The 288358-nt window shown below is 36.0% G+C and overlaps 1 protein-coding gene across 3 annotated transcripts; it reads left to right on the forward strand.

Annotated features, from left to right (window-relative positions):
* The first annotated feature begins 55733 nt into the window (after positions 1-55733).
* Gmppb (GDP-mannose pyrophosphorylase B) lies at positions 55734-225160 on the forward strand. Of its 3 annotated transcripts, XM_090392277.1 has the most exons (10): positions 55734-55966; positions 56854-57055; positions 91356-91396; positions 93959-94100; positions 102894-102974; positions 130474-130662; positions 154912-155067; positions 170987-171193; positions 202751-202933; positions 224444-225160. In XM_090392277.1, exons 4-10 carry the CDS (start codon positions 93972-93974, stop codon positions 224573-224575), a joined length of 1077 nt encoding a protein of 358 aa, XP_090248403.1. In that variant the 5' UTR covers positions 55734-55966; positions 56854-57055; positions 91356-91396; positions 93959-93971; the 3' UTR covers positions 224576-225160. The 3 variants fall into 3 exon arrangements, with proteins under 3 accessions (XP_090248403.1, XP_090248401.1, XP_090248402.1); XM_090392275.1 differs by lacking the exon at positions 91356-91396 and having other exon boundaries at positions 55736-55966; XM_090392276.1 differs by lacking the exons at positions 55734-55966; positions 91356-91396 and adding an exon at positions 56184-56200.
* Positions 225161-288358: the final 63198 nt, after the last annotated feature.

A 288358-nucleotide genomic window follows, 5' to 3' on the forward strand; every position in this document is an offset into this window, starting at 1 on the left:
CTAAGGAGGACAAAAAATCCTCTATTCAATAGCATAACAATCTCATGTTGGAAAGTTATATTATTAATAAATGAACTCTTTATTAATAAATTGCATTAATAAATTGTTGAAATAAAGAGCCCAAAATGCTTCAGTCTGCATAGTAAATTATTGATTATAAGGATATTAATCTATTGATGTTGTAGCCAAATAACAGAAACTTAAGAAAAATTTCAAAATTTACCAGAGTTTATGAAAATATAACTTTCAGCACAGAAATTCCTTGGGTAGGCACTTCTTAAAAGACATGAAACCCATATTTTGCTATAAAAAGAGCAGAATAATGTTTCTTCCTTTCAAGGTGTGAACAGTGAGGGTGTTTTTTTTATTAGTTATTAGGTACTTAGTTATTACATACCTTAAGTACTGCAATTACACTAACATCATTCACAAAATTTCAAAATTGACCATTTGTATGAACATACTTAAACTCTGAGATCTAATTGAAATTAAATATTCACTTATAAGAATGACTCGACTCAACGTTCAAAGCAAAAATCATCATAAAACATCTTATGTAAATGTACACTTCCTTCTTTGAAAGAAGTCAATGGGCATCATAGTGTGTGGAAAAAAAACACCCATAGTATCCACCTAAGATGTAGGATCTCCTTTCGCTGTGATGACTGCAGTAATCACATTTCCATAATCGTACAATAGCAATCACTGGAAATTTTGGACTATTCTTCTTCTTGTAGACACATAATGAGATCCTGGACTGTTGTGTGGCGGGCATCCCTTGACCTCATTTGACACTCAAGTTCATTCCACAGATGTTCAATAGAGTTCAGATCAGGGCTCTGTGGAGGCAGTCAAGTGTGGTGACATTCATTTCCACAAATCATGCAGTTAAAACAGCAGCAGCCTTATGATGTGGTGCATTGTCTTGCTGAAAGAGACAATGGTGTGCTCCATAGAAACACGACAAAGTAGGTAGCATTGTCCAGAATGTTCAGCTACTTCTTAGAATTCAGTGCTCATAGCGCCACAAACAGAAGTCTAAGGCCAAACCAGGAAAAACAGGACCATATCATCACACCACCACTTCTGAATTACCTAGTTGGGGGTTATGCACTCTGGTAAGAGACTTGCCATCCATCTGGTTGGTAGAGGGTGTAATGTGATTCACTCTATAACAGAGCTTTCCAGTTTCCACGTCCCACTGCACTACTGAAGATGAAGCTGCATATTGGTTTGGATAATGTTTAGCTTGCATATTGTAGTCCTACCATGGAAACCCATTTTGTGAGCCCAGATTCATGTTCCAATCGATGCCCAAAACTCTGCATTTAACATGTTGGCCAACAAATGGCAGTTTTTACATATTATCCTTTGTAGCATCCTACAGTCACATTTAGTGAGTGTGGTGGGTCATCCACTGCAGGTAGCACTTGTGGTTGACTTCCTGTGCTTCCATCTCAGTATAGTATCACTAATTGTTAAACTGGCATTCCCAATTTGCCAAACATTGGCCTGCAATATGGCATTCTATCACAGTGCCTCTTTCAAACTCCATAAGTTTCCTTCTCACAGCCATTTCACTCAGATTGAATTGCACTGACTTGGGAACATCATGTTTTCCAATTTATACCAGCTAACATACATTCGACTCGTTACATGGCACCTTGCCTCCTGGGGTATCTGTTTACTTCTTTCCAAGCAGTATATTTGTATATATATCCATTCATGAAAAGTTGTGAACCTATTGTACATTAGTAACTTGTGTTAGCAAATTGATTTTCTATTTTTGTATTTTATATGCAATATAATTTTTTCTGTTATTTATTATTTTTTTTTATAGTCCACAAATCCTTTTCTGGAGACACTTCCGCAAGCTGCTTCACTCTCTGATAAGCAGGGCAATAGTCTTACACAATGAGTTTCATCTCGCATCTAAAACTTTTGAACCCACAGCTTATTGGTTGGAGAGTGAGTATGCTAATTTTTGGCCAACCAGTCCGCTGTTTGCGTGCTGTGAGTGGTCTTGCAGATTTTTTTCCTCCCAGAAACAAGATTTTGGTCCTGTAAATGCCAGAAAATAAACTGCGGAACCCACATTATTTAAACCAATCACAAGATGGCAGCACTTGTCTGCCTTTCTTCACTGGATGCCGTTTAAAATGAGTGATTAAGTTGGGTCCCTGATTGCCTACAGTGGAGTTTGACTGCCCCCTTATGTTCCAAAAGTTAGAGCTAACACGTCTACTCCTTGTGGGTAATACAAGATGTTATACAGATATGATATATGTATATATATAAATTTGATTTAATTCACTATTATTTGTAGGACATCTGATTATATACAGATATCCTACAGTAAGTTAAAGGCATTAGGAAAGGTTCGTTGCACGTTGTCCATGTGTGACATTGCAACCAAAGATGATGAATGATATACTCTGTGAGGAGAAGGGTATCCAATTTGTGAATATTTTGGTTGAAGCTGTCATTGGGAAGGGCTGTTGTAAATGTCAACAAGAGATATGAAGAGGTAAGAGGAGGTGTGATGATGCAAGAAAGGTTAGATCAAAAGTGTGGGATAGTAAATGAGCAGGAGGAAAAAACAGAAGGGGAAAAAAAACAATGAGTTACCATTGGAAGAGAGATGAGAATGAAAGTCAGTTATGCAAGATAGAGAAAAAAAGGTGGTGATTGTCAGTGACAAGCAGATACAGCACACAGTGAAGGGGAGATCACCTGGCCTTAGATTCAAGGTCTTGTATAGTAGAGTCAAAACCTAAGCAATGGCTGAAGTTGTATTGGTGACAGAACCAGAAATTAACTGCTGTATTTGTTTGTGAATGGCAAGAATATCAGTTTTAATTAGAAGAATGAAATGCAGTGATTGATTTTCCCAAAAAATTGTTGGTGAAACATGTGAAACATTACATTATTGGATGAGGATGATATACTGCTGATGAGTATTTTTTATTTTATTTTATTTACAGTGGAACCTCAGTTGTCAAATGCCTCTCATCTCGAATAAATCAGTTCCTGAACATATTCCAAACCAAAAATGCACCGCTTTCCGAACAGAATCTCAGTTCCCAAACAGGCAAACCGGCAACCACGTGATCCCCGAGCTGAGATGTACGGCAGGAGAGTGTCGCTTATGCTGCAGCCTCCTCTCAATCCAGATACCTGCTCGATGCAGTGCCTTTTCTTGATTCTCTTTGTGTTTTTCTTTTTTTTTTTTTTATAAATTATTATTATATAAGCCACCATGGGGATGAAGAAGGATAGTGATAGCAACAAAGCGAAAAGAAAAGTTGTTAGAACCACGATAGAAGTGAAAAGAGAAATCTTATCCAAACATTAAAATGACGTTTGTATCTTGGATCTTGTTATGCAATTCGGTATGTTGATATCAATGATCTGTGCAATATTCAAAAATAAAGAGGCGATCAAGGGAGCTGATGTTGCAAAAGGAGTTAATGTTCTTACTAAACAAAGATCTCAGACGATTGAAGAAGTGGAAAAATTGTTGCTGATATTGATAAACGAGAAACAGTTAGCTTGGGTAACCAGGCAATTTTTTTTATTCAGTGGATTCGTGAAATCTTTGCCCCAAATGTGAGAAAATACCTTCAAGATAAAAATTTGCCATTAAAATGTCTTCTTGTGATGGACAATGCTCCTGCTCACCCTCCTGGCTTGGAGGACGAGTTGGTGGAGGAGTTTGATTTTTATCATAGTGAAGTCCCCTAACACAACTCCTCTAATCCAGCCTATGTACCAGCAGATCATTTTGAACTTTAAGAAACTCTACACCAAAGCATTGTTTTAAAGGTGTTTTGAATTTAGGTCTGACACAAAATTAACACTCAAAGAATTCTGGAAAAATCACTTCAGTATCCTCCATTGCTTAATATTCTTGACAAAGCCTGGGTGCAAGTGACTTACAGGACCATAAACTCGGCCTGGAGGAATTTGTGGCCAGACTGTGTAGCAGACAGAGACTTTGAGGCTGAGTATGTTGCTGTTGTCGATGATGTGTCTCTGGGCAAAAGCATGGGCTTGGAAGTTTGGCAGTGCTGATGTGGAGGACCACAGGAATGAGCTCACCACGGAAGAACTGGAATACCTTCAGAAGGAGCAGCAAAAGACAGTGATTGAAGAAATGTCTTCAGAGACAGAGGAAGGAAGGGAGGATTCCTTGTTCTTTGATCAAAGAAATGTGTGTAAAATGGGATGAGGTGCAAAGTTTTGTGGAAAGATCACCCTTTTTCGTCAATATTTTATCTATTTATTGTGCTTTTCTTTTTATGTAAGATTTTATGCATCTTCATTATTTTTGTATACGATTTTTATTTTTTGTATACAAAGTACTGTTGTAAAGGTTTAAATAAGCAATCATCTGGGATTCCATTTTACATTCATTCTTATGGGAAAATGGTTTCAGTTTTCAAACAAATCGGTTTCCGAACAGCCTTTAGGAACGAATTATGTTCGACAGCCGAGGTTCCACTGTATTTTTTTTTTTTTTTTTTCATGAGAATAGATTGGATAACTGGAAAAAGGATGAAGACCACAACAAGATTGTCCTGGGATCTCACAGAATGGGCACCTAAAATGAAATAGGTGAAAGACGGATAGACTTTGGTATGGAAAGAGAACTTATGGTTACTAACACCTTTGAGCAACACAAACAGAAACTGTACACCTGGAGACAGAACAAGGAAATAAGTTGATTTCATCCTTATTAACAAAAGATGGAGGTCTGTGATGAAAAATGTTAAAGCATTTCCCAGAGCTGATTGTGGCTCTGATCACCAACTCATTGCTGATATAAAAATATGTTTGAAAACAAATAACATAACATATCCATCCAGATTAGATTTCACAGGAATTACTGAGACATATAGCATTAAAGTGGAAAATAAATTTCTAGAACCAGAGATTTACACTGATGAAACAACCCCAGAAGAAATTTAGGATAAAACCAAAATAATATATTGGAAACTGCAAAGTCGGCATTGCCCAAAAGATCCAGAATCAGCACATTTATTTATTATTTTTTTGATAATTAAATAAATGTGCATTATGTATATATAAATAAATATGCATAGTGCATAGCATTATACATGTCTGCAAGGAGATGTGCTTTGCATTATGGGATACTAAGGCAAGTGATATGAAGTTATTATCTTTCTTCATACAAGTTGTCCCAGTCCTGAAAACAGTTCAGGTGCAAACTTGTTTGCTTACACTTGGATAAAGGATTGAACCAAGTATATAATTTCTTGTTATCTTTAATTTATAGTATAACCAAGTGGAAAAACTTCCAACAGATCTATAGTGAGTTATCCAAGCTCATTAAAAAAACTTTACATTAAAGATAAAAACAACTTTATCAACAACATATGAAGAGAAATTGGAGATCACTCAAATCAAAATCAAACAAAAGACCTATTTAGCAAAATAAGGCTCTTTGAATATTTAAACCAAAGTATTATTATTACTATTACTATTATTACGGGCAACTCCAGGGAGTCATTAGACTCATCGAGGGAGGCCCCAAATCATATTCATCACAACTATTTGACATTCATACAGTATCTATCATACCTCGCCTTAAACTCATTCACTGTCACAGCATCCACCACAGACTCAGGGAGCGCATTCCACTCATTCACTACTCTAAAAGTAAAGAACCCAGCTCTAACACCTTTACTAACCACACTTTTGCAAAGTTTCCATGGATGTCCCCTAGTCCTCCCACAACCAGCCCTGTTCTCAAAAATATCTTCTGAATTAATTTTATAGAAACCCTTCAGTTATTTGAATGTCTCAATCATATCTCCCCTCCTCCGCCTATCAACCAATTTTTGCAACCCACAAATCTTCAACCTGTTCTCATACGGTTCATTCCACAGACCTGCTATCATCTTGGTCACTCGCCTCTGGATCCTCTCCACCTCCTCCCCATCAAGAAGAAACCTAGGTGACCAAATCTGAGCACAGTAGTCTAGATGGGGTCTTATCAAGGCTCGATACAGAGGAACAATAACCTGCTTGTCAACGTATTCTTCAGCAACCAAGTGATTTGATGAGCTGATTTGGCCACTTTTGCAATGTGTCCCCTAAATTTCAATTCCTTATCTACCAACACTCCTAAATCTCGTGCCTCATCAATTTCCTGGAGCACGGTTCCACCAATGCAGTAAACTGCCGCCAATCTTTTCACCCCAAAATGCATAACCTTACATTTTGCCACATTAAACTGACATCCATTCTCCTTAGCCCAGACCTCCAATCTATCCAAATCATCCTGCAAAATTTTGACGTCATCTGCATTCACTATTGCCCTACCCAACTTCGCATCATCCGCAAACAAATGAACTGTTCCTCTCAGATCCTTTCCTATATCATTTATGAACAAATTAAACAGCAGTGGTCCAAGAACAGATCCTTGTGGCACACCACTAGTCACAGGCCGTCTTGTGGACTCTACTCCCGAGTAAACCACTCTCTGATATCTCTCCGTCAACCACCCTCCTATCCATCTCACCAACCCTATGTCCATTCCCATATGCTGCAATTTACTGATTAGAATTCCATGTGGAATCCTGTCAAAGGCCTTGGCAAGGTCCAGTAGAATCACCGTAAACCCATTACCCTTATCCAGTTCAGCCGTCACTGTGTTATAATACGTGAGCAAGTTACTGAGGCATGACCTACCTTTCACAAAACCATGCTGTCCCCAATACAGTATCCCATTTTCTTCTATCCAATCTTGTATTTTCCTCTTGACTATTTTCTCTAAGACCTTGACAATGATTCCTGATATGCTAATCGGTCTGTAATTTACAACAGCAGTCTTGGAAACACCTTTATGCAGTGGAACTATTTTCCCCTCTTTCCACCCGCTCGGGACTAACCCAGACCCGAGACTCAAATTAAACAAAATGGTTAAGGGTACTGACAATTCTTTAGCTGCTTCTCGTACAACACGAGCTGGTATACCATCCAATCCCACAGGTGTATTGACATTGAGGTTATGCAATAGACTACTCACCTCCACTTCATTAACCACAATTCCCGTATAATCTACTGGTTTATTCGTTTCTGCAATGTCACCACCTGGATGATATACTTTTGCAAAGTGCTCACTCAGTAACTCAACTATCTCAACTGATTCAGTTACCTCCCTACCATCGGCATTCTTTAAAATCAATCTGCCATGTACATTTTTCCTTTTACTTGCTACATATCTAAAAAACTGTTTAGGATTCTCTCTAGCCTGCATGGCCAATGTTCTTTCGTAATCATTTTTTGCTTTTCTTACCACACTCGTCACCCTTCTGCCCTGCGCTTTATACCGTTCATGTGCCTGCCGGTCACCCTTCTCCTTAAATTCCCTCCATAGTTGTTTCTTTTTTTGCAACTCAAGCTTAATGGTGTTATTCATCCATTTAACCCCTACTTGATTTATTATTCGGACTCTAGGTATACAGTCAGCCATTGCTTCATGCAAGCACTTCTTAACTACCTCCCATGCACTATCAACTTCTAGTCCTTGCAGTTGTACATGCCATGGCACTGAACCAATCAAACTCCTAAGCTTGTCATACTTTCCAGCCCGATAATTCCACATGTACCCTGTCTTAATTGAAAATTCTACACCTTTAGACACCTCCCAAGTTAAGATCCTATGATCACTCTCACCGATTGGTGGCAATGTGGTCATATTTGTTACAGCCAAATCCTCAGATGTAATTACTAGGTCAAGCACTCTCTGACCCCTAGTATTTTCCATTACATGCTGTCGCAGATAGTTATCCCTTAATAACCGCATAAAATCCAGTTCCTTCCTCCCGTGTGTCCTCTCCTCACTCCAATCAATGCGACCATAGTTGAAATCTCCCATAATAATCACCCTCCTTCCACCCATTTCTTCTATTTGCTTGTGCATACTGTCACCACCATCTTTTCCATCACCTGGTCTATAGCAGCACCCAATTGTATATTTAGTTCTGCTAGCCACAATCTCACACCAAATGGCCTCAAATGTGCTCTTTTCTCTATCCTGCAATTCAACTTCTATTCTCCTTGGCTGGAGCTCATCAGCTATCATCAACAATACTCCTCCCCCCATTTTTTTCTCTCTGTCATTCCTGAACACACTATACCCATCACATTCCCACCAATCAATATAAGGCATCAAGGTAGGGTTGGGGCATCTACAGTCAGCCATATTTCACTAATACCTATAACCTGTGGTCTGGAAGTGCCAACCATGGCCAAAAACTCTTCCTTCTTGTTCCTAATACTCCTAGTATTAGTGTACATGAATTTAAGACTCCCATTTGCCCCAACCCTACCTTGATGCCTTATATTAACTATCCCACTCAGATTTGTTGTCCTTATTTGCTCTGGCATATTATATTCATTCTTACATTCAACTGCCTCCATAAGGACTGTATCTCTACTCCCCCCCCCCCCCCGCTAACAAATCTAGTTTCCCTGAATTTGGGAAACTAGATTTGTTAGGGGGGGGGGGGAGTAGAGATCCACTACATTCAGCAACACTTTCTCAAGTCTTCTTACACTGTAACCATTCAAATGCAAGCCATCCATCTTATATAGATCCTTTCGCCCATCAAACTCACTCCACACATCCACAAATTCCACACCACGCGTCATACATAACCCACGCATAAAGTCATTTGCAATTATAGCCGTCCTTTTAAACATTTCACTGTCATACCGTGGCAAAAGACTAATCATTCTAACTCTCTCACTCTTTTCTTTTGCTACCTCAAACAATTCATTCAGGTCTTCTATCATTTCCATTTTATCTCCTTTCAAATCATTCGTACCTGCCACAACAATCATTTCTTTCACCCTTTCCTTTTGCTCTCTAATAGATGCAGTTACGTCCTTTATGGTCGCACCGGGTTGGTACGATTTTGTCAAATCCTCTACTAACACACCTCGTACTAACGAGTCTCCATACAGCACTCTATCCTTCATTTTGTTCATGTTCACATTCATACGTCTATTTTTCCTGTCATACGTTTTATTATTGGTTGGTTCATTCAGTCTACTTTTGTTCATGCACTCTAGCTGCTGTTTTGCTCTTTCTATCGCACTATTCAACAACGCGATCTCACTCAATGCATCTATCTCATCTTTTTTGTTCTCTGAGAAACCATTTATACTATCATTCACACTTTCTACATTCACACTCTCACAATTTTCATGTACAACCTTGCCGTTTCTTGTCATATCCCTATTTCCTTCATTCTGAAGGTTGACAAAAATATCACACTCACGATCCGAAATACACTTCAATTCCGCATTCTCCCTACATTTTCTACACACACTCAATCCTTTATTATCATCTAACCACACTCCGACCGCACTCCGCAAAGCGTACATTTCACAGCTAGTACACTGACTCATTTCTTTTATGCTACCGTATTCAAGTATAACTGATATTAACAGTCATATTCGTACTGATCCAATGGATATCCTTAATAGACAGAAAGACTATTGCTCAAATCTATACAAAGATAATTGAGTCTCATTCTACACAAACACCAGAGACTTCCATAAGGAACCTTGCATGTTAAAAGAAGAGGTTGAAAAAGATAAAATAAAAAAAAAAATAAAAAAAACTCAGAAAAGGAAAAACCCTAGGCTATGACGAAATACCAAGTGAACTTCTTGCATGTCTAGGACCCATAGGAATCGAAATCATCAGAAAAATTTGTAATAAAATCTGGGAGACAGAAAATTGGCCTAATGATCCATTTTTATCCCAATACACACAAAAGGAAATGTCAACAAGTGCAATAATTATAGAACTATAGCCTTGTAATAAATTTAGTTTAATCCTTGATCCAAGTGTAAGCAAACAAAGTTTGTGCCTGAAAATATCTTCAGGACTGAGGTAAGGTACTGCAACACCAGGCAACTCCAAGCAAAGGTGAACCAAGCTCTCATCACTCCTTGTCTCAGTATCTCCCATAATGCAGAGCACATCTCCCTGCAGACATGTATACTGCTATGCATTAAAGGATGGGCCACTACCCAAAAAATGGGTAGTGACCTTTCATTTCTCATCTATTCTTGGTACTCTAATAAGCACCAAGAGTAGATGAAAAATTAAAAGAATTACCATGGTGAGGTCAGCAATGGTGCAGTTCAATTCCCCCACTAAATCAAGACTGATCAATAGGTGTTTTCAGTTTTCAATTTATGGCACTGAATCTTGGACTCTCAGGAAGAAAGATATGGACAAAATAAACAGCTTCAAGATGTGATACAGAAGATGGATCTTGAGAGTCTCCTGGATGGACAAAAGGTCTAATGAAAGTATAATAAGTCACTAAAAATCAAGAGGTGACTATGTAACATTGTAAATGAAGGCATTCTCAAATATTTCAAGAGATGAAAATTCAAGACAACCTGGAAAAACTTGTTATCCAGAGCAATGTGGAGGGACTAAGAAAAAGACCAAGATGCTTGGACCAGATTAAAAAGATCACAGGACTTACTTTCGAGTCGGCCACTGCTGCAACAAAAGCCAGAAAAAAAAAATGGAGAGACATTGTGGCTGAGATCAGAAAAGGCAGTGGTAAGCCCGATGGGATATTTAATTGTATGTTGTGTGCCTAGAAATGCAGAAAGTGAGAAGGATATGTTTATCATCAAGTTGGGTTGTTTTTTAATTATGGCTGTAGCAACTAAGGCTATGTGAATAGTGTGGATTTTTTCTCCACAGTATATCTGTTTTACCAGATGAAAAACCCAAGAGGAACCCTGTTGCTTTTACATGAGGCCAGCTAACTCATCTTCAGTTGAAAATTCTCATAAAGGTTCTTCACAACCTAGAGAGCATTCAAATTCAGGTCTGACTGACCTACTGATTTCCCTTTCAGTCGTTTCCGACTGTAGGTGACTTTGTAGCAGTGGCGGCCCGTACATAAGCACTGCGACACTGCAGCACCCCCAAGGAAAAAATGAAAAAATTAAATTTTTTTTGTGTTTATAAATAATAACAATGCTTAAAACATTATATAAATGCAGTACAACATGTTAAAGGTTACAGCTTTTGTTTTGACATTGATTGAATAGTTAATAATTGGAATTGTTCGATTAATGCTTTAGATTATGAAACAAATGCACTGCGATCTAATGCCGATAATCATTTGCTCTTGTCATTGCATGTTACGTCATTCCCAACTGTAACTATTATTTCTCCTAAAGTCCTGATGGTGCCCCCTAGTGGGCCATGTTGGTATTCTTGGGCGATTGGGCTGAAGGTCTTCTGATGTAGGTTTCCCAAATTTGAGGCAGTCTCATGCAGCCAAATTTGTTGAGGTTTGGATTGTTTCTTAGGGCCGAAGCTGATTCCATGAAAAGCCTTTCATATTTTTATTTACTACGGTGTATTATCGTGGCTTTCTTCCACCGTATTCTATGGCAGGTATCCAGCGCATGGTCATCAAGATGAGAGTGGCTGTATTTGTGAAACCGGATGTAGTCCTTGTGTTCTGAAATTCTGATATATTTGCTGTCCTGCCTGTTTGGCCAAAGTAGGACAGCTTACAGCTGCAAGGGACCTGGTATACACCAGGTAGGTGTGTGTGGGGGGGGGGGGGGGGGTTGGTCTTTAGTAGAGCGGATAAGGGATGCCAATCTTTTATATGGTCTGTAACAAGAAGTTAAGTCATGTTTTTTTAGGATTTTTGTAATTTTTTCTGAGGTGCCTCGGATGCAGGGTATGGTGATGGATTTAGAGTTATCCTTGGTGTGTGTGTGTGGGGGGGGGGGGGGTAGCTATTGGCTGAGTAAGTGTTGATTGAGAATGTGGTTTAGTTCTTGGCCTGTGGAACTCACTAACTCACCCACCAACTCACAAATTAGAAAACTCCACAGGCTCCTTAAGAAGGTCACTTCTTGGCCTATGGAAATCACTAACAAATTAAAACCATTTAACTCATACCTGCCCCCTGTATTTATGGAATCCCAAAAATACATAAGGAAAATGTGCCGTTATGTCCCATAGTGGATGGCATTGATTCCCCACATACAAACTAGCTAAACATTTGGCCAAAGCTCTCTCACACTATACTGGCAACACACCTTCACATATAAAAAACTCAGCCCACTTCAAAGCCAGCATAGAAAACCTTACACTGAAACACACTGACATAATGGTCAGTTTTGATGTCTCCTCCTTATTCACAAATGCCCCACTCAAAGAATCCTTAGAGCTAATCCAAACTAAATTTCCTCCCGATATCACAGCCCTATTTCAGTTCACAATGAACTCAGGCTATTTTGTTTGGCAAGGAAAATTCTACAAACAAATAGAGGGGACAGCAATGGGTTCTCCACTCTCCCCACCCTTGGCCAACTTTTATATGCAGACTTTTGAAGAGAAAGCCTTAAACTCTGCCCCACAAAAACCAACCATTTGGCTTCGCTATGTTGATGATGTGTTCGCTATTTGGCCACATGGCTCCAATGCACTCCTCTCCTTCCTAACACACTTAAACAACCAACATCCCGCAATCAAATTCACCCTGGAAGAAGAATAAAACAACTACCTTCCTTTCTTAGACACACTAGTCACCCATCAGCTTGATGGAACCTTGGTTTTCTCAGTCTATAGAAAACCAAGGTTCCATCAATTCCAGCAATCCCATCATCCCTCTTCGCAACTATATGGTGTTATTAAGACACTACACAACAGGACTAAACTTATCTGTTCAAATGACAATGCCCTAACCACAGAACTAAACCACATTCTCAATTCTAAACCACATATACTTTCTCAGCCAATGGCTGCCCCCCCCCAAAAAATCCAAAAAATATTGAAACCAGTAAACCCCCCCCTCACAACAAGGATTACTCTAAATCTATCACCATACCCTATATCCAAGGCCCTTTGGGAAAAATTGCAAAAATCCTAAAAAATCATGACTTCTTGTTACAGACCATATAAAAATGTGGCATCCCTTATCCACTCTACTAAATACCAACCTCCCCCCCCCCCTAGATCTACCTGGTGTATACCAGGTCCCTTGCAGCCGTAAGCTGCCCTACTTTGGCCAAACAGGCAGGACAGCAAATATATCAGAATTTCAGAACACAAGGGTTACATCCGGTTTCACAAATACAGCCACTCTCGTCTTGATGACCATGCGCTGGATACCTGCCATAGAATACGGTGGAAGAAAGCCACGATAATAAATACACCGTAGTAAATAAAAATATGAAAGGCTTTTCATGGAATCAGCTTCGGCCCTAAGAAACAATCCAAACCTCAACAAATATGGCTGCATGAGACTGCCTCAAATTTGGGAAACCTACATCAGAAGACCTTCAGCCCAATCGCCCAAGAATACCAACATTGCCCGCCAGGGGGCACCATCAGGACATTAGGAGAAATAATAGCTTCCTGCTTCTTCCTCACTTACTGTTTGTTCTGCCTAAGTTTCTTGAAAATACTGAAGTATATTAAAATTTATTTCACCGTATATCCTAGTTGACACTGTAATTTCCTTAAATTTTTTTTTTTTTTTGTTAAAATGACATATAATTATTTATTTATTATAGATACATGGTTTTGTGAAAGGTAGGTCTTGCCTAAGTAATTTGCTTACGTTCTATAATAAAGTAACAGTGGAGTTGGATAAAGGAAATCCTTACTCAGTGATACTGCTTGACTTTGCAAAGGCTTTTGACAGGATTCCACATGGAACTCTGTTACATAAATTAGAGCAAATGGGTTTGGATCCGAAGATGGTGATTTGGATTAAAGGATGGCTGGCGGACAGATATCAAAGAGTGGTTTACGGAGGAGCTGAGTCCAGGAAAAGGCAAGTGACTAGTGGTGTACCTCAGGGCTCAGTTCTTGGTCCTCTATTGTTTAATTTGTACATCAATGATATTGGAAATACCTTGAATGGAAATATCCACTTGTTTGCTGATGATGCAAAATTGGGAAGAGCGATAATCAATTCAAATGATGTGGATATTTTACAGGATGACTTAAATAGGCTGACGCTATGGACTGAGGTAAATGGCTGTCAGTTCAACGTGGCTAAGTGTAAGGTGATGCACTTCGGGAGGATGACATCGCATGCTGTTTACTATATTAACGGAACTGAACTGCAGGAAGTTGATGAGACAAGAGACTTGGGAGTTATTGTGGACAGAGAACTTAAGTTTAAAGGGCATATTGCTAAGATTGCCAAAACATCACATCAAATTACATGGTTGTTGAGGAACACACTAACTAGCAGGGATAGGGAAGTTATTATTCCACTCTATAAGGCATTAATAAGGCCGCATTTGGACTATTGTGCACAGATCTGGTCGCCAGGATTTCTTGGTGATGCGGAAGTGGTAGAGAGGATTCAGAGGCGGGTTACAAAGATTGTTGCAGGTCTGTGGGATGTTCCCTATGAGGATAGATTGATGATCTGTGGGCTCCAAAAACTAGCTGATAGACGTAGGAGAGGAGATATGATAGAGGTATTTAAATTGTTAAAGGGATTTTACAGGATTGATACTGATGATATTCTTAAGACCAATGCAGGATGTGAGAGAACGAGGGGCTATCCCTGGAGATTGTGTAAGAGTGTGGTTAACAAGGGTGTTAGGACTAGATTTTTTACTTGGAGGGTTGTGAATGGGTGGAATGCTTTGCCAGAACTGGTTGTGAATGCTTTAACCGTGAATGAATTTAAGGAGAGGTATGACAGGTATTGTGTAAATAATGGTTAGTGTGTCAATGTCGGGTCTCCCGCGATGAGTCTTTTGACTCCATGGAGACACCGTTAAATAATAATAATAATAATAATAATACATGGCTGAATTATGATGAGTGTCACTATTGAAAATATGAAAAGAATTATATTTTTTCAATTATCGTTACACGAAATCTAATGCCGATATTCCTTTGCACTTGTCATTGCTATTGATACGAAACTTTTATTACTGGTGTTTGTTAGTGGTGAGGATGAAATATTTTTAATAAAGGAATTTTTAATATGTAAATTTATTTATTAATAAATTCGTTACTGATTAGGGAATTTTTTTTTTTGTATATGCAGCACCCCCACATAAAATTTTCACCGGCCGCCACTGCTTTGTAGGCATTGCCCACAAAGTATTCCTAGTAAGATTTTTACAGGGTAGGTCACCATTGCTTTCCCGAACCTCCCTATTTTATCCGGGCTCGGGACCAGCATATGCCTGGGATGTATTCATGACTGTAATCCATGTGTGTTCTGGGGGACGAAAAAACTGAGTTTCAAGGTGAAAAAACCCTGCATCTGTGTGAGATTGGCTAACTCACCTTTAGTCGAAAGAGAAGACCAGATAAAGGTCCCTCAGGTCACTGACAGGAATGAAACCCAGATCTTTCTGACCAAAGGGCTTTAACTATACTGATGTGATCCACGGAGACTCAATCCAGGTGTTTCGACATCAGTGGCAGCCTGTACATAAGCACTGCGACACTGTAGAACCCCCAAGGAAAAAATGAAAATTTTAAATTTAGTTTGTGCTTATAAATGTTTATAAATAATAACAATGCTCACAACATTATATAAAAGCAGTACAACATATTAAAGGTTACAGCTTATGTTTTGACATTGATTGAATAGTTAATAATTGGAATTGTTCAATTAACGCTTTAGATTACGAAACAAATGCACTGCGATCTAACGCAGATATTCGTTTGCTCTTGTCATTGCATGTTACGTCATTCCCAACTGTAACTGCTCATACGGCAGTGTATTTTTAGTATGCTTACGCGACTTATTTCTGTAAGATAAGAAACTTTTATTATTGGTGCCTATTTTTTGGTGATTCCCAACTGTAACTGCTCATACGGCAGTGTATTTTTAGTATGCTTACGCGACTTATTTCTGTAAGATAAGAAACTTTTATTATTGGTGCCTGTTTTTTGGTAATTCTGTTATTGGTGAACTATTTTTTGTAAATCTTATTTCATTTTGTGAAAATAGCATATAATTATTTATTTATTATAGATGCAAGGCTGAATTATAACGAGTATCACTGTTGAAAATATGAAAAGAATAATATTTTTTCAATTATCGTTACACGAAAAAAATGTACTGCGATCTAACGCCGATATTCGTTTGAACTTGTCATTGCTATTGATATGAAACTTGTATTATTGGTGTTTGTTAGTGGTGAGGATAAAATATTTCTAAGAAAGCAATTTTTAATATGTAAATGTATTTATTAATAAATTCTTTAGTGATTTAGTCATCATCATCATGATACGTATCAAGGATTTAGGCCTAGTATGGCCTGTTCCAGCCTTTCGTGATTTAGTGATCTTTATTATAGGTTACTGGGGGCTAACATATATGCACAGCACAAAAACACACAAAACATAGGAGTTGAAAGATATTTCTGTAAATAACCAGAAAAGCTAGTTGACTACTTGATTTAGATTACTATCCAATTGGTTCTCTGTATTAATTCCTTCCCACAGCTCATGCTATGTTTTCACAAGCTTGGTGGGAAAGTCTGTGCGCCATTTTGTTGAGGGTATGTGTTATTTCCTGTTTGGAATTCAGAGTGGTGTTAAAGCATGGAATTCTGACAATTTGAAATGATTTTTTTTTCTTTTCAAATTGATTGGTTATTTTCTCCATTTTACTTTTAAAATTCAGTTTAACTACACATTCTAACAGAATAACTGAGCAAAATTAATAAATAAATAAAATGTATGTGAATTTATTTTCCAACACTAGATTTCTCATTAAGTCTTATCTTAAAGATATCTCTCTTATCCAGTCGCCAATTTGTTTGTGTTTAGGTTGGAACTCTTAAGTTCCCGTGGGAAATTATTGCTGTAGTAAATTAATGCTTACATTTATTTTTTAAACCAATATGACTATTAATTTTACCTTCCATTCCTTGTGCTCTTAACCTATTTCTGTAACTGAAATGTATTTATTTTATTTTATTTTTCTTTAGCATTAGTAATTTTAAGTAACAGATATGAGACAAGGTTTTGAACTCTCCTTAGCGTTTTCTTTTAGAAACTTCTTTTGCCAGCACAACAAATAATCATTTATTTCTTATTATTTCAAATGAATATTAGCTCTGTAATACATACTTTTTTAATTTCTATGTTACCTTTTATTTGACTGTAATATTATTAACAAAGTGTATTTACTGAATCTAACATACAGAAATTAATAAAGTGAAAAAGACAATATTTTTTTTCTCTTATTCTTCTGATTTAACATTTGCACTGATGTTCATAGTGTATGATTTGCCACTGGTGGTTACGTGTAATTCATGTGAGTTTTCTCCATGTGACATTTCAAAACAAGTTGAACTATGGTTTTTACATAGTTCAACTATGTAAAACTCATTTCTGTTAGTCCCAATTGACTGTTGTCCTCTCAGCCTGACATTTATTTCACAGTAGGGATATTTATATATATATATTCTTTCCAATACAAATAAATAATTATTTATTCTTATTTCAAATGAAAATTATCTCAGAAAGAAAAAAAAGTTTTTAAATCAGTTCCATGGTAAGCACAGCTCCATACATTTGATATTGTGTCGGTCTGGAAATGACACCATGCCTCCCTAAACATTCTGTGTATTCTTTTGTCACCACATATACACAAACAGTTTTCGTAAAAAGTTCGTAAATGTCCCAAAATAAAGAATTGTATAGATTCTTTATTTTGGATAAAATCTTGAAAGTAAAAGGTAAAATCTCTAATTTTACCATTGATGAATTTAAATGATTAGCGATAATTTTCCCATGATAATAGCTGGTAATTCAGTTTCCAAAAATAGTAAATGATTATCCATGTCATACATTTTTGGTGAAAATCTCTCAGCTTCTTCACAATAGAAAAAACTTTACTTCCATCAGCTCCTGTATCAAGTATTAGTTTCCCATCTTGGCATTTCAGAGTATAACACTCACCGAGGTCCATTTCATAGTCAATCCTTCTTTGCAAGTAGCCCAGGATATCAGACCACTTCCTACATGACTTTTCCCAAGTGGTCCTGGATAAATACATCACAATGTATGTGTCTCCTAAAATAATCAGTTTCCATCCTTTTAGAGCTATGTGAAGAGTTTTGTCTCGTGTGCTATTTTCCTGAAGAAAGAAAATTTCAATGACTTTTGTGGCTCACCCATTATTTTACTTTACTTTACTGGACACGGACACAAAACACCACACCACAACACAATACGATAGCTGCACTGGATGAACGAATTGCCATATCTGCAAAGACACTTGACTCGTTTGTTTTTACTTATAGTACTGTTTGCCTGACCTTTAACCCTGATCGTTCCTTTCAAAATGAAACTTTCGCACAGATGATTCACGGACATGTTTCTACATGCTGTTGGATGTGATGTTGATGTGAGATTATCTTACTTTGAGACATTATAGGGCAAATCTTGTCTATGTGGCCCGAAGGGTATTCTGTATTATTTGTCCTTATTGTGTTAAGTATTTTATCCTCAAAAAGTGTTTTTGATGTTAGACCATGTGACTAGTTCTCTCACTCATATGTCCGAAATTGTTGGGATGGGAAAAAAATAGCATTAAGTGGTGGAAATTGAAAAGGTCGTCAAGAGGGAGACAGAGGTCTTCCCTGCAATGCTCCAGCACTCTACCAATCCCCCTATTCTCCCCCTCTCCTCCAGAAGATGTCTGCTCAGGCTAGTGGAGATGACCGAGCTCATCATTTGCAGATATCTTTTAGTGATGTCAGCTCCAACTAATACTGATAACTTTGGAGGGAAAAAAACGCTTTTTTTTTTTTTTTTTTTTTTTTTTTTTTTTGTAAGTAATGAAATCTGACAGTATTTTTGGATAATAAAATCTGATAGTAGGAAGGTGATTAACCTCCCTACTATCACCAAACTACTTTGTAAAATGGACATATTGTAAAATGTCCACTTTGCAAAAGTTTATCACCCAGGTTATAACATCACATTAACAGATGTAACTAAGGCTGAATGTGGAAGAAATATGTGAAGTAGATGTGCGTAGGATGTCAGAAAGCCTTGATCCAAATACATCTATGGGATTTGATGGGATATTAACTCGTATACAAAAATGTGTTGCCTGTCAAAGCCTTTGACCAGATTGCTTAATTTCAGTCTTTGTTCTATAAGAATAGTTCCATTGCATAAAAGAATGCTCCAAGTCGGTTATCGGTTGCTGAACATCTCAGGTATGTGATCAAGGTATTAAAGAAGTTAATTAAGGACAAACTTTATTAATGGTGGATACGAGTAGGTTGATATATCGGTGTCAACATGGTTTTGTGAAACCTATATCATGCTTTAGTCATTTGCTCATTTTTATAATAAATTTATGGGTATGCCGGATCAGGAATGGCTACATTATAGTTTTGCTGTACTTTGCAAAAGCATTCGAAAGGATACTGCATGGAACTTTGTTGTAAAAACTGGAGCAAGTGGTTGTTTCAATATGAAGCTAGTGATGGATAGGAGTATGAGTAATGGATATTTCTATCCTTTAGTAATCCTCCTTAGTCATCAAAGAGTAGTTTCGGGAGGAGCAGAGTCCAGAGCAAGTCCTGTGATGAGTGATGCTCCACACGGCTCTGTAATTGGGCTACTGTGATTTAACTTATATATTAATGATATACGAAATGGTCTGAGGGAAGATATTCAGTTGGCAATAATTAATAAAGATAATATAGAAATCTTACAGGTTGATTTAAATAGGTGATACATTTGGTAAGGGAGAATGGCACTCAGTTTATTGTGGCATAATCTAAGGTTATTATTCCCTTTGATATGAAGAAATTACCACCTGTGTATGACATTAATGAAACAGGAAATTGATGGGGGATAAGGATTTAGGGGGGATAGGTTCTGGCATAGTTTGAATTGAAGTTCAGAGATGATATTGCTAAGCCCACCAAACTTTACACAGTTACTTGATTATGGAAGAACATGCTGACAAGCATAAACAATGAGGTTATGATCCCTTTTATAAGACTTTGATTCAGCTTTATCTGGACGATTTCTCACCTCTGTTATCAATCAGATTCCTTGGGGGATAACGAGAAGATCTAGATACGACCAATGTTCAATGTGTACTAAAGATTTGTGGATTACTGAAGTTGGTTGACAGGCAGTAATGGGCGATTGTAATAAAGATGTTTAAGTTGCTGAAAGGGACTCACACAGAGGATAATTTTCAGTATTTGTCTGGTGTGCAGAGAACGAGGGGACATACCTGGAAACTGAGTAACAATGTGGTAGTAAGGACTTGAGGACTAGATGTTTTGCTTGGAGATCGTGTGAATGATTGGAATCGATTGATGGCATGGTTGGGAGTGCTTTGTCAGTGAATGAGATCAAGACCAAATATGATGGTTATTATTTGAATGGTAGTGAAATGAAAGTGGTTCTCCTTCGATGAATCTATACATTCCATGAAGGTACCTGTAGTTTGTTTTATTTTCTTGATTAGAATTATTTATAAATAATTTATTACAATTATTATTCTATAAATTTTGTGTTATTAGCTATCTTAACGTTTTAACTTCACACTTTTTTATTTTATTTTATTTTTTGTGAACCAGTTGTGTTTCTAATGTTTCTATTCTTGGATATCAGTCGGACTATTGATTTATAGATTCGTAATTTTTTGTTATATCTTTATTTTTCCATATTTTTCAAGTTGAAAATACTGATATTTATTTCCTTTTTGCTTTATGGATTGTTATAAACTGTTATAAGTAAAACAGTAGCATCTGTATTATATTTTACTTAGCAGTTTTCTTCAAACAGTTTTCAGCTCCAATATAATATTTATCCATTTAGGTTCAATTTACAAATTCAGATAAAATGAAATAAAAATGAAAGTGTGGGTTCTATGGCCAATATTATTTTAGTTTACGATACAAAAAGCCAGAGTTTTCTAGATCCGTTTACCTATGCCTGAGATTGACTAACTCTGTAATCCGTTGAAGAAAGGATTTTTAAAAAAAATGTTCCTCTAGTTCCCCCTCCTAAACACCTACATATGTCCTTGAACTTCTTTGGAAGTAACATGGATTTTTTTTCAATCAAACTATTATTTATACATAATGAAATAAAAAATAAATAAATAAACAACTAACGGCATTTATTCCCAAAGAGAAAGGGTAAGCTGGTTTAGCCCAATGTAAATTTAGGAGCCAGAAGAGTAGCGAAGCTCCACCGTTAGCCAATGAGAGATGCCTGGCCCATGACTATTACTAATTTTAAACGACGTCTGGTGAAGATAGTATCACAGACAAGAGTGGCATCCGCTCTTGGTCCCTAGCTCTAACAAAAGATGTTATTGTCTGAAGAGTGTGGGTTCTATGCCCGATATTGAGTTTATGATAAAAAAAAGCCAGAGTTTCCTAGAGAAAAAATCCACTTACCTATGCCTGAGATTGAGTAACTCTATAATCAGTTGAAGAAAGGATTTCAAAAAAATGTTCCTCTAGTTCCCTCTCCTAAACACATACATATGTCCTTGAGCTCTTTGAAAGTAACATGGAATTTTTGTTTTCAGTCAAACTATTATTTATACATAATATTTATAATACATTACATGAACACAATTGTGCATAACAGATACACACATGTACATAATATATTTAAATAATAATAATTGTATATGACATAAAAAAAAATCATCTAATGCCTTTTTATTCCCGTATATGGGGAGTAGGCCATTTGGCCATTTAGCCCTATCTAACTTTTGGAGACTGAGTGGGCAGTTCAATCTCCACTGGTACCAATCAGAGATAGATGGCCCAAGGCTATCACTAATTAAGCGGTACGCAGTGAAGAGAGACAGCTCAAATGTGCCGCCATCTTGTGGTCCCTAACACAATATATTTATGTCTGGAATAATGTGGGTTCTACGGTCGATTTTCTTGAGTTTATGGGAGGAAAAACCTGCTAGCCCGTGCCAGAGATCGACCAACTCGGGAACCGGTCGAAAAAAGGCTTAGAAAAATTTCCTCTAGTCACCGACTAGACTCGAAACCAAGTCTTCCTTTGTGCGGCCAAGCGCCGTGGTGTGTAAACGCCACATCCACTGAGCTACACAGGTATATGACATATATTATTATAATATTAACAGTGATGATTATCACAGATTTTTTTTTTTACATTTTTACAGTATATATATATACACACACACATAGATATAATTTCTCTATATGATATTTTTTGAATAATATTTTTTTCTATTATTATCATACAGAGTATTTACATATATACAATTAAGACATATTACTTAAGTATAAAGAGCTGATAAGTTTCATTTCGGCAATGAAAACATTACTTAAATTAAGGGGATATTAAATCCCACATAGTTTTAAAACCGAATAAGAAACTCAAAGATTGGAATCAGAGAGTTTCTTGCCGAATATAGTAAACTATAAAGTATCGGCAACACTAGCGTTAGCAAATGCAAGTGATCCTGGTACGTAGTATAATTCCGGACGACTCGTTGCAAAGGTGGGGGAAGGTCAGATCGCTATTCTTAGGTATTTTCCATAATGTAAAAACATTTCCTAGGAAATGTATGCTGTTATTACATTATGGAGGGAGGTCACTACCCAGACCGGTTTCAGCCTTTTTTGAGGCTTCATCAGTGAGTAGCTAGACCTAATACCAAAGTGTATAGCGAAAAGAACTTATGTACTCTGCGAACGAGTTTTCCAAACAGGTGCAACCATTAAGTTACTTAAGTATAAAGAGCTGATAAGCTTCATTTCGGCAATGAAAACATTACTTAAATTAAGGGGATTAAACGAAGGAAGACTTGGTTTCGAGTCTAGTCGGTGACTAGAGGAAATTTTTCTAAGCCTTTTTTCGACCGGTTCCCGAGTTAGTCGATCTCTGGCACGGGCAAGCGGGTTTTTCCGGTCTGGGTAGTGACCCCCTCCATAATGTAATAACAGCATACATTTCCTAGGAAATGTGTTTTTACATTATGGAAAATACCTAAGAATAGCGATCTGACCTTCCCCCACCTTTGCAACGAGTCGTCCGGTATTGTACTACGTACCAGGATCACTTGCATTTGCTAACGCTAGTGTCGCCGATACTTTATAGTTTACTATATCGGCAAGAAACTCTGATTCCAATCTTTGAGTTTCTTATTCGGTTTTAAAACTATGTGGGATTTAATATCCCCTTAATTTACGTTTTCTGCTCTCTACAAAAATCTGTACACAGTTTAGAGTACCTTAATTTCTTTTTAATATTGTTTCTTTGAATATAAATACACATTTTTTTTCATATCAGTACTATCATTTATTATTATACACCGTATTGATATATACACATTACAATAATTGACAGTGTGTGATTATGAGGATTAGTTGATTGAGACAGCTAATCCCTACTTCGAAGCTAGGGTTTGCTTCTATTAAGAGAGTGGTATTAGCCTTCACTATTTATGTTTTTTGTTACTGTTTATGAATGGAATGTAGGCGTTGGATGTTGGTGATTCGTGATGTGTGTATATAAGTGTTAATGCTACATTAACTATGTGGGTAATAGCTTCCAGAGTTCGTGTTTTAATGTTCTGTAGTTGTCTATGTGTCTTAAATTTCTTGGTAGGTTGTTGAATGGTGTGGGTATCAAATGTGATCTCACAAAAGAACCGTATGAGTTATTGAAGGGTCTATGGATATAAAGAGTTGTTGTAGGTCGTGTTTTGCGATATGTGTCTCTGTTATTACGACAGGTGATGTTGAATTAATTCCTTAGTAATATTATGTAGTGTTTCAGATTTTTAATGCTCAGGATTCTGTATATCTAAGCGGTTCGGCTATTGGTTGTTGTATATAAGGTCTCCAATCACTGTTGACAGTGTTTTGTCAAATGGCAACTCCAAGTGAATCCTCAGAAGAGCATAGCCATCCTATTCTCTAGAAGAAGAATGCTTCCTAAAGAAGATATCCTCCTCTTCAACATAAAAATCGCATGGCTTACTGAGATCAAATATCTTGGCGTACTATTAGACAGAAAACTGACTTTCAGCTCCCATATCAAGACTCTGTGCAAAAACATCAAAAACCATAGCCGAGCTATACCCATTAATTAACAGGAACAGTAAGTTGAGCACCAGAATCAAGCTACTCATATATAAACTGATGGTTCGTCCAATGCTCGCCTACGCTTCTCTGGCCTGGAGTCATACCACCAATACTAATATTCTTATGTTACAACGTGTACAAAACAAATGTCTCAGAATGATACTAAACGCTCCATGGTTCATACGAACTATGCAACTTCATCGCCACACAAGTGTCCCTATATTTACACTTTTATGCAGACTATAGCAACCAAATTCTTTTCAAAAGCATCTGTGCACACTAACAAACTGGATGCAGATTATAACGCAGTGGATTATTTCAAACATAAAAGACTAAAAGCCATCCTAAATACAATACTGAGGACTAATCTCCAATTCCACTCAGGGAAAGCATTTAGCTCAAAATTTTCTACACTCGCAGTTTCTCTCAAGATAACAGGAAATATGAAAAGCATTTGCTTGACCCCTTAGGTCAGTAATGTTGTAAGACACAATTTTCCTATGTAATTTTTCTAATATTTATAGTACAGTACGTTACTCTGAGAGACTGCTCAGAGTGGCTGAGAATCGCTCAAAATTTGCCAAGATGGTCGCTGACCTCCGGTGAGAGATGGCACTCAAAGAAGAAGAATGTTTTTAATTTGGTTAGGTGTCTGTTTGATATGTTTGCGTAGATCATCAGTTCCCAAGCGGGGGTACGTGCTGGGCCGTTTAGCGGTATGCAAAAAAAACAATCAGTAATGGCAGAAAAACAAGTAAAGTAAACATTTTTACGTTAAGATAGGCATTGAACAAAGGTGTCAGTATTTAAAAACAGCTATTTGTTTTTTTTTTAAAAAAAAGGGGTGTAACTTATAGAAATGAGTTTAAAAGGGATACACACGTGGAAAATGGTTGTGTACCACTGCCATAGACCGTTAAACCGTAGCCGAGTAGAGATTCGCAAATGCCGTGATATAGGAGTTTTTTTATGTTAGATGGAATCGTGTCTTTTACTTGGAAGAGTTTTCCTGCGATGATAAGGAGTTTAATATGTAGTTATTCAATGTGTTTTGTCCATTCCATTTAAGGTGGTAATCTATGTAAAGACCAAGGTATTTTGCATGTGTCACGGGTTTGATTTCGGAACATTGGCAGGTATTTTTGTTGTTAATGCAGCGCTAGCTGTGACAGTGCAGCGATAGTGATTCAGAGCGCATTATTCTCGGATTATGTATAATTAACATTGCGTCTTCGTGCCATTGATTAGAATTGAGTTTTTGTAGAAGTAAGTTGTGATTTCATTTAGGTCTTGTTGTGCTTTAGAGAGAGCCGTGTTAATGTCTGTGTAGACTGCTAGTTGCACGGTGTCATCTGCGTACTGGTATGTTTGACTTTGTGTGGCAAGGTTATGAACGTCGTTAATTTATATGTTGAATAGAGCAGATGATAATATGGCGCCTTGTGGGACACCGTGTTTTATTTGTATAACCTGGCTTTAATACATGCCTTTTTTTTTGTTTTTTGTTTTTGTTACTAGTGTTCTGTTTGAGAGATAGTTCCTGAACCAGGTATGCAGTGTTCCTCGTATTACAACTGAGTATAGTTTGGTCAGTAGTATGTCATGTTCAAGTGTAACAACAAACTTTTTTTTTTTTTGAGGGCTTTGTTTATGGCGTCCGCGATGTCTTCTAATAAAGTGATGATGCTTTGTGTTTTCTGAAAGCCGTATTGGTTTTGTGAGATAATGTTGTACTTCTGTAAATAGTTCTGTAGTCTATTGTGTGTTTTCAAGAATTTTTGAGATGACAGGTCTGTGTATCATTTCTTTTACCATGTTTGTAAATTGGCGTAATTATTGCAGTTTTTAGTTGTGGAATATTATGTGGAATATTATGTTCACAATTGGAGTTATTTGTGCAAAGTGGGTAAAAGATCTATGAGTCTTATTTTGTCTATTCCCAAAGTGGTCTTTGGTTTTAGATGTAAGAGCGCTTCCTGTTGTGTTTCAGAAGGAAAATACATAGTTTGGTATTGACTTTGTGTTGGTAATTGTTTTTGTTGATCGTTGGTAGATTATCTTTTTTGAGTTGTATGATATTGTTTGTGAAGGTGTGGTTGAATGAGTCTGCTAGTTCCTTTTAGTTTATATCCTGACTGAAGATTTTTGCCATAAAATCTTATGCTGAAGTTTTCTTTATTCGAGTTAGTAATTCATTAAGTGTAGCCCTTGTTTTCTTCATATTGTCATTATATTCCGTAAATTTTTGAAAATATGAGTGTCTTTTTGCACTACGAATTTTTATTGTTACTTGATTTCTTGTGTTTTGTATAATGTTTGTAAAAGGGTGTTACTGATTGACTTTTTTTACTAGGTGATTTAGTTTGTTCCACAGATTTTCTTTTACAATAATGCAGTAAGTTTATAGTAATACAGTATGTATTGTATGTTTGTCGCCTCGTTTGTGTAGGATTTTTTGCTTTTTTTATGTATTTCTGAGAACATTAGTTGGAAGTTCTCGTATAAAGTTGCAAGATCATTTATTTTAAGTAGGCAATTCCAGTCAGTATTTTTGTATAAGGTGGACAATTCTCTTTAATGTGATGGAGTTTTGTAGAGTGTTGCAGTGTTGTGTGGAGGAGGAAGTAGCATAATGAAACGAAGCTGAGACAAAGTAGTGATCGGCAATTTTGGCGTTATTTTCTGATGAGGTATATGTATTGGTGGGAGCCTGTATGATGATGCGGTCAATGCATGATTGTGTTAGTGAGTTATGAGTATTTCTTCTCTTGTTGGGGAGTTAATGGCAGGGTTTATGTTGTACTGACTTAGTACATCAAGGTATGTGTTAGTGGTTGATGAAGCATGGTCTAGAGCAGGGATTGGGATCCCTTGGCACGCGTGCCAAACGTGGCACGCCAACGACTTTTTTCCAGCATGCAACCCAGAGCTCACCTTTAAAATAATTAAATAAATAAATACATATCCAACATCTTCTGATAGGTTTTCATTGCATCATACATGAGGAGACTTTATGTGCAAAAGATAGCCTAAATAAATTTCAAGAAGTTTTACAAACTGCAACCAAGTTTGTTAATTACATTTCTGTACTGCTTTGAATAAAAGACAATTTCGGAATCTATTGAATGAAACGGAGTCGATGTACAAAGGACCAATAATTTACAACAGTGTTCGTTGGCTTAGCCGATGTCTTGTCTGAAACGATTTGTTGAATGCCTGGATGAGATAAATAATCTCTTTTTGAGTAATCAACAAATGCTTATAAAGAAATGTATGATATCATGTACGTTTGTAAAGTGAAGATTTTTGCAAATATTTAAATGATTTGAACCTTAAACTACGTGGCTTAGGTAAGACTTGATGTTGCGCTTGATGACATGAGAGGGATATAGACCTTGAGAGATTTAGACCTAAAGAAATACATCAATGATCTCGAAAAGAATGACAAAACAGACTGCCATGTAATGTCTTCAAAAGCTCTTTTCAAACGTCATTGTATCAACTGTTGAGCAGTTCTCTGTAAGATTTATTCAGTTCAGAGAATGAGAAGAGACTGCAAAATTCATTAAATTTCAAGACACTAAACCTGGATGAATTAAACTTGCAGATGCTTTTGTGGATAAGTATGGATGCTTTTGGAATGTGGTTGATTGATTTTCAAAGTAGCTCAATTTAGAGACAGAAATTTGTTGACCTCAGAGTTGACTTGGTAAATATTGAAAAGGAGTTATTAGAGATGGTAGTAACAGAGGACTTGGAATATTACTCCAGAAACTTGTATGTTTGAAACCCTTGCAACAGCATTACTATATATTTCTGCATATCTACATATTCATTATCTCAGTGATGAACTTTGTTACATTTAGTAATAAGAGTAGCCATACAGATGAAACTAGCAGTGCATGCATATCTCTAAAGGTTACAAAATATAAACCTGATATAAATTCAGGTTTATATATCTCATATAAATATAAAATATGAGATATATAAATATATCACAGATATATTTATATCTGTCATTCATGAGGAGACTCGTGTATGACATAATTTATATCAGCAGCAGCAGACGTCTCAAGGATGCTAAATAAATAAAACGTCCACTATTTTTCTTTCTCTAGGTTTGATTTGATGTTTTCTGTTAAAAACGGTAAAGATTAACTTCTGTTTAATATATTATGTGGATAAAATAACATTTTATTTTGTCTGTGATTTTATTTTGTCTGTGATTTTTTACCAGATCAAGATAAGATAAGGAATCGTAACGTGATTGGTTGTTCATTTGATGACGTCATTGTGTGTGACGTCATGAGTTAGTAATGTTTGGGATTTCCCTGGGGGCATATGTGTCAGTGACGTCAATTCTTGTGTTTTGGTTCGCGTATGGAATTATGGGTGATGGTAGAGATAAGGATTCATGTTGTAATTGGTGGGGCACTTCTGACCGGTGAAGATCAAGATAACCTAAGGGATTGTGTCGTGGGTACGTTGTTATCAGATGAAGATAAGTGATGTCGTTTGTTAGTTGTAAATAAGCGATGTTATTATTTTGAATGGAAAAGGGAGATAAGGAATCGTGTCGTGATTGGTGGAACACATTTAATCAGATCACGATCAAGATAAGATAAGGAATCGTGACGTGAATGTTTGTTGTTATCAGATGAAGATAAGTGACGTCATTTGTTAGTTGTAAATAAGTGACGTTATTGTTTTGAATGGAAAGGAAGATATATTAGTGGATAAGGAATTGTGTCGTGATTGGTGGTACACTTTTAACCAGATCAAGATAAGATAAGGAATCGTGACGTTGATGTGCGTTATTATAGAGTTTGGAATTTCGCTGGGCCCTCGTCTGTCATGGACATCACGTGGACACCAGCATCATGTGTTTGGTTCGCTTTGACATTTGTGGGTAATATTTAGAGATAAGAATCGTGACGTTATGTGTTTGGAAATTTCTGGGGAACATATGTCTCTCTGTGATATCACATGGTGTTTTGGTTTGCCTATGGAATTGTGGGAGATGTTTTTGAGATAAGATATCTTGGAATGACAGATGTGAGTGACACACATCTGTCATTGTCATCATGTTTTGTATTCGGTTGTCTATAGATGGCTGTACTAATTTTCCAATATATTTTGGGGTGTTTCTTTCCTGTTAAAGGGTGGGAATTCTGAGAGTAGAGTAGAGTCTAGTGGCGGCAGTGTTTCGAGATTTTCTGAATAATTTAATTATATGCTAATGTCACTCAAACATTAGCATTAGTACTCAACTATTTCAGGTTACAGTATTTACAGAAATTTCGTTCTTTGTGGTTTGGTGTGGATATAAAATTCAACTATTTTGGAATAGTCACATTTAGAAGAGCCATTCTGGAAAGATTGTAATTTAAATTATCATTAGAATTTCTAGAATACATACAAAAGGTTTTGTAATCCATTTAACTGTCAGTTTATTTTAATTTAATTTTTAAATGCCATAGGGACACGAGCATATAATTATATTATTCAGATAAGCTGGAAACACTGCTGCCATTAGACTTTACTCTACTCTAAGAATTCTCACCCTTTAACAGGAAAGAAATACCCCAAAATGTATTGGAAAATTAGTACAGCCATCTATAGACAACCAAATATAACATGATGGAAAATGATGGATGTGTGTCATCCTGGGAAAATTCCAAGATATCCTATCTCAAAGACATCGCCCACAATTCCATATGCAAACCAAAACACCATGTGATATCACAGAGAGACACGTGTTCCCCAGAAAGTTCCAAACACATAACGTCACGATTCTTATCTTAAAATATTACCCACAATGCTAAAAGCGAAGCAAACACACCACATGATGTCCATCACAGACGAGGGCCGCAGCGAAATTAAAAACTCTATAATTACACACATCACGACACGATTCCTTATCCACTAATATATCTTCCTTTTCCATACAAAACAATGTCACTTGTTTACAACTAACAAATCAGATGAAGATAACATCACTTATCTTCATCTGATAACACCAAACATTGACGTCACGATTCCTTATCTTATCTTGATCTGGCTAAAAGCGTCCCACCAATCACGACACGATTCCTTATCCACTAATATATCTCCCTTTTCCATACAAAACAATAACGTCACTTATTTACAACTTACAAATGACTTCACTTATCTTCATCTGATAACAACACACACCCACGATAAAATCCTTTATCTTATCTCGATCTTCATCCGGTCAGAAGTGACCCACCAATCACAACACGAATCCTTATCTCTACTATCACCCATAATTCCATACGCGAACCAAAACACTAGAACTGACGTCACTGACACATATACCCCCCCAAGGGAAATCCCAAACATTACTAACTCATGACGTCATCAAATAAACAACCAATCACTTCACAATTCCTTATCTTATCTTGATCAGAAGGGACCCTACTACTACCTGTTGGAAGTACTCGAATAAACTTAAGTCTGATTGATCATTATTAAAAAAAATATTCAGAATTATTGTTTACTCTTTTGCTTATGTTAAAATTTGAATCTTTAAAATTGCGTGGCTGTATATTTCAGCTAGAATTTCACTTAAACGCAAATAAAAAAAATATTCACACTATCAACAAGGTAGAAGGACTTTTAAGTAAAAATTCTGTCACCAATTTTTACATTCATTCAATCTTACACGACTTACAATAATCACTGTTACGATATTCTTTGATGTTACCGCTCTAGCATGAATTTTGATTATTTGAAAAGGTTCCCCCAATAATTAAAAGACGCCAAATAATAAGATATTCCCCAAAATTTCGGTTGGCACGTGAGAAAAGTTTGCATCAAAAATTTAGCGATTTTAGCACGCACATTTAAAAAGGTTGTCCACCCCTAGTTCAGAGTATTTATGTTAATGTGGTCGAGTCGATTTGTTGTACGGGGTTCAATGCCACTTACCCATGTTTCTAATTCGCTGGATTTTTGACTAAACAAACACATGTAATAACCACAGTAATAACTTTTAATAAGTAAATATTTCATCCTAAGTATCCAAGGACATCGTCAGTACAGTTAATTCAAACAATACTAGGAATCACATACAGTTAGGGGTCATGATTACAATGGATTCTCAATATGCGTGCAGTAGCGTGTTACAGAATTAAATTAAACTATATATGAAGGGGGAAAATATATTACATTAAAATAAGATAATATATATAAAAAATTATTATTTTGCACAATTTTGTATGATAATTTCCCATACTTGAGGAATAGCAGGAACGTCATTACAGTTTAGATTTGGTCTGTGAAGTAGGGCTTCAGCACTTTCTTTATATAAACGGTCATGTTTATATAAAGATCTATGTAGAAGTTTGGTCATTTTTCCAATGGTTCCGTGGTTTCGCTTTTCAAATCTGCATTATGTGAGGCCAGAGTTCTGTGGTTTGATAAGACGGATATGGTCTTGATGTTCCGAAATGAATGAACAGATCTACCTATCTGTCCATAGTAAGACAATTTACAGGAGCATGGAACCTCGTACATGCCAGGTAGCATCAGAGGTGAGAGTTTGTCTTTAGGAGAAGGTAACAAGTTATAGATCTGGGTGATTGGTTTGTAGGAATAGCAATTTTTGTTCTTCATAATTTTCCGAAAGACGTTCGGAGATGCCTTTGACATTAGGTATGGGAATTCTATGGACTTGTTCTTGTCTAGGTTGATGTGTGGGGAAATGACTGATGATTTTTTGAGTTGTTTTAAGATTGTATCCATTTAATATGGCAGTATTTTTGATTATTTCCAATTCTTTGTTTAGAGATTCTTCAGAGGAGCAGAATCTGTGCGCTCTGGTCACTAAAGAATTAATGATGCCAAATTTTTGAGATGGATGATGAGCAGAAGATTTGTGAATGTAGCGACCTGTAAATGTCGGCTTACGATAGAAGTAGAGATGGAACCATCTTCTTTTCTTTGGATGTGTAAATCCAGAAAGGAGATACCCTGTAGAGATTCTTTTTCTAGCGTAAATTTGATGCCAGGATGAAGAAGGTTTATTTTATCTAGAAACAGGTGTGGTTCTTGTTCGGAATGACCCCAGCCAGCAAAGACGTCATCAACATATCGTAGCCAAATTTTTTGTTTGGGTTTAAACGTGAAAATGTTTTCTTCAATGTATTCTAGAAACACCAAGGTGTTTCTAGAATAAGTTCTGCTAAGTTTGATGATAAGGGAGACCCCATTGCTGTTCCTTCCTCTTGCTTGTAAATTTTCTCTTTCCAAGTGAAGTAACCGGACTTAATGACAAATTAAATAATTCAACAATATCAGATGGAAATTTTTGAGTTAACAATTCTACCGTTTCCTTGTGGGGAATATTAGTGAAGAGGAAGAGGATGTCGAAGCTAATTAGCATGTCAGTTGCCAACAATTGAATGTCTTTTATCCTTTCTTTTAGGCTTGCACGGTAATCCGACTACATTTTTGAAAATTATGGAGACAACTATTGTGTTTGAGTAAAAGTTTAGTTTAATATAACTATACTCTACGTTCGACGTTTCGACCTTTATATCAGAAATATCACGTTTGCACAAGAATAATGTTGAATTTGCCAAATGTTTTGGTCTGTAATATTCAGACCATCTTCACACATAGAACAAGCTGCGTGATGTCATATCGCTAAGTATTAGAAGAGTAAACATTTTTAAAGTCATAATTAAAGATATTAATTCAGAAATTCATATAATAATCTTAAATAACATTAGACTAATATAGGAAATTTACAAAAAAAAAAAAAAAAAAAAAAAAAGTGTTATCCTGATTAAACTTTCCCAAATTTTTGATATAGATATACAGTTATTACGATTCAAGTTAGGACGTTGACGTAAGGGCTCCACACTTTCTTTAAATAAACGTTCCAATTTGTAGTGACATCTGTGTAGGAGCAGAGTCTTGGGCCAAAGGATGTTGTGGCTTCTTTCTAATCCATGCTGAGCTAATCTATATTTCTCAGGTTTGTTGTGTTGAATTGATGATTGATGCTCTTGAATTCTTTTTTCTATAGAACGTCCAGTTTGTCCAAATTAGGAAAGATTACAATTACAAGGAACTTGATACACACCAGGTAGAGACAAGTTTGAGCGTTTATCTTTAGATGAAGGAAAACAAGTGCATAATTTGTTAATAGGTGTAGAAGTGGCTGTTAAATCATATTTCTTCAGAATTCTTGAAATTTGTTCTGAAATCCCGGAAATGTAAGGAATTGGAACTCGACGTATTAAATCCTTGCTATTCTGTGTTGGATTATAAGAATCGAAAATGTGTTGTGTACTTTTTTCAGAGAAGCCATTTAGTTTCATGTGATGTTTGATAGTCGAAAGTTCTTTCTGTAATAAATGAGAAGTTGAACAGTTATTTGATTTCGTAATGTACTCTGGATATTTCTCATGTGAAAACAAATTTTACAACCAAGTGGAAAGAACAGCCAGGAAGTCCACTCTCTCTTGCTCTTGCCAACTTTTATTTATAACATCTAGAAGAAGTCCTGTTTTCTTCTATATTCCCTCATCCATCCTGTTGGGTTAGGTATATAGACGACATCTTTGCTATATGGCCTCACAACAGAGACTCCCTACCTTCCTTTTTGAGCAGTATCAATTCCTTATATCCTCGCATAAAGTTTACCATGGAGATTGAAAAAGACCACAAGTTATCTTTTTTAGACGTCCTTCTCATCTGTTCACCTTCTGGCATTCTTACAACAGTTTACAGAACACCAACTTTCACAGGTCGTTATATTCTCAAAGAATCTGCTCATCATCCTTGTCAAAAAACAGGAATCATAAAATGTATAATCTGAAGAGCCAGAACTAACTGGTGAACTTCTCATTTATTATAGAAAGAACTTTCGACTATCAAACATCACATGAAACTATATGGTTTCTTCGAAAAGAGTACACAACATCTTATCGATTCTTACAATCCAACACAAAACAGCAAAGATTCAATACGTAGAGTTCCAATTCCTTACATTTCCGGGATTTCAGAACAAATTTCAAGAATTCAAGAAATATGATTTAACAGCCACTTATACACCTATTAACAAATTATCCACTTCTTTTTCTTCATCTAAAGATAAACGTTCAACCTTGTCTCTACCTGGTGTGTATCAAGTTCCTTGTAATTGTAATCTTTCCTACTTTGGACAAAGTGGACGTTCTATAGAAAAAAGAATTCAAGAGCATCAGTCATCAATTCAACACAACAAACCTGAGAAATCTGGATTAGCTCAGCATGGATTAGAAACAAGCCACAATATCCTTTGGTCCAAGACTCTCCTCCTACACAGATGTTGCTACTAATTTGAACGTTTATTTAAAGAAGGTGTGGAGGCCTTACTTCAACGTCCTAATTTGAATCGTAATAACTGTATATCTATATCAAAAATTTGGGAAAGTTTAATCAGGATAACACATTATTTATTTATTTATTTATTTTGTAAATTTCCTATATTAGTCTAATGTTATTTAAGATTATTATATGAATATCTGAATTAATATCTTTAATTATGACTTTAAAAATGTTTACTCTTCTAATACTTAGCGATATGACATTAGGTGACTTGTTCTATGTGCGAATGATCAATTGTTCGTATTCCACTTTGTTTTTTAAAACTATTCCTATGTAGCCACTGAAGATGGTCAGTAATATTCAGACCAAAATAGTTGGCAAATTAAACATTATTCTTGTGCAAACGTGTATATATTTCTAATTATTATATCAAGAGTATCGTTAAAAAATCAAACCTTTATATCAAGGTCATCTTTTGGAGCATATGCACTATATACAGAGAACAAGCTACACTGCAATCAGTGTGACCACCAGCAAAAAATATTTCGCACTAACTTATGCAGGAAGGAAGTACTAGATCTGAAAAAAAAAAAGTACTAAATTTTCATTTTCTTTCGTTTCACTCTATTTACGACATTTTACGATATTACTACCTTATTATCGTAGATGAAGTCAATGTAAAACCGCTAAACTAACACATGTACAACAAATATGAATAGAAAAAAAGTCAAAACTCCCCTCACTATAGTCATCTATGAGACCAAGAGCTGCAGTTGTCAATCACCATAATAGAACTCCCAGTTGTAACTCTAGCACTTAACATGTGTATTAATTTACCAGATAATTTTTAGTTTCATTTTGGTGTTTAAAATAATGTAACATTACATTTTCAGTTATTTTAGTTATTTATGTATATACAGGAGTTTCCACCCACAAGAAAAACACTGGATGTATTTATTCATTATTTTAATCAGATTTTGCTAAATCAATTAACTCTTCAGAAATAGTAAAATTTGTAGCTGAGGATCTTCAATTTTTCTTTTGTCAAAAGGAGTCCATTCAGCAAAGGAGTTTTTTTTTTTTTTTTTTTTTTTTTTGAGAGAGAGAGATTTCATTACATGAATCTACAGCCAACGCATTTTTTATAAGATAGTTACATTTAGTGCGTCCACACTGTATTTTCTTAGCAATTTCACTCAGTTCCAATTGTTTTCAATAGAATTGGAATAGCATCCATAAGCCACAAAAGCAGATTGTGTTCGGCATCCAGGGTCGTTCCTTTGGTTTTCGCCTCCTGAGTGCAAAATTTTTGTGCTCCCATTCCATTAAAAATTAAAGGATCCCAAAGTACAATAACAGGTTACGAATCATTTTATTATACTGCATCATTAAGAGGAATGTATATTAAAATAAAGAAAAAAAAACACAAATTGTAAAAAAACCTTAGTTTTATATAATAAAACAACATACTCCTATAATGTAACATGGAACACGACAAGAAAAGAAGAAGAGACTCTTAGAATAACTCAGCGTGCAATGGAACGTAGGATTTTAACATCAACAAAATGGAACATGTTAGGATCACGGAACTAAGAAAGAGATCAGGCATAAAATATGTGGTAACTGCAGTATATGAAAGCAGGATGAGATAGGCAGGTCACATAGCCAAATTCAGGAATAACAGATGGACACAGAATATTCAACTGGCAACAAGAATAAATAGAAAATCGGGAAGACCACCTACAAGATGAGAAGATCCCTTAGTGAAATCTATGGGTATAACATGGAAGAGAGAGGTTCGAGATCGTTGGAGGCATCTTTGTGACCTGCACTCATGGAGAAATCCTGAGTGAAACACAGGTCCATCAATAAGAAAACTCAAGAAATTCCTAGAATGTTTGTTCAGCGAGCTTATAGCAGCGATTAAAGTAAGTTGTGTTGAAGGTCGTACCATTTATTTAACTACCCAGTGACTCAGCCCCTCACTGAAATCTCTCACATTCGAAGGGAACAAATCTGCACAAACATTTCAGTGTATTATTTATTCCCTATTGTTTATGAACGTGTTCGATTATATCGCCCCTAAATTGTTCCGCCCGGGTTCATTGCACCCTTTGTACCTATATACGGAAGGGACCTGTCTGCATCATATGACCATAATCTTAATTCTGCCTCTTTAATTTATATTTCCGACTAATATTTGGAACTGGATTTAAACAATGACATTATACCTGGTGAGCTTCTTTTAGATTCTGCATTCTGCTAGTGTTTTGGAGTGTTTGCATAACGAATCAATAGATATTTGCTGCCATTAATGCTTTTATCACAAAATTTACAATAAGAAGTGTGTCCTTTACTTTTACCTGAATAAATCCAGGATTTAAGAATGGGATCCTCCAACCATCCTTCTTTGAATTTTTGCTTATATGATTTTTTCATCTTTTTAGATGAACCTTGCAAACTTGAATTTAATTCATAACTAGCATCACTTTCTCTTTTATCTGAATTACTTGTATGAGAAGTGGTTTCTTGTGAGTGGGAAGGGCTGGCATTGAGATCTAAGCATTAAGCGCCTCCGTAGCGCAATTGGAATAACGACGGTACATTGCGCCCTTCGATTGGAATAGGCCTAAGTTCGATTCTCGTCGCGACGGGAGGAATCTTTATCTGGTCGATTTCAATCGATGGTGAGTTAGCCGATCTCATACGGAGGTAGCAGGGTTTTTTCTCCCGGAAACTCGGGTTTTTCATCCCGCATACATACAAATCGGCCCTTCAGAACACACGCAATTTACAGACAAAAATTACTAGTTGTGGTGGTGTTGGAGGTGGGCGGTAGATGGCGTTGATTCGTAGTAGAGGTAAGGTGTAGAGACAGTTGAAGATGTCCTCCCGCGATGAGTCTTCGGACTCCTTGGAGGTATCAGGAATAATAATAATAATAATAATAATAATCTTCACTTTCAATAGCTCGTTTATGTATTACTGACTCATGCACTACACATTTTCCCCTAAGATTTAGAATCAAAATTAAATTTAGAAAGTTTTTCTTGTCACTTGTCCATGTTTTAAAGGAAAATCTAAATAATATTTTCGATGAAGAATTAAACAAGTTTTTGTTAATAAAATTAATAAAAACACTGGACTTCTTATAATGCTCGAGAAGTGTTTGAACAGCAAAGAATATATTTTCATTGGCTAATGCCAGTCGGATTACCTGAGTACGGGATCGTGGCGGGAGAGAGAAGACTAGAGAACAGTGAGAAGGGTTGGTAAAAAAAAAAGAAAGGAAAAACCATATTCTTGTGTCACTGAATGTGACATACAGGGAGGTAGAAGAGAAAAATATTCAACTCATATGTCTAACTCTCATGTTGTTGTTATTATTATTATTCTGAAGAGAAAAAAATACTAGATCTGTTGTGAACGTACTAGAACACTAAAAATTTATAAATCGTACTAGATCTAGTACGAAAGTACCACATGTAGTCACCCTGACTGCAATCTATCTGGCTTGTTAAAGTTACTGACCAACCGTTACAACAATTGTTGGCCTGACCTCTAATGAAAAAATAATAATAATAATAAAATAAATGAAAAAATAAAATAATACATCACCGCTAGAGTCCTATTATTAATATTAGGTCAATATTAATATTATTATTAATATTGACCTGTTGTAGAATTACAACAACAGGTCTGTGTGTGTGTGTGTGTGTGTGTGTGTGTGTGTGTGTGTGTGTGTGTGTGTGTGTGTGTGTGTGTGTGTGTGTGTGTGTGTGTGTGTGTGTAAGAATGATCATTAATTCGATTAACATACATATTTTTATAAAGAATTGAATGACTAGAACCGAGATTTAAGTAAAAAGGTTTTAATATACAAACACGACTAGTTTCGGCTTGTACAGCCTTCATCAGGTGACATAAAAGAAAGCAAAAAGAAAAAAAACAATAAAACAATGAAGAAAATATGAGAAAATAAAGAGTAGCCTCATATGAGAAAATATCAAGAATAGTGAGGGAGCTTGCTCCACCTTTCCAACGAGTTGCCGTGGTGTGGCACTACCAAGTGGTCACTTACGCTTGGATCCGCCGACAGTTCGTCGGCATGAAACGTTCAGATCGTAGTTTTCGATCTTAGTTTCGCTTACTGGCTGAAAAACAATAAGGGATTTTTATCCCCTTAACTTAACGAAAGAACAGTTTTAAATACAACCACAACGATTCAGTGTTAATTATGTATAGAGACTCTCTGTGATGTTTCTTGTTTATTTAAGCTTCATTGTTTTAGTGTTTTTTCTTTCTTTTATAATGTCACTTGATGAAGGCTGTTACAAGCCGAAACTAGTCGTGTTTTTATATTAAAACCTTAAATCTCAATTTAAGTAAAAAGGTTTTAATATAAAATATTAAAACCTTTTTTAATATAAAATATTAAGTATATATACAGTATGATTATACGTGTGCATTCCAGCCAGTTCGTATGAAATGGTTTCTAATACTAACTAGAAGTTAGCTAGAGTCCTGACTTATGCTGGATATTATGTATTGGGTAGGCTGAATGTTTGCGATCCAGATTCTTGGAATGTTCATGCCGCCATTGTTGTTGATATTTGGGTGGTTTATCAGAATTTCGCAGGTTCCTTAAATTTCCTTTCGTACCAGGTTTTTGTAAGTGTAAAGAGCAGGTGTTTTTTCAGTCGATTTAGTGCAAGGTGTTGGCGAGTGATCTGAGAGGGCTGTTGCACCAAAATAGCTATATTTAATGTATCTTATGTGTTCTTTCTAACGTATAGGGATTGTACGCCCTGTTTCATCAATGTACGGTAAGTTACAGGTGCAGTGGATGCAATTGTAAGAGAGACACGGTTCTCTTACTACAGAACAAATTTCCGCTCGACATTATGGCCCTTTTTTTCCCACGTACTGCAGTCCGGTAACTTCGTGTGGCAAAACAAATTTTGCCTACAAAAAGAAGGTACAGCCATGGGCTCCCCACTATCCCTCCCCAAGCGCTAACTTTTGCATGGAAACGTTTCAGCAAAGTACTCTGGATTCCGCCACTCTAAAATCTACAATATGGCTTAGATACGTTGACGATGTGTTCGCTATCTGTCCTCATGGGCGACAAACGCCAAACACATTCCTTAGCTACCTGAACAAACAACATGAACGCATACAATTTACCATTGAAATTGAAAATCAGAACTCGGTCCTGTTTCTAGAAACACTAGTCACACCTCTCCCCTCAGGCAGACTATCCTTCACGGTCTACCGAAAACCAACACACACACGGGTCAACACATACATGCTAATTCATACCACCACCCATCAGAAAAATATGGAGTTATTAACACCCTTAAAAGCAGGGCCATAACAATTTGCTCTGTCGCAAGCCCTGAAGCAAGAACTAAAAATCATCAGCGACACATGCATAAATAATGGCTGGAACAAAAATATTATCAATAAAATTCTCCATAAAACATAAAAAAAAAATCAACCGAATCCCACACCATTATAATCTCAATGCCTCCTTTAACCCTCCTACCGGCTGAAGTGGATGAAATAGCCAGACTACCTCAGAATTTTTCATGGATCAAAACTTCGTCGGCATTCTATCTTTTATCAAGTATTTACCTTCCTCCGCTGTTAATCTCTTAATGGCGATTTTAGAGCCATCAGCGGATCAACTGTGGTGGAGGACTTTTGAGTCACTTGTCTTTACACCTACTAAATTTAAAACCATATTGACCTCCTCTAAGGATCCTATCCTCCCCTTAGCACATCCTGGAGTCTATTACATCCACTGCACCTGTAACGTACCGTACATTGGCGAAACAGGATGTACAATTCCTGTATGTAAGAAAGAACACATAAGACACATTAAATATAACCATTTTTCTGAAGCAGGCCTCTCAGATCACATGCTCAACACCTTACACCAAATCGACTGGAAAAGCACCCGTTCTTTAGACCATACAAAAACCTGGTACGAAAGGAAATTTAAGGAAGCTTGCGAAATTCTGATAAACCACCCAAATATCAACAACGATTGCAGCATGAACATTCCAAGAATCTGAATGGCACACATTCAGCCTTCCTAATACATAAGATCCAGCATAAGTCAGGACTCTAGCCAACTTCTAGTTAGTATTAGAAATCATTCCATACCAACTGGCTGGAATGTACATGTATAATCATATTGTAAAAATATGCGTGTGTGTGTGTGTATTTTTTTTTTTTAAGAATAAATATTTAACGACTTTAAACCGAGATAAAATATTAAGTTTTAACGAGAATGATTCAACTAGTTTCAGCCTTTTACAGCTTTCTTCAGGTATCCACTAAATGTAGAACTATACAGTCCTATTCTGACTTATGGTTCGCCAGCGTGGAGCCACACCTCTCCAAGCAACATCAAACGACTGCAATTAATCCAAACCAAGTGCTTCCGAATGATCTTTGATGCCCCGTGGTTTGTAAGGAACACTATTCTCCATCAAGACGGAAACCTGCAAGACATACCTACATTTCTCCTCCAGATAGCAACCAAGTACTCGAGTTAGTCGATCTCTGGCACGGGCAAGCAGGTTTTTCCTCCAGGAAACTCGGGTTTTTCGTCCTGTAAACTCAAGAAAATCGACCGTAGAACCCACATTATTTCAGACATTAAATATATTGTGTTAGGGTTAGGGACCACGAGATGGCGGCACATTTGAGCCGTCTCTCTTCACTGCGTACCGCTTAATTAGTGATAGCCTTGGGCCATCTGTCTCTGATTGGGTACCAGTGGAGATTGAACTGCCCACTCAGTCTCCAAAAGTTAGATAGGGCTAAATGGCCTCGCCTACTCCCGTATACGGGAATAAAAAGGCGTTAGCTGATTTTTTTTTTTTTAATAAAAATTGAAGTTACAAAATACAGAGAATTACAGGCAAAAAATGCAACACATAATTGACACAAAAACGTATTTTTCAAGTTGTTCTATCTAACGCGCTGTAGGGGTGCTTGCGAGTTCTATTGAACGCCAGTATTGAACAACTGCAGTATGGCTATCAGGGATATTGTAACTCCAATTGCTGTTCAAATGTTCAGGATTAAGGAGGATTTCTCTGGATTCCACGATTTTCTTCTGAAACTCATCATTGCAACGAAAAATGTTTTCGGATTTGTCTCAGCGAACTGAAAAATACACCTCTCTGACACTTCAAGTTTCTTCGTATTGAATGAGAGTTTTTTTTTTTCCTCTCTTAAGGTTTCAGGCCTGGTCTCTGAGGAGAACCAACCAGTTCAAAACAGCTGTCAAGTCAGTGAATCCTATTCAAAATCGACCAGTAAAAGGCGAATTTATGGACGCTTGGGAAAGCGCTCATGTCTTCTATATGGTCTGCGGTAGGGCAACTCATAAGTGCTGGCGAGTATATTCCCGTTAGCTCTCTGGTCAATGTTTTTTATGAAACTTTCATAGTTTATACATTCAGCTTTGTAATAATGCTAGATTTAATATCAACTTCATTTTTATAAATTTGCATCGTCGAAATGAAGCCTTTTGGATCTTTATTTTAGTGAAAGAATAACTCTTCTAAATTCAGATGTGTTACAGATGCCAAAGAGTTTGTTTAACTAATGAGTGTCCATTTTATTAAAAGTTATCAACGTGGTTTACGTGAAATTGAGCTCTGTCATGAAGACGAGGTATTACAGCTGTTGCACAAACTGAATAAGAATTCAGCAATAGTGACAGATGGGATATGAGCACGTGTGCTTAAAGGGTGTTCAGCTGAACTGGCTATTCCTTTGACCAGACTGTTTGGTATGAGTCTCAGAACAGGGAATATTTGCACAAGGGTAGTGCAAAGACCGAAACATCAAACTATTGACCAATTAGTAACTCAGGGGTGGTGATGAAGATATTGGAAAAATTTGTCAGGGCTTGCGTTCAAAAAAGGTTAAAGTGAATCTCTACTCTGCAACTGAGCAACATGGGTGTACTAAGGGAAGGTCATGTTTTAGCAAATTATTCATATTGTATAATAATGTTGCCATTGAATTAGACAAGGGGGAACGGATACAACATGATATTTTTGGATTTTGCTGAGGCTTTTGACAGAATACAGCATAGTTAACTGTTGCATAAACTGGAGAATGTGGATTTGGGTTATAAAATATTATAGTGGATAATATTTTATAACCCAGATTGCTGACTGACAGATATCAAAAAGTGGTTGAATATGAAGATGTGAATCTAAATGATTTAAGGTAACCAGTGGTGTACCACAAGGATCAGTGCTTGGTCCACTATTATTCAATCTGCACATTAACGATATTGGGGCGGATTTAAAAAGTAACATACAGCTATTTGTTGATGATGGGAAGTTAGGTAGGGTAATCAGGAATGCTGCTGATATGCAGTATTTGCACAATGATTTGAACAGGCTGGAATAGTGAGCATGGGAAAATTATCAGTTTAATGTCAGTAAATCTAACTCATTCACTTCGACATGATTAGATGTCCAATGTATTGGCGGGATTATTCCAGAAGAAACTGATGAGGCTAGGGATCTTGGAATATTAGCAGGTAGTAAGTTGTCATTTTGCCTCTTTAGGCCTTGAGGCCTTGATAAGACCTCACTTGGATTATTCTGCACGGGTCTGTCTTGTCTCCCAGTTTCCGTTGTGATTCTAATATAGTGGAAAGAGTGTAAAGGAGAATGTTTTAAAATTATATCAGGATTGTGGAATACTGACTGTGAAGACAGATTGAGAATTTGTATAGTGCTGAGATTAGCAACAGGAGAAAGAGGGGTGATATGATTGAGACTTACAAACTTCTGAATGGGTCATACAGGATTTCCGTTGAAGGAATTTTTCAGTTTATGGAGGGTAGGGTAAAGACAAGGGGCATTCTTGGAAGCTGAGAATGATTGCCGCTAAGAAGGGTGTGAGGGCTAGATTTTTTTCTCGTAGGGTGGTGCGTGATTGGAATGGATTGCCATTGAATGTTGTGAGTGCAAGCAGTGTGAATGAATTCAAGAATAAATATGATAGCTGGCACGTGTTGGATGTCGCCTTCATCGATTTGTCAATTTTGGAGACTGAGTGGGCAATTAAATTTCCACCGGAGTTTGAACTGCCCATATTGAATAGCCAATCAGAGATAGCTGGCCCATGTCTATCACTAATTATAGGCAGCCACCGATGAAGATGCTGGCAATCAAGTGCTGCCATCTCTTATTACCTAACCCTAACAGGATATATCACTGTCTGAAATAATGTGGGTACTACGGTCGATTTTCTTGTGTTTACGGGACGAAAAATCCGAGTTTCAGGTAGAAAAAACCCCCTTGCCCGTGCCAGAGATCGACTAACTTGGGAACTGGTTGAAAATGGGCTTAGAAAAAGTTCCTCCAATCAGTGACTAGATTTGAACCTAAGTCTAATTTCGAGCTACCAAGCGAGAACGCAAGTGCCACTTCCACTGAGCTACAAGAATACATAAACATATATTTCCCTCTAATGCATTTAACCCTGACTTATTTGTGTCATATTCCATTGATGACACACTGGGAAGCTCATAGAGAATCAGTATTGTCTGGTTGGGCAGTGAGTAAAAACAAAAATAATCAACTGATTTTTTTTTTTTTGATAAACTGGAAGATGTAATCATTTGACAGAAATTCTTCAACTTGGCCAAGGTGGATGGAATGAAAGATGAATAGGAACAGCAATTTCATGAGTTAGCAATTCAACTTTAATAGTTTACACGCAGTTATTCAGTATGCAATCGTTGGTTTTGCAGAAGTCAGGACCATGATGAATTATCAGTAGAATTGTATACACTCTTTATGTCGTTTTTTTTTTTTATTGTAACTCGCGTTTATTATTTAGCCTGTGATGCCACAATGGTGTGCGGCCCATAGGCAGGTACGACATCATTACCGAAACCAATATATAAAGCTGTTGGTTATCGAAATGTAATTTTGTCTGTAACCGCGACAATAATAATTTGTCTATTTTGTAAATGTCTATAAAACTACTCGAGAATTTACTGCTAATGAAATGTTTTTTCTTTTTAGTGCATGATTTATTATGGACTGTTTCACTTTTATTGGTTTTTATTATGGAATGATTGAATGGAGAGTGGGAATGTGCAGTTAAAGAGTTAAAACTCTTGAATTGCCGATTCGGAGAGCGACCCGTCTTTCCATAACGAAGATTCAACAGTGTCTTCCATTTCACTACCCCTCTCCCCATCAACCTGATAGAACATGTGGGTGTGTAAAAAGAATGAGATAACTGATCTGGAATTCTCGTAATACATTACCATCGTTTTTGGATCGTGTACCCAAAAGAAGAATGAACATATATCTCATACGAGGAATGCAGCAGAGAGGAGCAGAATAGGACATAGTGGAGACATATAGTAGTCCTGGATCTCCTGGAGGGAGAGGACACTTGACAGCAGTGGTGTAGGTAGAGATTTTGCTGCCCAGGACAGTCCCTGAATTTGCTACCTCTCAATACACACCAAAAATACTACAAAAAATCAAACGGCATATAGGGAAATAAATTAAAATGCTATATTTATTTTTGAAGTAAAACTCTATTTCATAAGCCTGTGTAGCTCAGTGGATGTGGCGTGGAGTCAGACCAGAGTAGACGTGTTTTTGTGTGCTCCTTAGTGTTCGAGCATAAGAGGATTAGTGCTGCTTAAGCCTTTACCAGTGCTGGCACGTTGCCCTTAACGTACCGTCTGCTTTCATACAGCATGTCGTCAATCGCGGAAAAATCTTCACTTGCTAATACAAGCTCACCTATTAAGGCTACTAGCTTTCAACAACTACCGGAAGGAAATGTTTCATCTGGCAATACCTCTTCAAGTACCAAGGCTACTGGATCTTTGAAGGATACATCCCCAGTCTCTACAGTAACAAATCTACATAACACAATGGAACAGGCATCAGCGACCGTCTTTCAGTCACCTGCTACCAGTACAACGAAGGATTTCAATTCAGATGTTCTCTCATCGTTGAATCTCCCAGATGAACTAGATTGGAGCAAGGCCTGCATCCTAAAGTGCGATCCTTCTGGCGCCCCATATACAGAATTGGATATCATCGAAAGTTTGAAAGGCAAGGTAAGAGGTTCCGATGTATGGCACCTTGGCTCCTTAAAGTTCAGTTATATTTGCATAATTTCATTTAAACATGTTTCTTTGAAAGAAAAATTTGATAAATTAAAATCACTTAATGTTAATAACCATACATGTGAAATTATCCCCATTGTGAGATCTAGAAAATTAGATATTTTAATTCACTGGTTGCCCCCCCCCCCAAATATCTAATAGATTAGTTGGCATGCACTTTGAATCATTTGGTAAAATAGAATGTATTGAAAATGTATCCAATATAAAAGATAAAGAATGGGCGCATGTATTATCTAACAAAAAGAGATTAACTATTACATTGAATGACGATGCCAGAATAGAAAATATCCCATACATTATAAAAGTTTCTAAAATGCCAGGCTTAGTGATCATTCCAGGAAGACCTCCTGTATGCTTCAGATGCAGGTAGGTAGGTCATCTAAGAAGAGAATGCACAGCATCGAAATGTGAGCGATGCAAGAGAATCGGACACAATATTAAACAATGTCCAAGGCAGACATATGCCTCCATTTTGGCCGCGCGCCCTTCGGGCAGTCAACCGAACACATGCGATGAGCTTGAAAAAGCAGAAGACTTCCAGGAAATAACTTCAACTATCGAATATGAGGCAGAGAATCGGGTCAATGAGAGCAGCACCCCAGGGCTTAACACGCACGAGGAATGTAATGAGAATAACTCTCAGCTAAAGGCAAAGGAAGGGATTATCCAGACGGGCGAGGAGACTAACAGCCAAAGGTCAGTTTCAGATTCAGAAAAAGTAGCAAAACCTGAAACTACAGAGAAAAAAAATCACTCCAAATAACACAAATGAAGAATTAAATAATAATTGCCCGGTTGAAGATGAAGAACTTCTAAACGTTGAAATAATTCAAACCATCTCGGTAACACAAATTACAGAAAAAAGGTTGGGGATCATATACTGATTACAAAATAATATCTAAAATACTTACAAACAGAATAATACAAAAGCACCTCCATAAACTTTTCTCACCAGCACAATCATGTGCAGTGAAAGGAAGAAATATTCTTGACACAATAATGCACCTCCAATGCATTTGCGATTATTACAACCTCACAGAAAATCCATGTATTGTAATGGGTCTAGATATTCAAAAGGCATTTGACACAGTTAGCCACCAATACCTGTTTGAAACACTAGACCGAATAGGAGTTGGAGTAAACTGGAAAGAAACGATTAAGCTTTTGTACAGAAACGCGGAAAGTAGGCTGATCATTAATAAAAATCTCTCAGCCTCTTTCCCAATAAAATGTTCCATCCAAGGAGACCCACTATCCATGGCTCTATTTGTTCTAGCCCTAGAACCACTCATTATAGCCATTAACACAAACAACAATATCAAAGGAACACATATACACGGAGAAAGTGACGCCAAAATTTTGGCATATGCTGATGACGTCACTTTAACACTAGGAACACAAAAATCCTTGGACACAACATTCAAAATAATAAAAGACTTCAGCAAAGCCTCAGCACTGAATGTGAATCTGGCAAAATCCCACTGCAAAATAATTGGAAAGTGGGAAAACCAACCAAGGATGGATTCCTTCAGGAATACAGGTGAATAATTACATACCGGTTCTGGGCATCAACATCGGAAGCTCAGAATCACACGAAGAACAGTGGAAAGAACTCCATGACGGCATAAAGAAGAAAATTAATGCAATGCGCCCTAGACAGCTGTCCGTCAGAGGAAGGGCCTGGGTTTGCAACATCTACCTAACATCTCGCCTGTGGTACAAGATACACAACACCCCGTATCACGGAAGGTGGGCCGAAAAAATACACAGGCTCTGCGCTACATACATCTGGGGCTCTCAGTATGAACCCATGCGCAGATCAACACTCTTCCTTGAAGTTGAAGTTGGAGGTTTAGTATTGCTAAACATCCATCTGAAAACTCTTATTGGCAGGGCAATAACAGCAGCCCGAGCACACACAAAAACCTATCATGCCTATGCGACAACATTCTTACAAAAGTGTTTGCCGCATAGGTTTATAAGCTCACTTCCAGATATAAAAAAACCAAGCCCGAGAATGTTCAAAGAAATAGCCGAAGGGTACACATATATAATTAAACACTCAGATACCGAAACCTTACTGACAATCAAACCAAGAAAACTATATAAAACATTAAGTCAAGTAACATTCCCACCTCCCCAACACAGGGAAATAAGAAAAGGAGAAATTAGGCTAAGTCCGGTGCTTAGCAAAGTTTTCCGACTTCCAATATCACCAAAATACAAAACATTCTTCTATAAAGTACATCATGCCTGTCTCCCCACAAAAATGTGGTGTGTAGCAAAAAAAAATCCATTTCTGTCCCGACCCAGAAACAATACATCATATTATGATGTTCTATAGCAAAACGTTCACAGTATGGAACACCATATAGAAATTCCTACATAAGACACAACCATTCTATGAAAATTCTTTATTTTGGTTGGAAGATCAAAAAATGAAAAAAAAAAAAAAACAGAACTAATAATCATAATAATAACAATGTATGCAATATGGTCCCACAGATGTGACAAAATACACGGAAGAGACACCAGACCAGACATACTAGCAAAAATTAACAATTATTTAAAGGAAATTATCATAAACACTACACAAACCAAAAGCATAACAACACAGCAATGGAAGAAACTCGGCCTAATTGAAGAAGGAGAAGAAGAAGGAAAAATAAAACTTATACCGATAATGGAACCCCGTAGTTAGTGGTAAACAATAATGATAACCCACTATCTGAACAAAAAGCATAATCCCAGACAAAGGTGCTGTTAACGTAGGCCCATTCGCCACAATGAGAGGAATAATGACAAGATATCAAATCTAATAAAAAAAAACAAAATTAAAAAAAAAAATTAAAAAAAGTATACATGTATATAAAATAATAATTAAAATAAATAAATAAATAAGTAAAAGTTTAAAAAAATAATAAAAATATTAATAATAATATATAGGTACGCCTATGTATAAGGGATAAGAATGTTATATATATGTATATCTAATTGTGTAAGGAAAAAAAATGAAAAGTAAATAGCAAATTACTCCTTAAGATAAGTCAATACTACTCTAGTAATAAATATGTAGATTAAGATATATTACCACAAATATGTATATGTTCTTGTATATACAGACATAAGGACGGTAGAAATGTCAATTGTAAGAAATGCAGATAACATAAGTTCATAACATGATAATAACCCAAAATGTTAATAGGATATATTATCCATTTATAGACCTGTAACTAATTCTGCAATTCAGAAAACTTTGTATATAACAAATTACAGATTTACCTCTTAAGTTAAGCAAACAATATAATGTTAAAGCAAGATGGAATTCATTTTTGTAAAAATAAGAGTGCCTACAAAAAAATAAAATCTGCATGAGATATAGAGATACTGACCATTGACCATTGACGTTACTGACAGGATGGGTGAAGCACAAGTGCTTTTCATATTCCCCTTTATCTGTAATGAGAGTTATTTGGGAATGGGAGATTTGTGAGCAATTAAGCTCGCCCTCTGAGGGCAGTAGTGTTAGCTATGATCAGTTGAGAGAAGAATAGCCTTCGGTCTTTTGTGTTTGTAGTAATCAGTCTCATTGTAATTGACAGCTTGCACGATTAGTGGGTTTGAGTGTGAACTTGACTTCATGAAGAATTTTTCTGCAAGATCACGAAGAAGAGAGGAGATGTATGGAGTGCCGGTTTCTCGGTGAATTTGTGAATTTCTGATGAACCACGGTGCATCCAGGATCATCCTAAGGCATTTGTTTTGGATTCTCTGTAATTTTGAAATGTTTGATCTTGAAGTGTGACTCCATGCTGGTGAGGCGTAGGTAATGACTGGACGTATTACCATCTGGTAAAGAAGCAATTTATTATGTAGGTTCAATTTGCTCTTGCGGTTGATCAATGGGTAGAGCTGAGCTATGACTTTGGAAGATTTGGAACAAACGAGATTGATGTGTTTGTTGAAAAGGAGTTTTTTATCCATCAATACCCCAAGATATTTGGTCTCTGACTGCCATGGGATCTTTTGACCAGAGAGCAGGATGTCTTCTTTGTTGCAGATCTTTCTTCTTGAAAACATCATGGCTGAGCTTTTGAGGGGGTTTACTTGAATTCTCCAGTTGGTGAACCAGTTTGCTAGCTCATTGATACTTCCTTGGAGTCTAGTGATTGCTAGGTGAGGGCTGAGCGATCTGGCTAGAATAGCGGTGTCGTCGGCATAAAGAGCCGTAGTAGTTTTTGGGTTGAGAGGAACATCTGCCATGTAAGTTGTGAAAAGTATTGGGGCCAGAAGAGAACCTTGAGGTACTCCCGCCAGGATTTTGCGCCTTGAAGAAACAATTCCGTTGAGTTTTACTTGCATGTATCTTTCATTGATATATGAATATATGAGTTTCACTAGTTTAATTGGGATATTGTTTTCAATTAGTTTGAAGATAAGGCCTTGATGCCAGACCTTATCAAAGGCCTTGGCAACATCCAAAAATACAGCAGCAGTATGAAGGTGCCAGTTAAAGCCATGAGTGATATGTTCTGTTAGTCGGTGAATTTGTTGCACCGTGTTGTAAGCTTTGCAAAACCCAAATTGTTCATTTGGGATTATTTTCTGTTGGTCCACTGCTGATTGTAGTCTTGATAGGATGACCTTTTCTGTTACTTTGCCAAGACAGGAAAGAAGACTGATGGGCCTGTAGCTTTGGGGAAGTTGTGGGTTATTACCAGGTTTTTTCAGAGGTATAATGTCCGCGACTTTCCAATCAGAGGGAAAGTATTGGAATCTTAAGATGGAATTGGTAATATTAACTAGATGAATTATGACTTTCCGTGGGAGTAGCTTTATTATTCTATTGGTAATGCCGTCAGGGCCGGGGGCCTTTTTATTCTTCAGATGAGAAATGATATTTATTATTTCTGTTGGAGATGTGGGGGTGATGGTTTCTGAATCATCCTTAAGCTGACTTAGTGCATTTCTAACTTTACGATGAACTTTGTAAATAAGATTGATATTTAAGTTTGCATAAGATGGGCTGCATTGATTTTCCAGATTGTCAATTAGGGCTTCTGCTTTTTCTTCATCTGTGTGTGCAACTCCAAGATTGGTCTTTAAAGGGGGAAGTGGTTGTCTTTTGGTACGAAGAGATTTTACAAACTTCCACATGGAGTTATCTTCTGGGTTGATTTCTTTCAGTTTGGTTTCCCATTTGGAGTTTCTGTGGACCTGGAGGGCTTCTCGAACCTGTCTGTTTAAAGTGTTTAAGGTTGCTTTGTCCTGCGGGGCTCTGGTGTTGTGATATCGCTTTCTGGCCTTGTTTTTGGCTCTAATCAGGTCCATTATCTCTTCTGGGATCTTAGAAGCATGGAAGACAGTGGTTTGAGTGACTGATGCTATTGCTGTGTGATGCTAGTTAAATTGTTTACAGCTTGATCTATTTCTTCTTTTTTACGAATGACAGGGGGAGGACCGATGTGGATTGGAAGAACCTTAGAGAGCTTGTCCCGTGGTATGAAAGAATGATGGGGAGAGAGTTGGTCTTGAAGTCCTAACCTGAGTAGGATGGGATTATGATCTGAGTTAAGCTCTTCTACTGTCTCCAGCTGGTATTGATATTTGATGTTTCTGAGGATAACTATGTCTAATACATCAGAACTTCCTGATGGGCTGTAGTGGGTGGGCTCAGTGGGTCCAGCTACTATTGATGAGTTGAGTAATGTGTAGTTGTATAAGGTACGGCCTTTGGTGTTGATTGACGAACTGAACCAGGCCGTATGTTTAGAGTTAAGGTCTCCAGCTATAATTATGGAATCCGTGGAGCCGAGGATGGAATCTAAGTCTGCTGTCAATAGTGGAATACTGGGAGGATTGTACGCTGCGTAGATTTTGAGTTTGCCAGCGTTATTTGTGTGCACCTCCACACCCGTCACCTCAAGGTTTAGTTTGGGGGTTGGTCAGCGAGTTGTGGCTTAAATAATTTTTGATAAAGATAGCTGTTCCACCTCCACTAGAGTTAAGTCTGTCTGTCCTGTATAAAATATAACCTCTTAGTTTTGGATTGTTTGATGGTCTGAGGTGGGATTCACTGATTAAGATTATGTCTGGATTGTATCTTTTTGCAAATTCTTGCAGCTCGAGAATTTTGTTTGTTAAGCCATTGGCATTCCATGCTGTTATCATGAGAGAATTTGGTTTAAATTTTTTAAACATTATAGAGAGCTGTTAATATGGATTGGGTTTATAGGTAGAATCTTTTTCTGGAGGATGGTGAGGTGCTTGCTTTGCTGAATTCATGCAGCATTGTTGCAAGTGACGAGGTTAAAGCTGAGGTGAGATTAGAGCTTGTTCGCTCTTGTGATGAAGAAGTCTGGGTTCTTACCGCTTCTGCATTTGATTTGGACATGGTTAAGGGTCTAGTGCCTTCCTGTGTTGTTGAATGTGAGGTAATATGTTCTGGAGGGCGAACTTCTTGGATGTGCATTGTGTCATTTCTTGGAGGAGCGTGGTTACTTCTTAATGATCCACGGTTTTTTGGATGGAAAAGGCAACCCTTGTAATTAGAGGGGTGTGGTCCTCTACAGTTGGCACAACAGGCAGGTGTCGACCTGGGTTTGGTGCAGGAGTTGGTTTGATGACCCTCACCGCATTTTAGGCATCTATATGCAGCTCTCCACAGTTTTTGGGCATGCCCGAACCTCTGGCATCTGTGGCACTGCCCTGCCGATGCCTTCTTCCTTAGCGGTTCGGTTGTGATTTTAAGCTTACAGATGTCCGTCACTTCATAGATGCTTTTTTGTGTATTAGAGATTTCGACCAACACCAGTGGCATTGGTGTTTTATCTGACCTCAACATTCTAGTGACTTTGGTTGGAGTCAGTCCTTGATTGATGAGGTCAGCTGTAATCTCATCAGTTGAGATGCCTTCAGCCACTCCTCTTAGAACTACCTTTAAGTTCTTCTCGCTTGCTAGCGCAAAGGTGTGGAAGGGCAGTTTGGAGTTGTCAAACATTTTGGTCATCAAGCGATAATCGGTGACAGTGGTAGGGTGGATCTTTACACCCTCTTCCGTATTTCTTGCCCAGGAAAAATTGATATTATGTTCTCCTAGGGATCTTGAGACTGAGGTCCATTTGTCTTTATCTCGAAGGATAACTGGAGGGACCTTTTCTTTTCTGTCTTGGGAGATCTGATTTTGTTGAGTTGTTACATTATCTTCCAGTTCACCTCCCGATGTTCTTCGTCTTTTATTAGATTGTTCCTCATGAGAACAATCGAGCTGTCGGGGAATCTTTGTAGGTAGAACAGGTGTAATGTCCTCTTCTATGTCTAAATCATCATCTTCAGTGTCATTTACTTGAGTGAAGAGATTCAAGCAGCCAGGATAGTCTGTATTAAATTTCTTAAGGATGAATTTGAGAATGTCAAGTGACATATCTTTGTTTAGCCGTTGAATGGCGTCCTTGATATCGTTTACATTCTCCATTCTTGTGTACGAAATATTAAGATATATTTCGGATAGGTATGATGGAATAGAACGGGCTAGGGCCAGAAAATTGTATCAAAAGTTAAATTCTTACCTTCTATTCTGTAAACAAAGCAGATTCACAATATCTAAAACTCACTAATCACCACTGATATCAAAAAACATTCTTCACAACAACAACAACCGTCATGAGAGACGCCATCGAACCTATAGAGATACTACCAAAATATATGCATATATAAATGTAAATAAAAACATAAGCAATGTATGTATTTTAAGAATAAGATGTGCATTTAAATTAAGTTAATAAAATAATCATCCAAAATATGTGAACAAAGATATAAAATGAAGATATATGTAAAACGAATTGTACATTTGGAAAATGTCAATGCTAACATATATATGTATGTATATATATATGTATGTGTATGTATATGTATGTATATGTATATATATATATATATATATATATATATATATATATATATATATATATATATATATAAACGAGAATAGACTGATCTGATAATGGAACTTATAAATAGACTGAAATCACTATGTAACATATACGAATAAAAATAACAGCTCAAACAATTCAATAGGACAATAAGGAAAATAGAAATTGAGCATGTGATTTTGTATCTTATTTAAACAGTGATTGTAAAACAGGTGTCATAAGTATATTTTAACGAGTAAATGAAAATGCCTAATAGAATTAGCAGCCTATGTACAAATTGTAAATAGCTGTATATATATTTATTTTTAAATGTACACAGCTGCTGTTGTTGATACAAATAAACTCAATGGATGTGGCGTTTGCATACCATGGCGCTTGACCGCACGAAGGAAGACCTCTTGGTTTCGAGTCTAGTTGGCGACTAGAAGAAATTTTTTTAAGCCTTTTTTCGACCGGTTCCCGGGTTAGTCGATCTCTGGCACGGGCAAGCGGGTTTTTTCTCCCGGAAACTGGGTGTTTTATCCCGTAAACTCAAAAAAATCGACGGTAGAACCCACATTATTTCAGACATTAAAATACGAGTGTTAGGATTAGGGACCACGAGATGGCGGCACTTGTTGAGCCGTCTATTCACTGCGTGCCTCTTAATTAGTGATAGCCTTGGGCAAGCTATCTCTGATTGGCTGCCAGTGGAGAATGAACTGCCCACTTAGTCTCCACAAAGTTAGACAGGGCTAAACGGCCTCGCCTACTCCCTATATACGGGAATAAAAAGGCGTTAGCTGATTTTTTTTTTAACTTTATTTCAACATTCTAAAATGTTATATTTCTTGCTTTTCTGTTAACAAATTCGTCGATGACATTGGCGAAGTCTATTTCATAGTAATGTAGGTAATTCTTAATGAATTTTTTTTTAGAAAAACTCCTCTCCCAACTAGCAACACTTACAACAATCGTGAAGAACTCATGGTTGCTGTAATTTGGAAGTCAGTTCCAAATATTACAATATTTGGAACTGAGTTCTCGAGACTATATTTTATAATTAACTGTAAAAGTTCAAAAAGGTTCAAAGTGCCTCCCGGGGCGGACTACCCCCCTCTGCTCCCCACTAGCAACGCCACTGCCTGAGAGGACAGGATAGGACCCAAAAGAAACTCAATGGAAGTTTAGAAATGCAAAACCTCCCGATTTCTTTGGAAAGCTAGGAGTATGGGATCTCTTAATATGCCTGGCATGTATGTGAAGGACAGCACTCAGGTAGGTTCGAAAAGCGAAGAAATAGAGATCTCCCCCCCCCCTCAACATCCAGAAGTCAAACGTGGCATTGGCTACAATAGGCCTGTAATAAGAAAGGCGCTGACGACGATGTTTAACTGGACATTGAAGTTCATCTCCCACCTAATATGTGTAGATGACATTTCCTCAAATTGGAAGATATTATTTTACAATGGGGGATGCTAGATGAATTCGCTAAGTCTTATTTGTAGAAGAGAGCCTGTGTAGCTCAGTAGAAGTGGCGTTTGCACTCACAGCGCTTGACCGCATGAAGAAAGGATTTAGTGGTTCAAATCTAGTCGCTGACTAGAGGAACTTTTTCTAAGCCTCTTTTCGGCCGGTTCCCGAGTTAGTCGAGCTCTGGCACGGGCTAGTGGGTTTTTTCTCCCGGAAACTCGGGTGTTTCGTCCCGTAAACTCAAGAAAATCGACCGTAGAACCCACACTATTTTCAGACATTAAAAATATTGTGTTAGGATTAGAGACCACGAGATGGCGGCACTAGCTTGCCGCCTTCTTCATTGCGTACCGATGCGTACTTGGGCCAGCTATCTCTCTGATTGGCTACCAGTGGAGATTGAACTGCCCACTTAGTCTCCATAAGTTAGATAGGGTAAACGGCCCCGCCTACTCCCTATACGGGAACAACATAGGCGTTAGCTGATTTTGATTTTTTTTTTATTTGTAGAGTACCATGACTACCATGTCCTCTCTCCACTGAGAGAGGACATGGTAGTCATGGAGATTGTATATTGTTCATCACTTGCCGATTAGTGGCCCAGATAATATTAATACTGAAAACATCTTATTTGCCTTAAAAAGCTACAAAAAAAAAAAAAAAAAGGAGAAACAAAAATAAAACCAAGTGGCTTATCTCCAGAAATGTAATTACCTGTTTAAAATGAAATTGTGCGTGATCACAGTAGGCACTGGTGTCGTGGGTGACGTTGTCAGTTTCCGATTTGAGAATTTCCGATTCGGATTGTGCGTTGACATGTGGTATGCAACGTGTTCAGTTTGAGTGTTGGATGGCTTTTGTATCGCGGAAACAAGTTGCTTAGGTGGGAGTTTTCCGTGTTGATTTTTGTTCACAATTTATTGTAAAAAGATTTCCAGTTTTATATGCATTTTATTTAAACTGTTTCTTAAATAAATATCGTTAATTATGTCATAAATAATAATAATTGTTTGGTATCCTGCTAGATTAACGATTATTATTTTGGTATTTATTTTAAAAACTGTAAAATGTTTTTTTTTTTTTTTCCCCTTCGAAATCATTGAATAGACGGATAATGGTAATCTTGCTGTCATGTTATTTCATCGACACTAATTGATTTTAAATAATTTTCTTACAGTCTTCTCAAATTGACTTTCTTGTTATTGAAAAAAAAGTTTATTTATTTATATATTATTATGATTTATAATCCGCATTCTCAGTGCTGATGGAATGTGTGAAGTAGCTTAGTGTCCAGCTTTTGGCTTAGACTTAAATTTATCTTGAAAATTTAAATTCAGTGTAATTACCAGAACCGTACTTACGCACAGGCGCTTGAGGTTCTAGCTGTGGGACAATTTAAGCGCCCCAAACAATGAAGAGTACTCAAGCAAATCGGACATACGCCAGCCTCAAGAAAAGCGTAATACGGCCCTGGGGATTACATTTCATTCACGTGACAAGTTGAGTTCAGTGGTTGTTATTTATTATTGATCTCCATGGAGTCACAATACTCATCGTGATTACATGTACTACGAAAATAATTTTTGTTTTCACATCATTCCCAGAGATGCTGTAGAATTATTAATACATCAGTGTCAGAAATAGAGGTTGTGAGCAAGAATCTTATTGATGCCTAAGCTATTCAGTGGGAAATGGTAGTCCTTGCAAGATACTCCATGAAATACTCTGTAAATGGATATTGATCAATTACTGCTGCTTGTCTTTTTATAGGTTTAGTGGAAAGTGAAGGCATGGTGAGTGACCGTTCTGTTGAACAGGACCAATCGAGTCACTTAAGGAATCATAAGAGAAAAACAGATTACAGATAGTGACTAGGAGACCACGAGAATCAGTTATCCCTCTTCTGGACAGCATCTAGAATTTCTACAGAAATTTTTTGTGCATCAGGCCAAATTGTGTACAGTTTTATCAGGTAAGGACAGTTTAGAATTTAAGCCTTAGCCTCTGTATAAGTAAGAAGTAATATCTGTGATGAAGGGCTATTACACTTAGTAACATTATGAATAACTTGATGAATGTGCTAAACTTTTTTATTAATATTTGGCATATACCACATATGTAGATTATTATTATTTGACACCTCCAGGGAGTCCAAAGGTGCATTGAGGGAGGACACCTGCTCTACAAATCTGTCTCCACCACTCGATCCACCAACTAACTGCAACTGCACCAACGGCATCTACTGCTGACCACCACCACTGGTATTTCCACAGACAATCACAAACATCCATGCCCATGGCGAGATTCGAACCCACAGCCTTTTGACTGGAGAGTGGATATGCTAACCACTTGGCCAGCCAGGCTGGCGATTGTCAAATAACTTGTTTTAGTTTATTTTATGTGTATTCCATCCATGAAAGGCTGTAAGACAGTGAATTCAGACAACTTTATACATCTCCAATGAAAAGATAATCTTTTAAAAATATCTACCTTTATGTGGTTCCTGTGAGCTAGATTTAGTATTAGTGGCATGAGATAAGGCTGAACAGCCATTTTGGTTAATAGGACAGAAGGCAGGCATAATGTACTTGCAGCCAGAAAGCAGGAGAGTATTTGAATGGCATGTTATTTTTCTTTATACCAGTCCTATCATATGAAATGTTTGCAAAAACTTTCATAAGACTGATATAAAGAAAAATAAGAAGCATTCTTTTCTTTGGGTTAGTTAGTAGTAATGTAATAATAATGTTCTAAAATAAATACCTATTCATAGTACTAATATAGTATATGAGCTATGGTTAGTCTAGATAATCTGTAAACCAAACACTGAAATTTTCAGTGTTTTGGGCTACTTGAGACATTTAATGAGCAAGGTAGTAGTGGTCTCATACAAGGCAACAAGATATTTTGTTGCAGAGATCTAAAAAAAAAATATTTTTTTAGATCTGTGTTGCTTATGATCCTCTAAAAAAAATGTTTTTTTAGATCTCTGCTGATCTTTTTAGTAGTCACTTCATGATTCATTCTGTCGCAGGGTGGCACCTGTGGCTTTATACAATCCCTTGCTTTTCATTTTCTCTGGCTCAAGGTTTCCTTATCACATTAATGACATTTATGTGCTATGCTTACCGTTTCCCAAGCTTCACCTTCCACAGTCCAGCTGTCCAAACAGTGAAGTCATCATAAGTAATTACCTAATGCAAGTCATTCATTAACCTTCCCAAATTCTTGTTTGATATTTTTTTCTTTTCTTAACCAGTTCTCCTTCCAGATACAAAAGAGAAGTCACCTTTATCTGCAGCTCACATTGCAATCTTGTGGAAGTTTCTACTCATTCAGAACAACCTTCTTCAACCACTCCCAACCTTGTGCTCTTTGTTATTACTATAAAGGTACCAAGTAAGACAACCTCTGGAACTACTACTCATCCTTTCCAGTTTGTTGCTTGTGATCCTCTGAACTAGACACCTGCACTGAGCAAGTCACAGAAATCATTCTCACTGGTATGTGAAGGCCTTCATTCCCCATTATACCAAAAATTCTTGTCTGCTAAATGCTGTGATTCAACAGAAGATATGTGAAAGTAGTTAAGAAGAAAAAAATCAGTTTACTGTGTATGACTTGCAATTAGAACCTTTATACTTCAGTCTATGCTGAACCATGCAGTAAATGCAAAATAAAATAGTAGCAATTCGCTTCTTGTCTACATGGAAGCTGTGCTAAGCTTCTGGTCCCTTGCAAAGGCAAATCAGTGCAACTTCTGCTGGCATGTGCTTCCACCTTTATTTCTCATCCAGATGATGCTACACTATCACAGTAGCAGACTTCCTAGTATCACTTTTTCTCCAATTCTTACGTAGATGGAGGCAAATCATTTCCTTCCATGCTAGTAACTGAGCACTGTTCTAAAATGGTCAACACGTCATGTGGTTTTCCAGCAAAATGACATAATCATCATCTAATTCCTGCCATGTACCCTTAAGGGGGTGTACAGGATATGATAGTACTACATGAAAAATTTACATCATTACTAACTTCCTATCTACAATTTTCCTCAAAATCATTCTGTTACTTGTTAAGACTCCAATATTATCATTATCAGATCTTATATTTCTATTGTCTAAGGCACATTGTACCGTATCAATCCACCTATATCTTGATTTTCCTCTGGGTCGTTTTCCTGCCAGCCTGGCAGAGAACACTTGTTTTGCTAATCTTTCCTCGCCCATTCTGTTTAGGTGACCATACCACCTGAGATCAGCTCTGCTAACACATTCCTGGATGCTGACAATGTTAAGTTCTTTCCTCATATCCTCATTTTTAATATGATATTGCCATTGATACCATCTGTTTGTGCCCCCTAATCTTTCTCAGAATTCATATCTGCAGTCTCTAGTCTTTGGTCAAGTGTTTTACTTGTGACCCAGCTCTCAGATAAACTGGTGTGAACACTGTCTTGTATACAGCTAATTTGGTGTTCTGACTAATTTCGCTTTTATTCCATATGAATTTATTCAATTGATTTCCTACCATACCAGCTTTATTGTCTATTTCCATATTTAATTTACCATCTTCACCAAAAACAGTGCCTAAGTAGCTGAAATGTTTTACTTGTTCCACAGGTTCTCCATTCACAACGCAGCTGACATTTTCAGTGATTGTGCTTATTTTCATTGTCTTTGTCTTGTTATTGCTGATATTCACACCATATCAGAACGTCCTCTTAAACGATTCAATGATGACTTCTAAGGCCAGAACAGGCCATGCTAGGCCTACATCCTTGATACACATGATGATGATGAACTTACCATATCTATTACAACAGTTATTCAATTTAGTCAGGAAATCTTGTAGCGAATTTATTTAGAAGTATAACATCGTCCGCATAAAGCAAAGAGCTGACATTAACATCTCCAATTTTGATATCAGGTTTAATACCACTTTCCTTCATAATGTGATCCATATAGATAATGAATAACAGGGGATAATGAACATCCTTGTCTCACACCAGACTTAACATTAAACCATCTTTCTGTACTTCCTTCAATTCTAACTGCTGACTTACAACTCAAATAAAGACTAAGTATATTTTGATGTGATGCCACATTGACACCATATAACTGTAGCATATTGAATAGCTTCTCTCTTGGCACCTTGTCATATGCCTTTTCCAGATCTCATCATCATCATCATCATCAAATTCCTGCCATGTACCCTCAAGGGGTGTACAGGATATGACAGTACTACATGAAAAAATTACATCATTACTAACTTCCTATGTACAATTTTCCTCCAAATCAGTCTGTTACTTGTCAAGACTCCAACATTATCAGATCTTATATTTCTATCGTCTAAGGCACTTTGTACAGTATCAATCCACCTATATCTTGGTCTTCCTCTGGGTCGTTTTCCTGCCAACCTGGCAGAGAACACTTGTTTTGCTAATCTTTCCTCTCCCATTCTATTTAAGTGACCATACCATCTGAGATTAGCTCTGCTAACGCATTCCTGGATGCTGACAATGTCAAGTTCTTTCCTAATATCCTCATTTTTAATATGATATTGCCATTGATGCCATCTGTTCACGCCTCTAATCTTTCTCAGGAGTCTCATATCTGCGGTCTCTAGTCTTTGGTCAAGTGTTTTACTTCTGACCCAGCTCTCAGATCCATAAGTTAAAATTGGTTTGAACACAGTCTTGTATACAGCTAATTTAGTGTTCCGACTAATTTCTTTCTTATTCCATATGAATTTATTCAATTGACTTCCCACCATACCAGCTTTGCTGATTCTGTTGTCTATTTCTATATTTAGTTTACCATCTTCAGTAAAAATTGTGCCTAAGTAGCTGAAATGTGTTACTTGTTCCACAGGTTCTCCATTCACAACACAGTTGACATTTTCAATGATTCTGCCTATTTTCATTGTCTTTGTCTTTTTATTGCTGACCTTCATACCATATCTATTACAACAGCTATTCAATTTAGTCAGAGAATCTTGCAGACTTGTAGCGGATTTATTTAGAAGAATAACATCATCCGCATAAAGCAAAGAGCTGACATTAACATCTCCAATTTTGATATCAGGTTTAATACCACATTCCTTCATAATGTGATCCATATAGATAATGAATAACAGAGGGGATAATGTACATCCTTGTCTCACACCAGATTTAACATTAAACCATCTTCCTGTACTTCCTTCAATTCTAACTGCTGACTCACAACTCAAATAAAGACTAAGTATTGCTTGATATAATGCCCCATTGACACCATATAACTGCAGCGTATTGAATAGCTTCTCTCTTGGCACCTTGTCATATGCCTTTTCCAAATCGACAAAACTTAAATACAGATCTTTGTTATATTCCCATGCTTTCTCGACTATTTGTCGTAAAGTGAAGATCTGATCCTGACAGCCTCTATTTGGCCTGAATCCAGCTTGTTCTTCACCAAGCTTTTCTTCCACAATTCTTCTCAACCGTTTCTCAAGTATACTTGCATAGATCTTGCCAGGAACACTCAGTAGGGAAATACCTCTGTAATTCTCACATTCAGTTTTATTTCCCTTTTTATATATAGGTACTATGAGAGCTCTACTCCAATCATCGGGAATTCGTCCCTCTGTCCAGGCTTTCTGAACTATGCAGTGCAGCCACTGTAAGACTCTTATAAAATAAAAAATGATGGTACAACATGACAAATTTTCCAGATCTAGAAAACTTAAATATAGATCTTTGTTATATTCCCAGGCTTTCTCGAGTATTTGTCGTAAAGTGAAGATCTGATCCTGACAGCCTCTATTTGGCCTGAATTCCGCTTGTTCTTCACCATGCTTTTCTTCCACAATTCTTCTCAAACGTTTTTCAAGTATACTTACATAAATCTTATCAGGAACACTCAGTAGGGAAATACCTCTGTAATTTTCACATTCAATATTGTTTCCCTTTTTATATATGGGTACTATGAGATCTCTACTTCAATCATCAGGAATTCATCCCTCTGTCCGGGCCTTCTGAACTATGCAGTGCAGCCACTGTAAGACTTTTATACCCATACTTCAGCATTTCTGGTCGAATATTATCTATTACTGCTGACTTTCCACATTTCAAGCTTTTGATGGCTTTTTCTACTTCAAGTATGGATATGTGTTCCTGACTGTGTGCCTGTTGAGTGTTTTTTACCACTGTGCTATCTGTTTGTTTCATTTAGCAATTTTTCGAAGTAATTGCTCCATACTTCAAGGATATCTTTTTCTCCAGTTTTCATGTCACCTTTATCATCTCTAATTCCTTTTACAACAGTCTTTCCTCCATTTCTGAGCTTCTTCAACAATCTCCAGAATATCTTGCCACCTTTTTGATATTTATTTTCTATGTTCTTACCAAAGTCGTCCCATGACTTGTTTGCTAATTTTACACAGTGTTTAGCTTTATTACATTTGTCTCTTTAACTTCCTGTGTCCACCATGGAGTTCTGATTTTTCTATCCTTGCAGACAACCTCACCACATGTCTCTCAGGCTGAATCAATCAAGGTTTTCTTCAAGACTTGCCACTGAATCTCCAGGGTTTGATTCCTGTTCTCAAACTCTTTCATTTTTTCTTCAATAATCTTTGTGTATTTTAGTCTACAGTTCACATCTGAGAGCTGCTCAACTTTTATTCGCTTTAAAACTTTCTTACATGTTATTCTTTTCAATATGAAATTCAATTTTATTCTGCTCAAGACTAAATAGTGATCACTTCCAATTTCAAATCCTCTGTACACTCTGGTGTCCTGCACCAGTGGGAAAATATCATTATCAACAATTATCTAATCATTGAGACTTTTCTTATATCTTGCCTCTTCTCTCCATGTGAATTTGTGCATATTTTTATGTTGGAACATTGTGTTAGTAATAACTAGTCCATGTCCTGAGCAGAAATCCAACGGGTATTTGCCATTATTATTAACTTTGCTCTTGTCTCCAAATTTTTCCAAAATATTTTTGTATGTCTGACAATCATTTCCTACTCTGCAATTTAGATCCCCAACAAGGACCAACTTTTCCTTTTTCATTGTGTCAGTTGCTTTCTGTAAAGCATCAAAAAATTCCTCCACTTCTACCTTAATAGAACCTTCTGTGGGACCATAGTCACAAATAAGTCTCATTGTCCAGTTCCCCCATTCTAATGTTTGCCCACATCACTCTTCTTGAGACTTCCTGCCATTCAAGAAGATTAGCCTTGTATTTAGTGTTGAATACTATGGCTACTCCTTCTTTTTCTTGATTGTCATTGCCTGAATATAACATTTTATATTTATTGCTACCAATATTTATAGTACCAATCTTTATCTCTGGGGATGTTGAGTTGGGGTTTGTTTTTAGATTTGTTCCAGTAGCTGACTTTTCACTGTTCACCCTGGTTCCCTGGCGAAAACAACGGGGGGGGGGCCTTGTTTAACCGGGCAACGCCCCAGCCGGCATGAAATTTTGTCATGTTGTACCATCATTTTTTTATTTTGGTTTAACCAATAAGAATACAATTTGGTCGGCTAAATCCCAAATTGCTAGCCCATGCTCATCCGTTCAGTATCAAAGTAGATACCCAACAGGGTGCACCACGTGAAGGTGAAGATTGGATATTAGTTCAGAAACCCTGGTCGGTTCTCTGTATTCCTTTAAAGGCTATGTGGAGGTCTTCTCTCAGTTATACAGCTTTGACCCTTAAGCACCCAGCAAAATGACATAAGAATACTAAATAACTTGAAAACTATGAACTGTTCTGGTCCTGAAGCAATCTCTTCAGTTGTACTCAAACATTGTGTTCCAGTGCTAACATTCATCATCTGACACTTCTTCTTAATTCTTCTGTGCTCAGCTGGCACTTATCCCAACTCAGGAAAGCATGCATGTATCCAACCTAGGCCTGCTGTCCAACTACTGTACAATGACCATCACCTCATTTCTTTCCCAAATAATGGAGAGCATTACCAACTGTCAACTTCTCCACTAACTAGAGGTCCAACAGTTAATCAGCCATCTTGAGTATTATTATTATGATTGCATGGACACTATGGAGTACTAAGACTCATCATTGGAGACCCTGACAGACAAAGCACTTACAATTGACTCAAGCAACCCATTCTACTTTTTCACCACTCTCCAACTCTTACCCAACTACCAGAGATGACCTCTTGTTCTGTCCCCTCTAGTCAAGTGCAGAAATTTTAGAGAGCTCCACTTTTCCCATGAACTTCGAAGATGTACTTTCGAAATGGCTCACCCCATCGGTCCCACCCCAATTTTGTTCCGTGATACTCTATCCTTCTCCTTTCCCCAAAAAATTTTTCTATATTTTTCACCTTCTTCCCGATGAATTCCCAGCCCACCTTTAAAACATATGTTTTAAAATTGGCATACTTCTTGCCTCACATTTCTCCCACATCTCTCTCTCTCCACAATGAAATGTCTTCCAACCAGCAACATCCTACAAAGATATGTCCAAAATTATTCTTCCCAAATATTCTTCAGTATCTGTCTTTAAAACATCAGTAATGTCCTAAAAATTGAGTAAAAAGCCAATGACATTATAAAAAAAGGTACTCCTAAACAAAAGTAGGCAAAAATAGCCATAAAAATGAATATTTATTTAGAGAAGTAACATGGAATTTTTCAATTTCTATAAAGCCTTTAAGTAACTTAAATGTTTTTATCGTATTGTCCCTTTTTCACCTATCAACCAACTTTTGCAATCCTGTAACAAGATCCACCTAATACCCCAAGACCTCTCCATCACATTCTGCTTCAAGTAATTATTATTTTGTGACACCTCCAAGGGGTCCAAAGACTCATTGAGGGAGGGCACCTACTTATACAAATCTCCATCTCCACCACTTAATTCACCATCTACACCAAAGCTATCTACTTCCCACCACCACTAAGATTTTTTATCTTTAAATTAAGTTTGTTCTGAAGGCCGATTTGTCTGTATTATTTCTCTGTATTATCTCTCTCTGTAAGTGTATAAATTCCAATTCCTGTGTGCCACATTATCTCTCCTACTTCAATCTGTCTCTGATTTTAAGTTCCCCCATAATAATTATTTGACTTTGCATTCATTGTACTAATCTGCTGATGCATGTCTTCCAAATCATCCTTGGACCCCTTTGGCCTATAATAACCAATTTTATCCCATTGACTCAATCTCATACCAGACAGACTCAAAAGAACTGGCATCTGCATGACTGATCAGGTACACGACAACTGGGCGACGGAATAAAAGATCAAATATGCAATTCTATTCTGTTGATCTATTGCCAGGTAAATTTAAATAATATTTTTTTTGAGAAATGAGTTAAAAGAATGGTATAAACATAAAATTTGAAAAATCTCACTTATAATTAAGTTTATTTTTATTGTGTAGAATTAAGAATTGTATAGAAATTATATTGAAATTTCGCATACAAAAAAATGAGTCAGCTAGTTAATAAATATTTATATTATATATTTTTGTTTATATCATATATCAAAATTTGTAGGATCGTTTAAGAAAGAGATGGTTAAAAAGAGTGGTCCGAAAATTATTTAAAAATGAAAAGGTATAATTGCACAGTATTAAAATAAAGAAAAAAAAAATTTTTTTAAAATTCATTTATTAATATTATTTTGTAATTAATAAACATATTTACAAATGTTACATATATATATACACTAAAACAAAAAAGTATATGCAATTCAAAACAAATTTTTTGAATTTATTAATTCATATTATAGTTATATGCAATACCATGTAAATATTCTATTATATTTTCCCTATCGTAATTAATAATTTTTTTCAAAATTCTTTGGTCAGCTTCATCGTAACGTCTGCATTTGTGCTCATGTTGAAAACCTGCTACTGCTCTTTTGTAATCAACATCATATGTTTTTTGAATTTTTTGTAGTCCATTTATAAAAATCCATAACTTTGGATGACTTGCGCTGCTGCCAAAGCTCAATTGCAGTTTACAATGACAGGCTTCTGCATAATTATTTGTCCTATCGCTTCCATTTATTGTTCTTTGGTACACAGACCAAACGTTGGAGGGAAAAATCGGTGGAGCCCTGGTTCTGTTATTCCTTAGACAACCTATGTATGTGTTCATAAACCATTCTAAAATTGGTTAAAATTCATTGGAGAAATGATTCTCAAGTTCAGAAATAGCGTAAATAATATCTTGTTCTGGAACGAAAGCAAGCGAAGTGATCATTTTTGAATTTAAAGTGAATTGTGCATCAGAATTATATCAGAAAAGACTGCATGAAGCTAAATGCTTACGAAGATTTTGTACGAGACGAAAATAGCAACCATTTATGTTAGCTTGTGTAAATACTATACGTAAGGCCTTGATGAATGGCAATTTCAAAATCAACATTTATATTTTCGGGATCTAGTAATGGCCACATTTCATGTATCATATAAAATAATTTTGTGTATGTTTCAAGAGTCTTATTAGGTAATAAACAATATAAAACAGGGAAAACAGGACCTCCATCCTTTCTAGCCAAAATAACAAAAATTTGAGCAAAAAGAGGGGGAGAAAGTAAAAATGTGCCATCCATAAATAAATCATTCGTGCTTTGGCTCTGCACTGCATGGCTTTCATGACCAAAAATTAATATTCTCATGGGGTGACCTGTTTTGATCCAGAATCAGCCAATAAAAAACGTTCAAATTGTGATGGACTGAATTCATAATTTAAGTATTCTTCAGGAATAGTTATTATTTCCCAAGAATCAGGATTGGGGCTTTTAAATTTTTTAATCTTCTTCTTTGAATATTTCTGCACAGACTGCAATGATTTGGAAGCATTCCTTCTACCGCAGAAGAAACATTTTGTAGAACTTGAGTTCTGATTTGTGATGGGTTGCTCATTGTCGTATCCTCTAATTTTTTGGCTGTTCTACTAACTTCTTGTGTTATTACTTTGGCCGCATTTCCAGAACTGCTACATGTGTGTTCCTGTTTTTCAGAAATTAGTGATCCATCACTGACACTTGTCCAGATTCTACCTTTGCATTCTTTGTTTTTATTTTCACATCGCCAAAATTAAATTGAACCTTTCCTATCAATCTTGTCTTTAACATAAAAATACCCATTCCAAGCATATTTTTACTTATCTCTTTGACTTAATATTCTTGAATTATCCATTTCTGAAGAACAGAAAAAAGAAATATAAAAATAAAATTAAAAAAAAGTTTTCACTATTGATATAATTAAGAATTTTTTCAGTACTATTCGAAAAATAGTACTGAAAAAATTCTTATATCAATAGTGAAATATATCTATAATTCTATATAATTGTACTTAGCAATTTGTTTCATTTGAGAGATAATCAAGAGTTTGAAATTTATTTAAATTAATTTAGATGTCATGCATACAATTTAGTATACGATTAAGATTATAAATTTTTAATACATACCTTTTATTTACTGAAACTTGTTCTTTGCACATGGTAACTGTAACGTTGACACAAATATCGGAAACGATGTAATAAACAAACAACTAGTCTTACCGTTTAATAGTAGTCAAATATCTTGCGAATGCGTATTAAACTAAATAAACGCACATAAAACGCCCAAATGATAAATTGCCAAACAAGACACCTTACGCAGTGAAGCTCAGAAATAAAAATTATAAGCAAGATTTAAAAATTTTTTTTGTTTATACTGTTCTTTTAACTCATTTTTACCTGGTAATAGATCAACAGAATAGAACTGCATATTTCATCTTTTATTCCGTCCCCCAGTCGTCCGTCACCCATTTGGTCATCGCCCAGTTGACTGTGTCCCAACTGATCCTACTCTCTTTGGCTGTAATTCATTTGTTATCATCAGCACTACCTCAACTCCTGTCCTGTCTACTCCAGCATTTCCCAAACTATGTTCTGCAGAACACCAGTGTTCCACAGAAAGTGAATAAGTGTTCTATGAAAAGTTATCAAAATTAATATGAGCCTGAAATGGTTTTAAATGCTGCAACGTGTTTGAAAATCAGGCACTCCTCACTTTGTGTGTGTGGATTGTGCTGTTAAAACTAGCACTTGCCGGTCTTGACTCAGCTTCCCATGGTTGTCAACACCTTCGAGCATGAGTGAAGTATGGAGGTGTCTATTCTGTGTAACGTGCGGTCACAGGCAATGTGAATGCGATGCATTTCGGCCTGCCACACCTGTAGTGTGCACTGTCACATTTTTGTGATGTGATACAGCGATATTGTGCGGTGATATTGCACTTAGCTTTACATTGAATACGAGACCAATGATACTTGATTCAATGTGTTCATTAAAATTTCAGGATTTGTGAAGTATTCTGTCATAGGAAATGTTTAAGAAACCCTGGTCTACTCCATCCTCCCTGAAAATACTAAATCCATCACATTCCATCCCTGTAACTATATCATCTGCTTAGCCAAGTCTCACTAATGCCTATAATGTTTGGCAAGTTTCTACTAACTAATGCCCAAATCTTCTCACTCTTGTTCCTGATACTTCTGACATTAGTATATAGAAACTGCAGCATTCCTGTAGGCTCCCCCCCCCCCCAACTGCCTTTACTTCCTGAATCGACTGCATTATTTAGTATTTTTTTTCTTAAGAGACTAGATTCTGCACTTGTTGGTCATTTTCACACTCATATATTTCATGGGTACCTTCACACACACATACTTGCCTGTATCTGCCCTAATTTCTTTAGTTTTCCTGACTTTGTGCTTCCTCACTCTTAGTAAACAAAGCTCTCTCTAGACACCTAAATCCAAATCCATTTAAGTGCAGTCCTTTAGCATTGTACAGATTTTTATGTCCATCAAACTCAGGCCATAGGTCCACAAACTACATCATTCTTTCTATCCACAAACTATATCATTCCTTCTGTCCATAAACTCTACATCATTCCTTCTGCCCACCCACAAACTCTACATCATTCAACCTGTGTATTGATTCATTGGATATCATCACTCTCCTCGGTTCTCCTCTATCATGGCATGGTAGCCAACTTATATACTTCACCTTCTTGTTCTTCATTTTCACTTCTTCCAATAACTTTCATATCCTTAGGATTCCACCAGTCCAGTTCCAAAGAAAGGTTCTGAGAAACGTTCTGTCACCCTTCACTTTTCTAGAGCTTTTGATCGTGTTGGCATCCAAACCTTCTTTCGGTGGGGGCAAGTATAACCTTTTCACCTTCATTGCCACCAAAATGCAATTCTGCCTCTTTTTTTGCAAAAGGGATATCTCGGCTCACCTTTCCTCATCCTCAATAATACACAAAATCACCATACAGGATCTTATATCTATCCTTAGACTGGCATTTACCTCCATCCTATCTTGGCATAAAAGTATTATGTCAGTAGTTTCCTCAACCTTTAAAAAAAAATTAAGCATTCTTTTCTGCCCAAAAGCTACTGATTGCCACTAACCTTATATAAATCTGAAATTTGCCCATCCTCAGAATGCTGTTTTCACATCATCCAGAGCCTAGCAGTTTGACTCATACATCATGACTCTTTTTTCACAGACTTACTTCAACCTGTATCTCACTGTTTCAGCTCTTCTTCTTCTACAAGTACTTCCATGATCACTGCTCCAGTGAATTGATTTCTTTCTCAATCCTTACCTACATCCCACACTCTGCATCGATGTTCTGTAGGTTCTTGTAGCTCTTGTTTAGGATAAATAAATTAAAAAAAAAAAAAGGCTCTATCTGAGTACAGTGTTAAGTTTTCAATTCTACCCTGTAATGTTTTCTCTTGCACGATATTGTGTTTGCACCTTGAGGAAACCATCCAGTTTTCATTCTAGACTGGGTATTTAGGCCCAATCTAGACTACTATTCTGGCTTCTACAACATATTGGCATTCATATGAACTAAATCATAAAGTACCATGATTTTAAGATTTAGTTCATATGAATTCTACCATGATTTCTAATTGATATGGTGTTGATATTCAGTTAGTTATCCTCTTCATTCCTTCCAGAGCATCCAGATGATGGATGCTTTGGAAGGAATCATTGCTTTCCATCAGATTCTGTTCATTGCTTCTCTCTTAATCTGATTTCAGGATTTTTCCCATCTGTTTCATCTCTGCTTGGATTTCTCTCTTCCATTTCATCTTGGGGAATTCCCTTTTTCTACTTCCCTGTGAGCTCCATTCCATGGTTGTCTTTATTGTACAAGGTGCTATCCAAATGTTTTTAGAATTTTACCATAAAAAAAAAATACTTACCCTAACTCCTAGTTTCCACTGTCTCCTTTGAAGTAGTCCCTATGAGCATGCATACAGCAATTCCAGCAGTTTTCCCATGATGCCATGCATTTCTAGAAGTCCTCAAGTGTGGTTGTGTTGAACACCTCCTCCGATTCTGCCTGGATCTCCACAATTATGTCAACATGAAGCCTTTTTTGCTGGAATGACTGTTGTGTTTTTGTAAGCCAAGAACTGTCAAACAATTGATGTATGGTCTGACATGTTGTCATAGCAAAGAACCCAGTCATTGTTCTTCCACTTGTCTGGCCATTTGTGCTAAATGCTCTCTCTTAATTGCTTGAAAACCTCACATTAAAACTTGCCATTGACAGTTTAACCAGTGGTAGGAATTCCTTGTGGACAATGCCTTTGAAGTCAGAAAAAAAAAAAATTAACATTGCTATGAACTTGACGTTTTTTTGGCCACATTTGGTGGTTTCTGCAGCAGTTATTTTTTAGGTTGAAGCTAAATTTGATGCAAATTCTTTGCTCTTTAAAATCTGCGATTCCAGTTGGAGAAGAAAATTGCTAAACCACTAAAATACAATGTTACAGCCTCTCAGCTTGCTGGCTGTTAGCATACTGATTCACAAAGGGTACATCCCTCATAGTGGTGCAGGCAGTACAGCAACCAGTTCACAAATACTATTCAGATTCCCCGAACTTTGAGTACACCTCATATCCTTATCTGGATTTCTGATTATGTGGCTTATCCGAGGTCATATTCTTTTTGTTATTTGTGTTTTATGTTGGATCGATTTGTTCATCATCAAATTGCTGACATGTACCCTCAGGGGGTGTATAGGATATTATGGTAATACTACATGGAAAACTTACATCATTACTAACTTCCTGTCAACAATTTTTCTCCAAATCAATCTGTTATCTGTCAAGACTCCAACATTATCAGATCTTAAACTAGAAAAAATACACAATAAACAAAGTAAATAGAAAAAAAAAAAATCTGGAAATGTGCGTTTAGCCTTATATAACTTTTGAAGACTGAGTGGACGGGGGCAGTTCAATCTCCACCAGTAGACAATCAAAAAGCTGGCCCAAAGCTGTCACTAATTATAAATGGCATCCAGTCAAGAGACACATGACATTTATAACTAATTAGGAACCACGAGATGGCAACATCTGTTGCCATCTCATGGTTCCTAATTGTAACATTTTATATTTATTGTCTGAGATAGTGTGGGTTCTACTGTCAATTTTCTTGAGTTTGTGGGATGAAAAACCTGATTTCCTTGAAGAAAACCCACTTACTGTGCTGGCGATCGATTAACTCAAGAACCAGTTGTAGAAAGGTTTAGAGAATATTCCTCTAGTTGGCAATCTAGCATTTAACCTGGGTCTTTTTTTGGGTGGCCAAGTGCTCTGGAGTGCAAACATCACTTCCACTGAGCTACATAGGTACTAAATAAACTTTCATGAAATCACGAATGTTTAGTGGAATTGAGTACATCATCTTTGTGTGGAACAACCCCCCCCCCCAAAAAGTTTGAGAGATTCTCCTTTTATGTAAATATGAATCTCTCAAACCTTTTGGGGGAGGATGGGGGTGGAGATAGTTAGTCAGATTCAGTTATTGTAAAAGTGCTTCACAACTTTTTTTGAAGAGATGTTCATATTTGAAACTGCTTCTGTGGAGAAGATGAGCTTTATTCCACAGGATATTGTGGAATCAATATCCCGTGGAATATAGTTATCGATGCTATGCTGTGCAAGACCAGACTTTTGATGATTCAGGTATTCAGTATAGTAGTGGTATTTGCTAATTCTTTTTTTTATTTTTTTTTATTATTTTTATTATTTTTTTTTTTTACAGAACTGCCTATCTGTCCAGAGTATTGTTAAATTACATTAGCAAGGGATCTCTTTATCTTCCTTAAACATTTTATGTCAATCTGTGGTTTATTTAAATTCCTTTTGGTTAGTCTCCAGATTTCAGATCCATATGCACTGGTTTACATAAATTAAGGAACAAAGAGAAATATTCTGATAACTCAGGGGAGGAGGGCATGAAAGTCGGGTACATTATGTAAAAAGCGACGCTTAGTCTTATTATATACAAATGAGTGGTGCTGTCAGTGTCATGTGCAAATGAGCTATTCCATAAAATCGGGCAGTTTAGAGAGGATAGAAACACGTCATTTTGTGATAGCAGAATTCTTGGATATAGCTGCAAGGCACCAGTTAACTGAATTCAGATGGCTAGTCATCAGACTAGAAGCTGACGACCAAAGTCAAGTGGAGGTAGCCATATGGTTGCATGCTAGTCAACCTGTGGTTTACATAGAACCAATTTCATCAGTAACCAATAGCATCCTCACGATATAGCGAAGGAAGGCCACTGGCTACAACTACAGTGGGTGAGTAATATCTCATATCTGCTTGCTGAAACAATGTTCCAGCCACAGGAACATTGGTATCTGCTTCCACTATGTGCAGAAGACTTCACAAAGGTGGTCTGTATGTTAGGTGACTAGTAGTCTGCCTGTCTCTATCCCCATGCCATTGCGGAGAACATTTGAAATTTACCACGCCCTACGTTAACTGGATCCAAGACATTGAGGATCGGTATTGATTACAGACACATCCTAATTTGCTCTGCAAAGCGATACCAGGTGTACTCTGATCTGGAGAGAACTAGAGACATGTTTTCACCCCTCTAATATCCGTGAAAGGGACACTTATGGTGAAGGTGGTGTGATGGTCTGGGGAGGTATCTGGTTGGTTAGACACACTGACCTGCATGTGACTCCTGGATGAATCATGAATGCTGCAGCTTATAAATACAAGGTCCTGAGTTCATTGGTATATGGGTGTGATATGGGAGACATTTATCCTTCAAAATGATAATGGTTGACCTCATCAATTGAAGCTTGTGGACCAACATCTTCAAGAGACTACCATACGTGTGGACTGGCTACCCAGGTCTCCTGATCTTAATTCTATCAAGCGTGTCTGGGATGCTCTCAACCTCTTCCCTCCCATTCCCCAAAACCTTAAGGTACTTAGGAAAGCTTTGCAGGAGCAATGGTTGTTATTACCATGTGAGCTCCTAGACATTGTTATAAACAGTATGAAACATTATTGTGAGTGCTGGATTGCTGTGAGAGGATGATGATATTCCTTATTGAGGCACTTTGACCATCTCATTTTGATCTGTTTTTCACTATTGTCTTTGTGTACCCATTTGTTACTGAATTGAGCTATTTTTGTACAAATTTTGTGGGTGTCCTTTCTCATCTATCATACTGCTTCTCATTAAATTACATAAAAATTCATCACAGTGATGTTTCTCATTGTGTTCAAGGCAGTTTGGAAATTTTTGTATTCTATTTTTATGTCCTCTGCTGTTCCTTCTTTACTGCTCAGCTCACTACTGATCCCAGATAAACAAAAGGTGCTACTTGTTCCAGTGGTTCTTCCATAATTTTAAATGTTAGGTTTTGTTTGGGGGGTTAGTCTTCATTATTTTGTTTTCCTTAAGTTTATTTTTAAGCCACACATGGAAGCTTCCAGGTTTAAATTATCAATTTTCTTTTACATATGCTGGTGCTTTTGAGGCTAACAAACATGTCATCAGTAAAATCTAGATCATTTAATTTAATTGTCAATTCTCACCATATATTCAATGCTAATTTTGTTGTTCCAAGAGAAATACCCAGAGTTAATGGCAAAGGAAAAGAGATCTAAGATGTCAGAGGGAAAAACGTTTTCTAAGAGAGATAAGGTGTCATTTAAGGGAATATTGAATAAGACAGACATATTGGTAAGCTTTGATATCTCCTCTTTGTTTACCAATATTCCCTTAATTGACACCTTATCTCTCTTAGAAAACCATCTGACATCTTAGATCTCTTTTCCTTTGCCATTAACTCTGGGTATTTCTCTTGGAACAAAATCTACAAGCAGATAGAGGGAACTGCCATGGGTTCCCCCCTCTCACCCCCCCCTGCCAATTTCTATATGGAAGATTTCAAAAAACGAGCCATAGACTCAGCCCCACTCAAACCTTCTATCTGGCTAAGATATGTAGATGATGTGTTCTCTATTTGGCCTCATGGCCCAGACACGTTAGACTCCTTCCTCAGTCATCTCAATAGTCTACATCCAAGAATCCAGTTCACTATGGAAAAGGAAAAGAACAATTGTTTACCCTTCCTAGACACCTTAGTCACACGCCTGCCTAATGATACACTTACCTTCACCGTATACAGAAAACCCACACACAAACAGGCAGATACATTCACAAACTCTCCCACCACCACCTCTCTCGACAATATGGCATTATTAAAACTCTTACCAAGAGAGCCCACAATCTTTGTTCCAGTAGAACCGCCCTCACTACTGAGCTTAACCACATACACAGCACTTTCCTCTCCAATGGCTACAGCGATCACAGTATCAAAAAAATAATCAACTCCTTCCCCATTCCCCGTCCTTCTCGTCAACAAGATTTTAAAAATGCCATCACCATACCCTACATCCGTGGCACATCCGAAAAAATAGCCAAGATACTAAAACAGTACAACCTACACACAGCATATAAGCCCCACCGCAAACTTGCTACCATTATCCGTTCTACGAAAGATCAGCTCCCTCCTCTCTCTCTGCCTGGAGTTTACAAAGTACCCTGTTCCTGTAAGCCGGCATACTTTGGACAGACAGGCAGATCAGCATCCATCTGTATAGAGGAACACAAGTCTTACATTTTCAAACACAACTATGGCCATTCAGGCTTGGCTGACCATGTTTTGGACACCACCCACAGGGTATCATGGAAGAAAACCACCATGCTCCACCACAGCAAATTCAAGAGAGACTTTTCTTAGAAGCAGCAGCAGCACTCAAAAACCAACCAAATCTCAATAAATACGGTTGCATTAAGCTTCCGAAGATTTGGGAAACACTCATCACCAGAGTTCCCACCTTACATTCCAGGCCACCTACTACTGCCCTTAGAGGGTGCTCCACCTAGATAGGACTTTAGTGTCACCCACGTGGTTGGGCTTAGTATTGTTTGTTATTTGTTTATATGTTACATTAATTGTTTTTGTAATCCCCGTAGATGTCCTAGTGACTAGGACGAAATATAGGAAGTATTAAATTCTTTTTTAATTCTTTTTAAAAAATCCATTAAGCCTCCAACATGATGTGATTGTCTGTGGAAATACTAGTGCTAGTGGTGGGCGGCAGATGGCATTAGTGTAGTTGTGGTTCATTGTAGTTGGTGGATTGTGGGTGGTGAAGATAGAGAGTTGTAGAGTAGATGCCCTCCGTCGATGAGTCTTTGGACTGCCTGGAGATGTCAAGTAGTAATAATAATAATAATAATAGTATTTCTCAACACCCATTGAAGAATTATAGGGGAGAGTATGCACCCTTCCTTGTAATTCTTTTTATTTCGAGTTAACTTCCCATTATATATTATCTTCATTTTATAATTGTCATATGTTGCACTTACTATATTAGTTATTTTCTCTGGTATGCCATTGAATGCTTTTTCAATATCACTGAATTCCAAATACAGGCTGCTCATTCTATTTATTGTTCAATAATTATTTTCATAGTTGTTATTTTGTGTCTGTGCATAATATATGCCTGAAAGTTACATGTTCTTTCCTAAGTTTATCATCAACTTCATGTTTCATTCTTTCTAATATTATTCAAGTGAAGATTACTGACTGTCCTCAGAAGAGATATTCTTCTCTAGTTTTTGTGTTCTGTTGTATCTCCTTTATTTGGTATTTTCACCCAGTAGTGGTGTCATGAAAATCTGTCCCCTTTAATTATATCGTGTAGATTTGTATAATAGTTCTTTTGTGATAGCTAGACTAGATATAATCATTGTACTGTGGTATCGTGATTCTAAAAGTGTTTGGTTCGGTTGTTAATTTGATTAATGTGGAAGTGCTAACTAATAAATTTCTAAGAATTGAAGAACAAAGATTTCTTCAATTCTTAGAAATTATTAACCCTGGCACTATATCTCATGCCACTGACACTAGATGTAGAGTTTGCTAGATCTGTATACAAAAATCCTTCATAAATTTCATTTTATATTTGATATTTCTTGGAGGCTTGTAAGGCTGTCCAAATTCACTGCTCAAGTTTGAATTGCTAAGACTAGATGCTACTACTAAAATTTGGAGAAATGCTTACTGTGAAATGTTGTGATTGTGGCCCACAATTTTATTATTGATGCACATTATGGTAATGTACATCATTTACAATAAGTTAACACATAAAACAATTGATGTATATTACCATGATGTGCATCAGTAGCAAAATTGAGGACCATGATCTCCACATAATTATAATGTCTAATTATTTTTTACAAAATCCTCATCCATTTTATCTATGTACCTATGTACACACACACACACACACACACACACACACACACACACACACACACACACACAGGTCTTCTGATCTTAATTCTATCGAGCGTGTCTGGAATGCTCTACACATCGCTGCTCTCAACCTCTTTCCCCCCCCCCCCCATTCCCCAAAACCTTAAGGTACTTAGGAAAGCTTTGCAGGAACAATGGTTGTTATTATCATATGGGCTCCTGGATGCGTGCGCGCGCACGCACACACACACACAAACAAACAAACACAGGAAATATGATGATGCAAGCAGGAGAAAATTATGCTCATGTGAACTGGATTGTATTTAATTGTGAAATTATTATTGTACGGGGTGTTTAAAGGTCAAAGCTGTATAACTGAGAGGAGACCTCCACATAGCCTTTAAAGGAATACGGAGAACCGACCAGAGCTTCTGACCTAATGTCCAATCCTCACCTTCTCGTGGTGCACCCTGTTGGGTATCTACTTGGATACTGAACGAACAAGGATGGGCTGGCAATATGGGATTTAGCCGACCAAATTGTATTCTTATTGGCTTAAACCACAATATTAAATGATGGTACAACATGATAGAATTTCATGCTGGCTGGGGCGTCGCCCGGTTAAACAAGGCCCCCGTTGTTTTCGCCAGGGAACCAGGGCGAACAGCAAAAAGTCAGCTACTGGAACAAATCTGAAAACAAACCCCAACTCAACATCACCAGGATCAGTACTATCAACGTAAGAAGCCTGAATGGCAAAGAAATGAAACTGCCTGAGGAATTAGATAAGTACCAGATCGACATAATAGGGGTGACTGAAACAAAAAAGACCAAAACTGGCGAGATCTTTCTGAGCATTAAATAAAAAATGTTATATTCAGGCAATGACAATCAAGGAAAAGCAGTAGCCATAGTATTTAACAAAATACGAGGCTAATCTTCTTGAATGGCAATCAGTCTCAAGTAGAGTAATGTGGGCAAATATGAGAATGGGGAACTGGACAATGAGACTTATTTGTGCCCATGGTCCCACAGAAGGTTCTACTAAGGTAGAAGTGGAGGAATTTTTTGAGGCTTTAGAAAAAGCAACTGACACAATGAAAAAGGAAAAGTTGGTCCTTGTTGGGGATCTAAATAGCAGAGTAAGAAATGATTGTAAGACATACAAAAATATTTTGGGAAAATTTGGAGAAAAGAGCAAAGCTAATAATAATGGCAAATAACTGTTGGATTTCTGCTGAGGACATGGACTGGTTATACTAACACAATGTTCCAACATAAAAATGTGCACAAATTCACATGAAGAGAAGAGGCTAGGAATAAGAATAGTCTCATTGACTATATTATTGTTGATAGTGATGTTTTATCCCTGGTGCAGGAAACCAGAGTGTTCAGAGGATTTGAAATTGGAAATGATCACTATTTAGTCTTGAGCAGGATAAAATTGAATTTCATATTGAAAATAATAACATGTAAGAAAGTTTTAAAGCGAATAAAAGTTGAACATCTCTCAGATGTGAACTGTAGACTAAAATACAGAAATATTATTGAAAAGAAAATGAAAGAGTTTGAGAACAGGAATCAAACCTTGGAGATTCAGTGGCAAACTCTGAAGGAAACATTGATTGATTCTGCCAGAGAGGCATGTGATGAGGTTGTGTGTAAGGATAAAAAAATCAGAACTCCCTGATGGACACAGGAAGTTAAAGAGGTAGTGAAGGAAAAGAAGAAAACATATCAAAACTTCCTGCCAAATAAGTCAGCTTGTGCTCAGAGACAAATGCAAGAATGCTAAACACTGTGTAAAACTAGCTAAACAAAAGTCATGGGAGGACTTTGGCAAGAATATAGAAAATAAATATCAAGAAGGTGGCAAAATATTCTGGAGGTTGTTGAAGAAGCTTAGGAATGGAGGAAAGAGCTGTAAAAGGAGTTAGAGATGATGAAGGTGACATGAAAACAGGAGAAAAAGATATCCTTGAAGTATGGAGTAATTACTTTGAAAAACTGCTAAATGAAACAAGCAGTGATGACAGCACAGTGGTAAAAAACACTGACCAGGCATGCAGTCAGGAATACATATCCATACTTGAAGTAGAAAAAGCCATCAAAGGCTTGAAATGTGGAAAGGCAGCAGGAGTAGATGATATTCGACCAGAAATGCTGAAGTATGGTGGTATAAGAGTCTTACAGTGGCTCCACTGCATAGTTCAGAAGGCCTGGACAGAGGGACGAATTCCCGATAATTGGAGTAGAGCTCTCATAGTACCCATATATAAAAAGGGAAATAAAACTGCATGTGAGAATTACAGAGGTATTTCCCTACTGAGTGTTCCTGGCAAGATCTATGCAAGTATACTTGAGAAACGGTTGAGAAGAATTGTGGAAGAAAAGCTTGGTGAAGAACAACCTGGATTCAGGCCAAATAGAGGCTGTCACGATCAGATCTTCACTTTACGACAAATAGTCGAGAAAGCATGGGAATATAACAAAGATCTGTATTTAAGTTTTGTCGATTTGGAAAAGGCATATGACAAGGTGCCAAGAGAGAAGCTATTCGATACGCTGCAGTTATATGGTGTCAATGGGGCATTATATCAAGCAATACTTAGTCTTTATTTGAGTTGTAAGTCAGCAGTTAGAATTGAAGGAAGTACGGGAAGATCATTTAATGTTAAATCTGGTGTGAGACAAGAATGTACATTATCCCCTGTGTTATTCATTATCTATATGGATCACATTATGAAGGAAAGTGGTATTAAACCTGATATCAAAATTGGAGATGTTAATGTCAGTTCTTTGCTTTATGCGGATGACGTTATACTTCTAAATAAATCCGCTACAAGTCTGCAAGATTCTCTGACTAAATTGAATAGCTGTTGTAATAGATATGGTATGAAGGTCAGCAATAAAAAGACAAAGACAATGAGTTGACATTTACAACAACGTTGTAAATGTCAACTCATTGTAAATGAGAACCCGTGGAACAAGTAAAACATTTCAGCTACTTAGGCACGATTTTTACTGAAGGTGGTAAATTAAATATAGAAATAGACAACAGAATCAGCAAAGCTGGTATGGTAGGAAGTCAATTGAATAAATTCATATGGAATAAGAGGAAATTAGTCGGAACACTAAATTAGGTGTATTCAAAGCAGTGTTCTAACCAGTTTTAACTTATGGATCTGAGAGCTGGGTCAGAAGTAAAACACTTGACCAAAGACTAGCGACTGCAGATATGAGAGTCCTGAGAAAGATTATAGCCATGAACAGATGGCATCAATGGCAATATCATATTAAAAATGAGGATATTAGGAAAGAACTTGATATTGTCAGCATCCAGGAATGCATTAGCAGAGCTAATCTCAGGTGGTATGGTCACTTAAATAGAATGGGAGAGAAAAGATTAGCAAAACAAGTGTTCTCTGCCAGGTTGGCAGTAAAACGACCCTGAGGAAGACCAAGATATATGTGGATTGATACGGTACTAAGTGCCTTAGACGATAGAAATATAAGATCTGATAATGTTGGAGTCCTGACAAGTAACAGACTGATTTGGAGGAAAATTGTAGATAGGAAGTTAGTAATGATGTAATTTTTTCATGTAGCACTATCATATCCTGTACATCCCATTGGCAGGAATTTGATGATGATGATTATTATTGTACGGGCACCATGGAGTCGAAGAAGACTCATTGTGGGAGATCCAAACTATCCACATATTCTATCATATCTCTCCTTGAACTTGCACACAAAAGGTCATAAAACCTACAGCATATCACTACCATGGATAGGCAAGAATACCTAATAACTCTCTCTCTCGGTACTGTGACCCAAGTGGGATGATTTCGAAATTGAGCTTTTCCTTTCCATGGAAGAGCTCAATTTCGAAATGTCATATTACAGCTTTTACTCTTCTGATGCATACGTTGCTCTGAGAGAGAGAGTCACAAATTTCTCACTACCAAAGGCTTTCATTCTTATTCCATCTAATATTCCTGGCCATGTTTCAAGCCATGGTGTAACAAGTATACCAAGTTAGTCAAAGAAAAACAATTGGCATACCACAGATGACTTATAACAGGCTTCACTGAAGTATGCAAAAAAGACAAAAACAAAGAATATCATTCATTTTACACAAATTATGGACTCTACAACCATGTTATAAATAATTATTTTAATTTTCCGACGTTTCGTCCTTCTATTAAGGTCATCATCTGGAGTATACACACAAATATATGTTGACAAGCTAAATTACATTTCATACAGTATGCTGAAGAGACAATGGATTGATTAACTGTTATTTTACTCTCCTAACTTACTGAAAATAAAAGAAAATTACAATAAACAAATGAAATAAAATAACTACATCAAAGCTATATTCTATTTAAGACAGTATCAGAGAAACATTCTTTCATGTAGATAGTTTGTTACAGTAAAAACGATGTCCTAATTTAACATTACAATTATTATATTTGATTTAAGATCCTGATTTACCTAAGGTCCTATTTATAATTAACTCTTAGTGGGTAGAATATGTGCCTTCAATATTCCTGAGATTTTTAGACCATCATAATTGTTAAGATTAAGGTGGTTGATAAGAATCTCACAGGCCTTAAATTAACGATCATACCATGTTTTGGTGTGATGTAAACAACAGCTGCTTTTCCAGTTAATTCTATGTAACATGTTCAAGGCATGATCAGAAAGACCAGCTTGACCATAGTTATTATATATATAATGTGTTGTTTATGTTCCCTTTTTTCTGATAGGAATTGTGCATCCTATTTCCCTTATATAGGGCAAATTACAAGTGCAATAAATACGGTATACTCCAGGGTGGGCCAGCAGAGGGAGTGGATCCTTGGATGAGTTGAGTAAGTTCTTTAATTTTGCAGGAGGTTTAAAGGTGGCTTTAAAGTTATATTTCTGTAGTATAGTTTGTTTTTAAGTGAGGTCTTGTACAGAATTTTGTTGATAGTATTTTGGCTGTAACCATTTTTTAGAAAGGTTTTGCTGATAACTTTTAATTCATCTTTAAGTGCTTGTTCATTTAGTGTATTAATGACCCCTAGTTTTTGTGTTGGGTGTGTATATATTTGGCCACTATGTGTTGGTTTCTGGTACACAGTGAAGGAAAGACTGCCAGAAAGAAGATATGTGACAAGTATATTTAAAAACTGAAGTGTGTTCTGCTTTACAATCTCAATTGTGAATTGTATGCATTTGTGTTTGTTTAGTACAAGTATGTCCAGGTCTGTACAAGACCTCACTAAAAAAAAAAGTAAACTAGACTACAATAACACCGTAACCATTCTATACATTAAAGGGATATCATGCAAAATAAACAGAATACTACAGAAATATAACTTTAAAGCCACCTTTAAACCTCTAGCAAAGTGAAAGAACTTACTCAACTCATCCAAGGATTCACTCCCTCTGCTGGCCCACCCTGGAGTATACTGTATTCATTGCACCTGTAATTTGCCCTATATAGGGGGGAACAGGACGCACAATTCCTATCAGAAAAAAAAGGAACATAAACAAGACATTAAATATAATAACTAGGGTCAAACTGGTCTTTCTAATCATGCCCTGAACACTTTACATAGAATTGACTGGAAAAGCAGCTGTTGTTTATATCACACCAAGACATGGTATGAATGTAAATTTAAGGCAGCCTGTGAGATTCTTATCAACCACCCTAATCTTAACAATAATGATGGTCTAAAAACCCCAAGAATATGGATGGCAAATATACTACCCACTTAACCTTTCTCCATAAGAATTAATTATAAATAGGACAATAGGTTATCCAGGATCTTAAATCTAATATAACAATTGTCATGTTAAATTAGGACATAATTTTTACGGTAACAAAACTATCTATATGAAATTCTAGTAGCAAAGCTTATATGTTGGCAAAACATAACTGGTAATTAGCTTACGGAATTAACAACGCATATAAAGGATATTAATTAAAGGCAACTTTAATAAATAACTTCAATATTTCGGCAATGTCACATTGCCATCTTCAGTAACATAAACATATGGTATGTGCATGCAGACACTAACAAAAGCAAATGAGGATGAAGGCAAGAAACTAATATTGTTCCTAAAGTCCTAATGGTGCCCTCTGGTGCTAATTTGGTTGTCTTGGCCATTGGGCTGAAGTTCTCATAATGTAAGTCCCAAAATTGGGGTAGTTTCATGCACCCAAATTTGTCGAGGTTTGGAATGTTTTTTTAGAGCTGCTGATGATTCCTTGAATAATCTTTCGTACTTAAACTTGCTGCGGTGTATTATTTTAGTTTTCTTCCAACGAATTCTATGGTGGGGTGTCTAAGGCATGGTCTACCAGCCCAGAGTGGCTGTACTGGTGAAACCGGATGTAGTCTTTGTGTTCTGAAATCCTGATATTTGCTGTCCTGCTTGTTTGGCCACAGTAGGACAATTTCAATACCAGGTCACTTGCAGCTGCAAATTGTCCTACTTTGGCCAAACAGGCAGGAGAAATATCAGGATTTCAGAACAAAAAGATTACATCCTGTTTCACCAGTACAGCCACTCTGGGCTGGCAGACCATGCCTTAGATACCCACCATAGAATTCGTTGGAAGAAAACTAAAATAATACACCGCAGCAAATTTAAGTATGAAAGATTATTCAAGGAATCATCAGCAGCTCTAAAAAACATTCCAAACCTCAACAAATTTGGGTGCATGAAACTACCCCAAGTCTGGGAGACTTACATTATGAGAACTCGAGTCCAACAGCCAAGACAACCAAATTAGCCCGTCAGAGGGCTTCAGGAACAATATTAGTTTCTTGCCTTCTTCATCATTTGCTTTTGTTAGTGCCTGTGTGCACATACCATATTTTTATATTCCTGAAGATGGCAATGTGACGTTGCCGAAATATTGAAATTATTCGTTAAAGTTGCCTTTAATTAGTATATCCTTTATATGTGTTGTTAATTCTGTAAGCTAATTACCAGTTATGTTTGACCAACGTATAAGCCTTGCTACTAGAATTACGATCATCCATGGAGATTCCATCGCACGAAAGGCCTGTCAATGTGGCAAAATGAGGTTGAAGATATCGAGACAACTAAATCATCTGATGTTCCTAAAACGCTGCCGGGATAACAAGGTAATCCCTAATTGTGTTACATTTAAGCACCATTTTACTTCACAGAAAGCTCTCTGTATTTATAATCGCACTAGCTTCGCCGTATTAAGAGAACAAATTACCGTGATGCGTGTTCTCCTTGCTGACGAAAACAAAACCTTATGGGCACTAGAGGAAGAGCTTTCAGATACACTTGGCCATGATCTTTGGACGATTCTTTATGACATCTCATGCGCTTCGGCAAGAAAAGAATTCAAAAAAATATGTAGTCGGCACCTGAAAAAGTACGAAAACCTGATAAAGAATTCTACTTCCTTTCCACAGCCACCACTCAACATTGTAGTCAACCTCTCGTCTGTAGTTTTAAAGCCTGAAGCACTGACCGCACTTTCACGTGGCCACAATTTCACTGTTGCTCCTAAAAGAATACCTGCCGAGGAAATCATGATCCAAATAGAATGTGGGATTCACAACCTTCCTAACCATATCGCCAACAATGTCAGACTGGATGTAGCTGGTGTTCTCACCAAAGCAAAACCTCCAAAATCCAACTTATCTCAAGACGAATATGCAGCCCTACTAGAAATGAAGAAAAACAAAAAAATAGTAATCACCAAAGCGGATAAGGGAAACGCCACTGTGGTGCTCAATCAAAAGGACTACAAAGGTAAGCTTAATGCTTTAGTACTAGACTGTACTACTTATCTCCCTATTGAATATAATCCTACCGGCTCTCAGATTAGAACTCTCCACAGACTCCTTAAGAAAGTCACTTCTTGGCCTGTGAAGTCACTAACAAACTAAAACCTTATACCTCTAGACCCCCCCGATTATATGGACTCCGAAAAATACATAAACAAAATGTGCCATTACGTCCCATAGTGGATGGCATTGATTCCCCCACATATAAATTAGCCAAACATTTAGCCAAAACGCTCGCACACTATACTGGTAACACACCATCACACACAAAAAACTCAGCCCACTTTAAAGCCAGTATAGAAAACTTCTCACTCCAACACACTGACATAATGGTCAGTTTTGACCTCTCCTCCCTATTCACTAATGTCCCACTCAAAGAAACTCTAGAGCTCATCCAAGCCAAGTTTCCTCCCGATATCTCAGCCCTATTTCTGTTCACAATGAACTCAGGCTATTTCGTTTGGCAAGGAAAATTCTACAAACAGATAGAGGGGACATCCATGGGTTCACCACTTTCCTCACCCTTGGCCAATTTCTTTATGGAGACCTTTGAAGCATTAAACTCCACCCCACAAAAACCCACTATTTGGTTTCGATACGTGGATGGTGTGTTCGCTATTTGGCCACATGGCTCAGATACACTCCACTCCTTCCTAACACACTTAAACAACCAACACCCCAGAGTCCAGTTCACCTTAGAAAAAGAGGAAAACAACACCCTCCCCTTCCTAGACACTTTAATCACCCGCCAGCTTGATGGATCTTTGGTTTTCTCTGTTTACAGAAAACCCACCCATACTGGTAGATACATTCACCAGCAATCCCCCCCCCCCCTCACAACAATACGGGGTTATAAAGACACTATATAACAGGGCAAAATTAATCTGCTCAGATGATGATGCCTAAACACTGAACTAAACCACATTGTCAACACGTTCTTAGCCAATGACTATAACCCCCAAAAAATACTAAAACCAGCAAACTCCCCCCCCCACAATAAAGATTACACCAAATCTATCACCATCCCTTACATCCAGGACACCTCTGAGAAAATAACCAATATCCTCAAAAAATATGACCTGTCTTCTTGTTATAGACCATATAAAAAGTTGGCATCCCTGATCTGCCCTACCAAAGACCAACCACTTCCCCTAGACCTACCTGGTGTATACCAGGTCCCTTGCAGCTGCAAGTTGTCCTACTTTGGCCAAACAGACAGGACAGCAAATATTAGGATTTCAGAACACAAAGACTACATCTGGTTTCACCAGTACAGCCACTCTGGGCTGGCAGACCATGCCTTAGATACTCACTATAGAATTCGTTGGAAGAAAACTAAAATAATACACTGCAGCAAGTTTAAGTACGAAAGATTATTCAAGGAATCATCAGGCTCTAAAAAAACGTTCCAAACCTCAAAAAATTTGGGTGCATGAAACTACCCCAAATTTGGGAGACTTGCATTATGAGAACTTCAGCCCAACGGCCAAGACAACCAAATTAGCCCACCAGAGGGCACCATTAGGACTTTAGGAACAATATTAGTTTCTTGCCTTCTTCATCATTTGCTTTTGTTAGTGTCTGCATGCACATACCATATTTTTATGTTCCTGAAGATGGCAACGTAACGTTGCCGAAATATTGAAGTTATTCATTAAAGTTGCCTTTAATTAATATCCTTTATATGCATTGTTAATTCCTTAAGATAATTACCAGTTATATCTATATGAAGGAATGTTTCTCTGATAGTGTCTTAAATAGAATATAGTTTTGTAGTTATTTTATTTCATTTATTTATTGTAATTTTATTTTATTTTCACTAGAGGTCAGAGTAGTAAAATAACCATTGATCAGTTCATTGTCTCTTCAGCATGCTGTGTGAAATGTAATTTAGCTTGTCTCTGTATATATATATATATATATATATATGTGTGTGTGTGTGTGTGTGTGTGTACATCATCTGGTGTACACACACACATATGAAGGTCGAAATGTCAGGAAATTAAAATAATTTTTAACACTGTTGTAGAGTCCATAATTTGTGTAAAAAAAAAAAAAAAAAAAAAAAAAGAAGAAGAAAGAGAGCATTACCTTTAATAATTATTCAAGTTTGAATGAAATGCTATTATCACTTCTCCCAAATTGCCTCTACCTAAGAGTGGGTATCACTGTTACTAAAATATTAAAATGGTTACTTAATATTAAAATATTCAGTATATAGGTACTGAAAGTTTGGGAAAAATTGCTTTAACATGTGCTGATATTCCATCTGTCCTTCCAAATTGTTATCCATGTTATACAACAGCTTTAGAACAGATGCATGCTTTTGTCAGAAGCAGATATGATTGTTAAAGTAACTAGCGCTCATTTCCACTATTATTTCTAAGTTTTGCTGGTCCATGTACACAAGTTTTTAATTTTAGATTCAATGTTTCACTCACTGCAGTGAAAGTTGCAAGTCACAAACTCTTAATTTGATATGCCTAAAATTGCTGACAACATCTTTGTTAAAAAATTTTTGTAATAGATTTCACGGTTTGATATGAACACAGGTGGATAAGAAAATAACTATTTATTAACTTAAAAGATAATATTTCGCTGGTATTATATCCAGCATCTTCAGAGCACACAACACAAAGTTTGTTACAAATGCAAAACAACCACAATCTGGTGTAACAGTGGGGGCTAGTAAAAGTAATTGCAGCGTGCAACACAACACTAAAGTCCTAATATGGTGCCATCTAGGTTTTAAAAAAAAAAAAAAATCAAAGTTTTAAAATAGTAGTCCAAATGATAGTCTTAGAAAGTTTGAAAAAATGAAATAAAATAAAAGTAATAAATATTAATTTGGTCTTAAGATGACTGTCTCCCAAATCTTTGGTAGATTTATACAGCCATACTTGTTAACGTTTGGAGTATGTTTTAAGGCTTTCGTTGATTCTAGGAACAACCTCTCTGACTTGTAGAAGCTTCTGTACATTACTTTTGTTTCTTTCCAATTGATCCTGTGTGCAGGGTATCCAAAGCATGGTCTGCCAGATCCGACTTGCTATAGCGAAAGTGTCGAATATATTTTTTGTGTTCACTGAGGTGGATGTCCACAGTTCTTCCTGTCTGTCCGTAGTAGGCTTGATGGCAAGAACAGGGCACTTCATAGACTCCTGGATGTGATAAAGGAATGTATTTGTCCTTAGGCCAACAGATGAGAGTTGCTAATTTTACATAAGGTTTAAATACGGTGCGCAGTTGGTGTTTGTTAAGCACCCAGATATCTTTACAGATGTACCTTTAATGTATGGGATGGTGATAGTTTTGTTGTAGTCTTCTGTGGTAGATAGAGGGGATTTCTGGGTAGCATTTAGTATGTTATCTATTTTATGGGGATTATAATTGTTGGTTAAAAAGGTGTGTCGTAGGTGAGAAAGTTCAGCAGTGAGAGCAATGTCGTTGGAACAGATTTCTCTAGCTCTATGGGTTAGTGTTTTTAAGATACCATATTGTTCAGAAGGGTGATGGTGTGATTGTTTGTGTATCTCCCTGTATGTGTGGGTTTTCTATAAACCGAAAATGATAAGGAACCTTCTGGAAGACGTGTGATCAGTGTGTCCAGGAAGGGTAGGCAGTCATTGGTTCTAGTTCCATTGTAAAGTGGAATTTAGGGTGCTGGCTATTTAGATGCACTAAAAATGTATTCAGTGTGTCTGGGTCATGTGGCCAAATAGCAAACACATCAACATAGCATAGCCAGAGACTAGGTTTGAGAGTGGCTGTGTTGATAGCTAATTTTTCCAGATGTTCTATGTAGAAATTGGCTAAGGGGGGGGGGAAGGGGCAAACCCATAGCTGTCCCATCTAATTGTTTGTATATTTTTCCTTTCCATGTAAAATAACCTGCCTGTACTGTGAATTTAAATAGCTGAAATATATCTGGGGGAAATTGTTAAATTTGTTAAATTTAACAAACCACAATTGTTAAATTGTTAAATTTGTTAAAAATGTTGTGTACTAAATATTTCTATAAGAACAACTTAAATGCTCACTCCATCAACTACTTGAATACTGCATATACATACAGTTTATAAACAAATGGTCTTTGTCTAGCTACTCAAATTTAAATTAATTTTGCCATGGTGGAATCCTTGAAATAATTTTTGTGTTCTCATGGAATCCCTGCATGAAAATTGTATGTTTTTAATTTATTTATATATATTGTACAATCATATAAATAATATAATATATATATAATGTTTAATTTCTTTTGTCACGATTTCTCAAGGAATCCCCTAGCGAAATCTTGCAGAACACTGTTGTTCTGCAGAACTCCAGTTGAGAAACCCTTGTCTACACAGTCACTTTCTTTATATACTTCATAACTTCTGTCATTCTTGTATTCCTACAATATTTATTCTCTGCATATCTTTTTCTTATGGATCTCTTGTTAAAAATGTTGTACATTCCTTTTGCTCCCAAGCTATTTGTTCTTCAAAGTCTAGGAACACATTCAAATACTGCATTATTTAAGCATCTTTATATCGTTTCACTAATATCTTTTCTTAATTGATATCAGGAGACTGAACATAGTATTCTATTGAGTTTATTAAAATTTCCAGCTTTGTAGTTCTGTATGTGACATGTTTGATTCAAAATAAAAAGTTACTTTGGTGAAATGTTCCTAACTGGAATTCTATTGAGCACTGAGACTTCCACAATTATTTAAAAACACAAATGACAGTGAATAACCTAATTTATTAATAACGTGTTAACTGATATTTCATTTTCATACTGGCAAACATTCTGATTGCAAAGAACAGTAATAATTTTTTGAAAGTGCAATAACATAGTGGAAACCTTTTTGACATGTGCATTCACAGTTTACTAGTATAACTATGGGAACCATTTGGAGGGGGGGGTTCAATAATTTGCAAATCACAAATTTCCACATTTTTGTAAATGAAAGGAAAAAAATTACAATTCAAGTTTTACTTATGTAGTAGCACTTCGTCCTTTTAAATACTAATATAATAATTTGTTATTGTTCCAAAGAATCCTGTGGCTAGTGTTTATTTCATGCTGAGCCAAACTGGATTTATGTTCTTTGGCATCATAATGATATATAAAAGTATATGGCATGGAAAATCTTTTATCAGAATGAATACTGAGCACTATGTAACATTAAAAGAAAAACTTGATTTTCTGGGTAGCTGTTGAGTTTACAACTGCTTTAAGGCTTGTTTTTATAATTTCTATTTCATATGAGAGTTTCTTCTGAAGAGCAAGTTCTGTAGGCTTTTTGATGTCATTTGATTATACTGTATTTTTGGCTAGGATGATGCTCTGTAGATGAGGGAGGCATTGGTAGCTTTTACCTGCCTCTGAATGTTGGTTTTCAGAGGAGTAAAGTAGACAGGGAGCCATCTGTTTTGTGTTTAATGTGTGCACCCAGAAAAAAAGACATTGTCCTACCGATTCTTTTGCCAAAGTAAATTTTATTCCAGGGTATAAATTATTAATTTTATTTACATTCCGGATTTAGAATACAGTAAGATAACACTGATCAAGAATTATAACTTGTTTTTTTTTTCCTTCTGATCATTCTAAAAAAAAAAAGTTTGCTGAATTTGGGGAAGGTTAGCCCATTGCATTTCCTTCACTTTCTTTTTTAAGGTGTATCCTTAATTGATACTGATAATCATTTTGAATAATGCAGTAATATCCTGTGGAAATTCTCATCTAGAAGGTTGAATGTGTCTGAATGAAGCCCATTGGTAAAAAGAGATGCAATACCAAACCTGTGTATGCAGTTAGGGCAGATTGAACAACAATTTAATGTTATATCCTTGTATTATTCATACCAAGTGATTTGATGTTTAAGCTGTCAGTAAATAATTATATAGCTTTTATTGTGCATGTAGGTTTTCTTTATGCTAGAACAGAAAAAAAAATTCTGTTTAGGATATTCCTGCAGAGAGCAGTTAAAAATAAATGAATGATGATAGAACCTACTATGGTTTACAACATTCACTATCATAACTAACAACATAAGCTTAACAACATTCACTATCATAACTACATAATCCTTTTATTTTAACAAAAAACATACATCTCTCTAAATATATTACAAAAGATATACCACATTTACTTGAATGTAACTTGCCCTTGCGTAGATCTCGCATCCCTGATTTTACTTTACGAAAAAAGAAATTAAAAAATGTCGCATATATCTTGCACGAAAAAAGCTTTAAGAAATAGGTAATGAATGTTGTTATAGCAGTTTCAGATATTTTGGAATTCGGTTGAAGAGAATCAACATTTCAACTCAACAATCATTGGCTTGCCTTTGTCCAACCATATGCATGTCTTCATAGCTATGCTATTTCTACTGGCCTACCTTTGCTGTCCCTTTCACACTCTGCTTTCACTTCTTGTTAGTCATGTGAAGGAGATTGTTCATAACGTATCTCAAGTCTTGTAAATTACTGGTAATTTTTGCTTGAAATACAGAGAAATGTTCAAGTTACAGTGCTGGTTTTAAACTCAAAGTTATGATAAACACAAAGATCATATGCCTACCTTTGCTGTCCTTTTCACACTCTGCTTTCACTTCTTGTTAGTCGTGAAGGATTGTTCATAACGTATCTCAAGTCTTATAAATTACTGGTAATTTTTGCTTGAAATACAGAGAGATGTTCAAGTTACAGTGCTGGTTTTAAACTCAAAGTTACGATAAACACAAAGATCATATGATTCTGAAATGATAAAAGGACAATCAATAATGAAACTGTTTGTTTTAATTTACTTACAGAAGCATTGTCGCTAAAGATAGAAATATATCACGTGATGAAGGTGAGCAGTCGATCATAAATAACATTGAAAATAAAAATTTAAATGCATTAATTTTATAAATAATGTGAGCAATTATAAATTATAATGAATATTTGGGATTTAATTATAAACATCAATTTAGTTTTTGCCTGAAAAACTTTAGTTTGCAAAAATCTCCACATATATCTCACACCACAATTTTTTAACTTTAATTTTTTTGGGGAAAAAAGTGCAAGTTATATTCGAGTAAATACAGTACATGTCAATAGTATATTATTAAAAAGCATAATTTTATAGTGTCAATAGTAATATAATATTGACACTATAAATGACATTTTTTCCCTTTTTCTCTTATAATGAAACCAACCAGGAAAAAAAAAAAAACCAAAATTTTTACTGCCTTCCTTTAAATAATTCAGTAGCCAGATTTTAGCTAACTAAAAAAATACACACATACGCAACCACGCATACTGTCATATTATGGAATACTATATTAATTCCAAACAAACTTCTATTTACTTCAAGCATTTTTCAAGTACCACTACTACATGTAAGATTATCCTAAGAAGATCATGTGAGATCATGTTTTCAGGGAAGGAGGATGAATTTGTTTGAATTAGCATTCTCATTGCCAGTGTATTATCAACCATAACAAAAACATAGTACATTGAAATTTGCAGAAATCACAGTGATAGTGCCATTTTAAATTATTCATCTTTCAATAGGAGGTATAAGGAGATGTGAGAGAAGTTTCCACATCTGATGGATACTTCCCAATGCTTCTAACAACTGCTTGCTGCGAAAACTTGCAAACATTATTATTTATATGGATACTCCATGGAGTGACAAGGCTCATTTACACCCACACTAATTAATGCAACACTTAACATCCCCTTAAACTTATTCGCAGTTGTGGGTTCTCACAGCCACCTCTAGCAATCCATTCAAAGAACCTAGTCTGCACACCCTTATTAACCACACTCTTAGTGTGGTTAGTAAGGGTGTGCTCCAATAGTATTCCAAGGGTATTCCAGTACTTTAGCCACCACTCCAGAGATACTAATTGGTCTAATTTGCTACTTCTGTCTTTCAGCCACATTTTGTATAATGGAACAATGTTACCTTCTTTCCACTCCCCTGGAACCTTGTTAATTTAGAGCTGAGATTTATATTAAACAACTTTGTCTGAGGCACTGTCAGTTCACTTGCACATTCGCATAGCACATGAGTTGACATACTATTCAGACATATTGCTGTATTCACATTGATATTTTTCAATCAATATACTGAGTACCTCCAGTTTGTCTTCCTCAATTCTCACATCAGTACTTCCCTGGATGATATACTTATGCAAAGTGATCACTTAATTGAGCTATTTCTTCTGCTTCTCTCACTTCCTACCATCAGTTCCGAATAAAGTTATGTTTTATTAATCATTCTTTTTCTTACTTGCAACATAGCAAAAAAAAAAAAAAAAATTAGATTTACTTTGTCCTCCTTAGCTAATTTTCTCTCAAAATCTGATTTAGCCTTTCTTGTTACCTTGCTTGTGCTTATTCCTCCTAAGCATGCCGATCACCTTTTTGTTTATATTCCTTTATTCCTTCCACCATGCTTTTTTTTTTTTCCTTTTCTCCCCATCTCTGCTTTGTATTGCTACTCATCCACTTATTCTCTACTTGGTTTCTATTCCAGACACTGGGGGTGCAGTCTGATACTGCCTTGCTCAAACAATCTCTGATTGCTTCCCATGCACTAATGACATTCATTTCATGTAGCTTAAGCATTATCTCTGGTTTTAAAATGAGTGCCAAGTAGAAGTGTCTTGAATTGCTGCTTCAGCTTCTTTTAGTAGAGATTGAAGTAATGCACAGCTGTGGTTATACAGAGATAGCGATATTTCTTTTATTTATTATTGGATATAATCTAATATCCAATTTATTTTTATATTTTATTTATTTATATTTATTTATTTAGTTTATTTATTTATTTACAGGCTCCCAATATATTTTATATATTGGGAGCCTGTGTAGCTCAGTGGATGTGGCATTTACACACCACGGCGCTTGGCCGCACGAAGGAAGACTTGGTTTCGAGTCTAGTCGGCGACTAGAGGAAATTTTTCTAAGCCTTTTTTTCGACCGGTTCCCAAGTTAGTCTATCTCTGGCATGTGCAAGCAGGTTTTTCCTCCTGGAAACTCAGGTTTTTCGTCCCGTAAACTCAAGAAAATCGACTGTAGAACCCACATTATTTCAGACATTAAATATATTGTGTTAGGGTTAGGGACCACGAGATGGCGGCACATTTGAGCCATCTCTCTTCACTGTGTACCGCTTAATTAGTGATAGCCTTGGGCCATCTATCCCTGATTGGTACCAGTGGAGATTGAACTGCCCACTCAGTCTCCAAAAGTTAGATAGGGCTAAATGGCCTCGCCTACTCCCATATACAGGAATAAAAAGGCGTTAGCTGATTTTTTTTTTTTTTTTGATTTTTTTTATTTATTATATTTTAATATCCAATTAAATTTATTATTATTATTATTTTTTTAGATGAAATCACAAAAATTCAATATCTTATAGGATCTAAATAGATATGAAAGCACTAATACTAGTTGGAGGTTATGGAACAAGATTAAGACCACTTACCCTGAGTCGACCAAAGCCTTTAGTTGAATTTTGTAATAAGCCAATGATGATGCACCAAGTGGAAGCTTTAGTTGAAGTTTGTATACTCTATTATCTTCAATGTTTGTAAATACTGTATAACATTGTTTTTACTTGACATTTATATTCAGTTTTACTTGTAAGCTATTTTGTAATTGTTGACAAACCTGATATTTTTTCCTTAAATTTCCTCTTTATTTTTAAAGTTATTTTTTAAAAAAATTATTACAGAATAGTGCAATAATATTTCAGCACTTAAACTATTATTGGAAATTAATGTTATTGAATGTACAAATTGGATTCCTGATGTTTCACTACTAATTAGATCTAGCAGCTTTTTTTTTCAGTGTACAAAAAAAATTAAGTCAAGAGATACATGTTAAAATTAACATAGAAATGTATAACACTTGAGCTATTGATATTGGAAATATCACTTCAGTGTGGTAGAGAGATAAAATTCTTGTATTATCTAATATTGTGCATTTGAAAGTTGTAGCTTTTCTATATTTGTAACAACTTATAAACATTTTTGTTCATGATAGATAGCTATTGCTGATAAATTCATTATTATGAGAAACCATTCTTCACTTTTTTGCCATCTTCTGATGCACTTATTTAACATCCACTTCCCCATGGGATTTTTAATCCTCTATAACTGAACTTGGAAATCTTCTGGAATTGCAAATATTCTCCCAAGCACAACTTGTTTTCTCCCAGAATTATTTGACAGGTTAAAAAATTAAGTAAACTATTAATTATGAGTCATAATTTTAATTTTTTATATTTCAAAATCTTTTGGTAATAAAATTGGCATTCAAATTGAGTGAGCTTTGTTCAGACTGTGATAGACTGACGTTGCATCTACAGCTTCAACATTGTGTATATGTATGCACGCATGTTAAAAATTTTAAATTAGACATTATTAATAGCTATGAAGTTAACAATGTCATATTAACATCATATCAATGATATATTATCAAATTTTAGATATGTACACTCCCTGAGTGTACAGGATATATACGACAATACTATGTGGAAAGTTTGCATCAGTACTGATTTCCAATAGTTTTCCTGCAAATTAATCTGTTATTTGTCAGGACTTCGATATGTCAGATCTTATATTTTGGTCTTCTAAGACTTCTTACTGTATCAATCCACCTACATCTTGGTCTTCAACTGGGTCTCTACCTGCCATTCTTGCCAAAAATGCTTATTTTGCTACCTTTTCCTCTCCCATTCTGTTTATGTGACCATACCACTGAGATCAGGTCAGCTCACACACTCCTGAATGCTAACAATATCAGATTTCTTCATAATATCCTCATTTTTCATATGGTGCTGCCATATGTGTTCACTTTCTCAAGACTCATGTCTGTGGTCTCTAGCCTTTGATCAAGTATTCTATTTCTAACTCACCTCTCAAATCCATAAGTTAAAACTGGTTTGAACATTGTTTTGTATACAGAAAGTTTACTGTTTTGACTAATTTCTCTCTTATTCTATATAAATTTATTCCGAATTCCTATTGTACCAGCTTTGTTAATTATGTCTATTTTCATATTTAATTTCCTATCTACACTCAAAATTGTGCTTTAATGCCTTAATAGCTGAAATGTTATAGTTTTTCAGAATGTAGTTTGACTCAATGTTCCTACCTGTTTTCATAGTCTATCTTTATATTTCTAATTTTCATACCAAATTTACTACAGAAGTTATTCAGTTTAGTTACAGAAGCCAGCTGACTTGTAGTGTATTTATTTAGAAGTGTATAACCTCACCTGCATAAAATAAACAGTTGAGATTAACATTTCTAATTTTTATATCAGTTTAATGCCACTTTCCTTTATGATATGATCCATATAGATGATGAACAATAGTAGAGTTAATATGCACCCTTGTCTCTCACCAGATTTGACATCATAAATGGGACATTATATTGAGCAATACACTGCTGATTACAACACAAACATAGACTGTGTATTGCTCAATATAATATCCCATTTACACCATATAATTGTAGTTTCAAACAGTTTTTCTCATGGCAACTTGTCATATGTCTTTTCCAGATCACATTTATCTTGAAAAGCTGTGGATTGTTGTATTCCTTTGGAGACTCATAAGATGGCAGACTGTTCCAGTGGGCAGTAGTGGAAGGGATGAACAACAAGGAGGAGAAATTTGTTCTTTGAGTTTGGAAATGTACTGTTTTTAGGAAGTGTTTGTTAGTTCTCAAATGTTCAAACTGATTTGACAAAGAGTGTCGGTATTATTGATGCTATTTCTGATGAATGGCAGCCATAGAAGTATTTGTAGATGCAAGTAGCAGAAACTAAGTGACTGTGTGAAAGTGAGTGAAGTGTATCAGTGAGTGAGGATCACTGATCAGTCTGACTTCTCTTTTCTGAACAGAGTCCAATATCTTTATGGAGCTCTTGACAGCATCCCCAGATATGGGAGCAATATTCAATGGTCAGACAGATTTGTGATTGTATAAAGTTAGTTTTTTGGAGTTAAAGTAACATTTTGAGTGAACAAGAAAACCGAACTTTTTGGAGGTAGAGGAGGCAATATTTGTAATATGTTTGTGCCAAGAGAGATTTGAGGTTGTTGTTATTCCATGAAGATAAATCTCATCATGCATGAGGATTTAGGTGTTGTCGAAAGTAAGGCTGGAAAAGAAAGGTTCTTTTTAGTGTGATATAAGTAGGAATTGTGCCGAACATTCAGTTTTGCTTTGGGATTTGGGATGTTTTCAGATATTCGACTTCAGTTGAATTCATAAAAAGATTTGGTATTTGGCCAGCTGATCCAATTGGAAAAAACCCTCCCCTTGTCTTTTCCATCCATTTAAATAGAAGAGTTTTTAAGGCTAATTGAGTAAACTTTTTTCCACATATATGCAGTTTCTCAAAAAGTTTCTTTCAGCCCTAACTGTCAGCTTATTCCTTGGAAGAACTTTTTCAGAAGACTTGAAATATTTATGAAGAAACCAGATGTATTCAACTCCAAAAAATGCTGAAAAATTAAATTTCCTCCATAATTTATTGCAAATTCATTTTGATTATTAAATCCATAATTATTATCTATATGCATCGTAATTTAGTGCAAATTCATTTTGATCATTAATCATCATCATCAAATTCCTGCCATGTACCCTCAAGGGGTGTACATGATATGATAGTACTACATGAAAAAAATTACATTATTACTAACTTCCTATCTACAATTTTCCTCCAAATCAGTCTGTTACTTGTCAAGACTCCGACATTATCAGATCTTATATTTCTATCGTCTAAGGCACTTTGTACTGTATCAATTCACCTATATCTTGGTCGTCACTGGGTCGTTTTGCTGCCAACCTAGCAGAGAACTTGTTTTGCTAATCTTCACCCATTCTATTTAAGTGACCATACCACTTGAGATTAGTTCTGCTAACGCATTCCTGGATACCGACAATGTCAAGTTCTTTCCTAATATCCTCATTTTTAATATGATATTGCCATTGATGCCATCTGTTCATGCCTCTAATCTTTCTCAGGACTCTCATATCTGCAGACTCTAGTCTTTGGTCAAGTGTTTTACTTCTGACCCAGCTCTCAGATCCATAAGTTAAAACTGGTTTGAACACTGTCTTGTATACAGCTAATTTAGTGTTCTGACTAATTTCTCTCTTATTCCATATGAATTTATTCAGTTGACTTCCCGTCATACCAGCTTTGCTGATTCTGTTGTCTATTTCTATATCTAATTTACCATCTTCAGTAAAAATCGTGCCTAAGTAGCTGAAATGTTTTACTTGTTCTACAGGTTCTCCATTCACAACACGTTGACATTTTCAATGATTCTGCCTATTTACATTGTCTTTGTCTTTTTAATGCTGACCTTTATACCATATCTATTAGAACAGTTATTCAATTTAGTGAGAGAATCTTGCAGACCTGTAGCGGATTTATTTAGAAGTATAACATCATCCGCATAAAGCAAAGAACTGACATTAACATCTCCAGTTTTGATATCATGTTTAATACCACTTTCCTTCATAATGTGATCCATATAGATAACGAATAACAGAGGGGATAATGTACATTCTTGTCTCACACCAGATTTAACATTAAACCATCTTCCTGTACTTCCTTCAATTCTAACTGCTGACTTACAACTCAAATAAAGACTAAGTATTGCTTGATATAATGCCTCATTGACACCATATAACTGTAGTGTATTGAATAGCTTCTCTCTCTTGGCACCTTGTCATATGCCTTTTCCAAATCGACAAAACTTAAATACAGATTTTTGTTATAGTCCCATGCTTTCTCGACTATTTGTCGTAAAGTGAAGATCTGATCCTGACAGCCTCTATTTGGCCTAAATCCAGCTTGTTCTTCACCCATCTTTTCTTCCGCAATTCTTCTCAACCGTTTCTCAAGTATACTTGCATAGATTTTGCCAGGAACACTCAGTAGGGAAATACCTCTGTAATTCTCACATTTAGTTTTATTTCCCTTTCTATAAATGGGTACTATGAGAGCTGTATTCCAATCATCGGGAATTCATCCCTCTGTCCAGGCTTTCTGAACTATGCAGTGCAGCCACTGTAAGACTCTTATACCACCATACTTCAGCATTTCTGGTCGAATATCATCTGCTCCTGCTGCCTTTCCACATTTCAAGCCTTTGAATGCTATTTTACTTCAAGTATGGATATGTATTCCTGACTGCATGCCTGGTCAGTGTTTTTTTACCACTGTGCTGTCATCACTGCTTGTTTCATTTAGCAGTTGTTCAAAGTAATTACTCCAAAATTCGAGGCTATCTTTTTTTCCAGTTTTCATGTCACCTTTATCATCTCTAATTCCTTTTATAGCACTCTTTCCTCCATTCTTAAGTTTCTTCAACAACATCCAGCATATTTTGCCTCCTTCTTGATATTTATTTTCTATATTCTTTCCGAAGTCCTCCCATGACTTTTGTTTAGCTAGTTTTACACAGTGTTTAGCTTTCTTACATTTGTCTCTGTATTCTCTAAGAGCACAAGCGGACTTATTTGGCAGGAACTTTTAATATGCTTTCTTCTTTCCCTTCACTGCCTCTTTAACTTCCTGTGTCCACCATGGAGTTCTAATTTTTCTATCCTTGCAGACAACTTCACCACATGTCTCTCTAGCTGAATCAATCAGGTCTTCAAGGCTTGCCACTGAATCTCCAAGGTTTGGTTCCTGTTCTCAAACTGTTTCACTTTTTGTTCAATAGTCTTTGTATATTTTAGTCTACAGTTCACATCTCAGAGCTGCTCAACTTTTATTCGCTTTAAAACTTTACATGGTGTTCTTTTCAATATGAAATTCAATTTTATCCTGCTTAAGGCTAAATAGTGATCATTTCCAATTTCACATCCTTTGCACACTCTGGTGTCCTGCACCAGGAGGAAACATCACTATCAACAATAACATAATCAATGAGGCTTTTCTTAATCCTTGCCTCTTCTCTCCATGTGAATTTGTGCACATTTTTATGTTGGAACATGGTGTTAGTAATAACCAGTCCATGTCCTGAGCAGAAATCCAACAGATATTTGCCATTATTATTAGCTTTGCTCTTTTCTCCAAATTTTCCCAAAATATTTCTGTATGTCTCACAATCATTTCGTACTCTGCTATTTAGATCCCCAACAAGGACCAACTTTTCCTTTTTCATTGTGTCAGTTGCTTTTTCTAAATTTGATCATTAAATCCATTATTATTCTTTGTACTTCAAGTTTAAAATAAGTTTTGTTAATATTTTTGTTATTTGAAGAAATAAATGCAATGTTTTGTTCTGATTTTTATGCTGTTTTTTTTTAAATACAATGTTCTCTATGAAATTAAGTGATGGTTTTATTGTATCGCAATGGAGAATATAGATCTATCTATATTTTATATCCAAATGTAGAAAGAAAGTGAAGTTTTGAAAATTTACCAGAAAGCTGCTTATGAGAACAAGACTGAAACTGCAGTTGCCTTGGCTGCATTATTTAAACAACACAAACTTTGACACTGACAATCTGTAAATTTGGCTTTTATTAATGCATTGTGTAAATTTCACCTGCTGAAACACCAGACTTTGAATTGACCAAATTCAAAAAAAAAAAAAAAAAGTAAAAAAAATAATTAAAATAATTGCAAGTGGAAGAGAGAAAAAAAAGCTTATTCAACACTAGAAAGTTATGTCAGAAAAATTCATCACAAGTGATCTCTAGGTGGGTGCATAATAAAATATTAAACTATAGAGCTAAGAAGGTTATATTTGTCTGACATGGATATTGTAATAGACAATATTACAGATTCATCTATATTTATTAGCAAAATAATGGTTCAACATCCTTAGGGAAATATTTAGGACTGAACGAAGCTACAGTGAGAACGATTAAGAAAAATGAAGAGGCCATTAGAAAATCTGTTCTTTATGGAACAAAATTAAGTGATAAGTTGTCATTATATACAAGAGACATTATAAAAGTGAAGATGGAAAAGGCCCTAGTGATGTGGATAGAAGATTGCTTACAAGATGGAAATGTCATCAAAGAGAAAGTCCGGTTTTACAAACAGATTCAGGAAAAGGAGACAACAACATCAAACAACAATTGTGATTTTTCTGCAAGCACAGGTTGGCTTACAAAATTTCTCAAAAGATACGTGCTCATAATGTAAAAATAAAAGATGCATCTGCAGATGAGCTGGCAGCTAGGAAATTTCTTTCAAAACTGTCTAAAATTATTGAAAACGGTGGCTCCTGATCAAGTTTGAAATACAGATGAGACCAGCCTTTTTTGGAAAAAAATGCCAAGTGGAACTTATGTAGTGAAATCACAAAAACGTGTTGGTGGCTTTAAAGCAGCTAAGGATCGTGTGATTCTATTATTTTGCAGCAATGCTTCAGGAGATCGTATATTAAAACCATTGCTCATTAATCGATCATCAATAAGACCACGGCCAATTAAAGGTGTGGATTTTAACACGTTACCAGTTCACTGGAAGGCAAACAAAAAAGGTTGGGTTACAAAAGAAATTTTTAATGAATGGTTCCATCACTGTTTTGTTCCAGAAGTTAAACGCTATTTGATGGAAAAAAATCTGGACTTTAATACAGTTTTATTGTTTATAGACAATGCTCATCCATATACAAGTCTCATCCATAGTAGTAAATCGATTCACAAAATCAGTTTTATTCTTGTTAAAACGCTCCAAGCACTGTTCAGAGATTTTCATGAGAGTGCATTTCTGATCTGTTGTGAACAAGTGCAGCACACATCTGGCGCAAAGCTTTTTTATTTGAAGTCCTTCATGCAAAATATATCCTACATGTTCTTTTGACATGCGTATAGTCTCAGCAATTTCACGCACTTTGACTCGCCGGTCATTCAATACCATATCGTGCACTTGATCATTGATTTCTGGTGTTGTTACACTTTTTGGATGTCCTTCATGTGGATCATCTTCAAGGCTGGTATGGCCACCTTTAAACTCGGCAGCCCATTTATTAATTGTCGAAAACGAAGGAGAAAAATGTCCTGCCCATAAACTTTTATGAACTTCGAATGAATTTCGTTTGGCATTAAACCTTCTTTTACAAAGAATTTTATAACTGCACATTACTCAATTTTATCCATTTCAAGGGATACAGACAACACTTTTGCTTCAGACAGCTGTATAAAACAAACTACCTTGATAGAATGACTTGCAGTTTCACATGGATGCTTATGGCAGATGTATCAGCTTAGAAAAAAAAACTTTATGATAGTGTTGCCATCTATGGTCAAGGCCGAGAACTTTTCATACCACCCGCGTAAGTATTGTGTTTCAGCAGCATTCCTGATTACTCTACCTATCTTTGCATCATTAACAAATAGCTGTATGTCGCCTGTCAAATCGTTTCCAATATCATTAATGTACAAATTGAATAACAGTGGACTAATGAAAGATCCTTGTGGTACACCACTAGTTACCTTAAATCTTGCAGACTCACATCCCCAGTATTCTACTATTTGATATCTGTCAGTCAGCCATCCTCTTATCCATATTAATATTTTATAATCCAAACCCATATTCTCCAGTTTATGGCTTTGCAACACTTGCAAATTTAGTTTTGTTTGTTGGTATTACTAGCATGAAGAAAACAATTATTTAGGCTATTCTCCTAAATGATAACTATAAGATGTTAGTGGAGAAATTTTACATGTCATATTAGAAAGTTGGCTGAAAAAAGGAAACACCTGTCCTTGTTGGCAATTAAAAGAGCAGAATAGTATCAAATACCAGATTTGTGGAAATATTTTGGGAAAGTTTGGATAAAAGAGCAGAGCTAACAGTAATGGTAAGTATTTCATGGATTTCAATTCAGCACTTGGAGTATGCACAATTAGCCATTACTAGAAGACACTAGAAATAATGTAATGAAGACACTAGAAATTTTGCATTGACTTATTGTTTGACAACGGTTTTGGATAAGACTATAGAGGGAATTTGGGATAGGATGTAACCACCATTTAGTTTTCATCAGAATTAAAATGAAGATCATACTGAAAAAAATTGAGGGTTTTTAAAAAGAAATAATATTGAAAGTCCCTAGCTGGTCATCAGGTGCCTTCGGAGAATACAGAGAAAAAAATGCTGTGTAAAAGTTGTATTAACTGTAAATGTTTTTAATTGTAATGGTAGCAAATACAGCCTTCTGTAATATTTTGTTTTTGGTGTTGCATTGTGTTTGTTACTTGATGACCTAAAGCATTTAGAAAGATGTATTTATTATTATTATTTTTAATATTTAAGCTATTTTAATAAGCTGACTTTAAATGGAGGTTTTTGTTTTTTTTTAGGCTGGTGTCACACATGTTGTGTTAGCTGTGAGTTATAGGGCTGAATTATTAGAGAAGGAAATTGTAAAAGAGGAAGAAAAGGTAAGAGATTACTTTTGCATTACTTATGCCTATCTTATATGCATTTACCAGACTAAATTTCTCTTAATATATTTGATTTAATTGTATGTAATCTGCATATTCTTTAGTATTAACATTATTAACATGTTGACTGCCACTGGCATAATGTGTAATCTTTTGCTGCTGGCGTAGGTTAGTCTTTTCTCTTCAAAAATAGATAATTGTTGTACATTTTTCACTTTATTTCTGTAATTACAAACTTTTCTTTAGCAAAATGTTTTCTGAGCGTGTGTGATTATATCACTGGTTAAGTTTTTAGTACTGTGTGGGTAGCTGCCAGCTCGTTGAAAGTGAGTGACACACCAGTATTGCACTAACATCCCTATGCAGTTATCATAAGCCAGTTATCAACTTTCCACTGCTGCCAAAATATTAGTATTTTCTCTTCAATAAATATATAATTCCTGTTAGGTGTTTTCATTTTGTCACTGTAACTACAAACTTTTTAATAACGAAACCAGAATCAAATTATCTTGTTGGTGTATGGATAAATACTTTTGTATACACTATCTAAGAGTCACCAGGAGTTGTATTTTGGCTCATAAAAAAAAAAATTACATCCAAAAAGAAGTGATTTTTGTTAACTTCCTGTTGATGTTAGTATGATCTTTGTACCACTTGTTTCTAATAATCTGGATGCTCCCTTTCCATGGGTTAGAAACTTTGAATTTTAACAACTATGAGAAAAGTCATAGTTGGCCAACTGAACTAGGACACCAATTATCTTGTATGGTATTTTTCGTAGTGAACATTGTTGTAAACTACACAACAATTTGTTGCCACTGCAGTTATTTCAGATGGGAGGGGAAAGGGAAGATTGGCATACAGAGTAATTATAGTGAAATCGAACTAAAAACTTTTTACAAGTGAACGAATGAGAGAAGAAACACAGTAGTTTGTAAAATAAATATAAAATTGGAATCGAGGTTGTACTAATGGTTTCAGAGCTTGCATGTTTATATTACTGGTTCAAAGTTTCTTATCTTATATGAGAAAGAAACTTAGTGATGTGATATATAGAGCAATTAACAGTTCACATTCAGCCTTAATAGAAAACCTCTATGGATATTAAGTAAGTCACTGAAGCAAAGGGTTTCTATCAAGTTATGTACTTAATTTCTTCTTACCCAGATGACAACTTTCTTCTTCTTCTTGAGTATTCTGCAATTGAGCAGGTTCTTCTTTTAGTAGCAGAAACTTTCCTTCCACTGTCTTCTGTTCTGAACCTTCTCTTTCAAGGTTGTGTACCAGCATGTCATCTAGCATTGTTTTCCTTACTGGGTCTTTTTCAATCTATTTTTCCTTTGATGGCATGCATCTCTGATGATTCCATTCCCTCTCAGAATATGTTCAATCCAGTTTCCCTTGCTTCTTTTTATCCTTCTTAATAGACTTCTTTCTTTCTTCTTCTACTCTTTTTAAGACCTCTTCATTAGTTATTTTATCTATCCATTTGATTTTTTCCATCCTTCTCCAAATCCACATCTCGAAGCTTTCCAAAATCTTCATTTCTTCTTTCTTCAATGTTCAAGTTTCAGCTGCATAGAGGGCAACACTCCACACGCATCTCTTCCCATCGCTATTCTTGCTTTTATGTCACTTTTACATCTTCCATCACTGCTAATAACACTTCCGAGATATTTAAATGTCTTTACTTGATTCAATTTTTTCCCCATTTATTCTGATATCCATATTTGCCTCTTTCCTTGCTATTTTCATTACCTTTGTTTTTCTGACGTTAATTTTCATTCCATAATTAATACAGGATTCCCGTAATCTGTTCAACAGGTGTTGTAGTCCTGTTTCAGTATTTGATAATAATGCCTTGTCATCTGCATATTTTATTGCAAATATCTGTCTACTCCAATCTTTATTCCTTCTTCCAAATTCTCCAGTGCTTTTTTAAACATTGCTTCAGAATAATGATAAACAAAATTGGTGACAGAGAACAGCCTTGTCTTACTCCTCGTCCAATGATACCTGGTTCTGTTGTACTATATATTTCTCTTACCAGGGCAGTTTGTCCCATATACAGTGAAATAATTAGCCTTCTGTCTTTCCAATCTATACCAATCTTTTCCATTACTTCCACCATCTTATCCCATTTTACAAAGTCAAAAGCTTTTTCAAAGTCTATATAACAGATATTCACTTCCAGACTTCTTTCATTTACTATTCTTAACAGTCCTGTCACAGCTCTTGTTCCCCTATTCCTGAAACCAAACTGATCTTCTCCAAGAAATTCTTCCACGTTAGATGCAATTCTTTGTGTTAAGATTCTCGTAAGTATTTTTGATGTATGGGAAATGAGGCTTATTGTTCTAAAATACTTGCAGTTCACTGCATTACTTTTCTTTGGTATAGGTATAAATATTAAGGTCATAAAATCTTTTGGTAGTTCTCCTTTGTTATAAATTGAATTTATTATTTTGATTATTTCAGTTCCTTTCTTCTGAAGTTGTTTCAAGAATTCTGCAATTATCATCAAATTCCTGCTATGTACCCTCAAGGGGTGTACAGGATATGATAGTACTACATGAAAAAATTACATCATTACTAACTTCCTATCTACAATTTTCCTCCAAATCAGTCTGTTACTTGTCAAGACTCCAACATTATAAGATCTTATATTTCTATCGTCTAAGGCACTTTGTACCGTATCAATCCACCTATATCTTGGTCTTCCTCTAGGTCGTTTTGCTGCCAACCTGGCAGAGAACACTTGTTTTGCTAATCTTTCCTCTCCCATTCTATTTAAGTGACCATACCACCTGAGATTAGCTCTGCTAACACATTCCTGGATGCGGACAATGTCAAGTTCTTTCCTAATATCCTCGTTTTTAATATGATATTGCCATTGATGCCATCTGTTCACGCCTATAATCTTTCTCAGGACTCTCATATCTGTGGTCTCTAGTCTTTGGTCAAGTGTTTTACTTCTGACCCAGCTCTCAGATCCATAAGTTAAACTGGTTTGAACACTGTCTTGTATACAGCTAATTTAGTGTTCCGACTAATTTCTCTCTTATTCCATATGAATTTATTCAGTTGACCACCATACCAGCTTTGTTGATTCTGTTGTCTAATTCTATATTTAATTTACCATCTTCAGTAAAAATCGTGCCTAAATAGCTGAAATGTTTTACTTGTTCAACAGGTTCTCCATTCACAACACAGTTGACATTTTCAATGATTCTGCCTATTTTCATTGTCTTTGTCATTTTATTGCTGACTTTCATACCATATCTATTACAACAACTATTCAATTTATTCAAAGAATCTTGCAGACTTGTAGAGGATTTATTTAGAAGTATAACATCATCCGCATAAAGCAAAGAGCTGACATTAACATCTCCAATTTTGATATCAGGTTTAATACCACTTTCCTTCATAATGTGATCCATATAGATAATGAATAACAGAGGGGATAATGTACATCCTTGTCTCACACCAGATTTAACATTAAATGATCTTCCCGTACTTCCTTCAATTCTAACTGCTGACTTACAACTCAAATAAAGACTAAGTATTGCTTGATATAATGCCCCATTGACACCATATAACTGCAGCGTATCGAATAGCTTCTCTCTTGGCACCTTGTCATATGCCTTTTCCAAATCGACAAAACTTAAATACAGATCTTTGTTATATTCCCATGCTTTCTCGACTATTTGTCGTAAAGTGAAGATCTGATCGTGACAGCCTCTATTTGGCCTGAATCCAGCTTGTTCTTCACCAAGCTTTTCTTCCACAATTCTTCTCAACCGTTTCTCAAGTATACTTGCATAGATCTTGCCAGGAACACTCAGTAGGGAAATACCTCTGTAATTCTCACATGCAGTTTTATTTCCCTTTTTATATATGGGTACTATGAGAGCTCTACTCCAATTATCGGGAATTCGTCCCTCTGTCCAGGCCTTCTGAACTATGCAGTGGAGCCACTGTAAGACTCTTATACCACCATACTTCAGCATTTCTGGTCGAATATCATCTACTCCTGCTGCCTTTCCACATTTCAAGCCTTTGATGGCTTTTTCTACTTCAAGTATGGATATGTATTCCTGACTGCATGCCTGGTCAGTGTTTTTTAGCATTGTGCTTTCATCACTGCTTGTTTCATTTAGCAGTTTTTCAAAGTAATTACTCCATACTTCAAGGATATCTTTTTCTCCCGTTTTCATGTCACCTTTATCATCTCTACAGCACACTTTCCTCTATTCCTAAGTTTCTTCAACAACCTCCAGAATATTTTGCCACCTTCTTGATATTTATTTTCTATATTTTTGCCAAAGTCCTCCCATGACTTTTGTTTAGCTAGTTTTACACAGTGTTTAGCATTCTTGCATTTGTCTCTATATTCCCTAAGAGCACAAGCTGACTTATTTGACAGGAACTTTTGATATGCTTTCTTCTTTTCCTTCACTGCCTCTTTAACTTCCTGTGTCCACCAGTTAGTTCCGATTTTTTTATCCTTACAGACAACCTCGCCACATGCCTCTCTGGCAGAATCAATCAATGTTTTCTTCAGAGTTTGCCACTGAATCTCCAAGGTTTGATTCCTGTTCTCAAACTCTTTCATTTTTTCTTCAATAATCTTTGTGTATTTTATTCTACAGTTCACATCTGAGAGCTGCTCAACTTTTATTCGCTTTAAAACTTTCTTACATGTTATTCTTTTCAATATGAAATTCAATTTTATCTTGCTCAAGACTAGATAGTGATCACTTCCAATTTCAAATCCTCTGTACACTCTGGTGTCCTGCACCAGGGAGAAAACATCACTATTAACAATAACATAGTCAATGAGACTTTTCTTATTCCTAGCCTCTTCTCTCCATGTGAATTTGTGCACATTTTTATGTTGGAACATGGTGTTAGTAATAACCAGTCCATGTCCTGAGCAGAAATCCAACAGATATTTGCCATTATTATTAGCTTTGCTCTTTTCTCCAAATTTTCCCAAAATATTTTTGTATGTCTCACAATCATTTCGTACTCTGCTATTTAGATCCCCAACAAGGACCAACTTTTCATTTTTCATTGTGTCAGTGGCTTTTTCTAAAGCCTCAAAAAATTCCTCCACTTCTACCTTAGTAGAACCTTCTGTGGGACCATAGGCACAAATAAGTCTCATTGTCCAGTTCCCCATTCTCATATTTGCCCACATTACTCTACTTGAGACTGACTGCCATTCAAGAAGATTAGCCTCGTATTTTGTGTTGAATACTATGGCTACTCGTTCTTTTCCTAGATTGTCATTACCTGAATATAACATTTTGTATTTATTGCTGAGAAAGATCTCGCCAGTTTTGGTCTTTTTTGTTTCAGTCACCCCGATTATGTCGATCTTGTACTTATCTAATTCCTCAGCTAGCTCCATTTCTTTGCCATTCAGGCTTCTTACGTTGATAGTACCGATCTTTAACTCTGGTGATGTTGAGTTGGGGTTTGTTTTCAGATTTGTTCCAGTAGCTGACTTTTTGCTGTTCGCCCTGGTTCCCTGGCGAAAACAATGGGGGCCTTGTTTAACCGGGCGACGCCCCAGCCGGCATGAAATTCTATCATGTTGTACCATCATTTAATATTGTGGTTTAAGCCAATAAGAATACAATTTGGTCGGCTAAATCCCATATTGCCAGCCCATCCTTGTTCGTTCAGTATCCAAGTAGATACCCAACAGGGTGCACCACGAGAAGGTGAGGATTGGACATTAGGTCAGAATCCCTGGTCGGTTCTCTGCATTCCTTTAAAGGCTATGTGGAGGTCTCCTCTTAGTTATACAGCTTTGACCCTTAAGCACCCCTGCAGATATTATTTCATCTATTCCTTCTGCCTTTTCACATTTTAGTTCTTTAATGGCCATTTCTACTTCTGTCTTCAAAATCTCAGGGCCTAGATCATCTTCATTTACTTTTCTTTTTATCTTCTAATGGCAACTCATTTGGTCTGTTTTCCTTGTCATATAGATCTTCAATATATTCCTTTTATCTCATTAGGATTTTATCTTCTATAATTATGATTTCTCCATTCTTATTTTCTATGCCTCTAGCTTGAATTCCATGCTTCTTACTTTTTCATATCTTCATACCTTAAAGATCATACCTTCCCACTCTCATAATTTTCCATTTCTTCACATTGTTTTTTTAAGACAATCTTCTCTACTTCTTTCTGCTTCACATCTTAATTTGTTATTCAGAGTTCTATATTGTTTCCCTTCTGGGGTGTCTTTATTTTTCCATTTTCTTCTTTCTTCCATTAGACAAATAATCTCATTAGTTATCCAAGGTTTTTTTTTATTCTTTTAGCTCTTAGATATCCAATTTCTTTTCTGGATCTTCAGTTTTGACAAAAATTGTTTCCTCTAATTCTTTCTCCAGTCTATTTCCAAATTCTGTGGTATTATTTTTTAATTTCTCTAAGTTCCATTTTTTTCCTTTTCATAGCTTTTATTTTCTTTAGATTCACATTTATTTCTATGAATAGTAGGTTGTGGTCAGAGTAAATATCGGCTCCAGGATATGTGCATGCATTTTTTACACTATTCTTGTATCTTTGCTTTACTATAATGTAATCAATTTGATACCTTTCTGTATCTCCTGTTTTTTTTCCATGTGTATACTCTTTTCTTAGATTTTTTAAACCAAGTATTCGTAATTATTAGCTTATTTTCTTTACAGAGTTCCACTAACCTTTCCTCCTCTCTCATTTCTATTACCTAGTTTGTATCTTCCTACTGCACTCCCACCTCTTCTTCTCCTACAACTCCATTCCAATCTCCCATTATAATCATATAGTCTTTTCTTTTTTCTTCCTTAATTAGTTCTTGTAATTGTAAATTTTCCCTGATGGAATGAGATTTCCATGTTTTCACTATGCAATTTCCTCATCTGAATGGTCACCTGTTGGCATATATACCTGCAGTATTGCTATGTCCACCAGTTCAGCCTTCAATTTTGCCACCATAATCCTGTCATTCAGACAGTTTATGCTAATGATGCTCTTTGCTGTTCTTTTATTAAAAATAAGTGCAACTCCTTTCCTTTTTATCTCCACCTGAGTAAATTACTCTTACTTTGTCATTGCTGGTTTTTATCAAAAAAAAAGATAGGCACCAGATCTTCTGCATCAGGAGGACTGAACCCCTCTTCCTTTATGCTATCAGGCATAGCAGCTTTAAAAGCAGATTTCGCAGTGTGTATCTGTTCGGCCTGATTCCTGTATTCCAAGTTTGCAAGTGATTTTGGAAAGTTCCAGGTAAGGCTTGGAAAAAGAATATCACCGAAGATCCTTGCACCTTGCTAGCTCCATGGAGGAAAGAAAATCTCTCTCTGAGTGGTGGGGTTCATTACTGTTGTGGAAGATGGGTTCCATGAGGATTTCAGGCAGGTATGTTGTCTTCACTGTGTGTGTGCTGGAGGTTTAACTTCATCCATCTTTGATGGGCATCTTTGTAGAAATTTGTTAGACTCACTGGCATGTGTGCTCTTGTCATTCTTAAGGTTGTGGAGAAAGAGAGACCTCTAGTGGCAGAACTGAAAATATATATGGTGGTGTGCTTGTGTGCATTTCCTGTTGTCGGGTATTAAGGAAAAAGTGAGTGTGGGATGTTGTTATCCTGTCAATGGAGGTCAAGTTTTGTCCTCCTTCTTTAAGAGAAGTACTTAGCTTGGAGTAGGAAAGCCGTTTGTTTGATTCCTTATGAATCGATAGATGGTCAACTGTATTTGTTTGATAAATTGCACTTGTGGTGTGAGAATCTTTAGTGTATGCCAAAGGACACTGGTAGCTATTTGGTCTCCCTCTTGTGGGGGCAGAGGCTCGTATTGCTGCCCACTTTCCTAGTACTTGCTTGAAACATTTAACGAGGGTTTCCCAGTTCTTATCCATGTAAGAGGATGTATTTCCTAAGTAAATTTCCAGGTATTTGTTTCCCTCTGTGGATCAGAGACCAGACATCGGGGAATCGGTTCGTTTTTCCGTTTGTCACACCACAGTCCTGTAGTTTTATGTGCATTTAGTTTGGATCCTGAGGCCTCTTGGTATTTGTTGGCATCTTTGTAGAAATTTGCATATGCTGTTATGGCTTGGTAAGAAAGTTTAGGATGGAATGCCTTAAGCAACATGCTTATTCTAAGCAAAAAGTGCTCTTTGGCAACTGTGTGAAGAGGACTGGAAAGTGGACAGCCTTGTTTAATACCTCTACTGTATGGTACATATATGGTGAGTTTTCTTACAAAAATGTGCTTCAGCGTATAACATCTTAATGAATTGAATGATTCTTGATCCAAAGTTGAAGGCTTTCAAGCAGTTGAATATGTAGGGATGTTCAATGTGGTTGAAAGCTTTTTCTTGGTCTCGTGTTACAAGATCCATTGTTTCACTTGTTGTCAGCTATGCTTATCAGATCCTTTATGAGGTGTAGGTTTTCTGGGATAGATTGTCCAAGGATAGAATAGCTCTGGTGCTTATCTATTATTTCATTCAACGCAAGTTTCAGTTTGTTGGTAATTGCTTTTGATATTATTTTACAGTTAGTTTGATATTATTTTACAGTTAGTGTTTATGATGGAGATGGGTTGCCAGTATCCTGATTTTGTACTATCTCCTTTCTTTGGGATAAGCTTAATAATAGATGTTGTCATATTGACTGAGAAGCCATTGATATTGGCTTTGATATATATATATTCTGTAGAGGATAGTTCCAAGCTGTTCCCAGAAGAACTCATAATATTCAGTGGTGAAGCCCGTCTATGTCAGGAGATTTATCTTTTGGTAAAAAGTTGCAGACAGTTTTCAAATCATGTAGTGTGATGGAGAGTTCTTCTGGCTTATGCTGCATTGCTGGTGAGGCTTTTCACATCAGAGAGAATTATATCAGTGGCACCCATGAATGTTGAGTTAGCTTGATATAGGTTTTTGTAGTACTGCAAGGCATATAAAAGTATTTTGTCATGATTTTCTATGATGCTCCCACTATCTGTTGTTATAGCAGAAATAGTGGTGCACTTTTGTTGGTGAAAAGAAATACTTGTGGATGCGTCTGTGAAGTTAATGTGCCTACATCAGGTTCTTGTCAGGTTATTAGTCCTCTAGATGTGAGCATATGGTTTCTAGGGACTGGTATTCCTCAGAGTTTGGATGATGTAATTGCTGTTGTTGTTGCAGATTATTTAAGACTGAATGTTTATTGAAATTCCTCTGATGACTATACTTTTGAGTAAATACACTGACTTTTAGCCTTAAAGAGTGACCACCAATCAGAAATTGGTTGGGAAATAGGCATGTCTCTGATGAGAGTTGTGATACAGTTTTTGGAGATTTTGAGATATTCTATGTCCTGTAGTAGCCTGTTATTCAAGATCCAGTATGCTCTTCCTTTATGTCCAGGGATGCAAATGCTTAGAAGGAAGGAATCATGGTCTGATGATTGAGATGGATGATGTGTGCATGGATGCAATCTACCAAGCTGTGCCTGGTATGGGGCTCTGAAAGTACCACCTTTGGCTCTCCTGGAAAACACTTTTTGCATGTAGGTGCAGGTGTCTGAAGGTATCAGTCAGCTCATAGTCATTGATTATGTCCTGGAGAAGCTGAGCTAGTGAGAGTTGATGTTCCTGGCATTGGTGGTTGTCCATTGCAGATCTGGAATGCAGTTGAAATCCCCCTGTCAGTATGAGGTGGTCCTCATTGACTTTTGCTGAGGTGGTTTTGGATGAACTCTAGTACCTGCACTGCACTGCAAGCTGTTCATTTTGGACATGTATCATTAATTATATGTATTTTCTTTCCTGTCTGAGATCTAATGAGTGCATATAAATTGCACCTCAGGAAAGGTATCAACGACCCCTAATTTTAGGGTGCTTTTTTTGTGGATTCCAATAGTGACTTTTTTTGTGGATTCCAATCCATGAAGTTGTATGGCAGGACAGTGGTGCATGATATATGGCCAGTTCTTCCAGTGCAGATATGAAGCTTTGGTGGTGGAATGGAAATTAGTTTCCAGCAGCATAACTATTTCTGACTGGTGGGCATGGATATACTGCAGGACAAGCCTGTTTCACATTTTTGTGGCACATCCTCTAGCATTTAATGAGAGAAAATTTACTGGGATGCTCATTATATCCTGATTTATTTTGTTTGACAGAGTGATCCTTGTTCACTTTAGGAATAATTATGCTGCTGCTGGGATTCAAGCCCATTGATCACATAGTATATTATTTTCCTGAGATTGATGGTGTTTCTTCCACTTTTTCTTGCCAGAGCGGTTCTTAATTCTTCCAGCTAGATAATAAGGCCACTGATGTTGGCAGTGTAGTCGTATGCTGCCAGCAGTTTTTGTGATGAGCCTCGAACTTTCTTAAGAAAGCTCTGAAACTGCCTATTTGTGGACTTTCAGTGTGAGGAAGACCTGGATTTTCAATTTCTTTTTCATCAACTGAGGACTCAAGAAGCTCAATCTCCCCCCCCCCCCTCTGCAGGCTGTTGGGAGGGTTCTGGAATGCTTAAAGGAAATGATTTTTTGTTGCAGCTGTGTGGTTCATCTTTGGCTTTTTTCTGATTTTGTTTCTTGCTCCTCTTGTTATGATTTTTTTTTATTTTTTTATGTGAGTTTGTTACTTGTCTATTCCCTTTTCTTTAGGATGACTTTTAGACTATGTTAGTATAGGTTCTTCTGAAAGCCGAGTTTCATTAGCACTACTTGATTTTGTATCGTAGGTATTTGACTGACAGTTTTGTGCTTGAGATTTTTGTTGTTTATTGGGGATGTGCTCTGTTTCTAGTTTTCTTTTAGGGTTGGTAGTATTGTCAGCCGGTTTCTCATTTTTGAGTATGTGTGTATATATATAAGCATAATTTCCTTTCATGGCAGTAGAAGCACTGAGCAGCAACAATAATGTAAAAGCTGTAAGGTACTCTGTCTATTTTGGGTATGGAGCTGATTATTGTGTTGTGCCAAAGTGCATTAAAGCCTATCTTCTTAAACTTTTGATGTGGGCGAGCTCAGGCCTAGTGGTAGAGGCTCATAGAATTTGAGCCTCTACCACTTCATGAACTTCAAATGAAATTCATTTGAAGTTTATATGGGTTTATGGGCACTCTTCTCCTTTGTTTTCGACAATTAAGAAATATGCTGCAGAGTTTAAACGTGGCCGTACCATATGATCCACATGAAGGACGTCCAAAAACTGTAACACCACCAGAAATGTGTTGTTATGTGCTGTAACAACACCAGAAATTATTGACCAAGTGCATGATATGGTATTGGATGACCAACAAGTCAAAGTGCATGAAATTGCTGAGACTATAGCATTTCAAAAGAGCATGCAGAATATATTTTGCATGAAGAATTGCAAATGAAAAAGCTTTGTGCAAGATGGGTGCACGCTTGCTCACAGCAGATCAAAAACGCACTCGCATGAAAATCTCTGAACAGTGCTTGGAGTGTTTTAACAAGAATACAACTGATTTTGTGCGTCGATTTATTACTATGGATGAGACTTGGATTCACCATTATACACCAGAATCCAAACAGCAGTCAAAACAGTGGACAGAAGCCAGTTGTTCAGTGCCAAAGAAGACAAAGTCGGTTCCATCAACAGGAAAGGTCATGCCATCAGTGTTTTGGAATGCTAAAGGCATTTTGGTTATTAATTATCTTGAAAAGGGTAAAACAATAACCAGGGAATATTATTCTGATTTTTTAACCAGACTTGACGAAAAAATTTATGAGAAAAGACCCGGTTTGTAGAAGAAAATAATCATCTTTCATCAGGACAATGCATCTGCCCACAAAGGTGTTTTGGGAATGGGAAAATTAAGGGATCTGCACTATGAATTGTTGGAACATTTGCTCTATTCCCCAGATTTGGCTCCCTCTGACTTCTGTCTCTTCCGAAAACTAAAACTCTTTCTCCTGGTCAGCATTTTTCTTCGAATCAAGAGGTAATAACAGCTGTAGAGGGATATTTTGCAGATTTTACTGAGAACCACTACAGGGACAGGATAATGGCACTGGAGCATTGCTGGAATGAATGTATTAGTCTTAAGGAAGATTATGTTGAAAAATAAAAATAATTTTGAAATTATGAATTCGTGTTTTCATTGTTAGGACGAGAACTTTTCAGACCGCCCTTGTAGATAGATAAAAATCTTATGATTGAAGTTTCTTGAGCATTATTAATGCTAAAGCACTTAAAAAGGAACAAAAATAAACAATAAAAATTTCTCTTTCACATATGTGTGACAGTAGCTAAACAAAAGCCATGGGAAGACTTTAGTAAGAATATAGAAGATAAATATCAGGAAGATTGTGCTTATGTCAAAATATTCTGATGGCTACTGGAAAAGCTTAGAAATTGGGGAAAGAGTACTGTAAAAGGAATCAAAGATGATAAAGGTGACATAAAAACTGAAAATAAGGATATCCTAGATTTCTGAAGTTAATACTTTGAAAGACTGTTAAACAAAACAAGCAATGACAGATACCTTAGTAGAAATTTTCAAGAGAAATGCAAACAGGAATAATTCAGATAGAAAAAGGTATGAAAAACTTGAGATATGGAAAGTCTACTGGAGTAGATGATATTCAATTGGAAATGTCAAATGTAGAGTATAAAAGTTTCGCATTAGCTACACTGCATAATTCAGAGGGCCTGGTCAGAAGGTCAAGTTTCTAATGATTGGAGTAGAGCTCTTGTAGTTCCCATCTATATATATAAAAAAAAGAGAATAAAGCTGAATGCGAGAACTGTGAGGAATTGCTCTGCCAAGTGTTCCAGGTAAAATTTATGCAAGCATATTTGAAAAGAGGCTGAGAAAATTTGTGGAGGAGAAATTAGAACAAGCTGGATTCAAGCTAAATAGAGGTTGTTAGAATCAGATTTTCACTTTATGACAAATAATTGAGAAACCACAAGTTGCCCAGGAAGTATCTTTTCAAAACACTACAGTTATATGGGGATAAATGGAATTTTATACAGGACAATACATAATACTCTGTGCAGGATAGCTTTGAATACTTTAATTTATCAATTAATTGTAACCAAATCTGCACAGAGTGGGGGTGTTTTAAGATATATTAGAAAACAATAATGGAGGAGAATACTATATTTTAATTACTCAAAGGTGTAAAATTCGGAAGAGGATGGCGAAGCTTGCCTCCTTTGACTACAATACTGTTTCTCATTGTAACTATGGACAAAAAAAGTTATAAATTTATTAAAAATTGTATATTAAAAACTTGTCTATATTATATATAAAAACTTGCCTACAATGTCAGTTCACACTTCACTCATGCAAAACAGATGAAACTCAGAAAACAAAAACAGCAATTCATGACAAATGACAACACTCAGTTTAATTGGTTGACACAATAACCATTCACAGCCTCTAGGTGCTACTGTCTCACAGCTCACACTGCCTCACCTTCTGAGTGCTTTAAAACTACTAAATGCTAAGAATTTGACCCGCTGTGCCATCTGTACATCTTTTCAAAGGTCTCAAAGGTGTATGTATTTTGAATGCACACCCGGGCTATTAACGCAAATGTGATGCAATGTTTACGCATTGAAAAGTGCCGTCTTTGTGAATATTAGTATATTGTATTTACTTTTAGGAATCATGCGAAGTCTGGAAACAGTTAGGGGAGTCTTTAACGGGAATAAATGTTCTAGGTGAGCACTGCAAACCTAGCACACCCTGAATATTTACTCCTGATAAATAGTCTATATTTAAGTTGTAAGTCAGCAGTTAGAGTTGAAAGAAATACAGGAATTTGGTTAGATGTAAAATCAGAGATAAGACAACGACACATATTATCTCCATTCTTATTCATCTATATGGATGACATTATCAAAGAAAGTGGCATAAACCTGATATTAGAATTGTAGATATATGACACTTAGCTCTTTGTTTTATGCAGATGATGATGTCCCCTAAGCACATCCAGTGCAGGTCTCCAAGATTCTTGAACTAAATTGAATAATGACATGGTATCAGCTGTACCAAATTAGGCATGAAAATCAGCAATAAAAAGACCAATAACTATGAAAATGGGTAGGAACATAGAAAACTTGAGTTGCATTTTGAATTTAAACCCTAAAGAATAAGTAAAATATTTTCTGCTATTTAGGCACTTTTATTGAAGGTGGCAAGTTAAATCTGGAAATAGACAACAGTATAAGTAAAGCTGGTATAGTATGGTGGTGAGCCAGTTGAATAAATTTATATGGAATAAGAGAGAAATTAGTCAAAACATTAAGCTAGCAGTATTCAGTGTTCAAACCAATTTTAAGCTATGGATCTGAGAGTGGAGTTGGAAATAATGATCAAAGACCACAGATGAGTGCTTAGAAAAATTACGGGCCTGAATAGGTTGCATTAGTGGCAGAATTATATTAAAAATGAAGACATTAGGAAGGAGCTTGACATTGCTTGCATTCAAGAATATGGAACAGGACTACAATAGAATGGGAGAGGAAAGGATAGTAAAACAAGGGAGGAATGGTTGTGAAAGTTCAGATAGGGTATGCAAATATGATAAAGATACAAATCTCTTCGAACATGGTTATGTATGTAGCGAAGGGATGGAAAAATATGCTTTGGGTTTGGACCTTTTGAATATGTCTGGGGAGGAAAAAGAGAAAGTTCTAGAATAAGACCAAATAGATTGCATATATAATTATCAATTATGAGCATATCAATTATAAGAATAGGCTGGGTGTTAATTTATTATGTCTATACACAAATGCCAAGAGCATCAGAAACAAAGGGGTTGAGTTCGTTACTTTATTGAATATGATATGGCCTAAGGTTGTTGGCATTAGTGAAGCCTGGCTATCAGAATCAAATATGGAAACTGGGATCAAGTGTAATGGGTATACTATTTTTCGGAATGACGGAAGAGATAGGAGAAAAGGAGGAGTACTACTAATCATATCAGAAGTCTAGTTAGGGTAAAAATGCAAAACAATGATGATAACAATGTCCCATGTAGCGGTGAGTTTGAGTCTATCTAGTGTGAAGTGGAGGCTAACAAAATGAAATATATGGTGGGGTGTTGCTACAGGCCTGGTGGCTCACTTGCAGGAGATAAAGAAATGCATCGCCAATTTAGCCTTGTGGGTACTAAATGAGTGATCATTATGGGTGACTTTAATTATTCAAACGTTGATTGGGTAGAAGAGAAATCTCATGATAAGAAAGAAAAGGAATTTATTGAATTGTTGTGAGACAACTTTCTTAAGAAGCATGTGAAAGAAGAAACTCGAGGTCAAAGAGTGGATTTGCTCATAGCATCAGAAGGGGTCTCTATCAAGAATATGGCTATTTTACCATCAATTGGTGACAGTGATCATGCTGTGCTTTCTTGGGAGATTGTTAATTTTATTGATGCTCCAATTAGAAAAGTTTACATGCTTAACTACAAAGCTGGAAATTATGATCAACTTCGGATAATACTATCTTTGGTTCCATGGTATCAGTTACTGAATGGGGAAAATGTCAGCAATACATGGGAATCTTTGAAACAGTGTTTAAATGAGGTGGTATCTGAATGTATCCCTGATGTTTGAAGAATAAATAGGTTGGGAGTGAAATAGATTTTCAACCTTATTAAGCAAGAGATCCACAAGAAGAAGATGATGTGAAAAGAATATCATGAGAATGAGAGTGACAGGAGTTATGAAATATATAAAGTTCAGGCCAGAAAAGCATTGAATATTGTGTGGAAAGCTATATTGGAGTATGAAAAGAAATTGGCCATGCAAGCTGAAGGCAATCCAAAAGAATTTTATCATTATCCCACAAGTAAAAGAAATAATGGATGTGAAATAATAACTTTATTGAATGCAGATGGTACTTAAGTGTCAGAAAGAAGCTAATGAGATTATTCAGTTAATGAGTGCTCACTTTGTTAAGTTATATCACCCAGATGTGTGTAACATGGTGCACAGTGCTACTGCTAAATTGGATGAAGAGTTAGAAGTTCATGAAAATGAGGTTGAAGAGCGATTGCATAACCTGGATAGAAATTTGTCTGCTTGAACAGATGGAATATCGGCCCATATGCTAAAGGAATGTTCAGTTGAATTTTGCTAGGTCTTTCACATGTTTGTATAACTTGTGAAGTTAGTAAAAACTCACATACAGAAATTGGTATACAAACAAGTTATGCTCTGCAAGGAGCAGCATGCGTTTACTAAAGGAAGTAATGTTGTAGCAATTTGCTCATATTTTATAACCATGTTACGGCCAAGTTGGATAAAGGAATTGGATACACTGTGATAATGTTGAATTTTTCTAAGGCATTTAGTAAGATATCACACCAAAGGCTGTTGTATAAGCTGGACAATATGGGATTGGAATATAACTCTTGACTTGGATCAGTGGATGGTTGAAAGATATTAAAAAAGTGGTATATGGTGGGTTTGAATCTGCAAGATTTAAGGTGACCAGTGGTGTAGTACCTCAGGGTTCAGTCCTTGGGCCATTATTGTTCAATCTATACATGAATGGCATCAAGCAGGGTCTAACATCAGATGTACAATTGTTTGCAGGGCAATCAGGGATGCTACTGATATTCAGCACTTGCAAAGTAATTTGAACAGGCAAATGAAAAAGATCGTTAGTTTAATGTTAGTAAGTGTAAAGTTATGCAGTTTGGTCTGATTAGATTTCCAGCAGCATATTATATTGGCAGGGTTATGCTACAGGAAACTGAGGAGGCAAGGGATCTTGGCATATTGGTGGATAGAAATTTGAAGTTCAAAGGTCATATTAGCAAAAAAATGTAAATACAACTCAGAGGATAATTGCGATGTTGAAGCGAACCTTGACATGTAAGGATAAAGAAGTCATTTTGCCTGTTTATAAGGCTTTGATAAGACCACACCTGAATTATTGTATGCAGATTTGGTTTCCCTGGATTCCAAAGGGATAAAGAAGCTGTGGAAAGGGTGGAAAGATTATATCCAGATTATGGGATTTAGATTATGAGGACAGATTGTGAGTGTGGATTACAGACTGGTTAACAGGAGAAAGAGGGGTGATGTGATAGAGGTCTATAAACTTTTGAATGGGTATTATGGAATATCAACTGATGAAATTTTTTGTTATATGGAAGGTGGGAAGAGAACACTGGAGGCATCCGTGGAAGTTAAGTTTGTTAACAAACTTAACTTCCATAAGAGTAGTGAGTGCATTTATTGTGAATGAATTATAAGGGAAGGTATGACAGCTGGCTTGGGTGATTTATAGTCCTTGACTTCTTGGCAGTCTCAGATAATAATAATAATTGCTAAATTTACTTGCATATTTTTGACATAGAATTCTTTATGATGTCAGCATGGATTTGTAAAGAGTAGATCTATTAACCCAATCCTGTATTCTCTTCCTGATCAATCTCTCCAACACCTTGGAGAGATTGGTTAGAGACTGGTCTATAATTGAACACCTCTGTCCTAGAACTATTCTTGTGGAGTGGTACTATTTTGCCTTCTTTCCACTCCTTAGGAACCCTACCCACTGCAAGACTTTCATTGAACGACAAAGTCAAGGTCAATGACAACCTTAAGAGGCTGATTCTGTGGCTGAGAAGAAGATCTGGGATTATATTTTTTATGTTTATCCTTTATTTTCTGAAATTTTTTGTGGGCACATTTATCTGAAATATTGGGGAGAATATTCCAAAGTTCAGGATTAATAACAGAAGAGAACTGAATTTGGAGAGAACTAATGGCTGCACTAAACAGCAGATAAGTATGCATGAATAGCAGTGATCTATTCTCATAGTAATACTAGCGGGTCTGTAGATACAGAGAGCTTTCAGTGAGTGAAATTTTATTTTAAACTTAACATAGGTGGGTATAACTCCAGTGTCCCTGCACCTTTTTAGGAAGTTCAGCCAATTTAGTTCTCTGGAGGAACATAGCTTCAACTTACTGTACTGTTTAGCTTTGCATGCTGTGTCAGTTCCATGCAGAATTACCATGCTAAATCTTAATTGCATTTACTGACAATACTTCATCTTACATAAAAAAAATTCCGCTGATTTCAAATCTTTAATCCAAAATTTAGTTTTAAACAATGATATCATGGCAAGCCTGGATGTCATCTCCTTATTTACAAATATCCCCCTTTCTGATACTTTAAATTTACTGAAAACACCCCCACCCTCCAACATTGTTGATCTCTTTAATTTTGCAATCCATATTGGTTACTTGTCTTGAAAGGACATATTATATAAACAGATGGCAGGTCCATTTATAGGTTTTTTCCCTCTCCCCACCTCTGGCCAGTATCTATATGGAGTATTTTGAGAAACATGCTCCTGATAATGCCATTTGCAAACCTTTATTTGGCTAAGATATATTGATGATGTGTCTACTTTATTTGACCATGTGGCTCCAACACATTACTTTTTCCTTCTCCACCTCAGCAGCCACACCCCAGAATCCAGTTCACTGGATTCTGGGGGTGATGGCTTTAGATACTCTAATGACACCCTTACTTTCTCAGCTTACTGAAAACTCACCCACACAGGTAGATATATACATAAACTTTCCCATCATCCTCCTCTCAACAGTATGGTGTTATAAACCATTGTCAGCAGATCCTCCAACCTGTTTTACCCAGGATGCAGCTGAGCTCTCTTTTGTTCACTGGACCTTCCTGTCCAAATGTTGTGTCAAAAGAATCAGAAGAGCTATTCTCTCTCTGTCTGAGCCACATCAGAAAAAATAGCCAGAATGTTAATGAAATATAATCTCTGTACTGCTTTTAAATCTCATATGAAACTAGCTTCCCTTCTCTGCTCTTCTAAGGATTCATTCCTCCCATCTTCTCTCTCTCTCTCCCAGGTATTTACAAGGTTCCTTGTTCTAGCAACTTATATTGTGGTTAGACTAGGAGATCTGCCAACATCAGCTTTGGTGAACATAAGAAATTCATCTACCACTATTACTATTGTCAGTCAGGTCTAGCTGCCCATGCTTGATTGTACAAGCTGGAAAGACTTTTAGAATCAGTAGCAGATTTAAAAAACAGCCTAATCTAAATAAATATGCTAATTCTTAGGCTTCCCATTCAACAGCTAAGGCTAGTCAACAGCACCCATAGGGCATCCCTCATAGGAACTTTGGGCTTAAAATAGTCCAATTTCTTCCACTTATTGCTGTTGTGGTATAAAAGGAGTAGCCATAGTATTCAACACAAAATACGAAGCTAAACTTCTTGAATGGCAGGCAGTCTCAAGTAGAGTGATGTGGACTAATATCAGAATGGGGAACAGAATTGAACAATGTGACTTATTTGTGCCTATGGTCCCACAGAAGGTTCTACTAAGGTAGAAGTGGAGGAATTTTTTGATGCTTTAGAAAAGCAACTGCCACAATGAAAAAGGAAAAGTTGGTCCTTGTTGGTAATCTAAATAGCAGAGTAGGAAATGATTGTCAGACATGCAAAAATATTTTGGGAAAATTTGGAGAAAAGAGCAAAGCTAATAATAATGGCAAATACCTATTGGATTTCTGCCCAGGACATGGACTGGTTATTACTAACACCATGTTCCAACATAAAAATGTGCACAAATTCACATGGAGAGAAAAAGCAAGGAATAAGAAAAGTCTCATTCACTATGTTATTGTTGATAGTGATGTTTTCTCCCTGGTGCAGGACACCAGAGTGTGCAAAGGATGTGAAATTGGAAATGATCACTATTTAGCCTTAAGCAGGATAAAATTGAATTTTATATTGAAAAGAACACCATGTAAAGTTTTAAAGCGAATAAAAATTGAGCAGTATCAGATGTGAACTGTAGACTAAAATACACAAAGATTATTGAAGAAAAAATGAAAGAGTTTGAGAACAGGAATCAAACCTTGGAGATTTAGTGGCAAACTTTGAAGAAAACCCTGATTGATTCAGCCAGAGAGGCATGTGGAGAGGTTGTCTGCAAAGATAAAAAAATCAGAACTCCCTGGTGAGCACAGGAAGTTAAAGAGGCAGTGAAGGAAAAGAATAAAGCATATCAAAAGTTCCTGGAAAATAAGTCAGCTTTTGCTCTCAGAGAATACAGAGACAAATGAAAGAAAGTGAAACACTGTGTTAAACTAGCTAAACAAAAGTCATGGGAAGACTTTGGCAAGAACATAGAAAATAAATATCAAGAAGGTGGTAAGATATACTAGAGGTTGTTGAAGAAGCTTATATATGGAGGAAAGAGTGCTGTAAAAGGAGTTAGAGATGATAAAGGTAACATGAAAACTGGAGAAAAAAGATATCCTTGAAGTATGGAGTAATTACTTCAAAAAATTGCTAAATTAAACAAGCAGTGATAGCACAATGGTAAAAAACACTCAACAGGCATACAGTCAGGAATACATATCCATACTTGAAGAAGAAAAAGCAATCAAAGGTTTGAAATGTGGAAAGGCAGCAGTAGTAGATAATATTCGACCAGAAATGCTGACATATGGTGGTATAAAAGTCTTACAGTGGCTGCACTGCATAGTTCAGAAAGCCTGGACAGAGGGACGAATTCCTGATGATTGGAGTAGAGCTCTAATAGTACCCATATATAAAAAGGGGAAATAAAACTGAATGTGAGAATTACAGAGGTAGTTCCCTACTGAGTGTTCCTGGCAAGATCTATGCAAGTATACTTGAGAAACAGGTGAGAAGAATTGTGGAAGAAAAGCTTGGTGAAGAAAAAGCTGGATTCAGGCCAAATAGAGGCTGTTTATAGAAATAAACAACAGAATTAACAAATCTTCACTTTACGACAAACAGTTGAGAAAGCATGGAAATATAACAAAGATCTGTATTTAAGTTTTGTAGATCTGGAAAAGGCATGTGACAAGGTGCCAAGAGAGAGGCTATTCAATACACTACAGTTATATGGTGTCAATGGGACATTATATCAAGCAATACTTAGTTTTTATTTAAGTTGTAAGTCAGCAGTTAGAATTGAAGGAAGTACAGGAAGATGGTTTAATGTTAAATCTGGTGTGAGACAAGGATGTACATTATCCCCTCTGTTATTCATTATCTATATGGATCACATTATGAAGGAAAGTGGTATTAAACATGATATCAGAATTGGAGATGTTAATGTCAGCTCTTTGCTCTATGCAAATGATGTTATACTTCTAAATAAATCCGCTACAAGTTTGCAAGATTCCCTGACTAAATTGAATAACTGTTGTAATAGATATGGTATGAAGGTCAGCATTAAAAAGGCAAAGACAATGAACATAGGTAGAATTGTTGAAAATGTCAACTGTGTTGTGAATGGGGAACCTGTGGAACAAGTAAAACATTTCCGCTACTTAGGCACGATTTTTAGTGCAGATGGTAAATTAAATATAGAAATAAACAACAGAATTAACAAAACTGGTATGGAAGTTAATTGAATAAATTCATATGAAATAAGAAAGAAATTAGTTGGAACACTAAATTAGCTGTATACAAGACAGTGTTCAAACCAGTTTTAACTTATGGATCTGAGAGCTGGGTCAGGAGTAAAACACTTGACCAAATACTAGAGACCGTAGATATGAGAGTCTTGAGAAAGATTAGAGGCGTGAACAAATGGCATCAATGGCAATATCATATAAAAAACGAAGATATTAGGAAAGAACTTGACATTGTCAACATCCAGGAATGTGTTAGCAGAGCTAATCTCAAGTGGTATGGTCACTTAAACAGAATGGGCGAGGAAAGATTAGCTACAGGTGCTCTCTGCTAGGTTGGCAGGAAAATGACCCAGAGGAAGACCAAGATATAGGTGGATTGATACAGTACAAAGTGCCTTAGACGATAGAAATATAAGGTCTGATAATGATAATATTGGAGTCTTGACAAGTAACAGAATGATTTTGAGGAAAATTGTAGATTGGAAGTTAGTAACGATGTAAAATTTTTCATGTAGTACTATCATATCCTGTACACCCCCTTGAGGGTACACGTCAAGAATTTGATGATGATTATTATGTTATTACAGTTTTAATATTATATTTCTGAAGATGTCTCTGTACAAATGGAATATTGGAAAAGTTAAACCTCTTGTTTAATTATTGTTCTGTGCTGTATTTATTCCATTAAATTTAATTATGAATGTAAGCCAGTGCCTGTGCCTAAATATGTGGTCATCATTTTTAACTTTTATCTAGGAATAGCACATCTGCTATATAAAAGAGACTACAAATTTACTGAAGGTGCTTTTGTTAAGTTAAAGGTGTTCAATTGACTTGATTCCCAAAATCTGTATAGAATCACCTGTGGCTACAAGATCATACATTGCTAATGTCATATTCAATTATTATAAATTAGACAAAAAAATGTTATTCAGAAATCTTTGGCTTAGCATAGTATATCAACAAAAAAGAATTTTTTTATGTTATGCTATGTTAGGCCTGAGTTCTTTAATTATATGCTATGATTGTTTCATAGTATATACAGGCATCTCTATGGAGTCAGAAGACTCATTGTGGGAGATCAATTATTCACACAATACCTGTCATACCTCTGCCAGTTCATTCCATCCATTCGCCACCCTTTTAAGCAAAAAATTTCCTAACATCCTTGCTAACTATGTTCTTACACAATTTCTGCTAGCCACCCTTTGTTTGGAGCCTCTGTTGCTCAGTCAGTATAGACGAAACCCTTTAGTCGGAAAGACCTGGGTTCAATTCCCATGCAAGTTGTGAGGAACTTTTATCTCGTCTGTTTTAACTAAAGGTGAGTTATCTGGTTTCATATGGATATATGGATTTTTTTTGTCCTCCAGAAGTGGTAAACCGGCCACATGAACACTCATATAAAGACATAGGACACACCTGGAAGCATAGGGCCAACCACCTTATCCTCAAGACAGCTGCGATTGTGAAATCCATAGCTAAGAGCCTTAATGGCTCGTGTAAGCTTATCACAAGACAAGACTCTTTGTTTGCTCCCTTCCTGCCATGTACTGAAAAATCTTCAGTATCAATCCAATAAAATGCCTTTAATAACTTATATGCTTCTATTATGTCTCCTCTTTTTTTGCTTATCAACTAGTTTTTGAAGCCCACAGACCATCAATCTATTCTCATAGGGAGTATTCCATAGACATGCCACAATCTTTGTCACTTGCCTCTGGATCCTCTCCACTACTTTTTCATCCCCATGGCATCTGGGTGTCCAGATCTGCATGCATTAGTCCAGATGCGACCTTATTAAAGCCTTACCTAGAGGATCAATAACCTCGATCTCTGCATGGCAGGGTATTCTTCGACAACCTCATAATCTGGTATGTTTGTTTTGGTAAACTGCAATATGCCTTCTAAATTTCAACTCCATGTCCAGAATCACCCCCCAAGCCTCATCAGTTTCCTGCAGTACAGGTCCATCATTATAGTATACAGCTTGTGATCTCTGCTTCCCCAAGTGCATCACCTTATGCTTGGCTACATTAAACTTGCAGCCATTTACCTTTTACCCATACTGTTAGTCTATTTAAGTCTTCCTGTAGGATCTCTACACTACCTTCATTTGCTATTGCTCTTCCTTTAGCATAATTAGCAAACAACTGAATATTTTCTTTCAAATCATTTCCTATATCATTGATATACAAATTACACAACAGAGGACCAAGTACTGAGCCCTGTGGTACACCACTCATCACTTGCCTTCTCTTGGACTTAACTCCTCCATAACCCACTCTTTGATATCTGTCCATCAGGCCACCCTCTAATCCAAATCGTCAAATTCATATCTATCCCCTTTGCTTCAATTTATGCAGCGAAGTTCTATGTAGACCTGTCAGATGCCTTTGCAAAGTCCAGGAGTATCCATTTCCTGTATCGAACTCCACTGCCACTTTATTATAAAAAAGCTCTCAAAATTTGTTCCTTAAACATAGAACTATCTAAATACAAAGCCAAAGCCATCGAAAAAATAGACAAAGACAAAATGATTGATGTCCTGGCTCTCCAGGAAACTCATGTGCCTGACACAGCTTTCAATAGATTAAAGATCCCAGGCCTAATTCTTGTGTCTTATAATTGCCATCCCAAGCATGGCCTGGCAACCTACATCCGGCCTGGGCTCAAGGACATAACCCAATGTGTGCCTGAGACAGAATACTCCATAGGTATTAAAATTCAAAATATCACTATCGCAATCCTGGCCTGACCAAATGAATGGGTCACCACCTCACCTTTCTATCTATATTGCTGACTTCAACTTTCATCACACCATGCTATTTCTCTTAACAACCAGGATAACCTAGTTAACTGGATGGATACATATAACCTGTATTTGGTCTATGATGCCAAGCAAAAAGGCACTCTTCACTCAGCCAGATGGAACAGAACTTACATCCCTGATTTATGCATAGTCTCTAAAGATTCTTGAAGACCACCCTCTGCCAACAACCAGAACCATCCTCAACAGATTACCTAACAGCCAGCATTGTCCTACACCAATAGAGACAGGTACATCAATCGCAATATCGGTGGAACACCAATCGCTAGATGGAACCTTCGGAGATCCAACTGGAATATATTTGAAAAGAAAATTGAGCAAATCATTACAGCAATACCACCCACCCCTAATTACTATCCCAGATTTGTCAAACTAATCAAAACTGCAGCCAAAGCCTCTATTCATAGAGGCTACAGAAAACAGTACATCCCATGCTGGAATAGGTATACCGAGGAACTTTTAGCCAAATATCCAACAAATGAAGACTCAACTATTGCTAAGGAACTCATAGCAATGCTTGACAAAAACAGAAAGGAAAGATGGATCTCAACCATCCATGAACTTGACTTCACCAAATCTAGCCCGAAAAGCTGGTCACTTCTGAGAAAATTAGGGGAGGCAGAACCAACAACATACAAACCACTAGAGGTAACGCCTGATCAAATGGGTAATCATTTACTGAAAACCTCTAAGATAAGTCCCAGCTCTACCAGGAAAATAACTGTGCAATCTTCCATCAGAAAAAATCTGAAGATTGCCTCCAAGCTTCCTGAACTTGTACAGCCAGTTTCCTTTGAAGAGGTGCAGGAAGCCTTAAAACTTACCAAGAATGGCAAAGCTGCAGGAGTGGATGGTATCCTCCCTGAGTTTCTAAAACATCTTGGCCGAGGTCAAACATGGCTGACTGCCCTTTTGTCAAATATTATAACAACTGGAAAGCTACCAACATTGTGGAAGGAAGCCAAATTAATTGCTCTGCCCAAACCAGGGAAAGATCCAAATAAGGTCAAAAATCTATGACCTATCTCCTTGCTTTGCTCTACCTTTAAGCTCTTTGAATGAATTCTCCTTAAAAGAATTTCACCACTCATTGAAAGAGCACTCCCGATTGAACAAGGCTGGCTTCAGGCTAGGAAGAAGTTGCTGGTCACAGCAACTTCTTCTATTTGGCTAAAAGTTCCTCAGTATCCCTATTCCAGCATGGGATGTATTGTTTTCTGTAGCCTCTAGGAATAGAGGCTTTGCCTGCAGTTTGATTGAAGTAGGCTGCCAGAAGAAACTTAAATCCGGAGTCACTTTCATCAATCTAACATTAGCTTATGACAGTCTGGATCAGGAGCCTCCTGCTAAAGTTGAGCAATATCATAAGGTGCAAAACAACTTTCCAGCTTTTTGAATCCATTCTCTCCAACAAAAAGATCTGGGTCCATATTGGTGGAAAAAAGAGCAAGCCCAGATTATTTCACAATGGTCTTCCACAGGGCTCTGCGTTTTCCCCTTTACTATCTAACATCTACATGTCTGACTTACCACATACCAGCTCAAGCAAATATGTATATGCCAATGATCTCGCTATCCTACACCAGTCTGCCTTCTTTGTCAACCTGGAAGCAACCTTGAACACAGACTTGAACATTCTGGAGATGTACTTTAAGCTGTGGTACCTGAAGCCAAACCCAACAAAAACTATCCACAGCATTCCACCTGAACAATGCAGATGCAAATCGACACCTCGACCTCTCTTTTTGTGATGAAATGGTAGAACATGAGCCTCATCCAAAATACCTTGGAGTGAACCTGGACAGAAGCCTAACCTATAAAAGGCATATCACCAACCTCTCCAACAAAGTTAAAACAAGAATTGATATCATCTCACAACTTACTGGAACAACTTGGTGTTGTGGTGCTGATGTCTTAAGGTTGTCTGCACTAGCCCTCACATTCTCTGCAGCAGAATACTGTGCCCCTGTCTTGGAAAGAAGTGCACATACTAACATTATAGACACCCAGCTAAACTCTAACATGTGCACAATTAGTGGGACACCGAGAAGCACTCCTTTCTCGTGGCTGCCTGTCCTAACATTGCTCCACCAAATATACGGAGAAGACAAACCTCGATTAAAGTATTTAATAAAGTAATGAGCAACCCGCTCCTGCCACTGCGCCAGACTCATAAATCCATCTAGTATTTGCCTAAAATCACAAAACCCTTTCTGCTCCATGGATGAACTCTCTTCAGCTGCCTTACCATCAACACCTGACATGTGAAGAGAATAATGGCCCAACAATCTTCCAGCAAATGGTTTCCTGGTTGAAGATCCCTGTGCTCTGCAGCCTTGTTTTGCCCATCCTAGAAAGATTTGGTCATCTATCAAAAAGATCAGAACTAACCAGGGCAGATGTGGCTACCTACTACATAAATAGAGACTATCAGACCACCCTTATTGTGACTGTTCCCCTGTGGCCCAGATGATCACTCATATTGTGAATGACTGCCAAGGCACCAATTTCATGGTGGTGACTCCAGGACATCCATGCAGTGACTGATGAGGCTCTGGATCGGCTTTCTGGTCTGGACATTGACCTGTAGCTGCTTTTGCCCTAAGAATAAATAAATTATAAGAAGCAAATTACTAAGGCAAGACCTATCTTTCACTAAACCATGTTGCTCTATATAGCATCGTGTTCCTTTCCCCCATTCCTGAATTCTGCCTTTACAGGGCTCCTTTGGATGATAACCACCGCTTATGCCAGCCATTGCTCTCCCATTTCGTTGTACATATTTAATTATGTATATATATATATATATATATATCTGTGTATGTTCATTTGTAACTTTTGAGAAAGCTAGCAGTATTGTAATTGAAATAATATATTCAGTTAATTTGCAGAACTTAATGAATATTAAGTTCTGCAAATGAGTATTAATGAATTTTCTTTGTATTAATCATGAGTATTAATCAATTTCATTGCTTAATGAATATTAAGTGCTGTACAGCTTACTTCACTATATAGCAAATGCTGCATGTTTAGGAAATGTTTTCCAATTACTTCTTTGCTAACTAGGCTTCATTAGTTTTTGCACTTAAATAATATATGAACACTGCTATTCATATATTTTGGTTTGTGTGTTTTACCTTTCACCATGTTCTGTTTCTTCCCTTTCTGTTATTATTTTTATTTTATTATGAGCCTATCGACTAACTTTCTTTCTTAGCTAGGTATCAAGATAACTATTTCACAAGAAAATGAACCCCTTGGTACTGCAGGCCCATTAGCCCTTGCTTGTAATATTCTCAAGGGTGACGAACCATTTTTTGTACTCAACAGTGATATTATCTGCGATTTTCCTTTCAAGGAGATGATCAAGTTTCACAACAATCATGGCAAAGAAGGCACTATTGTGGTTAGTATTCATCATTCTAGAATTTTTTCCTCCTTTTTTTGTTTTTGATATATGATATTTAATTATAAGCATCTACTTTAAGCATTGGTTTCCAGATACTCATAGTTAAATTAATACTCTCAGAAAAATTACGAAAAGAGAAGCAGTCAATTCGAATGTAATATTTCTCCAGTTAGTGGGAAGAAATGCTTTGGAATTAGCAAGTAGAATTCTTAGCAACTGTAATCATTTTTTTTTAATATATTTTTTATTATTGATTTTTTAAATAATCCAGAAATGTTGATCTAGAAAATATATTAACCACTCAGTCCAACATTTACAAGTGAGCTATAGATATTCTTCTTCAGTTAACTTAAATACAATGTAGAATGCAGTTCCTGAGCAGACTAAACATTAGAGATTCCAGGTGCTCCACTAGTCACCCTCATTCTTCTATATTCCCCTCTACCATTTACTACTCTGTAGTGTTCATCTTTCAGCCACCTTCCTATCCATGCAACTAATGTCATATCCATTCCCATTTGCTCCAACTTTTGTAGAGTTTACTATGTCGTATTCTGTCAAATGCCTTTGCAAAGTCCAGCAGTATCATGGTGTAGCCATTTCCTTCATCCTGTCCTGCTGCCACTTCATTACAAAATGTGAATAAATTACTAAGACAAGACTTGCCCTCAACAAAGCTGTGCTGCCCACTATGCGGTATCGCATTCCTACACAGCCACTCCTGATATGTTAATTGGTCTGTAGTTTGCTACTTCTGTCTTCGAGCAACCTTTATGTAATGGGACTATCAACCTCTTTCCACTCTCTTAGACCCTTGATAGTGCTGAGACACTTAGAATGAACAACTTCTTCAGAGGCAATGCAATTTCTCTTGCACATTCACATAGTACATGGGTTAACATTCCATCCAGTCCCACTGAAAAATATCAATGTATTCACATTGATATTTTTCAGTATGCTGAAAATCTGCTCATCTATCTCAATTTTGACTGTATATATGTCACATCAGCATCTGCAAAATCTCCACCTGGATGATACATGTTTGCAAAATTATCACTAAACTATTTCTTTTGCTTCTGTCACATTCTTACCATCAGCATTGATTAGAGTTATCCTGTTATAGTCATTTTTCCTCTTACTTTACATAATGAAAAAACTCTTTTTCGGTTTACTATGGCCTGCTTAGCTAATTTTCTCTCATAATCTGATTTGGCGTTCCTTAACATACCAGTCACCCTTCTCGCTTGCACTTTGTACTGCTCGTGAGTATGCTCATCATTTTTCTTCATATTCCCTTCACAGTGTTTTCTCTTTTTTGTAGGTCTTGCTTTATATAGCTCTGCTCATCCACTTAATCCCCACTTGATTTATCTTCCTGAGTTTGTATATACAGTCTGATACTGCTTCTTTCTACCAATCTCTTACTACTTTCCATGCACTACTGATATTCTTTCCTTGTAGCTTCTCAAGTCATTGGTACTGTTCCAAGATGCGATGCCTCCTAATCTATCATAATAACTAGCTTTATAGTTCAACATAAACCCTTTCTTGGCAAAGAGTTCCTCATGTTTATCAACTTCCCAGAACAAGACTCTATGGTCACTTTCCCCAATTTGAGATGGAGTGTCTACATTAGTTATGGATATATCTTCTGATGCTATTACCTGATCCAGCACTATTAAATCCCCTGGTCTCCCTCTGCAACGTGTTGTTTCAGATAACTGTCATCGAAGTTATCTGAAACAACACGTTATCATCGAAAGGGAAGATCTTGACCACTCCATAGAACCACAGTCCCTCCAAATCCTTGAGAGTATCCCCAATCCATAAAAATACTGAGGAAAATCTCCATCAAACACATTCCCTGAGGATGCCACACAAACTACATTCCAGGCCTTTCCAGTGACATACAAGCCCAGTAATTACTTAAAACATACAACTCTTTCTCAGAGGGGACTATCCATGCAGGAGAAAAATTATGCTCCAAGTTGGCAGAGGAAAGGTGTTCCTCATGGAAAAAGAAACAGAAGCCCTTGATATGACCCATAGTAGCAGAAAGGCATGGAACTTTATCAACAGAATTAGCAAGGATTTCACTAAACCATGTGAGCATCCACAGGTAACAGCTAATCAGATTGCTCACCAGCTGCTACTGAATGGAAAATTCCCTAGAAAGCACTCAAAAAATAAGATACTTGAACCCCAAGTGAGGAACAAAATATGATTAACTGAGATTTCACCATCACTGAACTCAATACTGCCATAAACCTATTAAAACCTGGAAAATCTGCAGGCCTTGATGATATTTGTAATGAACAAATTAAACATTTTGGATCCAGGACTGAAAAGTCCTGGATATCAGCTATCTGGAGGCATGCTAAAGTGGTGGCCTTTCTGAAACCAGGGAAAATTCCAACTGAAGCAAAAAATTACAGACCTATATCACTACTCACCAACTTCTTTAAACTCTGAGAATGATTAATTTTGAATAGGCTACAATCCCTAATCAAATCCCATTTTATTGCTGAACAAGCTGATTTTAGACCAGGCAAATCCTGCACATTACAAATTCTCGATCTCACTCAATATATAGAAATCATTATGAGCAAAAACTAGCCGCAGGAGCAGTCTTTGTAGACCTAACTGCAGCATATGATACCATAAACCATCTCACACTCAGAAATAAAATATACAGAATAACTAGAGACTATCGCCTTGTCTTCCTGATCCAATTGCTCTTGGAAATCAAATTCTTTTTTGTGGACCTAGGGGGGTAGGAAGAGTCGCTGGCATCCCCCAAAAATGGCCTTCCGCATGGAAGTGTGTTATCACCATTACTTTTCAACACCTATTTCAGTGATCTCCCCATCTTTTCCAGGAACTAGAAATTTTATCTATGCTGATGACCTTGCCATAGCTACTCAATTAAAAAATTTCAAGTCCGTTGAAACTACTCAATCACTTGCCTTAAATAGTCTAACCACATATAGCAGTAATCAATTAAAACCAAACCCCTTGAAAACCCAGACTGGCCTTTTCCACCTAAACATTAAGGAAGCCAACATGAAGCTACAGATTTCTTGGGAAGGCTCTAATATAGAACATTCTTGGAACCCAATCTACCTCAGTGTGACTCTTGATCTCACTCTTTCATATAAAACACACGAAAAAACAAAGGTAAAAGTGAATACAAGAAACAATATACTAAGAAAGCTTACCTCCTCCAAATGGGGTGCAGACCTTAGCACACTGAGATCTGCCTTGGCCCTTTGCTGTTCTTTGGCTGAATATGCATGCCCGGTATGGTCCAGATCTTGCCACGCTGAAAAACTTGACCTAGCATTGAATGAAAGCTGCCACTTAATTTCAGGATGCCTGAAACCAACACCACTAAGAGACCTGTATACTTTGGCTGGTATTGTGCACCCCCCTTCAATTCGAAGATCTGTATTCTTAGCTGACAAAAGAAGTAGACAAATGAATGATGAATGCCACTCACTATTCGGCCAGACCACAGTGCCCCAAAGACTAGGACAAAGACATAGCATCCTAGCAACTGTTGAACCACTTGAAAACCATCCAGAGACAATACTTCAGCGTAGCTTGCACTATACCCTGAGAGTAATACTGGTATTCCAACACCCGAACATCTTCCATGTGGTGCCCACTTGGACTGGAATACTTGGAAAATCTCCAACAGATTTCAAACAACAGGTCGTAAACAAAATCTCATCAAATAGGGCTACCTCACTGGACCAGATAATTGTGAGTGTGGAACAACCCAGTCCATGGAACACCTTCTTTCTTGCCTGTTTCTTTAATCACCCTGCACAAAAGAGGACCTTATATCCTGCACAGAAAGAGCAGTTGATTGCGTAAGATACTGGAGGAACATCAGTCCACATTTATTGTATATAACTTATGTATAGTTTCTTTTTTCTTCATATTTTACTTCAAACAACATCTTCTTGGACCCACAGTTACCCTTGTCAACCTACTTGAATCCGAAACATTTAAATCACATTCAGCATTATATTATTCCTTGTATAATTCACCTACCAAATTTATGCTGTTCTCATTTGTAATGTATCCTAATTTGTTGTAAATAATGTACCACTTACTTACTACTGTACCACTTGTGTTTTGATGCAAAATAAATTAGGTAACTATCCATTAGCAACTGTATAAATTCCACTTCCATCTTGCCACCCCTTTCCTCTCTTCGATCTATATTCCCATAATAATTTTTCTCCCTACATTCATTTGCTAATCTGCCTGGTACATGGCATTTACAATTTCCTGTGGACACCCCCCCCCCCTCTCCCGGTCTATAACAGCAACCAAAAATATATTTTGTCCATTTGGTTTCTGTCTCATCTCAGACAGGCTCAAACGAACTATCTCCTCCATATCCTAAAATCCTCTTTAATTTCTAATTTTGTTGGTTCATCAGCTATCATCAGCAGTATCCCACCTCCTGTTCTATTCTCTTTATCTTTCACAGAAATACAATACTCTTTACATTCATATTTGGAACTATATCGGTTTCTGTAAACCAGCTCTCTCACTGATGCCTATAATTTTTGACCAAGTTGAGCTGACCAATATCAAAAACTCCTGTTCCTTATTTCTGATACTTCTGGCATTCATATACATCTTCTTGGACCCACAGTTACCCTTGTCAACCTACTTGAATCCGAAACATTTAAATCACATTCAGCATTGTACAATCATTTCTGTACACACACTCATTTATCCCAAGGGTGCCAGATACATTCTCGATTGTATTGCCACTCATATATCTAGTTTCTGTGGTTTTGCACCTCCAGACTTTCACTAAACATTTTCTCCCAATATCTAGCTCTTTTGCCCATCAAATTCACTCCATACATTTATCAATTGCACACCTTTCCTCCTGCACGATTGACTCATGAGGAATTGTGGCTGTTCTTCTTAACTTTGTCTTATTATACCAAGGCAACAGAATCACAATCTTTACTTTCTTACTCGCCATTTTCACTTCTTTTAATAGTTCTTTCATATCTTGTCTCACCGCATATTTCACCCCTTTCAAATCATTTGTTCTGCCAAAACAATCAACTCTTTCACTTCTACCTTCTGCAAACTAAGAGCTTCACTAACATCCTTGATCCTTGCACCTGAAAAAAATGCTTTTGTCACTTTCTCATGAAGTATACCTCTTCATGAGAATCTCCATACTATACCTTCTCCTTATTTTCCAGTTTTTTACACTTTCATGCTTTCCCCATTCACTTCTTTCATATTCCCTCCTGCTATACCACACAACAGTCATTTCTCCCGTTGCTGTTGATCTCATTTTTGTAAAGAATGGCATGTAAACATGTTATTTCACTCTTTACAGTCACCTTATCATCCACATTACTTTCAGCCACTTCTTTCATGCTCTCATTTATATTTTGTGCACTGGCATTCAATACTTCCACATTCTCCAGGACACTTTTGCTATCTTTTGTTACATCATTAATATTCATCACTTCATTTTCCTACTTTCCATGTGACATGCATTCCTTGCACTCAAAAAACATTTATGACACACTTGCTCCAATATCACTTTTGTATCATAACTCATTCACTCTTGGCAGTGAATACATAGAACACACACACTACATCATACAAAATCCCTCATGTATGCATTCTTTATGCAAAAGAGCATAAAGAAACACTTTCTAAAAAATATTTCATGTTAAATTTCTGAAACATGCATGCATGCATACACACTCAACTTTTCAGTCTAAAGTAAGTAAGATATAACCAAAAATAATTATTAAAATTACTAATATTTCTAAAATAAAAGATTTATATGTAGGACATGTGCAGCCCTGCTTCTGTTCTGTGCTACCAAAAAGGTAACCTCATCAGCCAGAAGTTGAATCCTTGCCACTCCACATAGCAGGTGCATATTCCGCTGTTGAACCACTGATATACAGTTCTTGCTTAGTGTAAGAACTGTCTTGAAGTGGCATTAAATCTGATACTGAAATTGAATATATCAAATGTAGCTCTTTACTTTATGCAGGTAATGTGTATGTCAAATCCAGTGCAAGTTAACTGCTGTAATCCTGATGAAAATCGGCACTGAAAAGAGACCATAATTATGTAAATAGGCAGGAACAAGTAAAATATTTCAGATATTTGTGCACAGTTTTTGCAGTGTTGCAAATTAAATACGTAAATAGACAACAGAATAAATAAAACTGGTATACTGGGTGAGCCAAATGAATAACTGTATGGAGTAAGAGAGAAATTAGAGAATATTAAATTAGCAATATACTAGACATTTTTAAAATCAGTTTTAACTTATGGATTTAAGAGTTAGGTTAGAAATAAAAGTTAATCAAAGGGGCATGAATGACAGAATCATCTGAAAAATGAAAATATTATAAAGGGACATGACACTATTTTGCTCTTTCATAGGCTACTGGTTTGAATCTTGTCATGGATTATTATAATTATCTTTAGATGAATTACATTTCCCATTTTCCTGTGTAGCTCAGTGGAAGTGGCATACACCAGCCAAAAAAAGAGCGTCACAAGTGCAATTCTAGTTGCCTACCAGAGGAACTTTTACTAAGTCTTTTTTTTTTTTTTTTTCCCCGTACCGATTCCCAAGTGAGTCAGTCTCTAGCACAGGTACCTGAGCTAGACATTGACTCCTGGAAACTCAAGAAAATCAGCCATAGAACCTACTCTATTTTCAGAACTAAACATAGTGTTAGAATTAAGGACTACGAGATAGCAATACTTGTTAGCAATAGCCTTGGGCCAGCTATCTCTGGTTTGGTACCTGTGGAGTTTGAATTTCTCTCTTAGTCACCAAAAGTTAGGACTAAAATGGTCTCACCTACTTCCTATAAGGGAATAAAAGGCGTTAGCTTATTTATTTATTTTTCCCTGTCTCTCAGTATAAGACCAACAACTTGCTTATTGGAGTCTTGAAGCAGCTTGAGAGTTCCATATTTGGCCTCTAGAACAGAGTTTCCAAACTACATAAAAATAAATAAAGAATACAAAAAATATCAAATTAATAAAAAAATGCAAAAAATAAAAAAATAAATCCCTAGCCCATCTTCTGACATACTATAGATTTAGTCTTTTTTGTGGATGGGAGTTTTTTTTTAAGTGAACAAAGCTAAATTAAGACATGGCATTTAAACAGAATGAGAGAGTTAAGGTTTGCAAAACAGGTGTTTGATGCCTTGATGAATTTGCAGGAAAACGACCCAGAGAATGACTAAATCTAGATAGATTGGTGAAGTCTGAAGTGTCCTAGAAGACCAACATATAAGATCTGACAATATTGGCATTATCATGACAAGTAACAGACAGTTCTCTTCTCTCAGCCATTTCACCTGGACACAGTTGCACTGACTTGGGAGCATAATATTCCTCAAATTTATACTGGCTACAAACGCATGACTGGTTACATAGCATGATGCACCTTGCCCGTGAGGGTGTCCGTTGGTTTCTTTCCAAGTAGAGTATATGCTATAGCAGAAAAAAGATATGAAATAACTAAAGTGCCACAAATTCTTCCAGAAGTTATGTGACTCATCCAAGGCATACAAAATCGAAAAGCTGCAGGTAAAGATGGAGTCATAGCTAAACTTCTGAAAGCAGGTTGGGAAGTGATTGATCTACAAACCTGGTGAAACTTTTTACTCTTATTTTGATACACAAAGGTGAAATAAGAGATTTTAGAACCATCAACCCATCGGTCTACTGTCAGTGGTTTACAATGTGTTTACAAAAGTCTTGGCTCATAGGCTTTGTGCAACTCTTTGCAACTTTGCACAACCAAAAGAAAAGCTTTTGAAGTGGCTTTATTGATCATATTCAATTTGTAGACCAGATTATTGAACAATGTAATGAATACCAACTACCATTATGTCTTAATTTTATTGATTATGAGAAAGCATTTGATTCACGAAAAACTTGTGCAGTACTTAATGCACTACAGCAAGTAAAGAAATCATATGTCAAGCCCATCAAATCATCACCATCAAATCAACGTAACAGCAACAATTTATGTTAACCTAAACATGTACAACCATGGTAATACAGAGAGGTATTGCCATGGTTGTACTTGTTTAGGGCAGGGCGACACAGTATCTCCAAAACTATTCACAACATGCCTAGAAGAAAGTGATGATGTTTGGGAAGAAAAAGGTCTTGAAGATAAATGGAAGATATTTAAGCCATTTGTGCTTTGCAGATGATGTAGTTATCTTTACTTCAAGTCTAAATGAATTACTGACTCATATTTGTGAACTTGAAAATGATAGTGAAACAGCTGGCTTAAAGGTAAACCTACAGATGATCCAAGTTATTGTCAATACTATGTACATCCAGAAATAATAAAAATCAATGACAGTGAAATTGAACAAATAGATCATTTCATGTACATTGGACAATGGATATCGATGAACAATGCTTGGGTGGAAATTTTTTAACCAGCACATTCTCTCTATATTGATATATGGCTGTGAAACATGGACATTAAATGCAAAGGAAACTCAAAAACTATGAACAACACAATTTAATATGCAAAGATGTGTGCATGGTAACACAGGACTTGAATTACAAAAGAAATACTTGGATGAAAACTTAAAACCAATGTCTTTGACATTATAGAAAGAGTGAAATATCTGAAGTGGCATTGAGCTGGGCATATTGCTTGAAGACAAGACCAACAGTGGACAAAAGAAGCACTGGATTAAATTCCATGGGAGCAAAAACAAACACGATGCTGGCCACAATCACAGTGAACTGATGAAATCATCTGATTTTCAGCAGTAATGTAGAGAAGAAAAGCCATTGACAGACAATCTTGAAGTCATCTTGGAAAGGCCTTCCTCCAGCAGCTGATCAAAAATTCTGATGATGATGATATACAGTGGAGATAAAGTTCACTTGTTTTTATTGTGCACATAGCTGTAAGTCAGCAGTTGTAATTGTAACTGTTATTTATTGCTTACACTTATAGTTAAAAATAGGAAGACTGGTGAGAATGAGAACATAGAAGATCAATATCAGACAAGTGGAAAAAATATGATGAAGGCTATTCATTAAGCTTAGAAATGGATGAAATTGTACATTAAAAGGAATTGCAGATGATGACAGTGATAAACTGAAGATAGAGATACTCTGAATATCTGGTGTAATTACTTTGAAAGACACACTGATAGAACAGTGTTAATATTTTTTCTTAGGAATGGAATCAACACTATAGGCATTGAGGTAGAAAATGTTAACAAAAATCTGAATGGAGAAAAAATCAGCTAGAGTAGGTGATATGCAGATATGAACCACAATTGAAACCAGAAATGATCAAATATGGAAGTTTAGAAGTGTTGCAGTGGCTTCACTGCATAATTCAGAAAGCTTGGTAAGAATCACGTAGAATTCTAGATGATTGAATAAAGCTCATAGTGTCCATCTGTAATAACAAAAATAGAAAAATGCAAGAATTACAGAAGAATTTCTGAATTTCTCTCAGGCAAGATTTACTCAAAATACTTGGGGCGGTGGGGGTTGAATGAGAAACTTTGAGCTAGAGCTAGGCCAAACTTCAGTTTATCCTGAATCTAGATTTATGCTTTGTCAGTGCATGAAAAATCAGTGAAATGTAACAAGAATCTGTATTTAAGATTTAGACCTAGAAAAAAAGGGATGCTTAAGGGTCAAAGCTGTATAACTGAGGGGAGACCAACACATAGCCTTTAAAGGAATGTGGAGAACCGACCAGGGCTTCTGACCTCATGTCCAATCCTCACCTTCTCGTGGTGCACCCTGTTAGGTATCTACCTGGATACTGAACAAACCAGGATGGGCTGGAAATTTAGGATTTAGCTGACCAAATTGTATTTTTATTGGCTTAAACCACAATATTAAATGATGGTACAACATGATAGAATTTCATGCCAGCTGGGGCGTCACCTGGTTAAACAAGTCCCCCATTCTTTTCGCCAGGGAACCAGGGCGAACAGCGAAAAGTCAGCTACTAGAACAAATCCTAAAACACACCCGAACTCAATATCACCAGAACTGAAGATCAGTACTATCAACATAAGAAGCCTGAATGGCAAAAAAATGGAGCTAGCAGAGGAATTAGATAAGTACCAGATCGACATAATGGGGGTGACTGAAACAAAAAAGACCAAAACTGGTGAGCTGTTTCTGAGCAATAAATACAAAATGTTATATTCAGGCTATGACAATCAAGGAAAAGAAGGAATAGCCATAGTATTCAACACTAAATACGAGACTAATCTTCTTGAATGGCAGGCAATTTCAAATAGAGTGATGTGGACAGATATCAGAATGGGAAACTGGACAATGAGACTTATTTGTGCCTGTGGTCCCACAGAAGGTTCTACTAAGGTAGAAGTGGAGGAATTTTTTGAGCCTTTACAGAAAGCAACTGACACAATAAAAAAGGAAAAGTTGGTCCTTGTTGGGGATCTCAATAGCAGAGTAGGAAATGATTGTCAGACATACAAAAATATTTTGGGAAAATTTGGAGAAAAGAACATAGCTAATAATAATGGCAAATTCTTGTTGGATTTCTGCTCAGGACATGTACGTGGTTATTACTAACACCATGTTCCAACATAAAAATGTGCACAAATTCACATGCAGAGAAGTGGCAAGAAATAAGAAAAGTCTCATTGACTATATTATTGTTGATAGTGATGTTTTCTCTTTGGTGCAGGACACTAGTGTACAGAGAATTTGAAATGGGAAGTGATAACCATTTAGTCTTAAGCCGTATAAAATTGAATTTCATATTGAAAAGAAGAACATGTAAGAAAGTTTTAAAACGAATAAAAGTTGAGCAGCTCTCAGATGTGAACTTTAGACTAAAATATACAAACATTATTCAAGAAAAAATGAAAAAGTTTGAGAACAGGAATCAAACCTTGGAGATTCAGTGGCAAGCTCTGAAGAAAACATTGATTGATTCTGCCAGAGAGGCATGTGGTGAGGTTGTCTGCAAGGATAGAAAAATCAGAACTCCCTGGTGGACACAGGAAGTTGAAGAGGCAGTGAAGGAAAAGAAGAAAGCATATCAAAAGTTCTTGTCAAATAAGTCAGCTTGTGCTCTTAGAGAATACAGAGATAAATGTAAGAAAGTTAAACACTGTATAAAACTAGCTAAACAGAAGTCATGGGAAGACTTTGGTAAGAACATAGAAAATAAATATCAAGAAGGTGGCAAGATATTCTGGAGATTCTTAAAGAAGCACAACAATGGAGGAACGAGTGCTGTGAAAGGAATTAGAGATGATAAAGGTGATATGAAAACTGGAGAAAAAGATATCCTTGAAGTATGGAGTAATTACTTCGAAAAATTGCTAAATGAAACTAGCAGTGATGACAGCACAGTGATAAAAAAAACACTGACCAGGCATGCAACCAGGAATACATATCCATGCTTGAAGTAGAAAAAGCCATCAAAATTCTGAAATGTGGAAAGGCAGCTGGAGTAGATGATGTTAGACCCAGAAATGCTCTAGTATGGAGGTATAAAAGTTTTATAGTGGCTACACTGCATAGTTCAGAGGGCCTGGCCAGAAGGAAGAATTCCAGATGATTGGAGTAGAGCTCTCATAGTGCCCATATATAAAAAGGGAAATAAAACTGATTGTTAGAATTACAGAGGTATTTCTCTACTGAGTGTTCCTGGTAAGATTTATGCCAGTATACTCGAGAAATGGTTGAGAAGGATTGTGGAAGAGAAGCTTGGTAAGGAACAAGCTGGATTCTGGCCAAATAGTGGCGGTCAGGATCAGATATTCACTTTATGACAAATAGTTGAAAATGATGGGAATATAACAAAGATCTGTATTTAAGTTTTGTAGATCTGGAAAAAGCATGACAAGGTGCCAAGAGAGAAGATATTCAAAACGCTACAGTTATATGGTGTCAATGGGGCATTATATGAAGCAATACTTAGTCTTTATTTCAGTTGTGAGTCAATGGCAATATCATATTGCCATTGACTCACAACTGAAATAAAGACCCAGAGGAAGACCGAGATATAGGTGGATTGATACAGTAAGAAGTGCCTTAGAAGATAGATATTTAATATAAGATTTGACAATGTTGTAGCTTTGACAGGTAACAGATTGATTTGGCAGAAAATTGTAGGTAGGAAGTTAGTAATGATGTAAATTTTTTATGTAGTACTATCACATCATGTACACCCCTTGCTTGTAAATGTCAGAAATTTGTTGATGATGATGATGACCTAGAAAAAGCATATGACAAAGTACCATGAGAAAAATTTACAGTATATCTGTTTAGAATGCTACACTTATATTAGATAAATGAACATTAATACAGAACAGAGGTTAAGAAACAGCAGTACATAGTGGATGTTTAAGTTTCAGCAGTTGGAATAATTGAAGGAAGTGCAGTAAGGTCATTTGATAGGTCGCCATTCTTATTCATCTATATGAATTATATTATGAAAGGAAGTAACTCTAACCCTGATATTAGAATTGGAGGTATTTGTATCAAACTTAGTATTTTGCTTTTTGCAGATGTTAGTACTTCTAAACAAATCCAGTCCACTGCAAGTCACCAGTATTCTTTAACTGAATAGAATAACTGATGTGAGAAATTTGTCATGAAAATGAATTAAAAGACCAAGGTATGTGAAATAAGCAGAACATGGGAAAACTTCAAGCACATTTTCTATGGAGAAGCTATAAAACAAGTAAAATATTTCATTTATTTAAGCACAATTTTTTTTTAGTGAAGATGGCAAATTAAATATGGAAATGGACAATAGAATAAGCAAAACTGGAGTGATGGGCAGCCAATATGCTATACAATAAATTTGTATAGCATAAGAGAAAAATTAGTCAACACCAGCTGTGTAAAAATGAATTTGAACTTATGTATCCAAGAGTTTGATTAGAAATAAAACTGTTGATGAAAGACTGGAGAACACAGATATTAGTCCTGAGAAAAATTAGGGGAGTGAACAGGTGGTATGAATGGTAGACTCATATTAAAAATAAAGATTTTAGGAAGATGTTTAACATGGTTATCTTGGGATAATGTGTGAGCACAGTTTATCTAAGGTGATATAATCATTTAAACTGAATTGGAGAGAAGAAAGGAGCAAACCACATGCTAGATGCCAAGATGCAGGTGCATTGATTGTTTGAAGTGCCTTAAAAGAAAGAAATATAAGATCTGATATTAATGAGGTGCTGATAAGTAATAGACTGATTTGGAGGAAGATTGTTGATGGGACATTAGGAATAATGCAGACTTAAGCAGAACATGTAGTACTGTCATAGTATTCTCTAACACCCCCTTGAGGATATATGTTGGGAAATTGCTGGGGATTGATGATAATGGCACCACTAGGTCACGAAGAGAGAGCTGAGTTTGCAATCACTGTGAAAAGATAAGTTTAAAATTTAAAATTGTGTGTGGCATTAGTGATAATTAGTTTTTTAAATATTGTTATATGATAGTTGTGATCTGTAGGTGGTATTCGGTGAACTTATAATTCTATATTTGCTATATTTTTTGTTTCTTATGTGCAACTTTGAGCATGAGTGAAATGCAGTGAAATGTAAGATGGCATGAAAGGTGAATGCAAGTGTCATGGTGATGAGATGCTTCGGGAGAGATTGAAGATATTTATGTGGAGAGGAAAAATAAGAGCAATGAGAGAGTTTGGGTGTGTAAGAAGTGCAGCATGCTTATGGATTATGAGATATCATTGAATGTAAGCAGTAGCGGGCAAAAGATCGTGGATGTAGCTATGGGACTAATATATGTCTATGCTTGAGCAGTAATGGTAAGACAGTGGGTGGAAGTGACAGCGAGTTAGTGCTGGTAAGCAGTGTGAGAGTGGGCGATGAGTTAGCAGTGATGATCAGTAAGACAGCAGACATACAAGGTAGTGAAAATGCTATATGCATAAACAGAACTGAAAAACTAATTCAAGATATGAAAGCAGAGTTGCGTAAGATAAAGCAAGACATTAAACGTATGAGGAAGAATGGGATGAAAGATTTGAAAGAAATATCAAATTATTTGAGAGTGGCGATATATGGAGGTATGGTAAGTGCCCAAGGTCTGTTTTTCAGGAGGTAGAATGAGCAGGTGGTTGAAGCATTGGATAAGAGGGGTATGTGAGCAAAATAGTTAGTAGTGGTAGTTGGCATGAACGACTTGATTGGTAATAAGAAGAGTGTAAAGAGGGATGTCATGAGGCTGTTGAGGAGAGTGAAAGATAACTTGGTAGGTAAGAGAGTCAGCATTTTGCCCAGGTAGTGATAATGAAGGTAGATGGGGATTATAAATGGTATGCTTGCAGAGTTTTGAGAGGAGAGACTCATCCCACATATTTTGAGAATGTGTGGGATGAGTTTGAAGGGTGGATAGAGCTGTAGAAAAGAGTGGACTACATTTGAATTGATTTGGTGAGGGTCAGTGTTGGAGAAACTGTTGCTGCAAGAGAGAATGACTGAAGTGAATGTGAGACCTGAGGAAGCAAGAAGTGTTGTGGAAGAGCAGGAGAGTAAGGTCGACAAGTTTGTGAATGGAGCGGTGAGCGGCACGAGTGAAGAGAATAAGAGAGAGAGAAGGAACACAGAGTGAATAGGGAAGTGGGGGGGGGGGTCAGGGTGGACAGGGAGACACTGCATGAAAAATGTGATGATGGTTTCAGGAGTAGATATGGAGTGCACAAGAAAAGATTAAGACAGTGGAAGATGTGGGGAGTGACATTTAGGTCTAGGGAAGGGATATAATATCAGTGATGATAGACAGGAGTGGATAGGGGGAGTCATGCCTGAGAAGCGGGGTAGTAGGACTTGTTATAGAAACAGAAATGAACTAGTGTATGTGTTTACAAATGCTAGAGGTATTCGAAACAAGGGGAATGAAATTGTAGCATTGTTAGTTTATTCGCCCAAAAATTGTTGGTATAAGTGAGACATGGTCGAACGATGGATGTCATTCTGACAGGAATAGAGATTGGAGGAATATGTAATAGGGTGTTGCTTAGATCTAGTAATGTTGAAAGACACAAGATAAGTGGAGGTCTGATTAATACCATGAAGTGATGACTTGGGTGGTGGCCAGCCATATCAGGACTTTTGTGAAAAAGAGTTATGTGGTACTATAAGGCAGGTAATTATGGCAAACTCAGGAGACAGCTTGAAGTGATATCATGGAATGAGGAATTGCATGGGAAGGAAATCAGTGCTGCTTGGTATCTACTCAGGAATTATTTGGCACAGGCAATACACTCAGTCATTGCCTCTGCCAAATAATTCCTAAGTAGAGACCAAGTGGCACTGATTTCCTTCAGGAGATTAAATAAGGTAGGTGTAAAATGGATGACTGAAGAGGTGAAGTGTGCAAGCTGGAATAAAAAGGCTAAGGCATTGTGGAGGTGGCACAAGATAAGTGGAGATAATCAATTACATGAGAAGTGCAAAGAGCAAGCAAGGAAGGCGACTCACTTAGTAAGGGTAGCAAAAGTGTGGTATGAACAGCAGTTAGCAAATGATGCTAAAAGAAATCCTAGGGAGTTTTTTCGATATGTGGCCAGTAGAAGGAAGAATGTTTATGGGAGGAGGATGTTGGTAAGTGATAATGGGAGAATGATAAACACCAAAGAGGATATAGCAGATGTGTTAAATGAGCAGTTCATTAAAGTATTCCATCCTCACGATTGTAACATAATGCAGAACTTAAGCAGTGGGAATGGAGAAGGAACCACTGATGGTGAGCAGGCATGAGGTATATGAAGAATTGAGTAAATTTGATGTCAACAAGGCCATGGGACTTGAAGGTATATCACTGTGTGTGTGTGTGTGGGAATGTTTTATGGAGTTAACAACAGCTTTCGCCTACATTCTTAATGAGTCTTAAATTAACGCAGGTCCTAAAGGAATGGAAATTGTTCTGCTTCATAAAGGAGGTGAAAAGACTAAGGCCAATCTGCTTGTCTGGAGTTGTGGTCAAAGTGTTGAAGCTAGTGAGGAAAAGGATTCAGAACTGGGTGGACAGCAGTAGAATTCCCTTTAATGGATAGCATGAGTTTGCTAAAGGGAGATCGTGTTTTATCATTCTGGTTATTTATTATAACAAGTTAAGGAATACATTGGACAAGGGGTATGCATATACAGTAGTATGTTTAGATTTTGCAAAGGCTTTTGATAGATTACCACATGACAAACTAGTAGTTATATTGGAGTGGATGGGATTGAATAGTAGATTAGTGCATTAGATTGAAATTGGGTGTCTGATAAGTATTAACAGGTTTTGTATGGTTCTGATATCCCAGAAGAGAAAAATCACTAGTGGCATGCCCCATGGGTCTGTTTTGGGGCCATTGTTGTTTAATTTGTATATATATGACATTGGAGCCTATGTGTTCAGTCAGTATAGACAAAGCCCTTTGGTCGGAAAGACATGGGTTCAATTCCCATCAGTGATCTGAGGAACTTTATTATTATTATTATTTATCACCTCCAGGGAGTCCAAAGACTCATTGAGGGAGGGCATCCGCTCTACAACTCTGCTTCCACCACTCACAATCCACCAACTGGCTGCAACTAAACCAATGCCATCCACTGCCGACCACCACCACTAGTATTTCCACAGAAAATCACAAACATCCATGCCCACGGCAGGATTCGAACCCGCAGCCTCTTGACTGGTCTCTTTCAACTAAAGGTGAGTTAGCTGGTCTCATGGAAGTATGTTTTTTTTTTTCACCTGGAAACTTGGGTTTTTCGTCCCCCAGAACAGGCAAACCAGCCTGTGAACATATGCATCTACAGATATAGGATACATCAGGAAGCATAGGGCTAACCACCTTATACTTGATATGGTCATGGTTAAATGTAGAAAATCCTGACACTACAAGGTAAAAGAGGAGGGAAGGAATAATAATAATAAGATAAACAACATTGGAAAGGGTGCAAATGGTGATATACAGTTGTTTGCTGATGATGCAAAGTTAGGGAGAGTTATGAGAAGTAGAGCAGATGTTGTAGCTTTGCAAGAGGATCTAAATAGACTGTTTAAATGAATGAGTGAGTGTGTGTGTGGATGTCGGTTTAATGTTGCAATGTGCGAGGTTTTAAACTTCGGAAAGCAAAAATGGGATATAGAGTATAGGATCAGTGGGGATATTTTAGAGGAGGGGGAGAGACTTGGGGGATTAGTGTGGATAGGGACTTGAAACTTCGTCAACAGTTTACTAAATTGTGAGGACGACACAGCAGATTATGGGAATGATGTGGAGAACACTACATGTAGAAGTGAGGATGTTTTGATTCCATTGTACAAGACTTTGATCAGGCCACATATGGATTACTTTGCACAGATTTTGTCACTAGGTTTTCAAAAGAATTATATGTCGGAGAGGGTCCAGAGACAGTTGACTAAGTTGGTTTCTGGTCTCTGGAATGTGGAATATGAGGACAGATTGGGAGAATGCAAATTCACAGAGCCTAGTGGATAGAAGTAAGGGGAGAGACATGATCGAGGCATATAAGTTGGTAAGGGGTAATTACCAGATTAGTGTGGACTAGATTTTTCATAGGAATATCTGGAGACAGGGAAAACAAGAGGCCATCCCTGGAAGCTGTATAAGGTGGGTGTGAACCAGGGGATGAGGAGTAGATTTTTGTACGGAGGGTGGTGGACAATTGGAATACATTGCCTGAGAGTGTGGTGAGTGCAGGGACAATGAATGCATTTAAGTTGAGGTATGATGAACTGTGTGTGTGAGAGTGGGACATCCCATGATGAGTCTTGATAATAATAATAAAGTAGGTAGCATTTGAAAGCCTAGGCAAAATAAAACATTTACAACCTGTCTTAGACAGTAGGATGAGGATAGTTTCAGAATCATGGAAGATAAGAAACCCTTCAAGAAGTATTTATCGACCAGGTCATTTCAAAATAAGATTGAATATAATAGAAAGAAAGCCATACTTAAATGAGAAGCGAGGAAAAGACTCAGAGAAATCTATAAATATTTGAGATATCTACTTCAAGAGGGAGATATAAAAAAATATTCAGTGCAGTACTTAATAAACTTTAAATAATTTGAATAAAGAAACAAAACAGAGAGAGAATAAGGCAGTGCGATTGGTAAAACTACGTGGCTACAGTAGTTTTGATTTTATGGTTGCATGCTATGAAAGAATATATCACAATTCAAAATAATCTAGTAGAATACATTTCTACATAGGAAATGAATGACGCTAAATAACTTCAAAAATGCTAAATCACCTCAAAGATTGTATTCCTATGGAACTATTCAAATATGCTGATGAAATTCTTAAATTAAGACTTCATATTTCTGAAATAGTATATGGGATTGGGAAGACTCAGAATCCTGTCAGACAGCCATAGTTATTCCAGTTTATATATATATATATATATATATACATAAAAAAAAAAAAATGCAACCCCTAAAGAATAAAAATTATCATAGAATATCTTCTCAATAGTGCTTACATAATATGCTCATTATTATGAGAGAGGTCAAGGGAGTCAGGGACTCATCAAGGGAGGCCACATCATTCTGCCTACCAACAAATAACTGTATTTCAATTTATTTACACTACCTGCACTCACCACCTCCAAAGGCAAGCCATTCCAATCATGCACTGCTCTGTTAGAGGAATATCTAGCTCTCTCTCCTTTCTTCACTGCATTCATTCTGAACTTCCATAGATGCCCTTTTATCCTCTCCCCACTCTCCATAAATGAAAATTCCATGAATTAGTATTTTGTTTGAACCTTTCAGAAGTTTGTCAATCTCAGACACATCACCCATCTTTCTCATGTTTCCAGAAATTATCAATGTCTTCATAATCTGCATTCCACAACGTTGATATCTTTAATGCTCTTCTTTGCACTCTCCACTGAAACACTGAAACCGGACCAGACCTTGTACAATAGAAGTGTGATCTTATCAAGGCGCTGTAAAGAGGCAAAATGACTTATTTATCTTTGGCTTTGTTCAACGTTACAATTATCCTCCAAATTCGCGTCCGCACAGTTAGCCTAGTGGCTTTGCACTTCGCAACCATATGACTGGGGAAGGAGTGTCTTAAGTTTAATTTCCGTCGACGACATGAGGAGCTGAAGGATCTTCCTCAGCCATAGCCAAGTTAGCCGATCTTGAGCGTGGAAAGCTGGGTTTTTTCCGCCAGTTTATCTAGTGTTTTTCATTCCACAAGCAGGCAAACTGGCCCCGTGAACACACACAAGGATACAGCCAGGAATACTTCGAGGCATAGGAGTGACCACATTCTATCCTCGTATTTCGGTTACAAAATCCAAGATGCTTGGAGGGTTGTGGGCCTTAAGGGCCTGTTAAAGCCATTAAGATAGATAGAAGCAGAATAGTCACATCTTTAACTGAAATCCCCTTTTGATGATATAATCAGACATAATATTTTTTGACCTCTCGTTCTCTCTACCACATGCTGCCTGAGAAAGTCATCTCACAACAGTTCAATAAATTTGGTTTCATTTTTCTCATGAGACTTCACCACTACCAAATCAATGTTTCAAGTAATTAAACATGTCCATGATGATTACCATGATGAGTTTAGCACCCGTCATGTTTATTTTGATAATGCATTTCTTTGTCACTAGCAACCAATCTACTAGGTTTCTAATAACACCCATTATGTATTTGATCTTGTTAGACTCTACCTCACATTACACAGCTTGCAAATCACTGCTGTATGAAAAATTGTTACCAATATTGCAATCATAGCTTTCTATCCTAACTGGACTTAAATCATCCAGTATCGTTAGCAGCACACCATCCTCCCTTATCTTTTCTATTCTTCCTAAAAATGCTGTACCATTTACACTCGATATAGTGGTAATATATTTGCCTGTGATAAGTCTCCAAATGCCTGTGATCTGTGGCTCCAGTGTATCCACCAAGGCAACACTCTACCTCTTTATTTCTGATACTCCTCTTGCATTCATGTAAAGTTACCTGCATGCTTTTTTTTTTCTAGTTACTTCTGTAGCCTGCGTGATCCAGTTGGACAACTTGCAGATCTCTTTTCTTATCTGCCTTGCTTATGTGGGAAAACTTGTGCATGCTTTAATACATTTAAATGACAATAGGGAATCATTCCTATCATTAACACAGTTGCATAACTTGATCATTCTTACATGTACATGCTCACCATTTTCTCCATCACAGCCAAGTTTCCCTGACACTGCATTAAATCTCATACCAATAAATAATTTCTTCAGATTCTTGATACAACCATAATATCTGAAAATATTAGAAAACAGACTAGTCATTACACTGGTAAGATAGCAGAATTATTTAACAAAATTAATTCTGCAATGGCAGATCTTATAAAGATGATTTGTTTTTTTTGAAATTACTATTTGAAAAGCACAAAGAATTTAATATGCCAACACATGTAGCATTTATGAACTGTAGAATAGAAATTATCTTTCATAACAGATAAGAAACAGATAAATTTGGGAGACTTGCATCATGAGAACTTCAGTCCAACGGCCAAGACAACCAAATTAGCCTGCCAGAGGGCACCATTAGGACTTTAGGAACAATATTAGTTTCTTGCCTTCTTTCTCATTTGCTTTTGTTAGTGCCTGCGTGCACATACCATATTTGTATGTTCTTGAAGATGGCAACGTGACGTTGCCGAAATATTGAAGGTATTCATTAAAGTTTCCTTTAATTAATATCCGTTTTATGCATTGTAAATTCCTTAAGTTAATTACCAGTTATGTATGACCAACGTATAAGCCTTGCTACAAGAAAGATAAGAGTTATTGAAAAAAAAAACAGCAAAATATTAATGATTCTGCATCTATTACTATGGTATGATAGTGAGCTGTGCAGGAGAGTGATTGCAAAAGAGTCGGTAAGTAGATGGGTAGGAGAAATGGTGTGTGCTATATCAACATATGGATGACTTTGGTGGCTGAAAGGATTTTTATATGAAAGATGGATTGCACTTGAAAAGTTTTGGTATAGGCACTTGGTGAAATTATTGTTCAGTGAAAGAGTGATTATTATTGAGAGTGTAGCTTGAGCCAGTTCCTTGGCATGACAAACTATATATGGTTGTTGAATCACTGTAGGGGGATTAATCAAAGAATGCCTAAAGGAAGTTATATCTGAGCATTCCAAGAGTTAGAAGAATGAATTGCATGGGAATTCCCACTGGGAATTCAATAATTTTATTGCTGTGTAGTAGAGTAAAAGGAAGAATGACCATATCCATTAAGGTTATTCTCTATAGAAGAGAGCATGGTTTTGTTAAAGGTCTTGCTTTAGCAATATGATCATATTCTATAATAAATTGACAACGAAATTGGATAAGAGGAATTGATATAGTGCAATACTTCTGGATTTTGCCAAGGTATTTGACAGAATTTCACATCGTTTATTTGCAAAATAAACTTGTGACATGGATTAGAGAATAGCTGACTAACAGGAATCAGAAAGTGATGTTCTGTGCTGTTGAGTCTATGAGGAGGAGGAGAGTAACCAGCAATGTACTACTGAGTTCTGTACTTTGGTCATTGTTGTTTAATGTGTATAATAAAATCATAATGGAGAGAGTCTTAAGTGTGATGTTCAGTTACTTTGGTAATGATGCTAAGTTAAGGAATGTAGCTAATACAGAATGCTCTCAGGTTAAATTGAGATAGTTGGTTATAAAGGAAAAATGGTCCTCTCAAAGCCACTAAGATATCTTCAGTATATCATATCCAAGCTTTGTGATAATTGCACTACAGTTGATATTAAATAGGCATAGTAAATATGTGTTAGCAAGGACTAGAGAGAAATCAAGATCTAGGTAGTTAATACAGTTAGTAGCTTCCTGGAAGTGTTAAACTGTCAATATTTGGAGGCCTGCCAACTAACAAAGTAATTTGACAGAAATTTTTTAAAGGATGCTAGTAATACAGGGTGTCCTTTTAAAGAGCTCTTGGGTTTTCAATGAAATTTATTTTATGACATTTTGAAGCAGAAATGTATGTAGCATATATTATCAAAGTACAATGTCACAAGTTTGATTACCTGTTAGTGTAACTCAGTGTGTGTGCACCATTTACAGCCCAACAGACATCAAAATGGAATTCCACCTCAGACCACACTCAAGTAAGCATATCCATAGGAATTGCTTCTGTGGCGCTGGTGGGCAAGGGACTGGATTTTTTCTTGATACACAATGTCCTTTATATAAGATAAAGTCTTACACTTTATACTGTCTTTGTGTTTCCCCAGATTGAGAATGTAGTGAGCCTCATTTTCCAACAGGTTGGAGTCCTATCACATTATGCAGCTCTGTGCTCAACAACTGATTCTCAGGAAAATGGATTTGTTTTTTGGGGGCTAAGTAAAGGGCACTGTGTATCAAGAAAAAACTTCGGTCCCTTGCCCACCTGCTCTATAAAATAACAGCAACCATGGAAGCAATTCCTGTGGATATGCTTACCCAAGTATGATCCGAGGTGGAATTCCGTTCTGATGTTTTTTGGGCTGTAAATGGTGCATTAAAGATGGTGTGAATGAGTGGAAATGCCTGTGAATTAATGAAGTGTGTGTGTGTGAGAGAGAGAGACAGTGAGAGTCTCCAATGTTTTATAATTCATAGTCATAATTTCTCTTAATGCTTATCATTCTACTGTTTCTGATACTCATTGTGACTTCTTTATTTATTATCTTTGAAGCTTGACTTCCTGCACTTGAAATACCCAAACAGTGAAACTATGTTCTTTGGGTGTGCAGGAATGTGTGTATGTGTGTGTGTGGATTAATTATAAGCAGGCAGCTCGAGCTGTGACACTTCTTCCAGTTATGCTGGAAGAAACACTGATCTATTTGCTGTTCTTCAGATTACTATGCATTTTTGTATTTTGCATACGAGCTCTGTACATACCTGACCCTGTACTGTCACACCACACAAATCTTGTGCTATCGCAGTAATTAGAGTTGATGACACTCCAACATAGATTGCGCTTAATTAGGACTTTAGTTCCTTGTGTTGCCTTTTATAATTTTTTAAACTAATCGACTGTTATACCAAATTGTTGTTGTTCGTGTACTGTGACAAACTTCTTGTGCTCTGAAGATGCTGGATATAATACCAGCGAAATATCAGCAAATAAGTTAATAAATATTAATTATTTTTTTGTCATTCTATATTGCAATCAATACCATGAAAATAAATTAACTTAGATTAATATTTTCTTTGTGAATTGACTGTTGTATTTTCCATAATGTCTTATACAACTTTTGTGTTACTCTCAAATCTCTACCATCAAACCATTCCATCCTTTATAGAGGATCCTAGTTTTGTCTACCCACCTTCAGATGAATTTCCTAACCAATAATTCTAACCTTGTTGGCCACCCCATTCATACTAATTGATCTACAATTAACTGCATCAGTCTGAGTCTTAGCTCTGCCTTTGTATAATGAAATTCTCTTGCCACTTATTGGGAATCTTATGTGTGTTGAGATTCAAGGTGAACAAACAGGTCACGGGCATAGCTGTTTGCACGTTCCTTTAGCTTACCTATATCCTATATTCAGCAGAATGTCCTATTCTGCTGTATTAAAAGGCAATATCTCATGACTTCTTTAATACTTTAATTCATCTACCTCTATTATTTTGTCCAGTTCACTACTGATATCCAGTCAGCTAATTGGTTTGCCTGAATGTTTACCTTACTCAAGTGATCTTAGCAAATCAACTATTTCAACCTTATGCTTTTCTACCATTTGCATTCACTAAGGTCATTCTTCCATCCTTCTTCCTTTTACTTGCTACACATAGATAAAATTCTTTTGGATTTCTTTTGTTCTGTTCAGCTAACTTCCTAATTTTTTAGCCTACTCTTTATAGCACTTCAGTGCAAAATTATTCTTCTCATGATATCAGATCCACCACTTTTATGCAGCTCTTGCTGTATAATTGCATCTTGCTGATGATCAGATTTGACTGCTCATCTTTCAACATGATCAGGCAGATCTTCATCTTTTGCATAATAAGTAACATCATAATATGCATGCAGTATTACATTCTACAGATATTTCCATATTTGTTTCTGTTTTGTACATAATAAAACAAATTTGTTCTGGTTTGTCAGTGCCATATTAATAAGTTTTTTTTCACTTGAATGTAGGTAACTAGAGTAGAGGAACCATCTAAGTATGGTGTTGTAATGTACGATGAAAGGGGCCGTATAGAAAGATTTGTAGAAAAGCCACAAGAGTTTGTTTCAAATAAGATTAATGCTGGGATGTATATATTTAATCCTACAATTTTAAACAAAATAAAGGTATGTATGGACATTTTAATTTTATTACGTATATAATTTGTATATATATTGTAATATTATAATATAATTTGTGAAATACAGTAGCCCCCCCCCACTCCCTATCCTCAGGGATGCTTTTCAAGACCCCTGCAGATACCTGAAACTACGGATAGTACCAAACCCTATATATTTGCTATGTTTTTTCTATATATACATATACCTATGATAAAGTTTAATTTATAAATTAGGCACAGTAAGAGATTAACAACTACAATAACTACAATAATAAAATATAATAATTATAACAATATACTGCAATAAAAGCTAAACAAAAGTCATGGGAGGACTTTGGCAAGAATATAGAAAATAAATATCAAGAAGGTGGCAAAATATTCTGGAGGTTGTTGAAGAAGCTTAGGAATGGAGGAAAGAGTGCTGTAAAAGGAGTTAGAGATGATAAAGGTGACATGAAAACAGGAGAAAAAGATATCCTTGAAGTATGGAGTAATTACTTTGAAAAACTGCTAAATAAAACAAGCAGTGATGACAGCACAATGATAAAAAACACTGACCAGGCATGCAGTCAGGAATACATATCCATACTTGAAGTAGAAAAAGCCATCAAAGGCTTGAAATGTGGAAAGGCAGCAGGAGTAGATGATATTCGACCAGAAATGCTGAAGTATGGTGGTATAATAGTCTTACAGTGGCTGCACTGCATAGTTCAGAAAGCCTGGACTGAGGGACAAATTGCTGATGATTGGAGTAGAGCTCACATAGTACCCATATATAAAAAGGGAAATAAAACTGAATGTGAGAATTACAGAGGTATTTCCCTACTGAGTGTTCCTGGCAAGATCTATGCAAGTATACTTGAGAAACAGTTGAGAAGAATTGTGGAAGAAAAGCTTGATGAAGAACAAGCTGGATTCAGGCCAAATAGAGGCTGTCAGGATCAGATCTTCACTTTACGACAAATAGTTGAGAAAGCATGGGAATATAACAAAGATCTGTATTTAAGTTTTGTCGATTTGGAAAAGGCATATGACAAGGTGCCAAGAGAGAAGCTATTCAATACGCTGCAGTTATATGGTGTCAATGGGGCATTATATCAAGCAATACTTAGTCTGTATTTGAGTTGTAAGTCAGCAGTTAGAATTGAACGAAGTACAGGAAGATGGTTTAATGTTAAATCTGGTGTGAGACAAGGATGTACATTATCCTCTCTGTTATTCATTATCTATATGGATCACATTATGAAGGAAAGTGGTATTAAACCTGATATCAAAATTGGAAATGTTAATGTCAGCTCTTTGCATTATGCAGATGATGTTATACTTCTAAATAAATCCGGTACAAGTCTGCAAGATTCCCTTACTAAATTGAATAACTGTTTTAATAGATATGGTATGAAATGTAATATTGTAATAGATACGGTATGGTGTGAAAATAGGCAGAAGCATTGAAAATATCAACTGCATTTTAATGTAGAACCTGTAGATGAAGTAAAATATTTAAGCTACTTAAGCACAATTTTTAGTGAAGATGATAAATTAAATATGTAAATAGACAACAGAATCAACAAATCTGGTATAGTAGGAAGTAAAGTGAATAAATTCATATGGAATAAGAGAGATTTTAATAAAAACACTAAATTAGCTGTGTACAAGAGTGTTTAAACTGATTTTAACTTGTGGAGCAGTGTGAGTTAGAAGTAAAACAGTTGGCCAAAGACTAGAGACTGCAGATATGAGAGTCCTGAGAAAGATTAGGGACGTGAACTGTTCATGTCCGTAATCTTTCATACATACATATATGGCATCAATGGCAATATCATATTAAAAACTTGGATATTAGGAAAGAATTCGACATTGTTAGCATCTAGGAATGTGTTAGCAGAGCTAATCTCAGATGGTATAGTCACTTAAACAGAATAGGAAAGTAAAGATTAGTAAAACAAGTGTTCTCTGTCAGGTTTTGCAGGAAAAAACCCAGAGGAAGGCCAAGATATAGGTGGATTGATACAGTAAAAAGTGCCTTACAAGATCTAAACATAAGATCTGATAATATTAGTCTTGACAGGTAACAGATTGATTTGGAGGAAAATTGTAGATAGGAAGTTAGTAATGATGTAAATTTTTCACATAGTACTATCATATCCTGTACTTGAGGGTACAGGATTTTGATAGAATTTGATGATGATGATGTATAAAGTGTATCAAAAATTATTGAGTTGAGATTGTAACATTGATCAGGTCAGTATTCCCACTGATAATTGATACAAGTGTGAAACTTAGTTTTCTGAGGATAAAATGGCAGGAACAGAAATAGGGGATATATAATTTTCTGGAAGAATAGTAAGGTGAACAGAGAAAGGGTAATTCTGTTAATGATAGCAGAGGAATTGTCTTTTAAAAGTTGAAGTGGAAAACATTAGTACATGTAAAGCTTTTGAAGCTATTTGGCATGAAGTTGAGAACAGTTGAATTGCATATTTAATAGAATGTTGCTGATTTAGGATTTATTGAGTTTCTGGGGGATAACTGTCTTAAGCAGCATATGATGGAAACAACACAAAGTTTTTGTGTTGGATTTGATGATATCTGTGCAAGATAGTTGTGAATGATGTCTCAACGTTATTATAAGTTGGTGAGAGTGATCATAAGTGGTACTGGTTTGTAAAGTGGTCAAACAGTAAAAGTGTGTTGTCAAGAAGGTATATGTGGAATTATAAGGTGGGTGAAGTCAGCTAGCATATGTACACTTGGTTGATGAGCTATGCGGGAAAAGTCATTCATTGGGCATGAGAATTACCATATTTTTCCATGTATAAGACGAACCCTACTTTTTTGAACCCAAAATTAAGAAATCAATATTTTAAACATAAAACAGAACTCATTTGATATTTTTTTAAATATTCCAAGTATATTTAGTAATTAGGTAATATTTTTAAGATACATACTAAGATGCATTTTTAGGAATGCATTTAAGATGCATTTTCTGCGCTAACTTGGTTCGTGTTCTCATGGTCAACCCTTCTCTCCTCATTAAGTTGAAGCACCATGTTGCCTTTCCTGTGAAATCAACAATGTTCATTTCTCTCGCAAACCTTTTTGCTTCATATTGAATAAGCTTGGTTGACACACATATCCCTTTCCCTGCTCCATAATCCAAGTCTTAAGCCTCTGCTCCAAGTTTGGCCATTTTGCTGGTTATCCTCTTAAAGCCCTCTTCTTTTTTTGGCATCTTGAGTAGTTGTTCTTCCTGTTTTCTCCACCGTCTAATCATACACTCAGTGAGAGGAGGTCCGAACTGTCTCTCTGAAGCTTTATTTCCATGTTCTTTTGTGTAATTGATGACTTTTAACTTGAATTTTGAAGAATATGACAATCTTTTATTATTTTCGGACATTTTTATGTGCTAGTGCTCAAAATATTGTTAATGCACTAACTTACCCCACCAATGAATTGTAGACATATGAATGCTTTCAGAGTTCTGATTGGTTTATTCACAATCAGCTGTTAATGACGTCAAGCGACAGAGTTAACAGAGGCTAATGATTGGCAGAAGACTGTTCGCAGAGATAAGGTACCGGCAGTTTGGCCACAGCAACCATGGGTCTCTCAACCAGTTCCCCCCATGTATAAGATGATCCCCAATTTTTGGTCTAAAAATTTTAGAAAATAGTATTGTCTTATACACGGAAAAATACGGTAATTCAGAAGCATATGACATTGCTGCATTGCATAACTGTATACTAAATAAGTATGTATATATGAATAAATAGAGTATGAGTGAGATGGATGAAATTAATCAAGTGGTATGGGAAAAGATGTTTTATAGAGGATATACACGAGGAGTGTAAAATGCATTCCAGAAAGCATGACAAGCATAGTTATATATACGAGGGTGGTCTGAAGAGTTCTCTGCCTTGAACATAGATGGCAAAACTATCAGCAAGATTTTTTTTTTTCCTAAGTTGGTACATCTGTCATAAGCATCCATGTGAAATTGCAAATCGTCCTATCCAGTAGTTTGTTTTATAGTCCGAAGCAAAAGTATTGTCTGTATCCCTTGAAATGGATAAAGTTGAGTATCATGCGGTTATAAAATTCTTTGCAAAAGAAGGTTTAACGCTAAAAGAAATTCATTCGAAGTTCATAAAAGTTTATGGGCACTCCTTCGTTTTCGACAATTAAGAAGTGGTCTGCCAAGTTTAAACGTGGCTGTACCAGCCTTTAAGATGATCCACATGAAGGGTGTCCAGAAAGTGTAACAACACCAGAAATCATCGATCAAGTACATGATATGGAATTGGATGACCGGCGAGTCAAAGTGCATGAAATTGCTGAGACTATAGGCATTTGAAAATAACATGCAGGATATATTTTGCATGAAGAACTTCAAATGAAAAAGCATTGCACCAGATGGGTGCTGCACTTGCTCACAGCAGATCAGAAATGCACTCTCATGAAAATCTGAACAGTGCTTGGAGCGTTTTAACAAGAATAAAACTGATTTTGTGCTTTGATTTATTACTGTGGGAGACTTGGGTTCACCATTACACACCAGAATCCAAACAGCAGTCAAAACAGTAGACAGAAGTCAGTTGTTCAATGCCAAAGAAGACAAATTCGGTTCCATCAGCAGGAAAGGTTATGGCATTGGTGTTTTGGGATGCTAAAGGCATTTTGTTTATTAATTATCTTGAAAAGGGTTAAACAATAACCAGGGAATATTATTCTGATCTTTTAACCAGACTACACAAAAAAATTCGTGAAAACAGTTCCAGTTTGCAGAATAAAACAATCACCTTTCATCAAGACAATGCAACTGCCCACAAAGGTGTTTTGGCAATGGGAAAATTAAGAGATCTGCACTATGAATTGTTATAACATCCACCATATTCCCCAGATTTGGCTCCCTCTGAGTTCTATCTCTTCTCAAAACTAAAGCTCTTCCTTGCTAGTCAGCGTTTTTCTTTGAATCAAGAGGTGATTGTAGCTGTAGAGAGTTATTCTGCAGATCTTACTGAAAACCACTACAGGGAAAGGTAATGGTGCTGGATCATTGATGGAATAAATGTTGAAAAATAAAAATAATTTTGAAATTATAGATTTGTTTTTTCATTGGTAGGCAGGCCGAGAACTTTTCAGACTACCCTCGTGTGTGTACACACACACACACACACACACACACACACACACACACACACACACACACACACACACACACACACACACACACACACACAGAGGTATCTCTTGCTTAACGAGGATTCGATTAATGAATTTAATCGGCGAAATTAATTGCGGCAATCCCTTTGGAAGATCATTGAGCAGAGTAAGTATCAGATGCTCTTTCATAGTTGCTCCACATGTGTTATTAAAGCATCTGGTAATGTACATAGTAGTAGTAGGCTTCTTTATGTGGTTTGTGTCTATGTTTATGGCAGTCATTATTGAAGTAGTTGTTTAACGTGATTACATAGTGTCTCGGGTTTGATACGAATTTTTATGTGAGGTCATTAAAGAATTGGTCAGTGTTTCATGTGCAATAGCTCTCCAAAGCACAGCAGTAAAAATGATTCTTTTGTGCAATGATTTTAATTTGGACAGATAACTGTTATGCCATATCTTAGTATTGTTTTGCAGATGCTATATTATTAGTATTATTGCACAGGCATATCCATGTAGTTCCTAAGATTCATCGTGAGAGACCCAAACTATCTATCACACAAAACACAACTGCCTATCAACCAACTTTTGCAATCCACAAATCCTCAATCTATCCTCATAGGGAGCATTCCACAGACCACTTGCTATCTTCATCACTTGCCCCTGGATCCTCTCCACCACTTTCTCATCCCCTAAGTAACCCAGGTAATCAGGCATGAGCACAGTGATCCAGATGTGGTCATATTAAGGCTTTATAAAGAGAAATGATAACTCCATTATCTCTGCTTGTTAGTGTGTTCTTCAATAACCAAGTAATCCTGCAAGTCACCCTGGTTACTTTAGCAATATGCCCTTTAAACTTCAACTCTCTATCTACTACAATTCCCCCCCTCCCCTCCCAACCTGGCTTCATCAATTTCCTGGAGTATATATAGTTCCCTCAATGTGGTACACAGCTTGTAATCTTTCTATTCCAAAATGCATAACTTTATACTTTTCCACATTAAATTGACATCCATTATGTTTTGCCCATACTGCTAGCATTCAAATCATCCTATATGCTCTTTACATCATCTTGATTAACTATTACCTTACCCAACTTCCTGTATCATTTATGGACAAATTAAACAGGAGGGAGTCAAACTGGCACACCACTAGTGCCTTCTCCTAGATTCTTCCCCTCCATATACTACTTTTTGGTATCTGCCCATCAGCCACCCTTTTATCCATATCACCAGTTTCATATCCATCCTCATTTGTTGCAGTTTGCATAATAGTAGATAATTTTCTTAGTGTTGTTTGGTATCATATCCTTTACTTGGAACAATTTAGCTGCAATAATGGGAAGTTTTTTTTGAAGGCAATCAATGTGTTTGATCATTTTAAGTGACAGTTGATATAAAAGCTCAGATATTTAACATGTTATGGATGTAGTTTAAGGACAACAGGAGGTGTTCGCATTGATAATACAATGATGTGTGTGACTGTAGTGTAATTAGTACTGGATGTGCGACTGTTGAGTTTTTGATACTAAAATTTGAGTTCTGGTATTGTTTATTGTGTTTGAATTGTTATGAAAGTTGAAAGTATCTCGTTGATTCATTTAGGTCTTGTGCTTTGGGGAGGATGATGTTAATGTCTTTGTGGACTGTTGTTCAGTGTCGTCTGCATATTAATATATCTTGACTGTGTATGGAGAAGTTGTGAGTGTCATTTATGCTTATTTTAAAAAAGTTTGGTTATAATATTGCACCTCGAAGGACTTTTGTCCTTCAAGGTGCGTTCAGTTCGAATGCCTGTACTCTGGTTGCCATATATTTTGTTTTTACCTAAATTCTGTTTGACAGGTAATTCTTCAACCAGGTATGTAACTTTCTGTGAATTCCAGTGGAGTGTAATTTGTCCATTAATATTTGATGGTCGAGAATGTTGAATGTTTTTTTTTTAGATCTAGGAGTATAATAAGTAAGGCGAATTTGTTTTGTCCAGAACTTTGTATATGGCATCTTTAATATCTTCTAATAACATAATAGTTTTGTTTTTTGGAATCTGTATTGTTTTTGTGAGATTATACTATATTTTTGAAGTAATTTTGTAGTCTAGTGTGTACTATTTTTTCTAGTGTTTTGAGATGACAACTAAATTGGCAGTGGTTCTGTAGTTTTGTATGTCAATTTTTTTACACTGCTTGTAGAGAGGTCTAATTACAGCTCCTTTTAACTTGCTGGGGATAATACCCTTATCAAGTATTGCACTGATTAGTTTCAGAAGCACCAGGTATAGTTGGTTAAAATGTGTTATAAGGTGTGTTAGCCTGATATGTATCCATGAGCTAGTTTAGGGTTTAGTTGGGAGAGATCATCTTTCAGTCAGATGGAAAGAATATATATTCATGCTGATCATGGTGTTGGTTTTGTGTTGGGGATGATTAGAGTGGTGTCCCTCTTGAGTAGTGTAATATTGTTTACAAATTTTTGGCCGAAGGTATACTGATTTCATCTCTTGATTGAAATTATTGGTGCTGAAGTCTTGTGGTGACATTTTCCATTTCCAAAAGTAATTTCTTTTGGCAGTGCACATTTTGGCTGTTAATTGGTTTGTTCTGTGTTATAATTGAGTATCATTAGGTGATTTTTTTTAAATCCCTTCCAAAGATTGTTCTCGAGGAAAATGCTGTTTAGTATACCATTGTTTACCTAGTGATTTGTCTGTTTTCTTTTCTTTTCTTTTTTTTTTTTTTTTAAATGTTTTGTTGACTTTATTGTATATTTCTGTACAACGAAAGAGAAAATTTTCATGTAAAGTTATTGGATCATCCAAGCTAGACTTTTCCAAGTTGTATGCTTTTATGAGGTTGCTTATGGTATTTTTTACTATGATGGTCGAGTCCCGTTTGCTACATACAGATTGTGTATGCTTGTGATTGTGGTACAGTTGACAATTGTGCTGCAGAAAGTGTTGCATAACGATCTGTATTTTTATTGTTATTGTTGATGATATGTATGAGTTTTGTAGGTGCATTTATGTTTCTGTGATCAATGCACGATTTCATAAATATGTTTCTCGGTATCTTCTTTCTTGTTGGAGAAGTTATAGTCATCTTGATGTTGTACTGGCAATATATCAAGGTAGGCATTCGTGGCAGCAGAGGTAAGATCTAGCATATTGATATTGAGGTTTCCTAATAAGTAGTCTACCCTATTTTACCAATTTGTGTTTTGAGAGCTAGAAACCATTTTTCCTGGTTTCTAGTTCTCAGAGAATATTGTGAGTGTTTGTGTTTAGGGGTCTGTATATTAAGTTAATAATATATTTGTAATTTTTTTTTTTGTTAGTGCTGACTCCTAACACTAATATCTCCATAAAGCGCCTCCATAGTGCAATTGGAAGAATAATGGAACATTGCACTCTTCATTTGGAAAGCACCTAAGTTTGATTCCCATGACGAAAGGAATCTTTATATGGGCTTTTTCAATTGAAGGTGAGTTAGCCGATCTTGTATGGAGGTAGCAGGGTTTTTTGTCCTGGAAACATGTCAGTTTTATCCTCTGTATAGGCAAATCAACAAGAACACATCCAACTTACTTACAGACAAAAAATACTGTTGGTGTTAGTGATGGGCAGTAGATGGTGTTGATAGTGGTAGTGTCATTGTGTCATAATTGGAGAATTAAGTAGTAGGGGAGATAGTGAATGCACAGTACCGTAGAGTGCTTTCCTGTGATGACTCCTTGGAAGTGCCACATTGTAATAATGTTTTGGAATGTTAAGTTGGTTAGAAAGATCTTAGAATGAAACTCATTCTAAGGTCTTCTAATAATAATAATAATAATAATTTTTATCCATTTTATTTGCTTTTCCCATTGGACAGAGCAAATAAAATGGATAAAAATGATCCTCATTCTGAGGTCTTTCTAACCAAAGAATATTGTTATTTTCCTGACAGCACCGTGAGAGTTTTGAATATATATACAGGGTGTTCGGGATAAATTTGACAGTTTCGTAAGGAAAAAGAAAATCTTCTTTGTATCTATTAAATTTAATGAATTGACAAAAAAAACATTACAGGCAGAGTTAATTACAATACTATCAACAAGATTTACTCAAAATAACCACCATTAGCATCGATCACAGCTTCAATTCTGCTTCGGAACCTCGAACAAGCTGATGCTACAGTCTCCCTGGGAAGGGCCGCAAAAACTGTTTTAATTTTATCCATTAACTGGGCTTTTGTATTACTGGAAGTGCGATTGGTGTCTTTTTCAACTGCGCCCCATACAAAATAATCCATGGGGTTAAGGTCTGGGGAGTTTGGAGGCCAAACATTTGGACTGGTGAAGTCGTAGAAATTTTCAGACAACCATTTTTGACTTTTCCCAGAGGTGTGGCAAGGGGCCGAATCCTGCTGCCATACATACGGCCTACCATTGGCTACCCTTGTTATCCAGGGCTTGACTACAGTTAGCAACTCCACGAACAAAGCCCGAATTCCAATGCCAGGGTTCTTCAACACCTGTTCCTGCAGATTTGCGAGGAATTCTGCTGTACGAACGCAATCAGATCGTCTGCTAGGGATCTTTCTTCTTGCTACATCCTCGTAGTCACCATTGCAAGTCTCTAGTTCATGCCTGATTGTTTTTACTGTATTCAGGGAGCATTGGGCAGCAGTCGTAATATCCTTATTTTGATGGCGGGCACGAATCATCATGATACAAGTTATTCTCTTCCATGATTCAGGTGGGTTCCAGCTATCCATCCTTTCTGACATCTTGTATATGAATGAAGAAGGGTCCAAACTTTTAAATGAAGAGAAGTGTGTGTTAATACATGTAACTTACGGAAAAATATAATTAATTATAAATATGTCAAATTTATCCCGAACACCCTGTATATATATTTTTGTAATTATTATTATTTGACACCTTCAGGGAGTCCAAAGACTCATCGAGGGAGAGTGTGCCAACAGAATTGAACTATCGATCCCTTCCAACTGCTAACCATGCTTAAACTTGCTTAACTTTTTGCGTGAGCCATTAGTAGCAGAGGCTCTACCAATCAACCAACCCTTGCTGGTATATACAGGTAACTCTCATATAACTTGGATGTTAGGTTCCATAGAAATGCTGCGTTATGTAAATCGTGTTATGCAAGACTCAGATCACATAGAAAAAGTAGGGTTATGTTCCGAAATAGTTTTTTTTTTTAATTATATAATGACATATTCAACAAAAATATATTTTTAATTATTTCAATTTTTTTAATTTTTATTTAATTCAGCAATTAAATAAAAATGTAAATAATTTTAATAAATGCATTGTATAAAATTATAGAAATTACAAATTCTACGTAAACTTCGTTGCATATAATGCATAAACGTTTTAGGCAAAATAAAATAAAGTGCATATTTTAATCATCATCACTCTTCAAAAATAACATTTCATAGATGTTCTTTATTTACAAGTGCCAGACATCATCATCACTTAAGATCTCTTGGACATCATTTGTATAATTCTCTTTGTATAATTCTACTTTGGCTGGTTTAGTTATCAAGAAGTCAGTAATAAGTGTATAGGTGTCCTCCTGCGATGAGTCTTCAGACTCCTTGGAGGTGTCATAGATAATAATAATAATAAGACTTTGCTTACCACTTTGCTGCAATTTTTTTTTATTAAGTTCATAATATGAAGCTAAACAAATATCCAATTGTCTCTTGGATTTTAGGGAGAGCTCCATTGAGGGATCATTATCTGTAAAATAACTTCCTAACTTTCTTGCCAAGTCCAATCCTTCTGCTAATTTCTTTAAACTGAATTCTTTAACAGATTCATCACAATAATAATCTTTGGCAGAACTTTCCCCACCATTTGGTCCAACGTCATATATTAATTGTACCAGTTCCTCCTCATTTAAATCTGTTTCCCCATCAATTAATTCACTAATTTTGTTTTTAACCATATTACAAAAGCCCTCTCCACCAGAAATGTGTGTGATGTTTATTATACGACTTAACTCGGCATCCATACAAAATTTTGTTCCGGAACAGCTTAGAGGGTTGTAATTCCTTAATGGACAGAGAAATAATTTTGGATTAGATTAGGAATAATTATTATATTTAGGCTATTTTGCCTGCTTCTGTTTAGGAGTGCCCCTGTTTAAATGTCATTGGCTTTTCACTCATGGATTCTTAGGGCATTGTAGATGTATATTTATCAATAAATATATGTAGCATAAAGCAAGAGAAATTTACACATACATTTTTCTGGGTGTTGTGGCTTTTCTTCTTTCTGCGATGCGCAAACTACTGCAGTTAGGGTGTTTTGGAAGGAAGTGGCATCCACTTCCTCCATGTGTTCAGACGACGACCAAGCATAGTCAAAATGGACCGCACCCCCTTCAACCTCCTTCCCCCCCTCTAAAAATCAGTTGCTGTTTTCAACCCCTTTCATCCTTTCCCACCCTGTATAAAATAACGCTCCACCTATTCCTAATAATATAATATTTACAAAAAAACCCCCGTTTTTTCCCCCATTTTCTATTTTAATTCCCCCACATTGCCTACCCCCCCCACACTTCCTTCCAAAGCACCCTAACTGCAGTAGTTTGCGCATCGCAGAAAGAAGAAAAGCCACAACACCCAGAAAAATGTATGTGTAAATTTCTCTTGCTTTATGCTACATATATTTATTGGTAAATATACATCTACAATGCCCTAAGAATCTGTGAGTAAAAAGCCAATGACATTTAAACAGGGGGCACTCCTAAACAGAAGCAGGCAAAATAGCTGTAAATGTAATAGTTTGTTAAGAGGAGTAACATGGGAGTTTTCCCAGAAATAATATCCATGATTAGGAATAATTTTGGATTAGATTCAATTTTTTCCAAAATTAATTGGAATGTTCAGCGAATGTAATGACTTAAATGTTGATATTATTCCTTGGTCGAGTTGTTGAATAAGTGAAGTAGTATTATGTGGCAAAAAAAGTTATTTTAATATTCAGATGGCTTAAATTTTTTGGATGGCCTGGTATGTTAAAATTAGTAGAATTTTGAAATCGATTCTTTTCTTTGGGTAACTTTTTTACATCGGTACAAAACACTTGAAAAACTAATTTTCAAACATACTAGCTGTCACCCATGCCTTTTTGTTGGCCTACCAATAAACAGGTAGGTATGAAAGGACTCTTGTCGAGCCCTTTCATAGCACGAGGATTTGAGGAATGATTAATAAACATTGGCTTTGTCATGTAATCACCTGATGCATTACTACAAAACAGAAGAGTAATTCTGCCTTTGGAAAATTTGAATCCAGGAGTTGATCTTTCATTTTTCAAAATATAGGTGCATTTTGGCATTTTTCCCCCAATATAACTCTGATTCATCCACATTGAACACCTGGTCTGCACTATAACTACCCTCTTCAATGATTTTTAAAAGTTTTCCTGGGTATTTCCAGGCAGGTTCTACGTCTGCTGATGCTGATTCTCCCTGGACTTTAACATTATGCAAAGAAAACTGCTTTTTAAAGTATTCGAACCAACCCTTACTTTCAGTACTTTTTTTCAGTACAGGTAGTACTGAAAGTTTCTCTCTGAAAAATCTTGATCAAGTTCTTTAAAATGTTTATAAACTTTGAGAGTATTTTGTTTAATAAGATTTCCATCAAAAGCAATTTTCTTTTGATGCAATCTTCTATCCAAATCATTAGAGATTTCTCCATTTTTTTCCATTAGAAATCATGTATACGAGCAACACACTTTGCACTTACTGTTGATCCAGCAATAACACTTTCTCGGATATTATGTTCATTTTCTTTGATTGTTTGAATTATTGATTCATTTAAATTCAAAGCTTGCAACAACTTCTGGTTTTTCTCCACAATAAACACTCGATATGGTAAACAATTGATGTATGTGTGCTAAAGGGTATTTCTCCTAATATAAATTTGCTCCTTATAACTAATGCATGATATTGGCAGACACAAATTTTAGCAAAAATAAAATTTGATTTTTGAGTCCCATGGTGAAAAATACAGGTAGTTCTCACTTAACAAATTCCTGCTTTACGAATTTTTATTTTAAATTGTGTGTGGCGAAGGTGATCAGGGGTGTCTACAGGGAATTACGCAGCATATAATGACGTAATGATTAGGTTAGAGTGAGCCTCATTCACTCATGAGCCTTGGCGACGTGAAGGTGTCGCCAAGGCTCGTAGTTTTCTTCAATTATACCTGATTTTTTATTTTGTTTTCTTTTTAAAGAATTAGGGATGATAAAGGTGACATGAAAACAGGAGAAAAAGATATCCTTGAAGTATGGAGTAATTACTTCGAAAAATTGCTAAATGAAACAAGCCGTGATGAGGATAGTCACTCGTGAGTGACTGAGCGAGACTCAGTCACTCACAAGCCTTGGCGACGTGAGAGTGTTGCCAAGGCTCATAGTTTTCTTCAATTACATCTGATTTTTTATTTTGTTTTCTTTTTAACCAATAACCATTTCACTTTTCCAACAATGTCAAAAAGAAGAAACAACAGTGCAAAACCAGAAAATGAGCAAAAGAAACAAACAAAAAAAAAAGCGGTCATGTTAGATCAGAAACATGAAATTATTACCAGCTATCAAGCCAGTAGTACTCTTAAAGCTCTTTCCGAGAAAATTTCTCAGAAAATAATGCTCAATCTATGCAGTCTACATGGTTGTGTAATAAAGAAACAGGCAGCATATTTCCATCCCTCATATAGAAAAACTGTTAACTGCTTGGATAAGTGACTAAACTCAACGATTAAACATACCTATTACCTACACAATGATTTGTACTAAAGCATTAGCCATTTTTAAAATGCTGAAAGACCAAAAAGGGGATGACTGCAAAGTGACTTTTGCTGCAAGTAGTGGGTAGTTTGACTACTATAAAAAGTGAACTGGTTGGCATAACATTAAAGTAGAAGGTGAGGCTGCAAAATCTTATCCAGAAAAATTAGAAGAAATAATTAAAAAAGGCAATTACTTGCCATCGCAGATTTTTAACATTGATGAGACAGGCCTTTTTTTGGAAACGGATGCCTGCAACAACTTACATCGCAAAAGAAGAATCCTCAATGACAGGTTTTAAAGAATCTAAAGATCGCATCACTCTACTATTAGGAGGAAATGCTGCCTGGTGATTGCAAGTTAAAACCCTTATTTGTGCATTCAGAAAATCCAAGAAGCTTAAAAGGAGTTAATAAAGATACTCTCCCAGTAATATGGAAGGTAAATAAGAAGGCATGGTTCACGAGTTCCCTATTTGAAGATTGACTTATGCATCACTTTCTTTCCTGAAGTGAAACTTTATTGTGAGAAAAAAACAAATTCCATTTAAAGTGCTTCTGATAATTGACAATGCACCTAGCCATCCCTCATCAACTAACATTTGCACTAATGTAAAATTAGTCTCTTTACCTCCAAATACAACTTCTCTTATACAAATAATGGATCAGGGAATGATTGCTACATTTAAAGCACATTATCTCAAAGAGACTTTTGAAATGTTAGTAGAAGCAACTGATAAAGATAGAAACTTTTGGAACAAGTTCAACATTTTAGACACAATTCGGGTAATGCAGAGCGCCTGGCATAAAGTTTCTGAAAAAAACTATGAAAGTAGTATGGCAGTTTACTGATAATTTCAAAGGCTTTGAAGAGCCAACGAAGATTGTGAATTCTGAAACTCGAGCAATCTTAGGTACGGCTAACCAGTTGCAAATGGAAGTTTCGGAAGGTGATGTTAAAGAGCTGATTCAATCTAACACTATAGAACTCTCACCCAATGATCTCCTGAATTAGAGGAACAAGAAAGAAATGAAGAAGAAGAAGACAAAGACGATAACAAATGTGAAGCTCCAACTCGGTTTTTCACTTTAAAAGGCCTGGAAGAAGCATTTAAACTTTTCAAAAAAGCTCAAGCAGTCTTTGAATCACAAGATTCAGACTTGGAATGATTTAGTAAATTTCCCGGTGAAATGAATAATGCTTCAGCTTGCTATCGAGTTATTTTAAACGAAAAGAAGCGAAAGTTAACAAAATAGATGACACCTAAGGCCACTGATTTACCCAGTGATATAGAAATGAGATCATTTTTTTTTTCAAAGAATCTTTTTTAATTTAAACTTTTTATTATGTTATTGTGTAAATATGTAAATCTTTGCCCAGTAAAGTCTTTTCTTTACTGGGCAAAGTAAAGAAAAGTATATTCCTTCTTACGAACATAAGTCTCGCTTCCAGCATTATTTTTCCAGCATTATTCTAAGGCAAATAAACTCCTGCTTTATGAATTTCTGATTTACAAACTGTTGCAAGGAACTACCTGTATATGAAAAGATAAAAGGCTACTGCAATTTGTAGACCATGTTATATTAAAACAGTGTTGTATAATTACCGCGCTGAACAAGGGTTACTACAATTTGTAGACCGAGTTATATTGAAACCGCATTGTATAAGTACCATGTTATATGAGGGTTACCTGTAGGTGTGTACATACTTATTAATATTGGTAAATGATGATAATTGATAAATTACAAGTTATTTCATTTATTAAATGTGTATAAATATTATACTTATTGTAATTTTTTTTCTTTTGTGTTTAATTTATGTAATGGAAAGATGGAAAACAATGAAAATACCTAAAATGGTATGGTGGTAGTGGGGGGGGGCAATGAAAATGTTCTTGAAATGGCTGCATAAAATTTGCAAATAATTCTTATTCTGTGTTTCATCTTTTGACAGCTACAACCCACTTCTATAGAAAAAGAAGTTTTTCCACAAATGGCTACATCAGGTCAGTTGTTTGCAATGGAACTTCAAGGCTTCTGGATGGATGTTGGTCAACCAAAAGATTTTCTTACTGGCATGTGTATGTACTTAAATTACTTAAAACAGCAAAATCCTTCAGCACTTCAACAAGGTCCTGAAATAGTTGGAAATGTACTAGTGGTGAGAGACAGTTTGTTTTCTGCAATGTAGGACAAGCTGAATGTTCATTTGTTTTCTCATAAACATATTTCACTATTAGTGTTTGACAGTGTGAAAGTACGTTTGAAAATCATTTTAAAACATACTTTAAGTACATTTTAAAATGGTTTTCAAAAGGTTGTAAATGGTTTTAAATGTACTTGAAACACAGTTTTACGACTATGCCCAAAGATAAAAAGCAGTACTTTGTCTAGTTTCGATCAGTAATTATGTAAAATTGATGCAAAAGGAGAAATAGAAATTTATTATTGTCGACCAAGCTAAATTATATTTAGCTTAGTCACCCTCCTCTCTTTCTGTATGTGTGTGTGTGTGTGTGTGTGTGTATATATATATGAAGGATTCATATATATATATATATATATATGAATCCTTTTATGAAGTTTTATGAAGGATTAAATGACTAGAACCAAGATTTAAGTAAAAAGGTTTTAATATAAACACACTACTAGTTTCGGCCTGTAACAGCCTTCTTCAGGTGACATTATAAAAGAAAAAAACACTAAACATTGAGGGTTAAAAGACTATGAACAACACAGACAGTTATACATAATTAGCATGAAAATGTTGTAATTGTATTTGAAGCTGTTCTTTCGTTTGTTGCATTGTTGGGAGAGTGCGTGTTTGCTGCATCACGTGAACGCCAGTACATGATTACAGCTGAATGACTATCTGGGAGGTTGTAGCTTAAGTTGTTATTTAGATGAACAGGATTGAAGATGATTTCTCTAGATTCCACAATTTTTCTCTCTATTTCGTCACTGCAACGGAAAATGTTAGTAGATTTTTCCCAGAAGACTTTGTGACTTAGGTTATCATCATTAGGATTAGCCGAGAAAATATATATACATAAATATATATATATTTATTTATGTTATATATATATATAAATACATATACGGGGTGCTTAATGGTCAAAACTGTATAACTGAGAGGAGACCTCCACATAGCCTTTAAAGGAATGTGGAGAACCGACCAGGGCTTCTGACCTAATGTCCAATCCTCACCTTCTCGTGGTGCACCCTGTTGGGTATCTACTTTGATACTGAACGAACAAGGATGGGCTGGCAATATGGGATTTAGCCGACCAAATTGTATTCTTATTGGCTTAAACCACAATATTAAATGATGGTACAACATGATAGAATTTCATGCCGGCTGGGGCGTCGTCCGGTTAAACAAGGCCCCCGTTGTTTTCGCCAGGGAACCAGGGCGAACAGCGAAAAGTCAGCTACTGGAACAAATCTGAAAACAAACCCCAACTTAACATCACCAGAGTTAAAGATCGGTACTATCAACGTAAGAAGCCTGAATGGCAAAGAAATGGAGCTAGCTGTGGAATTAGATAAGTACCAGATCGACATAATAGGGGTGACTGAAACAAAAAAGACCAAAACTGGTGAGATCTTTCTGAGCAATAAATACAAAATGTTATATTCAGGCAATGACAATCAAGGAAAAGTAGGAGTAGCCATAGTATTCAAAACAAAATACGAGGCTAATCTTCTTGAATGGCAGTCAGTCTCAAGTAGAGTAATGTGGGCAAATATGAGAATGGGGAACTGGACAATGAGACTTATTTGTGCCTATGGTCCCACAGAAGGTTCTACTAAGGTGGAAGTGGAGGAATTTTTTGAGGCTTTAGAAAAAGCAACTGACACAATGAAAAAGGAAAAGTTGGTCCTTATTGGGGATCTAAATAGTAGAGTAGGAAATGATTGTGAGACACAAAAATATTTTGGGAAAATTTGGAGAAAAGAGCAAAACTAATAATAATGGCAAATACCCGTTGGATTTCTGCTCAGGACATGGACTGGTTATTACTAACACCATGTTCCAACATAAAAATATGCACAAATTCACATGGAGAGAAGAGGCTAGAAATAAGAAAAGTCTCATTGACTATGTTATTGTTGATAGTGATGTTTTCTCCCAGGTGCAGGACACCAGAGTGTACAGAGGATTTGAAATTGGAAGTGATCACTATTTAGTCTTGAGCAGGATAAAATTGAATTTCATATTGAAAAGAATAACATGTAAGAAAGTTTTAAAGCGAATAAAAGTTTAGAAGCTCTCAGATGTGAACTGTAGACTAAAATACAGAAATATTATTGAAAAGAAAATGAAAGAGTTTGAGAACAGGAATCAAACCTTGGAGATTCAGTGGCAAACTCTGAAGGAAACATTGATTGATTCTGCCAGAGAGGCATGTGATGAGGTTGTGTGCAAGGATAAAAAAATCAGAACTCCCTGGTGGACACAGGAAGTTAAAGAGGCAGTGAAGGAAAAGAAGAAAGCATATCAAAAGTTCCTGGCAAATAAGTCTGCTTTTACTCTTTTACAGAATACAGAGACAAATGTAAGAAAGCTAAACAGTGTGTAAAACTAGCTAAACAAAAGTCATGGGAGGACTTTGGCAAGAATATAGAAAATAAATCTCAAGTAGGTGGCAAAATATTCTGGAGGTTGTTGAAGAAGCTTAGGAATGGAGGAAAGAGTGCTGTAAAAGGAATTAGAGATGATAAAGGTGAAATGAAAACAGGAGAAAAAGATATCCTTGAAGTATGGAGTAATTACTGTGAAAAACTGCTAAATGAAACAAGCAGTGATGGCAGCACAGTGATAAAAAACACTGACCAGGCATGCAGTCAGGAATACATATCCATACTTGAAGTAGAAAAAGCCATCAAAGGCTTGAAATGTGGAAAGGCAGCAGGAGTAGATGATATTCGACCAGAAATGCTGAAGTATGGTGGTATAAGAGTCTTACAGTGGCTGCACTGCATAGTTCAGAAAGCCTGTACAGAGGGACGAATTCCCAATGATTGGAGTAGAGCTCTCATAGTACCCATATATAAAAAGAGAAATAAAACTGAATGTGAGAATTACAGAGGTATTTCCCTACTGAGTGTTCCTGGCAAGATCTATGCAAGTATACTTGAGAAACGGTTGAGAAGAATTGTGGAAGAAAAGCTTGGTGAAGAACAACCTGGATTCAGGCCAAATAGAGGCTGTCAGGATCAGATCTTCACTTTACGACAAATAGTCGAGAAAGCATGGGAATATAACAAAGGTCTGTATTTAAGTTTTGTCGATTTGGAAAAGGCATATGACAAGGTGCCAAGAGAGAAGCTATTCAATACGCTGCAGTTATATGGTGTCAATGGGGCATTATATCAAGCAATACTTCGTCTTTATTTGAATTGTGAGTCAGCAGTTAGAATTGAAGGAAGTACAGGAAGATGGTTTAATGTTAAATCTGGTGTGAGACAAGGATGTACATTATCCCCTCTGTTATTCATTATCTATATGGATCACATTATGAAGGAATGTGGTATTAAACCTGATATCAAAATTGGAGATGTTAATGTCAGCTCTTTGCTTTATGCGGATGATGTTATACTTCTAAATAAATCCGCTACAAGTCTGCAAGATTCTCTGACTAAATTGAATAGCTGTTGTAATAGATATGGTATGAAGGTCAGCAATAAAAAGACAAAGACAATGAAAATAGGCAGAAGCATTGAAAATGTCAACTGTGTTGTGAATGATGAACCTGTGGAACAAGTAAAACATTTCAGCTACTTAGGCACAATTTTTACTGAAGATGGTAAACTAAATATAGAAATAGACAACAGAATTAGCAAAGCTGGTATCGTGGAAAGTCAATTGAATAAATTCATATGGAATAAGAAAGAAATTAGTCGGAGTACTAAATTAGCTGTATTCAAGACTGTGTTCAAACCAATTTTAACTTATGGATCTGAGAGCTGGGTCAGAAGTAAAACACTTGACCAAAGACTAGAGACCGCAGATATGAGAGTCCTGAGAAAGATTAGAGGCATGAACAGATGGCATCAATGGCAATATCATATTAAAAATGAGGATATTAGGAAAGAACTTGACATTGTCAGCATCCAGGAATGCGTTAGCAGAGCTAATCTCAGATGGTATGGTCACTTAAATAGAATGGGAGAGGAAAGATTAGCAAAACAAGTGTTCTCTGCCAGGTTGGCAGGAAAACGACCCAGAGGAAGACCAAGATATAGGTGGATTGATACGGTACAAAGTGCCTTAGACGATAGAAATATAAGATCTTATAATGTTGGAGTCTTGACAAGTAACAGACTGATTTGGAGGAAAATTGTAGATAGGAAGTTAGTAATGATGTAATTTTTTCATGTAGTACTGTCATATCCTGTACACCCCTTGAGGGTACATGGCAGGAATTTGATGATGATGATGAAATACATATACATACAAAATAGGGTCTGATTTTTAAGATTTTAGATTTAGGCTGATGCAACAAAATGCTTCCTTGAAATCTATAAGTAAATTCACAATAATGAAATGTACAGGTAAATGAAATATACAAGAAGCAAGTATGAAAAAAGTAAATAAGAATTAATTAAATAAATCACATTTTTCTGGGTACAAAATATGCCAGCTAAAAATAACATATATCTCTTAAATTCGGCTGTACTTCAAATAAAAGTTGAATGATGCAACTTAACTGTTTGAAAGAACCTATTCTTTATTATTATATTATTTTACTCATTCACAATATTATTATATTGTGAACGAGTAAAAATTGTAGGTTTGCTACCCAGATATGAGTTAAGAAGGAGGGCAATGATAGTAAATGATTCCACATGCAGACTGTGTAAGAAGAAATGGATGAGAGTTTTTAGATGTGTGTAGTGTGTTTGATGACAGAAAAGACCTGAATAAGGGGGACAGCTTGCACTGCATTTAAATTCATTTGGCATCAGGCACCTGGAAAAATTACTTATTGGTATGAGACCTAATACAAAGAATCAGGGAAACTAGATGATTGAAGGAGGAATGGAAAGTGTGTGAAAGTTCAGCTGTGGTATGCAAACGTGATAATGATGTGAACAGCTTTGAATATGGTTATGTATCTGTTGAAGGGGAGGAAAAACGTGCTTTGGGCTCTCATCTTTTGAGTATGTCTGCAGAGCGAAAAGAGAAAGTTCTGCAACAAGGTCAAATTGATTGCATATCTAATAATAAGACTAGGCTAGGTGGTAATTTGTTATGTCTATACACAAATGCCAGATAGAGAAACAAAAAAAATGAGCATAAGAAACAAAGGGATTGAGTTTGTTGCATTATTGAATACGATGTGGTCTAAAATTATTGGCTTTAGTGAAACCTGGCTATCAGAATCAGATGTGGTAACTGGAATTGAATGTAATGGGTATACCATTTTTAGGAATGACAGAAGAGCTAGGAGTACTACTGATCATATCAGATGACTCAAGTTTAGTTAGGGTAGAAACACAAGAAAACAATGATGGTTGCAGTGTCTCATGTAGCAGTGAGCTTGAGTCTATCTGTGATGTGGAGGCTAGCAGAATGAAATATATGGTAGGGTGTTGCTATTGATCTAGTGGCTCATTTGCAAGGGACAAAGAAATGCATCTCCAATTTAGCCTTATGGATACTAAACAAGTGATCATTATGGGTGAATTTAATTATCCAAACATTGATTGGGTAGAAGAGAAATCTCATGATAACAAAGAAAAGGAATTTATTGAATTGTTGTGAGACAACTTTCTCAAGCTGCATGTGAAAGAAAGAACTTGAGATCAAAGGGTGTTGAATTTGCTCATAGCGTCAGAAGGGGTCTCTATTAAGAATATGGCTATTTTACCACAAGTTGGTGACAGTGATCATGCCATGCTTTTTTGGGAAGTATCTAATTGTATCTAAATCTAATTATCAAAATGTTAAAGAAGTTCTAATTCAAATTAGTATGTCTGACAATGAAAAACTAATGAATAAATTGGAGGCAAAGAAACTATCAGTATATTTTAATGAATATGAAACCACTTTACTAACAGTTTTATGGGATTAATTGTTACGATCATTACAAGACATGAAGTGCAATTTATTGTTAGGGACAAATCTTTTGAAATCGCTTTCCGAATTTATCATGGATGTCAGGAATAAATTCTATGAAATTGAAAACGATGCCAATTTTTTAACAGAAAACCGAAACTACAAGGTGGACAGTTTTAAAAGAAGAAAATTGCAATTTGAAGAAACTACTCATGAGACACATTTTACTGTAAAATAAAATTTTGTAATAAAAGCGCATAATGTTATTTGTGACATACCCATTTCTGAAATATCTAGGAAAACTGCCGGTTATGCTGATGTACTAAAAGATTTTCAATTATTTTTCGATTTTAAAATGACTGATGTTGAATTTAATGAATGTGTGGACAGAATAACTGCAAAATATGATAAAGATATTGACATTAAATATTTTAGAGATGAAATTCTTCATTTCATTGTATTCATAAAAGGAGAAAATATCACCGATCCTGTTGACATATACAAATTATTAATTGAGAGTTTGCAGTCTACATTTCCAAATATAGAAACAATTCTAAACATTTTTTTGACAGTACTTATTTGTAATGCTAGTGGTGAGTGTTCATTTTCGGTTTTGAAATGCGATAAAAATTATTTACGAAATTCATTAACTCAGTTGCATTTAACTAATTTGTTGGTGATGTTCATAGAAAACGATGTAGTTCAGTTATTACATTATGAATATATTATTGATAAATTCGCTAAACATAAAGTGAGAATAGTTCCAATTTAGTTTTTTATATTTACAATTCTAATGTATGTATATACATGTTCTAATGTTCCAACAGTGTTTAATAATTTTTAATGTAAATTTTAACAATTATTAAATATAAATTTTAGTAATTTTTTATGTAAATTTTACATAAATTTTCTGCAATAAAAAAGATAACACAATGTAATGTTTCCTATTCTTTTTTTATTAAATAATTTATTATTTATTTATTCGTATGGCATAAATAACAAAACATGCAGTACAATACACTGTCATTTTAAAAGCCAATAAAATTAAAAGGTTGTATCCATATTAGTCAAATAGTTCATAGCTTCAGGAGTAGCACTTAAAAAGTCTGATTTATCTCCTGAATATGCTCTAAGATAACACTGGGTCACAATATGGTCCACAGTTTGTCTTTGAGCTCCACAATCACAATGAGGGGACTGTCGTTTACCCCATTTAAAAAGCATATCCGCACATACACCATGACCAGTTTGTATTCTATTAAGCTGAGCCCAGAATTTTTGTGGAAGGTTAGAGCAAGCATTAAAACTTTCTTGTAATTTGTTGAGAAAAATTTTTGTAATATCATCTACCTTGTTCTCCCACTGTCCTTGCCATTTTTGCTTCAGGTTGAAATTAGATTGTAATAATTGTTGGGCTAATTGCAGTGGTGGATGTCTCAATCTCAGTCGTTGTATACTTAAATCTGGGAGATCTAAGTGTATTGGCAGGGCTGTGTTCTCCAGGAGTTTCTTATCCTCCTGTAAGAGAGCTTTGGCCCTTCACAGACTTGTTGGAACAGTGTTGCTAAGAGTTGGGAGCCAGTGTGTGTGTGTGGGCATTGATTTGATTGTGTCAGAAATCAGTCTCATTGTATTATTTAGTTGGTCATCAACAAGTTTAACATGTGTGCTACTTAGCCACACTGGTGAGCAATATTTGGCAACAGAGAAAACTAGACCAAGAGCTGTAATCCATAGATTATCGGCTGTTGCTCTTCATGTCGTGCCTATTAGTTTTTGTATTATATTGTTATGGGTTCTTAACTTAGCAGCAACGTTTGTTAGGTGTTGCTTATAAGAGAGCTTGCGGTCCAGGTCAAGTGAGATGTGAGATGGTGACGAGCAAGTCGTATGTGTATAGGTTATAAAGTAAGGGTGTCAATACTGACCCTTGTGGAAGTCCATTATTAAGTTTTCGTTGTCTGGAGATTTTATTTCCTAATATAACTTGAAAGAAACATTCCATTGAGCATGGAGGATATTAAGTGCGCAGTCCGTTTACATTGGACTATACTAACAAATTTGGTAAACCTTCATGCCATGCTGTGTCATAGGTTGCTGTTAGGTCCAGAAAGATAGCTGATGGGTTTTTTTTTTTTTTTTTTTTTTTTTTTTTTTTTTTTGCTTCTGGAATCCAGCTTCTGTGTACCCTGCTCAAAACAATTGGGGGATATTTTTGTTTCTGTCTGATATTTATAAATTTCTGCAAATAATTATAACTATTGGGTACTTTATACATGAATAAATATTTCTTACTTATGGATAGGGTGTAATTGATAAGATATTGTTTAAATAATTGATATTTATTACAATTTGAACAAATTATACATTTTAGCATGAAATAATTTTAACAAGAATTGCCAAAAACACTTGTTAATTTTTAATAGGACGTATGATCTCCATTAACAGCCAAAACAGCAACACATCTTGATTGCATGGACCAGATAAGATGATTTTGAGAGCTCGAAATTGTTCTAAATTTCGAGCTCTTGAAGTAATCATGGTAGCACCAGTTGAGCAGAAACGTGCCTACCTAAAACATCCCTGGCATGTTCTTCTGTCAAGTAATGACAAATACTGATCGTCTCTTGGATTTGTTGATGATGGGCGACCTTGACCTTGTCTTCAGCAAACATTTCCCATCTCCAGAAAGTGATTCCAAAGTTGCAAAATTATGCCTTGAGATACACGACATGCTTGAGTGACAACTTGCTGCATTTGTCCAGCTTTTAATCGACCAATGGCTCATCAAACCATGGATTCTGAGATATCATGTTACTCTGCCATTTTTAACAAAATAATGGATGATAGGTGAGAAGTTTACAAATGAAGTGATAATTATGCACTGTGGAAGTGAGTGCAACAAGCCACACTTTTATACCCCCACATGCTAATATGGCTAAGACACGTTTTGACAAGTCTTAACATAATTTTCTATGCAGTCGCATGTTCTACACTGTTGTATATTAAGAATATTTTAAAAAATGTGTTACATTTGCAAATTATTTTTATAACTTTATAATTTATTATAAAGTTATAATTTATTATTGTTAATAATAAATTATAACTTTATAATTTACAAGAAAACCAAAATATCACCTAATTGTTTTGAGCAGTATATGATGTTAAAGCAAGCACTTGATCACTGCAACTACGTTTTTCTCTAAAACCAGCTTATTCATTCGGGACATGCTGCATGATTGGTATGGGCAATCTTCTTGTACAGAAGGTGTTCCAGCATTTTATAGGTGCAGCTCAGTAAAGCAATAGGTCTGTAACTTTTTTCCTCCTGGGGCGGTTTTCCAGGTTTAAGAATGGCAACTATTTTTGACTTTTTAAACTGGCTAGGTAGTCGACCAGTCAATAATATATCAGACAAGAATTTAGAAAGCCATTTTATAGTATTTGGCCCACTATTAATCAGGAATTCAGGATGGAAGCATGGGCCTTGCCTGCTTTGACATCTTTTATGATAGCTTTTGCTTCATCTGTAGTAAAGATTGAGGCATATTGTGAAACAGCAGGAGCATTTGTTTTTAACACTTTTTAAGTTCTTTCTTAACTTTCTTGGTATGTTCATGGTCCCTAGGTGTCCTTGACATATTAACGATTTGATTAGCTATTTTCTCGGGGGAGATCGTTATGCTTTTTCTTTTAGGTAGATTAGTTGTTGATAGTTTTTGGAGAAGATTCCAAGCTTTTCTACTTGATCGTTTGAAGTCAAGGTTTTCAGCCATATCAATCCATTTTGTTTTTCGAGATGAGCTCAGATTATGTAGTAATTCATCTGCTATTTCAGGATCTTTACTTTTGAGGAACTATCTATAAAGATTTTCACTCTCTTCGTTCCATCTGGGGACGTTATCTTTTCTGTAACCTCTAGGGATATATTTTTTAGCAGTTGATTTTATTTATTTATTTAGCGTATGGCTCACACATGAAAAGTTACATTACACTAATCCTTAATATATATGGATATAGTAATAGACATATGTACAATAATAAGACATAATACAGTCATAAAAGAGACAATCAAGAATAGGCTACAACTGAATGTCTAGGTTGATTATCCAGTCAACTGCACTTAGTGTAGCATGGATGAAGTCTGACAGGTTTCCGCTGTATGCATGTTGGACACATTCTGCTGTAATATGATTAATTGTCTGGTGGGGTGATCCACAGTCGCACCTGGGTGAGGCAATCATGCCCCATTTGTAAAGGTGGTCTGCACATCTGCCATGCTTGGTGCGGATTCGGTTAAGGACAGACTAAGTTTTCCCAGGGGCGGTCAAAAGCCGAAGGTATCTGTGTTGGGTCCACTAATTCATGGAAGATTCCTGTTGAAGTGTTACACCAGGACTCTTTCCACTTCTCCTTCATGTCGAAACTTGTTTCTGCAAGATTTTTTGCTGTTAAGATTGGAGGGTGCCTTGACTTTAGCCTGTTTATTTCTAAGGGTGGGAATGTCTTCATGGAGTGAAAGATTTTGGATTTCCATGATTTTGTTGTATTCATGTAGAAGAAAGGTGGATGTGTGGAGGCAGAACGTTGCTTAGCACTGGGAGCCAGTAGGTTGGGGTTGATTTTACAGTTCCAGAAATAAGGCGCATAGTGGTGTTAAGCTGAATATCAACCAAATACACATGGGTGCTGTTCAGCCATACGGGTGAGCAGTATTCAGCTGTAGAGTAAACAAGGCCAAGAGCAGTGCAGCGAAGCGTTGTTGCTGAGGCACCCCAAGTTGTTCCACATAGTTTTTGCAGTAGCAGTTGATGTGGTCACTCCTACGAATCTCTTGTACTCTGTAACTGTAGCAGGTATCCAACAGACACATTTATCCAATTCGTTTGCAAAATTTCTCCAATTTGCTTTTTTAAAATTTCAACGTGGTCATGGAAAGGATCTTGTTATAGGTAGCGTCATGCCAATTTCTAATAACGCCAGTCGATGTTGACTGTGTGGGAAGTTAGATAGTACACATCATCTTGTTGGTAATGGTTGCCCTTCTGTGTTTAACAAAACAAAACATAAGTCCGCATTAGACTCCGTTTGCCATACTGCTGATCTAAAGGTGTTTCTATCCTTAGCATCAAATACAAGGTGTATATTATTTATTTCTGCCCATTGAACAAGGGCAGTACCGCAGTTGTTGTTATCACGGTACTTCTATTTTTCATGATGGCAATTAAAATCGTCATTCCATACTGTTGGATGTTGATAAGTGGGTATCACCTCTATAGTCCATGATGTTAAAGGAGATTTATAGACATTGACTATTGTTATGTTGTGGATTTTCACACTCACAACATGGGTATTATTATTACATCTTGTTAGGATGAAAGCATTTTCTATATCATTCTTAATATATGTCGCAATGCCATAATTCTGATGGTATGTAGCACCAATCAGGGTGTAACCATTTATTTTTCCTCTTCTGTTAAGGTCGTCTTTGTTTTCAGCATGCATTTCTTGAAGGAGCACAGCATCAATATAATCACATTTTGCTCTGTTAATTCCCTCAATATTCAGTTGACACATCTTAAGGCTAAATCCCAATTTTTTGTCAGCATCATCAATAAAAACAGGAAAATCAGTATTGCTTGACTGTATGCCTTAGCCAGGAGAACTAAATATTAGACTGGCTGCCACATTCTAGCTCAATTAGCGTTACCCAGGGTGCACCATGAGGAGGAGAGCTAGATTACACCCCAATAAATAATTAATATTATATTTTGCATTTTATTTTAAACGCCACAATAAACAGTAATGAGGTATGATAATCATATCTGTGACTGCAAAAGACTAAAAACAGAGATTTATTTTTAAGGAAACAGTTGATTAATCAGCATTTTTTTATTAAGTAATAAATTGATTTGATAGCATTACTTAGTATTTAGAACAAAGGGCCTCAAAACTAGGTTGTGCTTGGGGCCCTCCAAGTGCTTGATCTGCCACTTTCCATTAATACTTTAAGGAGTATTAATGGAAAGAAAATCAAACTTGTGGAAGAATTTAAAAAAAATACAACATGGAAGTAATTGGCATTACTCAGACATAGAAGACAAAAAACATGTTAGATCATACTAATTCATAGGTATAGGATATTATATTTGGGCAATAACAGTCAAGGAAAGGAAACAGTAGCATTGAACACCAAACATGAAGATAAACTTCTTGATTAGAAGGCAGTTTCAAGTATAGTTATGTGTGCAAACTTCAAAATGGAGAAATAGATGATGAAACATATTTGTGCTGTGGTCCCACAAAAGAACTGAAGGAATATTTTGAGTCATTAAAGCAAGCAGCTGACATAAAGAAAATGAAAAAAAAAAGTTGTCCTTGTTAGAGATCTAAACACCAGAGTTGGAAACGAATCCCACCAGGCCTATAAGAATGCTTTGGGAAAATTTGGAGACAAGGACAAAGCTAACATTAACTGTATGTATCTGTGGAATTTCTGCTCATAATATGGACTAGCCCGTTATTAACATCTTGTCCCAATATAAAGATGTGCACAAGTTCATGTGCAGGTAGATGCAAGAAATAAGAAAAGTCTCATTGCATGTGTGTCATTGTTGATAGTGATATCATGCTGATTTAGGATTCAAGAGTGTAGAGAAGATTTGAAATTAGAAATGACCAACATTTAGTGCTAAGCAGGATAAAAATGAATATCACATTGAAACGAACAGCATGTAAAAAAGCTTTAAAACGAACTAAGATTGAGCAGTTTTTACAGGTAGACTCAACTATACAAACATTATTGAATTAAAAATGGAACTTTTTAAAAACAAGAACCAAACCTTGGAGTCTCAGTAGCAAACTCTAAAGAAAACATTCATTGATTCAACTAGTGAGATGTGGCAAAGTCATCTACAAGGATAGAAAAATAAGAAAATCAGTATAGTACACATGATTTCAAGAAGCAGTCTTGGACATGAAGAAAGCATACCAAATATTCTTAGCAAATAAGTTGGCAGATGCCCTAAAAGAATACAGAGAAAAATGTAAGAGAGCTAAGCCATGTGTAAAAGTAGCCAAACAAAAGTCATGGGAAAAGACTCCAGTAAGTGTATAGAAAATAAATATCAGGAAGATGGCAAAAGGTTCTTGAGGCTATTCGAAAAGCTTAGAAATGGAGGAAAGAGTATGGTAAAAGGCATAACAGATGATAAAGGATTTTCGAATTCTTGAGAGGCAACTATCTCAGGCAGTATGTAAAGGAGGCACACGAGGGTGGAGAGTTTTAGATCTAATCATTTCCTGAATCCTTCCCTCCAGTTGGTGAGAGTGACCCCAAAGTGATCACCATATGAACACTTCTCTGAGAAAAGGATATATGTGCAAGCACAAGACTTGCACATATATCTTTTTTGATTATGACAAACTTAGGAGACAGCTTGGAGCTATGGAATTGAGGTGTTGAGCAGTAAGGAAATAAATGCTGCTTGGGAACTGATGAAGAAATACATAACAACATCAATGTGTGAAGTATTCCAAAGGTGAAATAGCTGAATAAAGTAGGTGTAGAATGGATGAATGAGGGGGATTAAGTTTGAAATCTGGAAGAAGGCACTTTGGGGACAGCACGAGATGAATAATGGTAATAATAAGCAACATGAAGGATGTATAAGGAGCAGGCGAGGGGAGTGATTCAGTTTGTAAAGACATCAGAAGTGCAGTATGAGCAGAAATTAGCAAGTCAGGCAAAGAAAAACCCTAGTGTTTTTTTTTTTTTTAGCTGTATGGCAAGTAAAAAAAAGAATGATTATGGCAAGATGCTGCTAATGGCCGAAAGTGGGATTGGTGACTGCTTCAGAGTATATAGTTGAAGTGTTCAGTGAGCAGTTCATCTGGTGTTCGTCCTCAGTGAAATCAGAAGTTCATGTGTTGAGAATGGAATGAGAAAAGACTTAATGGTGAGCAAGCAAGAGGTACATGAGGAGTTAAGTAAGCTGGATGTCAGTAAGACAATAGGACTTGATGGTATATCACCACGTGTCTTGTGGGATTTGGCACAAGTCCCAAAGGAGTAGAAGGAAGGCAAAATTGTTCCATTTCACAAAGGTGGTGATAAGTCTAAGGCAACAAATTATAGGCCAATCTATATATCTGGAGTTGTAGTAAAGGTATTGATGAGGTCGGAGATATAAGATGCAAAAGTGGTTTGATTACGGTGGTATTCTTTGTCAGCATGGGTTTGTTATTGTGTTTTGCAAACTTGCTTATGTACTATAACAAGGCAATGAATGTATTGGGAGTTGCATATAAAGTGGTAAAGTGGTATACTTATATTTTGCAAAGGCTTTTGATATATTGCAACACCATAAGTTGGTCACTAAACTGAAGGAGATGGGAGTGGAATGATAGACTAGTAAGCTGGATTGGTAAATGACTATCAAATAGGTATCAGCAAGTTGTGTGGGTGGGGGGAGAGGCACCATCTCAAAAGTGGAAAGTCACTAATGGCATAATGCAAAGGTCAGTTTTGGGACCATTGTTATTTAGTTTGCATATTAATGATATTGGGATAGGTTTAACTAGTGATATACAACTGTTTGCAGATGATGCAAAAGATTGTGATGTGGAATCAAGCAGATGTAGCCTTAGGAGGATTTGAATTGATTGTATGAGTGAGCAGCAGTATGGAACTGTCAGTTCAATGTTAAGTGTAAGGTTCTGAAATTTGGTAGGCTAAGTATACACTTGGTGGGGAAATTTTGGAGTAAGTTGAGGAGATAAAGAGATCTTGGGGCGATGGACAAGGATCTGAAGTTCTTGGATCACATTGCACAAGTTCAGAAAATATCACACATCAGATGATGGCAATGATGCAGAGGACCTTAACTTCTAGAAATAGAGGTTCTGGTTCTATTGTATAAGGCCTTGATGGATTATTGTGCAAGATTTGGTCTCCTGATTTTCATGGCGATGAGGATATGTTGGAAAGGGTCCAGAGAAGATTGACTAAGGTCGTAATTGGCCTTTGGGGTGTAGGATATGAGGGCAGATTGAGGGAATGTAGTTTGCAAAGCTTAATGAATAGGAGGTCAGATCTCCTAAGGGTTGTTACCACATTAACCTGATAACAACCTGGTAATTTTTCATAGAATGGGGTGCAAGGAGTAAATTCTTTGCATGGAGAGTGGTCGGTCAGTGGAATGCTTTTGCCTGACATTGTGGTGAATACAGATACATTGAATGAGCTTAAAGCATGGTTTGTGATGGCCTTTGTGTAAGTATATCGATATACTTATATACTTTTCTACCTCAAGTATATCGATACTTGAGGTAGAAAAGCCATTAACAACTTGAAATGTAGAAAAGCAGATGTAGTAGATGATATGTGACTAGAAATGCTTAAATATGGAGGTAAAAAAGTTTTGCAGTGGCTACACTTCATTATTCAGAGGGCCTGGTCAGAAGGTCAAATTTCAGATGATTGGAGTAGGGCTCATATAGTTCCCATCTGTAAAAAAAAAAAAAAAAAAAAAAAAAAAAAAATGGAATAAAGCTGAGTGTGAGAATGATGGAGGAACTTCTCTACTAGATTTCCTTCCAGAAAATATAGAAATTCTACTTTCTGGAAAGGAAACTAGAAGAAGAAGAAGAAGAAGAACATGCTTCTTGTTCTTCTTTAGTCTCTTTCCATCCACTGCTGGATATAGGCCTCCCCTTAACTTTGCAGTAATGTCCATTGTCACATGTCAGACCTTTGTAGATCATTTTTCCGTCTTGTTCTTTGGCAACAGTTCCTTTTCTTTTCTTGGTATCCACTCATTGCTTAATTTTGTTGACCTTTTGTCTCACAGTCTACTAATATGGCCAGCCCATCACCATCTATATGCTTTACAACACTTCACAAAATCTTCTGCTCCAGTCATCTCATCTCTCTAATTCTAGCTTTTCTTATTCTATCCCATTTGGTTATGTGGAGCAGTCTTCTCTCCAAGACTCTTTGGACCACAAACAACCTGACTTTCTCTTTTTTTAGTTGTTATTGTCCATGTCTCACTTCCATAGATAAGCACTGGAATAATGGGTATATTAAAGAGCTTTCTTTTTAGGTGTGTAGGTAAATCTCTTAGCAAGTAATCTTTATGCATCCAACATGCTTTGTTTCATTGTGTGTGTCTTAAGGTAAATATAGATTTTAATACAATTAAATGTTAATTTTAGTTTGATTTGACCCTGAATTTGTCATGCATTTGGCTTAGTTAATATTTAAACCTTTTTTCCTGCTTTCTCTATCAAGGTTATTTAGAATTTCCTGGGCCTCTTCTTTATTTTTTGCTAAAAGAACAGTGTCATCTGCAAAATGTAAGTGATGAGATTTTTACCATTGATGCTAATTGCATAGTTCTCCCATGAGACATTCTTAGACTTCTAATGTAACAGATAACGATTTGGGTGATACAGGATCTCCTTGTCTTACTCCTCTCCAAATACCAAACACCTTTCCCTGATTCTAGCTTTATACTAGCTATTGACTTTTGCTATACAGTTTTTAATAAACAGATGTACTTTGTTGGGATGGGTTGTTAAGCTGTTTATTATTTCTGACATGTAGCAAATTGTTAAGATATTTAAATATCTTAACATCAAAATCATGTTAAGATATTTAAATATCTTAACATGATTTTGTTTATCATTGTTGAAGTAGTTAAAAATGAAATAAAAGATGTATAAAAATTATCATTTTGTAGATAAAATGATAATAAAATGATATTTTACTGTAAAAAGAATATAGCAGCAATGCTTGTAATTACTCTATTAGTAGTTGACTAACGAGGTCATTAAGCCTCACTCCGCTTCATGTCTATGTCATTGGAGGAAACAGTTTATCATTCAACAGCATGATGTACATACCTTTCTATGCTGTTGAATTTAAAATATCTGTGGATGTTTTTATATTGAATGCAATGAAAAATCAAGTGGAAAATAAACTTGATAGCACTGCAAACAAACGTATCCAGTCTGCCATTGCTGAAACAACTTCTGTTTTGTGTTTGTGATATCCGGCTGTTGTGATGCCATTTCATGCAATCACAATTGAGAGAATATAGTGTATGCTGGACTGTGATATAGAAAATGATCAGCTAATGTATATGAGAGAGAGAGAAAAGGAGATTTATATATATATGGAGAGAGAAATGTAAAGAGTGGGAATGGATGTAAGAATATAAAAGAGAGCTAGGAATAATTCCCTTTAAGAAATAAGGAAAAACATAGGGATGAATGGCTGTATTTTATGGATTCCTTATATGTCCAAGGTCCTGTTGAGAAGTTTTCTTCTTCAGTGCTGGATAGTTGAATTTTATGAAGATAAACTGTTGAAATTTTTGGTACTTGTTTTGAAGTAGAAACTGAATATGTTAGAGAAGTAAGGCATATGTAGAGTACACAGGTATGAGTTGTCATTTTGCCTGTATGATTGTGTGCTAGAAAATGTGTTGCTGCTTCCATTGGTAAACTTAAGCATTGATGAGGAATTTGTGTTCTGATTTTCTCGAGTAATATTTGCATGTTTTTTGGAAAAGTGTTTGATTCTCTAAGTCTGCCTTTGCATATATCTTGTATTTAATGCCAGAAGACTGTTTATTTTAAGGTTTTAAGTGTGTGTGTGTGTGTGTGTGTGTGTGTGTGTGTGTGTGTGTGTGTGTGTGTGTGTGTGTGTGTGTGTGTGTGTGAATGAGTAGAGGGTCATATAATTTGATAAATTCATTTTATATGTTGTGTTTATATATATATATATATATATATATATACAGTCATCCCTCGACTTACGTTCTTTCAAAGATTCGTCCGTGATCCCATAAGGGAATAAATAACATTTTTGGCTATACTTTCGAAAAGATGCATACACAGTGGCAACCTCCCTCGGCAGTCGGCATGTGTCTTCAACAGTTCCTCTGTTAATTTTATGTTTGAGAAATGGGTTATTTGTGTATTTATCATTAAATATTTTGCGATGTTTTGTGCAACATGGCCCCTGCACGCACAATCAAAAAACCTAGTAAAGAATCACAGAAAAAGTGGCGAACAATTGATCTTGAAGCAAAGTTGCAAGTTATAAAGCAACATGAAGCAGGTAAGCCCATTAATGTGATCGCACATGACTTCGGATGGTCTCATTCTACAGTGACGACCATTTTGAAAAAATAAGGATGAAATTGTAGAGGCTGTGAAAGGATCTGCTTCCATTAAATCGACGATAGTGATGAAGCAACGACAAGGTCCTATCAGTGATACGGAAAAGCTACTTGCATCATGGATAGAGGACATGAACCAAAAGTACATACCCCTTAGCACTGTGACCATAACTGCTAAGGCACTAAGTCTCTTCAACATGTTGAAGGAGAAAGCAGGGTCTGATTACGACTACGAATTCAAAGCTTCTTCCAGTTGGTTCATGAGATTCAAGCAGCGTTTTGCGCTGCATAATGTGAAAATGTATGGGAATCTGCAAGTGCTGAGAAGGCTGCCAAGGAGTTTGTGGAAAAATTGGATAAAAGTATTACAGAGAAAAATTATTTGCCACAGCAAATATTTAATATGAAAGAGATGTCCTTGTTTTGGAAAAAAATGCCCTAGCGGACATTCTTCCACAAAAAGCTAAATCTATACCTAGTTTCAAAGCTCTTATTATGATTCTGTTATGGGTAATGTGGCTGGATATAAACTGAAATCATTTGTGATGTGGCACAGTGAGAATCCACGAATCTTCAAAAACATTAGGAAACATACTCCCAGTTCATTATGAGCAATAAGAAGTTGTGGAACTCAAAAATATTTTGAGGGTGCCTTAATAAACTGTTATGCAAGTGAAATAAAATACTAATGTGTAAAAGAAAATGTAGAATTTAAAATTTTATTAATTCTAGATAATGTTCTGGGTCATCCATCTTATGTGTCTTCTTGTAGCGGTGATCTTCACCAAGTTCAAGGTCATGTTTCTCCCTCCAAACCCTACTTCATTGATTCAGCTGATGGATCAGGGAGTTCTTGCAGTGTTTAAGGCTTATTATCTATGGAGAACTTTTTCACAAGCCATTTCTGCTACTGAAGGAAATGACCAGACTCTCATGCAATTCTGGAAAACATTCAATATTTATCATGCTATTAAAAATATTGCTGTTGCTTGGGATGAAGTGACCTCTCAATGTATGGTGGCATATGGGAAAAAGACATTAAAAAGATTTGTGTATGATTTTGGAAGTTTGTAATAGTGGGCCTAGCAAACAATCTGAATCTCTAAATGAATGATGACATAATTCAACTCATAGAAAGTTCCCCTGAAGAGTTGACCAATGAAGAATTGGTCGAACTGGAGGAACAACTATTGCAGAAGAGGAAAGACAAGAAAAGGAAGAGGGGAAAAGAGAAACAATTTACAGCACAGGGTCTTGCAGAAATGTTCTTTGCAGTTAGTGATGTTCTCAAAATCGCTGAAGATATGAATCCTAATGTTGAACGCTACTTAATAATAGAAACGAAAGTAAATTATGTATTTGCTTGCTATGAATAAATTTATGATGAAAAGAAGAAGAGGAATAAGTAAAGCACATTGGACATTTTCATCAAAAAAAACAAAGGTTACACCAGAAGAGCCACAGCCTGATCGTTCACACAGGGAAGGTAATGAAGATGTGATTGTGGAGGAAGATTGGGTGATTATTCTCCTGTTTTATAGTGGTAGTAACACACAGTACAGTTTTATAATAAGGTTTAAAAATTAAAATGACAGTATACTTATTACGGTTAAGTCTCTTGTCCTATAATTCTGTTGATTTAATGTATCGACTTATGTCCTGCCGGATGGAACGGAACCCGAATGTAAGTCGAGGGATGACTGTACTTTGTTATTTTAATAAAATATATACAAAGAAAATTTAGTTTCATATATGTAATATAGGGAAACACCTAATACACAAACCTGGTAAAAGAACCTGTAAAAAGTTTACAGGTTCTTTTATCTTAAGGGAAAATGTATATGTATAAATATATATACAGTGATACCTCGGCTAACGAAGATAATTCGTTCCGGAATCATATTCGTTAGCCGAAATGTGATTTCCCTTAGGTTTCTATAGAAAATCGTTTAATTCGTTCTGGATGTGCCTACTATTTAAAGATAAATTTTATAAAATAGTAAAAAAGGGCAAAAACTCACCAAAGGCTGAGATGAACAGCTACCCAATTAGATGGAGAATGGAAAATAGAATGAAAAACTGACGATCTTTACACTATTATATACACTTTATTAAACTGAAAATATGTACACAACGTTTTTACTATTTTTCTTCCAAATTTTCAGCTTTGTTGGGATGCCACTTTGTAGCCAAAGACTGAAACTCTTCCCAGTAGTGCAGCATTTTTTTAATGTCACCTGTTCGCATTCTTCCCTTTTTATTGCTGTCCTCCTCCTCCTCTGATGAGCACTCTTTATCTTCCTTGTCTCTTTCCTGATTCAGTTGCTTTTCAACTCTTCAAAATCTTCTGTTGTCAGATCTTTTGCATGTTCTTCAACTAATTCTTCTACATCTTCTTCATTTACCTCCAAATGTAATGCTTTGCCCAAGGAGACTATCTTATCTACAATGTCAGCATTTTCAGCAGCAAGTTCTCCAGCAGCATCTTCAGCATCTTGAACACTGGAAACAGTACTTCTTATCTTGCAGCAGTCTGGCCATAACTTTTTCCAGGCAGCATTAAGTGTCCTAACTGACACTTTGTTCCATGCCATGGCAATGACTTGAATAGCTTGAAGGATATGATAATGATCCTTCCAGAATTCCCTCAGAGTCAGACTGGTAAATGAAGTTGCATCAAAACATCTTTGGAACATGTGTTTTGTATACAATTTCTGAAAGTTTGATATGACCTGTTGGTCCATGGGTTGCTAAATATTAGATGTGGGAAGAAATTTTATCTTGATGAAGGTAAATTCTGTCCCCAAATCTTCTTCCAAGCCAGGTGGATGCCCTGGAGCATTGTCCAGAAGAAGCACAGCGTTTTCAGGAAAGTTTTCTTCTCTCAGGTACTTTTTCACCGTGGGCCCAAACACCTCCACGACCCACTCTGTGAATATACTTCTTGTTACCCATGCCTTGGTGTTTGACTTCCAATAAACACTAAGCATGAAAATTCTTGGTGTCTCAAAGTGGTAGACCAACATTGGTTTAATTTTGAGATCACCATTTGCATTAGCACAAAATAAAAGAGTTATTCTATCTTTCATAGGTTTGTATTCTGGCATACACTTCTCTTCTTTTGTGATGAAAGTTCTTTTGGGCATTTGCTTCCAGAACAACCCAGTTTCATCACAATTAAACACTTGTTCCGGCTTGTATCTATGAATGATGGTCTCCACTCCTGAAATTCTCTACCAAACTTCTCAGCCTCCTTCTCCATGTCTAATTACACTATGGATCCCTGACCTTCTCTTGAACTTCTCAAACCATCCTCTGCTTCCTTTGAATTCTTCCTCTGCCTCTGCTGTACTGTGTCCTGCCACATTTTTCTTCAAATTTTCATAAATCATTCTGGCTTTGCTGCAGATCATCTCTTGAGTCATAGTGTCATCAGCCATTTGATGCTCATTTATCCAGATCATCAGAAGCTTTTCCATTTCTTCATTCACAGAACTTCTTTAGGATTGAGAGGCCAAGGTCTTCACACCAGTTGCAACTGAAGCTGCCTTAATCTCCTCCTCCTTCAAAATTGTAGCTATTAATGATGAAGCTATGCCATGCTTGACTGCTAAATCCACAATTTTCATATGCTGAAATTATTTCTTTCTTTTGCTCAATTGTGAGTAACTTTCTGCTTCCCTTGGGTTTGTCGCTTACTTTTTTTGGACCCATTGTCAAGAAAATTTTTTTATAAAAAATATAAAAGAAATATCACATAGCATATTATTTATTTAATTAGATAAGAATAAAATTTACTAATTATAAATTAATCCCCCATAGTAGAATTTAGCCAACAAGTAAAGAATAAATGCTATCACACTTACCTCTCACATTCACAGCCACACGGAACGTGCACTGTACTGACACTGGTATGAGGCGTCTCACTGTCTCGAACGTAAACAACCCAGTCAGGTTGGTGGGTCTCCCTATGTGATGTGGTCAACTCATTTCTTTGTCACACACACAGATGAAAAGATAAGTTCCCGGAATGGCCCGACCGTTCATTTGCTGCTTTATGTTAGCACGTGCATCCACTAAAATATTTGTTAGCCGAGTCTGAAAAACAGTGAAAAAATCTTCATTAGCTGAAAAATTTGTTAGCAGGGTCACTCGTTAGCTGAGGTATCACTGTATATGTTGAAAGTTTTTACCTTGGGTTTATTATATGTTAAAGATACCAAGAAATTTTATACTTTGTTTTAATCCTTTTCCCAAGAAAGCAAAACAATTTTTTGCATGTGAAATATATTCAGATCTGAGCTACTACTTGTATATAGAAGCTAATGACTTCATATAGCTTGCTTTAGTATGTATCTCATAAAGCACACCACTTTTTGGACATGTATAATGCTATGCATAATGGGAAGGATGTGGGTTTGAATCCCACCATGGGCATGGATGCTTGTGATTGTCTGTGAAGGTGGTGGGCAGTAGTTGCTGTTGGTGTAGTTATGGTTCGCTGTAGTTTTTGGATTGAGTGGTGGAGACAGAGTTGTAGAGTAGGTGCCCTCCCTCAGTGCGACTTTGTACTCCTTGGAGGTGTCATGTAATAACAATAATAATATTACAATTGGAGATGTCAAACTTAGCTCTTTGCTTTATGTAGATGATGTTGTACTCCTAAACACATCTGTTTCAAATCTCCAGGATTCTCTAGTTAAATTGAATAACAGCTGTAACAAATTTGGCATAAAAATCAGCAATACAAAGACCAAAACTATGAAAATAGGCAGAAACATTCAACACATCAACTGCATTCTGAATGGAGAGCCTATAGAACAAGTAAAATATTTCAGCTGTTTAGCAACAGCTTTTAGTGGAGTAAGAATAAGAGAGAAATTATATTATATGGAGAAATTATATGTAATAAGAGAGAAATTAGTCAAAACACTAAACCAGCAGTATATACAAGGCAGTGTTCAAACTGATTTTAAGGTATGAATCTGAGAGTTGAGTTAAAAATAAAGCACTTGATCAATGACTAGAGACCACAGATATGAAAGTTCTTAGAAAAATTAGCATAAACAGGTGGCACGAACAGCCAAATCCTATGAAAAATGAAGATATTAGAAAGGAACTTGGCAATGTTAGCATTCAAGAATTTCTGAACAGAGATAATCTAAGATGGTGTAGCCACTTAAATAGAATGGACGAGGAAAGGTTAGCAAAACAGGTGTTTGATGCCAAGATGGCATTCGAGGAAGACCAAGGTCTAGAATCTAGGTGGATTAATTCAGTCAGATGTGTCTTAGAAACACGAAATGTTAGATGCAACAATATTGGAGTGCTGACAAGTAATAGACTAATTTGGAGGAAAATTGTTGATAGGAGATTAATGATAATCATAACTTATATAATATTATATAATAACTTTATAATTCAAATTTATTATAGCAGTTATTCAGTTCAATTTAGTTAAAGAATCCTTAAGACCTATACTGATTATTTAGGAGTATAATATCATCTGCATAAAATAAAGAGCTGAGTTGAATATCTGTGGTTTAATATCAGATGTAATTGCATATGTTTTTCTTAATGTGAAGATACAGTGTTCTTCACTAAATTTCACTTGCATGATTTTTAGTCTCCTCTCAAGTATTCTTGCATTTTTCATTTTTATTGGTAAGTACCATAAAACTCTAACAATATTATAGGTACTATTAGTGTTCTCTTGTAGTCACCTGAAATTTGACCTTTGCTTTACATAATCAGAAATTCAGAATTTGACCATGTAATTGTAGAACTTTTTGTACCTGCATATTTGATTATTTCTGGCCCTCCATTACAAACTTTATTTGGCCTTTTCTGTCTAAAATATTTATATGTAATCAAGATTATATTCCTCTATAGTATTTTCTGCAGTGTTCTCTTATGCTTTTTTTGTTTAATAATCTGTTAAAATACTCCACACATCCATAATATCCTTCTTCTCAGTTTTTATGTTGCCTTTATCTTATCTGATTCGTTTTATAGTTTTTATATTATTTCCATATAATAGGGATTGAAAACTCATAGCACATCAGTACTGTGTGTGTGTGTGTGTTGTTGTTGTTGTGCAGGTGAACATTGAGTAAGAAAATGTCTATTGACATTTTTCTTGAAGAGTTGGAGGTCTTAGGGAACACTTCTTGAGGAAGCTCTTTCAAAGGACAATGATAGATGGAATATGCCTTACATAATCAGAAATTTAGAATTTGGCCATGTAACTAGAACTTTTTGTACCTCCATATTTGATTATTTCTTGTTGGATTTCCCCATTACAAACTTTATTTGGCCTTCTCTGTCTGAAATATTTATGTAATCAGAGCACATCAGACTATGTTCCCAGAAGTGAACACAGTCTGATGAAGATTGAACTCTCTAATGAAGATATCATTGTTTTTGAAATTGGATCGTAGGAAATTAACCCTCAGATAATTAAAAAGTTAGCATGGTTATCAGAATTAGGAGAATAGTAAAGGCAGTTGATTAAATTAACAATATGAGGCAAGGCAGTCTTAAGCTATAGCAAATCATATGGAGGATTTATTTAGCAGCAGGAAATAAAAGAAATTATTGAGCAAAACTATATACAGACTTGACAGTTCTGTTAACCAGTCGATGGCAATGTCCATCAACCCAACCACAGACAAGATTGGTCTATATTTTTGTGGAGCAGTGCTATTTTACCTTCTTTCTGCAAGTTCATTCTGGTGTGTTCATTGTGTTACGTCATCGTTTTTCTTTAAAATCTATGTTACTATTATCCCCTCTTGTGCCAACTAAGAATGAGATCTCCAGTCTCTCTCTCTGGAACAGTCGAATTCGAACTTTTTCGAATTCTGACAAATTTGTTTTCCAGCTGCGCCAGTCAGAATCCTAGGACAGAAGAATTCTTGCTCTGAGAAACTTTCCCAGAGTTCTAACAACTACCTAAATTCGTTAAATATATATATAGCATCTGTAGAGATCTCAGTTTGCAGTCATGGCCCTATCCTTTCTAATTATTCTATACCTTCCCCTTATGTTCAAAAAAAGCATAGGTTCAAACTTTTATGAGTGGTAAATTAGTCTCATGCTCAAGCAAAACTCAGGCTTACATAGTAAAACATGTTTATTAAAGATCTAATGAGTTTACAATTAGGTTTAAACATATCAAAAGCTTATCGCATTACCTATACTAAATCAACTGACAATCATAAATGAACACTCTAGTTAATGAACATATAACTCATCCTCTGGTCAACTAAAACACATTTAACATGGGAAAACACAAGTTTACAATTTTAACTTCAAACGCTAACACAGACCCCACCACATTAATTAGGTTTCACACAAGAACTTAAGTCCTCCAATTGCCAGTCCAATGGAGCTAACAAGTTACAATGCATATAAGTCATTCAAAACATTCTCTAGGCAATTGTCAATTTTCTTCCAACTTTCCAACTAGAAATTGATTCACCCTTTTCCTCTAATGTTAATTATTAATAAAATAAGAGAATTCTGTACATTACCACCGCCACATGAGGTTACCATGTCCCCTTTATCCGTCCTTTACTGTTAGATACTTTACTGCTTCAGTGGATTGCATCCATGTGGAGGTCACTTCGCTCATCCCAAACAACCATTTTCTGCACTCTGCTGGGCAAATGCTCATCTCGCTGGTCATTATCGTCAGACTGCCCATCTCCCTGGAGGAACTTTCCATTGTCTCATTCCGGTATCACTTCTACCGATGGCCCAAGTCGGTGGACGCCGTCATCTTGCGTATTACTCGCTCAATACTCGCCAGTCAGCAACGGGGAGAAACTTGCCGTCTGAAGTCATAGAATTCCCTTCCGCTGGTCAGCATCCTGGGTCTGAAAGAAAACAGGAACAGAAAAAACGCGGGTTGAAACCCGCATGAACCCGCATTTATTATCCCTTGTTCCCTCTTTTTCATTGCAGAAGTTTTCTCATGGTGCCTTCCTATTGGTCCTTAAGTTGTTTATTTGCAACTCTTCTCCTCAAGAGCGCTCTTTTCGGGGAACATGAGTTCAATTTGCTTTCCACGAATGCCTTCGCTTCAGGTGTTACGTTTATCATGGGTAATTCACACACAACCTTTGGACCTTTGTTTGCATTGATATACATTTTGCATAGAGTATTTTTCTTACTAGTGTTTTCAAACAACAATATTTCTATCTAGACAGACAAATTCCTCTTTTTTTGTACTTTATTTTAAGGTAATTCAATTATGTTCTGTATTAACAATTTGTTTCTTTACTAATAGTACAAGTATTTCTTGGTTATTATTGTATTCTTGTTAAATCTTGAATGAATGACCCTTTTGACGAAAAGGTCCTTATTCAAGATCTAACATTTACCAGTCCTTGGGACCATCATCTGGTATTTCCACAATCCAGATGGGAGATCTGGAAGTGGAGAGATATTTTGATGTATAGGAAGGTTCGTGTTATTTCTGATTTTATTTATTTCTTTAATGGTAGCTTCTTCTCTTCTGAAGCACGTAGAGGAGTGATGTGGGAAAAAAAACAAGTAACCATGGGAGAGGAGTAGATCGTAAGGCACCAGAAATGGTTCTCATTGTTATGTTAAGCTGTGTATCTATAAGAATCATGTGGTGACTTTGGCTTCAAACTGACAAACAATACTCTGCAACAGGGTAATATAGATACAATAATAATATAGAGCCAGGGCTGCTATTCTAAGAGTCGAAGCATTACAACCTCAAGTTGTGCCTGTCAGCTTGTTTATGATGTTGTTCCCAGCAGATATCTTTATTTAGTTTTTTTCCATATGTTTTTGGTAAGTTAGACTCAAGTGTGACATCAAGGTATCGAGGGTTACTTTTGTGGATTAGAGTCCTGTTGCAGAAGCTTATTTTTATTATTCTATGAGTTTCTTGGTTATTTACATGGAAAGCAGAAACAACATTTTTTTGCTAGGACTAGGAGATAGTCCTCAGCATTCAAAGAAATTTTGTAGGGAGCTCAGATCTTTGCTTAGTGTTTCCTAAAGGCCTTGGAAGGTACTATCTTGTGTGGCAATAGCTATGTCATCAGCACGGATAAACTTTCAACTAGCTGTTGGAGGATTATTGCTTCTATTCAGGTTGAATAAAGCTGTGGCAATCTATCCTGTAAGATAATATTCTGCTTTTTTTTGTGAATTTAGATGAACCTTTATTTTCCTATTAGAGAGCATTTGTTCTAGTAATTTTAGTGTTTTTTGGCAATTGATTACATATATTTTAGCTGCTTTATATAGTAAACCTTTTTTCCATGTGGTGTCATAATTGCATGATTGGCGTGATTTGGGAGCTGTTCATCATTTATTATTATGAAGAAGAAATTAGGTAGCCAGGATTTTGCTCTTGGACCAAAGTGAGTTAGAAAGTCTGAAAGGATGCTGTCAATACTAGGAGCTTTACCTGTTTTAGTTAGTATGAGTGCTGCATCAATTTCATCTATAGTTACTGGATTGGAGTTTGTTGTAGATGTAGGAAATGATAAAACTTTTTTAATAAAGATGATGGATCTCTTTTTTGGTTAACTGCAGGAATTTCTTGTTTAGCTTTTTTTTGCTAAGAATTTTGTAGTACAGTAGCGACCAAGTCTTACAACTGGTAAAGTTGAGGTCGTTCATTTCTTCATGCCAGTGGGCTTTTCTACCATCATCTAAAGACATTAAGAGGGCAGAAGCAGTGTCTGGATGGTTCTGTTGTTCATACTCTGTCAAGCAAAAATACTACTTTCAGTTATGACCAGCATGGTGTGTAGATTTTTGTGAATCCTCTTGGGGATGTGTTTCATGCCAGATACTATGAGAAGTTTAGTGACTCTTTCAGTTATCAACAGTAGGTGGAATTATGTTGATGTCATTTTCAATGAATTCAGTAAATTTTGGCCAGTTTGCTTTCCTGAAATTCCATCAAGATATTGGGAAGTTGTTTATTATAAGTACTACGGCAGGGATCTTCAATGCATAGCCTGCAGGCCACAGGTGGCCTGTGGAGCTCTTTGCTGTGGCTTGCCAGCCATGGCAAAGTAGCCATTTTGAAAAAAACGATTACTTAACATTAAAATGCAATTAAATAAAAAATAATTTCAGTGAAGCCCGTGAAACACTAAGCTATACTGCAGTATTTAGAATTGTAAGATGCTTTCCAGATTTACAAGGAACGCTGTGCATTTGATATTCCTATAAAATCCTATAAAAATAAATATTAAATAGACATAATTCTTCAGCAAGCGGTACTAGTACTAATGTCGCAGGTAGATGGCTGAAGCAGTAGTTCATTCTAGTGCGCTGTCTAGTGCCTTCGAGATACATCTCGAAGGTTCTCGATAAGCCATAGTTGTGAGTCAGTATCAAAAGAATACAATATAAAACAACACTATGAGACAAAGCATGCTTCCAATTTCGATCACCTTCAAGGGCGACTTCGTGTGGACAAAGTGAACTGTCTCCAAATTGATTTAAAATGCCAGCAGGGTACTTTTAAAAGGCACAGGGAAGAGAGCGAAGCGTGCGTCAAAGCTGTAATAGCCGACAAAACTGCTAAAAAAATCAAAAGCCTTCCTGGACAGCGAGTTTGTTAAAGAGTGTCTCATTGCTGCTGGGGATATTCTGTGCCCAAATAATAAGGAAGTGTTTAAAAAACTGAGTTTGTTTGGGGTAACTGTAGCACGACGTGTTGAAGAACTTGCCAGTGACATTGAAGGAACTTTAAAAAAATGCTCTTACGAATTTATGTCATGTTCACTTGCTTTAGATGAGAGTGCAGATGTGAAGGATACAGCACAATTAGTTATCTTTGTCCATGGCATTGATCAACACTTCAATGTGACAGAAGACCTGTTAGCGCTCGTACCTATGAAAGGATTGACAAAAGGCACTGATATTCTTGAAGCTGCCATGAAAACGTTCCAATGTTTCAACCTCAGCTTAACCAACTTCAAGGGTGTGGTAACTGATGGTGCCTCTGCTATGGTGGGAAAGAACGAAGGGTTTGTTGCACTGCTACGGAAAGAACTGGAACTAGAAGGAAAAAATTTCGTCCATTATCACTGTTTAATCCAACTGTGAAACTATTGGATTTGAGAATATCAAGAAAGTTATTGTGACTGTTGTTAACATTATTAGGGCAAGAGGATTGAATCATCATCAATTCCAAGTTTTTGACCCAAGAATGCGAAGCGGATCACGGTGATGTGATTTATTATGGTGATGTGCGTTGATTGAGCAGAAGGAAGGTTCTTAAAAGAGTCTTTGACTTAAAGAGTGAAATACAGCTGTTCATGCAAACCAAGGGGAATCTGATTGTGGGATTTAATGATCTGAAGTGGATGACAGACTTTGCCTTTGTGACCGACATCTCGTTGCATATGAATGACCTAAATATGCGGTTACAATCCAAAGATCAACTGGATGCACACACTGTTTGATCACATCAAAGCTTTTGTAGCAAAGCTCAAACCTTGGGAGGCACAACTCGCAACAAAAGACAACTCATATCAGCTTCTCGTTGAGTCCAACTGTTCGTCTCTTGATGAATACGCTACAAAATTAGCCGTGTTGCAAAGTGAGTTCGAAGAGAGATTTAGTGATTTTTGTAACCAACAGTCTTCTTTAGATTTATTTTCAATGCCATTCAGTGTCAATGCTGCGGAAATGCCAGGCTCAGTACAAATGGAGCTGCTTGAACTCCAAAACAACTTTTCTTTGAGAGAAAAGTTATTCAATGTGCTCTTGCTTTCATTTTACACAAAGACTACATTTCTGAGGATGCATTCCCTAATCTTCGCCGGCATGCTTTCTTTGAAGATGTGCGCTTTGTTAGGAACCACATACTTATGTGAGCAGTTCTTCACCAGAATGAAGCATGTGAAGTCCAAGACAAGAACTCAGATTATGGACCAACATCTCGAGAATACTCTGCGCATAGCGACTTCCAACATTGACACCAACATAGACAAGCTGGTCAAGGAAAAATATTGCCAAGTTGCCCATTGACCAGTGGCGGCTCGTACATAAGCACTGTGACACTGCAGCACCCCAAGGAAAAAATGAAAAAATTAAATTTTGTTTGTGTTTATAAATAATAACAATGCTTACAACATGTTAAAGGTTACAGCTTATGTTTTGACATACGAAACTTTTTTATTATTGGTGTTTGTTCGTGGTGAGGGTGAAATATTTTTAATAAAGCAATTTTTTAATATGTAAATTTATTTATTAATAAATTGGTTATTGATTAGGAAAAAAATAATTTTTTTATTTTTTTTTTATTTTGTATATGCAGCACCCCCACTTAAAATTTTCACCGGCCGCCACTGCCGTTGACATTGTAAAAAATGAATGTTTTCTTTATTAAATTTATCTTTTTCCAAGAATTGATTGTATTTATTTATCATGAACCCAACTCCTATCTATGCTCTTAAAGATGAGTTTGTTTATTTTTATAGGATTTTATGTAAAGTATCAAATGCACAGTGTTCCTTGTGAATCTGAAAACATCTTACAATTCTAAATACTGCAGTATAGCTTAGTGGCCTGAGGGCTTCATTGAAATTTTTAATGCAGCCTACACTGTCTGAAATGTTGAAGACCCTGACTTACAGTATTAATTCACTGTAGATTTATATGAAACTTACAGAAACTGTAAGTTTCTGTGGTTCATATAAGTACAGTTCTTCCGTAATATAACTCCTTACAAACTTAATTATTACTTTTACTGATTTATCTATTACTGTCAACATTAAACTATCACACTTGTTCATCTGTCTTAAACTGAATTAATTACTAGCTAACATTTATGCTAGATGTTTAAAAATGTTGAATATCCCCCCCCCCACCCCTTAAATCCCACCAATAGAAGGTATGTTAGTATTATATTAATATCATTGGTGATTTAAGAGTTAGATATTCTAGAAACTTTGCTATTGCTATAGAAACAAAGCATGACCTTTTTCAAACCACTTTAATTAATCCTCTGGTGGTTCTCACACTGAACAATGAAATTCTGCCACTTGTGAGAATATATCTCCTCTCCAACCAGGTTAGCAGTTTGATAAACCTCATCAAAAAATTCAAAGTACATACCCACCTCACAAAGAAGTAATATTGGTAAAAAGGTCTTCATCATCATACTCCTTTTTTTCACCACAACATTTACTTCATAAAAAGAGGGGGACTTTCATTACATAGACTCTTAATGAAAGTTGGTTAGCAGGTCATATGGAGATAGCAAGGCTTCTTGGAAGCCTGTTTGTAACTCTGCAAAATAGAATATCTAATAGACACATTTGCAATTAACAGATACTGGCTTCACAACCTTAGTTGTATTATCCATAAATGAGTCTAGTAATAATAAAACTGTAAAGTTATTACTAATTATATTTTATTTAAATTATTTTTATTTATCTATTTCCTTAAGGATTCTAGTGCCAAAATTGGCAAACGCTGCCGTATTGGTCCAAATGTAGCAATAGGTCCTGAAGTTATCATTGAAGATGGTGTGTGCATCAAGAGATGTACTCTCTTAAAAGGAGCTCATATCAAATCACATTCATGGCTTGAATCTTGTATAATTGGTTGGAGATGCACTGTTGGTCAGTGGGTAAGCTGCTTTATATGCTTTTACTTGTATGTCAGCATCATTATTTTTGTTATGTGCCCTCATGACATATATACAGAATACTGTGATAAAAAAAACTTGATTGTATTTTATTATCTTCCTTCCAGACTAGATCACTATTTTTCATGCCTCCCAGTATTGTCCAGTTTTAGGTTTTGTCTTCTAGGCACTACAAATTGTATCAGTTCATGTAGATCTTGCTCTTAATCTGGGTATTTTTCTAACATAAAATACCTATTTTGCTTGCTCGTTTCTCTCCCATTCTGTTTAAATGTCCTTACTATCTTACATTAGGCCTACTGACACATTCTACAGTAAGTTAGCTTTGCATAAGGAATACCCCCCCCCCCCAATTTACATATTCGGCATGATAACGAAGTACCATGTGATATCAGCATCACATGTGGCTACTATAAATGAGCACACCTATCCTTGGTACGTAATCAGTAAACGTTTGCCAGTAATGGAGAAATGTGGCAACATAAGTCAATTTGACTGCAGGCAGAGAGTTGAGGCCTGGAAGGCAGGTGCCAGTATTTTGGAAACAGCCATGCTTGTTGGTTGCTCCCATGTTACTGTATCAAGGGAGTAGATTAACTGTGAACAGACATCCAGCAGAAGGGCTCAGGCTCACATTGGTCAGCCATATGTTGTGGATCCTACAGGTGAGTATCAGGTGTTATGACTGGTATCTCAGCAACAGCATGCAACAGTCACACAACTCGCCCACCAATAGAACAGCTGGGGCAGTTCGACCCATTTCCACATGCACTATACCTTGCTTCGCACAGGGTTCCATAGTTGGAGACCAACAAGGATGCCTATGATGATGGTCAGGCATCGCAAACAACCTCGCATGTACCAAGGAATGTCAGCAGTGGACCTTTGACAGATGAAAGAAGGTCATCTTGAGTGATGAGTCCCATTTCCTGCTGTACCATGCTGATTGCAGGTTTGCATTTGGTATGAAGCCCTATCACCTGGTTGCACAGTTGGGGTTCAACAGGCCAGTGGAGTTGGCACTCCCTAGGTCCATTGGTTATCATTCTAGAAACACTGAATAGTGAATGCTGCAAGAGGTCTCCCCAACCACATTGCTATCTTTCAACAGGACAACACACCTTGTCATCAAGTACAGCTACTGAGTGGTTGGAGGAACACAACAATAAATTTGCCACATTGCCTTGGCCATGACTTTAACCCAATTGAACATGTGTGGGATATGCTACAACAGGTTGTGTGAACTGCTGATCCTCCTCCATGGAATGAGCATGAACTGATGGAGTTGCTGCAGTGGCTCGAGTTACACACGGAAGATGTTTGACACCTTGTGGAATCTGCTTCTAGGAGTCTGTGAGCCGTGATTGCACTGAGGTGGACTAAAATGTTATTCGGTGGGTCTAATGCAAAGCTAACTCAGTGTATGTTGTTATTTTTAAAATGATTGTACCATTGCTCTCACCCAGTTTTCTTATTTCTAACCAAACTTTCATATCCAAAACTTTTACAAGAAATTATGTTACTGTTTTCATTCTTATTTTAACCAGGTGTTAGCAAGCAAGCAAAAGTTAGTACATGAAATATCATAATACATCATTTTGCTGATATACCATTTATGAAGGAAAGTGGTATTAAATCTGATATCAAAATTGGTGATATTAATCTTAGCTTTTACTTTATGCAGATGATGTTATATTGCTAAATAAATTCAATACATGTCTTCAAGTTTCACTGACTAAACTGATTAACTGTTTTAATAAATTTCATATAAAAATCAGCGATAAAAAGACAAAGACGGTGAAAATAAGCAGAAACATTGAATACATCAACTGTATCCTGAATGGTTAACCTATAGAACAAGTAAAACACTTCAGCTATTTAGGCACCATTTTTAGTGAAGATTGGAAATTAAATGTCGAAATAGACAACAGAATTAGAAAAGCTGTTATGGTAGGATGTCAGCTGAATAAATTTATTTGGAATAAGAAAGAAATTAGTCAAAACACTAAATTAGTTGTATACAAGACTGTGTTCAAACCAATTTTAATTTATGGATTTGAGAACTGGGTTAGAAATAAAATACTTTAAAAATAAGGATATTAGGAAAGAACTTGCCATTCTTAGTATTCAGGAATCTATTAGTAGAGCTAATCTCAGGTGGTATGGTCACTTAAACAGAATGAAAGAAAAAAAATTATCAAAACAAGTGCTCTTTGCCAAGTTGACAGGGAAAAGACCCGGAGGAAAACCAAGATGTGGATAAAGTAAAAAGTGCCTTAAAAGACAGAAATATAAGATCTGATAAGATTAGAATCTTGACAGAAAACATATTAATTTGGAGGGAAATTGTTGATCAGAAGTTAGTAATGGTGTAACTTTTTCATGTAGTACTATCATAATTATCCTATTCATCCCCTCAGGGTACATATCAGGAATTTGATGATGACCATTTTGCTTCATGTATATTGAAGACTGAGGGAGTAAAAGAATGCAAGAATGAAGAAGCAAAAGTAAGAAAGTGAAAGAAAGTATGCACGAGAAAACAGAAGGAAGGTACAGCAGAACGAGAGTGAGACTATGGAAGTGCCAGAAAGTGAAATTGCCAGAATGCGAGATTTCTGGAAAGGATTATTCAAAATAAAAAACGAAATGAGGAATATGGGGAGTGATATTAGACATTTAGTGAAAATAAATGAAAATGTGCAAAAGAATAGAAGAAAAGCAAAAAAGGGTAAACGAGATGATGAATGATATGAGAGTAGCAGTGTATAGAGATTCCATTGTTAGAGGATTGGATAATGAGAGAGTCATGTTGTGCTATCATAATTATCCTATTCATTCCCTCAGGGTACATATCAGGAATTTGATGATGACCATTTTGCTTCATGTATATTGAAGACTGAGGGAGTGATAGAATGCAAGAATGAAGAAGCAAAAGTAAGAAAGTGAAAGAAAGTATGCATGAGAAAACAGAAGGAAGGTACAGCAGAATGAGAGAGACTATGGAAATGCCAGAAAGTGAAATTGCCAGAATGCAAGATTTGTGGAAAGGATTATTCAAAATAAAAATTGAAATGAGGAATATGGGGAGTGATATTAGACATTTAGTGAAAATAAATGAAAATGTGCAAAAGAATAGAAGAAAAGCAAAAAAGGGTAAAAGAGGTGATGAATGATGAGATGAGAGTAGCAGTGTATAGAGATTCCATTGTTAGAGGATTGGATAATGAGAGAGTCCATAAGGTCTGCTATCCAGGAGGGAGAATGAGCAATATAATTCATGCTTTGGACATGAGGAGGAAATGAGCAACAGAATTAGTGGTGTAAATTAAATATACTTTAATTAAAGTAGATTAAAGAAATTATATACTTGGTTTAATCCAGTGGTCGATATCAACCCCCAGGGGTCGATATAACATTGTTAGGGGTCGATTTGGGCTCAGGGATCAATAGAAAAATATAAGACATCATTGTATGGGTAATATTTAATTTGGTTAACTTGGATTACCTCCATCCTGAATGACAATGATGCAATTAAAAGTGAATCGTGGGAACAGTGACGTGAATAGGACCTGTAAGCTGGAGCAAGGTCATTAAAATAGTTACGGAGGCCAATCAAGTAGGCCAAAATGACGTATTTACCAATAAACGGTTGTAGTGGTTCCCATCTGGCCAGCACGGCGGGAGTGAGATTGCAACATGTGCACGGTTCTTATTTACTTATACTTACACTCCCAGTCTTATTTTTTGTGCATCGACATACAAGTGAGCATTAATGTTCTAAAATTCATCAACATACATATTATAATTCAATCGTTATTCATTCACGAACTAAACTTTTCTATGTTGAAAAGTTGAGCAGGACTGGTAGTAATGCCAGTGATATTACTAGTGATAGTAATAGTAATATAATAATATATACCATATTATACATACAATAAACACTGTAACTATAAAATAAAAAATCTAAAAACTCACATAAGCGTCTTTTTTGCTTGTCCAATTATAATTACATAATAGTAAAATAGAGGGGGTCAATAAAAAGTCAAGAAACTCTTGAAGGGGTCGACGGTCAAAGAAGTTTGGCGACCCCTGGTTTAATCCTTTATCCACATGTAAGCAAACAAAGTTTGTGCCTGAAGTATTTTCAGGACTGGGGCAACTCATGGTAAAAGTGGTATGACTTCACATCACTTGTCTTAGTATTCTATGAAGCAAAGCACATCTCTTGCAGACATGTATAATACTATTCATTATGGGGAGGATCACTATCCAGACCAGTTTTGACCTTTATTGAGGTCTCTTCAGTGGGAGCCAGACCCAGAGGTGATACTGAGGTTGAAGTAATGCAGAAGTCATATTCTTATATATGAGTTGCCAAAAGGTGTCACATCTTATTGTTAAATTACTCTGGATTAGAGAAAAATCAAAATTTAATAATAAGGTGTAACATTATTATTAAATGACTTCAGGTGCAAACTTTGTTTGCTTACACTTGGATAAAGGATTAAACCAAGTATATAATTTCTTGGCATCTTTAATTTATAGTATAACCAAGTGAAAGAATTAGTGGTGGTTGTGAGAACAAATGATTTAAATGAACATAAGAAGAATGTAAGAGCATATAACTGGAAGTTATTGATCTCCAGATATTACGTATGCTAGCTGAGCTGTGTGAGATGAAGGGAGTGCAGTTTGTGTATGCATGGGGCATGTATTTGAGGGAAAAATAGAATTATACAGATGTGATGGATCACATTTGAATGGCTTTGGAGTGAGTGAACTGGAGAATCTGTTTACTAGATGGAAGTGCAGTGTGTGACGAAAGCAAAAGATCAGAAGTATGAGATAAAGGAAAAGAACAGGAGAGTGGTATTGAAGAGATTGAAGTGCTTAACAATGGAAACAGTAAGAGTGTGAGAGATGAAGAGAGAATGGAATGCAAGAGGAAATGGGGAAGGGGAAGCTGAGTGGGCAAGGAGACCTAAAAGTGAACTGCTGTATTTATTTACAAATGGCAGAAGGATCAGAAATAAGGAGATGGAATGGTTTCACTTATTGAGTTTATTCATCCCAAAATCATTGTAATAAGTGAAATATTGTAGAATGAGATGATATCCTAACTGGAAAAGAAATGGATGCTTTTCACAAGGAAGGAAAGGACAAGAATGGGGTGGGGGTGGGGGAATGCTTCTGATGATAGCAGAGGAATTATGTCCACATTAGGTACACATGAAAGAGGGAAATAGTGGCAATGGTTATGAGGCAGTGAGGTGGAGGTTGACAGGAAGACATATTTAGTTGGATGTTGCTATAGTCCAAGGAATGTGGAGGGTGGTGATGAAATGAATAAACAGCTTGGGTTAGTGAACAAAGGAAGGGTGATTTTTATAGTGGTATAGATTGGAATGAAGAGATAGCATTTGGTAATAAGGAAAATGAATTTCTTGTTCTTCAGTTTTAGATCTGATCATATCATCAGAGGATGTATTTATGAATGCCATTGTACACTTACCTCCAGTTGATAAGAGTGATCATGAAGTGATCATCTTGGTTGTAGCTGGCCATATGCGCACTTCTTGGAGGAAAGGATATATGTGGAAGTACAAGGCTGGTGATTATGACAAGTGCTTCGCAGACAGCTTGGAGCTATAGCATGGAATGAGGTGTTGAGCAGTAAGGAAATAAATGCTACTTGGGAACTGATGAAGAAATACATAACGGCATCAATACGTGAATGTATTCTGAAGATCAAAAGACTGAATAAAGTAGGTGTAAAATGGATGAATGAGGGGGATTAAGTATGAAATCTGGAAGAAGTAGGCATCACAAGATGAATAAAGGTAATAATCAACTACATGGAGGGTATAAAGAACAGGCCAAGAGTGTGAGTCATTTTGCAAGGACATCAAAAGTGCAGTACAAGCAGAAATTAGCAAATCAGGCCAAGAAAAACTCTTGTGAGTTTCTTTGATATGTGATAAGTAAAAGGAAGAATGATTATGGCAAGATGATGTTAATGGATGAAAATGGTGTAATAGTAACTCCTGCAGAAGACATTGTTGAGGGTATTCAGCAATCAATTTATAAGAGTGTTTCATCATTCTCATCCAGGTGAAATCTTAGAAACTAAAGTGTAGAGGACGTAGGAGAGGATGGCGTAATTGTGAGTGAGCAGGAGGTATATGAATAAATAAATAAACTTGATGCCAATAAGGCAATGGGATTTGATGACATATCACCGTCTTAAGGGAATGCTCCAGGGAATTGGCACTAGCACTGACATCCCTGCCAAGAAAGTGGAAGAAAGGCAAAATTGTTCTACTGCACAAAGGTAGTGATAAGGCTGTGGCTACAAATTATAGGCCAATCTGTATATCTGGAGTTGTGGTGAAGGTGCTTGAGAGATTGGTGAGAACTAAGATACAGAAATGGGTTAATAGTAGCAGCAGTATTCTCTGTGGTTGTTAGTGTTGGATTCTGATTATGTAGAGATTAGAGTAATTATTATTTGGTTCAGAATCCAACATGATCTTCCATCACAAAGACTAGACTTGTAAATATTATTTAATGTAAACAACTTATTTTACATTTTAATATTCATATAACTACTTTAATTTTATCTAATATTTAATTATTTAATCAAGATATATGTATTAATAATGAAAAGACCGTATTAAATATTATTAAGCTATTTTAATTATTACTATGTTAATATTATAAGAACTTGTATTTGATAATTTAACTGCGCATTATTTGAAATGTAAATATTCTCTATTTATTCCTGTTTGTAAAGTTTAACGTTATGTAATAGCTCAATTTTATTATATTTTGTTTTGTTGTCATGGAAACGTATGTAAGTGAACGAGCACGTTTTTGGAACAGAACGTGGGGAGAAAGCTGAAAGTTTACTAAAAAGGAATTAGTTAAAGAGATCATGAGAAGAATTTAGGTGGGAAAAACGGATATAAAAAGCGAGGAATGCTGGAAAGGGAGAGCATTAGAGATTTATTAGAGAGGGATTGGCATTAGGTTGGAATCGGAGCATTCGGCATTCGAAAATCACAGTGCGATAATAGCAAGTCGGCAAGTCACTCAAGCAGCTATCTCTCGAGAAGCGGTTAGCTTATAAGTTTCGGAATAACAAATAAAGCTACGGAAGATAGCTAAGTGATTACAAATAGACTAGCGATTACTTGAGTTGAGATTTAATTTCAGGGCCGACCTGTCAAGGACACACAGAATCTTGAAATAAAGCACGGATTTACTAGAATAGTAGAGGCTGTAAAAATTGAAGTTTACCGTTAGCTGTGCTTAGCATTATAGTGCCTAAAGAATTAATCGAATGCCGGAGGAAGGAACAACTGTGCATATAAAACCTAAAGTTAAGGAATTATTGTGTATTGCCTTATTTCATGAGTGATCAGTAGTACTTTATGCAACAATGTTTGTTTATGTGTATTGTGACGGATGATTAATTCAGTTATTTCTTAGAAGAATTTATTTAATGAGTGCCGTTTACTGTTTAAAGTGTTTACAGTTGTAAAAAGTGTAAATGTATAAGTAGATGAAGATAGAAGATTATCGGTAAGATTATTCCAACCATTAATACGCGTGAATTAATATTCCTATACAGAGAAGTGTGTGAGTTTCATCCTAGAATTTCCCTGTACTAACAGTAACTATTTCGGAAATTAGCTGAAGTGTAAATTTAAAGGTGTTTGCTTGTAAAGTGGTGTTACTTCGATTTTATTGTATTTAAAACTTAAAGAACTGTGAGAAGACTGTATTACAGATAATAGAATTACCATTGTCTGAGTTTGCATGACTTTATTATCAGAAAGGCTGAAGTGTTTATAATAACTTATTTAGTATTTTGATCTTAAGTGTATAATTTGTGATTTTAAAATTAAATGCTTGTTTTTGTTTATCTAAAGTTGTATTTTGCCTGAATCTCTTTTACTGCACCATTCATAAAATATTCGAACCAATGCGGGTAAATTAAGTAAGTCAAATATACTCGGCCAGTATATATTTTAAGGAGAGATAGTTGAAGGTTGATTTTTCTTCAATTCTTGAACTAATTCAGATATAGAGTGGCGCAGTCTATAAATATAAATTTTCTCTATATTTGTGTTAGAAATCAACTTGCAACTTATCAGTTGTTTAAGAACATCATAGTGATTAACATGTCGGATCCAACGTAAAGATTTAGAAGAAGTAGGATCCAACATTAGCATGGGGTTGTTACGAGAGATCATGGTTTACCAACATACTTATGTACTATAACAAAGTGATAGATGTCTTGGACAAGGGAAATGCATATGCAGTGGTATACTTAGATTTTGCAAAAGCTTTTGACTCACTACCAATGACAAGCTGTTGAATAAATAGAAGGGATTGGATAATAGACTTCTGAGTTGAATTGGCTGTCTGTCAGATAGGAATCAGAAAGTGATATTTTGTCATTTTTTGTATATGGAGTGCAGTATCCTGAAAGAGGAGAGTCACTAATGGTGAGCTGCAGAGGTCTGTATTGAGACTATTGTTGTTCAATTTCTATATTAATGATATTGGGATGGATTTAACTGGTGATATGTAGCTGTTTGCAGATTATGCAAAATTGGGGAGAGCAATGCAGAGAGAGAGAGAGAGAGAGAGAGAACCTTACAGGAGGACATGAATAGATTACATGAATGGGCAGGTAAGTGGAACTGTCAGTTCAATGTTGTAAAGTAAGATTTTGAAATTTGGTAAGCATTGATAGGATGCAAAGTATACACAGTGGGTAAACTTTAAAGGAGGTAAAGGAGATTAGAGATCTGGGAGTGGTGGTTGAGGACTGTGGTCCAGAAGTGAGTGACTCAGCACTGGAATGTTGATAATGAGAAACGGATGAGAGAATATAAATTGCAAAGTTTGTTTATAGGCAGAAAAGTAGTGACATTTAAGTTAGTGCAGGTAGATTTTACAGATTATTATAGGGGATTGTATATGGTGAAATGGGAAGGCCATCCCTGAAATTTATATACAAGATGAGATGTGTTGATAAGGGGAAAGAAAGAGGAGTAGATATTTTACATTGAGAGTGCTGGGTTATTGAAATTCCAGGATGTGTTGTGAATGCTGCGAATAAAAATAAGTTTAAGGATTAATGTGATAGACATGTCACTCACTTAGTGAGACCTCTGATGAGTCTTAATCCTGAAGTTGTTCTAATAACAGCAGGAATATCAGTACCACCAGTACTTTTTTTCTGGCGGTACACAGTACAGGCACCTTTTTTCTTAAGTTTTTAAAAATTTGCGATTTATTGAAAGCAAAATATATTATAAATATTCTGGTGGATAGTACTTATTTATTCATATGGAGTTTCGTCCCTTTTCTCTCTCCCATCCCTACTTGGGGCGAGTTGAACCCCCCCCCCCCTCATGGGGGGTTAGGTATTTATGGCAGCAGATTTGTGTGTGTTCATAGGGCCGGTTTGCCTGCTTGTGGGATGAAAAACCCCAGATAAACTGGGGGGGGGGGGATCTGCTGTCCACGCCCAAGACCAGCTAACTTGGCTATGGCTGAGGAAGATCCTTAAGCTCCTCACATCGGCGATGGGAATCGAACCCAGGACACGCCTTCCCCAGGCATATGGTTGCGAAGTGCAAAGCCACTAGGCTAACTGTGCGGATGGTAGATGGGTAGATGGTACTGTATTCACAAATTGAATTTTCAGTTTTGATTACTCGTAAGTTGGTACCCTCCTTTCCTGTTTCATAGGTTTGGTAGGAAACAGGAAGTTGTGTTCACTTCCGTTTGCTTGCAATATCAGTTTATCAGTTCTATATTCACTCTGCAAGAGGCAGGTATTCACATGCGTTTTGAATTAATGAGTAAAATAAGTAGTTTATGCCAATGAGTAAAAAAAAAGGAAGGCTGAAGAAGCAGAAATTGTTGAATATACTTGTGATCCTGTAAAACTGAAAATTAGCACCAAAAATACACTTGGTGAGGATCATGAAACCAAGACCGAAGATCCACGTGGTCAAAAGGAAGCAGATTCTGATAATGATTGGCCTGAATGTTGGACACTTTTGCAGAAAAATGACTTCTGTGAGAGAAACAAGTGGCTGTATGTCAAGAATAAAATGTTGGGCTGTAAAGTGTGTCGTGATATCGGAAGTCTTGTCATCGATAAACACATGGGAACGAAAATTTCAGCAGATTGGGGAAATTGTAAAATCAGTCATTTTGGAGAATCTCTCAAAAAACATAATGTCATTATGTTTTTTGTGAGAAAACTTAAAAAACTTAATGACATTAATAACAGTTAATGTCATTAAGAAAAAAGATTTGCGATCATAAGGAGAGTGCAGCGCTCAAAACGTGCCAACAAAGCAAGACCACGAGGGTATATCGGAGGATATATTAAAAGTGTGGAAGTTGCTGTAATATAACATCTTCGTGGTGAGTACCGGCACCTTTTTTTCCAGAAAAAAAGCGCTGAGTACCACTAATTATTAAAAAATAATGTCAGTAAAGTTTCTGCTTCTAAATTACAGTTGACCTCCTGCTTAATTTGTACTTAGCTGACTCATATGGCTTTTGAGATTGCAGAGTTTCATTTCAAATTTACAGCACTTATTAAATTGAATGAGAAAGTCTTGATGACGTGTATTGATTTATGTGCGAGTATAACATTGTCAAAATGTAATAGCTCCTAGTTTAATATTAGGTTTAATGTTACTTTTCTTCATATGATATATCATGAATAACAGTGGAAATACTTTATAACCTCATTCATCTGGCTTCCACTCATTCTTCATTTCTAGCTACTGAAATGAACTATAAGACGTATTGCTCTGTATAATGTCTCATTAATATTGTACAATTGTCGTCTTTTAACAGGTTTTCTCTTGACACCTTAGCATATAACTTTTCTACATCAACAAAACTGAAATCCTTCTTATCTCCTCTGATTTATTTTTTATTTATTTATTTATTTTTTGTCTGTCTTAATGTGAAAATCTGGTCTTGATAATACCTGTTAGGTCCCTGTGAGTGGAAAGGATATCTTTCTGGAAACTGATATTTAATCTGGCAAAATAGAGAAAGTAGTAGCAGAAATGCATGCAATTTTTTCTTTCCTTTTTTTTGCAAATTTTATGTTTCAAATACAGCTTATAGAACAGTGTTCATATTTCTTTCTTGATAATTTCAAACCTGAAAGACATTAAACATATTAAGAGAGAGAGAGAGAGAGCGTTGACTAAATACTAGAGAGACTGCAGTATTCTCAGAAAAATTAGGGGAATAAAAGGCATCAGTGGAAGATTTGTATTTAAAAAAAAAGTTTTTTTAGCTGTTTACAGTTTTTAGTATAGATAGAACAAAACTTCAATAGAAATTTTTGTTTGCACTAAAAAGTTCAGAAGTAGATGAAAACTTCTGAGAAAAATTTTGGAAGCAAGTGTCTTGTCAGGATCATACTAAAAATGAAATACCATCATACCCGACTTACGCTACCCCGACTTACGCTAATCCGGATTTACACGGTTTCTTATATGTACATATTCCTGTCCCACTTCACGCCTCACCACTAGTCGTATCTTTCAGACGCTGGCTGCATTCGCCAGTGTTGAACATGCTGTGAACAAGCACTGATGTGTTTCGCGCGGTCTCCATTCATACACGATTTTTATAGTCTACAAACCTTGTGATTGTTTAATGTTATGTTCATGATAAAAATTTTATTACATAAAAAATAATAATGTCATCCAAAAGAAGCAAGTCCGATTCTTCTACAGCTAGCAAGAAAAGAAAAACATTGACTTTGGAAACAAAACTCAACATTATTATGGATTTTGAAGGCGGAATGAAAATTTGCAAGCTAGCAAAGAAGTTCGATCTACAGGAATTCGGAGTAAGAACAACCATAAAAGAAAGGTTTACAGATTTTAGAGGACACAGAGTCTAACGAGGAACAAATTTTAGCCACAAGGCAAGGAATAAAAAAATCATTAGCTTACTATGAAGAAGGGGTGCTTAAGGGTCAAAGCTGTATAACTGAGAGGAGACCTCTACATAGCCTTTAAAGGAATGCAGAGAACCGACCAGGGCTTCTGACCTAATGTTCAACCCTCACCTTCTCATGGAGCACCCTGTTGGGTATCTACTTGGATACTGAACGAACGAGGATGGGCTGGCAATTTGGGATTTAGCCGACCAAATTGTATTCTTATTGGTTAAACCAAAATACAAAATGATGGTACAACATGACAAAATTTAATGCCAGCTGGGGCGTCGCCCGGTTAAACAAGGCCCCCATTGTTTTCACCAGGGCGAACAGCAAAAAGTCAGCTGCCGGAACAAATCTGAAAACACACCCCAACTCAACATCACCAGAGTTAAAGATCGGTACTATCAACATAAGAAGCCTGAATGGCAAAGAAATGGAGCTAGCTGAGGAATTAGATAAGTATCAGATCGACATAATAGGGGTGACTGAAACAAAAAAGACAAAAACTGGTGAGATCTTTCTGAGCAATAAATACAAAATGTTATATTCAGGCAATGACGATCAAGGAAAAGGAGTAGCCATTGTATTCAACACAAAATATGAGGCTAATCTTCTTGAATGGCAGTCAGTCTCAAGTAGAGTAATGTGGGCAAATATGAGAATGAGGAACTGCGCAATGAGACTTATTTGTACCTATGGTCCCAAAGCAGGTTCTACTAAGGTAGAAGTGGAGGAATTTTTTGAGGCTTTAGAAAAAGCAACTGACACAATGAAAAAGGAAAAGTTGGTCCTTGTTGGGGATCTAAATAGCAGAGTAGGAAATGATTGTGAGACATACAAAAACATTTTGGGAAAATTTGGAGATCAAAGCTAATAATAATGGCAAAAATCTGTTGGATTTCTGCTGAGGACATGGACTAGTTATTACTAACACCGTGTTCCAACATAAAAATGTGCACAAATTCACTTGGAGAGAAGAGGCAAGGAATAAGAAAAGTCTCATTGACTATGTTATTGTTGATAGTGATGTTTTCTCCCTGGTGCAGGACACCAGAGTGTACAGACTATTTGAAATTGGAAGTGATCACTATTTAGTCTTGAACAGGATAAAATTGAATTTCATATTGAAAAGAAGAACATGTAAGAAAGTTTTAAAGCAAATAAAAGTTGAGCAGCTCTCAGATGTGAACTGTAGACTAAAATATACAAAGATTATTGAAGAAAAAATGAAAGCGTTTGAGGACAGGAATCAATCCTTGGAGATTCAGTGGCAAACTCTGAGGAAAACATTGATTGATTCTGCCAGAGAGGCATGTGGTGAGGTTGTCTGCAAGGATAAAAAAAAAATCAGAACTCCCTGGTGAACACAGAAAGTTAAAGAGGCAGTGAAGAAAAAGAAGAAAGCATATCAAAAGTTCCTGTCAAATAAGTCAGCTTGTGCTCTTAGAGAATACAGAGACAAATGAAAGAATGCTAAACACTGTGTAAAACTAGCTAAACAAAAGTCATGGCAGGACTTTGGCAAGAATATAGAAAATAAATCTCAAGAAGGTGGCAAAATATTCTGGAGGTTGTTGAAGAAGCTTAGGAATGGAGGAAAGAGTGCTGTAAAAGGAGTTAGAGATGATAAAGGTGACATGAAAACAGAAGAAAAAGATATCCTTGTAGTATGCAGTAATTACTTTGAAAAACTGCTAAATCAAACAAGCAGTTATGATAGCACAATGGTAAAAAACACTGATCAGGCATGCATTCAGGAATACATATCAATACCTGAAGTAGAAAAAGCCATCAAAGGCTTGAAATGTGGAAAGGCAGCAGGAGTAGATGATATTCGACCAGAAAGGCTTTGAAATTGGAAGTGATCACTTCCAATTTATGAAGTATGGTGATATAAAAGTCTTACAGTGGCTGCACTGCATAGTTCAGAAAGCCTGGACAGAGGGACGAATTCCCGATGATTGGAGTAGAGCTCTCATTGTACCCATATATAAAAAGGGAAATAAAACTGAATGCGAGAATTACAGAGGTATTTCCCTACTAAGTCTTCCTGGCAAGATCTGTGCAAGTATACTTGAGAAACAATTGAGAAGAATTGTGGAAGAAAAACTGGGTGAAGAACAAGTTGGATTCAGGCCAAATAGAGGCTGACAGGATCTATTTGGCCAAATAGAGGATGTCATAAAGTGAAGATATCATCTATGATATCCTCATTTTATGACAAATAGTCGAGAAAGCATGGGAATATAACAAAGATCTGTATTTAAGTTTTGTTGATTTGGAAAAGGCATATGACAAGGTGAAAAGAGAGAAGCTATTCAATACGCTACAGTTATATGGTGTCAATGGGGCATTATATCAAACAATACTTAGTCTTTATTTGAATTGTAAGTCAGCAGTTAGAATTGAAGGAAGTACAGGAAGATGGTTTAATGTTAAATCTGGTGTGAGACAAGGATGTACATTATCCCCTATGTTATTCATTATCTATATGGATCACATTATGAAGGAAAGTGGTATCAAGCATGATATCAAAATTGGAGATGTTAATGTCAGCTCTTTGCTTTATGCAGATGATGTTATACTTCTAAATAAATCCGCTACAAGTCTGCAAGATTCTCTCACTAAATTGAATAACTGTTGTAATAGATATGGTATGAACTTCAGCAATAAAAAGACAAAGACAATGTAAATAGGCAGAATCATTGAAAATGTCAACTGTGTTGTGATTGGAGAACCCGTGGAACAAGTAAAACATTTCAGCTACTTAGGCACGATTTTTAGTGAAGATGGTAAATTAAATATAGAAATAGACAAGGGAATCAGCAAAGCTGGTATGGTGGGAAGTCATCATCATCATCAAATTCCTGCCATGTACCATCAAAGGGTGTACAGGATATGATAGTACTACATGAAAAAAAATTACATCATTACTAACTTCCTATCTACAATTTTCCTCCAAATTAGTCTGTTACTTGTCAAGACTCCAACATTGTCAGATCTTATATTTCTATCTTCTAAGGCACTTTGTACCATATCAATACACCTATATCTTGGTCTTCCTCTGGGTCGTTTTGCTGCTAACCTGGCAGAGAAAACTTGTTTTGCTAATTTTTCTAGTACATTCTGTTTAAGTGACTATACCACCTGAGATTAGCTCTGCTAACGCATTCCTGGATGTTGACAATGTCAAGTTCTTTCCTAATATCCTCATTTTTAATATGATATTGCCATTGATGCCATCTGTTCACACCTATAATCTTTCTCAGGACTCTCATATCTGCGGTCTCTAGTCTTTGGTCAAGTGTTTTACTTCTGACCCAGCTCTCAGATTCATAAGTTAAAATTGGTTTGAACACTGTCTTGTATACAACTAATTTAGTGTTTCGACTAATTTCTCTCTTATTCCATATGAATTTATTCAGTTGACTTCTACCAAACCAGCTTTGCTGATTCTGTTATCTATTTCTATATTTATTTTACCATCTTCAGAAAAAATCGTGCTTAAGTAGCTGAAATGTTTCACTTGTTCCAAAGGTTCTCCATTCACACACAGTTGATATTTTCAATGATTCTGCCAATTTCATTGTCTTTGTCTTTTTATTGCTGACCTTCATACCATATCTATTACAACAGCTATTCAATTTATTCAGAGAATCTTGCAGACTTGTAGCAGATTTATTTAGAAGTATAACATCATCCGCATAAAGCAAAGAGCTGACATTAACATCTCCAATTTTGATATCAGGTTTATTACCACTTTCCTTCATAATGTGATCCATATAGATAATGAATAACAGAGGGGATAATGTACATACTTGTCTCACACCAGATTTAACATTGAATCATCTTCCTGTACTTCCTTCAATTCTAACTGCTGACTTACAACTCAAATAAAGACTAAGTATTGCTTGATATAATGCCCCATTGACATGATATAACTGTGGCGTATTAAATAGCTTCTCTCTTGGCACCTTGTCATATGCCTTTTCCAAATCGACAAAACTTAAATACAGAGCTCTGTTATATTCCCATGCTTTCTCGACTATTTGTCGTAAAGTGAAGATCTGATCCTGACAGTCTCTATTTGGCCTGAATCCAGCTTGTTCTTCACTCAGCTTTTTTTCCACAATTCTTCTCTAAAATTTCTCAAATATACTTGCATAGATCTTGCCAGGAACACTCAGTAGGGAAATACCTCTGTAATTCTCACATTAAGTTTTATTTCCCTTTTTATATATGGGTACTATGAGAGCTCTACTCCAATCATCAGGAATTCGTCCCTCAGTCCAGGCTTTCTGAACTATGCAGTGCAGCCACTGTAAGATTATTATTCCACCATACTTCAGCATTTCTGGTCGAATATCATCTACTCCTGCTGCCTTTCCACATTTCAAGCCTTTGATGGCTTTTTCTACTTCAAGTATGGATATGTGTTCCTGACTGCATGCCTGGTCAGTGTTTTTTACCATTGTGCTCTCATAACTGCTTGTTTCATTTAGCAGTTTTTCAAAGTAATTAACTGCATATTTCAAGGATATATTTTTCGTCTGTTTTCATGTCACCTTTATCATCTCTAACTCCTTTTACAGCACTCTTTCCTCCATTCCTAAGCTTCTTCAACAACCTCCAGAATATTTTGCCACCTACTTGAGATTTATTTTCTATATTCTTGCCAAAGTCCTCCCATGACTTTTGTGTTGCTAGTTTTACACAGTGTTTAGCATTCTTGCATTTGTCTCTGTATTCTCTAAGAGCACAAGCTGTCTTATTTGACAGGAACTTTTGATATGCTTTTTTCTTTTTCTTCACTGCCTCTTTAACTTTCTGTGTTCACCAGGGAGTTCTGATTTTTTTTTATCCTTGCAGACAACCTCACCACATGCCTCGCTGGCAGAATCAATCAATGTTTTCTTCAGAGTTTGCCACTGAATCTCCAAGGATTGATTCCTGTCCTCAAACGCTTTCATTTTTTCTTCAATAATCTTTATGTATTTTAGTCTACAGTTCACATCTGAGAGCTGCTCAACTTTTATTTGCTTTAAAACTTTCTTACATGTTATTCTTTTCAATATGAAATTCAATTTTATCCGGCTTAAGACTAAATGGTTATCACTTCCAATTTCAAATTCTCTGTACACTCCAGTGTCCTGCACCAGATTGAAAACATCACTATCAACAATAATATAGTCAATGAGACTTTTCTTATTCGTTGCCTCTTGTCTCCATGTGAATTTGTGCACATTTTTATTTTGGAACATGGTGTTAGTAATAACTAGTCCATGTCCTGAGCAGAAATCCAATAGGTATTTGCCATTATTATTAGCTTTGCTCTTTTCTCCAAAATTTCTCAAAATGTTTTTGTATGTCTAACAATTATTTCCTATTCTACTATTTAGATCCCCAACAAGTACCAACTTTTCCTTTTTCATTGTGTCAGTTGCTTTTTCTAAAGCCTCAAAAAATTCCTCTATTTCTACCTAAAATACTTCTACCTAAAATAGGCACAAATAAGTCTCATTGTCCAGTTCCCCATTCTCATATTTGCCCACATTACTCTACTTGAGACTGATTGCCATTCAAGAAGATTAGCCTCATATTTTGTGTTGAATACTATGGCTACTCCTTCTTTTCCTTGATTGTCATTGCCTGAATGTAACATTTTGTATTTATTGCTCAGAAACATCTCACCAGTTTTTGTCTTTTTTGTTTCAATCACTCCTATTATGTCGATCTGGTTCTTATCTAATTTCTCAGCTAGCTCCATTTCTTTGCCATTCAGGCTTCTTATGTTGATAGTACTGATCTTTAACTCTGGTGATGTTGAGTTTGGGTTTGTTTTCAGATTTGTTCCAGTAGCTGACTTTTCGCTGTTCCCTGGTTCCCTGGCGAAAACAACAGGGGCCTTGTTTAACCGGGCGACGCCCCAGCCGGCATTTAATTTTGTCATGTCGTACCATCATTTTTTTTTTGGTTTAACCAATAAGAATACAATTTGATCGGCTAAATCCCAAATTGCCAGCCCATCCTCGTTCATTCGGTATCCAAGTAGATTTCCAACAGGGTGCACCAAGAGAAGGTGAGGATTGGACATTACGTCAGAAGCCCTGGACGGTTCTCCATATTCCTTTAAAGGCTATGTGGAGGTCTATGGTTTGAAGTCAATTGAATCAATTCATATGAATAAGAGAGAAATTAGTTGGAACACTAAATTAGCTGTATACAAGACAGTGTTTAAACCAGTTTTAACTTATGGATCTGAGACCTGGGTCAGAAGTAAAACACTTGACCAAATACTAGAAACCGCAGATATGAGAGTCCTGAGAAAGTTTAGAGGTGTGAACAGATGGCATCAATGGCAATATCATATTAAAAACGAGTATATTAGGAATGAACTTACATTTTTAGTATCCAGGAATGCTAACGCATTCCTGGATGCTAACTATGTAAGTTGGTATGGTCAATGTAAGGTGGTATGGTCACTTAAACAGAATGGGTGAAGAAAGATTAGCAAAACAAGTTTTGTCTGCTAAGTTGGCAGCAAAACGACCCAGAGGAAGACCAAGATATAGGTGGATTGATACGGTAAAGTGCTTTAGACGATAGAAATACAAGATCTGATGATGTTGGACTCTTGACAAGTAACAGACTGATTTGGAGGAAAATTGTAGATAGGAAGTTAGTAATGATGTAATTTTTTTCATGTAGTACTATCATATCCTGTACACCCCTTGAGAGTACATGGCAAGAAATTAATGATGATGCTATGAAGAAAATTTGCATGACAAGAAAAAGACATTATGCTGTCAGACAAATCTATTAGATTTTATGAAACCATCGATATCAAAATAACTTTCTTTTTTTTATGTATGAAAAACTACAATTATGATCATATTTCTTAAAAAATATAGGCGTTTTTGTAAACCTTTGGTGCCAATTGTATATTTGTTTATATAAATTACATGCAAAATTTTACCCCGAGTTACGCGAATTTGACTTACACGCTTTTTGTTGGTCCCACCTACCGCGTAACTTCTGGGTTTTACTGTATTATGAAGGAACTTGACCTTGTTAACATTCAAAAATGTGTGAGTAGAAATAATTTCAGATTGTAATGATCAGTTAAACTAAATGGAAGGGAAATGGTTAGCAAAATGAGTGTTTGTCTTGTCAGGATGGTTTAAACATCCAACAGAAGACTATGAGCCAGGTGGATTTATGATGCAGTTAGAAGCCTTTGAAGATGGAAATATTGGATGCGACAATTAAGGAGACATATTCAAATGAAATTAGTGATGATGTAGTAGTATTATCATAGTATGTTGTATACTCCATGAGAGTATACAACATACTATGTGATGTAATGTGATTCTGATACATAGTAGTATTATCATAGTATGTTGTATACTCCATGAGAGTATACAACATACTATGTGATGTAATGTGATGCTGATACACGCGCACATGCACACCTGCTGTCACCAAAATTATGAAAATACTTTACGTATGAGATTAAAATATTATCTTTTTCAAACTATACTAAACTTCCATATATTTCTGACAAGTTTCACAAGATGTTTCAGTTAGGTTTAAACTAGGTTGATAGCTGGACAGCTGATTAGAGCATGTTGCCGTCAAACTAAGCCATAGCAAACTTTACTGTGTAACAGGGCATTATCTTACGAGCAGGGTACTCTCTCTCTTGCCCTTCACTGTAAATTCTATAAGTGGAGAGCATTATTCAAAACAAGATTGTCATAATACCTCTTTGTTCATGGCAGTATTGATGAAAACCAGAACACCATTCCCATACCACACACACAAATCATCTTCCACCAACATTATACTTGATACTTGAGATAGTGCAGTCTTTCTCATAGCATTTGCAGGGCTGTTGTCAAATCATGTCTTTTCTCTCCAGTGAAAACAGATTAACAAGAGTAATTTCTGGAAAGTGTCCTTTCCAATTTTTTTTGGGCCCAGCTTTTGCAGTTTAAGTACTACTGTCATTAAACCATGTTTCACATGCCATTTTAATTCATACTGAATATGCACTTCTGCTTTAGGACTTTCTGTACTTTTGGTTTGTATGCATACCCATAGCATTGCATTGCTGTAAACAGATATTATGAGTTGAATTCCCTAAGAGTTGACATATATCTTTTGTTGAATATTGAGGGAGAGCTATGTTTCAAAGAAAAAAAAAAAAAGATGACAAGTGATTTGCTATAGAGCACTATAGCAATTCTGGAGGTGCTGTTGTTTATTTTATATGTTGAAGTTATTGTCCAGGGTTTGCTAATGAGTCAAAGATAGATAACTAGGAGGAGACGTCCATATTGCCTTTTAAAGAATACAGAACCAACCAGGGCTTATGTCCTAATGTCCAGTCCTCACCCTTTCATTAGTAGGTATCCGTCTGGATACTGAACAAACCAGGATATGCTGACAGTTTGGAATTTTGCTTACCAATTTGCATTTTGTATTGGCATAAAACCAGAACAGTCATGTTCGGCAAGATAAGATGCCATGACAGCCTGAATTGCTTGGTTATAAACAATCAGGTGATTGTTTAACAGTTGGCTAAACAATCAAGTTAGATATCATTGATGTAAGAAGTATCAGTGGACAAGAAGTGGAACTTGAAGAAGAAATAGAGAATTACTACATCAACATAATTGGTGTTACCCAAACATAAATCGGTGAGATTCTTCTAAATAACATATATAAAAGGTCATATTCAGGCAATAATGATCAGGAAAAGGGAGGAATAAACATAAGAAATTGAAGACTTGCAGCAAAAAGGGGACATTAACTTTTAGAAATTAAAACTATTCCAAAAAAATATTTTTAGAGATTTTTGTAAAGTGTTTTGCCAATGTATAATATACATGTGAATGCACATTGGAGCACTGTTATTAAGGTAAAGTACGTTTTCCTCAGAGCTGGATGAATTTTAAAAATTTGGAGATATCTCCTTTTTGTGTCAAATTGCATAAAAATACTCAAACCTAAGGTAAATAATTAAAATAAGTAACTATGTGTTGTTACAGAACTATTTATTAATTACTACATTGGGAATATATCAAAGTATCAAACAACACAGTTTTATGAAAATTACAATGAAATATTTACAAGAAATCGTAATATTAGTCAGAGTTGTAAGGTGCAAATGCTATGATCATAACTCTGCACTGGCTTATTGGTGCTTCCTCATTCTTACATCAATCTATTCAGTAATTTTTTTTTTTTTTTTACATACAGGCAATAACTCAGTTTTCAACCCAAAATGGAGTTGTCTCATTTTTGCAGCAATGTCTTCAGTTGATTACTCCAGTTAAAAATTATACACTAAGATGATTACTAAAGATTGGGGACTTTAGTAATGTTTATCATCATTAATTCCCAATGTTGAAAAAAAAAAATTATTGTAGCATTTTAGCAAGAATGTCCACATATAAAATGTGTGCTTTTTTTTAAAGGTTCGAATGGAAAACACTTCTGTATTAGGTGAAGATGTTATTGTGAAAGATGAAATCTATGTAAATGGAGGAAAAGTGCTTCCACATAAAGCCATATCAGAATCAGTGGCAGAGCCACAAGTAATTATGTAATTGACAAGTTGGTTCCATAGAGACATGGAGTACATTAAGTTAAATGACATTTGACTGCTTGACTTCTAAGTGTGTGTGTGGTGGGGGGGGGGAACAGTTGATTGAAATAATTGGATGTTAGAATGGAAGACTTGATAATTGAATAATCAGTAAAAACCTCAAATAACAGTCATCAAAACAATCGATTTTTGATTGTTTTGATGACTTTCCCAATGTTGTTTTCAGGATCAGTATTCAGATATTTGATAAAGTGCAGTATTAGATCTAAATTAAACGACTGATATCAGGTCAGATGTTATGTAACTCACTATATTAGCTCTGAAGGAAAACTCTTATAATTATATTTTTAAAATTGATTTTCCCCTATTCAACTTAATATTTTGTTTCAGAGACTATATATATATATATATATATATATATATATAAAATAATAATAATAAAATAAGCATTCATTAAAATTTCAGATCTCTCATAATTAGATAAAATGACATCATTCTCAGTTATATACTGCTTTCTTAAATCAAGAATTTATTTAACAAAGTTTTAGTTGCAGTGTATGATGTTAATAAAGTTTCCTTGACCTTTTTTCCTGTTTATTTCAAAATACCATTCACATTAACCATTGTAGGCTCCAGTTATTTAAAATTCTTTAACAGATTAATTTAAAAAATTATATTACTTTTTGTTCTCACCATGTATGATATGTTGGGAATGGCATGATCCTGAGATCGATTTTAAAAACTGTACTCCAGGTACTGAAGATGCAACAGAATTGTTTTGGTGCCTTCAGGGTACTCTCCCATTTAACTCTTAAAATTTTAAGAGTTGAATGGGAATAGTGTGTGTTGTGAAAAGGATTATGCATAGTTGAGTAACAGATTATACCATATAAGAAATTCTTGTTTTCATCCTTTGAGCAAAGAAATGTTTGTGTGTGAAGTATCTTCACAATTAGGTTACTTATATGTAGAGACTATTGACTTCACACGAATCACCTCATTATCCCATAGTACTTGGCATGCTTTCTTTCAGATGTGCTTATTGCTGCATCCAGACCATTTTCAACTTTTTTGAGATCTAAGTAGTGAGAGCTGGATCACTGGAGATGTTCAAGGCTAAATCAATACAGAAGTCATAGATTGTCCATATACAACAACAACAAAATTGTGTATTACCATACTAAAATACTGTGGGTCAGGAATAGTAGAAAGTTCTGTTACTTGGTGAGAGAGTCATTTATACTGAACAAGAAATTATATTCTTTATTTAATCTTTTAGCATAAGCAAACAAATTTGCAGCTGTATTCTTTAACTAAGAAAAAAAAATCACTTCTCACTGATCCAGAGAATTTTAATAATATTGTGACATGCCATTTTCCTGCATATGTACGAGAAATATAACTTCTAAATTAGTTTAGCTTTCAATATTTCCATAGGTCTAGGTTCCACTGATCTTGGTGAAGGTTTGGATGGTAGTAGCCTTCCTATAAGGCAGTGTTTCTCAAAGTATGGTACGTAAAAGGTACCATACTTCGGGGGGGGGGGGGGGGGGGTACATGGCAATTTTCGGCTATGCATCATTAACGCATGGAATCATTATATTTCTCAAATAGTGCAATTAGAGACAACTGAGATAAAAATAGCACTAACCAATGAATCGCATCTCCTCTCCAACAGAAATTGCTGTATAGACTCAAGCAAAACCTTATGTTGCCGGTGCAACATATGGTTTTGCTTGACACCACTCTGTCGAGAATGTGATAAAACCAAGAAATATATACTTATATAGTGAATGTGTTTCAGATATTATGGAATTCGCTTACATATAAATTCAAATAAAATAGACATTTACAATGAAATATACTTCGTTTATTTATTATTTGATAAGGGGATACTTGGTAATAATGAAAATTTAAGAAGGGGTATGCGGATATCTTAAGTTTGCTGCCATAAGGCATAGCAATAGAGATATCCAGAACAATGCTTGCTTTGCATTATGCAACACCGAGACAATTAATGTGAGATCAGCAGTCTATTTATACCAGAGCTTAGTTAGAAAGATATTTCATGAGCAAACTGATGAATATAATTAATTTCTTGTGTAGTATAATTTACTGTTTAAGCAAAAAAAAACTTTCCAGCTATGGTTGATTAACACCTCAACCGGCCATGACATCTATAGACGTCCAGCAAAATCCGGATACAATTCTGTAACACCTGTTGAATAACATGGAGAAGAAGTGCAATTTGGTTTCACTATTTCATCCACCATGGCCAGTGGAGAGGTTCATGGAGTTTTACTTCCTCTACAATTAACAGTTTAAATGTAGTCTGTAGATATTTAAAACAATGCCTGTTGCTTCACTTATGTATGTGTGAGTGAGAGAGAGAAAGAGTGACTGATTGGCTGCACCTCTTCTCCCTGCACTCTCCCATAAAAATCTCTTCATGTATCTTCATTATATAATTTATAAATTGGCTGCTTGTAATTCTCACAAATATTAGAAAGTAACAGAAGCTTGTTTCCACGATCAGAATTATCTATAAAAATGCAAGAAACACTCCATTAGAGTATGCACACACACACACACACACGCGCGCGTGAGGGACGTCCAGGAAGTAAGTTCCGTTTTTTAAATATTTTCACTGCATTGCTGTGATCACAATAGTGTGCATGCATGCTGAGTTTGTTGATTCTTTAGCAATGTGTTGGTACCATTTTCAGACATTCTCGCAGTGCGTATGGTTCTTGGTGTGTGTTTATAACGTCTAAAAAAATAGTCGCCCATTGCATGTGAAAGTAGGTCAGTTATCCATTTCTTGAATGAGAGGAACATTAAAGCAGCTGAAATTCATCAGCAAATTACTGAGGTTTATGGAGAACACGCAGTGAACACACGTAACACAACAACTTCTCGCCACCTTCGGCTGGGAACAATTCAATCATCCCCCCCCCCCCCCCTATAGTCCTGAACTTGTGCCAAGTAACTTTCACCTGTTCCTGAGATCTTTCCTTGATGGCCACTGGTTTCAAGATGACAAGGTCAAAGAAGCAGTCGATATGTGGTTTGCTTCACAGGTGGCAACCTTTTATGACATAGGTATACAACTCTTGGTGCCCCGTTATGATAAGTGCCTGAACAACGGTAGAAATTATGTAGAAAAGTAGTGAAAGATGTCTACTTTAATTTCCAATAAAGTTTTTTTTTTTTTTTTTTTTTTGTAAGTATATTTTTGTTTCTCTGACAACCCATCAGAACTTACTTTCTGGACATCCTTCATATACACACATATATATGTACATGTGTGCTGGAATGGAAAAAATTGGAATATTTTTTATTTAATGCAAAATAACTTTCTCAACAAAATATTTTTAACCTTGAAAACACTATCACTGATCAGTTTATGGAACTCTTATCGAGACACTAAAAAAAAAAAAAAAACCATTTGTGTGTGTATGTGGGATCTTTGGCAAGTTTTTTTTTTTTTATTTCTCATAGTAAGTTCAATTTTGCTTTCAGTTCTTAATGGACCCTTGAATACTCATAATTGTTCAAGGTATCCTTGGATTTCTAACCCTGCTATTTTTGTGTGAGACTGACTAGCTCATATTCACTTGAATATTCAGGTTTTCTGCTTCCTATATAAGATTCGAACCCAGGTTTTTCCAACTGAAGGGCATAGTCAAAATTGACTGAGCTATATAGGCTCAATATGTATATATATGATGTAATAATATTCAGCCTGTATCTTCCCCACTGCTGGGTGAAGGAATCTCTCATTACAGGTAGGTTGGGTTCCAATTCTCCCATGGCAAACTTGTCTACCTTGAGAGACCATATATATAGATTTGTATGAATGAATGTGTGAAGGTGAGAGACATTCACAAATATCCATGCCCAAGGTGGGATTCAGCAGCTTTTTGCTGGAGAGTGGATACACTAGCTACTCTGCCAACCAAATTGTTTTCAGTTAATCTTTTTATTAGTATCAAAGAACTGTCATTAGTTTGCAAAAAATGTTTAAATGATTTCTTAATTTTAAATGCTCATGTGACTTTTCTTGCTTCTTGTGACATTGTAAGTCTATTATATATTAATGTCACAGTGGACCAAGATTCTTCTTCTTCTGCAGCTTTTCCCACTTAAGTAGGGTCGCTGTTTGTGGTGAGTCTTCTCCACAGCCTCCTGTCTTGGACTGTAGCCACATCCAAGTTCTTCATCCTCAAGTCCTCCTCCACCATCTCTCTCTCTATCTCGTCTTTGTCCATCTGCACTTCTTCCTCCCCTGCACATCCATCTGCATGACCTTTCTTCCAATATACTCTTCCTCCCTCCTCATGACATGATCAAACTATCTCAGCCTTGCCTCCTGTATCTTTGCTCCTAAGTTTGTAACTTTCACCGTTCCCCTTACATAATCATTTCTCAGACGATCCTTTCTGGTCACACCACACATCCACCTAAGCATTCTCATCTCTGCTACCTCCATCCTGCTTATGTTATTTTTCCTCAAGGCCACAGTTTCCATAGCATACATCATAGCTGGTCTCACTACTGTCCTGTAGATTTTGCCTTTTAGATTGATTGGTACTCTCTTATCGCATAGCACTCCAGCCATCTCTTTCCAGTTCCTGCATCCCACTTCCTTCTCAGCCTCACCATCCTCTTTCATTGTTGAACCTAAGTATCTAAAGTCACTGACCTTCCTGATGACATTTCCTTCCAGCTCCAGATCTCTCTCCTGGCTGCCATCCACTTTGCAATACATATACTCTGTCTTACTTCTGCTCAGTTTCATACCTCTCTCTTCCAGTACTTTCCTCCAACTTTCCAGTTTAGCTGCCACTTCTTTTGATTCTGCACCCATGTTCTATGATTATTTTATTAATTGTATAAAATACTCCATAAAACAACAACAAAAACAAATCTAGATTACAGTAAAACCATAGCCATCCCATACATTAAAGGGTTATCGGAAAAAATCAACAGAATCCTACAACATTATAACCTCAATGCCACCTTTAAACCACCCACTAAACTTAAAACCATATTCAACTCCTCTAAGGATCCTCTCCTCCCATTAGCACATCCTGGATTCTCTTGCATCCACTGCACCTGTAACTTACCGTACATTGGTGAAACAGGACGGACAATCCCTATATGCAAGAAAGAACACATTAAATATAACCATTATGGTGAAGCAGGCCTCTCAACACCATACACCAAATCAGCTGGAAAAGCACCTGCTCTTTACACCGCACAAAAACCTGGTACAAAAGGAAAATTTAAGGAAGCCTGCGAAATCCTGATAAACCACCCAAATACCAACAACAAAGATGGCATGAAAATTCCAAGGATCTGGATGTCACACATTCAGCCCACCTAATATATAAGCTCCAGCATAAGTCAGGACTCTCTAGCCAATCTTCAGCTAGTATTAGAAACCATTCCATACCAACTGGCTGGAATGTACATGATGTTAATATATGTATATAGATAGATACTTGTTGTTGTTCCCAATGTATTTCTACAACCAACAGATAACAATAATAATAGGACTCTAGCGTGGATGTATAATTTTTTTTTTTTTTTTTTTTCACCAGAGGTCAGGCCAACAATTGTTGTAGCGGTTGGTCAGTGTCTTTAACAAACCAGTTTGATTGTAGTGTAGCTTGTTTTCTGTGTATCGTTGTATGCTCCAGAAGATGACCTTGACATAAAGGTTGAAATGTAGAATAGATTTTAGTTATATTAAACTAAAGTTTTTATTCAAACACGGTAGCTGTCTCTATAATTTTCAAAAATGCATTTGGATCACCGTGTAAGCTTAAAAGAAAGGAATAAGATGGTGTTCATCAACTACATATTGCGCCTATTAAGGAAATCAGTAATACAGTAATCAAAATCAAGTATTTTTTTCAATGGTTGATAGATGGGATGAGATTGGAAGAAATGAAGGAAAATCATGATATTAAAATTTACTTTGAGTGGTATGAGATTTCTCAGAACTCAAATAATTTGCAGATATTCATCTGTAATGGAGTCAAAAGACTCATCATGAGAGGCCCACACTAACCATTAATTGCACAATACCCATCACGTCTCCTTAAATATATTCACTGTTGGGACACTCAGAACTGGCAATTCATTCTTTTCATTTACCACTGAGCAAAGAATCTGTCTGTATACCTTAACTAACCTTATACATCTTCCAGAGGTGATTCCCTTTTCCTCTCTACTCATTATGTATTGAAAATTTTCTTTTGTGTCAGTCTTATAGAAATCTTTAGTTTCTATCATGTCTCCTCTACTCCATCTCTCAACTAAACTCTGCAACCCACAAACATTAGTCTTCTACAGACTTGATGCTGACTTGTCTCTGAATCCTCTCCACCACCTGCTGAAATTAGGCCACATCTTTACCACAGTAGTCAAGATGCAACTGAATCAGAACCTTATAAAGAGGGATGATAAATAACCTCCCTGTCTTTACTTGTCAGTGTGTTTCTTCAGCCTCGTTAATTTCCTGTAATCCAATGCCATCAGTATGATACAAAGTATGTAATTTTTTCATCCAAAAGCGCATTATTTTACATTTTGTAACATTAAATTGACATATTGCCTTTGCCCACACTGCGAATTTGTTTAAATCACCTTGCAAGATGTCTACATCACCTTTATCAACTTTTGTATCATCAGTAAACAGCTGAATATTCTTCCTTAAATCTTTCCCTATATCATTAATATCCAAATTAAAGTGCAATGGCTCTAGTACAGAGCCTTCATTCCACCCTCTGATGACTATCTGTCAGCTAGCTCCCTTATCAATGCCACCAGCTTCATATCCATACCCAGTTGCTCCTACTTATGTAATAGTTTCCTGTGTGGTATTCTGTTAAATGCTTGTGCAAAGTCCAGCAGTATCATTAATCATTTTCTTTATCCAGTTCTGCAGTCATTTTGTTATAAAATGTGAATAAATTATTAAGGCAGGACCTACTTTTTACAAAGCCATTGCAAACTCCCCCCCCCCCAACCAATAGAGTCATAATCCTATTTAACAGTTCCTGAATTTTACCTTTAATTAGCTTTTCCAATGCTTTAACCACAACTATGAGAATTATAATTGGTCTGTAATTTGCTACTTCTGTCTTGGAGCCATCTTTATGTAATGGGACTATCTTACCTGCCTTTCCACTTCCTCCTCTTGGAATCTTGCCAAAGCTGAGTCTTAGATTAAACAATTTCATCAGAGGTACTGCCAGTTTTCTTGTACATTCTTTTAGCACATAGGCTGACATATTGTCCATTCCTGGTGCTGTATTCACATCGATATTTTTCAATATGCTTAACACCTCCAGTTTTTTACCTCACTCAATTCTGACATCAGTAACTGTAAATCTCCACCTTGATGATACACCCTTGCAGAGTGGTTGCTTAGTAGCTCAACTATTTCTCCTGCTTCTTTTGCACTATCAGCACTGAGTAAAGTTATCCTTCCTTAATCATTCCTTCTCTTACTTGCTACATAGTTTAAAAAAAATAAAAAATAAATAAATTCAAATTTACTGTCACCTGCGCTGTGTATTGCTCATGAGCATGCTGATCGCCTGTTTGATTATAATCCTTCCACAATGCTTTCTGGTTTTGTTACAACTCTTACTTCATATTGCTGCTAATCCGTTTAATCCCTCCTAGGTTTATCCTCCTGACCCTGTGTATGCAGTCTAATGTCACTTCTCTCAAACAGTCCCTGCCCATTTACCATGCACTATTGATATTCTTTTTTTATAGCTTGTCATAGCACTTCTCCAATTTGCTACCTAAGTTTGTCATAATCACCAGCTTTGTAGTTCCACATAAACCCTTTCTTGACTGAGAATCCCACATGTTGAGCAACCTCTCAGAACAAGACTACTTGGTCACCTTCCCCTGATCAGCAGTAGAGTTCCTACTGTTTTTATGGATAGATCGTCTGATACCATTACCAGATCCAACACACTCAAACTCCTGGTCCCCTTTGTCACATACTGTTTCAGGTAATTATTCCTTAGCAACTATAAATTCCATTTTCTTCCAGTCTATTCCCATTGTTGAAGTCACCCATGATAATTGATCAGCTTGCACTCATAACTTGGCATTCACATCTTTCTTTGTATCCTAAGTCTGTAGCAGCAACCAGCAATCATTTTGTCTTATTGATCTCTATATCACACTAGCTGCCTCAAATAAACTATCTCCCTCAGATCTAAAATCCTTCTTCAGCTATCATCAATAATACCCCTCCTCCTGCCCAATTCCTTCTATCTTCTATGAAAATACAATGTCCTTTACATTCTGTCTCTAACTACACTGTTCTCTGTCAACCAGGTGTCACTGATACTTATGGTTATTGAACAGGTCAAGCTGACCAGTGCCAAAAACTCCTCCTTTATTTTCCCACAGTTACTCTTGCATAGTGTCACCATGGGTGAACTGTGTCCAGCTATTCACCATCATTTCTGCATTCATACTCATTTGTCCCAGGGATTGTTATACAAATACTTGATTATATCCCCTCCCCAATATCTCTAGTTCCCCTGATTTGCACGTCCAATCTCTCACTGAACAAAACTTTCTCCAAACATCTTTCATACATCAAATTCACTCCATACATCTGTAAACCATACATCATTCCTCCTGCAAAATCTTGATTCATTAGCTATCATGTCCTTTTCAATGCTATCTTATTATACTAAAACAGCAGATTCAGTCTTTATTTTCTCACTCTTCATTTTCGCTTCTTTTGACAACTCTTTCATATCCTCTCTCATTGCATAGTTCTCACCTTTCAAATCATGCCTGCCAAAACAATCATCTCTTTCCCTTCTGCCAACTAACAACTTCATTAACATCCTTAGTCTTTACACCTAGGACACGTGCTTTCATCACTTTTTCGTTAAGTACGCCTGTTGTTATCGAGTCTCCATAAATACTTTCTGCTTACTCCCAGTTTCCTGCACTTTTATTCCTTTCTCATTCACATTTTCTTTTATTTTCCCTCCTGCTGTACCCCACTTCACTCGTTTCTCCAGTCATTCGAGCTCACATTTTGTCCTGTGAAGGATTCCATGTAAGTGTGCTGTTTCTCTCCCCACTGTCACCTCATCATCTGCATTACTTTCACCTACTTCTTTCATACTCTCATTTGTGTTTCATACACTATAATTCTCTCCTTCCACTACATTCTCTGCAACACTTTCATTATCCTGCCTTCCATTGTTAGTATTGTGGCAAATTTCAGAATCCTTGCTTAATGATGTTCTTGAAGTCAGAATACTTCATTAATTATAATTTCAGGAAAGACCAAACATGAAAAGAGGAGATGTGGAAGTTATTGGAAAATGCTTTTTGGAGTTTTTGTGCTTGAGCATTTGTAGGATGACCACTCAGGGAGGGTTGTCTTTCAAAGCCACTAGAGTTATATGTAACTGGTAAAATATTTCAGAATGATTTTTTTCCTTAAAATAAATATCAGATGCCTTTCAGGGAGAAGCGGACCTCTTTAAAGTATTGAGGAAGGTAATAAAATCTGTTGGAAGTTTCCCGAAGTTAACTATGCAACATTTCTGGGATCTACTGCTCATAATGTTATTACAAAGTGTGGAATCTTGTTGTTTGTCAGAGTTCATCTTATTACAAATGTGTTCAAGATGGAAGAAGGTCCTTCAAGAACAGCAAATTAAAATGTATTAATGCTTTTTATCCTTAAATTAGGTACTTATATCACTTAAAAATATGGATACATATTAAACTTAGTAGTTTTCTCCTTTTTTGCGATTGCTTCGTTCCCAGATTTCTAATGCAGGGGAAAACATTATCCCTTTCCAGTGAGAATAAATTCTCTAGTTATTGTGATGTGCATTGTTTCTTTTATGAATAACCAGATTTCTTAAATTGAATCTCTACTTGAAATCATGCCTGCGTGTTTGTGTGCGAGTATATATGCGGGTGGTCTGAAAACTTCTCGACCTCGATTATAGATGGAAACACTGTTGGCACAATTTTTTTTTTTTCTAAGTTGGTACATCTGTTATAAGCATCCATGTGAAATTGCAAGTCATTCTATCAAGTATTTTGTGTTTATACAGCCTGGCTGAAGCAACAGTGTTGTCTGTATCCCTTGAAATAGATAAAATTGAGTATAGTGCCGTTATAAAATTCTTTGCAAAGGAAGGTTTAACACCAAAAGAAATTCATTCGAAGTTCATAAAAGTTTATGGGCATGCTTCTACATTTTCGACAATTAAGAAATAGGCTGCCGAGTGTAAACATGGCCTTCCAGCCTTGAAAATATCCACGTGACGGACGTCTAAAAAGTGTAACAAAACCAGAAATCATTGATCAAGTGCATGTATGGTATTGGATGACTGGTGAGTCAAAGTGCATGAAATTGCAGAGTTTATAGGCATTTCAAAAGAATGTGTAAGATATATTTTGCATGTAGAATTGCAAATGAAAAAGCTTTGTGCATGATGGGTGCTGCGCTTGCTCACAGCAGATCAAAATGCATTCGCATGAAAATCTGAACTGTGCTTGGAGTATTTTAACAAGAATAAAACTGATTTTGTGTGTGTTGATTTATTACTATGGATGAGACTTGAATTCACCATTACACCAGAATCAAAACAGTGGACAGAAGCTGGTTCAGCACCAAAGAAGACAGTCTGTTCCATCAGCAGGAAAGGTCATGGCATCAGTGTTTTGGGATGCTAAAAGCATTTTGTTTATTAATTATCTTGAAAAGGGTGAAATAATAACCAGAGAATATTATTCTGATATTTTAACTAGACTAGACAAAACATTTGTGAGAAACGACCGGTTTGTAGAAGAAAATAATCATCTTTCATCAGGACAATGCACCTGCCCACAAAGGTGTTTGGCAATGGGAAAACGATCTGCACTATGAATTGTTGGAACATCTGGCCTATTTCCCAGATTTGACTCCCTCTGACTTCTGTCTCTTCCGAAATCTAAAACTTTCTCGCTGAGCAGCACATTTTTCTTTGAATCAAGAGGTGATAACAGCTGTAGAGGGGTATGAAGATTTTATACCCCTTATTATATAGAACCACTACAGGGATGGGATAATGGCACTGAAGCATCGCTGGAATAAATGTATTAGTCTTAAGGGAGACTTATGTTTATTGTGGAATATTTTCTGTATCAAAAAAAAGTACCAATTTCATTGATATAGAAAATGCTCCTTGATGTAGAGTGATATGTTTGAATATTGGTTTCTCAATGCTGTTAAGAAACGTGCTACCAGTTGAAACTCCAGTTACTCTTGAATCACTGATCGACTTTACTAGCGACAGCATGCTGAAGAGCCAAGTCTGTGAAGAATGTATTAATGTTTTATAGATTCCTATTATCCCATGTACAATGCAGTTCTGGATGAAGCCGAGAGAGTTAGTCACCAAACCTATATGCAATATGCAAATTTTTTCCCTAGAGACTAAAAAAATATCAGCTAACCCTTTTTATTCCTGTGTATACAGGGATGAGGCGAGGCCGTTTTTAGCCCTATCTTACTTTTTGAAGTGGCAATTCAATCTCCACTGGTATCCAATCAGAGATAGCTGGCCCAAGGCTATCACTAATTAAGCAACACGCATGAAAAGAGATAGCTCTACAAGTGCTGCCATCTCATGGTCCCTAACACTCGTATTTAATTTCTGAAATAATGTAGGTTCTATGGTTGATTTTCTTGAGTTTCCGGGAGAAAAAAACCTGCTTGCCTGTGTCAGAAATCGACTAACTCGGGAACCGGTCGAAAAAAGGCTTAGAAAAATTTCCTCTAGTCACTGACTAGACTCGAAACCAAGTCTTCCTTTGTGTGATCAAGCACCGTGGTGTGCAAACATCCACTGAGCTACACAGGCTATGAAGACTAGAGAAGAGCAAATGAATCTGCGAAAGTGGCAAGAGCTGTTTTAATGCTTCTGAAATCAAAACATGTTTCTGATTTCACTTTTTTTATTACAGAAGAGTGGAAAATTGATAGCTTCTCTCAAAAGTATAGGGCCGGTGTAAGAGTAACTGGCACCCCTAGGCAAAGAAAATTTAGGCACCCCTATACAGCATCTATATATAGGCATCTCTATGCAGTAATTAGTGTGTCATTTTTTCGATACCCAAATTCAATTAGTGCACTTATATACATCTTAAAAATAAATGTTAGAGATTTTAAAAATTTTCTATCTATACATTTTTATGGCTAACTTTTAAAAAATCACTCACCAGAATGAAATAATTTAGTTACCATTTAAAACATTTTACGAAGTTATTTTTAATGGCATGCTACACTACTTCCATATACACTGTATACAAGGGTTTCCTAAACCGTTCCACAAGAAGTTCCTGGAATTTGCCATTTTAGTTTTCTAAGGATTTTTTATGAATAAATATTTTATAGCGGAAATATTCTGATGAGAATAATATTCGAGAATATGTCGAAAGGCTCAGACCCAGAATGCCTAATATTTGTATATCGCTAATTTTTATACATAGAAACCTTTCAACATTTGGGAAAGGGAATACTGCTGTTTATGATTGGTCATAAAAATTGCCTGCAAGCAGATTATAACAATCAGCGGCATCCTCTGTTCTTAAAAGTAGGAAATGACATCTGTGTAGCAAATGTTAGTGACCAAGTAGCATATTTTTAAACATGGAAATATTCATGAATTATCGTTAATTTTCACACATCGAAATCTTTCAACAATCGGGAAAGATAATACCACTGTTTATTGCCGATCATAAAAATTGCCTGCAAGCCGATTACAACAAATGGCGGCGTATAATATTTTTCGTACAAAATTTAGTTGAATTCTTTGTTAAGAAGTAGAATAATAAAATTTATATTCTGAATATGTTTTATTGTCTTCCAGCCTCATGATTTTCCTTTAACTAGGCCCTGAGACGTACGTTCATTCTTTTATAAAAAAAAGAAGGTTCAAAAAAGAAATTTGAGAAACGAATTATACTTTTTCCCATAGGTTATTATATTAAATTCAATTAATGTGCCTGTTTTAAAGAACGCATTAGCCTCACTAATCGAGGGATTGCTGTATATATATATTTTGTCATACTCACACAAGCATGTACTCCTACATGTGGATATTTATAAAAATAATATCATTAAGAACATTTATATATAAAATTTATTAATCAAAACCAATACATTTGTTTACATATATCATTGTATACAAATGTATTGGTTTTGATTAATAAATTTTATTAATCAAAATAAAATTTTGATTAATAAAATTTTAATCAAATTTTATTAATAATATCAGTATAGCAAGAAAATTAATCTTGAATACAAACATGAAAAATTAATCTTTCAGACTTTTGCTTTGAAAAAGTTTTGAATTAATTCATGTATGTTGATTGTAGATGCAATTTCATGCTCTAGATATTATTGCAAGACCAATGAGTCGTTCCTGAGCCATCGTAGAGTGAGTGTAAGTTTTAATTTCTAGAAACTCCTTTCTGAACTTGCTATCGATACTGGCAATGTCAAAAAACTTCTCAGAGCAATAAACACATTTGGAACACTTTTCTAAATTATTTTTGCATATGTATGACAGGACATCTAATGAGGAAGTATTTTCTGGAATTTGCCTTGCTATTATTTGCAATTCACTACATAAATCTGTTCCAACAACATCTCTAGATTTATCATGTGTTAAATAATTTTCCGATATCAAACATTTTTTAAGCAGTTCTGCTGAAGTTATCTTGAAATTCATATATATATTTAAAAGAAAACCAAACTTTTCGTTAATTGTAGACATGTGCTTGAATTTTTCATCAACAGATGCAATTGCGGTATCAATAATTGAAAAATAAAAATCTTCCTTAAATTTTTGTTTAAAATCTGTTATGAATTTATCACATCCTTAGTAATGTGGTATAATATACTTTTTGAAATAAACTTTACAAGTAAACAACCTCAGAATACAAGCCTTGATATAAATGGTGCCATGAATTGCTTCATACACAAATTGTTTCTTTTTTTTTTTCTAACTCTAACTCTCTCTTGTACAAAATTAGGCGTTACACCTAAGACCTCAGCGATTTTTTCCACATCTGTTAATATCTTTCAAATTCATCCTCATTTCGGATTTTTATTAAGAAATTCTTTGTATCATGAATACAATTTATGGCACCATTTATATCAAGGCTTGTATTCTGAAGTTGTTTACTTGTAAAGTTTATTTCAAAAAGTATATTATACCACATTACTAGGGATGTGATAAATTTGAACTTCCTTAAAGTTTTAAGAAGACTACTTGCATCTTATTTCATGGTATTTCCACTTAATCCACATAACCCATCATCTTGAGATATTTCTTGCAGTGCTTTGCAAACTTTAGACAAATTATATCTTAGGGGCTTTAATGAGTCAATTAGATCGAAACCGATTCGAAAATCGGTATTGCCACCGAGAAAAAAAACGCAAATCATGGGAACTACCGTCCACATGAAGTTGTTAATGGCAGGAAAACAATACATCGTGAGAATAGGCCTTAAGACGGGACCAACAGAAAATGTAAATTGCAGGAACGTAAAAACGGGGTTTACTGTACCTATGAGTTATATTCATTTTTCTGCTTGTTTTTATCGTATAATTATAGTTTTCAATGCCAGCGCAAAATAAGAAATCCTTTCATACTTTCTTCACTTCATATTGTATCACTTTGGAAGATCAATGTCACTATCAATTTTTTGGCTAATTATTTTAATCACCAATACATTTTAAAATTCTCCCAGAAGTTGATTGAAGATAATTATTTTTGTCAAACAATTATTTTATAAATTCATGAAAATCCGAATCTAAAAATGAATACAGCCTTCATCTGTTCCTAATTAAGTTTTCTTGTTTACTCATAATCTTAGTTCGAAAGTTAGTTCACGGATTGCGCGAAGGTTCGCACTTTTAAATTTTGCTTTATAGAGAATCATATGTGAATCTTGAATCACATCATGTAATGCATAATTTTTATAAACGTAATCTGTAGGTTTTTGCATTTCAACTTTCATGGTTTCCCCCAATCACTCCCTACAAATCGAAATAAACGGTAGTTATGAAGTCAACTGTTATGTACATATTTTTGGTATTATGCAGCAGTTTTGAAGAAGTGATATTTTCCCTACACTTTGTCCTTCGAAAAAACATGTGTAGGTGCATACGTCAAAATGAATTTTTATTTCAAAATTTTCATAACAGAATTAATTTGCCTTTAATGCTAACCCCCTCCCAAAATTATCACTCTCCCCCACACAAAAATACTGCTAGATAACATGTGCACTTTTATTTTGTTTGAATTCGTTACTTTTCCAAAGTAATTGTATTGTTGCAGTTGCAAAAAACAAAGGTGAAGAATCTCTGATAAAATACCATTGGATATAAATTTTTGATATTAAAAAGACTCGCAATCGGAAACCCCGAGCAATGTTTAACATCATTTGTTCATTAAAAAAAAAAAACATCCCTAAAATTGAAATGTGTGACTCATATAATTTTATTTTCAAGGAAAGAAAGCAAAATGTCATATTTATTTCAATAAATGCTATTTAAAAAATATAAATATTTGACATAATATTTCCAATGCAAACAAACGTTTTGGTTATTTATTTTCGCACATGTGAAATTCGTTTTTATTTGGGAAGAGACAATAAATAAATTGTGCAGCAAAAAAAGGGTCAAATATCGTAAGAAAGTAAAGAAATTCGAAGTAATACAGTGCACATAAAGACAATAATCCATTAACGGAGGGGGGTAATTGCATTTTAACAGATAGAATGCTGATGAAGTTTCATCAGCATTCCATTTTTATTAGGGCAAAGGGATTTTGAGTATATTTGCGAACAGATATATTCAACATAACTTAGCCAGTTTTGTTGTAAAAAGTGCCGTATTTGGAGAAATATTAGCGGTATAATAATAAAATAGCAAAATTCATAATGCTTCAGAATAATTTGATAATACTAAAACAAGATGAGACACATCTGTAGAAATTATTATTATTAGAGTCCTTTTAATTATGAACTCTATAAATATATATTTAACAAATTGGTTGTATTTTTTGTGTTTTTAATTAAATAAACTAGTTTCATTTTGTCACAGATGGTTTTCACTTCTGAACTACCTGGTCTATTGTTCTTATCAATATTACTAAATTCCAATCTCCTCTTGAAATTTACTCTTTGTAAATGTTTGACTTGTATTGACTAACCACTGAGTGACTCAGTAGATTAATCCAGAGATTAAATATATGGTCAGTTTAATCCATAACATTCTTAAGAATATTTCACGCTGTAATTTTCCAGAATCCTGTTAAGAACAGATAACTGAGTATTGAACTTGCAAACCATGGGGCATCGAAGATCATTCGGAGACATTTGGTTTGGATTATTTGTAATCTTTTGATGTTGCTAGGGGAGGTGTGGCTCCATGCTAGTGAACTGTAAGTGTGGGTCTGATGATTGCTTTGTATATTCTTAGTTTGTTTTCTAGACTGGCTTTGCTTCAGTTGAGTAGAGATTAGAGTTGAGCTATTGCTGAGTTAGCTTTGTTGCAGGCATGAAAGATGTGGGAGTTGAAGCTGAGATGGTTATCTAGTTTGATTCTCAGGTATTTTACTTCTTTTTACCATGGAATATCAGTATTGAACATCGTGACTGCTCCGTGATGGTTTGCTTTCTTCCTTGTAAAGAGTATGGCCGTGCTTTTGTCTGCATTCACGTCAATTCTCCATTTCCGAATCCATTTTTCAAGATTCGTTGCTGCGTTTTGTAGACACAGCTAGATATGGCCTGAGCGATCTGGTCAGTATTGCCATGTCGTCTGCATAGAAAGCCAATTTTTTTTATGCCTCATAATGATGTTGCGCTTCGGGTCTCCAAAAGTATAAATGCTCGCATTTATAGACTCACATACTAGCAGTAAGTCATCTTTTAGCCTTTTTTTAATGTTTTTTTACATTTCCTGCTATTTACACTTTCCTGCTATTTGCACTTTCTTCCATCAGTCCCCTGAAAAGTGTAAAAAAGGGGTTTTACTATTTAGTCTGATATAACTTAGATTCCGGTTACCGGGCAAATGGCAAGCAACTGCGTTTCTTGCTGTAGGCCATAGAACGTAGCTACTACACATGCCAGGTAATGTAGTTAAGTGTTCTTTTCAGTGAGAAGGATTATCGCACCTTCTAATGGACATGACTGTCAAACTACACTTCTTATCCATGTTCTTTCAACAGTTGGACGGAATATTATCCAGGTTTGCTGGACATGTATATAAGTCTAGTAAAGATGGTATGCTTGCATATATGAATTTTATGGAATTCAGGAGTTCCTGTTAGTTTTATATGTAGCAAAATCTGGCACTCCGAAGTCTTGTCACCCATAGGCATTTGCCTAGGTTTGCCTAATGATAAAACCGGCTCTGCAAAAGTATAAGACACTTTTTACTGTCTTGACTGTGGAATTGCACAATTCAAAAACATTGGATCCAAAAGAGGTGATAGCACGATTGGAAGATATTTTTGATTGAATATGACAGGAAAGAAGTTGCAGAATTCAATAAAATATGCTTCACAGTGTTATGTGAGAGCTCATTCTTTTAACCTAACTCTTATGTCCACAGATAATTTCACTGCAAAGAGATATTGGATGCTCAGTCGAAAGTGGCATTTTTAAATAAATTCACTTGAACTAATGATGATGTTTATTCCTGGTGGTAATGGGCACATATGAAAGGCCCACAGAACAGCTAGATTTGACATTTTAGAAACATTCCATTAGAAGGATATGGAATTAGCAAGGCCTATGTCTGCCTGTTGCACTTGTGGTTAGGTTGCAGTTATGCTGACAGGAGTTTCCGTTTCAACCAGGGTATTCCCTTTACTGAGAAATTACATCAGAATCCTGTTGACTGTCGATATCGCTTACGAATGTGCAGAGGAAATGCAAAGTTCAATATGTGAACAGATATGAACAGATAAAAAGACAAGGCACTGCAGAGCAAATGCCATTCCAGGTGATGGTTCTTTAAAGGCATTAATACATCATTTCAAAGATTTCTAAGTGATGGGTATCAAATCATACTTGAGTCATCTGAAAACAATTTTCAAATTGCATACAGAGGTCCTCAGTTGAGCAAAAAAAAGCGAGTCTAATATTTACAGCATCACTACAAGTAATTGTTTGAAGTCCTGGATTTTTCTTCCACGTACACTTTTTGCCCTTGCTTACTCACCAATAAATCTATACCATCCCACTTCTACTGAGGTATATGTTGGACCAAAGCATGTGATAGTCTGTTAACTTGATGAAATGTTCTGGCTGTCATATTTTTATACAGGATCGTGTTTTACTAGAGCGATGCTAAGAACGTTCAATGGTTTTCCACAGAAAGACCATTCTTACATGCAGAGTGTATAGACTCTGGACATACAGAAATATGTTATATTCCAACATCTACAAAAGAAAAATGATCAAAAAATGAAACCATTACAGACTACTGTATTATGATTTTGAAAGTATATCAGATGAACATGAGCCCATTCTTTGTATAGTAGTAGTATTGGATCCGACATAATTACTATTACGATGTTCTTAACTAATTGATAAGTTGTAAGTTGATTTCTAATTCAAATATAGAGAAAATTTATATTTAAAGACTGCGCCACTCTATATCTGAATTAGTTCAAGAATTGAAGAAAAATCAACCTTCAACTATTTCTCCTTAAAATTATATACTGGCCGAGTATATTTGACTTACTTAATTTACCTGCTTTGGTTCGAATGTTTTATGAATGGTGCAGTAAAAGAGATTCAGGCAAAATACATCTTTTGATTAACAAAAACAAACATTTAATTTTAGAATCATAAATTATACACTTAAATTCAAATCAGTAAATAAGATATCACATACATTTTAACTCCTCAGGTAAATTCATTCATTCGGCTCATACAATGGTAAATCTGTTATCTCTATAATACAGTCTTCTCACAGTTCCTTAAGTTCCAAATACGACAAAAATTGCAGTAACACCTCTTCACAAACAAACCCTTTTAAATTTACACTTTAGCTAATCTCCGCAATAGTTACTGTTAATATAAGGAAATTCTAGGATGAAACTCGCACACTTCTCTGTATAGAATTATTAAGGTTGGAATATTCTTACCGAAAATCTTCTTTCTTCATCTACTTATACGCAAACACTTTAAACAATAAATGGCGCTCATTAAATAAATCTTCTAAGCAATAACTGAATTAATCGTCGGTCACTATACACATAAACAAACGTTCTTGCATGAAATACTACTGATCACTTATGAATTAAGGCAATACACAATAATTCCTTAACTTCAGGTTTTATATGCACAGCTGTTCATTCTTCCTGCATTCATTTAATTCTTTAGGCAATATATTTCTAAGCACAGCTAATGGCAAACTTCAATTTTTACAGCCTCTACTATTCTCTAGTTATCCGTGCTTTATTTCAAGATTCTTTGTGTCCCTGAAAGGTCGGCCCTGAAATGAAATCTCAACTCAAGTATTGCTAGTCTATTTAGTAGTCACTCAGCTGTCTTCCGTAGCTATAATTGTTATTCTACAACTTATTAGCTAACCACCTCTCGACTAGTAGACTTTATTTAGCAACTTGCTATTATCGCACTGTGATTCCCGAATGCCAAATGCTCCAATTCCAACCTAATGCCAATCCTCTCCTTTCTCTCTCTATATTTTCAGCATTCTTCCCTTTTTATATCCATTTTTCCCACCTAAATTATTCTCATGATTTCTTTCTAAAATTCTTTTCAATAAACCTCCTCATGTGGTGTTCCAAAAATGTGCTCGCTCACTTACATACGTCTCCATGACAACCAAACAAAATATAATAAAATTGAGGTATTGCATAATGCTAAACTTCTACAAATAGGAATAAATAAGGAATATTTACATTTCAATTAATGCACAGTTAAATTATCAAATACAAATTCTATATTAACATAGAAATAAGCTAAATAGCTTGATAATATTTTAATCCAGAGTTTTTCTATTAATACATATATTCTTGATTAAATAATTAAATATTAGATAAAATTAAAGGTATTTATATGAATATTAAATTATAAACAAGTGATTTACATTAAATAATATTTACAAATGTAGCCTTTGCCATGGTGGATTATGTTGGATTCTGAGGAGAGTATTAATAATTTAAATTTCTCTTCATTCAGAATCCAACAGTAGTATGGTCGCCACTTCTGACCAGATCAAGATAAGATAAGGAATCGTGATGTGATTGGTTGTTCATTTGATGACGTCATTGTGTTGTGACGTCATGAGTTTGGAATTTCCCTATGGGCATGTGTGTCAGTGATGTCAGTTCTTGTGTTTTGGTTCACGTATGGAATTATGGGTGATGTTAGAGATAAGGATTTGTGTTGTGATTGGTGGGCACTTCTGACCAGATCAAAATAAGATAAGGAATCGTGACGTGAATGTTTGTGTTTGTTGTTATGAGATGAAGATAAGTGACGTCGTTTGTTAGTTGTAAATAAGTGACATTCTTTTGAATGGAAAGGAAGATATATTAGTGGATAAGGAATCGTGTTGTGATTGGTGGGACACTTTTAACCAGATCAAGATCAAGAGAAGATAAGGAATCGTGACGTGGATGTGTGTTATTATAGAGTTTGGAATTTCGCTGGGCTCCTTGTCTATCAGAGGACATTACATGGTTTGTTTGGTTCGCTTTGAGCATTGTGGGTGAAATTTTGAGATAAGAATCGTGACATTATGTGTTTGGAAATTTTTGGGGAACATATGTCTCTCTGTGATATCACATGGTGTTTTGGTTTGCCTATTGAATTGTGGGCAATGTTTTTGAGATAAGATATCTTGGAATTTTCCAGGGTGACACACATCCGTCATTGTCGTCATGTTTTGTCTTTGGTTGTCTATAGATGGCTGTACTAATTTCCAATACATTATGGGGTATTTCTTTCCTGTTAAAGGGTGGGAATTCTTAGAGTAGATTCTAATAGCGGCAGTGATTCCAGCTTTTCTGAATAATTTAATTATATGCTAATGTCACTCAAACACTTTTTTTTCCCATGGCTCATTTATATTTTATTCTATATTCTAATTCATATTTTATTCATAATTCATCAGAATATTTTGATTTGTCTAAAATTACTTAAAGTTCTTAAAGAACTAAAAAGAACTTAAAATTCATTAAATAAATAAATGAATTGTGTGTGAATTCACTGTGATTTTCAAAGTGATCTTACTTAAATATGCATAACACATCAACAACACCATTTGTTCATTTAAGTTTACACATTTTAATGCACAGATATTATTTACAATATAATATGCAAAAATAGAAATTTACAGACATCATCACTGTCTGTGGTGTTTTTCTTGTAACATTTCTTTTTTTTTAAGATGACATGAGCGATTGGCTGACATGTCTTTGGTTGTCTATAGATGGCTGTACTAATTTTCCAATACATTTTGGGGTATTTCTTTCCTGTTAAAGGGTGGGAATTCTTAAAGTAGAGTAGAGTCTAGTGGCTGCAGTGTTTCGAGCTTTTCTGAATAATTTAATTATATGGTGGTGTCCCTACAGCATTTAAAAAATAAATTAAAATAAACGGACAGTTAAATGGATTACAAAACCTTTTGTATGTATTCTAGAAATTCTAATGATAATTTAATAATTTATAGTCTTTCCAGAATGGCTCTTCTAAATGCGAATATTCCAAAATAGTTGAATTTTATATCCACACCATAACACAAACACAACCACAAAGAACGAAATTTCTATAAATACCATAACCTGAAATAGTTGAGACTTCTTCCTTTAGATTTCAGCCCATGGGATCATGCTATGTTTATTTTCCTGTGGTAGTGAATGTCGTGTGTTTCTCATGAGTAATATCCGGCAGCGAGTGGTTACTTCAAATTGCGGTTTTCTTCGAAGGTGTCTTTTCATGAAGATGACTGAGTCGTATCCATAAATCACATCCCTTTCATAGATGTATCATGATGGTTTCTAATGTGACTATATGTTTTGCATTCACATGATTCGTTCAATGTGACACATATCCTGAGTCATGTGTTTTTCATGAGTAATATCCAGCAGCAAGCGGTTACTTCAAATCACGTTTTTCTTCAAAGGTGTCTTTTCATGAAGATGACTGAGTCATATCCATAAACAAATAATCACATCCCTTTCATAGATGTATCATGATGGTTTCTGATGTGACTATATGTTTTTAGCATTCACATGTTTCGTTCAATGTGACACACATCCTCAGTCATGTGTTTTTCATGAGTAATATCCGGCAGTGAGCGGTTACTTAAAATCGCGGTATTCTTCAAAGGTTTTTTTCATGAAGATGACTGAGTCATATCTGTAAACAATAAATCACACCCCTTTCATAGATGTATCATAACGGTTTCTGATGTCACTATATGTTTTTAGCATTCACATGATTCATTCATTGTGATACACATATCCTAATCTTCATTCCTGATTATAGAATTTTATCACGTATTGTTTTCAATGTGATTAACGATTTTTTACACTATTGTGGGTACCAATGGTTTGGAATTTGACCTCATGTGATCGATGAGAACCAAGTTTTTTGATGTCATGTGTTCTCGTTATTGGTTTTCCATTGGTTCTGATATTTTATGAATAGGCAGTAATGGGTTCATACAGTCCCTATGTTTTCAAGTATAGTATTTGGAAAATCTACAAGCAGTCAGAATTTCGTAGTTCCAAAATAAATTATTCTGGACAAAAGGTAAGTTTATTTCAATGTCTAAGTTTTAATATTAGGTTATAAGGTGGTTTTGCAATGGAATTAAAAAGATGTTCATGAAAATGCTTCAAATTGTTTTTGTGTTAAGTGAATATTTATTTTTTTTGGTTGTTAGTGATTGGGAAAAAGATATTGAGGGTTGTTTAGTAAAAGTGCGTTAGTGTCGAAATTGCAAAAACACGTTATGATGAGTAACATTTATCTGAAATCGAGAAAGTAATTTTTTAATGTCTGATTTTGAGTGTCGAAATTGCAAAATCACCTTAGGACAACATGGAGAACATAACCATACTTGTAAGCTGACAGAAAAAGATAATCGGATTGAATCTATGGGAAACGACCCTGGAATGGAAAAGGGAAAATGGAAACGACAAAATATAATACACATAGCAAACTGGAATGTAAGAGGAATAGCATATAAAGAAATAGAATTAGACCAGTTATTAAATGAAAGAAATTTTAAAATAGCAGTAATCACTGAAACAAAAAAATTAAAAGGAACTATGAGAACTGAAAATTTTAATGTGATATGCAGTGGAGTCGACAGAGACCAAAGAGCACAAGCAGGAGTCATGATTTGGATTCATAATTCCCTTTCAAAACAGTTAAAACATTATAAATTATGGAATGAAAGAATAATAGAAGCTAGAATAAAAATAGAGAGAGGCTATTTAACAATAATTGGTTTATATGTCCCAGAAGAAGGAAGAGAACAGGATAATATTGATTTTTATAATCAGCTACAAAACATATATAATAAAATAAATAAAAATGATTACATAATTTTAGCAGGAGACTTAAATGCAAGAATTGGAAACACGAAAATTAATAATAATATAGGAATACATGGAGAACACACTCTAAACAGAAATGGTAAAAAATTGATTGACTTTGTAGTTTATAATAACCTAAAAATAATGAATTCCTTCTATAAACATAAAGACATACATAAATATACTTGGGCAGCAAGAGGATGGAAATCAATATTAGATTACTTCATATTAAATGAAAAGACATCAAAATTTTCACTAGATGTTAGAGTTCACAGAGGATATGAAATAAGCAGTGACCACTTCCTTGTTAAAATAAAATTAAGATTACCACCTAAATGGCTACAAGTAACAAGAACAGAAAGAAAAATTGAAACATTTGTTTATAAAACTAGACTATTGAATGACACAAATGTACAATGGCTATATGAACAAAGAATTAACCAGTATCTAGATAAAAAAAACAAAATGAAGAAATAGAAATAGAATGGCTTAATATAAAAACGATACTAAATGCAGCAGCAAATGAAAGCTTAGGAAAGACCAAAAAATTCAATAAAAGTAAAAAACTGAAGACCTGGGATGATACAATCAAAGAAATAATCAAAAAGAAAATAGAAGCCTATCACAAATGGTTAAGCAGTAAAAGATTAGAAGATGAAATAGAATATAAAAGAATAAGAGCCATAGCTAAAAGAGAAGTCAGAAAAACACATAGAGAATCATGGAATAAATTTGTTTCTAATTTAGAACATGATTTATATAAAATAAGACCCAATGTATATAAGAATTTGAAACACCTAAATGCAGATACCAAAGAAAACATAAAATTAAACACTGAATTGAAATTAGAAGAATTTCTAATTACTACACAGAACTGTGGACAGACAAATATTTTAAAAAAGACAACTGGCAAACAATTAACGAAAATGAAAAGGAAATAATTGAAGAAGAATTAGAAATCAGCCTGAAAGAAACAAGAAATGGAAAATCACCTGGAGAAGATAAGCTAGGTTCAGAACTATATAAATACGCAGGAACAAGATTCAAAGGAAGACTTATTATTTTTAAATAAAATTTACTAAACTGGTATCCCCCCAATAGAATGGAAAAAAGCAATTGTGATTCCTATCTTTAAGAAAGATAATAGAGATGACCCTAAAAACTATAGAGGTATCAGTATACTAAATTCATGCTACAAAATATACAGCAGAATCTTAAATAACAAACTAATGAAATATTCCGAAAAATTTATTCTAGAGGTACAAAATGGATTTAGAAAAGGACGATCATGTATAGACCCAGCCTTCTGCCTAAAATTAATAATACAGAAAAGAAGAGAATATAATTTAGAAACACATATTGCATTTATTGACTTTGAAAAATCATTTGACAAAGTTAAGAGAAACATATTATTTAACATATTAAAAGAAAGACAAATACCAAATAATATCCTAAAAGCTGTCACAAGTATATATGAAAATAATCAAATACAAATAAGATTAAATCATGAGCTATCATATACAAGAGAGATAAACCAAGGGGTCCAACATGGTTGTCCCCTCTCAGCAACTCTTTTTAATATCTACTTAAATGAAATAATAATAAAATGGAGTAAAAATTTACATCAAGGAATTAAACTTTCACCTACAGTTAAACACTCCGCTCTTTGCAGACGACCAAATAATAATTACAAATTCTGAAGATAACTTACAGAAAGCTATTTTAAATCTAAATGAGATATCGAAAGATTATGGTATGATAATATCAATGGAAAAATCAAAAACTATGGTCTTTAAAGGACAAGATCCAGCAAGAACTAAAATAGTATTAAATAACAAGATCTTAGAACAGGTGAATTCATTTAACTACCTAGGATGTATGATAACTTATGAAAATGAAAAAGATATAAACATAAAAATTGCAAAATATTTAAAAATAACAGGAGTAATTAACTCTATATTTAAACCAAACCTAGTTCAAAAACAAACCAGGCTAAAAGTATACAATACATTAGCCCTACTGGTCTTAATGTATGGAAGCGAAATCTGGACAATAAAACAAAAAGACAAACAAAGATTAACAACAGCAGAAATGAAGTTTATGAGAAAAACTGCAAAGTATACCCTATTTGATCACAAAAGAAACGAAGATATTATGAAAGAATTAAACCAAGAACCAGTAATTGAAAAAATTAAAAAATATAAACATAGATGGATGGAATACGTTCAAAGAATGAAAACAGAAAGCTCAAAACAAGCCTTAAAGTACAAGCCATTAGGAAAAAGAAAACCAGGATGTCCTCTTAAACGATTCAACGATGACTTCTAAGGCCGAAACAGGCCATACTAGGCCTAAATCCTTGATACGTATGATGATGACGACCTTAGGACGACATTGAGTTTTTTTAGTGACTACATTAGCGAATCTTGTCTTTCTTTTTAATATATAAGGTGGTTTTGCAATGGAAATTAAACCATGTTGATGAAAATATTTCAAACTGCTTTTGTGTTAAGTGAAATGCCCATTAGTCATTATATATATATACACAGATTGGGGAAAGATATTGAGGGCTAATGTTTAGTAAAATAGTGTTAGTAAAAATATATATATATATATATATATAGAGAGAGAGAGAGATTGGGGAAAGATATTGAGGGCTAATGTTTAGTAAAATAGTGTTAGTAAAAAGATCATGATATAGTGTCAAAATTGCAAAATCACTTTATGATGATTATGATTTTTATTTCTAAAGGATATTTCTGAAATCTTGAAAGTAATTTTTTTAATAGTGATCATCAGTTATTTGTTTTGTTGATGGTGATGGGAATACTTTTAATCATCATCCCATTTTTGTAGAGGTTGATTTGACAAGAGAAACTGCTGGAGAAAATTAACGAAGCACAGGATGTGGTGTTAATTCTCATGTAACAATTGCTGGTGTGGCTGGAGGAAGTTGCAATGCCCCCAAAATTTATATAATTTACATTCAGTTTCTGGATGTGAAACTAAAGTCTCTACTTCTAATATTGAGCCCTCACTCTACAGAGATTTTTATATACTGTTTCGATGGGCTGGTCACGGTTCTCTATCAAATATCAAACTGATCAAGTGGATGACCAAATTAGATTTCGTAACCTCGAACTCCTGAAATGTTTCAGATTATGCTTAATGAGATCATTCAGTGTTTATCGAGTTTAGGAACTTTTTCTCACAGTCAGTTGGGCATTAGTGCATCCAATTTAGAAAGCAACATTAACTTACCATTCATGTTGCTTTCTGAACTAACTATCCAAAGGATAGTTGATGATTTTTATGCTGTCGCCTAATCAAAACGTGAGTTTCGTTTGGCAAATGATCTTGTTATCGATGACCTACCGGTTAACATCTGTAACAATGGTGGTGGAAGAACCAATGTAAAAAGAAGAATGCTGCTTAGCCTGGATGAATTTGTGAAAATAAACAAGCTATTGTGGAAATTACCAACAAAGACAATCTTTGCATGGCCCGAGCACTTGTTCTGGGTATTTCTGCACACACTGATGATGCCCAAACATGCAGACAAGTGTAGTTAGATCATAAAAAGTTAGTAACAAAGAGGGCTTTAACTCTCCACAAAATTGCAGGGGTTCCACTCACTTCTTGCACTATTCCAGAAGCAACTCTCTTTCAAAAACATTTGACTCCAGAATATCAAATCGTAATTTTTTTGGCAGATGCTGATTTTTCTGTGGTGTTGTGTTTTGGGGACCAAATGCAAGTAAACAGATTTATCTTTTATACTGCAACTCTCATTATGATTTTGTGCATAGTGTGCCAGCTCTGGGGATAACTATTCTTGCCCCAGTTGTTTGAAAACATTCAAACAATCTATCAAATTGCAAATACATATATGCCAAAATGTATGCATTCGATTGTATGCATAAAATGTATGCATAGTGTCCAGAACCTTCTTTTGTGTGAGTCATGTAATAGATTTTTCTATGGTAATGATTGTCTGAATTTGCACATACAAAATAATATTTGTTCAAAATACCATCGTTACAGACAGTGTTTGACTACTTTCTCTACAGATAAAAGCCATGTCTGTCCACCACAAAACTACTGCAGCCACTGCAAATTGGAGCACTCAAAGCAGATGTGTTTTGCGCAAAAATTGGAGGTCTCAAATAAACAAATGTATGATTTTTTTTGACACAGAAACTATTGCTAAAAATCATTGTCATGTATCAGTCTTATGTATAGTTGATTTCGGTAGTCACAAACGCAGGTTCTGGGGTGAAAACTGTGTGGGTTAGTTCCTAGATGAGTTGTTTTCTGTCAAGAATATCATGAAAAGGGATCGAGATGGTAGGATCCTTCGGACTGTCAAACTAAAATACGAAAATAGTCATGTGATTGCACACAATTTTCATGGTTTTGATGGGTATTTTATTTTGGAATATTGTTTTTCAAAAAATTTCCAACTCTGTGTAGTGTGTGACAGATCGAATATACTTGCTATCTATTACAAATCTTTAAACATCATATTTCTTGACAGTTTTTCGTACATTAGTGTCGCTCTTAGGAAACTACCAGCCATGTGTGATCTCCCCAGAAGTTTGTAAGGGTTTCCTTCCTCATAAGTTTCACACATGCGATTCTCTGGATTATCATGGAGTCATCTCCCAAAAATCATATTTCCAGCCAGAATTTATGAACAAAGAAACTCGTAAAGAGTTCGAGACTTGGTATGAAAATCAGCTAGACTGAATACTGCCTAAAAGTGGAACTTTTAGCTTATACGAAAGATGACGTGCATGTTTTGCATGACAGTTGCAACACTTTTCGCACTCTCTTCATAAAGCTCACCCAAATTGATCCCTTTCTCCATGACATTACAATTGCAGGAGTATGTTTGAGAGTATTTCTCCAAAACGTTTTGAAACCTAACACTTTGGCCATACTTCCTGCTCAGGGTTACCTAGGGGAAAATGTGCCAAGTCAAAAGGCTTTGGCTTGGCTCAAATGGCAAGAACAACAGAACAACATAACCATACAACATGCACGTTCTGTGGGGGGGGGAGAAGTCTGCACCAGACCTTATTTTGTCGATTGGAAATGTGAAAGCTTTTTATATGAATATTACAGTTGCATCTACCATGGATGCCAGGAATGTTATAGAGCAAATACTTACCAACCATATAGAAATACAATCATGATCACCCTTTTTGAGCAAACAAAGGATTGCAAAAACTATTTTCTTAGCAAAGGATTCGATGTGGTCTCAATTTGGGAATGTCAGTTTAATACAGAAATTTCTGAAAACACAGCCTTGAAAAACTTTATTGCTGCTCTTAATATTCCAGATCCCATTTTACCTCATAGTGCTCTGCATGGTGACAGAACCAACTGCTACAAAATGTACCACAAAATTCAGTCAGAAGGGGAAGTTATTTACTATTTTGACTTCAATAGCCTTTATCCATGGGTAATGAAATACCAGGTATTTCCTATGGGGTATCCCAAAGTTATTCTCGATAATTTCGACTAATATCCTGTGGTATACTTTGGTATTTGCCATGCAAAAGTGGAAGCACCTACCAATTTCTTTTTACTGGTTTTACCCATCACAGTTAACGAAAAATTAATCTTCTCCCTGTGTGGAAAGTGTGCTTCCAAAATGGCCCCATTATGCTCTCATACGGACCGATCTTTTACAGGTTTTTAGTGCACTCCAGAATTAGATTTAGCACATGCTTGCAGTTATAAAATTTTACGAGGTGTGGCATTTTTCTCAAAAATTTGAAGGTGAAGAAAACTTCTTTGCTCACTACATTGATACCTTTCTAAAGCTGAAACAGGAAGCATCTGGATGGCCTGAAGGTCAAAACCAACAGTCTTATCAGGTTGAGTTTTTGCTAAGGGAAGGTGTTATGTTAAATAGTTGAACACATTAGTAAAAATCCTGGTAAACGTTTACTTGCTAAGCTTTGTTTGAATTCCCTATGGGGAAGGCTTGGTATAAGAATGTTAAGAACTCAGACCCAGGTAATTTCCTCTTATAAAGACCTAGTAGAACTTTTTTTAGATAACAGTAAAGTTATCCAAGATGCCAGGTTAGTTTTAGAAGAGAAGATGATGGTTGCCTACTCTCCTATTGATGGCACTGAGCCTGAAAATAGGAAAGGGAATGCTGTCATCTCCTCATTTGTAGCTGCCTACAGTAGGATAAAGTTATAACTGAGGTCATGGAACCTTTGCAAAGACAGCTTTTATACACAGATACTGATTCTGTCATTTTCAGTGGAAAATCGGGCAATTACTCACCGTCCACTAGTCACTACCTTGGGAAGCTAGGCAACGAACTCGATGGTGACTTTATAGTTGAGTTTGTTACCACAGGCCCCAAATCTTATTCCTACAGAACACGGGGGATAAGATTGTGACCAAATGCAAAGGCATTACCTTAAATTCTCGCATGGCCACTGATATTAATCTGGAATCTATAATAGCAGCAGTAAGAGGTGAGCAAAACATCCAAATTCCTGTGCCATTTTCTGTCCATAGAGACAAATGGAGCTGTCAACTCAAAACGACCTCCATAACAAAAAGATTTGGATACACTTTTGCAAAGCGCATAGTGTCAGCAGACATGTACACTTTTCCCTATGGGTATTTTAAAGGATAATTCCTTACACTCGCATACCCCATAAGCAAAAGATGCCATCTATAGGACAGAAAACTAAACACCATTCTACCTAGTAGGTAAAAATCCATGACTGTTTCCCAACATGATAATTTGCAGTGTCGCCCTTCTCTTGTAGTTTTCACACCATTGTTATTGTTACTATTATTCCACAATAGCTTTTTTTTCTTTCTTAGAATTTAAAATGAAAAAAATTCGTCTTGGCATGCTTACATGGTGACTGTGATAAAATATATATATATATATATATATATATATATATATATATCTTGATGGGGAAATTTTTTTGATATTAAAAACAAGTATCTATTTGTTTTTACATGATCTCTGATTATATAAAAATAATCACAGTCTAATTATTATCATTTTCAATATGTTCAAACATCCATTTACATGCATTATTTCGGGAACTACTCAGTCAGGAAAAATAACATTCGTGTTCTCTCTCATAGAACACTGTAATCAGCTAATCAAACCACCACCAGAGCGAATCGTTTACTGTTACAGTGAAAATCAGGATAAATTTAAGACATTTACCAACATAGAATTCGTGAATGGTTTGAAGTTACCTGAATTTGATTCGAATGTGAGAAATTTACTCATAATCGATGATTTGGTTCACCAGGCTAAGGACAGCATGGAAATACCTGATGTTTTCATAAAAGGTTCACGTCACCATAACCTCAGTGTCATTCTACTGACACAAAATTTATTCTGTAAAGGTACACATTTTCGGACAATTTTTCTCACTAGCCATTATGTTATTGCTTTTAAAAATTCCCGAGACTCTTTACAGTTTTCTCATTTAGTTCCCAAGTATTTACAGGACAAACGAACGTATTAGTTCAGATTTATAAAGATGCAACATGGGAACACCACTCATATTTAGTTTTAGACTTTAGACAGGAAACACCTGATATTTTAGGCTTAAGGTCACAGATTATGCCAGGAGAAGAACCCAATACAGTGTTTATCCCTGAATGGCTGATAGATTCAAATGCTGTGAATATCTCATCAAGTACTTATCTCATTACTCTCCCAAACAAGCAAATGATGCTTTAAAACACTGCACTTCCAGCCAAATCACCACACTCTGTGAAATCTGCAAAAATGTTTTATCTGGAAATATTCCACTAAAACATAACCAGAAGTCACACCTACGAAGGGAAAAAAATTATAAGAGCACTAACAAATTGCTTCCCTTCATTACTAGAAGATAACTGGTTTTACAGCATGGGGGAGCACTGTTCCCATTATTAGGCAATATCATTGTTCCTTTATTGAGTTCACGTATTAGAAAATGAATATGTTTAAAAAATTTACGCTACAATCACCAGCGTAGCATGAATTGTACACACTAGATGATGAAATGAGTGCCAATTTAAAAATAAGAAATAAACATGCAGATGAAAAAGTAAAAGCATATTTAAATGTTCCGCAAAAGTATTTAGGTTTGAAAAACTTAAATAATTGGTTTAATTATTTAATTGGCTGCTCTCCTGTGTCAGCCAATTTAATTGGCTCACACAGGAGAGCAACAGGAACATAGACTGCCACATCCAGAATCTACACTGAACAAACCGAATACCCAGAACCATTCCCACCAACCATCAACGTTGGCCAGTCCCAGTGAGGAAAATGCTTCCAGTCCACTCCCTGCCTGCAAGAGAGCTCGAAGAAGGAGTACCAAATTCGTGTTTTTATCTCCCGGAAAGCTGCGTGAGAATAAGAAACTGGTGTAGAAAAATGATAAGTGAAAAAAACAATTTTTTAAAATTATTTTTTATTTTCAGTAAATGATCTGTAACAGAATAAGTTACTATGATGTCATTTAACCACAAATCTTTAGAATAACATTTGCTAATAATATTTTGCATAGAAAGACCATGACATCTCAATATTAAAAAATATACACAATGCAAACCACACGTGACAGATTCCTTAGCTTGCACAGCTACAGTATTATAATGCCATTTATTAGTGTTGATATTCAGAAAGTTAACAATATAGCTTTCAAGTGGACGACCAAAGCTATCAAAAAAATTGCTGTGTTTGTCTTTAATATAGATTGCTTGCCAATATTATCCTGGCAACCAAGTCAGATCTGTGTTCACAATGAACATCGATTGTTGTTGTCTGATCAGATTTTGTGGCAATTCATCACAAGCACACTCCTAAACCCACTTTTCTTGTGGTGGGTTCTAACTCTAGTATGTTTACTAATTGTTCAGTGTTCATAGTCCAGTAACACAGAATGATCCTTTGTTACGGAGAACATACGCTCAAATTCTGCACAAAGAACCACTGTGATGTTTTCAGGAGGAGGTTGAGCAAATTTAACTTCGAGTTGGACACTTCCTCTTCTTAACAGGCTGACATGGGGGCAATGGCATTTTGATCTGGCGATAAGTCAAATCCATACAGAACGTTTCCCTTTATGTATTCCTCATAAGAAATGTCATTACAACAGTCTCTCTTCCATTTGCCTAGCGATGTGAACAGTGACATATAACATCTGCTGTAATGCCTTTCTTTGAAGTTCAGAGTCAACGGTTGTGAGGGATACTGAATACCGTCAGCTGTCACCACAAGAAAATTCAGATTGAAATGATGAAAATGAAATGGAAGTAGTAGTAGGGTAGGCACTAGTGACCAGATCAAGATAAGATAAGGAATCGTGACATCATTGGTTGATAAGAAGATGACGTCATTGTCGGCGTGACGCCATGAGATTGGAATGTTTGGAATTTCCCTGGAGCATATGTGTGTGTGACGTCACGTTGTTTGTTTTGTTCGCGTATGGAATTATGGGTGATGGTAGAGATAAGGATTTGTGTTGTGATTGGTGGTGCACTTCTGACAAGATCAAGATAAGATAAGGAATGGTGACGTGGGTGTGTGTTGTCATGAGTTGTAAATAAGTGACGTCATTTGTTAGTTGTAAATAAGTGACGTTATTGTTTTGAATGGAAAAGGGAGATATATTAGTGGATAAGGAATCGTGTCGTGATTGGTGGGACACTTCTGACAAGATCAAGATAAGATAAGGAATCGTGACGTGGATGTTTGTTATTATAGATTTTGGAATGTTTGGAATTTCGCTGGGGCCCTCGTCTGTCAGGGACATCATGTGGTGTTTTTTGGTTCTTTTATTGCCTTGTGGGTGATATTTAGAGATAAGAATCGTGATGTTATGTGTTTGGACATTTCTGGGGAACATATGTCTCTCTGTGTATCACATGATGTTTTGGTTTGGCTATGGAATTGTGGGTGATGTTTTTGAGATAAGATATCTTGGAAGTTTCCCAGGGTGACACATATCCGTCATTGTTGTCATGTTTTATTTGGTTGTCTATAGATGGATGTACTAATTTCCAATACATTATGGGGTATTTCTTTCCTGTTAAAGGGTGGGAATTCTTAGAGTAAGTCGTGATGGCAGGTGTGTTTCGAGCTTTTCTAAATAATTTAATTATATACTGGTGTCCCTCAAACAAACAAACACTTTTTTCCCATAGCTCATCTATATTTTCTTCTATATTCATATTCTAATTCACGTTTTATTCATAATTCATCCGAATATTTTGATTTGTCTAAAATTAAGATCTTAAAGTTCAATAAATACATAAATAAATAAACAAATCGTGTGTGAATTCATGGTGATTTCGAAAGTGATCTTACTTAAACATACATAACACATAAATGACACTGTTTGTTCTTTTAAGTTTATATGGCGACAGTATTTCGAGCTTTTCTGAATAATTTAATTATATGCTGGTGTCTCTACAGCATTTTAAAATAAATAAATTAAAATAAACGGACAGTTAAATGAATTACGAAACCTTTTGTATGCATTCTAATGATAATTTAAAATTACTTACAGCTTTCCAGAATGGCTCTTCTAAATACGAATATTCCAAAATAGTTGAATTTTATATCCACACTACAACACAAACACAAAAAACACGAACAAAATTTCCGTAAATACTGTAACCTGAAATAGTTGAGTGCTTCTTCCTTTAGATTTCAGCTTGTAGATGCTATGTTATCATCATGAGCAATATCCCCCCCAGCGAACAGTTACTACAAATCGCGGTTTTCTTCAAAGAGGTCTTTCATGAAGATGACATGAGTCACATTCGTAAATTGCAGTATTGTTCAAAAGGTATCATTTTCCCAAGTTTGAATGTTTCTCACATACTTACATATGACTAAGTGATTAGCATTCAAATGATTGTGATGACACATATCCTAAAATTATTCATTCTTCGTTCCCGTGGGAAATTATTGCTGTATTAAATTAATGCTTATATTTTTTTTTTTAAAACCAATATTGACTATTAATTTTACCTGCAATTCCTTGTGCTCTTAACCTATTTCTGTAACTGAAATTTATTTATTTTATGTATTTTTTCTTTAGCATTAGTAATTTTAAGTAATGGATATGCGACAAAGTTTTGAACTCGGCGTTGCATTTTCTTTTAGAAATTTCTTTTGCCAGCACAACAAGTAAATAGTTATTTCTTATTATTTCAAATGAATATTAGCTCTGTAATATATACTTTGTTAATTTCTATGTTACCTTTTATTTGACTGTAATATTATTAACAAATGGCTCTGTAAAATAGCCAAATTCTTACAGTATTGTAACTTTTCAGGTGAAATCTTCTCCACTAAAATTCTGGCTATTAATTTAATACCCGATTATTCCTTTTGGTTCCAAGAGTTGACAGTTTCATGAAATATTTGAGGACTTGCACGAACAAATAAGACTTTTAATTCACTGAGTAAAAAAGTCTCTGGTTACTTTGTGGCATGAAATTTTACAAGGAAAAAAATGTTATGGTCTTACTTAAATTTGTATAACATATCAACGACACCCAATTTGTTCATTTAAATTTACACATTTTATTTGAATAAAATATTATTTACAAATTGTATTTACTGAATCTAACACACAGAAAATAAATAAATTGAAAAATACATCCAAGGTTCTTCCCATGCTTGTGGAATTGCCATCATGTGGTTTTTGACAATGTGACTCGACTCTCATCTGAAAGTTAATTTTTCATTTGGTGATCGTTGGGAATTTATTACTGTTGTAAAATTAAGGGTTGCATATTTATTTTTTTGAAACCAATACATATACTTCTGAGAATTATCAAAAGCACAGAATCTTTTGTTATGTTTCCAAAAGCATTTAAAAGTACACGTGTTTTCATGTTTTGGGCATCCAATTTCATTTAAATCAAGAACAGGCCTCCCTATTAACCTTGTTAATGTTTTTGATTTTTCTCTTCTTTTGGCGAGTAATATTTGATATTTGCATGTTGATTCTATCATCCAATTTCTTAGTTTGTCCAGAGATAGTGAACCAATTTCCCACTTCAGCTGATGGTTATATTTTATTAACCAAGAATTCTGTTTTTTAACTCTTTCAGGTAATTCTTTCCAACTACAAGGTGATTTTGTCAATGCATATCTTACAATAATTCCATCAGAAATATAAATTTCTTTAGGAAATAAATTTGAAGTCTTATTCAAAAGAAATTGGCAATCAGTTATCCCAATGATAACTGAAAATTTGTATTTTTTACCCACTGTCGATTTTTCATAAACGTTTTCCTTCATTCTTCTTAGATTACTTCATATGGCACCACAAATAAATAGTTATTTATTATTATTATTATTTCATTGATTATTAGCTCTGATCGTTTATTTTATGTTAACTTTCTGTTACAAAATTCTAAACAATTAGAACTTTTCACAAAGAAACTTTCAAAGAATTTTGTGGCTCACCCATTATTTTTACATTACCAAACACAAAACACCACAACACAAAAACAGCAGCTGCAGTGGATGAATGATTACCTTAAATCCAAAGTCACTTGACTCTATGGTATTTTCTTATAGTACTGTTTACACTTACCATGTCCTACCCTGACCATTCCTTCAAAAATGAACCTTTTGCACAGATGACTCAACGACATGTTTTCACATGGTGCTGGATATACTGTTGGTGTATTTTTATCTTACTTTGTGTGGGGAAAGGTAAAATTTGTATATGTGTTATCTGGAGAGTACAAACATTTTTTCTATACCAAACTTTAAGAGTTAAAGTCATGTTTTGGGTTAATTATCTGCTATCTCTCTGTAAAACAACCAAATTCTAACAGTTCGGATTTTCAATTATGTGAACGAATTGTTTTCAGATAACTCAAACAATGTGAATAGGAAGCATTAGACAATTTCTAAAATAATCAGTACATGGATATCAGTTTTCAACACTTTTTTTTCCCCCGTTCCTGGCATTAATTTCACAGTTGTAATTTTTTTAAAATAATTAAACAGAATTGCATTAAGATATAAAGTTTTGGATTTAAATATCAAGTTCTAATCAGAATAACTGAGTAAAAAATTCACTGTGGAAAAACACAACAACAAAAGTACATATCTTTGTTCATTTAAGTTTACAAATGCATATTTTATTTTGCTGAAATACTATTTACAAGTATATTCACTGAGAAAAATTCGAAACATGTAATTGCCTAAAAATATTTCACAATATTCAGTTAGACTCAACATTTTCCAAAGAGTTCAATGAATAAAATTTTTGTTACTCACTGTTTCTTGGTTACATTACATCAAAATAGCTGGTCATGGAAAAGAGTTTTTAAATCAGATACCATGGTAACCACACTTTCATACATTTGATATTGTGTCAGTCTGGAAATGATACCATTCCTCCCTAAACATTCTGTGTATTCTTTTGTCATCAAATATACACAAACAGTTTTTGTAAAATGTTTGTAAATGTCCCAAAATAAAGAATCTTTATCAAATTGGATAAAATCTTGAAAGTCTAATTTTACCATTGATGAATTTAAATGATTAGCGATAATTTTCCCCATGATACAAATAGATGGTAATTCAGTTTCGAAAAATAGTAAATGATTATCAATGTCTTACATTTTTGGTGAAAATCTCTCAGCTTCTTCACAACTAATAGAAAAAACTTTACTTCCATTCAGCTCCTGTATCATCAAGTATTAGTTCCCCATCTTGGCATTTCAGAATATAACACTCACAGAGGTCCATTTCATAGTCAACTCTTCTTTGCAAGTAGCTGAGGATATCAGATCACTTCCTGCATAACTTTTCCCAAGTGGTCCTGGATAAATACTTCACAATGTACATGTCTTCTAAAATAATAATCGGTTTCCATCCTTTTAGAGCTATGTGAAGAGTTTTGTCTCGTGCTATTTTCCTGAAGAAAGAAAATTTCAATGACTTTTGTGGCTCACCCATTATTTTACTTTACTTTCCTGGATACCAATCACCACAACACAATACGATAGCTGCACGGGATGAACGAATTGCCGTAACTGCAAAGACACTTGACTCATTTGTTTTTCCTTATAGTACTGTTTACCTGACCCTTAACCCTGACTGTTCCTTCCTAAATGAAACTTTCATGCAGACGATTCACAGACATGCTTCTACATGCTGTTGGATATAATGTTAATGTGAGATTATCTTACTTTGAGACATCATAGGGCAAATCTTATTTCTGTGGCTTGAAGGGTATTCTATATTATTTGTCCTTATTATGTTAAGTATTTTATCCTCAAAAAGTGCTTTTGATGTTAGACCATGTGACTATTTCTCTCACTCATATGTCCGAAATTGTTGGGATGGAAAAAAAATAGCAGTAGGCAGTGGAAGTGAAAAGGTCATCAAGAGGGTGACAGGTCTTCCCTGCAATGCTCCCCCTCTTCTCCAGAAGATGTCTGCTCAGCCTAGTGGAGATGAGCGAGCTCATCTTTTGTGGATATCTTTTAGTGATGTCACCTCCAACTGATACTGATAACTTTGGAGGAAAAAAAATAGCATTAAGTGGTGGAAGTGAAAGGGTAGTCAAGAGGGTGACAGAGGTCTTCCCTGCAATACTCCCGCTCACTCCCCTCTCCTCCAGAAGATGTCTGCTCAGCCTTGTGGAGATGAGCGAGCTCATCATTTGTGGATATCTTTTAGTGATGTCACCTCCAACTGATATAACTTTTGGAGGGAAAAAAATAATAAAACGCGTTTTTTTATGATAACTTTTGGAGTTAAAAAAATAAAAAATCGCGTTTTTTTATTTTTTTTAGCGGTGAAATCCATCCACCACGGTGGGATTCAAATCCGTGGCCTGATAGTTAGAGAGCAGATACGCTAACCTTCAGGTCAACCAGGCCTGTGAGGAACACAATTCTTTACATGCGATTCCATACCATTTTCCAAAGGGAAAAGAATAATTCAATTGTCTTCAATGCTTTTCTAAACTGAAATCCATTTTTCTAATTAACAAACACACACATAAAAAAAAAAAAAACTGCCCAATTGGTCTTATAGGTCTTCGAGTACTTTGATATGTTGATCTTCAGAAGAACACATTTCTCTTCCTGAACGATCGTGATAGAAATATCATACGAATTGTATATGCGAGTATATAAACCTGGATCGTCTCTTATTTCTTTTGCTCCTGAAGTTTTCTCAATAGAACAGCCGCATTCCAGATTTGCCCTATTCAGGCATGTGTCCTCCTCCTCGCACGCACACACCAAAAAAAAAAAAAAAAAAAAAAAAACACGAAAGCTCAGTTTCGCTTGCAGCCTTATCAAGCCATTGTTAAACACAGCTGTAATTCAGCTTTCTCTTCAACCTGGCAAGTAACACCATTCAAGCCAATTAAGAAGTAATTGGTATATAGAAGCTGTGAAATGTATCTCTGATACATTTCACAGCTGTTTAGATCGAAGACCGGTAATTCTTTTAACGAAATCCATATCTCGCATACAGTACTCCACGATAAGTTCTCAGCCTTTCATATGAGCATCTATAAAGACAAATGTCATTGGCTATCATTTTTATACCAAATATGGAAAGTTGTTATTGGTTGACAACATTAAGGCAGAGACAGACATCCAATAAAAATGCAAAATAACTTGAGTAGCTACTCGGCCTTTATATTTTTGTTTCAATTGCAAGGAAGTTGTAGATAAAAGTAGATTTTTACATGCCCACTGTTATGCAGCTGCAACAGTCACCATGCTCCCGAAGCTGTTGTTTATCCTGATCGTTGTAAGCGTTCTCTTGCGAGCCACTTTACCAGCGGATCTATTGAAACAGTATCCTGATGCATTGAAGTGCTGTAATGCTATGCTGTGTCAACGTATGTATTTAATTAAGTTAATTATAATAATTCATAATAATAGTTTATGTGACTCCAACCCACGAAAGGTTGTAAACTTATAATAATATATATTTTAATATAATATGATACGGTCTTGGAGAATAGTTACAAATACTACTTATTAAATAAAAATAATAGCATTAAGTATAACAAAAATATTAATATGAATTACAAAGCAGTAAAGATATATCAACATGAGTAGCAGAACAGCATATAATGATGTAGTTGCATTTTAGCATTTGTACTGGAAAGTATACAATTGTATTATATATATAAATATTAGTTGTATTTACATATATTAAAAGTAAAATTGTTAATCTGTTGAACTTTCCAAAAAAAAAAAAGTGTTATCATGCATGTACCGTATTTATTGTGTTTACTGCTATACAATTAACATGTCATTCTCATCATCAAATCAACTAACACCTTTTATTCCCTAATAGGGAGCAGGCGAATTCTGATTAGTAAAACTATATAGTGCAAAGTACTTTTGTTATTCGGGTAAATATAGATACTACTAGCATCAGTAATAGAGTACTAGTAATAATATTAATAAGGCTCATTATTATTATCATTAATAGTAGTATTTAATAATAATTTATTTATTTATTTTTGTTTATTTATTTATTGATCTTCGCAATATTTACGGAGTTACAATAGCCTTAAATAATATTCCATGGTGTTCTGATGCATTTTGTCCATTTTCTACAATGATTAGTTTTTATGACCTTTTTCTTGACTACTAGTATTAATAAATTAAAGACTTAATTCTGTATGTTAGTCAAGTAAATATTAGTTTAATATCCAACATTTCACTGACTGATATCTGTCAGCATTTTCAAAGGAATACACTGGTAAGCAATAGAAAGTAACAAAAACTAGGAAACTAACCGAACTTTGAACTTTGAACTTAATTGGTTGATGGAGTGAGTCCTTGACTTTTTATCCCTTCATCTGGATTTTAGATTGTGGGTGATGAGATTATTGTGGGTAATTTACCCGCTCATTGTGAGCATGGAGGCTGTATCAGCTTTCTCTTGCGATGGAGGATTTCGGTTTTTTATGTGTGAAACGATCTGAGGGCTTGTAGTCCGCTGCCTGTCGAACTAGCTGATTTGGGTGATTATCCGTGATTGTGAAGAATTTCTCCGCAATGCTTATCATGTAGGACTTAATATCTGGAAGATTGGCTTCTTGATGTAACTGGATGTTTCTGATGGGGCATTAAATGCCATTCTTAGGCATTTATTCTGTATTATCTGAAGTCTGTTGATGTTGCTTTTAGTCGTGTGACTCCAGGTTGGAGAGGCGTAAGTTAGTTGCGGTCTGATTACCGAAAGGAGGATTTTGCGGTCTGATTTGAAAAGGAGGATTTTGCTGCTTATGCTTAGGAAGCTGTTCCTGTTCAAAAGTGGATATAGCTGTGCTATAGTCTGACTTGCCTTAGTGGCAACACTATCCATATGTGACTTGAAGTTTAGACGTCTATCAAGATGAATTCCCAGATATTTGGTAGAATTGCGCCAAGGGATGATTTTACCAACATTTGTATGCTTGTATTCGGTTCTGCTTTACATCTGGTGAAAAGTACTGCCGAGCTTTTGTTTGGATTAATTGCGATACGCCACTTGGTGTACCAATCCTCCAATTCATTGACTGCTCTCTGCAGCTTAATTGTGGCCAGGTGTGGACGGAGAGATCTGGCTGTAATGATTGTGTCGTCGGCATACAGAGCGGATAGCTGGAGACAGTTTGGGGAGATCTGCCGTGTATATGGAGAAGAGTAGGGGAGATAGCAGAGAGCCTTGAGGGACTCCAGCAGTGATTCTCCTCTCTGTGGATCTGATACCGTTGAGTTTTATTTTAAATTTTCTGTTATTTAGATATGATTTGATAAGTAGAACTAGTGGCAATGGAATACCAACTTCGTGTAGTTTAAAAATTAGTCCATGATGCCGCACTCTATCAAATGCCTGAGTGATGTCTAAGAAAACTGCGCCAGAGTGTTGGTGCCATTCATGCCCTTGGGTTATATGTTCGATAACTCTGTAAATTTACAGCGTTGTGGAGTGATATTTCCTAAAGTCGAATTGTTCATCTTGAATTATATGGTTGATATCTGTTGCCTCTTGAACCCGTGTGAGAATAGCACGTTCGGCTATCTTACCTATGCATGAAAGAAGGCTGATTGGTCTGTAATTTTCAGGAAACTGTGTATTTTTTCCAGGTTTGGGAATTAGGAAAACGTCGGCAATTTTCCATCGCTGTGGGAAATAGTTTAGCCGGAGGACGGCATTAATGATGGCTACTAGATGCATACCCCTTTGCGGGGAAGTAACTTGAGTACCTTGTTTGTTATTCCATCTGGACCCGGAGCCTTTTTGTTATTTAGTTTTCTTAAAATCTCATATACTTCTGTTGGTGACACGGATTTGTTATTGGATTGGATTGGATTGAGGAATTTTGAGTTATTTTACGAACTTGGGTGTGAATTTTACTTATGAAATTTATATCGGTGTTGATATAATTGGGGCTGCATTGTTTTTCTAAACTGTCAGCAAATGTTTCAGCTTTTTCCTCGTCGTTGTAGACAACATTAGATTCACCTTGGATTGGAGGAAATGTAAAACGCTTTGAACGGAGTGATTTCATCATTTTCCATATTGATTGCTCCTCTGTGTTTAATTGGAGAATTTTGTTATTCCAGAGTTGGTTACGATGGTCCTTTAGGGCATATCGAACCTGGTTTGTTGCTCTATTCACTGCTTGTTTATCCGCTGGGTCCATTGTTCTCTGATATTGTCTTCTTAATCTGTTTTTCTCTTGGATGAGACGTTTTATATCCTCTGGAAGACCATTGTTCTCTGATATTGTCTTCTTAATCTGTTTTTTTCTTGGATGAGACGTTTTATATCATCTGGAAAACCTTGGTCCACTATCGTACATTTGGTTATATTTGTTACCTGTGTTATAGCTGTCAGCAGTTGTTTTTCAAGAGTTTTCACTGCTTTTTCTACATCTTCGGCAGATGTTATATGCGGTATTGGACCAAGGTTTTCCTGGAAGGCTCAGGGAAGTTGTTTCCAATTTATAAATGTGGTGGTGTTTTCTGTTAAATCTTGTATGGTGCCTAGTTGTAATATGATTGGGTTATGATCAGAACTTAAGTCGTTGATTGCTTGTATCTGATAGCTGTGCGCTATGTTTTTTAATATAGCTATATCTAGTACATCAGGACGTCCGGTAGCTCCGTAATGTGTCGGTTCAGTGGGTCCTATTACTGTTATATTTCTTGAAGTGGTGTAAGAGTTGAGTATTCTTCCGTTAATATTTGAGTTTCTGCTGTTCCAGACTGAACTTAATGTTTGGCATTAAAATCTCCGGCTATAATCACTGCTCTGCCTGTATTTAGTATCACATCTAAGTCATATCAAGGAGTTTTTTATTTGTGGGGTTGTAGGCTGCATATATCGTAATGCTGCTTGTGTTTTCCATATGTATTTTTATTCCTGTAGTTTCCATGTGTTCTGTTTGGGGTTTTCTGCTATTGAATTATGTTTTATGTTTCTTTTCACAAAGATGGCAGTGCCTCCACCTCTAGCAAAGCATCTGTCTGTACGGTAAGTGCTATAACCGTTGATTCTGATTTTGTCACTTGGACGAAGATGTGTTTCATTTATGAGGATGATGTCTGCTTGGGTTTCTGCTGCAAACTCCTGCAGCTCCTGTAATTTGATAGATAAACCATTTGCGTTCCATGAAACAATTTGTAACGATTTCGGTATTAAGAATTTCCATAAAGAGTGATTGTGTATGCCTTAAGATGATATCCTTGGCTTCTTGAGTTGGGTTGGTTTGTTGGAGTTCAGCAAGCATTTCACCTAAGTGACTTGTTATGTTCAGTAGAATAGGTTTGTTGGTTTGCTGTGACTGCTTTGGTTTTGGGTCTTTTTGGAAGTTGATCTTGTAACTTCAGCATACGATCTTCCATCCATTGTGGAGACTATGGTTTGATGGGAGGACGCTTGTTCTTGAAGAGATTTACTGGTTTTGAGTTGTGTCTTTTGGTTTTGGGGAAATGCTATACAGCCCCTATAGTTTGCAGGGTGTAGTCCTCTGCAGTTTGCACACTTTGCTGGAAGTGTACGAGGTTTATGGCATTCATTTGATGCATGTTTGCCACCACATTTCACGCAACGAAATTCAGCCTTGCAGCATCGTTGTGCATGCCCAATCTTCTGGCATCTATGACACTGGGTTGTAGTTGATTTATGTTTCAATGCCTCAACTTTTATGACTAGATCACAGATGGTTTGGAGATTGTATATATGTTTTTGGTCTTTACTTATTTCCACCAGAATTAGGGGATAGGGTGTTTTATCAGCTCTCCGCAATCGGCTGACTTTAATTGGGCTAAATCCCTTAAGTTGGAGGTCTGCAGTGAGGTCTTCTATTTGTAATGTTTCAGTTACTCCCCTTAACACTACTTTCAAATTTTTCTCACTGTTGAATGCAAAAGTGTGGTATGGCAAATTGTTGTTGTCTAGAAGTTTGATCATTTTTCTGTAGTCTGATGATGTTTTAGGTTGTATGCGAATCCCTTCTTCTGTGTTTGTGGCTTTAATGAAGGTGATATCTGAAGATTTCAGTGTGGATGCAACGGACGTCCAGTGCTCCTTGGCCCTTAGGACGACTGGGGGTACCCTCTCTTTAATTACATTATCTGGTTCTATCTCCGCTGTTTTGGGTGTATTTGCAGTAGAGGTGATTTTCCTTTTCTTTTTGACCGTTTGGAATTCTGTGTTGGTTTCCAAAAACTGCGGAGTATTACCCAGAGATGCAGCATCCTCTATATTCGTGGAGTGACTTAATTCTGGTTCAGTCAACATACTTCCTTCATTAAAATCATCCATCCTATCTTCTGTGACTGCTGTAGGGGGGAATGTATCCAACAGCTTTACTTTCCCTGGTCAGTTGTCGCTCAATAGTTTTCCTAATCTTAGGAATTCTCTGTAAACTTCTTCGAATATGCTTTCATTGAGAGGTTTTGTCATGTCTGATAGAAGGCAACAACTCTATTAGAATAAAGTTTAAGAATTGGGTTCTAGAGCCCAATGTAAATATCCCGTAGATCAAATCGATCTACCAGCATAGGTAGCAAATATTTCACAAAATGAAGAACGCTTACCTCTATATATTTGATCGATTTGATCCCGTAGATCAAATCGATCTACCAGCATCGGTAGCAAATATTTCACTCATAACAACTATTAAAATCACTGATCATATATATAAACACTTAGCAACCGCCATCACGCACCAGCGCCCCGAAACCAACCGATAATTCTAAAAATATATATAAAGTTAATCACTGGGCATGATACAATGATATAATACGCGTGTCGCAAGTGCAACGTTTTTTTTGTTGAGATATTTAATGTAATTTTCATGAAAGTTCATTTCTTTTTGGTTAAATGATCTGATTAGAGTTTTCCATATATCTGGTAAGATTAGGCCTTGATTCTTATTTAAGTTACCTGTTGAACGGGCGACAGTAGCAGCTTATGTTCTGGAATGGTAGTTGTCTTCTATGTAGGGCATATGGCTCATATCCCATTCAGTATTATGGCTGGTAGAGGCAAAATGTGAAGAATGGCCTGATATATCCTGTCTGTTATTCCTTACATAGCCTATGTGTTCTTTCTTTCTTGTATCAAAACTTCTAGGTGTCTGTTCGATGTAATTAATACCGCAAGAACAAGGAATGCTATAAACTCCAGAGTATTTGTAGAAAGGATGGCTATCTTTCGGTGATCTTATAAACCTTTGAATGGTCTCAATAGGTTTGAAGGTTACTCTGATATTATATGGTTTTAGAAAAAGAGCTAATTTTCTGGATATGGCACTAACAAATGGAATTTTTATAGAGTTGATGTATTGGGTTTTATCTCGTTGTCTTTGCGGTATGTCACTAAAGAGGGGGTCCACGTAATGGTTCATTGGTGTCATTATGGTTTTTTATGGTCGGATCTCTACTGAGAACTTCATAGACAGACCTGTCAGATAATAGATTTTTAATTTTTTCTTCATAATCTTTAGTATTTAATATAACTGTATTATTACCTTTGTAGGCTTTGAGTATGATGATGTCTTTATTATTTCTTAATTTGAGAAGCATTCTTCTTTCCATTTGGTTAGAGTTGGAGTTAGGAGATCTTGTCGGAGCTGAAAGGATTATGCTGCTTTTTAATCGTAAGTCATTAGCTATTGGAAGTTGTAGTAATGAGAAGGCTTTTTCTAAGTTGCAGATGAACTTTATATTAGGAATGGCAGTTTGAAAATCAAGAAAGGATTCAATTTTGCCTTAAATGGTTTTAAGGCAAAATTGAATCCTTTCTTGAGGATAGAGATCTCAGGGTTAGTTAAAACGTGTTTAGATAGGTTAATTATCTCTTGGTTATCTGGTAGAGACGGTTTATAGTTGATATGATTATCATACAGCATATTGAATTTATCAATTTGTGTCTTTTTTTTTTGCTGTGGTTAAATGTTTTGGTAAAACATTTAACCACAGTTGCTAATCGTATTGTCTAATAGTTGTCATGTCTCTGTATCAAGGTTATTAGAGATATCTGTGAATACGTTATGGCACTGTGAGTCTATTTTGCGAAGCATGAATCTCGTATGGCAAATTCTTTCTCTGAGAATTGACTGATATACCACATAGACAACGTGATGACGTCCAATACATCAGTACTATTACTATTCCATTTGTCAGCAGCATTTCCAAAAAATTAGCTAACCTTCTAAAACCACATAATATCAGAGTAGCATTCAAGCCAATCAACATTATTCGGAAATTTTTAAGATCAGCGAAAGATCCTCATCCATTCTACAAGTACTCTGGAGTATATAATATACCTTGCTCATGTGGTATTAGTTATGTAGGTCAAACCTCTAGAAGCTTTGAAACGAGAAAGAAAGAACACATAGGATATGTCAGAAACAACAGACAAGACATTTCAGGCCTTTCTTGCCACTTTGCCTCTACTAACCATCACATTGGTGGGATAAGAGCCTTATGCCCTATATAGAAGATAACTACCATTCAAGAACCTTCAAGGAAGCAGCTACAGTCGCCCGTAAAACTGAAAACCTAAACAAGAATCAAGGTCTAACCTTACCAGAAATTTGGAAACCTTTAATCAGATCATTAAACATCAAAGAAATGAACTTTCATGACAATTACATCATGAGCCATAAAGAATAAATCACGTTCCCGAGACACGCGCATTGCCTCGTTCAATACTAATTTTTTGTATGAATTAGAACCATCAGTTATAACCTAGTCTGTTACCTTCATATAGCTTACTAGTTTGTATTCCCTGAAGATGCCGATAGAAAAATTGGCGAAACATGTAGGACGATAAAATAAAGCTACTTTACGAACATTATATAAGAAAAGTGTAATAGCCATTTCATTATTCTCGTAGGATTCTACTGCTGCCCAATCAATATTTGTATAATTAAAATCTCCCATTATGATTACTCTTTTCGTGCTCATCTTTTCTATTTGGTGATGCATTTCTTCATCTCTAGCAACTGATCCACCAGGTCTGTAACAACGCCCCACTATGTAATTGATCTTGTTAGATTCCATCTCACACCAGATGGCTTCAAACTCACTGCTACATGAAATATTGTTAGTAGTATTACTACAATCATAGGTCTCAACTCTAACTGGATTCAAGTCATCCGATATCATTATCAGCACTCCCCCCCCCTCCTCTCCTATCCTTCCTAAAGATACTGTACCCTAGACACTCGATACCAATTAGTAGGTCTGATTCTGATGGCCAGGTCTCACTAATACCTACAATCTGTGGTGACAACATATTGACTAAGGTAACAAACTCTATCCCTTTGTTTCTGATACTCATAGCGTTCGTGTACAGACATAATAATCTATCTGTTTGTTCTTTTGTGTTACCTTGTCTGCAGTCTGCTTGACACTTTTGGACAACTTGCAAATATGTATTATTCTCTAATGCCTTATACATGTAGACATCTTTGCACACATATGATGGGTCCCAACCGGAAGAACACAAACCCGAAATCGTTCTCTCCTCATCAATATTTCCATGACAAAGCCCATTCCCGTCATTAACACGGTTATATAACATTTTCGCTCTTACATTCACATTCTCTCTATTCCTCCCTCTATAATTTAGTTTCCCAGACTTTCTGTATTAGGTCTCATACCAGTTATTAGTTTTTCTAGACTCCTGATACCAAACGCATTCAGGTGTATGCCATCCCTCTTATACAAATCCAATCTTCCCTCAAACTCACTCGAAATAAATCTCGATATAAATGTAGATGATATATCTACATTTATATTGAGATTATTTTGTTCTCTTACTTATTTCAGTAAATATTTTATATATTAATCGTGAAGTTTTAGAAACAATTTGGACAATAATTGACATTGGTTCTAGATAACTACAATCCAGAGTCGTCTTCTTGTCTTAAGCTCTTAAACCATTGAGGTTCTTTAGTTGTGGACTTCACAGCCTCTTGTTGTGATGTATAGTTTTGTATAATATAAAATAATTTTTTTCATTTTTTTCTACATTGAAAAATTAAGATGGTGTGACCGCGAATTTTCATGGCATTGCAATGTATTGGAATGATTTTTACAATTCCCCTATTTTTGATGGAATTCCAAAGTGTACTCAAATCTTTGTTAAAAATTCAAAAACAAACAGAGTATACACCATTTAAATTTTTTTTTTTTTTTTACAGACTAAATCAGCCAAGTCCAATCAGCTACCTCTCCCTTTTACAAAACGCGTATCAGAATAGTTTTTCAAACGTTCATCAACAGAAGAATAATTTTTTTTTAAAATAGAAGCGACTCTTAAACTAATGTATCACAAAATATACTATCTGTAATTAATAGCCAGAAATATGGATCGGAAATATTTTTATCTTCTGTGCCAGAAAGTTTCTTTCCGCGTCCATATTCTTCAGGTGCATTCCATATGGATGTATAATAGATGTGATTCGTGGCCAAAGGGGCCAAAGTACATTAACTTCTGTTCAGAAGTTAATTTATTATAATCTGTTTCTGTTTATAGTCTCCTCCACGCGAATAATTCAGATGAGTCAATTCTCTTTCTTCTTAATAATCCAGCTTTCACATCCAAACATCATTACTGGAAATACCCTTGCTTTGACAGGAATATATGATAGGTTTTTGAATAAAATCTTTCCTTGGAAGAGAATATTGCTTTGCAGCAATAGTTTATTATGAAGGCATTCTGCACATACTGGTCACTGAATCAGAAACCTTTATGCAGATTCAGCAGTACGTAAACGTCACTTTCGCAGCATATATGCAAAATGCTTGGTCGCATGTGTCGCTACGCGTTCTAGGCAATTATTTAGGAATGCGGCTGGTCAGTCATCGTCAATACTGTTAATCACAATGGAAAAAACTAACGATCTTTCGGAGTTCGATAAAAGGCCCGTCTGGCTCGAGCCACGATTTTGAAAACAGCACAGCTGACAGGTTTCTTAAAATGTGAGATATTCAGAGTGTTTAATCAGTGTAAAAATAATGCACTTGCTTATATAAGAGGCGTAACTGTGGTCCTAAGATAGTCTGTCAAGACCGAAATCGCTGTCATCTGAGAAGGCTTGTACGGACAAACAGAACTTCCTGTGTGCAGCAATTGACCGAAGCATTTAAGGAAGGCTATATCTCATGACCCATATCTCACCGAACTATGCACATGGAGTTGAAGAGGATCGGTATGGCAATCGCATATGGACACCACTAATTTCTGCGAAGAACCGGCAAGTTCGTCTACAGTGGTGTCAGAAACACCGTGACTGGAAAAAAAGTCAAGTAATCCGACGAGTCAGGAAGATCTGTTAACTTCCAGCTAAGAGAACATAAATTATATATTCGTTTTCATTATCATGGTATAGACTGGCAGACCACACCTTGGACACCCTTTCACACAGGATTAGGTGAAAGGCGAAGTAGACTGAGCCACCGGCTTCACCTTTTTCATCTATTTTCACTTCTCCCAGCAGAACGCTCTCCTCACCTCTGAAGACGACACCAAAGTCGAAACGGCTCATACGCCGTAATGTAACATCATTTTTGATTTTACTAATTCATACTTACTTGAAGGTTTCATTATATCTCCACCTCATTTATTCATTTAATTTATTCCATGTATTTTTTAATCTTCACTTTTAATTTGTAATTATACAGTTATTCTTTTACGGTTGTTCGATTTTCTGATTCCAAACAACTTACCGACGTATTATCTCAGTTTATATTCCAAGAAAATTTTCCAGTTAAGAAAATAAGAAATACGAAGTACTCCAGGTCTAGCCCAAGGTATGTGTCTGAATCTGCATTATTTATGTCATAATATTTTCACTCATTAAAATTACAGGAAAAATCAGTGCATTCAAACGCAATGTGGTATTTATCAATATGGTATTGATAAAAAAAAAGAACGTACCTCTATCGACATAGAAGTACGCAATAAATAATTAGTTATCTATGGCAGATAATCAACTATTGTAGAATGATATACTTTCCTGAAAACCTGTTAAAATGAATTTGTGATTACTGCTTTAAGAGTTCATATTTTGAACATAATATGTATTTAACAGCGCTTGCAACGTATATCATTCGAACTGTTGATATGCGGTCTCCACTGAGATTGTGACACACCTGCTTTCAGTTTGCATAAGGTAACAAAGCATTTCGTTTTACTTATTTGTATTAGAACAGCTGGCCATATAGCAGGCATCAAGGTTTTACAACAGCACAGATAAATACTTCCTCAAAAGATGAGATACGTAGTGCCACTTTAAGACCAGAAAGGAGTTAAAAACTCAAAATGCCACTAAATAATAAATCATAGTTCGTCTGCGGAAAAGTGCTATCCCTCATAAATACCTGTAATTTTCTCGTACTCACTACACGAAAAACGCATTCAGCCACTCATGATGCTTATGGAATGGGGAATAACCTCAATTTTTGACATATTTAATAAACAAACGCTAGCAGAGAATTCGCAAGCACGATGACTACGAATTGAAATACTTGATAATAGCTAATAACAGCAGCTGTGTTCATATCAAGATTATTTTACGATTACCAGACTCCGTAATTCAGATGGTCTAGACGAGTCATTAGTTCGAATCCCGTCTTTATTGGGTGTTTTCAGAAAATCGAATGGTGAGTTAGCCGGTCTCCTACGGAGGTGGAGGTTTTTCTCCTGGAAGTGAGGATTTTGTCCTTCAAACCAGAGAAACATGCGCTGCGAGCACAGGTTTACAGACATAAATACTGCTTTTAGGGGATCCAGTAGAGGAATGGCAAGCCGGCTGCATTAATTGCCTAAACCCATAATTAAGAGACTCAACCCGTCTTGAATGGATATGAGTGGAGGAGGGGAATGATATTTATATCAGAACTTATCCTGATAAGCAGCTTATATTACTAGTTTATATACTGGCTTAAGAAACTTTAATACTTTAAAATAGTTCAGTCAAAAATACTAAAAATAACCAGCAATCACTTTAAACATGAAACATTACACTTCATTTAATTGGGTATGGAGATTCTATGTTTCTTAACAGAATTGGACTTTACTAAAATAAACATTATAACCGACAAGTTTCATAGTCGTCGGACTGCAAAAAACTTATATATATATAAAGTAGAAAAATTAATTACACATAACAGATGTTTCACGAACTTCTACAGACAGAGTGACAAAAAACCTTTGGATTAAATAATGCACAAGTGTTAGCAAGATGCTAATTGCTGCTGTCACGTTCTGTGGCATAACGCGTGTCGTATCCCAATTCCGCGGTTGTTAGATTATTGATGTATGCATATCAAATTGGTGTAGGCCTCTTCTTGTTCTTCAACTCATACATTCCCTTCGGACGGGTAGGGTCCCCACTCTCTGACATGTACTAGTTTAAGGAAAGGAATTGATGTTTTTTTTTTTTAATTTTAATTTATTTTTATTTGTTTTCTTTTGTTTGGAAGAAGAGAGAAAGATGATCCAGGTTTTTTGGATTAACCCCCACCTTTTTTGCCTTAGACCTCAGTTACGCCTCTTAGACGAACGAAGTGGGTTATTTTTCTACTGATTAAAACCTTGGGATATCTCACCTTTTGAGAAACCAGTCATCTGTGCTGTTTTCAAAATCGTGGCTCCGACCAGACGGGCACCCACATAAGTCCGTTCTCGAAAAGATCCTTTGTTTTCCCATTGTGATCAACACTATTGACGATTACCGATCAGCAGCATTCTTAAATAGTTGCTTAGAAAACGTGGCGACACGTGACCAAGTATTTTACATGTACGCTGCATAAGTGACGTTTACTTATACCAGTGACCGGTATGTGTATTTTATGCATGTAGATCTGTGTATTCGCGGAAACTATTTGTCTGTTCTGATGCACGAAAACCCCCGAGTTTCCGAGAGACTCTGCCCCCTTATGGGGGGGACAACAGTTATCATTTTTGCCAAGATACTTGATGGCCTGTATTTGTATTGCGGAAAACTAATCCTGATCCGAGCTTTTTTCTTTCAGCGTCCTTTTCGTGTTCAGACATGTTTCGTATTCTCTGGTTTTCTTCCGTCTGACCTGCATAGCAAATACCATAAGTGCAATGAATTTTGTATACTCTTGATTTGTTTATGGGAGGATGTGGAGGTTTAGGCGAATGTAAGAATTTCAAAATCTTATAGAAGGGGAAAGAACTACTTTAGCGTTATAATAATGAAGCATTGCTGCAATATCGTGCGTGACACTCTAGATGTAAGCTAATGTAATTGCATTTTTGAAGTCTTCTTTATTAGCAGGAACTGTCGGAGGAGTGTAAAATTTTGTTAATTGTCTTCATTTCGTACTTATTGAGAGAGAGAGAGAGAGAGAGAGAGAGAGAGAAGTATGCCTAACATCGATATTAATTCAAGTGCGTAAAGATTTTCTGGATACAACGAGCATTAACATGCTAGCAGATATGGATTATGACCGTATTCATGACCTCCTGAGGGTATTAAAAAGTCACATATGTTCGTTTGGAACACACCTGATTTCTCTCTTTCTTTTTTTTTTTTTTCTTTTTGGAACACTCCTACTTCAGGAGGGGACTGTGGGTAGCGAGAGAACCGGGAAGAGGTTGTGGAAAGTAAGAAGGTTTCTTTTGTTGCTTGCAGGCATTTCCCTAGTTATGTGGGGAGAAGCGATCGTTTTTATGTATCCCTTAACCTTGAGAGGTGGGGGGGGGGGGAACGGACTTCTGCGTCTCTGGCATGGGAATCAATTTTTGTTGGTCGTCGTAGTAGTATATATTTCTATAGTGTATACAGGGTGGTTCAAAATTCCACGTACAAACTTTGAGGGGAGGTAGAGAACATCAAAATCAACCATATTCACATAGGAAAGCATGACTGGAAACGCCACCCGAAAGTGATAGGTGGCGTTGTTTTCCAGCGCTCTAAGTGAGCAATTCAAGCTTTCGACGTCGTACGAAGAACATGTGTCGTTTTACGAACGCTGAGATTATTATTATTATTATTATTATTACCACGGGCTACTCCAGGAGTCCTTAGACTCATCGAGGGAGGCCCTAAACATCACGTTCACGCAGCTGTTCAACATTCTCACAGTATCTATCATACCTTGCCTTGAACTCGCTCACTGTCATAGCACCCACAACAGACTCTGGCAGCTTATTCCACTCATTTACCACTCTAAAAGTAAAGAACCCAGCTCTAACACCCCTGCTAACCACGCTCTTGCCCAGCTTCCATGGGTGTCCCCTAGTTCTCCCACCACCAGTCCTGATCTCAAAAATATCATCTGAATTAATCCTATAGAATCCTTTTAGCAATTTGAATGTCTCAATCATGTCTCCCCTTTTCTGCCTATCAACTAGTTTCTGCAACCCACAAATCTTCAACCTGTTCTCATATGGTTCATTCCATAGACCTGCTATCATCTTAGTCACTCGCCTCTGGATCCTCTCAACCTCCTCCCCATCAAGAAGGAACCGAGGTGACCAAATCTGGGCACAGTAGTCGAGATGAGGTCTTATCAGGGCTCGGTACAGAGGTACAATAACTTGTTTTTCTCTGCTAGTCAAGGTATTTTTCAACAACCAAGTGAGTTGATGAGCTGATTTAGCTACTTTCGCAATGTGCCCCCTAAACTTCATCTCCCTATCCACCAACACTCCCAAGTCACTGGCCTCATCAATCTCTTGGAGTCCAGTTCCACCAATGTGGTATACTGCTGCTAATCTTTTCACTCCGAAATGCATAACCTTACATTTTGTCACATTAAATTGACATCCATTCTCCTTAGTCCAGAACTCCAATCTATCTAAGTCATCTTGCAAGACTTTGACATCTTCTGCATTCACTATCGCCCTACCCAACTTTGCATCATCAGCGAACAAATGAACTGTCCCACTTAGACCCTTCCCTATATCGTTAATGAACAGATTAAACAGCAGTGGTCCAAGAACAGAACCCTGTGGCACACCACTAGTCACAGGCCGTTTTTTGGACTCTACTCCTGAATAAACTACTCTTTGATATCTCTCCATCAACCACCCAGCTATCCATCTCACCAACCCTATATCCATTCCCGTATGTTATAGTTTACGGATTAGAATTCCATGTGGTATCCTGTCAAACGCCTTTGCCACACCACGAGATGCCAGACATGCACCTCGTTTACGGGTTAGCTGACGGTAATGGACGAGCCGCTGTACGAATGTATCGCGAAAGGTACCCAAACAGACGTGTACCGCACCACCAAATGTTTGCTCATTTGCATCAGAATTTGTGTGACTATGGATCATTCAGGGATCGCAGGCATGATAGTGGGCAGCCACGATCGACGCGAAATCCCGCCATGGAAAAGGAGGTGTTGCATGCGATGAACAATAATCCAGAGACAAGCACATGTGTCGTTACCTCTGCTATAGGAGTATCTCGATCCAGTGTATTGCGCGTTTTGCACCCTGAGTCCTTACATCCATTTCATCTGCAACGGGTTCAGTTACTGATGGCCGAAGATTATCCTCGGCGTGTGGAATTCGCGCAGTGATTTCTGCAGAAAAGTGCCGTAAACCCGGATTTTCCAACTTGTGTTTTGTTCACGGATGAAGCTTCATTTACCCGGAACAGGTCTTCAATCATCACAATGCTCATGTGTGGACCCACACGCTGTGCGATCACATGATACACAACAACTCTTCGCCATTAATGTATGGACAGGTATTGTCGCTGACTGTTTAGTCGGCCCATACCTGTGACCACCCAAACTGGACTCCCAGAAGTATCGGACCTTTCTGGAAGAAGTTCTGCCGGATTTACTGAACAATGTTCCAATGACTGTGCGTCGGCAGATGTGGTTCCAACACGACGGGGTTCCAGCCCATTTTGGCATTTCTGTGCGTCAGTATTTGGACTTTGGGGCTCGATGGATTGGGCGTGGTGGACCTGTCGTATGGCCCCCCCCCACGCTCACCTGATTTATCGAGCATTGATTTCTTTCTGTGAGGACCCTTAAAGCCATGGTGTACGAAACGCCTGTTGCCTCTGATATGGACCTCGTTGCAAGTTCGCCATCGCTGCTGCTAATATCCGGGAAACTCCAGGTATTTTCGAAAATGTGTGGCAATCAATGCGTCGTCGGCGTCAGGCGTGCATTACTGCTAATGATCCTAACTTTGAGCACCTGATGTGAAACCATATTATGCATCCAACTACTATTGAACTGTTCAGTTACGCCTAATAAAGTTTTTTACACTACTTACTGTCTTGTGTTATTTCTGTATCTTCGTATCCCTGTTAGTACCTTCCGGTCATTCTTTCCTATGTGAATATGGTTGATTTTTATGTTTTCTACCTCCCCTCAAAGTTTGTATGTGGAATTTTGAATCACCCTGTATATAATTTTTCGTGTGATAAAAAGGTACGTGGGCTTGCAGTTTTCGGCGTATTGCTAGAGTTGCAGATGGCTGGAAAATGTCGATGGGAGTGGTTTTGTGTTTGCGGGTATTTCTGGTGTTCGTCGTTTCTGGGCGATTTTGAGGTAGGGGCTTTTGTAAAATTGCGTTTGCACGCTTTGGGTTTTGCATTTCATGGACGGGCCGTGTGCTTATTTTGTTGTGACTGATTTCTTGAAGATTTAATGATATTTTTCTTAAGCAGCATCAAAAATGTTGGTGAACTGTAAACTGAATAATGATTTTTTCTTTATTATTTTCTTAATGCTCAGCTAGTTTGATGTCTGAGTGTTTGATTTGAGGAGAGAGTTTTTTTATATTGTAGCTTTGATTACGGGACTTAAACAAAACATGACGGCATACTGAGAAATACAGAAACAACTTCAAAAGCATCCTTTCTTCAAAACACCCATTTTTATCTAATAAAAAAGAAAGGAATCCGAAGCGCTGCACCTCAGTTCAAGCTGGGAGGGGGGAGGGCGAGTTTTAAAGAAATGGAAAAAGCGGAAATGGAAAAATGGAAAAAGCATTCTCCACCTGTAATGTACGTTTGATTGGGGGGTTATAATTTCTCCTTATCAAAAAAGTAATTAAATTCATCCCCTTGCCAACCTCAGACTGTACAGTCATGTTGCTCAGCTGTATAGTTTGAAATCGGATGTTGTGGACGTCACGATTTTGTTTCCAATATACTTTTATTGAGGTGGAAGCATGTTCCCTCGTCAAAAATTAATTTCTAATGTACTTTTGAAAATGAAGCTTTGAACTGTACGTGGTGGAGCGGTGAGCAATGTACTACGTCACGGTGCTGTGTATGTTTTGAGTGACACGGTAGTTGACGCCATGATTTCATTGTAACACCCTTTTGACGAAGGGTGTGGCAAAAGAAGAAAAAAATTCTAGGTTAGGCACTTGCCTAGAAAAAAATTTTTTTTACAAATCAGAATCCAAGCCAAAAACTGTCTTTTCATCACTAGATGTCATTAATCCTTTGGAGCTGTTTATTCTTTACTTAAAGGATGAGAAAGTTTATCAGAGACGTATGAAAAGTAGATACACAGCACCAATCAGTTTTGGAACGAATCCGATGCGACCTTGATATAAGAAATAACCATACTGAGAACTAATTGATGTCGTTTTTATATTAATCTAATTTATACCTTCTGACGTTCAGGTTTTAATAAAACAAAACTAGTTCAACAATAGATGGAATAAGTGCATTTTCAATGTTAATGAAGCAAACGAAGTCGTCATCATCATCAAATTCCTGCCATGTACCCTCAAGGGGTGTACAGGATATGACAGTACTACATGAAAAATTTACATCATGACTAACTTCCTATCTACAATTTTCCTCCAAATCAGTCTGTTACTTGTCAAGAGTCCAACATCATCAGATCTTGTATTTCTATCGTCTAAAGCACTTTGTACCGTATCAATCCACCTATATCTTGGTCTCCCTATGGGTCGATTTCCTGCCAACCTGGCAGAGAACACGTGTTTTGCTAATCTTTCCTCACCCATTCTATTTAAGTGACCATACCACCTGAGATTAGCTCTGCTAATGCATTCCTGGATGCTGACAATGTCAAGTTCTTTCCTAATATCCTCGTTTTTAATATGATATTGCCATTGATGCCATGTGTACACGCCTATAATCTTTCTCAGGACTCTCATATCTGCGGTCTCTAGTCTTTGGTCAAGTGTTTTACTCCTGACCCAGCTCTCAGATCCATAGGTTAAAACTGGTTTGAACACTGTCTTGTATACAGCTAATTTAGTGTTCCGACTAATTTCTCACTTATTCCATATGAATTTATTCACTTGAGTTCTTACCATACCAGCTTTGTGGATTCTGTTGTCTATTTCCATATTTAATTTACCATCTTCACTAAAAATTGTGCCTAAGTATCTGAAATGTTTTATTTGTTCCACAAGTTCCGCGTTCAAAACACAGTTGACATTTTCGACAATTCTACCTATTTTCATTGTCTTTGTCTTTCTAATGCTGACCTTCATACCATATCTATTACAACATTTATTCAATTTAGTCAGGGAATCTTGCAGATTTGTAGCGGATTTATTTAGAAGTATAACATCGTCCGCATAAAGCAAAGAGCTGACATTAACATCTCCAATTCTGATACCATGTTTAATACCACTTTCCTTCATAATGTGTTCCATACAGATAATGAATAACAGAGGGGATAATGTACATCCTTGTCCCACACCAGATTTAACATTAAACCATCCTCCTGTACTTCCTTCAATTCCAACTGCAGACTTACAACTCAAATAAAGACGAAGTATTGCTTGATACAATGCTGCATTGACACCATATAACTGTAGCGTATTGAATAGCTCCTCTCTTGGCACCTTGTCATATGCCTTTTCTAGATCGACAAAACTTAAATACAGCTCTTTATTGTATTCTCATGCTTTCTCAACTATTTATTGTAAAGTGAAGATCTGATCCTGACAGCCTCTATTTGGCCTGAATCCAGGTTGTTCTTCACCAAGCTTTTTTTCCCACAATTCTTCTCAACCGTTTCTCAAGTATACTTGCATGGATCTTGCCAGGAATACTCAGTAGGGAAATACCTCTGTAATTCTCACATTCAGTTTTATTTCCCTTTTTATATATGGGTACTATTAGAGCTCTACTCCAATCATCGGGAATTCGTCCCTCTGTCCAGGCTTTCTGAACAATGTAGTGCAGCCGCTGTAAGACTTTGATACCATCATACTTAAGCATTTCTGGTCGAATATCGTCTACTCCTGCTGCCTTTACAAATTTCAAGCCTTTGATGGCTTTTTCTACTTCAAGTATGGATATGAATTCCTGACTGCATGCCTGGTCAGTGTTTTTTACCACTGTGCTGTCATCACTTCTTGTTTCATTTAGCAGTTTTTCAAAGTAATTACTTCATACTTCAAGGATATCTTTTTCTCCCGTTTTCATGCCACCTTTATCATCTCTAACTCCTTTTACAGCACTCTTTCCTCCATTTCTAAGTTTCTTCAATAACCTCCAGAATATTTTACCACCTTCTTGATATTTATTTTCTATATTCTTGCCAAAGTCCTCCCATGACTTTTCTTTTGCTAGTTTTACACAGTGTTTAGCATTCTTGTATTTGTCTCTGTATTCTCTAAGAGCACAAGCTGACTTATTTGACAGGAACTTTTGATATGCTTTCTTCTTTTTCTTCACTGCCTCTTTAAATTCCTGTGTCCACCATGGAGTGATTTTTCTATCCTTGCAGACAACCTCCCCACATGCCTCTATGGCTGAATGAATCAGGGTTTTCTTCAAGGCTTGCCGCTGAATCTCCAAGGTTTGGTTCCTGATCTCAAACTGTTTCACTTTTTCTTCAATAGTCTTTGTGTATTTTAGTCTACAGTTCACATCTCAGAGCTGCTCAACTTTTATTCGCTTTAAAACTTTCTTACATGTTGTTCTTTTCAATATGAAATTCAATTTTATCCTGCTCAAGACTAAATAGTGATCACTTCCGATTTTAAATCCTCTGTACACCCTGGTGTCCTGCCACAGGGAGAAAACATCACTATCATCAATAACATAGTCAATGAGATTTTTCGTATTCCTTGTATTTGCCATTATTAATAGCTTTGCTCTTTTCTCCAAATTTTCCCAAAATATTTTTGTATGTCTGACAATCATTTCTTACTCTGCTATTTAGATCCCCAACAAAGACCAACTGTTCCTTTTTCATTGTGTCAGTTGCTTTTTCTAAAGCCTCAAAAATTCCTCCACTTCTACCTTAGTAGAACCTTCTGTGGGACCATAGGTACAAATAAGTCTTATTGACCAGTTCCTCATTCTCATATTTGCCCACATTACTCTACTCGAGTCTGACTGCCATTCAAGAAGATTAGCTGCGTATTTTGTGTTGAATACTATGGCTACTCCTTCTTTTCCTTGATTGTTATTTCCTGAATATAACATTTTGTATTTATTGCTCAGAAAGATCTCACCAGTTTTTGTCGTTTTTGTTTCATTCACACCTCGATCTGGTACTTATATAATTCCTCAGCTAGCTCCATTTCTTTGCCATTCAGGCTTCCTATGTTGATAGTACCGATGTTTAACTCTTGTGATGTTGAGTTGGAGTGTGCTTTCAGATTTGTTGCAGTAGCTGACTTTTCGTTGTTCTACCTGTCGAATACAACAGGGGCCTTGTTTAACCGGGTGACGCCCCAGCCGTCATGAAATTTTGTCATGTTGTACCATCATTTTATATATTGGTTTAAGCCAATAAGAATACAATTTAGTCGGCTACATCCCAAATTGCTAGCTCATTCTAGTTCGTTCAGTATCCAGGTAGATACCTAATAGGGCGCACCACGAGAAGGTGAGGATTGGACATTAGGTCAGAATCCCTGGTCGGTTCTTCGCATTCCTTTAAAGGCTACGTGGAGGTCTCCTCTCAGTTATACAACTTTGACCCTTAAGCATCCCAGTAAACGAAGTTTAGATAAAAAAAAAAAGATAACGTGTGCAACAATCAACCAACAGGGGTGCCTAGCGCATGCTCGAGGATGTTTCTGGCTATAATAGGCAGAGAACTGTTACGATCATTTGAAAGTAATAACAGCCACTTATTTCCATCACATAACGTTTGAATGATTTATTTCTACATCAATATGTGCATTCTTGCACAAATTAATGTGATTACAAAGTAATTTTTATATATTCGTTTGTGCAACATGTTACTGTGTATGACAGTTTGCCTAATGGTTGAGATGATAACATTCTTCTGGGGATAACCAAGTGGACTGCACGATCATAGGGTCTAGGGCCATAGCTCAGAAATCTGAAAAACAGATGCAGCTCTTATTCTACCAGCTTTACGTGGAGCACTCTGAACATCAGTAAGTCCGGTTATTATGAAGCAAACCAAATTCTCTGCCTACACGTTCACGTTGATAAGTCCGTTAGTAGCTCGATATATTCTTCAGTCAAGTAGGAATTGCACTATCAGATTGGAGGAAACTGTCCGGGAGTAAATTAACTTAGGCAAAATTTGAGCTGCAGCACCAATACCCCTCAGAGGTAATGCAAAACATCTGAGAAATGAGGCAACAGAGTTAATAGATGAGTTTCCGTGTTTTACATTAATTTGCTTACTGAAAGCTTGAAGTAGACAAAAAACATGTTTCGAAGTGTGGTTCACGTAACGTTTCTTCGTTTCTTAAAGCATGTCACATTAGTGACGTAGCTAGAGCTTTTGCCGCCCGCGGTGGTCCCTGAGTTTTCCTCCCCTCTCAATACACACCAAAAATATTACAAAAAGTCAAAATGGCGTAGGGAAAGAAATTAAAACATTGTTTATGTTTATTTTAGTTGTAAGTATAGTTATTGAAAACTAATTATTAATTAAGTAATAAAATTAGTAAGTTAACATAAATAGAAGAATCGTCGAAAAATAAAATTGTGTCTCACGTGAAAAGTGTCGCCAGGGAGGACCGCCCCCTCCGCACTCCCTTAGCCACGCCTCTGTGTCATATGAATGCTATTTTCATCAATATATCATGAAGAGCCGCATATTTCTCATAGTTTTCAGCAGACCGGCCGCTAGATAACGTACTGGACTAAATCATGTTGCAATTATTCTGTCAGGTTCACAGGGAGGGATATGCGAATCACTACTTAGGTTACGATTTTCAGAGGAATTTCGTGAAATTTTCCATGTATGGCATATATATATAGTAAGAATCATAAACAATAAGAGAAAGTAAGGTAAGTAATACGCCCTCTGTCCAAAAAGAAACCGAACGTTTGATAGAAAATAAAACACAGGCCAATTATAATTATTCAAATCATTTATTTCAATCAATATACTCTCCCTCAGCTTTGATACAGTATTTGGCACGGTCAATTAATTCGTTAAATGAGTTTTTTATATCGGTTTTTCGGATACTGTTGAGGGTCGTGGTTACTGCCGCTTGAACGTTTTTCAATGGTGTCGTATCGCTTTTCTTTCATCGGCAAATGAAGTCTGGGTAAGAGAACGAAGTCACAGGCTGCTAAATCAGGTGAATAGGGCGAGTGATCCAACATACAAACTTGGTTTTTTGCTCAAGAACTGTCTCACAATGTTCGAACGATGAGATGGTGCATTATCGTGCAAAAGTGACCAGCTGCCTGCATCATGATATTCATGCCGTACGCGACGAATTCTCGCTATCAATCGCTTCAACACTTCAAGATAAAAGTCACCATTGACCGTTTCGCCAGACGCAACGTATTCTTTGTGGATAATGCCCTTGGAATCGTAGATAAAATTAGCATTGTCTTTACTTTTGACTTCTCTGAGCGACTTTTTTTCGGATGCCCATCTTCTGGGGTCTCCACTCAGCACTCTGGCGCGTTGTTTCGGGCTCATACTCAAAACACCTCGTTTCGTCACCACTCATATTAATGAGGTCCTTGCAGTGTTCAATTCGATACATTTTTTGGTTGTCGGTCAACTTGTGGGGAACAAATCGCGAATTCAATATACGAAGGCCCAAACTCTCGGTCAAAATGTGCACAATTGATTTTGGAAATCCCAATTCATCTAAAATCAATCACGGGCGATTTCGGATTTTGTTTGATGATGTAACGCACTTTTTGGATGTTAACTTCGCTCAGTCCAGTTTTTGGACGGCCCGGCTTTTCGTCGTCCTCAAGCGTCTCAACCACTTTGAAATCGCTTAAACCACTCATAAACTTTAGTAGTGGATAAGCATTTATCACCGTATGCTTTTTGAAGCATTTGATGCGTTTCGATAAAACGTTTACCAAGTTTAACACAAAAGTCAATCGCAGTTCTCTGTTTGAAACTCATTTTCCGACCGTTCCTCAAAACACACTATCACTCTTGGCACTATAACTCGGCTCCTGATGAAACAAATGTCATAAACAGTTCACCCAACCTAATGAAGGTTGCCGCTTTCGACAACAAAAAAAATATAACAGTTGGCGCCACTAGTTTCTTCTATTTTGGAAAAGTTCGGTTTCGTTTTGGGCAAAGGATGTACATATCAACACACGCTTTACCATTATTATTAAGGTAAAATTCCTTTTCCCCTCAGAGCTGGATGGGTTTTCATAATTTGGTACTGCTCCCTGTTTGAGGTGAACTGCGTAAAACATACGCTAACCTACGGTAAATAATTAAAATAAATAACAAAATATTGTTACAAAACCATTTGTTACTACATGAGAATATATCAAAAAATATCAAACAACAGTTTTATGAAAATTACAACGAAATATTTACAAGAAATCATGAATATTAGTCGCAAAGTTGTAGAGTACAAATAAATAATCATTACAACTCTGCACGCGCTTCTTATTCAACTTTCTGGAGCTTCCTTGTTTTTCCACCAATCTATTTTACGATTTCTAATATACTGTTTACCTATAACTCAATTTTTGGACCCAGAATGGATCCATTTTGAAGTAATGTCTTAAATTGCCAGCTGGTATCTAATCCTTGATTCTAGAAGTGTCAAGAAGCTGTACAAGAAAAGCACCATATATTACAATTGGCTTTGACGAAACTTTTCATCTTTCCTTTCTGTTCATGACAGCACATAAGGGAAGGAGAATGTGCTAACAGTCCGTCTACAGCTACTTGCAGAATCCGAAATAGTAGAAGCATACTGCATTCTTCTTTCTCATTTGACAAAGCTCGCACAAGACGAATCGCCAAAACCTCCAGAATAGACGTCTACAAACTTAAACAGCAGTAATAGTAAACGAGACGTATTTATTAAAATGATATATAATGTAATAAAATCTTTATTCTTATATCCCGATACACTCTGATTTTGAAGTCGATCTATTGATTACTCAAATCCTCAAACTTATATGCCAATAAGAAAAACTTTCTAAAGAATATATAGATTTGAAAAAAAAAATCACCTAATTAGTATGATAAATGCGAGCAGAAATAATCTACCAGCTCATTCATTACAGACTATAAATTAAACTTCAGTTAACGTTAGCTAGAAGAGCTAAAATCAAATCTAAACATTTTACTGAGAATTCAGAAAAGATTCAGGCAAATAGAACCGAAATTAATGTGACGAGCTCTGCGAGTCT

The sequence above is a fragment of the Typopeltis vanoorti genome, chromosome 5 (genome assembly GCF_054136105.1).
Source record: "Typopeltis vanoorti isolate ZY-2024b chromosome 5, IOZ_Tvanoo_1.0, whole genome shotgun sequence".
NCBI lineage: Eukaryota > Metazoa > Arthropoda > Arachnida > Uropygi > Thelyphonidae > Typopeltis > Typopeltis vanoorti.

Excerpts from the sequence above, each read along its gene's own strand:
- Gmppb (XM_090392277.1), top strand. The coding sequence starts at position 93,972 with ATGAAAGCACTAATACTAGTTGGAGGTTATGGAACAAGATTAAGACCA. Across the intron at positions 94,101-102,893 it reads AAGTGGAAGCTTTAGTTGAA|GCTGGTGTCACACATGTTGT; the intron begins GTTTGTATACTC and ends GTTTTTTTTTAG. Across the intron at positions 102,975-130,473 it reads TTGTAAAAGAGGAAGAAAAG|CTAGGTATCAAGATAACTAT; the intron begins GTAAGAGATTAC and ends TTTCTTTCTTAG.